This window comes from Sorex fumeus, unplaced genomic scaffold (genome assembly GCF_029834395.1).
Source record: "Sorex fumeus unplaced genomic scaffold, SorFum_2.1 ptg000050l, whole genome shotgun sequence".
Taxonomy (NCBI): Eukaryota; Metazoa; Chordata; class Mammalia; order Eulipotyphla; family Soricidae; genus Sorex; species Sorex fumeus.
Genome location: NW_026606107.1, coordinates 13,372,705 through 13,661,062, shown reverse-complemented (window position 1 = coordinate 13,661,062; position 288,358 = coordinate 13,372,705). Strand labels below are relative to the sequence as shown.

The window sequence follows — 288,358 nt, the reverse complement described above, 5'->3', positions numbered from 1 at the left end:
AATCCAGGAATTTATCCATTTCTTCTAGGTTCTCTTGTTTCATGGCATACAGACTTTCAAAGTAGTCTCTGATGATCTTTTGAATTTCTTTGGTTTCTGCTGCGATATCCCCCTTCTCATTTCTGATTAGGTTTATTAGGTTCTCTCTCTCTTTCTTTGTGAGTCTTTCTAGTGATTTAACTATCTTGTTTATTTTCTCAAAGAACAAGTTCTTGGTTTCTTTGATATTTTGGATTGTTTTTGTGGTTTCCATGTCATTGATTTCTGCTCTAAGTTTTATGATCTCTTTCCTTCTGCCTGGTTTCGGCTCCTTTTGTTGGTCTTTTTCTGAGATCTTGAGCTGTGAAGACACATTGTTTATGTGAGCACTTTCTTCCTATCTGAAATGCTTGCATAGCTATAAATTTTCCCTTTAACACGGCTTTAGCTGCATCCCACAGATTTGGTAACTTGTGTCTTCATTCTCATTTGTTTCCAGGTATCATTTGTTTTCTTCTTTGATTCTTTCCTGAGCCACTCGTTCAACATTGAGTTCTTTAATTTCCAGGTGTTTGATTTTGTTTTCTGCATCTGTACATGATTAACTTCTATCTTCATTGCATCGTGGTCTGAGAAGATAGTTGATACAATGTCTATCTTCCTGATTCTGTTGAGGTATGCTTTGTGGCCCAACAATTTCTAGTTTTTTGAGGAATATCCATATTGTTCTCCAGAAAGATTGGTCCAGTGGCAATCCCACCAACAATATAGGAGAGTCTCTTTCTCCCGTAATCCATGCCAGCACTGTTTGTTCTTGTTCTTTTTAATGTATAGCAGTCTCTTGGGTGTAAGATGATATCTCGTTTTGATTTGCATCTCCCTGATCATTAGCGATGTTGAGCGCTTTTTTCATGTGTCTTTTGGCCACTTGTATTTTTTTCTTTAAGGAATTTTCTGATCTTTTCTTCACCCAATTTTCTGATGGTGTTGGATTTTATTTTACCTGTGAAATTCTAACAGTGCTGTATATATTTTCTATACTAAACGCTTACCAAATGAGATTGGGTAAATATTTTTTAACTACCCCACAATAAATCTCAAAATCCTTATCATAGTGTACAAGACTCCAAGATTGAAATATATCTTTTTTTAAATTTTTTTTTCCGTTGTGTCTGGTCTTTAATCCAAGCTTCTCGGAGTTTCTCCATTTTTTTCTTTTTTTACTAGTGAAACACCATGAGGTACAGTTATAGACTTACAAATTTTGTGCTTGGGTTTCAGTTAAACAATGATCAAGTACCCATCCCTCCACCAGTGCCCATCATCCACCACCACGGGTCCCAGCATCCCCCCATCCCCCATCCCTCCCGTCCCACCCTGCCTCTGTGGCAGGGTATTCCCCCTTGTTCTCTCTCTCTTCTTTTGGGTACTGTGTTTTGCAAGAGAGGCATTGAGTGGCAATCATGTTTGGTCTATAGACTACTTTTAGCATGCTTCTCCCACCCTGGGAGGGTCCTCACAACACCCTTTATTTGGTGCTATCTTCTCTGTCTGTGCTTCCTTTTCACCTAGCACGTGTGGCTGGCCTTCAAGTCATGGAGCAAAATTCCTGGTACTAATCTCAGCCATTCCTGGGTGTTAGTCTCCCTTTTTGTTGCTTTATGTTCCCCAGATGAATGCAATCTTTCTGTGTCTATCCTGCTCTTTCTGACTCATTTCGCTTAACATGATACTTTCCATGTAGTACCACTTGTGTGTAAATTTCATAACTTCATCTTTTTTAACAGCTACATAGTACTCCATTAAAAAATATGGAAAGCTTCACAAATTTGCGTGTCATCCTTGCGCAGGGGCCATGCTAATCTTCTCTGTATCGTTCCAATTTTAGTATATGTGCTGCCGAAGCGAGCACTTTTTAAAAAATTTTTATTAGTGAAACACCATGAGGTACAGTTCGGCAAGCTACCAAGAGTATCTCGCCCACGCAGCAAAGCCTGGCAAGCTACCTGTGATGTATTCAATATGCCAAACACAGTAACAACAAGTCTCACGATGGAGATGTTACTGGGCCCGCTCGAGCAAATCAATGAACAACAGGAGGACAGTGTTTATTATTATTATTTAGACAGTGATTTGCAAATGTTAAACCACCCTTGCATTCCTGGGATGAATCTCACTTGGCCATGGTGTATGATCTTTTTGATGAATCGTTGGATTCTATTTGTTAATATTTTGTTGAGGATCTTTGCATCTGTGTTCATCAGGGACATTGGCCAGTAATTTTCTTTCTTTTTTTGTGGTGTCCTTGTTTGCTTTTGCTATTAGGGTGATAAGTCGCTCATAGAAACTGTTTTGGAGTGTTTCTATTTCATCACTTTCCTGGAAATGCTGGAAAAGAACTGGCAATAGGTCCTCTTTAAATGTTTGGAAGAATTCGATAATGAATCCATCTGGACCTTGGCTTTTGTTTTTGGAAAGACATTTGACTAAAGTTGCAATTTCCTTGACAGTAATAGATCTATTCAGGTATTCCAGATCTTCATGGTTCAGCCTTGAGAGGTTATAGGAATACAGGAATTTATCCATTTCCTCTAGGTTATCTTGTTTCATCCATACATACTTTCAAAGTAATCTCAGATGATCTTTTGGATTTCTTTGGTTTCTGTTGGGATGTCCCCCTTTTCATTTCTGATTCAGTTTATTAGGGTTCTCTCTTTCTTCATGAGTCTTGCTAGTGGTTTATCAATCTTGATTACTTTCTTAAAGAACTAGCTTTTGGTTTCATGATCTTTCTGATTATTTTTAGGTTTCAATGTTGTTAATTTCTGCTCAAAATTTTATTATTTCTTTCCTTCTGCCAGTCTTGAGCTCTTTTTTGTTTTTTTCTAAGATCTTAAGCTGTGAAGTCAAGTTATTTATGTGGGCCCTTTCTTCTGTCCCGAGAAATGCTTGCGGAACTGTTAATTTCCCCTTAAAAAATTGGAGTGATAGCACAGCAGGTACGACGTTTTCCTTGCATGTGGCCCACCCGGGTTCGATTCCCAGCATCCTGTATGTTTCCCTGAGCACCGCCAGGAGTGATTCCTGAGTGCATGAGCCAGGAGTAACCCCTGTGCAATGCTGGGTGTGACCCAAAATATTTTTTAAAATCCCCCTTAACACTGTTTTAGCTGTGTCCCACAGGTTCTGGTAGCTCATGTCTTCATTCACATTTGTTTACAGGTATCTTCTGATTTCTTCCTTGATTTCCTCTCTGATCAATTCATTGTACAACACTGATTTGTTTAGTTTCCAGGTGTTTGATTTGATTTTCTGTTTCTCTGTGTTATTAACTTCTATCTTCATTGCTTCGTGGTATAAAAAGAGAGTTGATAAAATTTCTATCTTCCTAATTCTAGTGAAGTATGTTTTGAGACCCAGCACATAGTATATCTTAGAAAATGTTCCGTGTGCACTGGAAAAGAATGCGTATTTGTATTTTGGGGGGATGGAAGGCCCTGCATACATCTATTAGCCCCCTTTCTTCTATTTCTTCTTTCAAATCCAGGCTTCCTTGCTGAGTTTTAATCTTGCTGATCTATCCAGAGGTGATAAGGCAGTGTTGAAGTCTCCAGCTACTATTGTGTTGTTACCAATGTTCTCCTTGAAGTGCACTAGCAGTTCCATTAAGTATCTAGCTGTTCCCTAATTAGGTGCATATATGTCTGGGAGTGTGATTTCTTCCTGCTGTACATATCCCTTGATTATGAAAAATTGCCTTCACTGTCCCTTTTAATGTTTTTCAGCCAAAAATTTATGTTGTCACATACTAGTATGGCCACCCCGACTTTTTGAAGGGAGTTGTTTGCTTGCAGGATTGTTTTCTGTCCTTTGACTTTGAGTCTGTGTTTGCTCTGACTGTTCAGATGTGTTTCTTGTGGGCAGAAGAATGTTTCATTCAGTCTGTTAATCCATTTTGCCACTTGGTGTCTCTTAATTGGTGCATTTAGACCATTGACATTGAGAGAGATTATTTTCATGGTTTTTTTGCCATGGTTCTCTGGAGGATTTTTGTGCCTGTAGGGGTTTTTCTTGTCTTACAGTAGCCCCTTTAGTCCATCCTTTAAGGTTGGTTTTGCATCTGTGAAGTTCCTGAGCTATTGTTTATCCATAAAATAGTGTATCATCCCTTCAAGTTTTATTTATAGTTTAGCCAGATAAAGTATTCTTGGTGAGGAATTCATTTCATTGAGTTTCTTCACTATATCCCATCATTGTCTTCAGGCTTAGAAGGTTTACTCTGATAAGTCTGACGTAAATCTAAGGGGTGTTCCTTTGTATGTGATTTTCTTCTTTGACTTTGCTTCTTTTAGTATTGTGTCTCTATCCGTGGTATCCATCATTCTGATTATTGATATGTCTTGGAGTCTTTTTATTAGGGTCTCTGTTAGCTGGTACCCTTCGGGCTCTTTGGATCTGGATGCCTGCATTCTCCAGCTCTGGGAACTTCCCAGCAATAATATCTTAAACTGTTGCTATTTCATTTGGATTGCCTCCCTGTCCTTCTAGTACTCCGATGACTCTTATGTTGTTCCTCTTGAGTTCATCCCCTGCTCACGGATTGGGAGAATTTACATTGTGAAAATGGCAATACTCCCCAAAGTATTATATAGATTTAATGCGATCCCTATAAGGATACCCATGAAATTCTTTACAGAAATGGATCAAGCACTCCTGAAATTCATATGGAACAACAAATCCCCATAAATAACTAAAACAATCCTTCGGAAAAAAGAAGATAGGAGGCATCACTTTCCCCAACCTCTAACTCTACTACAAAGCGGTAATAATTAAAACAGCATGGTACTGGGACAAAGGCAGAGCTACAGACCAATGAAACAGGGTTGAATATACTTAAGCACGCCCTCAAATATATGATCATCAAGTCTTTGATAAGAGAGCAAGAAATATGAAGTGAAGCAAGGAAAGACTCTTTAACAAATGGTGCTGGCAAAACTGGATGGTTACATGCAAACAAGTGGTCTCAATACTCTACCTAACACCATGCACAAAAGTCAGATCAAAATGAATTAAAGACCTCAACATCTGACCAGAATTCATAAGGTACATTGTAGAAAAAGGCGGAAAAAGCCTCCACAAAATTAAAGCTAAAGGTGTCTTCAAAGATGACACGGCACTGACCAAACAAGCGGAAACAGATAAACAAATAGAACTATCTTAAACTAAGAAGCTTCTTTACCTCAAAAGAAACAGTGACCAGAATACAAAGAGAGTCTACAGAATAGATATTCACCCAATACCCATCTGATAAGGGGTTAATATCAAGGATATACAAGACACTGGTTGAACTCTAGAAGAAGAAATCATCCAATCCTATCAGAAAGTGGGGCGATTAAATGAACAAAAGCTTTCTCAAAGAAGAAATCCGAATGGCCAAGGCTTATAAAAATGCTCTTCATAACTAATCATCAGGGAGAAGCAGATCAACACAACAATGAGATATCATCTCACACCACAGAAACTGGCACACATCCAAAAGAACAAAAGCAACTGGTGTTGGTGTGGATGTGGGGAGAAGGGGACTCTCCTTCACTGCTGGTGGGAATGCGGACTCGTTCAGCCCTTTTGGAAAGCAATATGGACATGTATATAAAAGTTAGAAATTGAGCTCCTATTTGAGCCAGCAATATCACTTCTGGTAATATATCACGTAGATGCAAAAATTACAGTAAAAATGACATCTGCACTCGTACGTTTATCGCAGCACCATTTATAGTAACTAGAATCTGGAAAAAAAACAAGTGTCTAAGAATAAATGACTGGTTAAAGAAACTTTGGTCCATCTACATAACGGAATACTATGTAGCTTTTAGAAAAGATGAAGTCATGAAATCTACATATACGTAAATGAACATGGAGAATATCATGCTAAGTATAATAAGTCAGAGAAAGAGGGACATATATAGAATTACTGCACTCATTTGTGGAACATAAAGTTACATAATGGGAGACCAACACCCAAGGATAGTAGATATAAGGGCCAGGAGGAACGCTCCATGCCTTGGAAGCCAGCCTCACATGCTGGGGGAAAAGGCAGCTAAGATAGAGAAGGGATCACCAAGTAAATGATGGTTGGAGAGCTCGCTCAGGATGGGAGATGCATGCTGAAAGTAGACCGGACCGAACATAATGGCCACTTGTACCCATATTGTGAACCGTAACACCCAATAGGAGAGAGAGTAAGAGGAATGTACCTGCCACAGAGGTAGAGGGGGGATGGAGGGGTGGCAAGAGGGATACTGGGAACATTGGTGGTGGAGAATGGCTCTGGTGGAGGAATGGATACTTGATTATTTATGAGTGAAACATTATCACGAAAGTTTGTAAATCTGTAACTATCACGGTGATTCATTAAAAAACTTTAATAAAATTTAATTTTATCGTTGTTTGTGTAAGATGTTGCTGCAAATAATATAGTATTATATACAAATTTTCTATACCCCCCCACCACCAAAGTGTCCACAAACACCACCGTCCCATGCCACCTTTAGTCTACTTATTGATCCCTCCACCCTGTTCAGGGTTTGGTATTCTGTATTACACAATATAAAGATAGGGGACTGTTATTGTTTAGTACTTTTATTTACTTTGTCATGTCTCATTGTATTACATAGAAGTGTGAGATCACTTGAAATTTGTCTTCCCTCTAACTTACTTCTTTAACATGGTGACCCCCAGTCCCTACACTTCAGGTAGCTGCATGGTTTCATCTATTCTTAGAGATCAATAGTATTCCTTTATATATACATATATATAAATTACATCCACATCCACACAACAATTTCTTTTTTTTTTTCCCCTTTATTTTATTTTATTTTTTTTAAAGTTGTAGATTTACAATTTTTTGTGCTTTGGTTTCAATTATACAATGATCAGATACCCATCCCTCCACCAGTGCCCATTTTCCACCACCATGGATAATATCCCTCCCACCCCCATCCCCCCATCCCCCCGTCTCTGTGGCAGGGCAATCCCCTGTGTTCTCTCTCTCCTTTTGGGTGTTGTGGTCTGCAAAAGAGGCATTGAGTGGCAAACATGTTCAGTCCATAGTCTACTTTCGACATGCATCTCCCCTCCTGGGAGGATCCTCCAAACATCCTTTATTTGGTGCTCCCTTCTCTATCTGAATAGCCCTTTCCTCTAGGATACCCGGCTGGCCTCTAAGTTATGGAGTAATCCTCCTGGTGCTGATCTCAGCTATTCTTGGGTATTAATCTCATACTTTGTTACTTTATATCCCCCAGATGAATGCAATCTTTCTATGTCTATCCCTCTCTTTCTGACTCATTTCGCTTAGCATGATACTTTCCATATTGTACCACTTGTATTTAAATTTCATGACTTCATCTTTTCTAAGAGCTACATAGTACTCCATTGTGTAGATGTACCAAAGTTTCTTTAACCAGTCATCTGTTCTTGGGCATTCAGGTTTCTTCCAGTTTCTGGCTATTGTAAAGAGGGCTGCAATGAACAAACAAGTGCAGATGTCACTTCGACTATACATTTTTGCCTCTCTGGGATATATTCCCAAGAGTGGTATTGCTGGGTCAAATGGGAGCTCAATTTCTAATTTTTTGAGAATCGTCCATACTGTTTTCCAGAAGGGCTGAACCAGTGGACATTCCCACCAACAGTGAAGGAGTGTCCCTTTCTCGCCACATCCACGCCAGCATCAGTTGCTTTTGTTCTTTTGAATTTGGGCCAGTCTCTGAGGTGTGAGATGGTATCTCATTGTGGTTTTGATCTGCATCTCCCTGATGATTAATGATGTAGAGCATTTTCTCATGTGCTTTTTTGCCATTCGGATTTCTTCTTTGAGAAAGTTTCTGTTCATTTCATTGCCCCATTTTTGGATGGGGTTGGATGTTTTCTTCTTGTGGAGTTTAACCAGTATTTTGTATATCCTGGATATCAACCCCTTGTCAGATGTGTATTCGGTGAATATCCTTTCCCATTCTGTAGACTGTCTTTGTATTTTGGTCACTGTTTCTTTGGAGGTGCAGAAGCTTCTTAGTTTAAGATAGTCCCATTTATCTATCTCTGTTTTCACTTGCTCGGCCAGTGGCGTGGCATCTTTGAAGATACCATTAGCTTCAATGTCATGGAGGGTTTTGCCAACTTTATCTTCAATGTACCTTATGGTTTCTGGTCTGATGTTGAGGTCTTTAATCCATTTTGATCTTACTTTTGTACATGGTGATAGGCAGAGTTCTGAGCCTATTTTTTTGCATGTAGCCATCCAGTGATGCCAACACAATTTATTAAAGAGGCTTTCCTTACTCCACTTCACATTACTTGCACCTTTATCAAAGATTAGATGAGCATATGATTGAGGAGAGATGTCAGTGTATTCAACCCTGTTCCATTGGTCTGCAGTTCTGCCTTTGTTCCAGTACCATGCTGTTTTAATTATTACTGCTTTGTAGTACAGTTTGAAGTTCGGGAGGTTGATTCCTCCCATTTTCTTTTTCCCAAGAATTGCTTTAGCTATTCGTGGGGGCTTATTGTTCCATATAAATTTCAAGAGTGTTTGCTCCATTTCTTTGAAGAATGTCATGGGTATCCTTATAGGGATTGCATTGAATTTATACAATGCTTTCGGTAGTATTGCCATTTTGACAATGTTAAGTCTCCCGACCCATGAGCAGGGGATATCTTTCCATTTCCTCATGTCCTCTTTTATTTCCTGAAGTAGCGTTTTGTAGTTTTCTTTGTACAGGTCCTTTACTTCCTTAGTTAAGCTGATTCCTAGGTACTTGATTTTCTGGGGCACAATTGTGAATGGGATTGTTTTTTTCATGTTGCTTTCTTCTCTCTCACTGTTTGCGTATAGGAAAGCCATGGACTTTTGGGTATTGATTTTATAACCTGCAACTTTACTATACGAGTCTATTGTTTCTAAGAGTTTTTTGGTGGAAGTTATTGGGTTCTCTAAGTAGAGTATCATATCATCTGCGAATAGTGAGAGCTTGATTTCTTCCTTTCCTACCTGAATGCCCTTAATATCTTTTTCCTGCCTAATCGCTATTGCAAGTACTTCCAGTACTATATTGAACAGCAGTGGAGAGAGTGGGCATCCCTGTCTCGTCCCTGACCTTAGAGGGAAGGCTCTCAGTTTTTCCCCATTGAGGATGATGCTTGCTGTAGGCTTGTGGTAGATGGCTTTAATTATGTTGAGGAAGGTCCCCTCTATACCCATTTTGGCTAGGGTTTTCATCATAAAGGGGTGCTGGATCTTATCAAATGCTTTCTCTGCATCTATTGATATGATCATATGCTTTTTATCTTTTCTTTTGTTGATATGGTGGATTATGTTGATTGATTTCCGAATGTTGAACCATCCCTGCATCCCTGGGATGAATCCTACTTGGTCATGGTGTATGATCTTTTTGATGAGTAGTTGGATTCTATTTGCTAGTAGTTTGTTGAGGATCTTTGCATCTGTGTTCATCAGGGATATCGGCCTGTAATTCTCTTTCTTTGTGGTATCTCTGTCTGCTTTTGGTATCAGTGTGATATTTGCTTCGTAGAAACTGTTTGGAAGTGTTTTTGATATTTCAATTTCGTGTAAAAGCTTAAAGAGTATTGGGAGTAAGTCCTCTTTAAAGATTTGGAAGAATTCACTAGTGAATCCATCCGGGCCAGGACTTTTGTGCTTGGGGAGACTTTTTATTACCATTTCAATTTCCTTGATGGTGATAGGTCTGTTCAGGTATTCCAGGTCTTCTTGGTTCAGCCTTGGGAGTCTGTAGGAGTCTAGGAATTTATCCATTTCCTCGAGGTTTTGATGTTCCGTGGAATAAAGCTTCTCAAAGTACTCCCTGAGGATCCTCTGAATTTCTGTGGTTTCTGTTGTAATGACCCCCTTTTCATTTCTGATTCGGTTTATTAGGGTTTTCTCTCTCCCTTTCTTTGTGAGTTTTGCTAGAGGCTTATCGATCTTGTTAATTTTCTCAAAGAACCAGCTCTTGGTTTCATTGATCTTTCGGATTGTTTTTTGGGTTTCCATCTCGTTAATCTCTGCTCTGAGTTTTATTATTTCCTTTCTCCTGTTCGGGTTGTGCTCCTTTTTTTGGTCCTTCTCCAAGCTCTTAAGCTGTGAGGTTAGGTTACTTATGTGTGCTCGCTCCTCCTTCCTGAGGAATGTTTGTAGAGCTATAAACTTTCCTCTTAACACAGCCTTTGCTGTGTCCCATAAGTTTTGGTAACTCGTGTTCTCATTTTCATTCGTTTCTAGGAATCTTTTGATTTCCTCTTTGATTTCCTGTCTAATCCACTCGTTGTTCAATAGTGCACTGTTTAATTTCCAGGTGTTTGATTTAGTTTTCTGTTTTTGTGTGTGATTTACTTCTAATTTCAGCGCATTATGGTCTGAGAAGATTGTTGATACAATCTCTATCTTCTTAATTTTATGGAGGCATGTTTTGTGGCTCAGCATGTGGTCTATCTTGGAGAATGTTCCATGTACGCTTGAGAAGAATGTGTATTCAGCTTTTTGTGGATGAAGTGTCCTGTATATATCTACTAAGTCCCTTTCTTCCATTGTTTCCCTCAAATGAAGTATGTCCTTGCTAAGCTTGAGTCTGGTTGATCTATCAAGAGGTGACAAAGCAGTGTTGAAGTCTCCCACTAGTATTGTGTTGCTATTGATGTCTTTTTCCAAATCTATGAGTAGTTGTTTTAAGTACTTTGCTGGTCTCTCATTAGGTGCATATACATTTATTATTGTAAGTTCTTCCTGTTGTACAGATCCTCTGATCAATAAGTAATGGCCTTCACTGTCTCTTATGACCTTCCTCACTCTGAAATCAATGTGGTCTGATATAAGGATGGCTTCCCCAGCTTTTTTATGGGAGCTGTTTGCCTGTAGGATTGTTTTCCAGCCTTTGACTCTGAGTCTGTGTTTGCTTTGACTATTGAGATGCGTTTCTTGCAGGCAGCAGAATGTTGGGTTCAATTTTCTAATCCATCCTGCCACTCTATGTCTTTTAATTGGTGCGTTTAGCCCATTGACATTGAGAGAGATTATTGTTATGGGATTTTGTCCCATTGTTATGTTAAAATTGGGTGTATTTGAGGGGCCTTTCTTGCCTTAAAGTAGCCCATTTAGTTGTTCTTGTAACCATGGTTTTGAGTCTATGAAGTTCCTGAGCTGTTGTTTGTCTGTGAAACTGTGTGTTGTTCCTTCTATTATGAATGAGAGTCTTGCTGGGAAAAGTATTTTGGGGGAGGCATTTATTTCATTGAGTTTTTTTACTATGTCCCACCACTGTTTTCGGGCCATGAGGGTTTCATCAGAAAAATCAGCTGTGAATTTTAAGGATGCTCCTTTGTAAGAGATTTCTTTCTTCGATCTTGCTGCTTTCAGAATTTTGTCTCTGTCTAAGGTTTTGGTCATTTTGATCAGAATGTGTCTTGGGGTATTTTTATTCGGATTTCTTCTAGCTGGTACCCTTCGGGCCTCCTGAATGTGGTCACAAGTTTTCTTCAGCTCTGGAAATGTAGCAATGATGTCTTTGACAGTTTCTTCTTCATCGAGGTTTTCTTCCTGTCCCTCTGGGACTCCAATAATTCTTATGTTACCCCTCTTGGCTTCATCACGATCTTCTCTTGCCATCTGTTCCCGAATTGTGAGTCTCTTTTCCATTTTCTGCTCTTTTCGGGAGAGTCTCTGAACTTCATCTTCGAGCTCACTGATTCTGTTCTCAGCGGCTGTTACTCTGCTGCTGAGGCCTTCCACTGAGCTTTTCAATTCGCCTACAAGATTTTTCAGGTCTGACATTTCTGATTGCATTTTCCTCATTTCTGCCTTCAGATCCTCTTGTCTTCTATTGGCATTGGTTTCCATTGTTTCTTTTAATTCCCTAAGCATCCTAAGTAGCTCCCTTCTGAATTCCTTGTCAGAGAGGTTGTCTAACACTACAGTACTGTTGGTGTCATCTGGGCTAGACTCTTCAATATGAATGTTTGGTGGGCTTTTGCGTTGCTTTACCATTGTGAGAGGTGTGGTTTAGTCCTTCACGTTCAGTGTTACTATTCTGCTTGATATGCAGTGTGAGTTAAGATAGGCTTATGAGTTATTGGCAACTGTATTTCTAGTGGCTGAGCTAAAATAGAGAAGTTTCCATCTAAGAAGTTAGTTTATGGTTCCTATGGCATATGTAGTGGGAAAATATTTCGCGGCCGCGTTAGCGGCCGTGGCTCTGGAAAGAGTCCCTGGCACTGGGCGAGGAGTTGGGAATGTCTCCTGTTTGGAATTGGAGCCGTTCAGCTTTGTTGCCCAGAGCTGGGCCTCTGTGCCTGTCCCACGCGGCTCAGGGGTTGAAAACCGGCTGTCTCGGGGCTGTTTCTAGCTGCGCGTGCCCAGAGAGGAACCCAGGCCCTTGGGGGCGGGCTGTACCTGTTGGAATTGGAGCCGTTCAGCTTTGTTGACCAGAGCTGGGCCTCTCACACAACAATTTCTACATCTACTCATTTGTCCTTTGGGCATTTAAGTTGCTTCCATATTCTGGCTATTGTACTAATTGCTGTGATGAACATAAATATGCATAAATCTTTTTGAATTAATACTTTTGCATTTGGGGATAAATGGCAAGAATTGTAACTACGGGGAAATATAGAAGTTTTATTATTACCCTTTTTCTGTTTCCAAACTGCATCCAGATGACATTTCTACCAACAGTTCATTGGGGTTCCCTTTTCACCATATCTTTGCCCTATTCTTATTGGCCTATTTTGTTTTGATTTTTGTTTGTGTGATTTCTGTTTGTAAGGGGCCACACCTGTATCTTTTCAGGGACTACATTCGACTTTGTTCTCAAGGGTCTTTTGTTTATTTATTATTATTTTTTGGCATTTTGGGTCATACCCAGCGATTCTCAGGGCTTACTCCTGGTTCTGGACTGAAGAATTACTGCTGGGTGGTGCTCCAAGGACCATATGGGATGCTGGGGATTGAACCCAGGTAGGCCACATGCAAGGCAAATGCCCTTTGTGCTGCACTATCGCCCCAGGCCCTCAGGGATCATTTCTAACAGTACTGAGAGGACTGTATGTAGTGCATGTGATCTATCCTGGATCAGCCATATTCAAGGTAAGTAACTTATCCACTGTACAAACTCTCCAATCCCTCGTTATTAATTTGATTTGTTTTTTTGTCTCATAATACATGACAATAAACATTTTTTTCATACAGAATCATCTGTCCATACATAAGTCTCTTGGCATAAGTGTTCATTCATCACCACTCTACATTTTTCATGGGTTACTATTTTTTTGTATTTTTAAAAAAATGTTTGACCCACACCCAGCAGTGCTCAGGGAATACTCCTAGATCTGAGCTCAGGGATCATTCCTGTCCATAGTCAGAGGACATATGTGGTATCAGGTCAACCATTTGCAAATTGTACTATCCTCCCACTGCCATTTTTGTAATTGAATTTTAAATGCTTTATATATATTGGATAGTAAACGTTAATCTGATATAGCATATACAAATATTTTCTGCCATTCATTATGGAGTCTTTTGATTTAGCCTGAGTTTCTTATGCCATGCAAAAACTTTTAAGTTTGATGCAGTCCATTTATTTATTTTTTGTTTTTGTCTTTCCCTCCAGCACTAAAAGACACCTCTGAGATGGAGATACTGGAGCATTTTACCTCTCTCTAGATATAGTTTTATAGTTTTCATTACATGTGTGTACAGAACAATATATGTACATGACATATATAGTATGCATGTGACATTTTATATGTACATATGTATATGTAGATGGCATATTCATATCATCTGGGTTGCATGATTTACCCAGCTATGAAATTATAATTATGTCTTTTTTTACTTTGTTAAGCTCGTTATCACCCACAACAAACAAGACATTTGATTGTTAAATTTCTTACTGCTGAGTAAAGAATCTAAGTTCTTATGTTATCTACTCCCTAGGACTGAAAAGAGAGATACAATATAACACACATAACAATAAGACAAATTCAAGTTTTACCCATGAATAGGATCTACATAGGTAAATTATTCTTATTTACTTAAGAAGTAGAAGATTCCCCTTTGCACTACTGTTAAAACTAAAAGTCTCAAATTATTTTTAAGGTTTTACACAATAAGTACTTAGATCTATGTTCTTGATATAAATTTATAAAAATGTACATGATATTTTTGCAATTTTATGAATATGCACTCCTGACATCTTTTTAAATTTCAGAGAAATTTTCTCTTTTGTATTGTGTTAATCTTTGACAGATATTTCTGAAACATTGTGTATTTACTTTTTCATGATCTAATTAGTTCAAGTTTCCTTCTAGTCGAGATTCTGTCACAGCAAGGTATTGTATTTTATGAATTATCCCATTTACTTTTCCGCAAAGTTTGTATTGCTGACAGTTGCAATGTGCAGACTTGATAGGGTTAGGTTCATGCTTAGCTAGGAGTTTTTCTAAGACTGGAGGAGACATGATATTTCCCTTCTTCTCTTCCTTTTGTTGCTGTTATTTCTGTCGAGACTGGTCATGACATACTTTGAGTGCAGTGTTTGTTAAGGTTTATACACTTTAGTTGCAGTGCTGGGGATCACATCTTTTACACTTCTGGGATCACACTTGGCATGTGGGATACGATAGGAATCAATGTTGTGGCCTCATGCCTGCAAATCACAAGCACTCTACACTGAGACTTATCCTCAGGCCCAAGTGATACTATTTTAAGTAAAGGAGAAAAGATACCAGCTAAATATCTTTATCTATAAATAGCTATAAAAGTATCATTACATATCATAAAACACACCATTGAAATATATATATATATATATATATATATATATATATATATAAAAGTATCAGCTAAAAGCAGGAGAAGCAGTTTGGTTTAATAGACCCAGAGGAAAGAGAGGAATATTTTCAATATTTTCTTCTGTAAAATGAATAGGTTAGATTAGGTGAATATTCTGTCCTAGTAAAAACATCAAACAATAAAATTAAGACCATGATCAAAGATTTTCCATTTTAAACCAACTTTAAGAATGAAAGGGATAAATAAAAATATATTCCTCTTCACAAAACAATTATTAGCATTGTAGAGAGGTCACACTATATTAATGGAACCAATTTTTGTTTTAGAAAAGAACATTGGTTATATTATCCCTTTTGTTTTTTGGGGGGGGCATGCTTGGCAATGCTCAGGGGTTTCTGCTAGCTCTCCACTCAGGAATTACTCCCGGTAGTCCTCAGGGGGCCGTATGGGATGCTAGGGATTGAACCTGGTCAGCTGCATACAAGGCAAATACTCTACCCACTGTAATATCGCTCTGACCCCTGATTATATTATTCTTTTTTCAAGGACCAGGGAAAATGTCACAGAAGGGATTTGGTGCTGTCCTGACTCTCCTGACCTGGGATCAATTCCCAGCTCCATAAATGGTTCCCCAAACCCTGCCAGGAGTTCAGTGATGCCTGAGCACAAAGCCAGGAGTCAGCCTTGAGCATCATCGGGTGTGCCCCCAAAACAAGTGAAGTAACTAGAATTACAGATGGGTAGGACTTGCTTGCCTTCTCAGGCCGTTGCTCCCACCAAATAGCTACAGGGAAGCTAAGAATAGTCTCTCAGGCACCACGAGCTTCCATGTTGGAGCTACTATTTGAATCAACTTGATACCCCAGTTTCTGCCCTGCTCTCAGCTCTCACATCATCCCGGCCCCACAAACACACCTTCAATATGGTCCAGTATCCTATGGGGTCGGGATTGGGGTGGGGAGAAAGGAAATTGTTTTTTAAGAATTCAGATGGGCAGGTCTGTCCGGAGGGGAAAGGGTGTTGCCCCATTCGCCCTCTCCTCTCTGGAAAGAAAGATGGCGGCCGCATGGGAGCCTTGTGGACAGCAAGTATGAGGCGGGGGTGTGGGGGCGACTAAAACCTGATGGGAAGGGGGGTGTTTCGGTCCGTCCTTCACGCCCTACCGAGGTCACCAGTTGCCCCCCACGAGCGGCTCTCCAGCACGGCCACAGCCCCAGAAGCACAAGGGCTTAATGCAGAACCCAGCAGCTTGGAGCAGAAAAGTGAACGGACTATGCATTGACCCAGGCCATCAAGTCTGCCGGAGGGGAAAGGGTGTTGCCCCATTCGCCCTCTCCTCTCTGGAAAGAAAGATGGCGGCCACATGGGAGCCTTGTGGACAGCAGGTATGAGCCGGGGGAGTGGGGGCGACTAAAACCTCATGGGAAGGGGGGTGTTCCGGTCCGTCCTTCACGCCCTACCGAGGTCACCGGTTGCCCCCCACGAGCGGCTCTCCAGCACGGCCACAGCCCCAGAAGCACAAGGACTTAATGCAGAACCCAGCAGCTTGGAGCAGAAAAGTGAAAGGACTATGCGTTAATCCAGGCCATCATGTCTGTCCGGAGGGGAAAGGGTGTTGCCCCAGTCGCCTTCTCCTCTCTGGAAAGAAAGATGGCGGCCGCATGGGAGCCTTGTGGACAGCAGGTATGAGCCAGGGGAGTGGGGGCGACTAAAACCTCATGGGAAGGGGGGCGTTTCGGTCCGCCCTTCACGCCCTACCGAGGCCACCAGTTGCCCCCCACGAGCGGCTCTCCAGCACGGCCACGACTCCAGAACACAGAAACCAATTTCTTAACTATCTGACTTTCAGTAGAAATACTTCCAGGGTCAATAGGTAAAATAGCAGAAATCCAAAACCAACATTTAATTCTTGAACCCAGCTGTAGAAAGCAAATCACTTCACAATGCTTTTTCAGCATGTCTGATTTGGGGGGGGGGTAAACTCTAAATAATAGTGGTGAATCTTTTATTGAAACAGTGAATCTAATCAAAGCAGATAGAGTGTTAACTAGAATTCATCTGCCTCACAGGGACTGGGAGGGGTGGGGTGGGGTTTTATTGGGGTTCTTCATGGTAAAAAAATAAGTATTGGTAAAGGGAAATGTGTTTGATATTTGCATGACTGAGACCTAAACCTGAAAGCTTTGTAACCTTTCCCACAGTGATTCAATAAATAAAAAAAAAAAAGATTTCAGATGGGACTACAAACGACAAAGATTTTTATGACCTGCCTCTTCCAATAGCACAACGTTAGAGCATTTGCCTTGTACCCAGCCGGCTAGGCCAACCAGAGTTCGATTTCTCAGCCCCTCTTGGGGTGCCTGGCAAGCTACCGAGAGTATCTCGCCCGCATGACAAAGCCTGGCAAGCTACCTGTGATGTATTCGCTATACCAAACACAGTAACAACAAGTCTCACAATGGAGACGTTACTGGGCCCACTCGAGCAAATTGATAAACAACGGGAGGACAGTGCTACAGTGCTACAGGTGAATGATCAGTTCCCTGCCAGTCATTATGCTATAGCATCCAAATCCTGGAGGCAACACCAATATAAAAGACTAAACAGAATGCTCCATAAAGTAGGTAGATACAGCAAGACAGCAGAAATTAGCAATCCAGGATTGTTAACTGGGAAGCAAAAATCCTACATAAAAATGAGAGTTACAAATAGTTGTTATCTCATTATGATATCCGACTCTTATATACACAGTGCATCCTACAAGGGAGATGCTTAATACTGGGCCAATACCATCTTAGAGAGGAGTTGACCATTGTTTTGGATCTCTTGGAATAGTTTTCAACAAATATTCAGACTCAAGTCTATAAACAGATAAGTATGAGTGACCATCTGGAGTAGGGAAATATACAGTTACAGATAATGGCCATCATAGCAATTATCTTTATCAGATATTGGAAGTGAATTCCAACAAAAAGACCCTATGTAAAATATTTCCTAAGTGAATTGTATCACTGTATCACTGTCCTCCCGTTGTTCATCAATTTGCTCGAGCGGGCCCAGTAACGTCTCCATTGGAGACTTCGTTGTTACTGTGTTTGGCATATCGAATACATCACGGGTAGCCTTCCAGGCTCTGCCGTGCAGGCGAGATACTCTCGGTAGCTTGCCGGGCTCTCCGAGAGGGGCGGAGGAATCAAACTCGGGTCGGCCGTGTTGGCTGCGTGCAAGGCAAACGCCCTACCGCTGTGCTATCGCTCCAGCCCCAAGTGAATTGTGCAAAACACAAAAAATTTACCAGATCATATTCATGGAAACAAAAACAATTTTCTTTATTTTATGAATAATGTTTTATTGAAATATATTAAAAGATGTATTTCATTGTCTTTTTGGGAGGAGGTGAAGAAAGAAATTTTTACAGGAATTTATTTAGAAAGAGGTGAGGGGAGAGATGAGGCAAAGTACATGTTTGAACAAGAATACAGGCTTCTCCAGAGTGGAAATAAGCACATAAAGAAACAGATAAGCAAGCAAAATACTAGTTCAAGAGATAACATGGGCTTGAAGAGCAAGTATATATTTCATGCTTAATGTTCTTTAGGCATAACTACACCTACATCCAGTTTTGCTGTAGGCCATATGAACAGTCTTGAAAAGTCTGGAATTTAAAATTTTTGTTGGGGCTAGAGAGAAAGTTACAGAAGGTAGGGCAGTTGCCTTGCATGGCCTCTGACCAGGTTTGAGTCTCCCATACCACATATAGTCCCAGTATCCTTGCCAGGAGTGAAACTTGAGTGAGAGCCAGGAGTAAACCCTGCTGGCAGTGCACTCAAAACAAACAAAGGAGTCATAAAACATTTTTGTTTGTTTATTTGATAACCACTGAGCCCACCTGGTAGTGGTCAGTGCTTATACTGGCTGTGCATTCAGGGAGTAGCCCTGGTTAGTTCAGGGGATTATATATGGGGCTGGGATAAAATGAGGATTGGCTGAGTGGGGACCAAGCGCCCTATCTATGTACTATCACTAAAGCCCTAACTATAAAATTTTCTTAAAAATCAGAACTTTTTCTTCAAATAATTTTTGAAATTTTGAAGTTCTGGTACACTTACACGTTTTGTCTTCTGTGATTAACCTGGCAAAGACCCCCAAATAAGAGACAAAAGTACTGTGTTAGAAGCCCACAATTCACTTAGTATTTTCTCTTTTAGGAAAGCAATTGGCAATACAATGCCTACTTTGAAACACGAAATTGATGAATATATTAAGATTTCTGATGGGAAACTGAATTTCAAATTTATTATATATATATGTGTGTGTGTGTGTGCAGGTGTGTATCTACTTAAAGCCAGCTATAATAGAATTTGGACTTGGTGCAGAGAGTATAGGGTAAACATACTTACCATGTTCTTATCTGAGATCTCCTTTGCAGGAACATATCAAAGACCATTCTGGAAAAATGACAAATAAAGCTCCCACGAACAAAAGAGAAACTGATTATAAGAGAAACTGCCTGCATTGCATTCTGATTTGGTTGTAGAAGAAATAATTTTCTCCTTGTTAAAAAGAAAAAAATCAGTCTAAACAGCAGGTGAGCTCTCCCTCTTCGTCCCCCAAGCTGAGCTGGACTTCTTCTCCCCACCTATCTGAGCTGGTCTTCTCCTCCCCACTCAGGTCAGTTTATCCGCCGCTTCTCAAACCCAGGACTTGGATTTCTCCCTGCAAGCCCCCCAGGCGTCCTCTCGGACCTTGGGAGACAAAGCAGCTCTGAGCCTCTGCCTCTTCCTCTTCGTCCCCCAAGGTGAGCTGGTCTTCTCCCCAACCCAGTCTTTACTCCCCCCCCCACACCAGGTCCCCATGGGGGTGTGGCCACTTTAGAAGTTGGTGTGGCTTCTGTAGAAGTGGGCGTGCCCTAATATTCAGTGGGCCAATGCTCACGCGGCTGCAGGTGGTTTAGATACCAAGGAATCTAGTCCCCACACATACACTCACTCAAACATGAAGAAACAACGTAAATCCCCACCACAAGGGAAGTTCGATGAAGAGTCCAGAAGCCTCTGTAGGTGCTGCTCACCTAAGGGACCTCTCTAACAAAGAATTCAGATATGAAGTCATGAAGATGTTCAGTGAACTCAATGAAACAGTCAGACAGATATCCAGTAAATTGAAGGAGGATATGAAAGAAACAATGGATCGGACAATAGAGAAAATACAGGAAGAAATGAGAGCAGAAATTGGAAAGCTATGCACAGAAATGTCACAAATCAAAGATTCCGTAGATAAAATAAAAAACTCAGTATGTGCCCTCAACAGTAGAATGACCGCAGCTGAAGAGAGAATCAGTGAGCTGGAAGATCAGCTGCACCAACCCAACAGGAAACAACAAACAATGGTAAGGGACCTCAAAATAGTTCTAGAGAGAATCAGAGTCCTAGGAGATGACTGCAAGAGGAACAAGAGTAGAATCATTGGAATACCAGAAGCTCAGGGAAACAATCCCAAAGAAAAAAACACAGTTAAACAAATCATAGCAGAAAAATTCCCAGAGCTTGACAATGCAGCCATTCAGATTCAAGGTGCCCAAAGGGTGCCAGCTAAAAGAGACCCTAACAAAAACATTCCAAGACATATCATAGTTAGAATGATGGATGCTGCCAATAGAGACAGAATACTGCAATCAGCAAGGTCAAAGAAGGAAATCACATACAAAGGAGCACTCCTTAGATTCACAGCAGATCTATCAGAGGAAACCCTCCAAGCCCGAAGGCAGTGGCGAGATATAGTGAAAAAACTCACTGAAATGAATACTTCACCAAGAATACTCTATCTGGCTAAACTCTCACTCAAACTCGAAAGAACAGTACACTATTTTCTAGATAAAGAGCAGCACAGGAACTTCATAGACTCAAAACCAAACTTAAAACAAGGGCTAAAGGGGGGCTACTATAAGACAAGACAAATCCTAAAACCACAGCAGACCCTTACAAAAAGATGACAGAAAACCCCATAACAGTAATCTCTCTCAATGTTAATGGTCTAAATTCACCATTTAAGAGACACAGAGTGGCAAAATGGATTCAGAGACAGAACCCAACATTCTGCTGCCTACAAGAAACTCATCTCAATAATCAGAACAAACACAGACTCAAAGTGAAAGGGTGTAAAACCTGCAAGCAAACAGAGCCCTCAAAAAAGCTGGGATGGCCATAATAGTATCCGACAACATTAATTTCACATTGAAAAAGATTAGAAGGGACAGCGAAGGCTATTTTCACTTCATCAAGGGATACATACAACAGAAAGAAACCACACCCTTAAATGTATAGGCACCTAATGAGGGAACAGCTAAATATTTAAAACAAGTGCTAACAGATTTTAAGGAGGATAAAGCTAGGAATACAATAGTAGTTGGAGACTTCAACATCACCTTATCACCTCTGGATAGATCAACAAGAACAAAACTCAGCAAGGAATCATTGGCTTTGAAAGAAGAAATAGAAGAAAAAGGGCTTATAGGCCTATACAACACTTTACAGTCCCCAAAGAAAGAATACACATTCTTCTCCAGTGCGCATGGAACATTTTCCAAAATAGACCATGTGCTAGGCCACAAAACATACCTGAATAGAATCAGGAAGATAGAAATACTATCAACCATCTTTTCAGACCGTAATGCACTGAGAATAGAAGTGAATCACAGACAGACACGAAGAACCAAATCAAACACCTGGAAATTAAACAAGTCAATGCTGAACAACGAGTGGATCAGGAAGGAAGTCAAGGATGAAATCAAAAGATACCAGGAAACAAATGAGAATAAAGACACGGGCTACCAGAACTTATGTGATACAGCGAAAGCCATATTAAGGGGAAAATTTATAACTCTGCAAGCATTTCTCAGGACAGAAGAAAGGATCCACATAAACAACTTGACTTCACAGCTCAAGACCTTATAAAAGTACCAAAAGAAAGAGCCCAAATAGGGCAGAAGGAAAAAGATCATAAAACTTAGAGCAGAAATCAACGACATGGAAACCAAAGAAACAATCTGAAAGATCAATGATACCAAGAGCTGGTTCTTTGAGAAAATAAAGAAGATAGATAAACCACTAGCAACACTCACAAAGAAACAGCGAGAGAGAATCCTAACAAATCAAATCAGAAATAAGAATGGGGATATAACAACAGAAACCAAAGAAATTCAAGGGATCATCATAGACTATTTGAAAGTCTGTATGCCACGAAACAAGAGAACCTAGAAGAAATTGATAAATTCCTGGATTCCTATCATTTCCCAAAGCTGAATCAAGAAGATCTAGAGTACCTTAATAGACCTATTAACATTAAGGAAATTGAAACTGTAATCAAAAGTCTTCCCAAAAACAAAAGTCCAGGTCGAGATGGATTCACTAGCGAATTTTTCCAAACATTTAAAGAAGACCTACTGCCAGTATTTCTCAAGCTTTTCCAGGAAATTGAAAAAACCGAAACTCTCCCAAACAGTTTCTATGAAGCCCATATCTCTCTAATACCAAAAGGAAACAAATACACCACAAGAAAAGAAAACTACAGGCTGATATGCCTGATAAACACAGATGCAAAGATTCTCAATAAAATACTAGCAAACAGAATTCAACTACTCATCAAAAAGTTCATACACCATGACAAAATGGGATTCATCCCAGGGATGTAAGGATGGTTTAAGACTCAAAAATCAATCAACAGAATCCATCATGTCAACAAAATAAAAGATAAAAATCATATGATCATATCAATAGATGCAGAGAAAGCATTTGACAAGATCCAGCACCCGTTTATGATGAAAACCCTTGCCAAAATGTGGATAGAGGGGACTTTCCTCAATAGAGTTAAAGCCATCTACTTCAAGCTGACAGCAAGCATCATCCTCAATGGTGAAAACCTGAGGGCCTTCCCCCCTATGATCAGGGACGAGACAAGGATGCCCAATCTCTCCACTACTATTCAATATAGTACTGGAAGTACTTGCAACAGCGATTAGGCAAGAAAAAGATGTTAAGGGCATCCAGGTAGGAAAGGAAGAAATCAAGCTCTCACTATTCACAAATGATATGATACTATACTTAGAGAACCCTAAAACCTTTACCAAGAAACTCCTAGAAACAATAGACTTGCATAGTAACATTGCAAACTATAAAATCAATACCCAAAAGTCCATGGCTTTCCTATACATAAATAGTAAAAGAGAAGAAAGTGACATGAATAAAACAATTCTGTTCACAATTGTGCCCCAGAAAATCAAGTACCTAGGAATCAGCTTAACTAAGGATGTAAAAGACCTGTAAAAAGAAAACTACAAAATGCTACTTCAGGAAATAAAAGAGGACATGAGGAAATGGAAAAACATCCCTTGTTCATGGATGGGGAGAATTAACATGGTCAAAATGGCATTACATCCCAAAGCACTGTACAAATTCAATACAATCCCTAGTAGGATACCCATGACATTCTTCAAAGAAATGGAGCAAACACTCCTGAAATTTATATGGATCAATAATCCCCCACGAATAGCTAAAGCAATTCTTGGGAAAAAGAAAATGGGAGGAATCAATCTCCCTATCTTCAAACTCTACTACACAGCAGTAATAATTAAAACAGCATGCTACTGGAACAAAGGCAGAGCTGTAGACCAATGGAACAGCGTTGAATATACTGACATCTCCCTCCAAGCATATGATCATATAATATTTGATAAGGGGGCAAGAAAATGAATTGGAGCAAGGAAAGCCTCTTTAACAAATTGTGCTGGCAAAACTGGACGGCCATATGCAAAAACGATGGCTTAGATCTCTGCTTAACGCCATGTACAAAAGTAAGATCAAAGTGGGTTAAAGGCCTCAACATCAGACTGGAATCCATAAGGTACATTGAAGAAAATGTTGGCAAAACCCTCCATGACATTGAAGCAAATGGTATATTCAAAGATGTCATGCCACTGGTCAGGCAAGTGAGAACAGAGATAGAGAAATGGGACTATCTCAAACTTAGAAGCTTCACCACCTCAAAATAAATAGTGACCAAAATACAAAGACAGTCTACAGAATGGGAAAGTATATTCTCCGAATTCACATCTGACAAGGGGTTGATATCAAGCATATACAAAGTACTGGTTGAACTCCACAAGAAGAAAACATTCAACCCCATCAAAAAATGAGGTGATGAAATGAACAGAAACTTTCTCAAAGAAGAAATCCGAAAGGGTAAAAGGCACATGAGAAAATGCTCTACATCATTAATCATTAGGGAGATGCAGAACAAAACAATGAGTTATCATTTCACACCACAGAGACTGGCCCATATCCACAAGAACAAAAGCAATTGGTGCTGGTGCGGATGTGGCAAGAAAGGGACCCTCCTTCACTGCTGGTGGGAATGCTGACTGGTTCAGTCCTTTTGGAAAACAGTATCGACGATTCTCAAAAAATTAGAAATTGAGCTCCCATTTGCCCTAGCTATACCACTCCTGGGAATATATCCCAGAGAAGTAAGAAGTAAAAAAGTATGGTCAAAGTGACATCTGCACTTGTTTGTTCATTGCAGCACTCTTTACAATAGCCAGAATCCGGAAAACACCTGAGTGCCCAAGAGCAGATGACTGGTTAAAGAAACTTTGGTACATTTACACAATGGAATACTATGTTGCGGTTAGAAAAGATGAAGTCATGAAATTTACATACAAGTGCTACTACATGGAAAGTATCATGTTAATCGAAATGAGTCAGAAAGAGAGGGATAGACATAGAAAGTTTGCATTCATCTGGGGAACATAAAGTAACAAAATAGGAGGCTAACACTCAAGAATGGCCGAGATTAGTACCAGAAATTTTGCTCCATGGCTTGGAGGCCAGCCACAAATGTTAGGGGAAAAGGTAGCTCAGATAGAGAAGGGATCACCAAATAAAGGGTGTTGGGAGGATTCTCCCAGAATGGGAGAAGAATGCTGAAAGTAGAGTATAGATTAAACATGATTGCCACTCAATGCCTCTTTTGCAAACCACAACACCCAAAAGGAGAGAGAGAACAGAGGGGAATGTCCTGCCACAGAGGCAGGGTGGAATGGGGGGAAGGGGGGGGTTGGAGGGATACTGGGATTTGCAGGGGGCCCCCGGTAACCACTCTCCGGCCCGCAGAGTTGGCCCTAGGATCCGTAGGTGCAAGGAAGGACCGACCGAATGAACACAAGACACAAGAGACAGAATACAGCTCAGAAACAGAGAGAAAAAGGGACAGCACTTTATTGGGGGCTACAGGCTGTTTATATAGGGTCGGGGGCAGCCCAGTCAGGAGCAGAGGCAATATAATACACGGTAAAGTCAGCAACAAGAGCTAACATTCAAGGTAAACATTTGTACATCAAAAGGGTCTTGTGGCAGTAGGTGCATCCTGAGCTTTACATTTGCATATCCGCATCCTGGAGGTTACTATAGCTAAGGCCAGATAAGATAACTGTCAGCCTGATATGTGGCTATAGATCAGGCATCCGCTGAGATCAGGAAGTCCTGGGAATCTGTCACCAATGTCTCTCCCGAGCAGTTCCTAACATGGGAACCACGGCCAGGGTCTATGAGAGGGCTCTTGGCTTCCCACAGGGATTCATGGTGGTGGGAAATGGGCACTGGTGGAGGGATGGGTATTTGACCATTGTATAGTTGAAATCCAAGCACAAAATTTGTTAAGTCTACAACTGTACCTCATGGTGTCTCACTTATAAAAATTTAAAAAAAATGAACAGCATGTTGAACATGGGTTCATAAATTCCTTAGGCCAGAGCAACAGTCCAGTGGGCAGGGTCCTTGCTTTCTCTAAAAGTGGCAATTCATGTTTAATCTTAAGCACCCTGTCTGGTAACCCTCAGACTTCCAGGAGTGACATATAAGCACAGCCAGGAGCAAGACCTGACCAAGGCTGGGTGTGTCCCAAAACCAAAAAAAATTACGAAAGAAAATATATTTGCTTCATAAATAATAATATTCATGGATACTGATGCAGAAATTTTTCAATATGTAATACAAAATGGCACAGAATAACGAACTAATCTGATTTGAATTCCAATGTTAAGAAAAACAAGACTGTGAAAAATATTTTTCATATGAGTAAATATATTCTTACATTGCATTTATTATTTTTGTTATTTTCTAGTCATCAATAAATTATCTAAATATAAAAATTCATATATGATACACATTAAAACTATTTTCAAACCTTAGAATTAAGTATTGTTTTAACTGTTAGTTTACTTTCTTGTCTAGAATTCTCAAATCCACAATACTTCTCACTGGTGAACTCATAAATAGTATTGTAGAATTCTCTTGGTACCGTACTAGTCAGTATTTCAATAAAAAGAAACTTAACTTAGCAGATTTAGTAAGCAGATTTTTCACTACAAAAAAAATTAGTGTACTTTCCCTGGTAAGTACATAGAGGGAAAAATACTAAGTATATAAATGAAGGGGGCATTTAACCCATTTATTTCCTCTTTAAGTAGAGAGCAAGTGCAGGCAAGAGTCATACATAGTTCAGCAGTGTACACTGCCTACTGCATTCAGATTACAAAAAGAAAATAAAGTAGTCTTAATTGAAACAATGGAAAAGAGTGACTTCCTTATCTTCCTTTGTCATAATGTTGATTTCCTTTTCTTTAATAAAACTAATGATTAAAAGTTAATAAATAATTACTTTGTGCCAGGTGAACTGATAAATGTTGAGGAAACTGAAACAAAATTTAAGTTGATTGCTCAAGGTCTTAATAGTTAAGTAACTAAGGAAGCTCTTGAATTCAAATGTAACCATCCTGTCAACATATAAGTATTGCTTTATTTTCATTTAGTATCAAACTACCAGAGACTTGATTACTTAAAAGTAAAGTAAAGTAAAGGCCCTCCCGTTGATCATTGATTTACTTGAGCAGGCCCAGTAATTCTCCATTGGAGACTTTGTTGTTACTGTGTTTGGCATATTGAATACATCACGGGGAGCTTGCCAGGCTCTGCCGTGCGGGCGAGATACTCTCGGTAGCTTGCCGGGCTCTCCGAGAGGGGCGGAGGAATCGAACTCGGGTCGGCCATGTTGGCTGCGTGCAAGGCAAACACACTACTGCTGTGCTATCACTCCAGCCCTGATTACTTAAAAAAAAAACCATATATTTATTTTCTCAAAATTTCAGAGTATGAAAATCTAAATTTAAGTTGTCAGGATCAGGACTGTCACTCCAGAAGTTTCAGGGAGAGTATTGTTAACCTTATCTCTCTATGCTTCTGATTGCTTTGCTATCCCTTGTTATCCCACCACTTAAAACTCTGCCTCCATCTTTACACCTCTTCTGTTTTATGTGAGTTTCTGTCTTTTCTTTTGTCTCTAGCTTAACAGACAAGAATGATACTTATATTAATCACAAAACTTCTCATTTAGGCTTTTCCCCCTCTGAAAAGCAAGATGGCAGCCGCCTCAGAGCCTTTTGGAAAGCCAGGTATGAGCCGGTCGCTCCGGGGCAACTGAAACCTCATGGGAAGGGGGGCGTTCCCGGCTCATACTTCATGCCCTACTGAGGTCACAAGTTACCCCCCACGAGTGGCTCTCCGGCATGGCCATGGCTCCAGAAGCACAAGGACTTAATGCAGAGCCCGGCAGCTTGTGGCAGAAAAGTGAATGGACTATGCATTAATCCACGGCACCATGCCTGCCCGGAAGGGAAAGGGTGTTGCTCCCTTCTGACTTTTCCCCTCTGGAAAGCAAGATGGCAGCCGCCTCGGAGCCTTTTGGAAAGCCAGGTGTGAGCCGGTCTTTCTGGGGCAACTGAAACCTCATGGGAAGGGGGGCATTCCCGGCTCTCCTTCACGCCCTACCAAGGTCACAAGTTGCCCCTCACGAGCGACTCTCCAGCACGGCCATGACTCTAGAGCCACAGAAACCAATCTTATAATTATGTAACTCTCAGTAGAAATACTTCCAGGCTTAATAAGCAAAATATCAGAAATCCAAAATCGCGTGGCCGCAAGAGAGGCTGCGCGATATCATTTACTTCATGTAACCAGCTGTAGAAAACAAATTATTTCACAGAGCCTTTTCAGCAGGTCTGATTTGGGGGTGTATACTCTAAATAATAGTGGCACATCTTTTGTCGAAACAACGAATCTAATCAAAGTAGATAGAGAGTTATCTAGAATTCATCTGCCTCACAGGCATTGGGAGGGGCGGTATATTGGGGTTCTTGGTGGTGAAAAATAAGCACTGGTGAAGGGAAATGTATTTGATGATTGAATGACTGAGACTTAAACCTGAAAGCTTTGTTACTTTTCCCTCAGTGATTCAATAAAAAAAGGGAGTGTCAGGCAAAATCCTCCAACCACACCCAAAAGCAAACACACAAAATCCCCAGCAAGCTAAAAAAAAATTAAAAAGCTAGGCCTCAGAATTATAAGGTGTTACTTGGGAAGCAAATCAATCATATTTATGGTTTCATAAACTGGGCAGAGTTATTACTCTTGAGTATTATAAAGTATTCTTGCCATTGGGTAATTACTTATACCTCATGTTCTAGCACTTACTGTATCGAGGAAGACCGCATATTATTTTCTACGTAATAGAACTGCAGGTCTCTATGATTAGTGGAATCAGTGGAGCAAGCTTAGAGAAAATTCACACTTTAGGGCCTCTCCCCCAAACCTATCTAGTCACAATCCATGGGGGAAAAGATTAGGAAGGAGGAATATGAGTAAAATGCAGATAATCTAACACCATGCACTGAGAATCACTGTTCTAGAATGAGTTATCTGAAGTTAAGACTCTCTCCAAGTAACTCATACCTGGAACTGAAACTAGAATCTGGCAGATTCCCAGTGAATATTTAAATGAAAAGCAGTGAGTATAATTAAAAAATGGCTAGTTGTTTTGATACTTGCTGGGCATTCTGCCCATACTCTGTCCAGATTGTCACATGCCTTCAGCTGCCATTTCTTCAAGAAGACCTTCCCCAACTATCCATTAAAGTAGCATCAATCCTGCTACCATTACGTCAAAGAGTCCAGTTCCTTTTCTTTATAGCATTTTTCTTTATCTAAATAATCTGATTCCCACCACTTAAATATAATCTTAATAATGACCAGTATCTTGAATATGTTGTTCGTGATTTATGTCTAATTTTTGACTCATAGTAGACCAAAGGAAATAGTTGTTAAATGAATTCTTAACAAATACATAATAAATGCAAAGTAAAATATTTCAAAAAAAGAAGCTTGGAGATCTCCAGCAAAACTATCATTCACCGAAGCCCCACCTCCCAGCAACAAAGCTGAAGGTCTCCGCGAACTCTCTCCCCTTCCATTCAGGTACAGCCTGCCCCCAAGGCCTGGGTCTCTATCTGGGCATGCACAGCTAGCTCGATCTCATAGGACAGCCGGTTTTTTCCCCTGATCTGCGCAGGATGGGAACCAAGCCCTACCTCCCAGCAACAAAGCTGAGGGCCTCCGCGAACTCTCTCCCCTTCCATTCAGGTACAGCCTGCCCCCAAGGCCTGGGACTCTCTCTGGGTATGCGCAGCTAGCTCGATCTCATAGGACAGCCACTTTTATCCCCTAATCTGCGCGGGACCAGCGCAGGAACCCTTTCCGGAGCCGTGGCCGCTAATGCGGCCGTGAAATATTCTCCCACTACATATGCCTTAGTAACCATAAGCTACCTTCTTAGATGGAATCTTCTCTATTTTAGCTCAGCCACTAGAAATACAGTAGCCAATAACTCATAAGCCTATCTCAACTAACACTGCATATCAAGCAGAATAGTAACAGTGAACGTGAAGGACTAAACCACACTTGTCACAATGGTAAAGCAACGCAAAAGCCCACCAAGCTTTCTTATTGAAGAGGCTAGCCCAGAAGACACCAACAGTACTGTAGTGTAAGACAACCTCTCTGACAAGGAATTCAGAAGGGAGCTACTTAGGATGCTTAGGGAACTAAAAGAAACAATGGAAAGCAATGCCAATAAAAGACAAGAGGATTTGAAGGCAGAAATGAGGAAAATGCAATCGGAAATGTCAGACCTGAAAAACCTGGTAGGCGAATTGAAAACCTCAGTGGAAGGCCTCAGCAGCAGAGTAACAGCCGCTGAGAACAGAATCAGTGAGCTCGAAGATGAAGTTCAGAGAATATCCAGGAAAGAGCAGAAAATGGAAAAGAGACTCACTATTCGGGAACAGATGGCAAGAGAAGATCGTGACGAAGCCAAGAGGGCTAACATAAGAATTATTGGAGTCCCAGAGGGACAGGAAGAAAACCTTGATGAAGAAGAAACCGTCAAAGACATCATTGCTACAACATTTCCAGAGCTGAAGAAAATTTGTTACCACATTCAGGAGGCCCGAAGGGTACCAGCTAGAAGAAATCCGAATAAAAATACCCCAAGGCACATTCTGATCAAAATGACCAAAACCTTAGACAGAGACAAAATTCTGAAAGCAGCAAGATTGAAGAAAGAAATCTCTTAAAAAGGAGCATCCGTAAAATTCACAGCTGATTTTTTCTTATGAAACCCTCATGGCCCGAAAACAGTGGTGTAACATAGTGAAAAAACTCAATGAAATAAATGCCTCTCCAAAAATACATTACCCAGCGAGACTCTCATTCATAATGGAACAACACACAGTTTCACAGACAAACAACAGCTCAGGAACTTCACAGACTCAAAACCATGGTTACAAGAACAACTAAATGGGCTACTTTAAGGCAAGAAAGGCCCCTCAAGTACACCAAATTTCAACAGAACAATGGGACAAAATCCCATAACAATAATCTCTCTCAATGTCAATGGGCTAAACGCACCAATTAAAAGACATAGAGTGGCAGTATGGATTAGAAAATTGAACCCAACATTCTGCTGCCTGCAAGAAACACATCTCAATAGTCAAAACAAACACAGACTCAGAGTCAAAGGCTGGAAAACAATCCTACAGGCAAAGAGCTCCCATAAAAAAGCTGGGGTAGCCATCCTAATATCAGACCACATCGATTTCAGAGTGAAGAAGGTCATAAGAGACAGTGAAGGCCACTTCTTATTGATCAAAGGATCTGTACAACAGGAAGAACTTACAATAATAAATGTATATGCACCTACTGAGAAACCAGCAAAGTACTTAAAACAACTACTCATAGATTCGGAAAAAGACATCAATAGCAACACAATGCTAGTGGGAGACTTCAACACCGCTTTGTCACCTCTTAATAGATCAACCAGACTCAAGCTTAGCAAGGACATACTTCATCTGAGGGAAACAATGGAAGAAAGGGACTTAGTAGATATATACAGGACATTTCATCCACAAAAAGCTGAATACACATTCTTCTCAAGCATACATGGAACATTCTCCAAGATAGACCACATGCTGAGCCACAAAACATGCCTTCATAAAATTAAGAAGATAGAGATTGTATCAACAATCTTCTCAGACCACAATGCACTGAAATTAGAAGTAAATCACACACAAAAACAGAAAACTAAATCAATCACCTGGAAATTAAACAGTGCGCTACTGAATAACAAGTGGCTTAGACAGGAAATCAAAGAGGAAATAAAAAAATTCCTAGAAACGAATAAAAATGAGAGCACGAGCTACCAAAACTTATGGGACACAGCAAAAGCTGTGTTAAGAGGAAAGTTTATAGCTCTACAAGCATTCCTCAGGAAGGAGGAGCGAGCACACATAAGTAACCTAACCTCACAGCTTAAGAGCTTGGAGAAGGACCAAAAAATGGAGCACAACCCAAACAGGAGAAAGGAAATAAAAAAACTCAGAGCAGAGATTAACGAGAGGGAAACCTAAAAAAAAAATCCGAAAGATCAATGAAACCAAGAGCTGGTTCTTCGAGAAAATTAACAAGATCGATAAGCCTCTAGCAAAACTCACAAAGAAAGGGAGAGAGAAAACCCTAATAAACCGAATAAGAAACGAAAAGGGGGTCATTACAACAGAAACTACAGAAATTCAAAGGATCTTCAGGGAACAAACACTTAGAGAAGCTTTATTCCACGGAACATCAAAACCTCGAGGAAATGGATAAATTCCTAGACTCCTACAGACTCCCAAAGCTGAACCAAGAAGACATCGAATACCTGAACAGACCTATCACCACCAAGGAGATTGAAATGGTAATAAAAAGTCTCCCCAAGCACAAAAGTCCTGGCCCGGATGGATTCACTAGTGAATTCTTCCAAATCTTTAAAGAGGACTTACTCCCAATCCTCTTTAAGCTTTTCCACAAAATTGAAATTTCAAAAACACTTCCGAACAGTTTCTACGAAGCAAAGATCACACTGATACCAAAAGCAGACAGAGATACCACAAAGAAAGAGAATTACAGACCGATATCCCTGATGAACACAGATGCAAAGATCCTCAACAAACTATTAGCAAATATAATCCAACTACTCATCAAAAAGATCATACACCATGACCAAGTAGGATTCACCCCAGGGATGCAAGGATGGTTTAACATTCGGAAATCAATCAACATAATCCATCATATCAAAAAAAGAAAAGATAAAAAGCATATGATTATATCAATAGATGCAGAGAAAGCATTTGACAAGATCCAGCATCACTTTATGATGAAAACCCTAGCCAAAATGGGTATAGAGGGGATTTTCCTCAACATAATTAAAGCCATCTACCACAAGCCTACAACAAGCATCATCCTCAATGGGGAAAAACTGAGAGCCTTCCCTCTAAGATCAGGGAAGAGTCAAGGATGCCCACTATCTCCACTGCTGTTCAATATAGTACTGGAAGTACTTGCAATAGCGATTAGGCAAGAAAAAGATATTAAGGGCATTCAGGTAGGAAAGGAAGAAATCAAGCTCTCACTATTCGCAGATGATATGATACTCTACTTAGAGAACCCAATAACCTCCACCAAAAAACTCCTAGAAACATAGACTTGTATAGTAAAGTTGCAGGCTATAAAATCAATACCCAAAAGTCCATGGCTTTCCTATACGCAAACAATGAGAAAGAAGAAAGCGACATGAAAAAAAATCCCGTTCACAAATGTGCCCCAGAAAATCAAGTACTTAGGAATCAGCTTAACTAAGGAAGTAAAGGACCTGTACAAAAAAAACTACAAAACGCTACTTCAGGAAATAAAAGAGGACATGAGCAAATGGAAAAATATCCCCTGCTCATGGTTCGGGACACTTAACATTGTCAAAATGGCAATACTACCGAAAGCATTGTATAAATTCCATGCAATCCCTATAAGGATACCCATGACATTCTTCAAAGAAATGGAGCAAACACTCCTGAAATTTATATGGAACAATAAGCCCCCACGCATAGCTAAAGCAATTCTTGGGAAAAAGAAAATGGGAGGAATCAACATCCCTAACTTCAAACTGTACTACAAAGCAGTAATAATCAAAACAGCATGGTACTGGAACAAAGGCAGAACTGCAGACCAGTGGAATAGGGTTGAATACACTGACATCTCCCCTCAATCATATGATCATCTAATCTTTGATAAAGGTACAAGAAATGTGAAATGGAGTAAGGAAAGCCTTTTTAACAAAATGTGCTGGCAGAACTGGACGGCTACATGCAAAAAATGGGCTCAGAACTCTGCCTAACACCATGTACAAAAGTAAGATCAAAATGGATTAAAGACCTCAACATCAGACCAGAAACCATAAGGTACATTGAAGACAAAGTTGGCAAAACCCTCCATGACATTGAAGCTAATGGTATCTTCAAAGATGCCACGCCACTGGCCAAGCAAGTGAAAACAGAGATAGATAAATGGGACTATCTTAAACTAAGAAGTTTCTGCACCTCCAAAGAAACAGTGACCAAAATACAAAGACAGTCTACAGAATGGGAAAGGATATTAACCGAATTCACATCTGACAATGGGTTGATATCAAGGATATACAAAATACTGGTTGAACTCCACAAGAAGAAAACATCCGACCCCATCAAAAAATGGGGCAATGAAATGAACAGAAACTTTCTCAAAGAAGAAATCCAAATGGCAAAAAGCACATGAGAAAATGCTCTACATCATTAATCATCAGGGAGATGCAGATCAAAACCACAATGAGATACCATCTCACACCTCAGAGACTGGCCCACATCCAAAAGAACAAAAGCAACCAATGCTGGCGCGGATGTGGCGAGAAAGGGACACTCCTTCACTGCTGGTGGGAATGTTGACTGGTTCAGCCCTTCTGGAAAACAGTATGGATGATGCTCAAAAAATTAGAAATTGAGCTCCCATTTGACCCAGCAATACCACTCCAGGGAATACATCCCAGAGAGGCAAATATGTGTAGTCGAAGTGACATTTGCACTTGTTTGTTTATTGCAGCACTCTTTACCATAGCCAGAAACTGGAAGAAACCTGAATGCCCAAGAACAGATGACTGGTTAAAGATACTTTGGTACATCTACACAATGGAGTACTATGTAGCTGTTAGAAAAGATGAAGTCATGAAATTTATGTACAAGTGGTACAACATGGAAAGTATCATGCTAAGCGAAATGAGTCAGAAAGAGAGGGATAGACTTAGAAAGATTGAATTCATCTGGGGAATATAAAGTAACAAAATATGAGATTAATATCCAGGTATAGCTGAAATCAGCAGCAGGAGGATTACTCCATAGCTTAGAGGCCAGCCAGGCATTCTAGGGGAAAGGGCAGCTCAGATAGAGAAGGGACCACCAAATAAATGATGTTTGGAGGATCCTCCCAGGAAGGAAGATGCTTGTTGAAAGTAGACTATGGACTGAACATGTTTGCCACTCAAAGCCTCTTTTGCAGACCACAACACCAAAAGGAGAGAAAGAACACAAGGGATCGCCCTGCCACAGAGGCAGGGTGGGATGGAAGGGATGGGGGTGGGAGGGATATTATCCATGGTGGTGGAAAATGGGCACTCGTGGAGGGATGGGTATTTGATCATTGTATAATCTAAACCTAAGCATAAAAAATTGTAAATCTACAACTGTACCTCATTGTGTTTCACTAATAATAATTAAAAAAAAACTATCATTCACCTTGTGAGCTTTCTCTTCAGTTATTTTGGTAACTTCCTTGACTTTTTCCTTTGGTTCTGCTTTCTTTGTTGCATATTATATTTCCCCAAATTTTACATTTCCCTTTCAAATTAAAGTTCCTTTCTTATTTCAATTTCAAACTTCATTCTCAATTATTCGCTTCTAAGAGTTATTGAAAATATTTGTCCTCTTATGAGCAAGAAATGTGTGTTGATGCATAAAACAGTTTTAAATATGTTAAAATATGCCTTTTCTGAATTGTAAGTTTTCCTCTATATGTTTAGAATTGCTTATATCAGAATCATGAATTGGTACAGTGTGATTCAATTAATAAATTGCAGAAGATCATGAAAAAATCTTATCATTTAGCTAATATTCTCAAGTTTTGGAAGATTATCTCATGGACCTATCTTTTTAGGGGACACAACCTAACCTAATTCAACTATCATAATACACATTCTGCTATTCAGATTTTTTTATTCTCAGACATTCACATTTTGGCGGCATTGTTAATTCTTGCCTATATCACCTTAAGCTTTGCTAACAGAATCCAAGTTTTGTTTGATACTTATAACCTTGCCCCAGATTTTATTTCTGCAGTAGTAGTTAGGTGTGTACAATGAGATCAAAGGAGAAATATGATAAAGACAGGGTTTTAGGAAAGTTTTTACCTACTTTACTAAAGGAGATAGTATTCTTTAGTACTTTAACTATATCAAGCATTTTCACTCATTAATATTTTTCTACCATAAAGGAAAATTTATGATCAGAAAGAAATATGTACATATATAAAGCTTTAAGTTTCAATATACAAAAGCTTGGATAAAAGCTAAATGTACTTTAACTTGTGAATTGATAAACTGTGACACTGTCTAATAGTATAATACAGTTCAACAATAAAAATTTAGAATAAGCTATTGATGGTTGAAAAAGTCTGGATCAATATTAAAAGAATTATGCTGCATGAAAGAAGACTATTGCAAAAGGATATATAATTCCATTTTTATAATATTTTAAAATTAACTAAATTTTAGAATTAGAAAACAGATTATTGGTTGCCATGTGTTTGACCAGGAGGTTGAAGTATGATATTCTAATAAGACAGCAACAAGATGGATCCTTGAAATCATGGGATTGTTTGTATCTTAACTAAATTTGTAGAGACACAACCTATTCATATGATGAAAGTTAACAGAACTAAATTAAATTATACACATATGCACACAAAAAATATACACAGGAATGCAAATCAAATGGGAAACAGAGTAAGATTGGTGTATTGCATTAATGTCAATATCTTAGTATATTGTACTGTAGTTTTGCAAAATGTGACTATTGAGGAAAATTAGATACAAGGAAATGACCTATTTCTATATAATATAATAAAATTCCACATAAATCTTAATTCACTCAATAACATTTTGGGCTAAAGGTATGGCTCAAAGAGCTTAGCAATGTTTTACATAACGAAACCTGAGTTTAATCCCCGTTAACTCATGGTTCTCCAAGCACTCCCAGAAGTGGAGAACAGGACAGGAAATAGTCTTCAAGCACAGTTTTTTGGTTCCAAAAAGAAATATTTGAAAGTTGTGATGGTATATTCACAATGTGCAAGAGTTGCACTCAGAAGAAGAACCTAAGTGTGCCTTGCATTTAAGAAAGTGGAAGGTTGTGTTGAAAGAGATTTCTGAAATGAGTAGCACTGTAGCACTGTTCTCCCATTGTTCATCAATTTGCTCCAGCGGGTACCAGTAACTTCTCCGTTGTGAGACTTGTTACTGTTTTTGACACGTAGAATACGTCACGGAGGCTCTCCAAGAGGGACAGAGGAATCAAACCCGGGTCAGCCCATGGAAGGGCAAATGCCCTATGCGCTGTGCTATTGAAGATTAATGGGAATTCCATTGATGGATGGGTTATATATACCCATTATAATGGGTATTCCAAGAAGAGAGAATAGCAGGGAAAGGAATACAAGAGGACATAATAGATTGTGAAAATCGCAAATAACTCAAAGATGACAAAAGCATAAGGAGAATATCCAGGACTTATCTCTTTTGAAAATGTTTCAACTCAGTTCCGGACACCCTCTGCTCACTCATTCAGGTACCTGCCTGGTGGCAGAGGCCCTTCCTGGGGCAGTGCATCTAACTAGACCTCCCCAAAAGAGCGATTTACATCTTTGGTCTGCGGGGGGACAGGAATTGAGGCACACCACACGCACCCAAAGCTGAACCATTCTGGAACCCTATGCTCACTCATCCAGGTACCCGTCCAGCAGCAGGGCCCCTTTCCGGGGCTGCGCATCTAACTAGACCCCTGAGAATGGTCGGTTTACATCCTTGGTCTGCATGGGACAGGAACTGAGGCACATCACACACAGCCAAACGTGGCCTCGGGTTATTCGCCCCCTACATATCCCTAAGGGACCATAAGTTACCCTCTGGAATGATGGAACTTTCACTAGGTTAGCTTAACCACCAGAAACACATTAGCTAATAATTCATTAACCCCATCTCAATTAATTCTGCATCTCATAAGCAGAATAGTAACAGTGAGCGTGAATGTCTATGCCACACAGGTCACAACTGTAAAGCAACACAGAAGCCCACCAAGCTTATTTATTGAAGAGGCTAGCCCAGAAGACCCCAACAGAAATGAAATGCTAGACCTCTCTTTCAAGGAATTTAGAAGGGAGCTACTGAGGATGCTAAGGGAGCTAAAATAAACAATGGAAAGCAATGTCAATAAAGACAAGAGGATTTGAAGTTAGAAATGTGGAAAATGCACACAAAATTACAAATGGAAATGTCAGACCTGAAAAACTTGGTAGGAGAATTGAAAAACTCAGTGGGAGGCCTCAGCAGCAGAATAATAGCTGCTGAGGACAGAATCAGTGAGCACGAACATGAAGTCCAGAGACTCTCCAGAAAAGAGAAGAAAATGGAAAAGAGACTCACAATTCGGGAACAGATGGCGAGAAGGTCATGATGAAGCCAAGAGGAATAACATAAGAATAATTGAAGTCCCAGAGGGACAGGAAGAAAACCCCGATGAAGAAGTATCTGTCAAAGACATCATTGCTAAGACGTTTCCAGAGCTGAAGAAAACATGCGACCACATTCAGGAGGCCCGAAGGGTACCAGCTAGAAGAAATTAGAATAAAAATACCTCCAAGACACATCCTGATCGAAATGACCAAAACCTTAGATAGAGACAAAATTCTGAAAGCAGCAAGATTGAAGAAAGAAATTTTCTACAAAGGAGCATCCTTAGGATTCACAGCCTATTTGTCTGATGAAGCCCTCATGGCCCGAAAAATGTGGTGGGATATAGTGAAAAAAACTCAATGAAATAAATCACTTAATCACTTAATCACTTAATCCCCGTTATTCATCGATTTATTCGAGCGGGTGCCAGTAACGTCTCCATTCATCCCGGTTGCGTGCTAGCGTAGCCCAATGGTATCTGTTTGTTCTAGGAACATGCAGAGCCTCAAACCGATCATTTAGGGTCTTGATGAAAAAGTCTGACCATCTTATGGGTGGGCGTTCACGTGATCTTTTGATGTCCCGGGAATCCAATCAGTAATGGCTCTAGTCCAGCGGTTGTCTGTAAACCTCATTACGTGTCCAGCCCATCTGATTTTTAATGTCTTGGCAAATGAGACAGCGTCCCTGATTCTTGAGTGTTGACGAAGATCAGAACAACGGCCAGGATCCAGAGATTATCACAACAAGCTCCCGGGAGTGCACAAGGCAGAGTCTCCTACCCTGTGTCTGACTATGCTCGCCAGGGCCCAACAGCTGAAGACCTCCAGGCCCCAACAAAGGCCTTACTGGGGCCACTCTCCACACACTTAGATAAGCCTCAGACATAACAGAACTGGCAGAAGAACCCAGGTGTGTGGGACCCGGGGCTGAGATCTCCAAGCCTGCACGGTTTGGGACTGGACCTGTCAGTAGCTAGACAGTTACACCCTCCAACTGCCATGTAATCCCAACAACGGCCAGGATCCAGAGATTATCACAACAAGCTCCCGGGAGTGCACAAGGCAGAGTCTCCTACCCTGTGTCTGACTATCCTCGCCAGGGCCCAACAGCTGAAGACCTCCAGGCCCCAACCAAGGCCTTACTGGGGCCACTCTCCACACACTTGGATAAGCCTCAGACATAACAGAACTGGCAGAAGAACCCAGGTGTGTGGGACCCGGGGCTGAGATCTCCAACCCTGCACGGTTTGGGACTGGACCTGTCAGTAGCTAGACAGTTACACCCTCCAACTGCCGTGTAACCCCAACAACGGCCAGGATCCAGAGATTATCACAACATTCATTCATCATTTCAATGAAATAAATGCCTCTCCAAAAATACTTTACCCAGCGAGACTCTCATTCATAACAGAAGGAACAACACACAGTTTTACAGACAAACAACATCTCAGGAACTTCATAGACTCAAAACCATGGTTACAAGAACAACTATATGGACTACTTTAAGACATGAAAGGCCCCTCAAATACATGAAATTTCAACAGAAAAATGGGAAAAAACCCCATGACAATAATCTCTCTCAATGTCAATGGGATAAAGACACCAATTAAAAGACACAGAGTAGCAGGATGGTTTAGAAAATTGAACCCAATATTCTGCTGCATGCAGGAAACACATCTCAATAGTCAGAGCAAACATAGGCTCAAAGTTAAAGTCTGGAAAACGATCCTACAGGCAAACAACTCCCATAAAAAAAAGCTGGGATAGCCATCCTAGTATCAGACCAAATAGATTTCAGACTGAAGAAGATCACAAGAGAGAGTGAAAGCCATTACTTATTGATCAAGGGATCTGTACAACAGGAAGCACTTACAATATTAAATGTATATGCACCTAATGAGGGACCAGCAAACTCATAGACTTGGAGAAAGACATCGATAGCAACACAATACTAGTGGGAGATTTCAACACTGCTTTATCACCTCTTGATAGATCAACCAGACTCAAGATTAGGAAGGACATACTTGATCTGAGGTAAAAAATGGAAGAAAGACACTTAGTAGATATGTGCAGGACACTTCATCCTCAAAAAGCTGAATACACATTCTTTGCAAGTGTGCACGAAACATTCTTCAAGATAGACCACATGCTGAGCCACAAAACATACCTCCATAAAATTAAGAAGATAGAGATTGTATCAACAATCTTCTCAGACCACAATGCACTGAAATTAGAAGTAAATCACACACACAAACAGAAAACTAAAGCAAATACCTGAAAATTAAACAGCTCACTATTGGACAACGAGTGGCTTAGAAAGGAAATCAAAGAGGAAATCAAAAGATTCCTGGAAACAAACGAAAATGAGGACATGAGTTAGCAAAACTTAGCAAAAGCTGTGTTAACAGGAAAGTTTATAGCTCTACAAGCATTCCTCAAGAAGGAGGTGCAACGCCACAGAAGTTACCTAATCTCACAGTTTAAGAGCTTGGAGAATGTCCAACAAAAGGAGCCCAATCCAAACAGGATGAAGGAAATAATGAAACTCAGAGCAGAGATTAACGAGATGGAAACCCAAAGAACAATTCGAAAGATCGATGAAACCAAGAGCTGGTTCTTCGAGAAAATAAACAAGATTGATAAGCCTCTAGCAAAACTCACAAAGAAAAGGAGAGAGAAAACCCTAATAAACCGAATCAGAAATGAAAAGTTGATCATTACTGTATAAAATTTTTAGGGACGGCCAGGGGGAGGCCCTGACAGGTCTTCCCCTAGCCGCCCACATTCAGGGTGATCCCTGAGCTGCTCACCCAGCCGGCGTGACCCAGCACATGGGGCAGACAGTGGACGAAACGAGGGTCAAGCCAGTTGGTTGATCAAATGCCTTTTATTCCATTCTCCCCACACGCCTCCTCCAGTCTCCCTGAGCCTCCCATTCTAATCTCTCACTGCCTCTCATTCCCGTCTCCTCCTCTCTCTCTCCTGTTCATCTCTCTGCACTCCATTTCGCATCCTGGGCTCTCTTCTCTCTCTTTCTCTCTCTCTCTCTCTGTGCCTGTTCCTATATTCTTCTACATTCTTCTCTCTCTGCCCCCCTTGCTAGCCTCTCCATAGTCCATCATGCTACCCTACTCTCTCTCTCTTTCTCCAACTCTCTTGTCTCTCCAACTACCCTGCACTGTGGGCTGACACTGCACCCAGTCATGTAGCAAAACCAACATAAGAAATCCCTTCCTGAGGGCCCACCTAAAAGGTATTCTAAAGCCCTTCCTGACTGCCCCACGCAAAACACCTCCTAAGGTATTTTTCCTCCTTTCCTCAGCCCAATAACTATCAACATCTTAATACTAGTTATTTTTGTATGGACACAGTAAGAGATAGCATTGAGACTTATAGGGCAGCTCTCCTGGAAACATCTTACCACAAACTCAGACTACAGTGCCTAGGCCAGATTAATCATTCCTAAGACTAGCAGGGTCCAAATCTAGTTATTACTTTTTAGATCATGACAGCATTTGTCCATGACCAAGCTCTTAAGTTATAACTAAGCATTATGGTGATCTGGCGAGGCCCATCTTGATTTCAGGGTAGCACATAGCTTACCACTTGCACTGGTTCCATCCAGTTCCTCGTCAGAACCCAGCTTTTTGGGGGTGCAAGGAAGAAAGGGCAGCTGAGGCTTAGGTGACAGAACAGATGCCCAGGAGGGAAATATCTCTGAGAGTCACATAACAAAAAATACTGTCTTCTTGTGTCCATACAAAAAGGACATTGCTCTGAATAAACTATGCAAAGGACTTAGGGAGAAGAGAAAAATAATAACTACAGAGCACAAAGAAAGAAGCTACAAATAAACACAGAGGAATGGGAGCAATGTGATGGGAGCAACCCCATAAACCTAAGCTACCTGAGGCTATGCAGGAAGCACAAAACAGTGTTAGTCTACAAATTACAACAGAAACTACAGAAATTCAAAGGATCCTCAGGGAGTACTTTGAGAAGCTTTATGCCACGGAACATGAAAACCTCGAGGAAATGGATAAATTCCTAGATTTCTATAGCCTCCCAAGGCTGAACCAAGAAGACCTGGTATACCTGAACAGACTATCACCATCAAGGAAATTGAAACAGTAATAAAAAGTCTTCCCAAGCACAAAAGTCCTGGCTCAGATGGATTCACTAGTGAATTCTTCCAAATCTTTAAAGAGGACTTACTCCCAATACTCTTTAAGCTATTCCATGAAATTGAAGTATCAAAAACACTCCTGAACAGTTTTCTATGAAGCAAATATCATCCTGATACCAAAAGCAGATAGAGATACTACAAAGAAAGAGAATTACAGACTGATATCCCTGATGAACACAGACACAAAGATCCTCAACAAACTATTAGCAAATAGAATCCAACAACTGATCAAAAAGATCATACACCATGACTAAGTAGGATTCATCCCAGGGATGCAAGGATGGTTTAACATTCAGAAATCAATCAACATAATCCATCATATCAACAAAAGAAAAGATAAAAACCATATGATCTTATCAATAGATGCAGAGAAAGCATTTGACAAGAGCCAGTACCCGTTTATGATGAAAACTCTCAGCAAAATAGGCATTGAAGGAACTTTCCTCAATATATTCAAAACCATCTACCACAAGCCCACAGCACATATCATTCTCAATGGGGAGAAACTAAAAGACTTCCCTGTAAGATAAGGCACAAGACAAGGTTGCCCACTTTCACCACTCCTATTCAATATAGTATTGGAAGTCCTGGCCATTGCAGTTAGGTAAGAGAAAGTTATCAAGGAAATCCATATAGGAAAGGAAGAGATCAAACTATCACTATTTGCAGAAGATATGATACTATACTTAAAAAACCCTAAAGATTCTACAGAAAAACTTCTAGAAACACTAGGTCGGTTTAGTAAAGTGGCAGGCTACAAAATCAACACCCAAAAGTCCAGGGCTTTCTTATATACAAATAACAAAAGAGAAGAAATAGACATTAAAAAAAAATCCCGTTCACAATAGTACCTCAGAAAATCAAGTACCTCGGAATCAACTTAACCAAAGAGGTGAAGGACCTATACAAGGAAAATTACAAAACACTGCTTCAAGAAATAAAGGAGGACACTAGGAAATGGAGACACATCCTCTACTCATGGATAGGGAGGATTAACATGATCAAAATGGCAATACTGCCCAAAGCACTGTACAAATTCAATGTGGTACCTATCAGGTTACCCATGATAGTTTTCAAAGAAATAGTGAAAACACTCCTGAAATTCATATGGAACAATAAACCCCTATGAATAATAATTTAAAAAAAAAACCTTGGGAAAAAGAAGATGGGCGGCATCATCCTTCCCAACTTCAAACAGTACTACAAAGCAGTAGTAATTAATACAGCATGGTACTGGGCTAGAAATAGATCTGAAGACCAATGGAACAGAGTTGAATATTCTGTAATACACCTGCAAATATGTGACCACTTAATCTTTGACAAAGGAGCAAGAAATGTGAAGTGGAACAGAGAAAGCCTCTTCAACAAGTGGTGCTGGAAAACTGGATAGCTACCTGCAAAAAAATGAACGCTGACCTCTGTCTAATGCCAGGCACAAAAGTCAGATCAAAGTGGTTTAAAGACCTCAATATCAGACTGGGGACAGTATGTGTCACATAACAAGGTCTTCAACATCAGCTAGAAGGAGTAATGGTAGGAAACTATACCAGGACTCTCAGAAATTGAAAGCAAGTCTTGGGGCTGAGTGGACAGATGCACAAGGAACAGTAAAAAATGGGATTTCCTGTTTAGCAGTCATTCAGTGATGTGGAATTGTATCAAGAGACAGTTAAAGAAGGAAAATGGGGTCACTATGGCAAGTCTCTGGAGGCTGTATCAGAAGAGTAGTGCGCCACTGATAAAACACAATTCTGGAATCCAAATCACCAATGAGTCATTGCAATACATCTATTAGACCAACTAAAATAAAAATAATGACAAATAGCAAATTCTGGTGATAATACAGAAAAACTGATTGGAGGGTATTGGTGATAACTGAGCACTATAATTTAATATAATTTAATTTGTTGGTTCTTTTGCAGAGCAGAAGCTTTTTAGTGTGATAAAGTTCTAATTGTTTGTTTTTTCTTTCATTGCAAAATCACTGAAGACACCTCTGAAGTCACTATTGGAAATTTTGTTGAAATATATATTTCATGAACTAAAGTCTAATTTTATATTAAGGGTTACTTTTGGCCTCTGAATGATATTCAGAGTTCTGAAAAATCTGCTTTTTATAGTACCATATTGGATTATAACTTTAAAATATAGTTAGGGACTGCAATGTCTCTGATATTTTTTATTCTCATGATTGCTTTGGCCTTTCAGAGCCAAACAATTTTATTGTTCCATAAAAAAGTTAATGTCAGTTGCTCTATGTCCTTGACAAATTCAATTAATTTTTTGGAGATTACATTGAATAGTTTATACAATGATTTGATTGTTATTTTAATAGTGACGATTTCTATAATTCGTAAACCTGACTATTTTATTTTCTGTCTCTTCCTATTTGTTTTAATTTTTAGTTTCATTCATTAACTTTTAGTTACTTGTGCTTTACAATTTTAAAATAATGTCTCTAGTAGGGCTTTGTGCATATAACATATTTCAACATTATATACCCCACTAATATGTTCATTTCCGTCAACCATTGCCCGATTCCCTCCTTAGAAATTCCCCAACTCAACACCATCCTTTATCCTTCCCACAAATTTCCCTACCATGGTGAGTTCCATTCCTTAGGCAAGGCCCTTTCTTTTATTACTCTAATACCTTACTATGCTAATTTATATCCCACAAGTGAGAGAGATCATTTTGTATCTGCCTATCTTCTTCTGATATAATTTACTCAGTATTTTACCCTCCAGTCCCATGCATGCAGTGGCAAATTGCGTGATTTCATCTTTTTTTGAGTCAGGTAGTAGTCCACTGTGTATATTTACTACAGATTATTTATCCAGTCAACTGTTTTTTTTTGAACAGTTGGCTGTTTCTGAATTTTGACTATTATGAAAAACACTACAGTGCAGGAGTGCAAATTTCTTTTTGAATAGAGACACAATAGAATAGAATACCCAACAGAAGTGGGATTTTTGGTCATATGGAAGCTCATTATTACGTTTATAAAGTGTTCAAATTTTTTTCCAAAAGGGTTGAATCAATCTGCATTCTCACTAGCAGTGGGTGAAGGATCTTTTTCCCACAACCAACACCGGTTTTTGGCATTCTTTTTCATGTGTTCCAGTCTCACTGGAATGGGGTGATATCTCATTGTTGTTTTGACTTGCATTTTCCTGATGATCAGTGATGATGATAATTTTTTCATATAACTACTGGTCAACTTTATGTCTTCTTTGAGGAAGGATAGTTTTTTTTATTTTACTAGCGCTTTATGTATCTTGGACATTGGACATCTTGGACATCCATTTGTCAAGTGGGCAGTGGACAAATATTTTCTCTCACTTTGTGGGTTGTCTTTTTATTTAGATCACAATTTCTATTGCAGTGTGAAAGCTTCTTGATTTGAGGTAATTCCATTTAATTTGCTTCCATTTACTTGGTCGATGGCTATAAATCATTAAATATGCCTCTAGAATCAAGGTCATGGAGGATTCTGGTATATTTTCTTCATTTTTTGTATATATCTTTTTAAAAATCATTTTTTCTATTTTTGGAACATACCTAGTTGTGTTCAGGGCCTATTTCTAGTTTGATGCTCAGGGATCATTCTCAGAAGCAATCGGGGTGTGAGGGATCAAATCGGGGGCTCCAGCATGCAAGGTATGTGCTCCAGTCCTTTGAGCCATCTACCCAGCCTAAGAACTTTTTAAAAAACTTCTCTCTTTTCCAGTTCACTGTTTACTATAGGAATGCAAAAGATATTTGTAGGTTTATTTGGTCCTCTGGGACTTTACAATATTTGTTATTGCTTCTGAGTTTACTGGTGAAATCTTTGACATTCTTAATGTAAATTATTGTCATTTGTGAACAGTGAACAGTGAAAAATTAACTGCTTCATCACTTTCTTGAATCACTAATTTACTTTTTTATTAGTTGTTGTTTAGCCTCAAACTGTTTGTTTATCCCAACTGTCATTTTAGTGTTGATTTACAGTTTCACAGAAGTGTGATTCAAAAAGCTGATATGAATTCTATCTTCATGATTTTATGGGTGTTTGTTTTGTGTCCCAGTGTAGTGTCCCATGTGAACAAGAATGTATTGTCAGTTTTTCTGTAAAAGTAACCTTGTATATATCTGTTAAGCTCAGCTCTTTCAATTCCTCTTATAATGGTCTTATTTTATTACTGAGATTTTCTTTATTTTGCTTTGTTTTGAGGCTATACCCCACTGTACTCCTGGGTTACTCCCTGGCTCTGCGCTCAGGGATCAGTTCAGGGGTGGTGGTGGCTAAGGGAACCATATTTGGTGCCAGGGATCTAACCCAGATTTGACTGCATGCAAGTCAAATTTATGCTCTATACTATCTCTCTTGCAAACCTTTTTGATTTTTTGTCTGGTTCATTATCCAATGAGGGAGTTGCATACTAAAGTCTTCTACTGTTTTTTTTTTGTCATCAATATCTTCCTTTAAATGTGTTAGTAGTTACTGTGTAAATCGTGATGTTCCTTTTTTTTTGTTTTATACATGTAAATGAGTGTTAAGTGTTCTGTGTTTGGTGTTTTGCTTTTCTTACCTCTGGTCATTCTGTGTTTTCTGATTCGTGAATTCAGATCACTAATGTTAAGTAAAATTCACGGTCATGTTCCTCCCGTTGTTCATCGATTTGCTCGAGCGGGCCCAGTAACGTCTATATCATGAGACTTGTTGTTACTGTGTTTGGCATATTGAATACGTCACGGGTAGCTTGCCAGGCTCTGCTGTGTGGGCGAGATACTCTCGGTAGCTTGCCGGGCTCTCCGAGAGGGGCAGAGGAATTGAACTCGGGTCGGCCATGTTGGCCGCTTGTAAGGCAAACGCCCTACCGCTGTGCTACGCTCCAGCCCCAAGTAAAATTGTTAAAATAAATATTTACTACTTTTTATATGGAAGTTTGGTGTTTATAATTTTTTTCATTGTTTATTTGGTTTTCATTTAAAAATTCTTATTGTAGATTAGGTAACAGGTTTATAGTAGTGCTACTGTTTTTGGTTTCTATGTAGGTTTACTATACCTCACCATCCCCGAAGTGTCTAGCACCCTCTACCAATGTTATGTGTTACTTTGTGCCTAGCTCTTAATTCCCCTCTGACTCACCCCTCCCCTAAGTTTACTGGCAGACATAGGCTTTATAAAATATTCATAGTTGCTGGACCTTGACAATGGCTCTCATGTCAGTGTTCAGCTTCAGGAAGCAAAGGGGGGGGTGTGGTCACAAATGTTCAACAGCAACAGTAAGACCAAACTGCCTTTTGATTTAGTGTATACACCAGTGTGATTACATTTACCAGAACCTGGCAGCAACTATCTTGCCAGACTTGAGCAGATACAAAGAGAACCCTGTGGTCTGGAGCTTCCATGTTTGTCAAGGTCTCTGGCACCAAATTTGACTGGGGCTGGTTCCAACTTATTCCAAATATTCAGAAATGGGCTGAATATAGGCACAGCAAGCAATGAGATAGAGACATGTTGGCTTGGTATTATTTTAAAACCCTAAAAGCATTTCATCTAGGATTTCATTTAGGCTTCCTTCTCTCAGTTATATATGTACTGGGAGAAGACAGCTTTGCTTAGCTTGGGATATGTGAATGTTATTCAGTTCCCATTGCTCTACCTTTACTTTAAAAATGGAAGAATTTATCCTTGGCCATTTCTTTTTAAAGCAGAATTAGAGATTGTGGACCTCTGACAACTTGAAAGGGGTCACTGATGGTTAATTCTAAGTTCTAAGAACTCTGAGTTCATGCTCCTTGATCTCTTTCCTAGTATATCTCTTTCCTCCCAACTAGCTGTTGTAAGAGTCAAATTGTAATTTTTGTTGTGGCTGTCTTTCTGTTTGGCCCCTTATTTTCCCAAGGCAAGATTCTTCTCTTACATGAATCACATCAGTTTAGAAACCAATCCTGGATTGCTATTCTCTGCTGTTGTTCTGCCTCTCCCAGAGAGGAGTCATTATGCATAGTTTCTAATACAGGTTCCTTCACTCACAACAGGCAGCTTCTGTAAATGATGTCTTGAATCTTTTTCAGTAGGGCCCCACAGAGAATTATGTATTTAATTCATTTATTTGACTTAAATACTGCTGTGATGATGGGAAATCCCTATACGATCCATCACAATTTCACCATTTTGTCCTTCACATCAATTTGATGCTTTCTTGATTACTAAGACAACAGTATAATTCAATGTCATCATATTTTATTTCATATCTCGAATCTGGAATTGGATGTTCTCCTTAGCTGATATTTTAAAAGTAGTACTTAGACACCTTTGTGTATACTTTTAGATTTGTCTTATTATGGATTATTTTAATAATTAATTAATTTGGGTTTTTGGTGCTTATACTCAGTGACCCAGTAGACCCAACAGGCCCAATGGATTTTAGGGTCAATTCCTGGTTCTGAGCTCATCAGTGACCCCAGCAGAGCTTGAGGGACTATACAATATTGCTGGGAATCAAATCAGAGTTGATAGCATGAAAAGCAAGCATCTTATCTCCTGTACTATCTCTCTGGCCTCATAATTATTACAGGGGAAAAATTGTATTCCTGAAGTTGATTTAAGTTAGTTTTATTGTCACTTAATCATAAACAATGGCATTAAGTACTTTAGGGTAATGTTTCTTATACAATTAAAAAACAAACAAAAAATAATTAACGGCATTAATTTAATATTTGCATCATATTATTTTATTTAGCTATCTTTAAATTAAGCTAAAACTAAATTACAGCTCACAAAATGAAAGAGCTGGTAATGGCACTTACTTAATAGTACAGTTTGCCTTATTGCATGCTAGGATAATTCACTTCCCCCTCAACTTTCTGTTGGCTACCAAGAAATTTTATTATGCAAAACACACCTACTATATGCACATATTATTAACAAATAAATTCTGACTCCTTTTCAAGTTACCAATTCAAGTTGTACTAGCTAGTGTTCATGTGCTTATGAACAAAATACAAATGTGAATATTGATAATGTACAATGATATGGTTATTCTGATCAGTGACATCAACTCTTTTATGTCTGCAGACCTGTACCAGGTAGAAAACCATTACTGCATATGACCCAGAATATTTTTATAAATTTATTATAGATTAATTTCTTAGATGGTCAGGTCACATTAGAGAAATAAAGTTGAAAGTTTCCACGGCATATCTGAACATAAAGGGAACATAGATGACAATAAACTGACACCAAAAGTATTTGAGGAAGAGTCAACTATGTGTATTTTCTACATGAACCATAGTAAAATAGTAGTAATTGGTCAAGATTATCAGTGGAGAAGTAGAAATGATGACATTAGCAAGCTACAAATCACAAAGAGTTTATGGCACCTGGGCTGAAGAGATTTTAGAACAAGTAGGGTGTTTGCCTTGTAAGTGGCCAACCCACTTTTCGCATCCTGAAGTCTTGTGGGGTCCCCTAAGCTCCAATAGAAGTTCCCACTAACTGTAGAGCCAGGAGTAATCCCTTAGCATAGCAGACTACGGCACAAGACCAAAAAATCATGCATATAGACAAAACAGAGATTATAAATAGCACAGCCACCCTTACAAGTTCATCTGCATAGTGCTCAGGTAATTCTCGTATAAATAGTGACTAAATTTCTAAAAGAAATATATTTGGATGACTTACCACAGTTTTGTTCAGGATCCTCACAAGTCTCCTGTACTTTATCTGAGGTTATTCTTGACTTTTAATGAGAACAGACGGCAATTCTTTAAAAAATTATTTTAGTTATCTTTAATTCTGGAGCCATACCTGGCAGTGCTCAGGGGATTAAATCTGGCTCTGTGCTCACCTTTCTTGGTGCTACTTAGAAGACTATTTGTGGTTCTGGGAGTTGAACAAGAGTTGCCTGTGTGCAAGGCAAACATCTGAACCCCTGTACTAGCTCTTCAGCCCTTGACAGCAATTTTTAACAGGACAGTAAGACTATCAGTTTGTCATTTTATTATTCAAATGATTTCTGGGACACTGTAAAAGATATCCAATGGAGGAAAGAGAGACACTTAAATAAATCAGCCAGGTTACTCCTCAGTCTCTTTGTTGAGAGCTTTAACTGAAGTGACAAAGGAGTACAGAGTCAGTTTTCAGATTTAGTGATTTCTGATATGATGATTCAATGAACAGATGAACAAAGAATAACTAGTTAGTAAAATGAAGAGATGTGAACCCCTATTAGGTGATGATATAAGAAATTGGGCAAGGATGGGAGAGGATGAATTCTATAGAAGTTAAGGAAGCAGAATTCTCAAGATAATTTGACCAGATGTTTGGAGAGAGTGATGATCTTCAGTTTTAAAAATTATCTACTGCAACATATCATTCATAAAGATAATGTGAGCAATAACCACCTCATATCTTTCTGGCTTACTTTTAGCAGTGTCCTATTGAAAATAACACTTAGACTAGATCTTTCAAGTATACATTGGATACCTGTGTCAGTGTATCCAACAAAGAAACTCAACATGTATAGGAATGCACTCATAAAAATATTTGTCATCATCTAAGTGAGAAAATGAATGTGTAAATAAAGTGTGACACCAGTCAAATCTGGGCATCTTGCTTGCTTTTGTGGTGACCTGTGATTAACAATGACTTTTACATTTTGGGTAGTTTAAAACACTCTAAGAATAATTTTTCATGAAATGTTAAAATAGATTTTTTTGCTTGAGCAGGCCCAGTAACATTGTGAGACTTGTGTTTGGCATACAGAATACGTCACGGGTAGCTTGCCAGGCTTTGCCGTGCGGGCGAGATACTCTCGGTAGCTTGCGGGACTCTCCGAGAGGGGCAGAGGAATCGAACTTGGGTCAGCCATGTTGGCTGCCTGCAAGGCAAACGCCTTACCTGCTGTGCTATAGCTCACAAAATTAAAATAAACAAATTTCTAACAGAGCAACCATGTTCCTTGCTGTGCATACTATCTATGGCGGTTTGGGGCTACAATTGCAGAGCTGAAGAGTAGCCAGAAAGACAACTCTCAGAGCCTAAAACATTTACTATCTGGTTCTATACTAAGTTTGCTGATTACGGCCTGTGAGAAGAGGAGTACTGTGCTAGGATTTTCACAGCATACGTCCTCCATTTTCTTGAAACATTTAGTGCTACACTAGGTTGTAGGAACAAGGAAAAATTATTCATCTAATTTGAACATTCATGGGTTCAAACTAAAATAATCTAATTTTTCAAGGAAAGGTGAATAAATATCTTCTTCATGTGGTAAAGAATTATAATTTGCCTGCTTAAACACTGCTATTAATTTTAAGGGCTGGAGCTATAGCACAGCGGGTAGGGTGTTTGCCTTGCACGCAACCAACCTGGCCAACCCAGGCTTGATTCCTCTACCCCTCTTGGAGAGCCTGGCAAGCTACCGAGAGTATCTTGCCCGCTCGGCAAAGCCTGGAAAGCTCCCGGTGAAATATTTGATATGCCAAACACAGTAACAAGTCTCACATGGAGACATTACTGGGCCTACTCGAGCAAATCGATGAACAACGGGAGGACTGTGCTACAGTGCTATTAATTTTAAATACTTATAATATTAAAGTTAAAAATTCAAAATACAAAGGTCTTTGCAAATGCAACATTTGTGTTAGGTCTTATCACTTATTTGTCTAATTGTCTTCCATAAAGAAGTAATAAAGGAATGAAGGGTAGGAGTAAAACTGAAAAACACACCCAGCTTCTACTGAAAGCAAAGCATAATTCCCATCACTCTTCTCAAGGCCTTCTATCTCAAATTAAGGGGGGGGGGAGGGGGGAGTAGGGTGGAATTTATTTTACACAGCGAAGAGGAATAATGGTGTGGATATTTGGAATCTTGTAAACTAGGGCCGATTTTATATTGCTGAGCAATATAACTCCCGAAAATGCTGGGGACCAAAAGGGCTACTATACCTCGCAGTGGACTTGGACGGACCAGGTGGTGCTGGAGATGAATCTAGGTTTTCACAATTACAAGGCAGAAGCTCTATCTCCTGAACTACATCCCCGAGGGTTTTTTTTTTTAATTTATTTTTAAAATGTCATCCAAGGGTCCAAAGCTATAGTACAGAGGGCAGGGCGTTTGCCTTGCATGTGGCTGACCTGGGGTAGATTCCTGGCTTCCCATTTGGTCCTCGGAGCATCACCAGGAGTAATTCCTGAGTGCAGAGCCAGGAATAACCCCATGTGCATCGCTGGGATGACCCCCAAAGCCAGTAAGATAAAATAAAATGCCGTCTAACAGCTATTTTAGGATCAATAAGTGAACATTCAGTTATTGATGCATCTCTCTCCTCTCCCTTACCCTTGAGAAACCTGGAAAACAGTATTTTTTCCTCTGAGAAGTCCTCAGAAGCTTGTGAGGAACTTAAGCTCGTTCAGTGGGACTTGCCAGTCCAAGCTCAAACACAGTCGAACCCGTGCTTCGTGGTTTTCCGAACCCGCGCGCCTGATAACGCCGCCACCCCCCAGCCAACCCTGCCTCCCCGCCATCCCCTCACCCCCACCCCGCTCCCGGAGCCCCTACCCCGCAGCAAGTGTAGCGTGACGTAATGCAACCTCAGCAAGTCAGCCGCTTCAGAGAGGAGGGCCGGGCGGCTTGCCTCCCGGACGCAGAGTAGCTCGCGATTGGCTCGGGGTCCGGAACCTCGGGAACCCGAACGTTCGGCCCTCGCTGATCCACGGCGGCCTCCCACGGAAACCCGGAGCTCGGGCAACGTCCAATCGGGGGCGGCGGCGGCGGCGGATGCGGCGGCGGCGGCGGATGCGGCGGCGGTGGCGTCGGCAGGAGGTAAGGCGACTCCTGAGGAGAAAGTGAAGGGACTTGCTCGGCTCTGCGGGGCTCAGTGTGGCCGGGGTTCCGGGAGGAGACGCGCCGATTGTGTGCGAGCGGGACGGGAACAATGGAAGCGGCTTCTCGGCTCCCGGCTTCCCCTCCCCCTAGGCAGTTCCTCTTCGCCGCCGTACGGAGCGGCTGGCGAAATTGAGGAAAGTCTCGCACGCTCGGCGAACCTCGTCTTGCCATAGGTCCCGGCCCCGGAGGCCCGAAGCCTTAGTGGGGGCCCGTGGTGTAGTTTAGAGCGACGGGAAAATGGCGGAAAACAAAACGGTGAAGATCGCGGCGCCCCCCCACCCCCGCAGGCATTTTCTCTCAGTCTCCCCCCCCCTTTATTCCTTTCACTCGCACCCCCGACCCCCCGTTTCCGCCCCGGACGCCCCTTTCTCCCCCCACCCGCTGCCCGCCGTACCCTTGGAATGTGCGTGGGCGGCGGCGTTGGTGCTGAGGTGCCGAATCGCACGTTTTGGTGGCCGGGGAGGCGCGGGGGCGGGTTCGCGCGGCTCCGTCGCCTCCGCTAGGCCACCACCATCTTGGTTCTCGGCCGGGTCTCGTGGAGCCGGCAGAGGGGGTGAGGTTGGGCGGCTGGACTCGTGGGTGGCTGCGGTATCCGCCGCTGCTCCGATCCGGGGGACGGGGGCGGTAAATTCTCTTTCTATGTCCGCTTCCCTCCCCCCCCCCCCCCAGGTTCTCTTGTTCGGGTAATTTATGGGAGGGCACGCGTGCGCTTTTTTTTTTTTTTTTTGGTTAGAAATGATTGAAACTTGGCATGGTCCTTTGGAAGAAGACTTAAAGCGGGAAGAGGTTGTTTCCAAAGCTTCAATACTGCTACTTGCCAGGCCTCCTTTGTCTCCTAGTTCCGCAAATACTGCCACTTGAGCTTCCCTTGCTCTGCCGTCTTAGGTCTACTCTTGAATCCCTTGCCCTGTTTACATCTCGGGAAGCTTGGTCCCGAGTAAGCTATGTTTAGAGGAGAAGGATGAGTAAAATGGTTTTTTCCTTTCTTTTTGAGGGGGCGGGGTGAGTCATTTTTGGTCCCCTCATAGTGATGGAAAAGAAAGATGTTGATGTTTACTTGAAGCCTAGTTGTCTCTGTTCCATAAGGATGTGCGATATCATCTTAAAAGGACTAAGATGCCTAGCAATCTGTTGGTTATTGAATACTTAACACACTCCTGTTCTCATAGCTCTTTTATTATTAATCCTATTGAAACTTCCTATATGGGGAAAAGGGTTGTGAGATTGATTTTCGATTTAGACGTTGTGATACTTCCCATAATAGTTTCACTACGTATTAATATGTTGACACTTTATTGAGTGCAGATTTACCCCTATAATTTGGCAAGGATAAAATAAGCTCTTGGTTGGTTCTCTTTCATTTTCCAAAATAACGTGTTGCTAGAGAAAATTTGATGCTTAGGTAAATATTTAAGTGTAGTAACATTGCTTCTGTTGAAACCGCCGATTGATTTTTAGATGAAAGGATTTGATCATGAAGTCCCTAGCAGTTTTGCCTTGCAAGTTGAATTGTAAAGAAAAATTGTGGCAGTCATGCAAATCTGACATGCACAGGACATCATCCTCAGCACTGCATTCACCGCATGGCCTCCTAAGCACCACTGTCATTCCCCCCCTCCTGCTGCAAAAAAGAAAAAAGTTGTATAAGAAATTTATTTTAAAATGTTTCAAGATATATAATTCTCATTTTTTACAGTAGGTAAAGGCAACATTTTCCAAGAGAAAATAACTCAGACGGAAAAATAACAAAAATAAATTGCAGATTTTATTTTATAATATGTAAGAGAGTCTACAACTTCAAGACGCATATTAAGGTGATTAACAATTTGGTATTTTATCTTATTCATTACACAAAATAGTACTTAAACATTTAATGGTGTTTTTAATTATTTTATTATGTGGGAAAGCACTTATTCTAAAGTTGAATAGTACACTGCTTTAAAATGTTAAGGACAGTGCCTATGGTGTTTTAATTTACTTGTGTGAAAGTATAGTTGTTTATTGTGAACTCTCAGTCTTTTCTACTGAAAGGCAGAAAACAATGTGGTATTTGAAAAAGAAAATACGGTTAAGAATTTATAGCAATTCATAATCTTGCTCACATAAAATGACTTTGTTAATGATTTGCTATATATAAATGTTTCATACCGATTCAGATTTTTCTGTTCATTACTGAAATGCTCATAGAGGTTTCCCTTTGAGATAATTCTACATTTGTTTATGTATAGAACTTGGAGACAAGTGAAAATCTTAGCTGTACTTATTAATAGATTAATTGGTTTTACATGGACGTTTTCTAAAACTCTGTTGACTTCTTAGTTTCATCTTTTGTGTCATATAGCCCAATTTGCTTAACAGTATTAATTAAAAACTAAAGATAAAGTTGACAGGTATGTTTGGTTTGATTTAATTAAAATCTAATAATGTTTGAAGGAGAATACATATATGTAATTAGAAGCAGAATTATGCATGAAACTATAGACTTTAGCTTCCATTTTATCTGAGGATCTTAAAGTGGAATAAGGAATTTGAAAAGAAATAGGTTGAGCCCTTTCAAAATTAGCATAAAGCTAACATGAGTTATTATTAATAAAATTATTATGCAATTACAAGTAAACAATTTTCTGAAAGAAGCAATTTGCTCCTTATTTACCTATAATGGGTCTTAATTCTACCATAGTTACAGAAGCAGGGGTGTTTCATGAGTCCTTAAAACTGAGACAGACAGTAGTAGAGGCCAGAAGTCCTCATTCACTCAAAGAACTTCAGGGAAACTGGGTTAGAACTTAGTGTATTATAAGTAGAACCTCAAGAGAGAAGTGAAACACATCTTCATTTACAGAACTTTTTTGAAGGGCTCATTTTGGGTCTGGAAGAAATGGATGAGAGTCACTGGATGAAATTCACTGGTATTACACCTGAAGCATACAGTAACGTATAATATATTAACTATTGTCTATTGCCATATTATTTTTATTATTATATTTTAACTGAAACTTCACTTCTGCCATTTTTATTGTTTTCCTTGCTTCTACCACCTCTCCCATGGCTCATTTCCCTTATTGTGTCTTATTCTCCATTATCTTAGGTTTTTCCTCTATTTGGTTCTTTATTTATGGTTGTCACATTAAGCATCTAATCAAAGCTTTTTATTTTATTTGTATTTGTGCACTTCATTTAAAGGCATTTTTTTCTGAAAACAACTGATTTTGTCCTAAATATATTTAACCTACTTAAAAACTCTTTCTTTTGCAGATATTTGTGAATAATCTTTGCTAATTATGGATTCAGGTGGTGGAAGTCTTGGATTGCATACATCAGATTCTAGAATGGCTCATACCATGATTATGCAGGATTTTGGTAAAGCATTTTCTTTGTTGTATTTTTTAAATGTCAGAATATACCAAAATATCAAAAATATCGAAGAACTAGAATTACAGAGAAAATGAATTATTTTCTAGGAAAATACATTTGTAGGGCTTACATTTATAGGGTAAATTTATATATCTTAAAGTTAATCTAATTTTTGTGGGCAAATTGAAGTTAAGGAAGGAGAATATAGTGGTATTATTTAATTGGAAATAAAAAATGTCATTTTGTGTGGGGTCAGAGCCCTAATAGACTGTTTGCCCTGCACATGACTGATTTCAATCTCATATGGTCCCCTGAGCACTGCTAAGAGTAATTCCTGACTATAGAGCAGGAGTAACCCCTGAGCATCACCAGATATGTCTAAATAACAACAACAAAAGTAAATTGGTATAAATAATTGCATCATTATTTCACAAAAATATAATAAAAGTGACTTTATAAAATAAAGTTTAAGTTACATTATTGATAAAGCAAATAAAGTATTTTCTTCTATTCAAAGAATTTTACAGTTAAATAGTGATATAGGTAAAATCATGCTCTTGGTGATTAATTATATTCTAATGTTGTATTCTCAGAGTTATTATAATAGACGATGTTTTCTTTTGTTATAAAAAGGCTTTCAACTTATATTGTCTTAAAATAGTTTCTTGATTAAAATATGAAGATTCCATTGAAAATCAACAAAATGCTGATTTTCACAGTATCAGTCTAAATGATAGAGATATATGAAGTTTAAGAAGAAAGGATAAGGGCCTGAGAGATAGCACAGTAGGTAGGGTGTCTGCCTTGTATGCGGCCAACTCAGGTTCGATTCCCAGCATCCCATATGGTCTCCTGAGCACTGCCAGGAGCAACTCCCAAGTGCAGATCCAGGAGTAACCCCTGTGCATCGCCAGGTGTGACTCAGAAATAAAGGATCAGAGTGAGAGCAAAGATCACAAATGATAAAGAGAAAAAGTAAACAAAAAATGAAATATTACTGAATATCAAATCTAAACTTAGGGGTGGGGGCTACAACTACTGATATTTTGTTTAATAAAATCCTGTTAGTGATTTTAGATAACTTTGAGCATGTTATTTTCTGTCCCTTTTAAAAATCCAGAGTAATGAGAGTCAGAAATGATTCTAGTTTTGTTAGTTTTGCTAACTGTATGTCTATATTAACAAAGAGCTTAATTCGCTTTAATGAATTGGTTGGGCTATGTAACATTTGATGTCCTTTCCAGTGTCATGATGCCTTGGCATTTCTCTCTGATGAATTAAAGTGCAATTTGTACATCAAGATTGAGTGTACTGGAGATCAAGATGACCCTGTAACTGATGATGTAGAAAAATTCATGTATTTGTACAGCTAACTGAAGTGAAGTCATGTTAATTATGATTTTGAAATCATTCTGGTTAAGAAGAATTACAGAAATTTTAGAATGCAGAAGAGTAATAGATTTCAGGTAACCTTGTAAATAATTTTCTAGACATAGATTTCAGACGACTGGCATACTTGAACTTCAGTATGGTAAATAGATTTTGACCTGAATATCAACTTTCATTTTTAAAATAAGATATTGAGAACTTGATTCTATACTTATTCCCACTCCCTACTCTCTGCTGGGGAGTTTCTTTTCTTTTTCCTTCTACTTTCTAATAAAAATTTCTGTTTCCCAAAAAATGAAAGGTATTTTATAATGAAAATAATGCAGTATATTCCTCATTTAATTAAAAAATAATGCCTACCCTGTAGCATTTGGTGAAGTGCCAGAATCCTCTTCACTACTGAAGAAAATGCCAGTTCATGAGTAAAATATCCATTCCTTTCAAAAGATGAAAAAAAAAGAACTTTAGTTCTGGCAAATAATTTATGTTCCTTTCTCCTTTCCATTGTTCTTCCTTAATGTCTTGAAGTTTACTTTTTTTTGGCTATGTAACATTTATTGTATCAAGATAAGGAATAAGATAAAACAAGCAGACTGCAATTGTTGTTACTGAGAATGGAAAGAAAGAAAAGTCTTTAAAAAATCTAATATCTGTATTTAAAATTTTAGAATGCCTGGAGCACGCTGCCACATTTGTGGCCATGCAACATTTCATATGTTGGTAATCTCTTACACAAGGACTTACTGGCTCCAATGTAAGATAAAACAATCTTTACACTTAAGTAATGTTTTTAGATCATTTTAGCAAATTATTCATAACAAGCAATACAAAACAATTTTTTTAGGTCTTGCATTGGGGGCAGGGTTTGGGGGACAGGGTGGAGACATTTGAAATGTGGTGGGTAGGTGTAATGGTGGTGGGATTGGTATTGGAACATTTAATGTAATAAGTTATTGTGAAAAACTTTTAAAAATAAAATAAAAAATCTAATACTTGGAGCTGGAGAATTAGTTTAGCACTTGCTGTGTATGTGGCTGACCTAGGTTCAATTCCTGGCACCCCATATGGTCTCCCAAGCTGTGCCAGGAGTGAGTCCTGAGCAAAGAGCCAGAAGTAAGTCCAGAGAAAAGGAAGAGAGGGAGCGAGGGGGGAGGGGAAGGGAGAAGAAAAGGAAGGGGGAGGAAGGGAGGGAAAATGCAATACTTCTATCTATGATTGACTTATAGAGACTTTCTGCCTTTCAACTACTGGTACTACCAGTCAGTCTACTGTTACTGTCAGTGAGAAAAAGTCCACAGCTGGTGGGTTTTTGTTCTTTGCTGTGAAAAAAAAATTACATGATAGAGCTGGGCTTAAAAAGTTGATTTTAGTTTTCTAAGATAAGAGGAAATGGTTGAATGGGAGCAGCCCAGATCCTTCACTGTAACCATGGGAGGGTGTAGTGTAGCACCAACTTGCCTTTATATTTATATCTTCCCAGCTCTGCCTCAGCCAATATGACATAGGTTTTGGTTGGGCCTACTGTTTTATATAATAGAATGAATTGTTAGAGCTAACAGAGACCCTTAAAATTTTTAAATCACTGTTCAGCTTCCCAACACTGAAGTGGAAGTTAGGAGAAGGAGAAAAACATCTGGAATTTGAAATGTCTGAATTCCTACCCTGTAGCTTTCCACTTGGATGAAGCAGTTGGGCACATAACTGCTGAAAAGCGATACTACATGCTGACTTTCAGTAAATGATAAAGCAAAATAAAAGTTTATTCTTATTTATACCTCATGCTTCATTTCTTTTAGGTTGCTAGGAAATGTGAACATGTATGTTCTAATATATTTTGGGGTCTTTTTTGGGGGCCACACACAGTGGTTCTCAGAGACTTCTGGCGTGGTGCTTGGGGGTTTCTCCCACAGTGTTCAAAGACAATATAGTACTAGGGATTAAGCCTGGTCTTACTGAATGTGCTCCAGCTCTTTGAACTATCTTTTCTGCATTTTATGTTCATTTTCATATGTATTTTATATTGATATTTAATTCATATACTATACAATTTGGGCTGGAGCGAAAGCACAGTGGGTAGGGTGTTTGCTTTGCATACGGACAACCCAGGTTTGATTCCTCCATCCCTCTCGCAGAGCCTGCAAGCTACCGAGAGTATTGCACTTGCAGGAAAGAGCCTGGCAAGCTCCCCGTGGTGTATTCGATATGCCAAAAACAGTAACAAGTCTCGCAATGGAGACATTACTGGTGCCCGCTCAAGCAAGTGAATGAACAACGGGAGGACAGTGCTACAGTGCTACTATACAATTTACCAATTTTGAAGTATATAATTTTATGGTTTTTAGTATAGTCACAGTATTATACAATTATCACCTCAGTTGTCACTTCATAATTAGTCAGGCAAGCATGCTATTTCTTCCTATCTTGTACATTTGATGAGAATACAATCATATCATGTGATCGTTTGTGTTTTTTTATTTAACATTTTCAAGTTTTATCTGCGTTGTAGTGTTATCAGCATTTCATTCCCCTTAACTGCAAAATAACATAACATTGTATGAATAAACTACATTTTGTTTATCTATTCTTCGGCTCACATTTTCATAGAGCTGTGAAAACATGTTCTGTATATTAGAATACTTTTGTGTCAAACAAAGCTTTGCACTTTAGACTGGAGTATGAGTGGTCATGGAAATATGCCAATGCATACACCTGCAACCACAAGATAAACATCTTGGAACACTTTTCATGGTAATTGGGGAGATACACATATACACATACACACATAGAAACACAATTATTCTAACATAAACATACTGCCCAGCAGAGAAAAATTCTTTCATGTTCTGGTCTTTTTAGAAGTAACGAAATGGAAACTACTACATAGTTTTAACTGGTACTTTCATATAATAATTAACACTTTTTGTAAAATGAATATCATGGAGTACTTATACCAGAAAAGTTTCAAAACTACAGTATTTTTTGTTATGTAGTCTTTATGTTTCAGTTGTCTAGTGTTATTTTGTGATTACTGGTTTTAGAAAAAGTGCATAAGCATAAGCGCCGTTCTCCTGTTGTTCATCGATTTGCTCGAGCGGGTCCAGTAACGTTTCCATTGTGAGACTTTGTTGTTACTGTGTTTGGCATATTGAATACGTCACGGGTAGCTTGCCAGGCTTTGCCATGCGGGTGAGATACTCTCAGTAGCTTGCCAGGCTCTCCGGGAGGGGTGGAAGAATTGAACTGGGGTTGGCCAGGTCGGCCGCATGCAATGTAAATGCCTTACCCACTGTGCTATCGCTCCTGCCCAGATATATACATTATGGTAGCTAAATTGTTTTCTGTATTGAGAAGGTACAATTAGAAGTCAGGAACTATATTTTCATCATTTGATGTTACTGGATCAATTTCAAGTATTTTCACTTTTTGTGTGATATTTTAAGAAATAAAATAATGTTAATTTAAGCCCAGAGGGAACTTAAATTATCAGTACTTTTGATCACGATCACGATCGATCACGATCACGATCATCCTGTTGTTCATCGATTGCCTCGAGCAGGCACCAGTAATGTCTCCTTCGCCCTAGCCCTGAGATTTTAAAAAGTGCCATATTCATGGCTCTTTCAGGGTTAGGAGAATGAGACCCATCATTGTTACTGGTATTTGACATACTGGGTATGCCACGGGTACGTCATGGGGAGTTTGCCAGACTCTGCCTTGTGGGCAGGCTACATTTGGTAGCCTGCCAGGTTGTCCAAAGTAAGAATAAGATAATAAGATGTTGCACAGCCTCGAATGTGGCCTCGCGCTTCTGGGAGCTAGGTTTTATAGTCTCTGGGTCTTGGCCATTGATGGGATTACACGGTGCCAGAGGGCCAGTTGGTGGGTGTGATGGAGGATCTGGGTGGAGGATGCTCAGCCCCGATTCGAGCAGGCTTGGAGATCTCAGCCCCGGGAACCACATGCCTTTGTCCTCTGCCAGTACCTTCATGCGTGTGGAGAGTGGTCTCAGCATGGTTGTGACTGGTTCTGGAGGTCTTCGGCTGCCGAAGCTCTGCTCAGGGCGGGGAGGGAAACTCAACCCGCCCCCCTCCAAGGGGCCCCGGTGAGGGCAACCAGGCGTGGGGGCAGGAGACTCTGTGCTGTTCTCTTCTGGGAGCTAGGTTTTATTGTCTCTGGATCTTGGCTGTTGATGGGATTACAGGGGGCCAGGGGACCAGTTGGTGGGTGTGGCCCCTGCCTACAGGAAGATGGAGGATCTGGGTGGAGGATGCTCAGCTTGAGATCTCCAAGCCTGCTCAGTACTTTTGATAGTAGCATTTATTTGGTGCTCAGTTTAGATTTCTTATGAAAGCAATCACTTTGCCAAGCTCACATGCTTCCCTTGAACTTTTTAAATTTTAAATTTATAGTAGAAATTAGATACACTTTTTAAAAATTCTGTTTACATTAAAACAAAGTTCTTTTGTTGCTATTGTTGTAATCATCAGTGTCTCTACACACTTGGCTGTGGTGCCTTCAAATTTGGTTCTTCTGCTTGCTGTTGCACATCTGGTTATGCCACTTGCACATTAACTTAGGTCCTTTACAGGGATAACAGCTTTATTTTTAATTTCTTTAATTGAGGCTTTTTCTTTTGCAATGCTGTTAATAATGGTTTCTCATGCACATAATTCTAACACCACACCCATCACCAGTGTACCTCCTCTTTCTCCCAAGGACCCTATCACTCAGCTCTCCCTAAGACTCCCCCTCCCTTCAATTGAATTATGTAGATCAGTTTAAGTTGCCTTTAGACCTTCGTTGCTACTGTGTATGTGTAAGTCCCACATATCAGAGATATGATTTTCTATCTATCCATTTCCTTCTGATTGACTTCACTCAGTATTATATGCTGCAGTTTTATACATGTTGCTTCAAATTGTATGGATTTGTTCTTTATTGGAGCTGCACAACAGTTAGTTTGTATACATACCATACTTCTAGGGATCACAGAATCACAAATGCTCGTTCATTCATTTAGTTGTGTTCTTACACATTCTGGTAGTAGTACTTGCCAGAGGTTGCTGTAGTATTCACACATGTTACTTCATGGTGTCACACTACTAGCTGTAGAGCTTATGCATCGTTAGTTGTCATGCTTTCCTGGGTTTGCATGTTTGAGAAGTCATACTTGATCACAACTGTTTATATGCCACAGATCATACCTTCTGTTATGTCATTGAGACTCCTAGACAATAGATCTACAGAGTCTGAGGACTCAACTCTTGGACTCACTCTTGGTAGGCAGGTATTTTTTGCTACTGAGTCAATGCCCAGGTCCCCAAACATATATTCTAAGCTTCACAAATTAATGATATTTTTAAAAGTAGAGTATTGCTTGTCAAGTAAGTACACTAAGTGGTAAGATAATGCTTTCTTTAATAAGATGGAAACTTGAGTGATTATGTGTTTCGTGTGTTATCTCATTATTGAATTGATTTTATGATTAAGTGATATTTTCTCACAGTTGTTATATAGTAAGAAAAATGTTCGGTATCATTTAATGCTGCCTACTATAAGCTTTTAAATTTAAATCTTAAGTGGCTGTGATAGGCATACTTACTTTCTCAAAGTCGTCTTTCAGTAGTGACTTAACTCAATAAACCTCTTTATAAAGAGGTTTTTTGATATTGGGCCACAGATGGCAGTGGCCAGGGCCTGCCCCTGCCTTTGGGCTCAGGGATGACTCCTGGTGGGACTCAGTGAACTATATGGGGTGCTGGAGATCAAACCCTGGTCAGCCACATGCAAGGTGAAATCACCCTACCTGCTATAGTATTTATGCTCAAGGATGGAGGGAAAAAGGAGTTTGGAATCCAGCAACAAGTTCAGCATGAGCTATGGGCAGTCCTATTTAATCTGTAAAGACCACAGTTCCTTTATATTTAAAATCAGAATAAGTTATTATTTATTTTGGGAGCCACAGCTGGTGGTGCTCAGGGCTTACTCTTGGTTCTGTGCTCAGGGATTACTCCTAGTAGGCTCAGGAGACCATACGAAGTGCCTGAGATCAAACTTGGGTCAGCTGCATGCAAGGCAAAGATCCCTACCCCTGTGCAATTAATTGCTCTGCCCCAAAGAAGTTAATCTTTCATCTAATCATTTTGATGCTTAAATGAGGTTGCTTAGTACAAACTCATCTCTCAAATATAGCTAGTGTATAGTTATGTAATAAGTGACATTGCTTAGAAAACAGATGAGCTGATTTATTAGGAAGAACCCAGAGACATCTTAGTGGCTGTGTCTTATTCATTCCTTGCACTACTAGGTGCTTAAGTATGATCTCAGCTGTACTGCTAGTTGGGATTCCTGATGACACAACAAAGTGTGTAAACACTACAAATGTGGTACCAGAAAGTTTGCACAACCAGTGTGCAAAGTGTCATAAGCAAGGCTAATATGACCCCATGTTATCACAACTATAATAATAATAATAGCAAAGTGTTTGGGAAAAGAAAACAAAAAAAACCTTATTAGTCATCTTGTTTTCCTTAGGGTTTTGGATTTCATTTAATTTGGCCTGTAAGTTTCTACTAGAGTAGAGACTGGGTTAACTGCACATCATTTGTTCCGTCCATCTTTTAGCATTCTTCCAACCAAGATAATCTAAATCCAGGACAGCACTGCATCAGTTTATCTGAAACTTTTTAGTTTCTGCTCTCAACAATCCAATGGAGACGTTACTGGGCCCGCTCGAGCAAATCGAGCTCTCAACAATCAAACTAACCTTCAGAAATGCTCTAAGATACCTGTAATTTCCCATAATTTAACTCTGACTTGTGGAAAGAGCTTAATGAAATTTACTAGATTATTTATACGTGCAGGATTATAGTACTGTGAATTGTAGACTTATCATTTAAACTTTGCTTGATAACCTTTCCAGTCACATTTAAATGCTGAGTTTGTATCCTCTCCCCTGTTTTCAAAATAGCCAGTGGAATAACAGTTGTGTAGAAAGTATTTTATTTGCATTTCATTCATCTACCAAATTTTCAAAATAGAAGCTTTCTATCTTGGGGCAATATGGTAAATTATTTGAGGGTTTGAAAATAGTAAGATATAGAAAATTTGGAAGATTTAGAAGATGATCTTGAAGTTTGGCATTTTGTGGGGAAGGAACCTCATACATTTTTGCTAGGCCCTCAACATGCAACACATGTGCTTTGTTACTAAGCTGTGTCTGTAGCCCCTCTAATATTAGTGTTTTGATTGAGTAGGGTATTGACAGTATCAATTTTCTCTACCCTAATGTGTTGAATAACTTCTATAATAAATTGGTTAATGATAATGAAAATTGCATAACAAATAACATTATTTCAGGCATTACTATATACAAAGTACAATGTATACTGGAAAAAGCTTTGTTTAATTTCTTTGTGTATAAATTTTTGTTACAACCTTGTTCACTATAAAATGTAAAATCTATATGTATGCTATTATCAGAACAATTTGTCTAAAATAAGTTATTTTATTTACTTCCCCAATTAAATGTTTTCAACTTAAGTGTATTAATTCTTACAAGATAAAGATGTTGAGGGACATTTTATAACACATATAATGTATCAATCTTGCCATATCTTATTGAGTCACTTCATTTAGTATATTATAACCCCCTTATATTTGTCTTTTTAACTTTTTAATTAGACTCACAGGAATTAGGGGAAAAAATGCATGTGGTCCCATATACTCTTATTTTTCCATCTTTCAAGAGTGACATCTTACTATAATCATGGTCGAGTATCAAAACCCGAAAATTAACATTGGTGCATTAGTATTAACCAAACTAAACATTTTATTTAGCTACCAAGATTTTAAAATATGTATCTTATATATTTGTGTAAGTACTACCACTATGCAGATATAGAACTGTGCCATCATTCTATATATGCCATACTAGTGTATTTTCCTATACTCCCACCTTATTGCTATTTTGAAAATGTCATATAAAATTATATTTTTAGGCCATAGAGATAGTATAGAGGTTAAGGTACTTCCCTTGCATGTAGCCAACCCCAGTTTGATTCTTGGCACCATTTGGTCCCCCAGCATTCCTGGGATCAAACCCTGAACACTGCTAGGTATATCCCAACCTTTTCCTAAGAGTATCTTTAAAAGTTTTGCTTGTTTTTTGGTCACACATGGTGGTGCTCAGGGCTTCTTGCCCTGTGCACTGGATTGCTCCTGGTGGTGCTTAACGTACCATAACGTGTTGGGGATAGAACCTGGGTCAGTCACATGGAAAGCAAGTGCCTTACACACTACATTATAGCTCTGGTCTCTCTTTAAATATTTTTATATTTATTTTTATTGTTCTTGTAGTTACGGTATGTTTATGGTAGTGCTAACATTTATGATCTTGATGTATAGCATGTACAGTTATTTTACATCACACCACCGAAGTCCCCAGAACCCTCCACCAATGTCTTTACTTCTCTTCTTTTTGCTGGGTGGTAGGTGGGCCATATTTGGCTGAACTCAGTGCCTACTCCTGGTATTATTCTCAGGGATCACTCCTGCTGCCACAACAGGTATATGAGTTGTTGGAGATCCCACTGGGTTGGTTGTATGCAAGGCAATCACCATACAGCCTATACTGTTTCTCTTATCCTCCTTATGATATTTCTAGTCCACATCTTTTTGCCTTCCCTTCCCCTCAATTTGGCAATTTCAGTTTTGTAGTCCAGGACCACAGGTTTCACATTCATTGCTGTCTAGATTTTTGTTTTGCTTCTTCATATACCAAAAATGAGATAGATCATCTAGTATTTGTCCACCTTCTGACTTATTTTATTTAACATGATACCTTCCGGTTTCATCCTAGTTACTGAGAATGCAATATTTCATCTTTCCTTATTGCTGCATAGTATTCCATTATATATGTATACTATTGCCTCTTTCTTCATCTGTCATTGAATAATTAGGTTGCTTCCATAAACATAGCTGTTGTATTAAGCATTACAATGAACAGAGGTGTACTTACATTTTTCAAATTTAGCGTATTTGTATTCTCTGATATATGCCAACCAGTGGTATTGCTGGATCACATGGGAACTCCATTCTTAGTATTTATTTATTTATTTATTTATTTTTATTAGTGAGACACCATGAGGTACAGTTGTAGACTTACAAATTTTTGTGCTTGGGTTTCAATTATACAATGATCAAATACCCATCCCTCCACCAGTGCCCATTTCCCACCACCACGGATCCCAGTATCCCTCCCCCTTCACCCCCCCCCCCATCCTACCCTGCCTCTGTGGCAGGGCATACCCCCTCCGTTCTCTCTCTCCTTTGGGGTGTTGTGGTTTGCAAAAGAGGCATTGAGTGGCAATCATGTTTGGTCTATAGTCTACTTTCAGCGTGCTTTTCCCATCCTGGGAGGATCCTCCCAACACCCTTTATTTGGTGCTCCCTTCTCTATTTGAGCTCCCTTTTCCCCTAGCATGTGTAGCTGGCCTCCAAGTCATGGAGCAAAATTCCTGGTACTAATCTCAGCCATTCTTGGGTGTTAGTCTCCTATTTTGACCCAGCAATACCACTCTTGGGAATATATCCCAGAGAGGCAAAAAAGTATAGTCGAAGTGACATCTGCACTTGTTTGTTCATTGCAGCACTGTTTACAATAGCTAGAATATGGAAAAAAAAACATGAGTGCCCGAGATCAGATGATTGGTTAATGAAACTTTGGTACATCTACACAATGGAGTACTATGTAGCTGTTAGAAAAGATGAAGTCATAACATTTACATAAAAGTGGTACTACATGGAAAGTATCACGTTAAGCGAAATGAGTCACAAAGAAAGGGATAGACATAGAAAGATTGCATTCATCTGGGGAACATAAAGTAACAAAATAGGAGATTAACATTCTTAGTATTTTAGAGAAGGCTCCATACTGTTTTCCATAGAGGCTGATCCAGATGGCATTCCCACCAACAGTGAAAGAGGGTTCCTTTTTTTTAACCAAATATCCTCCAACACTAGTTTTCTCCAGTCTTTTTAATATATGCCAAAACAAATGATACATTTTCAACTGATTTTTTTACCTGCAGATCAGCAGTGATCTGTGGCTGGTGGTTGAAAACTATTGATTTAAATTATTTTGTTTAAATTTTGTAAGTTTATTATAAATTTCATAATACCCTTTGGTGTTTGATCTTTTTCCACTTGAAGTAATTTTAAAGATTCATTCAGATGTTTGATTGTTTCAGTAGATCATAGTTTTGTTTCCAGGACATACTCAGTGATGCTCAGAGATAACTCTTGGCTCAGGGATTATTCCTGATTCTCAGTACTCTCTCTTGATTATGCTCAGTGGATCATCTGGGATCCTGGGGATCAAACCAGGGTTGGCCATATGCAAGGCCAACCATACTGACTCTACTATTTTACTATCCCCAGTTCATTTTCAATTGCTGGTAGTTTTGCCAGAGTTAGTTTAACCAAATATTCACCAACTGAACCACATTTGGGCTCTTTAATTTTTTGCAGAAAATTTTAGGAGAAATAACTACTATAAACTTACAAATATTTTATTGTTTTTATAACAACACACTTTTTAATATTTTTGAGAAAGTTATCCCAAAATGTGATTGATGAGTTTTATCAAAAATACCTGCTTATTACAAGAAATTGGCCAAAAAATTTTCAAAAATAAAAGTTACCATTTTTTCCTTCCCAGCACAAACATATGAGATTAAAAAGGTTTTCTGTATCTTTACCAATCTGTGGTGTTACTGTTTAAATTATATTGTGCAAATTGTATATAGTAATTTTCTTGCATTTTTATACTTACTTGAAAAATGGCATTATTTTAGGGTTTATTTTAGTTATGACCACTACTGCCTTCATCCCAACTCCTGATAGATGATGGCTTTTATTGAAGTTAAGTTGTCAGTGATTTCTTAAAATGATTCATTTGTACAGAACTATTAAATATATGCAAATATTTTGAAATTTGGCATGTGAAAACCAGTACTTTGAATTAAAATAACTTTACTTTTTTGATTATTGTAGTGGCTGGAATGGCTGGTACTGCACATATCGATGGAGACCATATTGTTGTTTCAGTTCCTGAGGCTGTATTAGTTTCTGATGTAGTCACAGATGATGGGATAACTCTAGATCCTGGCTTAGCGGCTGAAGTTGTACATGGGCCTGATATCATCACTGAGACTGACATAGTAACAGAAGGTGTGATTGTTCCTGAAGCTGTACTTGAAGCTGATGTTGCCATTGAAGAAGATTTAGAGGAAACTGATGGTGATCACATTTTGACTTCCGAATTAATAACAGAAACTGTTAGAGTACCTGAACAGGTTTTTGTGGCTGACCTTGTTACAGGTCCTGATGGACACTTAGAACATGTGGTCCAAGATTGTGTTTCTGGAGTTGACTCTCCCACAGTCGTATCAGAGGAGGTTCTTGTAACAAATTCAGATACAGAAACTATGATTCAGGCAACTGATGGTGTTCCTGGTTCTACAGTTACAATTAAAACTGAAGATGATGAAGATTTCGATGATGAAGAGGAGGATGAGGATGATGAGGATGATGATGAGGAGGATGATGATGATGATGATGTGAAAAGCACTTCTGAAGACTACTTGATGATATCCTGTAAGTGAAACAAAAATTCCATAATCACTTTGGAGAGTGTACATATATAACTTAGAAGGGTTTTCAGGAATGTTATATTTTTCAGTAAGTCATTGGGGGAAAATTATTTTGAAAAATTTGTTTTCGAAGTTGTATTGTTGTGATGCTTTTTATAATTTATCATGGTTTTAATGAATTCAAAATCCATACCAAAAGAAGCAAAAGTGAATTTTATTGATATCTTTGAAGAAATATGAATTTGGAAGATTCAGTAAGGATATTAACTGACAATTTTTATGGTATGTATGTATGTATATATATATATTTTCCAGTCTGGGAAATTTATGCTTGAACTTCTTTCTTTTAATTTTTTTCTTTCAAGGCATCGTGGTTTACAAAGTTAACCACAGTTGACTTTCAGAAATACAATGTTCCAGTACCAGTCCCACCACCACTGTCAGCATCTCTCCACCAGTTCTTAATATGGCAGAGACTAAAATTGTCAGTTCAGTTTTACTCAGGAATTTAAGCATATTAAGAAATGTATAATTTGATTTTTAATTAAATATTTTAAAGATGGGCATTTGATCATTGTATAACTGAAACCCAAGCACAAAAATTTGTAAATCTGCAACTGTACCTCATGGTGTTTCACTAATAAAAATCTAAAAAAAAATACAAAGTAAATTATAAACCCAGACTGCATTCTACAGTCCCTCTGTTTATTTTATTATATGTGTATTATATGTAAAGATACTTCAACATTTTATTTCATCAAATACTTTATTATGTCCTTAATACATTTCATTAAGGAAGAAAGAAGAAATATCCTGTCATCATTTTAATTGGTAGGATTGTTTGAACAACTGCAATACTGAAAATCTCATTTAGCTGATTGATGGAATCTGATGAAGCATATCTATTATTTTATAAAGTTTGAAGGAATCTTTCTTGAAGTTATAAATTGTTCACTTTCCTAAGAAGGACTCTTACTATATTTTGGAGTGCTCCCAAATGGTACTCAGGAGATCCCGATGATGATTTTCAGTCACCAAGGTTCTTGGCCAACTGGTTCAATGAAAATGCCCAAGGATGTGGTGCTCCTTGGAGCCTCTGTTTCTGGAGATTTCTTGGGTCTTCCAGGAACATGAACAATATCCAGGGCTATACCGAGATGTGCTTGGGGGGTACCATGTGTTTACAAAGATTGGCCTAATGCAAAGCTTGCACCTTGAACGCTATACTTGCTCTCCAAAAAGTCTTGTTTTCTATTTTTTATTTTTATCCATCCACCAGTGCCCATTTTCCACCAACATGGGTCCCAGTATCCCTCCACCACCCCAACCCCGCATCCCACCCGGCCTCTGTGGCAGGGTATTCCCTGTTGTTCTTTCTCTCTCGTTTTGGGTGTTGTGGTTTGCAAAAGAGGCATTGAGTGGCAATCATATTTAGTCTATAGTCCACTTTCAGCATGCTTCTACGATACAGGGAGGATCCTCCCAAGAGCCTTTATGTGGTGCTCCTTCCTCTATCTGAGCTCCCTTTTCCCCTAGAATGTGTGACTGGCCTCCAAGCCATGAGGCAAAACTCCTGGTATTAGTATAATTAGTATTAGTATAATCTCGGCCACTCTTGGGTGTTAGTCTCCTATTTTGTTACTTTATGTTCCCCAGATGAATGCAATCTTTCTATGTCTATCCCTCTCTTTCTGACTCATTTCGCTTAACATGATACTTTCCATGTAGTACAACTTGTATGTAAATTTCATGACTTCATCTTTTCTAACAGCTACATAGTACTCCATTGTGTAAATGTACCAAAGTTTCTTTAACCAGTCATCTGTTCTCGGGCACTCAGGTTTTTTCCAGATTCTGGCTATTGTAAAGAGTGCTGCAGTGAACAAACAAGTGCAGATGTCCCTTCGACAATACTTTTTTGCCTCTCTGGGATATATTGCCAGGAGTGGTATTGCTGGGTCAAATGGGAGCTAATTTTTTGAGAGTCGTCCATACTGTTTTCTAGATGGGCTGAACCAGTCAGCATTCCCACCAGCAGTTAAGGAGTGTCCCTTTCTCGCCACATATGCACCATCACTGATTGCTTTCTTTCTTTTGGATGTGGGCCACTATCTATGGTGTGAAATGATATCTCATTGTTGTTTTGATCTGCATCTCCCTGATGATTAATGATGTAGAGCATTTTCTCATGTGCCTTTTAGCCATTCGGATTTTTTGTTTGAGAAAGTTTCTGTTCATTTCGTCACTCCATTTTTATGGGGTTGGATGTTTTCGTCATGTGGAGTTCAACCAGTACTTTGTATATCCTTGATATCAACCCCTTGTTGGATGTGTATTCGGGGAATATCCTTTCCCATTCTGTAGACTGTCTTTGTATTTTGGTCACTGTTTCTTTTTTTTCATTTTTATTAGTGAGACACCATGAGGTACAGTTGTGTAGACTTACAAATTTTGTGCTTGAGTTTCAATTATACAATGATCAAATATCCCTCCCTCCACCAGTGCCCATTTTCTAAAACCATTGTCCTAGTAACCCTCCCACCCCCCATTTTCCCTATCCAACCCTGTCTATGTGGTAGGGCATTCCCCTGTCTTCTCTCTCTCTCCTTTTGGGTATTGTGGTTTGCAAAAGAGGCATTGAGTGGCAGTCATGTTTGTTCTATAGTCTACTTTCAGCGTGCTTCTCCCATCCTGGGAGGATCCTCCCAACACCCTTTATTTATTTGGTGCTCCCTTCTCTATCTGAGTTGCCTTTTCCCCTAGCATGTGTGGCTGGTCTCCAAGCCATGGAGCAACACTTTTTCTTTTGAGGTGCAGAAGCTTCTTAGTTTAAGATAGTCCCATTTGTCTATCTCAATTTTCACTTGCTTGGCCAGTGGCGTGACATCTTTGAAGATACCATTAGGTTCAGTAACATGGAAGTTTTTGCCAACTTTGTCTTCAATGTACCTTATGGATTCTGTTCTCATGTTCATGTTGAGGTCTTTAATCCCTTTTGATATTACTATTGTACATGGCGTTAGGCAGAGATCTGAGCCCCCTTTTTGCATGTAGCTGTCCAGTTTTGCCAGAACAATTTGTTAAAGAGGCTTTCCTTGCTCCACTTAAATTTTCTTGCCACCTTATCGAAGATTAGATGATCATATGCTTGGGAGGAGATGTCAGTATATTCAACTCTGTTCCATTGGTCTACAGCTCTGCCTTTGTTCCAGTACCATGCTGTTTTAATTATTACTGCTTTGTAGTAGTTTGAAGTTAGTGAGTTTGATTCCTCCCATTTTCTTTTTCTCAAGAATTTCTTTAGCTATTCGTGGGGGCTTATTGTTCCATATAAATTTCAAGGATGTTTGCCTCATTTCTTTGAAGAATGTCATGGGTATCGTAAAATAGTGATCGTATTGAATTTGTACAGTGTTTTGGGAAGTATTGCCATTTTGACAATGTTAATTCCCCCATCCATGAACAGGGGATATTTTTCCATTTCCTCGTGTCGTCTTTTATTTCCTGAAGTAGAGTTTTGTAGTTGTCTTTGTACAGGTCCTTTACTTCCGTAGTTAAGCTGATTCCTAGGTACTTGATTTTCTGGGGCACAATTGTGAACGGGGTTGTTTTCTTCATGTCACTTTCTTCTCTTTCACTCTTTCAGTACAGGAAAGCCATGGACTATTGGGTATTGATTTTATAGCCTGCAACTTTACTATACAAGTCTATTGTTTCCAGGAGTTTCTCGGTAGAGGTTCTGTAAGTATAGTATCATATCATCTGCGAATAGTGAGAGTTTGATTTGTTCCTTTTCTACCTGAATGCCCTTAATATCTTTTTCTTGCCTAATCGCTATTGCAAGTACTTCCAGTACTATATTGAACAGTAGTGGAGAGATTGGGCATCCTTGTCTCCTCCCTGATATTAGGGGGAAGACTCTCAGTTTTTTTTCCATTGAGGATGATGCTTCCTGTAGACTTGTGGTAGATAGCTTTAACTATATTGAGGAAAGTCCCCTCTAACCCCATTTAGGCGAGCGTTTTCATCATAAACGGGTGCTGGATCTACTCAAATGCTTTCTCTGAATCTATTGATATGATCATATGATTTTTATCTTTTCTTTGTTGATATGATGGAATATGTTTATTGATTTCCAAATGGGAAACCATCCTTGCATCCCCGGGATGAATCCCACTTTGTCATGGTGTATGATCTTTTTATGAGTTGTTGATTTCTGTATGCTAGTATTTTGTTGAGAATCTTCGCATCCGTGTTCATCAGGGATATCAGCTTGTAATTTTCTTTTTTGTGGTACCTTTGTTTCCCTTTGGTATTAGGGAGATACGGGCTTCATAGAAACTGTTTGGGAGATTATCTGTTTTTTCAATTTCCAGGAAAAGCTTAAGAAGTTCTGGCAATACGTCCTCTTTAAATGTTTTGGAAAAATTCGCTATTAAATCCATCTGGACCTGGGCTTTTGTTTTTGGAAAGTCTTTTGATTACAGTTTCAATTTCCTTGATGTTAATAGGTCTATTCAGGTACTCTATTTCTTCTTGATTCAGCTTTGGAAGATTATAGAAATTCAGGAATTTATCCATTTCTTCTAGGTTCTCTTGTTCCTTGGCCTACAGACTTTCAAAGTAGTTCTCTGATGATCCCTTGAATTTCTTTGGTTTCTGTTGTTATATCCCCATTCTTATTTCTGATTTGATTTGTTAGGGTTCTCTCTCACAGTTTCTTTGTGAGTTTTGTTAGTTGTTTATCTATCTTATTTATTTTCTCGAAGAACCAGCTCTTGGTTTCATTGATTGTTTTATTGGTTTCCGTGTTGTTGATTTCTGCTCTAAGCTTTATGATCTCTTTCCTTCTGTCTGATTTGTACTCCTTCTGTTGATCCTTTTCTAAGATCTTGAGCTGTGAAGTCAAGTTGTTTATGTGCATCCTTTCTTCCGTCCTGAGATATGCTTGCAGAGCTATAAATTTTCCCCTTAATACGGCTTTCGCTGAATCCGATAAGTTCTGGTAGCTTGTGTCTTCATTCTCATTTGTTTCTAAGTATCTTTTGATTCTGTTCTTGACTTCCTTCCCGATCCACTCATTGTTCAGCATTGAGTTGTTTAATTTCCCGGTGTTTGATTTGGTTCTCAGTGTTGGTGTGTGATTCCCTTCTATTCTCAGTGCATCATGGTCTGAAAAGATTGTTGATACTATTTCTATCTTCCTGATTCTAGTTAGGTATGTTTTGTGGCCTAGCACATAGTCTATTTTGGAAAATGTTCCATGCGCACTGGAGAAGAATGTGTATTCTATGTTTTGGGAGTATAAATCCCTGTATAGGTCTATAAGCCCTTTCTCTTCTATTTCTTCTTTCAAAGCCAATGTTTCCTTGCTGAGTTTTGTTCTTGTTGATCTATCCAGAGGTGATAAGGTGATGTTGAAATCTCCAGCTACTATTTTGTTGCTAGCAATGTCCTCCTTAAAATCTGTTAGCAGTTTTAAGTATTTAGCTCTTCCTTCATTAGGTGCGTATACATTTAAGAGTTTGATTTCTTCCTGTTGTTCGTATCCCTTGACGAAGAGAAAATAGTCTTCGCTGTCCCTTCTAATCTTTTTCAATGTGAAATTAATGTTGTCAGATACTAGTATGGCCAACCCAGCTTTTTTGAGGGAGCTGTTTTCTTTCAGGATTGTTTTCTATCCTTTCACTTTGAGTCTGTGTTTGCTCTGACTGTTGAGATGAGTTTCTTGTAGGCAGCAGAATGTTGGGTTCTGTCTCTGAATCCATTTTGCCACTCTGTGTCTCTTAATTGGTGAATTTAAACCGTTGATGTTGAGAGAGATTATTGTTATAGGGTTTTGTGTCATCTTTCTGTAAGGGTCTGTTGTGCTTGTAGGTTTTGTCTTGTCTTATACTAGCCCATTTAGCCCTTGATTTGGTTTGGTTTTGAGTCTATGAAGTTCCTGGAGTTTTGTGTCATCTTTCTGTAAGGGTCTGTTGTGCTTGTAGGTTTTGTCTTGTCTTTATAGTAGCCCCTTTAGCCCTTGATTTGGTTTGGTTTTGAGTCTATGAAGTTCCCGAGCTTCTGTTTATCTAGAAAATAGTGTACCGTTCCTTCGATTTTAAGTGAGAGTTTAGCGGGATAGAGTATTCTTTGTGAAGCATTCATGACAGTGAGTTTTTTCACTATATCCTTCCATTGCCTTAGGGCTTGGAGGGTTTCTTCTGATAGGTCTTCTGTGAATCGAAGGGGTGCTCTTTTGTATGTGATTTCCTTCTTTGACCTTGCTGCTTGCAGTATTGCATCTCTATCAGCAGCATCGATCTTTCTAACTATGATATAAAAAATATGGAACGCTTCACGAATTTGTATGTCACCCTTGCGCAGGGGCCATGCTAATCCGGCAAGCTACCGAGAGTATTCGATATGCCAGAGACAGTAACAACAAAGTCTCCAATGGAGACGTTACTGGGCCCGCTCGAGCAAATCTTCTCTGTATCGTTGCAATATTAGTATATGTGCTGCTGGAGTGAGCACATCTTGTTTTCTTTTTAGGATTCAAACACATGGTTAATTGTTTTGAATAGAAAGTGCATATTTGTGCATAAAATGTATGGTTCATGTCTATCCGTAAATTTGAAATTAAAAACAAGTGTCTGGATGGATAGTATAAGGGTTAAGATCCCACTACCTTCTTTAAAATTCTTGGCGTGGTCTCCATGCCAAATAAACTAAAGAAATTATATAGTTACTTATTTTCTGAGTATCATTACAAACTGTTCACTTTTTTTCTTATTTAAAGTGTACTTTTGAAAGTGAATATTTACATTGGTTTTTAATGAACTGGTACTAGTTTTTGTAAATATGCTCTGTAAATTGATATGGATTAATAGAAACTCCACAGTTAAGTTTTAATATGACTGTCACACTGTAGCAGTATCCTCCCATTGTGAATCAATTTGCTCGAGTGGGCACCAGTAACATCTCACAACAAATCGTGAGACTTGTTGTTACTGTGTTTGGCATATCAAATACGTCACGGGTAGCTTGCCAGGCTTTGCTGTGTGCGCGAAATACTCTGGGTAGCTTACCGGGCTCTCTGAGAGGTGCACAGGAATCGAACCCAGGTCAGCCACATGCAAGGCAAACACCCTACCTGCTGTGCTATCACTCCAGCCCTTTAATATGACATTAAAGAAAAAAACTCTGTTTATATAAATAGTATGACCAAATTTGATGATCTTTCTGTAGCAAAATATATTTAATGTGTGTTTAAAACCATGCTTGTCAAATTAAACTCTTTGGTATATAAAGCATATAAAATTTAGATATCAGAAATACTATAAATATTTTCAAATTAGCAAATACTCTATGATTTAACTGCAAAATATTTCAGAAATTATTTTTTTCTAATTTCAGATGTTTATTTGTTAGTAATGTGTGAAATGAAAGAACTACTCTGGTAATCTTATAATCTTTCAAACTATGCATTTAGACTAAAAATTGAAAGACCTTGTAAAGGTAAAGGTAAAGGCCCTCCCGTTGATCATCGATTTGCTCGAGCGGGCCCAGTAACGTCTCCTTTGGAGACTTTGTTGTTACTGTGTCTGGCATATCGAATACTCTCGGTAGCTTGCCGGGCTCTCCGAGAGGGGCGGAGGAATCGAACTCGGGTCGGCCATGTTGGCCATGTGTAAGGCGAACGCCCTACCCGCTGTGCTATCACTCCAGCCCCCGCAGCGGGCACGGGGGCCCGCGGGACTGAGGGGGGGTCCATTCACATCGGGGCCACGGACGCCGGGCTGAACTCGGGCGCCTTAGGCCGGAGGTTGGCAGCCACGGCTGGGACACTGCCCCCAGGTGCACGCGAGAGCCGGCGCACAGGGCCCAGGCGGGTGGCTCGAGCGGTGGGAGGCCAGGGAGGAAGTCCTCAAGACAGGCCCCGACCATCCCACACGCACCCGGGGGAACGACGGTCCCGATCCTCACGGCAGAGAGCCACCGAGAGAGAGCGTGTCAGCTGGAGCGATAGCACAGCGGGTAGGGCGTTCGCCTTACACGCGGCCAACATGGCCGACCGGAGTTCGATTCCTCTGCCCCTCTCGGAGAGCCCGGCAAGCTACCGAGAGTATTCGATATGCCAGACACAGTAACAACAAAGTCTCCAATAGAGACGTTACTGGGCCCGCTCGAAAGACCTTGTATGCTTAAATAATATAGAATGGCTGTAGAACCATTTTAGGGAGAACTTAGATAGAAAATTAATTTACTTCTTAATAGTATAGAAACAATAATAGTTATTTCTCCTGTGAAATCAAGCCATTGTTTGTTATAGAAACAATTTATATAATGGAGTATACAAAAAATTAAGTAGATTTTTAGCACTAATTTTCTTATTTTTCATGTCCTTGGCCATTTTTTGTAATGGTCATTATATGCAAATTGTGACCAGTTACTATTGATTATAGTTTTCATTTGTTTTATTTTATTCTGTTTTATTTAGTTCTTGCTCTTTATCTTCGCTTCATTTTTAATACTTGAGTTTTGGTTATTGAATCTTCCAGAAGTTAGAGAATAAATTGCCTTTAATAATCACAATGTTAATTATAAAATGTCCCTTTCTCTTTTTATTCTTGAGATAGAGATTTTTACAATATCAGAGTCATAAGCTGAGGACCTAAACCAGACCTTTGTCTTGTTTTGAAAGTCTTAGATATTCATACTATGAAACTTTGTCAGTAGCTAATAATAATCAGAGATAGTGAATACATTCTTTCAATATTTCTAACCTATTACCATTTTATTTCTATTTTCAGACTAGGATTCAGAGATTCTTGAGCTTAGCATATGATTAGGTGATCTCACTGGTGCTAGGTAACATTAATATAACTCTGTATATATGAAATATAGTAGGTGCATTATTCTTTTAAAAGTACCTAATGTCTCTAAGACGTTTATGGTTGATCATTTTCTTTATGAAAAGCTTCACCAGAGGAGGGAGGTCACATAAATAATGAACCAAGATAATACATTGAAATTATTTTGTTTCTACATTTCATTCCCCCCAACTTTATTTAAATATCATGGTTCACAACGTTGTTCATGATTTGTTGTTACTAACATTTAATATTCTAACACCAATCCTACCACTACTGTCTCCTTTCTTTCACCACTGTCTGCATTTTCCCAAACACTCTTCAAGCCTGCCATGAGCAGGTCCACAGTAATTTATTTTATATTGCTTATTACCATAGGATGGCCAATGGAAAATGATAAATATTTCCGTAGGGGAAAATTGTGAAAATTGTTTAATGATGGGGATGTGTCCTTTTCTGGGATTTTACTAAACTTTTGTTTCAAGTTAAGCCTTCTGTGTTAATGTTTTTGTTAGTTCACATTGGTTGACTTACGTTTTCCATCCCATCCAATCTGGTATGCTACTACTGGGATGTTGATGTTGTAGAATTTGGACATATTGTATGGCTGATGTAAATACAATCACCAGCTCCATAAAATCCAGAATATCTAGATGGGCAATTAAATTTTTAACTGGGAATTGCTGCTGTGTTTTCTGAAAGTACGGAGAGTTGTGGGAGAAGTCACCCACTTCGACTCCAAGAAAGCCTGGAGATTTTAGCACCAAGACCCATGTACTGTAGTTTCTGGCAGATTAGGTTCACTGTGGCATTCAGTCCTGAAGTAGTGAGGTCTGGTATGAAGTATGGAAGCAGTTCTGGGGTGTGAGATTGTCTCATACTTTCAGAAGACCTGATAGCCACACCCACAAAATTCCACTACCTCTGCCAAGTAAGCTCATTTACAGGTCTTGTTCCAGAGACTTATAAATAAATCTCAAAAGAGAAACTAGCTGCAATAATTTCTCAGACACACATTCCTGATTGAGACCTCCAGGGAGATCTCTGATGTGGGTCCGTCAATGCCCACCCACACAAAGCCCTGGAAGCCGCTATTATACCTCCAGCTGGACCCCACTGCCTTAGGACTGAGCATCACAGAGAGCCTTATCTGCCAAAAACTAAACTTCTAGCAGGCTCCAGGATCAAACTCAGGTTGGCTGCTTGCAAGGCAAACACCTTACCCTCTTTACTATCTTTCTGGCCCTTATTTTGTCTCTAAATCTCTTTGAGTAACATAATTTTGTGTACAGTAAAATATTTTGTTAGGGTTACCATGAGAGAGCTTATCAAATGTCACCAGTTTCTGGGGTAAAAATGAAAAGTTAATACGTCTGTAATATTTTGTTTCGCAGCCTTATCTGGTGGCACTCAAGTATTACCCCTGGCTCTGTGCTCAGGGGACTGTATATAGAGTGAGGAGTATACATGCAAGACAAGTGCTTTAATCCCTGTACTAACTCTTTGGCTCCTAGTAAAACAGCTTTATGGACATGTAACACACGTACAGTACTGTTAACTTATTTAAAGTATATTGTCTAAGGAATTCAGTTTTATTGTGTGTACTGAAAATTGTGGAGTCATCACCATAATCTATTTTAGAATCTTTTTTCTCAGCTTCCAAAGAATATAGTATTTTTTACTCATCTTTGACCCACCCTCCCAGTTCTGACTCAATATATTTGTCCATTATTAACATTTCGTATAAATGGAATAATGCAGTATGTGGCCTTTTATGTCTGATTTCTTTCATATTCCATAATGTTTATGTATTTGATTATCTATATATTTGTAACTCAGTCATTTTGTTTTTAAATTGATTTTTCTTGAGGTAGAATTGGCTTACAAGAACGTAAATGTGGAGGAAGTATTTTGTGGGTTCAATTTTGCTACACTTTTCCCACTGCCAAAATGCCAATAGTGTCCCTATGTAATAATCACTGGTTGCTTTCAGTCACTTTCCCCCCAGCCTTTTGGTAATCTTGAACATGTTATCAGAATCTAAGGAAGGTCTCATTTTCATTGACTCTTGCTTATTCCTTTGACTTTTTTTTGTATATAGGTGTTTTGTGTTTAGGGGGATAGTTATCTAGAAGAGAAATTTCTGTATTTATGGTAGATGGTAGATCTACTTTTAATTTTCCTTCATCATTTTAAAAATCATCTCAAGTATGAAAAATGTTTAAACATCAAAAAACTTCGATTTAGTAAGTATAAAACAAGATTTCTGAAAAATGTTCACAATTAAATACAAAATCCTTAGAATTAAATACAAAATTTTTAGAATGTACTTTAACATTCATTGCACATTAAAATATTTCTTGAGCTACTGTGATTTACATTAGTGTTTATTTTGGTTTCGTGCATGCATCATTCCAGCATCATATCTATCACGGGAGTTTTTCCTCCACCAAGTTCCCGAAGGGTCTCCCATTCAAACTCCATTCACCATTTCTGTTGACCAATTATCTATTTTTGCTTCCCTTAACCATTTGTTGCCCCCAATGTGAAACTTTAACTTCCATATAGAAGAGTGATCATCCTGTATTTATCCTTCTTATTCGTACTGACTTCACCCAGCATAATACCCTTTAGTGTTATCCAGGTCTCAGAAAATTGTAGCAATTGTCCCTTCTTGTAGCTGCACATTTTACCTTGCCTGTATTTACCACAACTTGATTCATTCATCAGTATTTAAGCATTTGGTTGTTTCCATCTTGGTTATTGTTCTAAGTGCTGCAATGAACATTGGTGTTCATATTTCCTTCTGGATTAATATTCTTTGTGCTGTGGTGGTAGATAACAATAGTAATACCACTGGATCAAGTAGGACATCAAATATTATTCTTAAAGAGCTCTCCATATTGCCTTCTGTATTGGTTCCACCAAACTAAAATCCCACCAATAGTGAATGAGGGTTCCTTTCTTACTATAACCCTGTCAACACTGACTCTTTCGAGACATGCCATTCTCACTGGTGTGAGATGAAAACTCCTTGTTATTACAATTTGTAGATCCCTAATTATAAAATTATTTATAAAATATTAAAATAAGCAAATTTTCATAAATCTATTGTTCGCCTGTATATCTAATTAGGAGAAGTGTCTGTTCATCTCCTTTTACCATTTTTGAGGGTCTTGTTAGATTTTTGTTGCTTTATTAGTGGATATTAGCCTTTAACCTGATGTAATATTGCAGGCATTTGCTCTAAATTAGTCGAGTGGCTTTATTTTAGCTTGCTTTTCCCTTGCTGATCAGAAGCTTTTAAATTTGATGTCCTATTGTTTATTTTTGTTTTGTTGTCTTTGCCTCTGTGGTCAGCTTATTGAAAACAATTCTGAGATCCATTTTCTAAAGAGTTCTGCCTGTTTTTCTGAATATATTTTTATGGATTCTAGTCTAATCTCTAGGTCTTTAGTTCACTTTGAATTTTTTTGTGTGTGAATAGTGTGATATATAATTCCCATTCCATGTTTTTATGTGGCCATCCAGTTTTCCCATTACCACTTTTAGAAGAGACTTTCTTTGCTCCACACCATGAACTTAGATTCTCTATTATAGATTGCCTGCCCATAAATCTGGTGTTTCAGTACTCTCAATTTTGTTTTTTTTTCGGTCTGTGGGTTTGTCTTTGTTCCTTTGAAGTTTTGATTATTATAGCTTTGTAGCGGGCTGGAGCAATAGCACAGTGGTAGGGCATTTGCCTTACACACAGCCAACATGGCCGACCCGAGTTCAATTCCTCTGCCCCTCTCGGAGAGCCCGGCAAGCTGCCGAGAATATCTCACCCGCACGACAGAGCCTGGCAAGCTACCCATGATGTATTTGATATACCAAACACAGTAACAACAAAGTCTACAGTGGAGACGTTACTGGGCCCGCTCGAGCAAATCGATGAACAACGGGAGGACAGTGGTATACAGTGAACTGTGATAGCTTTGTAGTACAATTCAAACTTGGGAAGTGCAATACCTCCGAATTTCTTTTTTTCTTATAATTTTTTGACTATTTGGGGAATTTTATGTTTCCATGTGAATTTTAGTAGAGTTTGTTCCAAATTTTTGAAGAATGTCATTGGGATTTTTGTGAATATATGCAGTGGATCTGTATAGTGCTTTGGATAGGTAGATATTTTTTTTTTGCTTTTTGGGTCACATCCAGCGATGCCCAGGGATTACTCCTGGTTCATGCACTGAGGAATTACTCCTGGCCGTGCTTGGGGGACCATATGGGATGCTGGGAATCAAACCCAGGTGGGGCTGCATGCAAGGCAAAAGCCCTACCCGTTGTGCTATCACTTCAGCCCCAACAGGTAGATAATTTTGACAATGTTAAGTCTAACAATCCTTCAGTAGGAAATACACTTCAGTTTCATGTTGTCCAATTTCTTTTAGCAGTGATTTATAGTTTGTACTATACAGGTCGTTCACATCCTTTAAGTTGATTTCTAGGTATTTGAGGATTGGGGACAATATTTTGAAAGAAATTGCTCAATTTTTTTCTTGTGGTTCATTATCTGAATACAGAAATGCCACAATTTTTTATGTATTGCCACCTGCTACCTCAGTGTATTCGTTTATTTCTAAACGTTTTTTAAAATGTAGTCTTTAGGAGTTTCAATGTAAAATAGCGATTTTTTTTCCTTTTCAATTTGGATCCCTTTAATTTCTTTCACTTGTCTGTTGTGGAAAGGCGTTCCGAAGCTATACTGAATAAGAGTGGTGACAGTGGACATCCCTGTCTTATGCCTGATATCAGGGGAAAGAATTTTAGTTTTACCACAGAGTGGATGTGTGAAAAATAGGCTTTGCTAAAATATTTATATATGTGTATATATTTATATTTATAAATATGTATTTATGTATGTATACATATACATATATATACACACACATAGTTTCAATTGAAATGAACCTGTCTTTACCTGAAACCTCCTCAACCGGACAGTTGGTATTGTTTCTAAAGCACTTCTGGAGCTGGAGAAATAATACAGAGGATAGGACATTTGATTTGCACATGACTGAACTGGGTTAAAACTCCAGCATCCCATATGGTCCCCCAAGCACTACCAGAAGTGATCCCTGAGTTCAAAGCCAGGGGTAAGCCTGAGCACTGTTAGGTGTGACCCTAGAACAAAGAAACAAACCAAAAAGCAAAACAAGAAAAGCACTTTGATAGAGGCCAGAATGTGTTGAAATTCCTAAATCCAGTTTCTGTTTTTGAATGGGCTGTCTACTCTTCCTTAGAGACTTTAGCTATTTACATTCTCAACAATAGTGACAGTTCCTTTTTCTTCATACTTAACTAGACCCTTTTGTTTGTGTTCTTTTTGATCTAAGTTATTCTCACTGGTATGAGGTGATATCTCATTGTCATTTTGATTTGCAGGACCTTCTCATGTGCTTGTTAACCATCAATATTTCTTCTTTGGTGTAGTGTCTGTACAGTTATTTCCACTTTTAACTTAATTTTATTGTTTCTGGGTACTTTATATATCTTCAATATTAGAAATATGTCAGCAGTATGTTATGCAAATATTTCTCCCATTGTGTTTAATATCTGGGTGTTAATGATTGTTTTGCTTGTAGAAACTTTCTTAGTTGGATGTCAGGCCACTTGTTCATATCAACTTTTCAGTTTGCCCTTGTTGTTAGAGTAAAATCCCTGATATCACCAGTGAATCCAGTATCATGAATTAATCTGCATATTTTCTTCAAGATCTTTTATGGATTTGGTTCTAACATCTAAATCTTTAATCCATTTTGAGTTCATTTTTGTGTATGATATCTAGTTTTTGTTCATAGTTGTCCAGTTTCACTATTTTGTATGTGGCTCTTCAGTTTTTCCAAGACCATTTGGTGAAGATACTATGATTTTCTCATTTTATACTTTTGGTGCCTTTGTCATTAATTACCTGTCCATATGAACAAAAGTTTATTTCTAGAATATCAGTTTTTTTTTTATTTTTTTTATTTTTGTTAGTGAGACACCATGAGGTACAGTTGTAGACTTACAAATTTTTGTGCTTGGATTTCAATTATACAATGATCAAATACCCATCCCTCCACCAGTGCCCATTTCCCACCACCACGGATCCCAGTATCCCTCCCATCCCCCCTTCCCACCATCCCACCCTGCCTCTGTGGCAGGGTATTCCCTTTTGTTCTGTTTCTCCTATTGGGTGTTGTGGTTTGCAAAAGAGGCAATGGGTGGCAATCATGTTTGGTCTATAGTCTACTTTCAGCATGCTTCTCCCATTCTGGGAGGATCCTCCCAACACCCTTTATTTGGTGCTCCATTCTCTATCTGAGCTCCTTTTCCCCCTAGCATATGTAGCTGGCCTCCAAGCCATGGAGTAAAATTCCTGGTACTAATCTCTGCCATAGAATATCAGTTTTATTATAGTGTCACACTATTTTGATTACTATAGCTTTGTAGCATAGCTTAAAGTCAGAGAACCTGATGCCTCCCATTATTTTCTCAGGATTGTAGTGGCTATTATGGTGGGGGGTTTTTGGGGGAGGGCTATATAAAATTACCTAATGTTACATTTATTTGAAGAAAATTATGTCATTGGAATTTAGAATTGGATATATTGACTCTGAAAATTACTTTCAGTAGGATGGCCAATTTAACAATGTTTGTTGTTCCAGTGCATGAGCATGTAAGTTCTTTAATTTAATTACATCTTCTCTTTCTTTTAACAACTTATACTTCTGTGTACAAGTCCTTCACCTCCTTTGTTGATTCCTAATACTTTATTCTTTTTCATACAAAATGCAATTATTTACTTGATATAATTTTCTATAATTTTTATTGTAATTTAGTAAAATGGCTGCAATAGTAGTACATATTTCTCTCTTTTTCATACTACATTTTATTGAGGTGCTATGATTGACAATGCTGTAACTCTTGGTGAGAATGCCAGCTAGTTCAACCTCTCTGGAAAGCAATAGCACAGTGGTAGGGCGTTCACCTTACAAGCGGCCAACATGGCCGACCCGAATTCGATTCCTCTGCCCCTCTCGGAGAGCCCGGCAAGCTACCGAGAGTATCTCGCCCGCATGGCAGGGCCTGGCAAGCTACCTGTGATGTATTCGATATGCCAGACACAGTATGGAGATTTCATGAAAAATAATAGAATTTCCGTACCCAGCAATATCTCTCCCTCGTATCTATCCCCAAAACACAAAACATAGATGCGAGGATATATGTACACCTGTGTCCTCAGTTTCTACTTTTTCTAGTTTGCTATTTGCATATAAACATTCAGCAGATTTTTTTGTATTGAACTTGTAACCTGTTCACATCACTGTATTCGCCCATTATGCCTACTGATTTTGTAATGTATTCTTCATTATATTTTAGGTATATTATCATGCTGTCTGAAAATTGTGATAGTTGAGCTTTTTTCCCAATTTGAATTCTGTTTATTTTCTTATCTTTGCCAAATACTATGGCTATAACTTGCAGTATTTTGTGGAATAAGTTGTTAGACTGTACCTAGTCTTAGAGGAAAATTTTCATCATTATTATATAAGATTTAGTTTATTTGGATTACCGCTGTTGTTTAGAGGTATGTGTTTTATCCCTTTTCTGTTAAGTGTTTATCATAAATTGATACTGAATTTTGTCAAGGAAGTTTGTTAATAGATACATCCAGATGATTTTTATCTATCACTTTTTGTTTGTGTGGGCCACACCTGGTGCTCAGGGCTTACTCCTGAGTCTGTGCTCAGGGATCACTCCTTGGTGGGTCTCATGGATACCAGGGATCAAATCTGGATTGACTGTGTTCAGGGCAAGTGCACTACCTACTGTACCCAGCCCCTATCTGTCCTTTTGCTGAAGTGTATTAACATTAGTTTATTGGAATTGCATGAACTTTTCATCCATGAAAAAACTCCACTTATTATTTTTGCAAGGTTCACCTAGAAAACATTATATACACTGCGATAGTCCTTTATCTTATATTTTATATATGTTTTGATATAAATTCAATTTGATATCTGGGTTGTTTGAACATTTTTGTGTGCTTGTTTGTTTTGAGGCCAGACCTAGCGATGCTCAGAGCTTACTCCTTGATCAACATTGAGGAATTACTCATGGTGATGCTTGGGGGACCATATGGGATGCTGGGGATTGAACCTTGTCAACCACATGCAAGGCAAATGCCCTACTCTGTACTATGACTCTGACTCCACGTTTGAACTTTTAGCTAGTATGATTAATGTTATGAATATACATGTACAAGGGATTCTTTTTGGATTCTTTTATTTTTTATTTATTTTGTTAATGGAATTCTTGTCCCTATGGAGATTTTATTTTTTTTAATTTTTATTAGTGAAACACCATGAAGTACAGTTGTAGAGTTACAAATTTTTGTGCTTGGGTTTCAATTATACAATGATCAAATACCCATCCCTCCACCAGTGTCCATTTTCCACCACCCTGGGTCCCAGTATCCCTCCCACCCCCCATCCCCCCATCCCACCCTGCCTCTGTGGCAGGGCATTCCCTTTTGTTCTCTCTCTCTCTTATTGGGTGTTGTGGTTTGCAAAAGAGGCATTAAGTGGCAGTCATGTTCGGTCTATAGTCTACTTTCAGCATGCTTCTCCCATCCTGGGAGGATCCTCCCAACACCCTTTATTTGGTGCTCCCTTCTCTATCTGAACTCCCTTTTCCCCTAGCATGTGTGGCTGGCCTCCAAACCATGGATCAAACCTTCTGGAACTAATCTCAGCTATTCTTGGGTGTTAGTCTCCTGTTTTGTTACTTTATGTTCCCCAGATGAATGCAATCTTTCTATGTCTATCCCTCTCTTTCTGACTCATTTCGCTTAACATGATTCTTTCCATGTAGTACCACTTGTGTGTAAATGTCATAACTTCATCTTTTCTAACAGCTACATAGTATTCCATTGTGTAGATCTACCAAAGTTTCTTTTACCAGTCATCTGTTCTTGGGCACTCATGTTTTTTCCAGATTCTGGCTATTGTAAAGAGTGCTGCAATGAACAAACAAGTGCAGATGTCACTTCGACCATACTTTTTTGCCTCTTTGGGATATATTCCCAGGAGTGGTCTTGCTGGGTCAAATGGGAGCTCAATTTCTAATTTTTTGAGAATCGTCCATACTGTTTTCCAGAAGGCATTCCCACCAGCATTGAAGGAGGGTCCCATTCACGCCACATCTGTGCCAAAGCCAGTTGCTTTTGTTCTTTTGGATGTGGGCCAGTCTCTGTGGTGTGAAATGATATCTCATTGTTGTTTTGATCTGCATCTCCCTGATGATTAATGATGTAGAGCATTTTCTCATGTGCGTTTTAGCCATTCGAATTTATTGTTTGAGAAAGTTGCTGTTCATTTCATCACCCCATTTTTTATGGGGTTGGATGTTTTCGTCTGTGGAGTTCAACCAGTACTTTGTATATCCTTGATATCAACCCCTTGTTGGATGTGTATTCGCCGAATATCCTTTCTCATTCTGTAGACTGTCTTTGTATTTTGGTCACTGTTTCTTTTGAGGTGCAGAAGCTTCTTAGTTTAAGGTAGTCCCATTTGTTTATGTCTGTTCCACTTGGTTGTTCAGTGGCATGTCATCTTTAGCTTCAATATCATGGAGGGTTTTGCTGACCTTGTCTTCAATGTACCTTATGGATTCTGGTCTGATGTTGAGGTCTTTAATCCATTTTGTTTTTACTTTTGTCATGTACAAGTTTTTATAAAAAGAGTTGTTTACAGATCTCTTGCATATGCGTAGCTGTCAATTGAAAACTTAATGATTTAAATGTTACATTTTTTGGTTTTTATTGGCATTATAGTACATGGTACCTTTAAATATTGTCAGATTCCATCTCTGTAGTATATCTGTTTAAATTGATGGCATATACATCAAATAATTTTGGTAAATTTAACATAAGTATAGTAAAAATACAATTTAGGTTTTAAAAGAAATGTAATATGCTATATTATCATTCAGGTTGAGGAACAAGACTCAGACTTCAATATTTGATATCCTCTGGCCTTTGAATTTCTTAAATTTTAGTCTTATCAAAGAAGAAATCAGTCAGTCCAAATTGTTAAATTATGATGAGACTGTATTTGTCAAATAGTATTATTTTTATAATTTTATTTTTACTAAAATAATCCAACTAATAAATTGAGAATTTATATAGATTTACTTCCAATAATCATAAAGTACTTTTTGCTAGACTTAAGTTGTCTAATTTTAATGATATTGTTTTATGCTTTATGTTTTATTTGGAGATGAATTATTTACTAATACCAGATACTTCATTGTCTTTTTATTTCATATTGTGATGTCTTATATTCAAGAAAATATTTAGTAAAATGAATAGAATTTGGGACTTTAATGCAAGGAAAAAATCTATTTTGATCTGTTTTGATCTATTAAAATTTATCGTGATATTTTTTCTCTCATTGAAAATAATTCTTAAATACTATGGAAGTATTCATATTAAATAGCCAAGTTAAAATAGCTTTGCGCTGTAAAATATTTCTGAATTTCTTTTTTACAACTATTTTGAAAGCCCCAAAATACTTTTAAGATGTATCAAATTTTAAACCGAGGTAGTAAAAGTTTAGAAATTGATCTATTTAGATACTCTTGAAATTTGATTTTTAAAAGGTGGTGCAATTGGTATTGGAATATTGAATGCCCGTAACAAATCATCATGAACAACTTTGTGACCCACAATGTTTAAATCAAGTGAAGAAAAAAGAGCACTGAGTTCATCATTTTACATTTGTGTTTGTTATGGTGCCACACCCAGCAAATCCTGATGGTACTCAGTGGGCGTCATTGGGGTGCCAATGATCAAACCCAGGTCAACCACAATCATTCATGACACACAAGGCAAGCACCTTACTTGCTGTACTAGCTACCTTTTCAGCTCAGAGTTCTTTGTATGGCAATCTTACTCAGTTTTAGTAGTTTCAGAAATGTTTAGATGCAGTTAAGAGGCTTTAGGTTTTTATATATAATTCTAGGACTTATATAGAGAGAGGGACAGAATTTTTACTTAGATTACATTTATATTTTCAAAAGGAAAGTTAGGAAATGAAAAATGCTAGACATATAATATTTATGGGAATATAATATTTAATTTATATGCTTAAAACATAGTTTGTGTGATTTACTCTTGTGACATTCTTAATAACTATAACAATTAATTTTTTAATATTTTTAAGTATCTATATTTTGAGGGGACTGGAGCGATAGCACAGCGGGTAGGGCGTCTGCCTTGCACGCAGCCAACATGGCCAACCCGAGTTCGATTCCTCCTCCCCTCTCGGAGAGCCCGGCAAGCTACCGAGAGTATCTCGCCCACACGGCAGAGCCTGGCAAGCTACCCGTGACGTACTCGATATGCCAAACACAGTAACAACAAAGTCTCCAATGGAGACGTTACTGGGCCCGCTCCAGCAAGGTAAAGGTAAAGGCCCTCCCGTTGATCGTCGATTTGCTCGAGCGGGCCCAGTAACGTCTCCATTGGAGACTTTGTTGATACTGTGTCTGGCATATCGAATACTCTCAGTAGCTTGCCGGGCTCTCCGAGAGGGGCGGAGGAATCGAACTCGGGTCGGCCATGTTGGCTGCGTGCTGCAAGGCGGGTAGGGCATTCACCTTACATGCGGCCAACATGGCCGACCCGAGTTCGATTCCTCCGCCCCTCTCGGAGAGCCCGGCAAGCTACCGAGAGTATTCGATATGCCAGACACAGTAACAACAAAGTCTCCAATAGAGACGTTACTGGGCCCGCTCGAGCAAAATCTATATTTTGAGGTAAACCATGCATTATTTAATCTAATAAACAAGATCTCTGGTTTAAAATTATTTTTATCCTCTCAACTAATATTAAACTTTTTATTAATATAATTTTTAAATTAAAAAAATTTGAAAGTGTTTGAGCCACACATCACGATGCTCAGTGCTTATTCCTGGCACTATGCTCAGGGATCACTCTGGGCAGTAATGCCCAGGGATTGAACCTAGGTTGACTAAATGGAAGGCAAATGCTGTACTATCTCTATGGAACCACTAGTATTTTATTTTTATAATCATTTTTCAAAACCGTTTTTATAGTTTCATGCAGATTTTTTTTCATCTTTTTCAGTTCTAGATTTAATATGAATATGTTAATTGGTTTTATAAACACTGTTACTTAAGAATGACTGTTATGTGAGTTTATTTTGTGAGTGCTATGCTTTTAGTTTTTCTGTCACTTCGTTGATCAGAGATTATTTTTATCATTTACAAATTATTTTAATTGAATTATGTGTGCTTCTCATTTTGTACATATAAATTTAAGCCTGCAAATAGGTTTTTCTATTGTTTTGATTATGTAGTATATGTCTAATTTTTAAACTTTTTCATAAAAAAATGCCACTTACATTGGTTGCACATGGCTCACTAGGTGAATGTAGTGGTTAGGTGTTTAACATAGAATTGCACATTGAGTTATGCTTAACACTCGCTAAATACCCGAGGTACCTTTTGATTGATAGTCTTTGTATTTTACAGTGGATGATGTTGGTGAAAAGTTAGAGCATATGGGAAACACACCATTAAAAATGGGCAATGATGTTTCACAAGAAGATGTTAAAGAAGATGGATTTGGTTCAGAAGTAATAAAAGTATATATATTCAAAGCTGAGGCTGAAGATGATGTTGAAATAGGTATGGAGGCTCATATCAATTTATTGTTATGATAGTTAAGAAAAACAACTTACATTTTCTGTTGATTATTCTAAAATTGTCATTGAAGTATAGATTTCTAATAGCTGTCTTTGGGAATGAGTGCTTAAAGAATTGCATATTATACAAAGCAGGAATACAGGGTATGTCATTTTTTTATTCTTTTAGGATGAATATAATATATTAGAAATTTCTTTAAATGGGGATTATTTCATGTAGAATAGGAAATGATAATGAATATTTAAGAGCAAGCTCTAGAGGGATTGTTTGGACATTTTATAATTTAATTATTTTTAAATGTAGGAGTACTGCTATTTATTCAGCCACTGATTAGCTGATTGAATTGTGCATGAACTACACCTTACTTTTTTTTCATTTTTTATAATTTTATGTATTGAATCACCATGAAAGCAGTTACAAAGTTTTTGGGTCTAAGTCTCAGTCATACAATGAAACACCCGTACCTTCACCAGTGCCCATTCTCCACCACCAAAATCCCCAGTATACCCACATCCCACACCCTCCCCCTACCTGTGGGGCAGATGATTTCTACATTACTCTCTCTCTACTTTGAACACATTCAATATTTTGACACCAGATATATACCCCAACACTAGGATCTGCTGAAAAAGCAACAGTAGACAATTTGTGTTCTATTGCTGGTTATGAATAACATATGATGTTGTGTGGCTGCAGTAGGGCCATGTGATTTTGAAATTCCGAAATTTTAACACTTAAATCTGGAGGGATTTCTGCCAAAAGCCACTGGTTTTCGAGATTTGCTCCTGAGTCTCTGGGATCATGGCCGTTGAGCAGCTTGATCAGGAGCTGAGAGGCTGTTCGTGGGCGATGACTTGTGGTCTCATTGGGGTGGGGAGGACAGGCCCGGCTCCACCCCCATCCCATGAGGCCCAACAAGTTTCGTCGCTGCAGGCCTAAGTCTGACTGTCCAATGGCCTCTGGAGGATGATGGCCACTGAGCCGCCAGGGAGAAGCAGGCGGAGGGACAACACCCTTTCCCCCCTGGGGTGGCCCGGCGACAGTAACATACTGTGTGGTCCGGACGCATTTCTGCGAAAAGCCGCTGGGTTTCGAGATTTGTTTCAGAGTCTCTAGGATCATGGCCGTTAAGCAGCTTGATCAGGGGCCAGAGAGGCCATTCGTGGGTGATTACTTGGGGTCTTATTGGGATGGGAAAGGCCCGACTCCCCTCCCCCCATCCTGTAAGGCCCAAAATGTCTCGTCACTGTGGGCCTAGACCTGACTGTCCAATGGCTTCTGGAGGATGACGGCCACTGAGCCGCCAAGGGGGAGCAGGCGGAGGGACAACACCCTTTCCCCCCTGTGGTGGCCTGGCGACAGTAACCTACTGCGGGGTCCTGCCACATTTCTGCCAAAAGCCGCTGGGTTTCAAGATTCGTTTCTGAGTTTCTGGGATCAAGGCCGTTGAGCAGCTTGATAAGGAGCCAGAGAGGCTGTTCGTGGGTGATGACTTGGGGTCTCGTTGAGGTGGGGAGGACAGGCCCGGCTCCCCCCTCATCCCGTGAGGCCCAACAAATTTCGTCACTGCGGGCCCAAGCCTGACTGTCCAATGGCTTCTGGAGGATGATGGCCACCAAGCCCCCAAGGGGCATCAGGTGGAGTGACAACACCTTTTCCCCCTGGGATGGCCCGGCAACAGTAACATACTGTGTGGTCCGGACGCATTTCTACCAAAAGCCACTGGGTTTCGAGATTTGTTTCTGAGTCTCTGGGATCATGGCCGTTAAACAGCTTGATCAGGAGCCAGAGAGGCTGTTTGTGGGCGATGACTTTGGGTCTCATTGGGTGGGGAGGACAGGACCGGTTCTACCCCCATCCTGTGAGGCCCTGCGTGTCTCATCACTGGAGGCCCAAACCTGACTGCCCAGTGGCCTCTGAAGGATGGTGGTCACTGGGCCGCCAGGGGGAACAGGCCAAGTCACAAAACCTATTCCCACCTGGGTTGGCCCAGCACTGGTGACCTACTGCAGAGACCAGACGCATTTCTGCCAAAAGCCGTTGGGTTTCAAGATTTGTTTCTGAGTCTCTGGGATCATGGCCGTTAAGCAGTTTAATCAGGAACCAGAGAGTCCATGCCTCCAAGTATATAGCTGAGCCGGTGGTGGTTTGTGTGTGTGTTTCCCACATACCTAACTTTTGGCTGTTTACTTTCTTGGTAAACTTTGCCCCAAGTTTTTGGGGTCTGGTCAAAGGCATAGCAGCAATTTTGGGGTATCTGGAAGTCTGAAGCCACCATCAGGCTGCTGATGCACTCGCCTCACAGGTACAGATAGACCTGCTGGCGGCACCATACCCCCACAATTTAATTTTTTTAAATGAATCAAAATAGCTTTATTGAATGAAATTTAGAAACATGACAGGTATAAGGAGAGAGAAGTAGAGATTTATTCAAAAGGTAATATGAGTTTCTCTAGAATGATAAAACACCCTATGTGTTTCTTTGCTTGTTCGTGGCCACATCTGACTGTGCTCAAGGCTTCTACCTGGTTCTGTGTTAAGGGATAATTCCTGGTAGTGCTCAGGGATATATGTGTTTCTGGGATTGAACTGGGGTCAGACAAGGCAAGAGTCTTTACCATCTGTACTGTCTTTCTGCCCTTGCTCTTTCAATCTTAATTATACTACTGTTACTTAGATAACTGACATTTTGTGAATTACTTCTCTTGTTTTCTCTCTTTTTTTTTGGCGGGGTGCCACACCCAGTGTTGTACATGGCGTATTCCTGGGGTATCAGGAGTGCTCCCTTCTGGTGCTTAGGAGCCACATCTGATGCTGGAGCTATAAAAGTGTTGGCCACTTGCAAAGAAAGCACCTTACCTTCTGTGCTATCTCTCAGGCCGTTACTTAGATCTTTCTATCTTATTTTCCATATCTATAGAAGAGTCACAATGAGTGTAAGTAATAGGAATATTGTGACAACTAAGTGGTTAAATACATGTTCAAAATGTTATATAGTGTTTGGCGTGTAAGTGTTAACATTTGATATTTCTCGGTGATGACTGAAAATTTAAACTACTATATGTATGAAATTGTTTTAACATTTGTAAATAATATACTGGAATATTTTGGGGTGAACATTTTTAAAGAAAATTATTTTTATATAGTCTCTTGGTTAAATTGGTAGATTATTCCTTGGTACTTAACTATTTTAATACATATTTTAATTTTTAAGGTGGAACAGAAATTGTGACAGAGAGTGAGTACACTAATGGACATTCTGTAACAGGAGTGCTTGATCAGAACCGAATGCAGCGGGAGAAGATGGTTTACATGGCTGTTAAAGATTCTTCACAAGATGATGATATCAGTAAGAAAAAAAGGACACTGTAGTCACTTATCAGTAGCTATCGTGTAAAACATGTAAAACCATCTCAGATACAAAAAACAAAACTATATTAAGAACAGTCAATAAACTAAGTCTGACATGCTTACTATACTTAATAAGGGAAAGGTCTTTTTGAAACTAAACACTTATTTTTCAGTTTGGCAGCTATGAAATACTATCTAATATTAGTAATGCAGATGTCAGTAATGTAGTTTCTGATTCAGTGGAGCCCAAAAATCCTTACAGAATTATTGAAGAGTCTGTACATGTTATTGTTTCTTATTTAATTCCCATACCTCACCTCTGAAGTAGAAATGTTTATCCATACCTCAACGCTGAAGTAGAAATGTATTATCCAAGTTATGGAAGGAAAAAATTATTTAGGGAAGTTCATTCCAAACATCACTCCACTAGTATTTGATTACTAATTTGAACATTAATCCAACTTTTCTAACAATATTCATTCCATATGGTAGTAGCTACTGTTTGTCCTCTGGAGTTGGCAATGGAAGCACTGTTTATTTTCTATTCACTAAGGATTGGTTGAATAATTATTCTTTCATGCCAGGATACCATTTGTTTACTTAGGATATTGATGATTTTCAAATAGTAGCCAGCCAATTACAAATTTTTGGAACAGGAGTACCAGAGGGTGCAAAAAATAAATTTATTGTTATTCTTATGAAGGCATATTTTCATCTCTACCTACTTTATTTCCATCTCAATGTAGAAATGCAGTCTATGACTTCTTGTAATGCTGAGACAACTATTACATTGTTTTGTCTTAAAAATACAAAAAACCCCACTTCAGAGCATTTCTTTGACAGCATTATTTACCTGACTACACTCTGATCTCCACTCTTCATATTTCCTTCCCTAGAAGTCATAGAAAGCTAAACTTCAATCCATGGCATAAATATACCAAAGCTAAATATATTAAAACGAATGAGTTGAGAGGCTTTGGTTGGAGAGGAAAACGTTAATTTCTGCCCATTGATATATGAGTGAATAAAAAAGATGCATATGTACTACTTGGCTATTAAAAAGATGAGATCATGTCATTTGCAACAACGTGGTGAACCTAGAGATGCTTATGCTTAGTGAAACAAGTTAGAGATAGAAAAACATTTTACTTCATTTTTGTGATGTGTAAAGAAAACATTCTAAAGAACTTAAGTAAATCTTTAGATCTTGGGGCTAGAGCATTGGTACATCGGATAGGGCCAAATGTTTTACTTGTATGCAGCTGACCTGGGTTTGATCTCTGCCATCACATATGATCCCCTGAGCACCACCAGGAGTAATTCCTGAGTGCAGAGCCAGTGATAACCCCTGAGCATTGCTGGGTGTGACCCAAAAAGCCAAAGAAGAACTTTAGATCTTATGAAAAAATTAGTGCCTACCAGGAGGTAAGGGATAATTTGGGGGAAGGTAAATCAAGGAAAGGAAGGGTCAAGGATATAGTGGAAGATAGAGTTAATTTTAGTGTAAAAATGACATATGCAGATGCTGATTTATAATGACATTTAATTTGTATTTTTTCATATATTTTTACTCATCAGTCAGTAAAGGAGCATGGTATAAGGTGGTAGACTGAATTTAGATCTAGCCGATGGCATAATTCTATAGTAAAGTTTGACTAATGTTTCTGGATCACATTTTTGTCACATTTCTTCTACATTTCTTCTTCTGTAGTAAGAAGTTCACTGTATGAGTAAATAGAAAAACAAATTCAAACCTATTTTCTATTTAAGAGGTTTTCATACCTGGCAGTGCTCAGGACTTCCTCCTGGCTCTGCATTCTGGGTTTCAAAAAGGATGCCAAGGATCAAACCTGAGTTGGTCAAGTGCAAAGGAAGTGCTTGCTCACTATACTATTTCTCCAGCCTCAAACATGGCACTTTTGATAATTAAATTTTTTCACTCCGGGATGTTCTTTTCTATTGCAGTGTCCCCAAAGAAGTATGTTCATGAATATTTATTTATATATATATAAATATATAAAACAACTGGCAGGCTACCGAATGTAACCTGCCCACATGGCAGAGTCTGGCAAACTCCCCGTGGTGTACCCAATATGCCAAATACCAGTAACAATGATGGGTCTCATTCGCCTAACTCTGAAAGAGCCTTGAATATGGCACTTTTTAAAAAAATCTCAGGGCTAGTATGAAGGAGACGTTACTGGGGCCTGCTCGAGGCAATCGACGAATAACAGGATGGTCATGATCGTGATTGTGACTCTAAACAGATTATCTTACAGAAAACATACCCAGTAACTTTTAATTTTTGATTTTTGGGTCACATGCAACTAGTCTCAGGTTACTCCTGGCTCTGCACTCAGGCATTACTCTTGGTGGTGCTTGGGGACTGTATTGGGTGCCAGGGATTGAACCCAGGTCAGCCGCATGCAAGGCAAATACCCTACATGCTGTGCTATCACTCTGCCCCCCCCAGTGACTTTTAATTTTTTTTATACCAAAACAACACCTGTTTTTCAAAATGAGTCATCTTTAATACAGAGGCAGTTTTCTTTTGCTCAGTACCTGTTAGTACTGGGAATCGAATTTGGCCTTCCACATTCAGAGCATGCATTCAGTGACAGTACTGTGGCACAGTCACTTGTCTCTTAAGAGGCAGATTCAGGTTGGATACTCACCTCCCCATCTGGTCCCCCTAGTTTTCCAGGAGTGATCCCTGTGAGCAGAGCCAAGAGTAAGCTCTGAACATTTCACCAGCTTTGATCTAAAAACAAACACAGCATGCACTCAGCCCTTTTAAGCCTATTTTCCTTTCTGTCTCTGTCTTTTGTCTGTTTCTGTCTCTGACACTCTCTCTCACTCTCTCTCTCTCTCTCTCTTTTACTCTTTCTCCAGATAGATATTTGTGCATCTATATTTTATCATTTGTTTTGGTTTGGGGCAACACCTGGTGATGCTCAGAACTTATCCTGACTCTGATTGTGTGCTCAGGGGTCACTCCTGATAGTACTCAGAGGACCATATGTGGGCCAGGGATTGAAATGGGGTAATCTGCATATTGTCTCTTGGCCCTTTGACTCACTTTTAATGCTTTTTTCATCAGTAAGATCTCTTGAAATCCTGCCTCTTGAAGGTGTTAAAATATTTTTGAGTACCAGCTTGTTTATTTTATATAAATGTGTGTATCTTTTTTACATATATGTACATATAATCCTACAAAGGCATAGCCTATTTTATTGCACTTCATTTTATTGTTCTTCATAGATATTTTTTTCCTCCCACAAATTGAAGGTTTGAGGCAACCTTCCTTGAGCAAGTGTGTAGCGTCATTTTTCCACAGTATGTACTCACCTCATGTCTCTTTGTCATATGTAATTAAGGTATGTAAATTTTAAAACATATTTCTACTGCACATTTAATGGACTACATTATATTCACTATAGTATAGTGTATACAGCAACAGTATTTTCCAAACTGGGTGATACTGCCTGCCTTGTGAGTCATTGAAATGATATGGGGGTACTGAGTAGCTTTTTTCCTTGAAGGGAAGCCATTGTCCAAATAAATTTGAGAACTGCTGTCATAATACAAATAAAAATTTTACATGCACTCTCTGAGAAACCAAGAAAATATGTATGACTCACTTCATTGCAATATTAGTCACAAATTGTGTTAATTTATTACTGTGGTCTGAAACCAACCCCATAATATTTTCAAGGTGTGCCTGTATGTATTATTTTGATTATTTATATTTTCAGATTTCTGTTACTTTTCAGATAAGTCTTTTTCAGTTACTATCTGACTGTTTTCATTGCATGCACAGTATGGCATTAAACTTAAACAGTCTTTGCAATAGCAGTTACCCCTTTCTAGTATTAATCACATGGGAAGTGTTTTCTGAGTTCTGAGAAATATTTGGCAGAATCATGGAATACAACCTTTTTCATAAATTTGTAATGCCCATTGGATTATAAATCAGTCAATATATTTGAGGCACACATGTTTTATACAGTTTAAAAGCCATTTTCTTAAACCAGTTTGAAGGGAAGAATTAGAATTTTGGTAAAAGATTGTCTCCCAGTGACACAGTCTCCAAAAGTGCCTAATGCATTTTTAAACATTTACCAGTTTAAAACCTTGAAAGTTGAAAGATTTAAGTTGTTTGGAATTTTTACCCACTTATTAAATATTTGGGGTTATAAACAAGCAATTATTTCTAAAATTTAGGTTGCGCTGAAATAGCAGATGAAGTTTACATGGAAGTCATTGTAGGGGAAGAGGAAGGAACTTCTCTCCCTGAGACTCAGCTTGAACACTCTGATGTTAATAAAACAATTGTCCCTGTTGTCTGGGCTGCGGCATATGGTAGGACACTGGAATTTTTTCACCTGATAAGTACATAACATCTATTTGATCAGCCTTTAGTTCATTAAATATGCTGTACTAATGCCCCCTATGAGTTGGCTAGTATTATAAAATGTTTTACTGTGGACTGAATCATCTTTAGTTATTTACATGATTTTTCTCCCACATATCTTGTATTATATAAAATGAACCTTGCTTAATGCATTAATTTTCAATAGAATTTATTTAAATCCTATCTATATAAGTGAGTGCCATAAAGCATTTTATTTTTCTAAATTAGGACTATCCATTGAAAATAGATTCTTCCCCCTTTGGGAAAACTTATTTCATGTTTTAACAACACAAAAAAAGATTTTGGAGTTTTGCAAAGGAACATACATTCAGGTGTGCTCTTCTAGAAAACGAGGAAGGTAAAATTAGCTATTTTTCAATTTTTTTCTGATTTAATCTCATTTCTATTTTACAAGATGGGCCAGTTGTACTCTACACTTTGAAAATTTTTGGTATTCAAATGTTTTAACTTGGTGTTTCATATGGTTCATTTATTCAACAGTCATTTATTGAGAATCTTCGATTTTGAGGGTAATCTGCAGAAATATCTACCAAGTTTTTATTTTAAAATAATACATTTTAGATATTTACAGTTTCAAGGATGCTGACAATAGCCCTTATTTTCAGTCTGTGAAATTAGTATCTAAACTATTGGAGTAGAAGAATTCAACAACAAAAAAATTAATCCAAGGAACGGTGATCAAAGTAAGATTTTGCAGATTAAGATATGATCCACATGTAATCCTTATACTCAGTATATCAGTTTCAATTAGGCCTTCCTTTTTTAGGGGATGAAAGAAAAGCTTCACGAAGATACGAAGATTGCCAAGCATCAGGTAAGAGAGATTCATATATGAGATATGAGGGCTGGAGTGATAGCACAGCGGGTAGGGCGTTTGCCTTGCAAGTGGCCAACATGGCTGACCCGAGTTCGATTCCTCCGCCCCTCTCGGAGAGCCTGGCAAGCAACCAAGAGTATCTCGCCTGCACGGCAAAGCCTGGCAGCTACCCATGACATATTCGATATGCCAAAGACAGTAACAGTTGTCACAAAGGAGACGTTACTGGGCCCGCTCGAGCAAAGCGATGAACAACAGGAGGACAGTGACAGTATTTAATAGCCAGTTTTATAGTGCTTGGCACTAGTTTGCTCGATTTGCTCGAGCGGGCCCAGTAACGTCTCCATTGGAGACTTTGTTGTTACTGTGTCTGGCATATCGAATACTCTTGGTAGCTTGCCAGGCTCTCTGAGAGGGGCGGAGGAATCGAACTCGGGTCGGCCATGTTGGGGCACTAGTTTGTTTTTGCATATGTAATATATATTAATATTATATTTTTGCATATATATTAAATTTTTACATACCTAATCATTCCTAACCTTTTTACGTACATAGGAATGTGATACTTTGGGGAGCCAATTTATATACAATGTGTACTCTACAAATGTATTTTTAGGTTTTTCCTCAAGGTACAAAATATTAGGTAATTTAGCACATTGGTCATAAAATGTTGCTGTGTGAGAATTTGTAAATTAGAAATTAATTTTAGAAGACTTAAAAATTTACATTAGCATTTCTTACATAGTACTATTTTATTAGTTCCTATGTCAGGCAGGATACTACATAACTTACATAAAATTTATGTATCAACTTAAATTTTTCATTTTGATTTTATGTAATATAATTCCATGGTTGATAGTTCTTTATTATTTTTACAAGTAAGGAAATTTTTTTCTCATAAGAAATGATGTTTTCCTGAGAAGGTATTTGACCAAAAATTTAAATGTAGATTTTAGAAGCAAGTACAGGTATAGTACAGGTATAGTATAAGATGCTTGCCGGATATGCAGGTGACCCCAGTTTAATCCCTGGCACTACATATGTTCCCTCAAACATTGCTAAGAGCGATCCTTGGGCCCATAGAACTTAAGCACAACTGAGTGTCATACAGAAATTTTTTAAAAGTCTTGGTTTATAGAAGTTGATGACAGGTACATTTCACAGCATATACATTAAAATTTTTCTAGGTATAAATTAGTTAACTAAATTGCCTAACAGAAATATGAAAAGTGGAATTTTATATTCTATATAGACTAGTCTTTTTGAAATTATGGTAAAATGCCTGAACCTTGTCTTAATTATTTTTATTTTTACTTTTTATTCTATTTTTTTTTTTTTTTGCTTTTTGGGTCACACCTGGTGATGCGCACCCGAGGTTACTCCTGGCTCATGCACTCAGGAATTACTCCCAGTGATGCTCGGGGAACCATATGGGATGCTGGGAATCAAACCCGGGTCAGCTGCGTGCAAGACAAATGCCCTACCTGCCGTGCTATCACTTTAGCCCTTAACTCTTATAATAAATCTTAATACTCACTTTTCATACTAAAACTTTTTAAAAGCATATATGCGAATAATATTTTGTTACACATCACACATAGTCACCATGCCTATATTGTTCACTAACATATGTAGGCAATTTTTTTCTAGATCTCATTAAATTTTTTGGTTTGGTGGCCGTCCTCAGGCGATGCTCAGTGGTTTACTCCTGGCTCTACACTCAGGAATTATTCCTGGTGGAACACAGGGGCCCATAGAGGATGCCAGGGATCAAACAAGGTCGACAGTATAAAGAGCAAGTATACCCGTTGTACTATCTCTCCAGCCTCAATCTTATTAATTTTATTAGTATTTGTTGGTGAGAGATTGATCTCATGCCAGGATTTTATTTTGGGTCATAAAATTCAGTTTCTTATGTTACCTTCACTTTATTATTAGATTATTCTTTTAGGATGAATGCATTGGAATATTTTAACATTAATTTTATTTTCAAGAATGAAAGACAGTAAAGAGAAGGTGGTACTTTGTGAAATTTAGTACTATAATGGAAACTTGATATTATATCATCTGTGCAGAACCAAAGTGACATACATGTATGTAGCTTTATGGTTTGTATATTTTTCCAGGAAATACTTTGGATTTAGCATTAGAAAACAGAAGTAGTACAGCAGCACAGTACCTTCAAATTTGTGATGGCATTAGTACAAATAAAGTGCTTAAACAAAAATCTAAGAAGAGGAGAAGAGGAGAAACCAGGCAATGGCAAACAGGTAACTAAAATACAGATAGTTAGCTTTATGAGTATTATAATGATTTGAAATATAGATCTTTATTTTGTAACTTATGGGAAAATATTTTGTTTATAATGTAATTCTACTCCCACGTAACTGTTTTGTATTAAGTTTTAAGAGTATGGCTTAATAAAACTATATTTATCTGCTCTTTATTCAGATTGTTTTATTTATTTACTCGTTTGGGGGATACACCTGGGTGGTGCTCAGGAGATGGATACTCCGAGATCTGTGACCAGGCAATACTTTTAGTGGTGCTCATGATATCATGCAGTGCTGGGGTCAAACATAGGCCTCCTGCATGCAAAGCTTGCACTAAGCCTATTGAGTTATCTTTCCAGTTACAAATGATGTCTGAAAAGAGAAGTTTTAGGTTGATTTACCTATAAAGGATTTTTTTTCTAGTTAGAAAAATTCAGTTTGTCTGGTGAGTAGTCTATACGTATAGTTCTGCTAAATTTCTTTTAGTGAGCTACTTAATAATACTTTGCTTTTTATCTTCATTTCACCTTAAAATAATTTAATATAGTTCTCACGCAGTGAATATTAGCTAATTTTGGTATTTTTGTTGTAAAACCCTTTAAACTAGTCTGTTCAAGTGTCACAAATTTGCTTTCTTTTAATCTAGCTGTTATAATAGGTCCGGATGGACAGCCCCTGACAGTGTACCCTTGCCATATTTGTACAAAAAAGTTTAAATCCAGAGGATTCTTGAAAAGGCACATGAAAAATCATCCTGATCATTTGATGAGAAAAAAGTACCAGTGTACAGATTGTGACTTTACAACTAACAAGAAAGTGAGTTTTCATAACCATTTAGAAAGCCATAAGCTTATTAACAAAGTTGACAAAACTCATGAGTTTTCTGAATACACAAGAAGATACAGAGAGGCTAGTCCACTGAGCTCAAATAAACTTATATTGAGGGACAAGGAGCCGAAGATGCACAAATGCAAATACTGTGACTATGAAACTGCAGAGCAAGGACTGTTAAACAGACATTTACTAGCTGTTCACAGCAAGAATTTTTCTCAAGTTTGTGTTGAGTGTGGTAAGGGCTTTCGACATCCTTCAGAACTCAAGAAGCATATGAGAACGCATACTGGTGAAAAGCCATATCAGTGTCAGTACTGTGTCTTCAGGTGTGCAGATCAGTCAAATCTGAAAACTCATATTAGGTCTAAGCATGGTAACAATTTGCCATATAAATGCGAACATTGTCCCCAAGCATTTGGTGATGAGAGGGAACTTCAGCGTCATTTGGATTTGTTTCAAGGACATAAGACGCATCAGTGTCCTCATTGTGACCATAAGAGCACCAATTCAAGTGACCTTAAGCGGCACATCATATCTGTTCATACTAAGGATTTTCCTCACAAATGTGAGGTCTGCGATAAAGGTTTTCATCGTCCTTCTGAGCTCAGAAAGCATAGTGATATCCATAAAGGCAGGAAGATTCATCAGTGTAGGCACTGTGACTTTAAAACATCAGATCCATTTATTCTTAGTGGCCATATCCTTTCGGTTCATACTAAGGATCAGTCATTGAAGTGTAAGAGGTGCAAGAGAGGGTTCAGACAACAAAATGAACTCAAAAAACATATGAAGACCCATACTGGAAGAAAGATTTACCAATGTGAGTATTGTGAATACAGCACTACAGATGCTTCTGGCTTTAAACGACATGTGATATCTATACATACAAAGGACTATCCACACAGGTGTGAATTTTGCAAGAAGGGTTTTCGAAGGCCATCAGAAAAAAATCAGCATATTATGAGGCACCACAAGGAGGCTCTTTTGTAATAAGATCAATATCAAGAAAGAGGCTATTTAGAAAATATGATATGCTACTTGAAAAGAAAATTGCACAAACTCATCTGGCTAAAAAGCTCGATCTTAAGTCATAACTTTTCAGTCTTTCTATTAATGATCTTAAGATATTTGAATTGGTAGGGGATCTTATAGCCTTTTGAAAAATAATTAAACATGATTAAATGTGAAAAACATCTTCAACCTCTATTTAATAGTATTATTCATAATTAAACTACAGAGAGGAAAAGCAAAAATAAATAATTGGCTGATCATACCAGAGAGAAACATTTCCAGAAAGATTATATGTAATTGAGTTTAGAAGTGCTCTGCCATGGCAAACAAGCCTCACATTTATGCAATTTTAGAAATGGGGTGTTGAAATAAAATACAGTCATTCATGAGTCACTTAGTCATTGAATATTTTATATAAAGTCTGGAAGTTAAATTCCAGAAATGGCAAACGTTTTTAGTATTAAAATAAATTTCATGAGGAAAGAGGTTAGATTAATCCAATGTTATTTTTAAAAGAATTTTCAGAGCTGCTAAAATTTTGTCACAGTATAGGGTGTTAAAATCTAGAATTCTATGCTAAAATCCAAGGTCAATTCTTAAGGATGAACTTCCTTCTTCTGATACACAATTTGATAGTTTTCAGTTTGGCATATGACAAAGTTATATTTGAGTCATTTGACTTTATAAAATGGATGCAGCTGTAGTGTTGCAAACAAAGCACTGTATTTCTTAAACAGCTAAAGAGTAAAATGAGAGAACACAATTTCCTTAAATACTGCAATGTTTAGACAGTGTTTTAGGACAGTCTTAGCAGTATGATTGTTCTAGTATTACTTGCTCTAATGTTTAAAGGTGCAATTTTATGCCATTATTGAGAGTTTTGGTTTTTAAAATCTTATATCATTAGTGCAAATTATCAGTATGAGGCAGTATTGATGCAATACTTAGCAGAAAAATATACTGCCACTAGACTTTGGAGGTGAATATTCATTTTATAGTGTATAAATTTAAAATATGCATCCCTTTAACAACGCTTTGTGTTAGCATGCTGCAAATCAAAATGGCACTTACTATATAAAGCTGATTTAAGGAAATTTAATTGAAACACTGTTTATAAATTTAACGCATATGATGTGTACTTTTAAGTTTTAGTTGCTTCATATTTACACTCCACTGTTAAACATAATTAAAAGGTAATTTTAACTTTTTAATTAAAAGGTTAAAATGCACTATATTGTGGCTTTGTGTTTCAAATAATGTTTGTCTTTATTTTGCACCAGGCAAAAATAATTTCTTGGATAAAAAGTTTTTTATCTTTCTTAACATCAGAATATTAAATTTGGAAAATATAAAATTGTGTGTTATGTGGCTGTAAATGATGTACACGCTGTAAAATAAGATTGTCACTGTTACATGGGACTATTAGTTCTAAATGTTATTCATTGAAATTGAGCATACAATAAAAAGCATTTATTGCATTTCAAGAGCTTATGAATTTATTTTAAATTGTGCTGTTATGTTCATTCCTTAACCAGTTAAAATTTCTTTTAGGCAATGTGATCCTTTTTTAATGCCTTGTTGAATTTTGTTAATGGTATGGACTATGAATTTAAACAATTATGATTCTGGAATGATTCTCCTCAAAATCTTACTTGCAAATTGATCAGAAAATGCTATATATTCCAAAAATTAGTGTTGTCATTCTAAGTCTGTCCCTCTCCTTTTGACTTATTTCACTCAGCATAATACTCTCCATATACATCATTCAAAACCCTATTTCATGACTTCATTATTTTTTCTGACAGCTATGTAATATTTCATTTTGTAAATGTACCATAGTTTCTTTAATCAGTCGTCTATTCTCGGGCACACGGGATGTTTCCAGATTCTGGCTATTGTGAACAGAGCTGCAATAAACATACAAGTGCAGATATCATATCTGCTGTGTGTTTCTGCACCCCAGGGGTATATTCCCAGAGTGGTATTGCTGGATCATATGGAAGCTCAATTTCTACTATTTTGAGGAATGCTATTGCTTTCCAAAATCGCTGGACCATTCTATATTTCTACAGTAGTGAACGAGAGTCCTTTTCTTCTTGCATTCAATCAAGTACTGGCTGTTCCTGTTCTTTTTGCTGTGTGCCAGTCTCTGTTGTGTAAGGTGATGAATCATTGCTGTTTTGATTTGTGTCTCCCTGATGATTAGTGATGGAGAGCATTTTTTCATGTGCCTTTTTGCCATTAGTATTTCTGTTTTACACCCAAGTCCAGTCGAAACAAGGGCCATGGGGATTGTCCACTTTTGGAAACCTGTTTCAAGGGCTGGGGGAGAGGGCAGTTGGGATAAAGAAGCTACCATTATGACATGATGGGATCACTCTGAATAGGAGGTATATGCTGAAAGTGGGTAAAGGACCAAACATGATAGCTTCTCAGTATCTGTTGCAAACGATATTGCCCAAAAGTGAGAGAGAGGGAGAGAGAGAGAGAGATGAAAAGTGCCTTCCATAGAGCAGGCAGGGGTAGAAGGTGGCAGTCGGATCCTTGGGATATACTTGTGAGTGGACAGGTTTTGAAACATTGTATACCTGAAATGCGATCATAAAAACTTTGTAACTGTATCTCACAGTGATTCAAAAAATTAAAACTCAGATAATTCTACCATGCCAAAAAAGCTATAAATGTGCCATCTTAAGACCTGATTTTTAAAGTGTGGCTGGAGATTTAGCATAGAGAGCAAGTCATTTGCCTTGTATTTGGTGACCTACATTTCATTCTCAGTATGTTATATGGCCCCCTGAGCCTCTAGGAATGATCCCAGAGTGCAGAATCAGGAGTACTTCCCTGAGTACTGCTAGCTATGGCCCCAAAACTAAGCAAAACAAAAAGACTCAAGATTTAGTGCTAGAGAAAATGTTATACTATTACATTGCCTATGTATAATAGCCATAATAAATGAGTATATCATGTTCTCAATAGACTTATAAACATACAAAAGTATTAAATGAGGTACTTCGGAAAGATTTCTGCAAACATGAGAGTGTACCCTCTTCTATTGAAACTAGTCAGAATTCAATAAAATATGTTCCTACATATATAACACCATTCTCTAAAACTATTGGGTAACTAACAGGCTTGTCAATTGGGTGGTGATAGCTAACAAAAAATGCTCACCTATTACTCTTAAAGCAGTGTTGTTTTTCAAGCTTTAATATCTGTAGAGTTCACCTAGGGATCTTGGTATAAAGCATATTCTGACTGAATAGGGCTGTAGGTGATCTTGGTATAAAGCATATTCTGACTGAATAGGGCTGAGATGAGGCCTACAGTTCTGCATTTGTAGCAAGTTCCCACTAGAGAAGTAATGTGTTAAGCAAAAAAAATTTATAATTCTGGTACACTTTGGCAACTTTATTTCTTTAAAAAAGCCATGTATGGTATGTTGATAAGTTCAATCTTTACTAAAGACATGACTTATGAACTGAGATATATAGTGGTAAAAAGAAACCAATTATATGAAGATGCTCTGGAAGATCATATCAGAATCATGCCAATGAAACTAACATGGAACAAGTAACAGGACCATGGTTGTGAGTTTCAAAAAAGTGTGAGCATGAGGGATGAGAGCTTTCGGTGGCCGAGAACTTTTCCCCTAGCTGGCCCACAATGGATGAACAAAAGACCGGTGGAAGCGAGAAACAGGGCCCCACCCTGGTTGGTATACAGTTTATTTCTCTCATCCCCAATTTAGTCAGTCTTACCCCTAACAGAATACTAATTTCTCCTTCCCCACCATAGTTACCTCATCCCTCGCAGCATAATAATTTCTGTTCCTTTCTCCCCATTATAGTTTTTCTCTTCCCGTTTCCTTAGCCTCCATCGACCTCTTCCCTTACAGCATAATAATTTCTCTTCTTTGTCTCTCCCTCCTTACACCGTAGTAATATAGAAATCATGATGGGTGGGGGTACACATAGGTGGGATTGAACATTGTCATAACTATCCAGGAGTAAATACTATTTTACAGTCAATTAAATTCCATGTTACAAAAGCATAGCATGAACTGTCTTCCTGTGTCTATACAAGAAGGACATGCAAGTGACATAAAGGAGAGAAGCAAAATAGGATTAGTAGTGCCTGATGGAATTGGGTGTGCCTCAGGGGCACTGTTGTGGTAGTAACTTAACAAACTTAATTTCCCTGAGGGAGGAGCAAGAATAAATCAATGTTATACAAAAATAATGAGTTGGGGAACTGATACAATTAAGATATATGGGAATTTGAAATGAGAAGTTTCTGGAGTGTTTTGGAAAAAAAGGGAATGTGATAAGACTTTTAACATTTTGACAATATATTTCTGAAGCTATTAAGTATGTTTTTTCCGGCTTCTGCCACATCTACCATCACTGCTGCTCTTCTCTCTTTGAGGTCTTCCTTTATTGCTTCTCTGCACTGCTTTGCAAGCTTGGACATTTGCTTGCAGTTGCCTGAGGCATGTGCCAAGCCATGTTGGCAAATAAGCTCAAGAGTTTTCGAAGACAGGCATTTTTTGTGGTTATCTCTCTCTTGGAACGCCTCGCAAAATCATGGAGGTGCTTAACCAGTCGATCATATTCCTCGTCAATGTTGTCAATGATGGCATCTTCCCATGTTGCAGCAATAGTGCCAAAGAGCTCCCAGTTGGTGGTCATTCTGGGAGTTCTCTTTTTAAACTTTGCAGCCCTTTCTCCTCACTCTGTGAAGTGGAATTTTTCACAAAGGAGATGGTCCGATCTCGTTTGGAATTTTGGGACAACAGCAACATCGGTCAGACAAGACCATCGATTGAATGTGATGTGGTCAATTTTGTTGTGGAACCATCCACTGGGACACTCCCATGTCCAACGTTTAGATGCGGCCTTCTGGAACTGTGAGTTACCGTGGATGGTCTTGGTCGACATGATGAACTCAGACAGTCTCTCACCCTGTTTGTTCCATTCTAGGCCATGGGTCTCGATGTGGAGTTCTTCAGCTAATCTTCTAGGTCCTATCTTGGCATTAAAATTACCAACAATCATCGTGTAGAAGGTGTGGTATTTATAGAACTTCTCCAGCTCCATTTAGAACTTCTCAATTTCTCCATCATAATTGGAAGTTGTTGCATAGACAACGAAGATATAAACTGACGGCAGTGAGCCACATCTATTCAAGTGTAATCATCCGATTCAGGTTGTTAGGCATTTGAATGAATCAATGCTCATGGCCAAGTTCGTGTTGACGAGGACACCGACACCATGATGCCTCTTTTATTGCATGTTCAGAGGAACAGTTCTTCTCCAGTGTGAAAATGGTGTGATGTGATTGATACCTTCTTGTCTTGGTCAGACCAATGATGTCATACTTGGTCTTCCGTGCTTGCACCATCAGGTTCTTGATGGATGCGTGTAATGCTGCTAGTGTACGTGCATTGAAAGTACAGATAATCATTTTTGTCTTTCTTGGTTTTGGCAGCCTAGTTCGGCCTTGAGATTTTATCAGCCTCTCCTTCCACATCCTTCCCAATGCTGCCGTATTGGTGACTCCTTCAGGGTCAGGAGAATGAGTCCCATTGTATTTACTGGTTTTGGCATATTGAATATGCCACGGGTAGCTTGCCAGGCTCTGCTGTTCAGGTGGGATATTCTTGGTAGCTTGCCAGGCTCTCTGTAATGCCTGCCTGCCCTTTGCCAACTACAAGCCCAAGATGACTGCCCTCCAACATCCTGATAGATCTATCACGTCTTCCAGAAGGGAAATGGAGAAGATTATCCATGACTTACTCAGGTATCTTCGATAGCCACGTCCACCTGCCCACATACCAAATTCCGCAGGATGAATATGTCGTTCCCAATGTTCTCCCTTCCAAAATCTGACACGCCATTTTGTTGGTAAAGAAACGAACAGCACCTGGCCCTGACAAGGTCAGAACTGAACACCTGAAGAACCTTCCATTAGTACTCATCAATTCACTGACTCGGCTCTTCACATGCTACCTGTCTGAATGCAAGGTTCCATGCCAATGGAAAACCAGCAGGACTGTACTACTGTACAAGAAGGGAGACATCCATGACATTGGCAACTATCACCCTACCTTCCTATGGTCTGTCATCTACAAGCTGTTCACTCGTTCAATCCTGAATAGGATCGGCAGGACACTAGATAGACAACCATGCGAGCAAGCTGGGTTCCACAAAGGATTCAGCACGATCGACCATATCCACACAACAACCAAGCTCATTGAAGTTTTTCCGTAGTTCAAGATGTTGTTCTAACATTTATTGATTTAAAGAAGGCCTTTCATTCTGTTGAAACTAAGCGGTCATTGAAGCCTTAGCCAATCAGAGCATTCAAACTAAATACATCAGGATCTTCTGTGAGCTGTATTAGGAATTCACTACCAGGACCTCAGCGTTGTACAAGGAAGTAATCATCGATGTCAAGGGAGGGTTAGGCAGAGTGACAACATTTCACCAAAACTCTTCAGTGCCACCCTCAAACGTTATGTGACGACTGGAATGGGAAGGAGTGGGAGTGAAGATGGTCAGCAAATACACCACCTCCGCTTTGCTGATGACATCATTCTAATATCACCAAACATTAGCCAAGTGGCACAAATGCTGGCCGACTTCGACAGTGAGTGTGGAAAGTTCGGACTACAGCTGAATTTCATGAAGACAGTGTTTATGAGAAACAGTCTCATTCCTGACCTTCCATTCGTCCTCAATGGAACGACCATCTCTGAATGCAACAGTTATGTGTACCTAGGTCGAGAAGTCAACATGACGAATGACCTGGCACCTGATTTGCGCAGGAGGAAGAGGGCGGCTTGGAACACCTTCAAGAGCGTTGAAGAAATAGCTAAGAGAATGAATAACCTCTGTCTCCAAGCACATCTCTTCGATTCCACTGTTCTTCCTGCATTAACATACGCCTCAGAGAACTGGGCCCTACAAAAACAGGATGAGAACACTATTTGGTTCTCCCAAAGAGGAATCGAAAGAGTTATGCTTGTAGTAACACACTTCACTCAAGTGGAAGAAAGAATTCGGACTTCCAACCTCCGTCAACGATCAAGAATCAGGGACACTGTCTCTTTTGCCCAGGCATCGAAAATCAGATGGGCTAGACACGTAATGAGATTTGGAGACAACCGCTGGACTAGAGCTGTTACTGACTGGATTCCACAGAACGTCAAAAGACCGTGTGGCCACCCACCTACAAGATTGTCAGACTTCTTCATCAAGATCCTGAACGATCAGTTTGAAGCTCTTCGTGTTCCTAGAACGAGCAGACGCCATTGGGCTACTCTAGCACGCAACAGGGATGAATGCGTTACTGGCGCCCGCTCGAGCAAATAGATGAGTAATGGCACTTCAAGTGATTAATTATGTTGAGCCACGGAATGCAAAGAGCTATATAAAGAAGTTATTGAAATTATACATGGACATAGTTAAACTAGAAATTGGATATTTTATTTCTTTCTTTCACTTACAAATTGAGTAGAAAATCTCACCTAAGAAAGAAGGTTAAGGAGGTTGGAGAAATAGGTCAAAAGGCTAAACCATGTGACACAGAGTTTGATCCCTGCACAAGCATCAGACCCATGCAGCCAGGCTGAAAATAGCCAGGGGTGCCCCAGAGGTCCTTTAACATTGCTTGAGAGGGGCTACTAAAAAAACTCAAAAACAGACTCAAAAAACATCTTTAAAACTAAAGAATGCCTTAAAATAGATTTTGCCATAAAGTAGATAGTGTGCATGGTTTATATGCAAAAAATAACCAAACATGGACTCGAGTGCCTTCATAAGAAGGGGAAATAATTAGGTGGTTTGAACCATATTTAGTGTTGCTGAGGTGTTTGGGTCTTGGGGAACCATCATTACCAGTGATCAGTTCTAGTCCTCTGCCATGCCAAGACAGGGCCATTTGAGCCATGTCCCTAGCACAGAGGAAATAATTTGAGAATTACTGTAAAAGGCATATTTTTCAGAGCAGTTTAGAGTTACTTTGTGAAAATGGTTTTGTCTGATCATCACTTTTAGTAACCTAAACCATGATAGAGAAGAAAGTATTTGGGAATTAGTACTCAAGTAGGGCTCTCAAATTCAGCTCATGTTTCACATAGATGAATCTGCACTTTCACTACAGATATGTCTGATATGAGAATATATGAAAAAATTCAACTGCATTTACAAAAAACTAATAAACGTCAATACAGTCATAGCAGTTGCACTTTATGGCCAATCTTGTTTTATTGAGATGTTTTATCACTACCTTTATTCAACTACCTTTGATTTATTTTGAAGCCTGCTTCCCCTTCTGGTTTCATTTGAAGCAACTCTCATACATTTTTTTATCCCAGAAATTTAAAAAATGAAGGAAGTTGAAGCGTGGTTTTTAATATTCCTACATCCAAGAAAATAATTGGCAAGATCAAAAACATTGCATTTAACCCACAAGATAATTTCTTGTCATATCCATTTGGAGTCCAGAACTTGCCATCCTAGATTCAGCACTACTCATAAATCACCACACTAGTTTAGGCAACTGCCTCAAAATCCTCTATATTTGATTTTAAGAAATTTGCTTGGTTTATTATATTTTGATACAGAAGACCTAGGAATGTTGATCATTTGTTGTGTTAGCAACTAGCTATGGAATCAAGGCATTATATAGCATTCGTCATCCTTTAACATGAATTATCTCTTAAACATAAACTTTAATAAAAATTTTTTTATTAATGGATTGGAAGCCAAACATAAGGATTATGCCTGGGCTTAACAATATTTCATTGTCTGGAGACAGATCCTAGATTATAAAGACTGCCTGGCCATCATAAAAATTTTAGTGCTCCTTTGTAATCTAAAAGGCTTGCCTTGTTTTGTCACTCTAAATTTTTTAAAGATTTTAAATAAGATGTATTTACCTAAAATTATATTTACTTTTATCCTAGTATAAACATAATATGCTTTATAGTTTTTATTGGATATAATGTACTGTGGAAATCAAATTAATTCAGTAATTGTATGTAGTAGGGTATTAGCTACTATGTAAGGACAGTTTTCACATAATTTTCAAAATAATGATATATTTGTAGATTATAATTCTAGAAGGGATAATCTCTGTTAAGGTGAGCTATGTTGCATAATTAGATATGTTTATTTTTAGATTTATTTTGTTTACTTATTATTTAGAAATCAAGTCGTTTGAGACAAAATGGATAGAATGTGAAGTTGATTATGCTAAATGAAATAAATGAAATAAGAAATTGAAAGACAGTTATCAGTTAGTTTCCCTCACATATTGAATATAAATGCAACAAACTGGTATAAGTGAAAACAATAAAACGTCTCCTAGTCTTAGTGAAAATTATGGTGGCTACCAGAAGAAATGGTAGGTTTTTCTGGGAGGACTGTTTAGAAGGTTCCATTGGGACATGGCATAGCACTGTAACTTTGGTAATGGACACATTGTGTCCTTTACACACAGAAATCTATATTCAAGAAATTTTATAGTGTTGATATTGCAAAATAATGATCATTAAATAAAGCAAATGTACTACATTTAAAGTTCTGTTATGTAATAACATATGAAATAAGTGTGTTATGGTACTAAAAGACTAGGTTTTGTAAGCAATCTTCATTTAAAACAAAAATTTGTATCAACAGGAAGTCTGTGTTGAATTGTCTCTAGTAGTCCACAAAAGGGAGACATTTGCTTTCATTTTTGTTTTTACTTAAAGTGGTACTTATTAAAACAATGAACATTTACATGATAGCAAATTTCTGAAAAAAATATGTACAGCTGTGGCGAAAATCTGTCTTGTATGTTTCCTCCAGGACTTCAAAAAAATAAGTATAATCTATATTTTATTTAATCAAATTACTTTGCATTCCATTGCACAATCTCCATTTTATTTGATAAATCTGAAGTGAAAACATTGCAAATAGAAATTAGATTAACAGGCATTAATGAAAAGACATCTTTACAATTTTCATAGATACATTTGAATCTTGTGAGAAAAAAAATCACTCATGTTTCTATTGACTGTAATTTCAAATTGTAAAAGAAACATTTAAATCCATAAAGTATAATAAGGACCTTTTTATGACCCACAGACGCACATCATGGGTTAAGTAAATCACTGGTGCTGACTTCTTAACTGCTCTAAATTGTTTACACTAAATTTTATTCAAGAATATTTAAATATTCAGAATAGCAGATACTATTAGGCTACAACATTTTTCATATATCACATGTAATAAGTGGATAACATTTCAGTAAAATATATAGAACAGTTACCGTTACATATAACTCAGTCAAATTTAATCTACTCTTCACATTATGAAGGGGAAAAAGGTTAAGACCACATAATTCAGGGAGAATATCAAATTTTACATCACACAATTTTGATAATGTTGGTATATTAATTGAGTAACATTTTGTCAAGGTTTGTCAAAATTACATAAATAAGAGTTTAATCTTTATACCAATATCTATTTTAATAATCCCATAATATTATTAAACATTTCTTTTTATGGTTTGCTTTCACATAATGCCTCATCTTTTCCTATCTTAACATTTTCTAAGTATAACAATTACCAGAAGAAAATCAGAATATTATAGAATTGTATGTTTCCATGCACAAATTCATAATATATAGGTCAAGTATATTTATTACCTTAATCTGTATTTTCTCATATGCAAATTATTTTGATCATTTTTTGGGGGGGGCCACACAGGTGTGCTCCTTGGCCCAAGGACCCAATGGGATGCTGGTAATCGAACACAGGTCAGCCACAAACAAGTGCCCTCTCCATCCCCCACTTTTATCATTCTTAACTTTAGCCAGAGGAATTTAAGTTAAAAAAATTTCACTCCTTTGTTCCAATGTATTAAAAATTCTTGCATTTACTTTATAAGGTCATTTTAATTTAATCAACCAACTTCTAAGCATATTAAATATTCTAAATATCTTTTTTCTAAGTAGTATAGAGCAATATTTGTTGTTGCTATTTTTGTTCCCTAGGTATTTATACAATATTGCAATGTCTTTTCTATTCCACTATTTTAAAGAAGTCCACCTTTCTTCCTCCTACTAGTATAATATAGAGTTATATGTGTTTGAGGATGTGGGAGGTCTAAGAGGTATACTTTGAAAGAACAGATTTTACAAGCCACTAATAGGTTCTTAGAATCTTGATAGCATAATATATGGTATTTAATGGATTTCGTTTTTTAAAAGCTATTATCCCACTTCCCTGCTAAATTAAATTCACCATCACCTGAAATTTAATTTTTCTCCAAGAGTTGCATATAATAAAGCATCTCACAAAGATTAAAGGAGGGAGGCAACTATATGCTGCATATCCCATGGAACTTGGTAAAATGATTTTTAAAAATTCAGTTTAAACTTCAATATTAAAATTCAGTTTAAACTTCAGTTTTAAAATTAAGTTTAAAATTCAATTTAAAATTCAGTTTGAAATTCAATTTTAAAATAGGCTAGCCTCTTATTAAAGAAACAATACTTATATTTGTAACTATTGCATATATATCAGTGAGAATCTCCTGGAATGACTTATAAAATCTCTACCATGACAAATTAAGTATCTAGGAAGTACCTTATTGAAAAACAGCACTTTATGTTGTATAGTGTCTAAGTTGAAGTTTTAAGGAGTTGTATATTACTAAATTGAATGCATCACTGTGATAGTACAGAATTCGGTGTCACAGATGGCCAGAGAAACTCTTCGACAGATCTAATTCATTCCATTAGATCCACTGGATAATCGCTGGTTAAGACTTTTGATTTGCATTTGGTGATAGAAAAATAATAAAGTACTAATGCAGACACACTCAAAAAACTTCTTTGGTTTGGAGATTCATTCATGGCTAGAAAAGAAAATACAGTTTACAACTTGTTCACAATTCAAAATGCCATTGTACACACAATTATGTAAAATGAGTTAAATATGTACACTAATATACTGCAATTTCTGTGGTATTTTTATTCAGTTGTGGTATGTTTATTCAGTAAATCATAGATTCTAACTTTATTATGGTTTTAAAATGATGACTCTAAGGAGAGGGGAAAGATTGAATACACTTCTTTGGTATAATACTTAGGTGTCAAACATGTCCAAATTTCTCTATTAAAGCAGATATTGCATATAAATTAATCTAAATATACTTTGAACTTGATAATCTCTATAGACTTAATAAATAAAGTTTGATATTTATTGCTACAGTTGTTTTTGCTCTGGGGCCACATTTAGCTGTGTTCTGGAATCATGCCTTGGTAGTACTGATGTGGTGCTTATCATGTGTGATGGGGGTTGAACCTAGGCTGGTTGCACGTATCGCAAAAGGTTTATCTGCTGTACTATCTCTCTGATCCCTCATGCATATTTTTCATGGAGAGGAAAGTAATGGCTACTAGAGATCCTTTATTTGACAGGTCCTCACACTGATACCACCAAAAAACAATTGTATATCAGTTTAAATTTCAGCATCAGTTTCATCCGATGTTAACTTTTGTTACTGCTTCACCTGGCTCTTGTGTTATCAAGAACCTTTATCTGTCAATGGTTAGCAATAAGTGATTGCTCAGTAATGACCTTAGAAAGACAGTGTATGTCATAGCTCAAAATGTTTTTGTTTTGGGAGTTGAATATTTGATTTTAGATGGAGAAGGACTTCAAAACTATAATTTTCAATGATTTCAAAAATTACACTCAATGTCTCTTTTGCAAACCACAGCACCCAAAAGGAGAGAAAGAACAAAAGGGAATGCCCTGCCACAGAGGCAGGGTGGGATGAGGAGGGCATGGGGAGTGGGAGAGATACTGGGATCAGTGGTGATGGAGAATGGGCACTGGTGGAGGGATCGGTACTAGATCATTGTATAACTGAAACCCAAGCACAAAAATTTATGTCTACAACTGTACCTCATGGTGTTTCACTAATAAAAATTTTTAAAAAATTACTCCAAATGTTTGGCTTCTTCTAAAGAAAAATTTTAGCTCTTTAATACAAGATGCTTAGCTCTATTGTCTGTATATATGTGTGTGTGCTTGTGTGTAGTGTGAGTTTTAAAGTTCTTCAAAGTTTTTCAGAATAATTGACATTTGTATATTCATTTCTTATCACAGAAAATGTATCTTTTTTATAGAGGTCAGTCTCTACAGTGCTCTGTGCATCCTGTTGGTGTGGGTCTGAGTGCTTAGGCTCTGAGTTGGTTGAAGACCACCATAATTGCACTTGGTGTTGCTGTTGAGTTGAACATGCCCAGGATCATACATAGAGCATCATTTATGCTATATAGTATGCATGTGCTTCACTACTTGAGTTTCAGTCCTGGTATACTTAAGATTTCTATACAAATATAAAACAGATCTAAACAGGGTACATATAAGCATAGAGATAAATCAACTTTCCCAACTAAATATATATGTGAATCCCCCACACACATGCAAACACATCACTTTGGGTGGAGAGTTGTATATAGTGGGTAAAGTGCTTGCCTTGCATGCAGCCAGCCTGGGTTTGATCCCCAATGCTACATATCATCCCAGCATGGTCAGAAGTGATCCCTCAGTACATAGCAAGGAGTAAACCCTGAGAGGAGATGGGTGTGGCCCAAAAACCAATAGAAAAAAAGAAACAGCAGTATATTGATACCCTAGTAATCCTCCTTACGCCCCTTTTTCCATTAGTCTCTCCATCAAAGATAACCAATTAGTACCTTTAGTAACCATAGATTAGTTTTTCTGATTTTTTAAAGATATTTAGCACAACAAAAGACTACTTTTTACAAATGTTAAAGTCAAGTTACATATGCTTTTAGAGCTGAAATTCTCAACATTCTCTCTGTCCCTTGCAATTGACGGATATCATATATTTTCATAACTGATTGATGGCATATTCTTAGAATTTCTTTGCACTGGTATATTATTGAGTAAATTCCCAGGTCATTCTGTTGTATTAGCAAGGTTTCTCAACCTCAACAGTATTAACATTTTAGAATAGATAATTCTTTGTTGTGGGGTTGTTTCTTCCACATTTTAGGATATTTAGCCGCATACTTGGCTTCCACTCATTAGATAATACCAATAGTATTCAGTCTCCAGTTGTGAAAACAAATAAGTCTGCACCTAGTCCATGTTTAATGGGTACTGCTTCAAAAGTTAAAGATACAATAAAATAAATATATATACATATATATTTAGTTTTAAGTCATTTACAAGAAAATGTATTAGTAATCCTACCTTTTAGCAATATATTGGACTTCTTAGAAAAATAATAAAGTCCCATATTATATATTCATATTCATATCTGAGGGCATTACAAAATGTAAATTGTGACAGCATTCTTTATTTAGAAAGAAATACACCCTATTTATTAATCCTAGTAACTTACTATATATGCACATATATATAAATATATCAAAATTTTAAGACATTCTGGAAAATCATGCCTTATCTCCATCCTCATTACTATAAATGTCTTCCACTTTTTTACCTGCATTAGGAGAAACAAACCTAACTTCTGGAAAACCTGAAATTAGCTCAATAGTCCCTAATACACGCAAGGAAATAAAATTAATAGTATATTGTCAATGTTAGTCACTTTTCTCTTTGGAATGAAAAATCATACCTAGTATATCATAGTTTGGACAACCGATTGTATTGTCTCATACATGATTCATTTTAAAGATATTTTTTAATTCCTACTATATGTAGCAATAAAAGAAACATCATTTTGGGAATAGTTGCAGATATTTTGCCACACACACTGATGCTTAGGGTATACTCCCACTCCTGTGGATCATCCTTGGAAATTCTCAGGCAATATCCATGAAAGAGTGAACCAAAACAGACCACATGCAAGCATGTGCCTTAATCCATTCTGTCTTTCCAGCTAGAGAAACATGTCTTCATAGAAAAAAACTCTGAGATTTTTGTTTATTTTTGGTATATTGCTACATTTTGCTAGAATTTTCTGTTGATTACAAATACGCAAGTGAACTTACACAACTCCATTTATCTTCCGTTTTCTCAATAACAATAGTCTGTGTGTCACTACCTGGTGGTATATATTCATAGTCATCATAGAGGAGGCCTAGAATAGGATATTGTGTCCTATACCTATAAAGAAGAAAAGTTAGTTTATAAGCTGCACAAGAAATACTTCATACATTTTAGTCACTCTCAGCTTAATTATCTTTATAATTAATTTGCTTTTTTAAAAACTTTGAACTATTTCTTTAAACCAAATCCTTTCTAATGTAATAGCTTTGCTGTTATTTTCAAAGGATTAGTAAGAAATACGTAATTCTGGCAATGATAGAACACTGGCAGTACAAAACAGTGATTCCAGAGAAGTCACAAAAGTAAGGTGATAGAATTTAAGTCAAGCGCTTGCCAAGTCATCAAGCATTTGTGTCAGAAAGCCATAAAAAAGAAAATACATAAATAGATAGGGAGAGACTAGCTGATAGTTCTCCACAGGTCTTTGACTATTGTTGATCATAATGGAAGCTACTGATGTTGAGGGAAGAAAGCTGAAAATCCCAAGCTCTCACACAGGGAAGTGAGTTTATTTTCCAATAACCAAAGTGGAAACAATTACTAATACGAGGGCCGTCGGATAGAGACTACAGAAGTTTTGCCTTAGTAGTGAGATGATAATAGTATCAGATCACAAATTGTTCTAATAGAGTTTAAAGGAAATATTGTAAAAAATTAAATTCTTTCCAAGAACAAATATCATCTCAGACATCACTGTAAATAATAAGTGAAACCCTAAAATTCTAAAAATCAAGTATATAATATTACCATACAAGTCATTCAGTAAAATATAATGAAACAAGACATTAATAAAGAGAAAAATCAGTAAAATCAGATCAAAAAATGAAACATTTTGTATTGGGTAGTAATTGTAGCATTGTATCTCTAAAGCACATTCAGTTTTATAAATGAATCAAATAAGTTTTATAAATGAATCAAATAAGTAAGTAAATATGAGCATATATGAAATGGCAGATAAAACAGCTATATTGTCAGATTAGAAATATAAAAAAATATAAAACCATAGGTTATGTAAGGAACGGTCATGGTCCTTCCGTTGTTCATCGATTTGCTCGAGCGGGCCCAGTGACATTGTGAGACTTGTTACTCATGTTTGGCATATCGAATACGTCACGGGTAGCTTGCCAGGCTTTGCCGTGCGGGCTGAGATAACTCTCGGTAACTTGCCGGGCTCTCTGAGAGGGGCAGAGGAATCGAACTCAGGTTGGCTGTGTTGGCTGCATGTAAGGCAAACACCCTACCCGCTGTGCTATCGCTCCAGCCCCATGTAAAGAACATGACCTACAAAAATATGAATTATATTATAAGAGATAATAGATTAGACACCAAAGAAAAATGTTATATTTGAAAATAGACTAAAATTATAAAAAAAAACACCATGAGGCTATATGAATGCAAAAACCAAGATTATGAGTTAGCTATAGAAAACATCAGGTCTTCTCAACTTTATTTTAATCACATGTAATTAAGATCCAACAGAATTGGCAAAACACAAAAATGTAATAGAAATAATTACCAAATTGTTTCTAAATTTGGTTAAAGCTGTAATCACAAACACCCAAAAAGTTCAGTAAACCACTAGAAAAATAATAATGAAGAGGAACAAAGAGATGCATGTTATTATCAAATTTCTGGAAAATCAATGGTAACAAGAGAATACTACAAATACCTAGAGATAGGAGAACATCCACACATTTATTTATCCACACAGGAAAAACCATAAGATAAACAGAAAAAATTTTGTCAAGTACAGCTAAAGTCAGAAGACAGGTGGAAGGCATATTAAGGATGAAAGGAAGAAAATTTATATACTATTTTATAGACGGAAAAATAGCATTGAATAGTGGAGGGAAAGTAAGTTTGTTTCCAGACACTAAAAAGCTAAGTCTTCAGCAGAGCAATATAACAGGTAATATTAAAGGAAATCCTTCAGGAGGAGGGAAATAATATCATGTAAATTTGGATTGAAAACAATGAAAAGCACACCCTAAATGATAAATATGTGATGAATAAAAGTTTATCATAAAATTAGGCACTTAAGATATTGTAAATATTGCTTCTTTTGGGGGCAAGAGGTTAAACCCAGAGTTGCTCTTGGCTAACTCCTGTATCTATGCCCCTGATGATACTCTGAGGACCATATGCATTTCTGGGGATTGAACCAGTGTTGGGGGAGTGCAAGGTAAGTGTCTTAAACCCTGTGCTATCTCTCTGATCTATAAATATTTACTATTGGCGGAGGCCAGACAAAGAATTCTTAGAGCACACTTCTATCTCATGGTCAAACTATACCCTCATAAAAATAAATATGGAACCTGCTGCTTTTAGCAGTAAATGTCACTGAATCTAGCCGTTCCCCTAAGGAGAGGAACCCCGTTTGTGGAATTATAAGAAAAGTGAAGAAATAGAATGGAATAGAAGGCACATGGAAGAGTGCAGTGTAGTTTGGGCCCCAATTGCCCAGGAACAGTTTTCAGTTGCAAGTTTCTAATGTACTGCAGAACCGGAGGGCTTCTGCAGAGGTCCCAGCTGGGTTCTCACATTCACATTCACTGAAAACCTAGATAGCCAGTTAGATTTTCACATTCATTGAATATGGAAACGTGACTAAGAATTGGACCCTAAGACAGAATGAACACTGTCTCTTACTGCTGGCAGAATGGCAGGGTCTCTCCATTCTTTAGATGAACCCCTCCATCTCAAGCCAGTAGCAGAGCAAGCTGGGACCTGTGTGACACTTAGCCAAACCAAAATACCCAGTCCTTCCCAGTCACTGTTATCTATTACAAAGAAGGCCACACTTCTTGAAGCAGTACCATCTGTCAAGGGACCCACACCAGATGAAAGGACATTCAGTTCTTGAGAAAAGTGTGGAGATGGAGACTCCAACTGTCTCTAGTTCAGTTGACCAGATAGAATGCTATCCACACACTTAGACATTAGGACAGACCACTCTATGAACAGAGCAAATGTGTGTCTGTTAGGGAAAGACTACGTAGAACCACCAATTGCTGCCAATTGTTGCTGTATGTAGACCTTCATAGTCAGTGCTCAGCACTATGGAGCATTGATGATTTGAAGCCTAAGTTTCCCAAGATTGAGTGAATATGGTTCACAACTATTTTTGGACATGTACAAGCCCCAGTTCTCTAGTCACCAATGTCCATATGCTTGAAACAAGTGAAAAAGTATTCAAGGCTTCCAGAAATCAAGTACACCAGGCAGATCAACATACCCATTCAAACTTAGAACGAACCTTTCAAAGGATAAGCATGATTGTAGACCTTTGGTAAATTTTCAAACTTGTTAAAGGTAATACTGAAACATTTTGGATAAACATGAAATGGAGCGAATACCCATATTGCTGGATAGTGACAAAAGTCAAGGTCTCCTTACCAGGACACAAGTCATTCATTCAAAAAGATAGATGGACATGTTAACTGAAGCACTATTTACAATGTCTAAGATATGAAATGCAAGTGCCCTACAAATAGAATAAAGAAATTGAATATGTAATAGTATGTAATATTGAATAAAGAAATTGTTATATGTAATAGTATGTATATATGTGATATATAATAGAGTGTATATATACATATACAAATATATATATAAAATAGAATACTCAGATGTAAAACTAGATGGTATCTTGGTATCTTGCATTTTGTGACAAATTAGATGGGACTAAAAGGGTCATACTAAGTAAAATAAGTCAGTACAAATGCTGGATGACATTGACACGCATTCATATTTGTTACATAAACCTAGGGAATGTACAAATGTCCAATGAAAACAAACCCTTGGACTTTGACAGAACTGAGGTCACCATGTGGGTTGGGAGTGTAGACAGGTGGGAAGTGAGGGGGTTGTCTAGAAATGACTAGATACAGTGGTGGAAATATTTTGCACTTTGTTGGTACTTTAAATACGAAAACATAAACATCATGATTATAAATCTTGTCATCTCAATGATAATAAAATAAATAATTGACTATAAAATTAAAATAATAATCTAGGAAGCCATGGATATAAGTCCTGGGCCAGAGCACATTCCTGAGATACAGAAGCTCCAGTATCCACTGGGGTCCACCTCCATTACAGTGGCTCTGGTGGCATTCAGTACTGCTCAGGAGACTATAATTTTTTTAAAGTACACTTCTTTGATTTGGCACCAAAGCATAGTACAGCCACCTTGTATGCCGCTGACCCAGGTTCAATCCCTGGCATCCCACTGACCACCACCAAGAATGATTCTTGAGCACAGAGCCAAGTGTTGCCCAAAATCAAACAAAAAAAAACAATTCATTGATCCATCAAACATCAAAACAGATAAGACTACTGTATATCTATGATAAAAATAACAAAAATTAGGTAATTAGGTAGGGAAAATTTAAGCATGCCCTGATAAAGTTTGTATTTCATACTTGATGAGATACATTATTTGAGGTTAGACTCTGGTAAGTCAAAGAAATTATTGTAAACCATAAAACAGGAGTAGCACATAAGGTTGTATGTAGAAGGCAACCAATCTCAATTAACAAACTATAAACATAGAAGGTTTTACTTGTAGCAACGTCTTAGTAATCTCTTATACACGGACTTAGTGTTTCATGGTAAGATAAAGAAGTCTTCACTAACTTTCTTCAAACATTTTTTTGATCATTCTGTTAGTAAGCTATTGATAACAAACTATATAAAATAAATTATTGAGGGCCTGCTATGGGGGCAGACTTAAGGAGTTGTTGGGAAACTTGGAGACAATGGTGCAGGGAAGGTGTAATGGTGGTAGTATTGGTATTCGAATATTGAATGCCTGTAACAAATCATCACAAACAACTTTGTAATACACTGTTTGTATAAAGTGTAAGGGAAAATAAAATTTAAAAATATGATAAAAAAAACCATATCAACTTATAGGGAACACATCGGTGGTTTCTAGTGACAGGGAAAGTATGAGGAGTAGGCAACATAGGTAAATTCAGTCTAATGGAACAATTTTCTCTTATAAAATATGTGCTGGGGATACAAAGTACAGCATGGCAACTATGGTTAGCAATTTATTATATATTTTAAAGTTGCTAAAGCAGTAGATCAATGCAAGAAAAATACAATTATCAAATCAAGATATCAATGCAAGAAAAATACAATTCTGTGGTGATGGAATAGAATTATCATGCTAATTATTTTCTGGTATATACATTTATATATGCCAAGTATTTATCTTGTACATCTGAAACTAATATGATGTTGTATGCCAATTGCGTCTAAATGCAAATTTTTTAAATTTTGTTCTCTTTTTGGACCATCGCGATGATGATCAGGGCTAATCCTGGCTCTACACTCAGGAGCTACTTCTGATGGTGCTCAGGGGACCATATAGGATGCTAAGGATCGAACCCTGGTTAGCCACTTCCAAGGCAAGCAACCTAACTGCTGTACTATCTCTCTGGCCCTACAAGTTATTTTTTAAAAAATAAATAGTAATATCACTGTATTTAAAAGGAAAATAAAAATGCTGTGATTACTTTATACCAAAATCCTCGACAAAGTAGATGTAATTAACAAATTCCTTGAGAAACATAAAACAATAGGCGTATCCACGCTTGTTACTTTCATTTCACACAAGATTCTAGGGTAATTATAAAAGAAAAATGCATCTATATGTCACTTTCTTACTTTGTATTTTAATTTTTTATATCTGGGGTTACTTTTCTCCAATTTTTATTTAGGCACTATGATTGATAATATTGTTAACAATAGGGTTTCAAGGCAGATGATGTTCCACTTTACACCCACCACCAGTATTAGCAAAAACTCAACCAATGTCTAAAGGCCTTCTCCTACTGTCTTAACATGCCCACCTTAATAAACTCACTGAAAAATTAAGTATTATACTTAGGGTCACAAGTTTACAGTAGTGAAATTAGACGTATGAGTTCGTTTTTGTTTGTGGGTCACACTCAGATGTGCTTAGATGTGCTTACGACTTTCTCCTAGCTTTGTCCACAGACTCCTGCCAGTGCTTCAAGGACCATATGGAGATCTAGGGATCGAATCTTGGTCAACAATGTTCAAGGAAATGTAATATCTCTCTGGCCCCTAGACATTTTTTATGCACTGGTAATTTTATTTCACACCCAGAAAAGTGCCTAAGACCCTCCACTAATGAACTTATGTTACATTTCTGTGCACCTCATCATACTTCTACACCCAGTCACAAACTTAGTTGGCATTCTCAGAGCTATAAACCAGAGCCAGGTGATTGACGTTATTTTATACCTTCTGTTCTCTTGTTTGGTTTCTCTAATACCACAGATGGATCATATCACCTGGTACTTTTCACACACCATCTGACTTACTTTGCTTAATATGAAACCCTCCCATTCAATCCAAGATGCAGCAAACTGCATGGTTTTATTTTCCTGATGGCTGCATAGTATTACATTGTGCATATTGCCACAATTGCTTTATACATTAATGTATCACTGGATTTTTGGGTTATTTCAAAATATTGACTATTTCACTAAGCACTGTGATAAACATGGGTGTGCATATATCTTTTCAAATGGGAGTTCATATGTTTGGGGGGTAGATGTCAAGAAGTAGAACTGATGGGTCATGTGAAAGCTCTATTCTTGCTTTTGAAGGAGTGGGCCACACATAAAAGTGCTCATGGCCTACTCCATCTCTGTGATCAGAAAAAAAACCCTGACTATACCAGGAGACCATACACAGTGATAGGGATTGAAGAGGCATCGAATGTGTGAAAGACAAGTATTTCAACCCTGGTACTTTCTGTCCAGTCTTCTACTTTTACTTTTTTGAGAAATATCCATAATGTTTTTTATAGAGGCTGAATCAACAATAGTGCCACCAATAGTGAATGAGGGTTCCTTTGCACCATATCTCCACCAATATTGGTTGTTTTCAGTCTTTTTGATAAATGCCTTTTTCACTGATGTATGGATGATATGTCACTGTTGTTTTGATTTGCATTTACCTGATAGTGAGTGAAAATGAACACATTTTCATATGCCTATTGGATGTCCATATGCTCTCTTTGGGAAAATATGATCATTTCTTCTTGCCATTTTCAATGGGATTATTGTGCTTCATTGTTGCTAATCTGTTTTTTTCTTCTTTTTGGGTAATACCCGGAAATGCTCAGAAGTTACTCCTGGCTCTGCACTCAGGAATTACTCCTGGAGGTGCTCGGGGGACCATATGGGATTCTGGGAATTGAATCCAGGTCGGCCACCTGCAAGGACAATGCCCTACCCCGTTGTGCTATCACTCCAGCCCTGTTGCTGATCGTTGTGAGTGCTTTATATTTTTAATATACTACTTTATCTAGTATTGTTTGCAAATATCTTCTCCCATTTGGCAGTGTTTTTTATTTTAGTACAAGTTTCTTTTGCCATGATAAAACTTTTAAATTTGATGTCATCCCATTTATTTTTTATTGTTATTTTAGCCAATAAAATAAAATCAGTGAAAATATCTATGAACTTCTTGTTTTGGACCTATGTTTTTCTGGATCTATGATATCTGCCTATATTTTTATCAACGTACTTGATGGATTTTGGTCTATCTAAAAGTATTTCATATATTTTCCTTTTATATTTAAAATTCGTTTAATATATTTTAAATTGGATTTTTGTATAGTGTGAGATCAAATTCAATTTCATATTTTTGCAGGTGGCTATATAATTTTCCCAACTAATTTTTGAGCAAATGTCCTTCCTCCAATTCAGTCAACTAGGCTAACTGTCAAAAAAAAACTAGGCTAACTGTCCAACTAGGCTAACTAGATTAACTGTCCATAAATCTGAACATTCATTTGTAAGATATTCTACTGCATTTGTCTGAGGGTTTACTTTTATCCTAGTAAGTAAGGTAAGTAAAGTAAAGGCCCTCCCGTTGATCATCAATTTGCTTGAGCGGGCCCAGTAACGTCTCCATTGGAGACTTTGTTGTTACTGTGTCTGGCATATCGAATACATCACGGGGAGCTTGCCAGACTCTGCCGTGTGGGCGAGATACTCTCGGTAGCTTGCCGGGCTCTCCGAGTGGGGCGGAGGAATCGAACTCGGGTCGGCCATGTTGGCTGCGTGCAAGGCAAACGCCCTACCGCTGTGCTATCGCTCCAGCCCATATCCTAGTACCATACTATTTCATTAAGATTGCTTTATAGTAGAAACAAAATATGAGATTAATACCCAAGAACAGCTGAGATCAACACCAGGAGAATTACTCCATAGCTTAGAGGCCAGCCAGGCATTCTAGGGGAAAGGGCAGCTCAGATAGAGAAGGGAGCACCAAATAAAGGGTGTTTGGAGGATCCTCCCAGGAGGGGAGATGCATGTTGAAAGTAGACTATGGACTGAACATGTTTGCCACTCAAAGCCTCTTTTGCAGACCACAACACTCAAAAGGAGAGAGAGAACACAAGGGGTTGCCCTGCCACAGAGGCAGGGTGAGATGGGAGGGATGGGGGTGGGAGGGATATTATCCATGGTGGTGGAAAATGGGCACTGGTGGAGGGATGGGTATTTGATCATTGTATAATCGAAACCCAAGCACAAAAAATTGTAAATCTACAACTGTACCTCATGGTGTTTCACTAAAAATAAAAATAAATAAATAAGTAAAAAATAAATAAAAAAAAACAAATGTTAAAAATAAATATAATGATGAATACAAAAAATATTGCTTTATAGTATTCTTCATCGATTTGCTCGAGCGGGCACCAGTAACGTCTCCATTGTGAGACTTGTTGTTACTGTTTTTGGCATATCGAATACACCACGGGGAACTTGCCAGGCTCTGCCGAGCGGGCAAGATACTCTCGGTAGCTTGCCGGGCTCTCCGAGAAGGATGGAGGAATCGAACACAATTCAGCTATGTGCAAGGTAAATGCCCTACCCGCTGTGCTATTGCTCCAGCTTTATAGTGTAATTTAAATTAAAAATGCAATAATCCCCATTTTTTTCCTCAGAATTGCTTACTATTCAGGGAAGCTTATGATTTTATATCACGATCACGATCACGACCACCCTGTTGTCCTAGCCCTGAGATTTTTTTTTTTAAAGTGCCATATTCAAGGCTTTTTTCAGGGTTAGGAGAATGAGACCCATCATTGTTACTGGTATTTGGCATATTGGGTATACCACGGGGAGTTTGCCAGACTCTGCCGTGTGGGCATGTTACATTTGGTAGCCTGCCAGTTTGACCAAATTAGGAATGAGATGATAAGAGGTCGCGCGGCCGCAAATGCGGCCGCGCGCTTCCGGGAGCTGAGTGTGATAATCTCTGGATCCTGGCCGTTGTTGGAGTTACACGGCAGTTGGTGGGTGTAACTGTCTAGTTACTGGCAGGTCCAGTCCCAAACTGTGCAGGCTTGGAGATCTCAGCCCCGGGTCCCACACACCTGGGTTCCTCTGTCAGTTCTTTTATGCGTGAGGCTCGTCCAAGTGTGTGGAGAGTGGTCCCAGCATGGCCTTGGCTGGGCCTCGTTGGTCTTCAGCTGTTGGGCCCTGGTGGAGACAGTCAGGCATAGGGTAGGAGACTCTGCCTTGTTCTCTCCTAGGAGCTGAGTGTGATGATCTCTGGATCCTGGCCGTTGTTGGAGTTACACGGCAGTTGGTGGGTGTAACTGTCTAGTTACTGGCAGGTCCAGTCCCAAACTGTGCAGGCTTGGAGATCTCAGCCCCGGGTCCCACACACCTGGGTTCCTCTGTCAGTTCTTTTATGCGTGAGGCTCGTCCAAGTGTGTGGAGAGTGGTCCCAGCATGGCCTTGGCTGGGCCTCGTTGGTCTTCAGCTGTTGGGCCCTGGTGGAGACAGTCAGGCATAGGGTAGGAGACTCTGCCTTGTTCTCTCCTAGGAGCTGAGTGTGATGATCTCTGGATCCTGGCCGTTGTTGGAGTTACACGGCAGTTGGTGGGTGTAACTGTCTAGTTACTGGCAGGTCCAGTCCCAAACTGTGCAGGCTTGGAGATCTCAGCCCCGGGTCCCACACACCTGGGTTCCTCTGTCAGTTCTTTTATGCATGAGGCTCGTCCAAGTGTGTGGAGAGTGGTCCACACACAAAAATTTATATGATTTTATATAAATTTGAATATAATTTGTTCTAAGTCCTTGAAGATTGTCACTGAATTTTTTCTGGAATGAATCTCTATAATGTTTTTGAAAAGGCAGTCATTTTGACAACTATAACTCTTCTAAATCATGAATAGGAAATATATTTTTTCCTGGTGTCCTATTTCATTCAATATTAATCTAGTTTTCAATGTGCATCATCTTTTATTTTATTTATCTACTTGTTTTTTGGGGGGCCACACCCAATGGTTCTCAGGTCTTACTACTGGGTCTGAGTTCAGGGATTACTACTGACAGTGCTCAGGGAACCGGTAGGTGCCAGGAACCAAACCCAGGTCAGTGTTATGCAAGGAAAGTGCCCTGAGATCTCTACTCTCTCTCCAGCTCTACCTTCTGAAAGTTTATTTCTAGGTATTTAAGGTTTTTTTTTCTTTGTTTATTTTATATTGTAAGTGGAGTAGACTTTTTAACTTCTTTTTCTTCTATTTCATTGTTTTGGTGTTTTAATTTATCTTGGGGGGGGTCCACACCTGGCTGTTCTCATGATTTACTTTTCACTCAGGGATCACTCCTGCCATGGATCAGGGGACTGTATTGGGTGCCAGGGATCAAACTTGGGTTGGTTGCGTGCAAGGAAAACATATCATCCCCTGTACTATGTAAGTTTTCTGTTTTTTTCCACTTTATTTAAGCACCGTGGTTTACAAAGTTGTTTATGATGAGTTTTTTACAAGCATTCAATATTCTAACAGCAACTTTATCACCATTGTGTTCTTCCCCTGACCACTGTTCCCATTTTCCCTACCACCCCTCAAGTCTGACCCCATAGTAGGCCCAAAATAATTTCTCTGATATTGCTTGTTATCATTAAATGGCTATTGGAATTATCAAAAAAACTTGAGTAAAATAAAATTTGTGAAGATTGTTTTACAACACCATGGGGACAATAAGTCATTATCTGAGGGTTTACTAAGTTGTTGTTGCTAGTTAAGCTTTCTGCATTAATGATTTTGTAAATAGAATTAGCTTTTACATTAGAAACCATGCAATATTGTGTTCTTCTACTAGGATGTTATTATTGTTGAGTTTTTAATCATGAAAGAACATTAAATTTTATCAAAGGCAATTTTTACATCAATTGATATAATCACATATTTTACTCTTCCTTTTGTTTTTATAGTTTATTATATTTTATTTGATACATTTTAGAATACTTGGAATGAATTACACTTGCTAATTATTAATAATTCTTTGATATGTTGTTGGAATAATTTTGATAAATTTTGTTGAAGATTTTTGTGTTAAAGTTCATCAGGAATGTCATTCTGTAATTATCTTTTAAAGTGCTAAAGTGCTATCTGTATACTTTTGGATTTAGGAGAATTTTGGCTTCATAGAAATTCTTAGGATGAATATCTTCTTCAATATTTTGGAAGAGATTGAGGTATATAAGTAGTAATTATTCTTTGAAGATTTTATAGAACTCACTAGTAATTATCTAAACGTGGAATGTTATATCTGATTAATAAAGATTCATTTTTAATTTTTTTGGTTAATCTGCTTAGCTTTTCCACCTCTTCTATCTTGGAAGTTGGTATGGTTGTAAGAATTCATTCATTTTTATAGTTTCTTCTTATTAGTGACATGGAGTTGTTCATATTAACCTTTTATCTTTTATATTTTTGGGTATCTTGTAATTTCTCTCCTTCTGTCTCTTATCTTTCTTTTTTAATGTAGGAGTATTGCTATTTATTCAGCCATTGATTAGGCTGATTGAGTTGGACATGAACTCCACTTTGGACTTTATTTTTTCTATTGAGTATATGTAAGTGTTTTTGAAATCCTTTTTATTCTTTGGAAAAAATCTCCTGGTTTTATTTACCCTATTCCTAAATTTCCATATTATTTACTTCTGTTCTAATTTTAAAATTTCTTTTCTTCTACCAACATTTTAGGCAGTTAGTTCTGTATTTCCATACTAAGATGTGCTTAAGTCTTACTCCTCGCTCTGTGCTCAGAGATCACTCCTGTCTGGGCTCAAAGAACTGTAATTAGTGCCAGGAATAGAACTGAATAGAACAAGAGTCAAGTACAAGTCAAGTACAAGATAGTACTTGGTGTACTCTCTCTCTCTCTCTCTCTCTCTCTCTCTCTCTCTCTCTCTCTCTCTGGCTATTCTAACTACTTTGGATCCAGTTGCTCTTTTTGAAGTTTCTCAAGAATGTTTTATTATTTCATTGATTTGAATTTTACCTCTATCCTGATGTAAGCTTGCAGTGCTATGAAATACTTAACACACTTAATCCTGCTTTTGTTTCATCACATAATTCTCGTAGGTTGTATATTCATTTTCATTCATTTCAAGAGATATTTTTTCCTTTATTAATCTTTGACCTAATATCTATTTAACAGTATACCTTTGAGTTTCCAACTGCTGGAGTTTTCCCCACCTTTACGTAGTGTACCTTATCTTTGAAATTGCTGATTTGTTTTTTGTTTTTTGTTTTTTTCCTATTCTGCTGCTGAGTATTACTACAGAATTCTTCAGTCCTTCTTTTTCTGGTTTAGTTATTTCTGTCATTTTTCATGTCAATATTTCATTGAATTTACTGCTTCTTCCAATGAGTCCCTTATTTCAGTAGACATTGAGAGTGTCACTGCTATGAAGTTATTTTTAAGGAGTTTAAAATATTATTAAGTAGCTGAGGATTTTCTCGGGTTTCTGTTTTATTTCTGCCCTATTGATGTAGAAAAATTTCTTTATTAAAAATTATCCTGGTGTTTTGGGGGGAGCTACGGATTGAGCCCCAGTTTTCAGTTGGCCTGAGCAGCAATCCCATGTCCCTATTAATAATCATCATACCTGTGATTCTGCTCATTTAAGGCAGCCATTGATGACTGGTAAGGATTTGTTATGTGCTTTTAAGATATAACTGGTGCACTTCTGGGGCTATCTCCCAAGGGTGCAAAAAAGCACATTAGAAATGACACCTGCACCTGTATGTTCATTGCAGCACTGTTAACAACCTAAGTGCCTGAGAACAGAAGACTGGTTAAAGAAACTTTGGAACATCTACACAATGGAATACTATGAAGCTGTTAGGGAAGATGAAGTGATGATATTTACTTGTAAGTGGATGGTCATGGAGAGTATCATGCTAAGTGAAATGAGTCAGAAAGAGAGAGTCAGAGATAGAATAACTGCACTCATTGCACTCATTTGTGGAATATAAAATAACATAATATGAGACTAATACCCAGGGACAATAGACACAAGGGCCCAGGAATACTGCTCTATAGTTGGAAAACTGCCTCATGAGCTAGGGAAGAAGGCAGCTAGAATGGAAAAGAGATCACTATGTCAATGATGGTTGTAGGGATTGTTCGTTCATGATGGGAGATATGTGCTAAAATTAAATAAAGGACCAAATGTAATAAACTCTCAGTATCTATATTGCAAATCATAATGTCCAAAAGTAGAGAGAGAGTGTCGGGGAAATTGTCTGCCATAGAGGTCACTTGATCACTTGACTTCCCGTTAATCATTGATTTGCTCGAGCGGGCGCCAGTAACATCTCCATTTGTCCCTGTCGCGTGCTAGTGTAGCCCAATGGCGTCTGTTCGCTCTAGGAACATGAAGAGCCTCAAACCAATCGTTCATGATCTTGATGAAGAAGTCTGACCATCTGGTAGATGGGCGGCCACGAGGTCTTTCGACATCCCGTGGAATCCAGTCGGTAACAGCTCTAGTCCAGCGGTCGTTTTTAAATCTCATTACATGACCAGCCCATCTGATTTTTGACACCTTGACAAATGAGACAGTGTCCCTGATTCTTGATCGTGGATGGATGTCGGAACTCTGGACTCTTTCTCTCATTTGAGTGAAACATGATATTCCAAGTATAGCTCTTTCAATTCCTCTTTGGGAAACCCGAATAGTGTTCTCATCCTGTTTGCATAGGGCCCAGGTCTCTGAGGCGTATGTTAATGCATGAAGAACAGTGGAATCAAAGATATGTGCCCAGAGCTGGAGGTTCTTCGTCCTCTTAGCTATTTCTTCGATGTTCTTGAAGGTGTTCCAAGCTGCTTTCTTCCTCCTGCGCAGCTCGGGTGCCAGGTCATTTGTCATGTTGACTTCTTGACCTAGGTACACATAGCTGTTGCATTCGGAGATGGTTGTTCCGTTGAGAGCAAATGGGGCGTCAGGAACGAGGCTGTTTCTCATAAACATTGTCTTCGTAAGATTCAGCTGTAGACCGACCTTTCCACACTCACGGTCGAAGTCGGCCAGCATTTGTGCCACTTGGCTGATGTTTGGTGTTATTAAAACAATGTCATCAGCAAAGCGGAGGTGGTGTAGTTGCCGACCATCTATTTTCACTCCCATTCCTTCCCATTCTAGTTGTCACATGATGTTCTTGAGGGTGGCACTGAAGAGTTTCGGTGAAATGGTATCACCCTGCCAAACCCCTCTCTTGACATCGATAATTACTTCTTTGTAGAATGATGAGATCCTGGTAGTGAATCCACAATACAGCTCACGGAGGATCTTGATGTATTGAGCTTGAATGCCCTGATTGGCTACGGCTTCAATGACCGCTTCTGTCTCAACAGAATCAAAGGCCTTCTTTAAATCAATGAACGTTAAACAGAGCGGCATCTTGAACTCCCGAGAAACCTCAATGAGCTTGGTTATTGTGTGGATATGGTCGATGGTGCTGAATCCTTTGTGGAACCCGGCTTGCTCGCATGGTTGTCCTTCATCTAGTGTTCTGCCAATCCTGTTCAGGATGACTCGAGTGAACAACTTGTAGATGACAGACAATAGGCAGATCGGGCAATAGTTGCCAATGTCATGGATGTCTCCCTTCTTGCCCCACCCTACCCTGCCCTGTCTGCTTCCACCAACTACCAGAGACCCAGGGATTGGATTGCGCACAGAAGACCCACCCTACCCCTACTGGGACCAGATAAAAAACCCACTGGAAGACCTCCACTACCCAGCCGCCACCACACTCCAGGACACTTTCCGTACCCACGTGGCAGCTCCGGCCAAGACTCATGCACGACTGAAGACCCGCAGAACAAGATAAGGGGAATTCTCTGAGACCTTGGGCTCAAGGCTCAACGGACCCAGGAACAGAGATTCTCTGCTTGCTCCCACCAACCACAGGTGACAAAGGGATTATAATCAGGAGTCCCACCCTACCCTGCCCTGCCCTGTCTGCTTCCACCAACCACCAGAGGCCCAGGGATCGGATTGCGCACAGAAGACCCACCCTACCCCTACCGGGATCAGATAAATACCCCACTGGCAGACCTCCACTACCGACACTACCTCCACTACCCAGCCGCTGCCACACTCCAGGACGCTTTCCGCACGACACATCATAAGACACTAAAAACCCATCTTCCGGAATTGCCCTACCATATTTGATAGGGTTCAAATATGGTAACACCTACGAGGCTGATTAGAGGTCGCCTCAAAAGCCTCTATTCCTCTCAGAAAGACTGGCAAGCTACCGAGAGTATTCTGCCTGCATGGAAGAGCCTGGCAAGCTATCCGTTGTGTATTCGATATGCCAAAACCAGTAATTACAATGGGTCTCATTCACCTGACCCTGAAGGCTTCACCAACATGGCAGCACTGAGAAGGATGAGAAAGGAGAGGCCAATAAAATCTCAAGGCCGAACTAGGCTGCCACAACGAAGGAAGATAAAAATGATCATCTGTACTTTCAATGCACATATGCTAGCATCAGATGCATCCATTGAGGACCTGATGGTACAAGCGCGAAAGATCAAGTACGACATCATTGGCCTGACCGAGACAAGAAGGCTCCAATCTCATCATGCCGTTTTCGATACTTAAGAAGAATTGTTCCTCGGAACATGTGATAAAAGAGGTGTCGGAGGCATCAGTGTCCTTGTCAACACAAACTTGGCCATGAGCGTTGATTCATTCGAATGCCAAACAACCCGAATCAGACGTTTACATTTGAATAGATGTGGCTCACTGCCTGCAGTTTCTATCTCCGTTGTCTATGCACCAACATCTAATTATGATAAAGGAGAAATTGAGAAGTTCTACATGGAGCTGGAGAAGTTCTATAAAGAAGACCACACCTTCTACAAGATCATTGTGGGTGATTTTAATGCCAAGATAGAACCTAGAAGATCAGCTGAAGAGCTTCACATTGGAACCCATGGCCTAGAATGGAACCAACAGGGTGAGAGACTGTCTGAGTTCATCATGTCGACCAAGACCATCCATGGTAACTCACAGTTCCAGAAGGCTGAATCTAAACATTGGACATGGGAGTCTCCTGGTGGACGATTCCACAACGAAATAGACCACATCATATTCAATCGACAGTTTTGCCTGACCGATGTCCCTGTTGTCCCAAAATTCCAAACGGGATCGGAGCACCATCTCCTTCGTGCAAAATTCTACTTAACAGAGCAGGGAGAAAGGGTCGCAAAGTTTAAGAAGAGAACTCCTAGAACGGCCACCAATGGGAGCTCTTTGGCACTATTGCGGCATCATGGGAAGATGCCATTGTTGACAACATTGACGAGGAATACGATCGACTAGTTCAGCACCTCCATGATTGTGCGAGGAACGCCAAGAGAGAGATAGCCACAAAAAAATGCCTGTCTTCAAAAACTCTTGAGCTTATTCGCCAACGTGGTTTGGCACATGCCTCAGTCAACCACAAGCGAATTTCCGAGCTCGCAAAGCAGTGCAGAGATGCGATCAAGGAAGACCTCAATGATAGAAGAGCAGAACTGCTGGTAGATGTGGCAGAAGCTGGGAAAAGTATTCGTAATGCCCGCCTGTTGTTCGCCAACTGCAAGACCAAGATGACTGCCCTCCGACGTCCTGATGGATCTATCACATCCTCCAGTACGGCAATGGAGAAGATTATCCATGACTTCTACTCAAATCTCTTCGATAGCCATGTCCACTTGCCGACATACCAAATTCCACAGGATGAATATGTCATTCCCAATGTTTTCCCTTTCGAAATCTGACAGGCCATTTCGTCAGTAAAGAAATGAACAGCACCCGGCCCAGACAAGGTCAGACCTGAACACCTGAAGAACCTGCCGTCAGTACTCATCAATACGCTGGCTCGGCTCTTCACACGCTACCTGTCTGAATGCAAGATTCCATCCCAATGGAAACCAGCAGGACTGTACTACTGCATGGGGTGGGATGAGGATGTACTACTGCATAGAGGCATGGGGAGAATTGGGATAGGGGTGATACTGGGGATATTGGTGGTGGAAAATGTGCACTAGTGTAGAGATAGGTGTTCGATCATTGTATGACTGAAACTCAAACATGAAAGCTCTGTAACTGTATATCACAGCGATTCAATACAAGTAAAAAAAAATAAAGTATATAACTGGTGCATAACTCTGAATTATGTGCAAATGAATAATAAAAGGGGATTTGTGTCACCAGAGTCCTGTAGTTTCTATAGAAACAGATTCTAGCTGTCTTGAGCTCTGGCCCAGGGCTCAAAGTTGCTGTTTTTTGATATGGTATCTCAGTTGATGTGGCATCGCAGTGATACAAAATGGCATCACAGTTGTAACTGATTTAGGCAATGCCCGGAGACCGTGGTCACATATATCCAATAATAGCTGTTTAGCAAACTGATCTTCATAGCTACCATGGAGTTTTACATCTGCTATTACTAGTTTGGAAACGAGATGGGTGCTATGATTTTGGCTTGTTTGGATAGAGCTTACCTCTAGAGTGTCTGCTACCTATTGCAGTCTGTGTGTTGGCAGCTCCCAACTGCAGTCTTAGGAATGAATGGTTGCCCTCAACTGTATGTTGGGGTTAACTGTGCCCACCCTATATGTGCTGTGTAGTTCCAGTTTGCAGTTTCTTTCTGATATGCTGTTACATGCAGGCATAAGTCTAGAACTCTATGGACCCTTTGAATTCAGTGTGTTCCATCTTTGGTTGGAGATTAAGTCCAGTGCACCTGAGTCAGTTTTAAACTCAGTAGATTATGGTATAGAACATAAATCAATTTATAAATCTATAAATCAGTTTTGATCAGCACCCTCCTACCTTAGCATTTTATTTCTGGTACCAGCGTGCTGGTCCCTTTTGTTGAGATTTTGTTTCTTTTCTCTTAACACCAGGGGAAGCTCTAAGTTAACTGAACATAGTAACTATGCCCTTTGTAAATATTTATTCTTAAATAGAATCACTGGCTTCAGAAAATAAAAAAATTCTACCCAGATAATGTATCGACCTATTAACCATACTATAATTTGGACATTTAAGTGGTATGAAAATATATTACTTTTTAGTTGTGATAGTAGTCCTTCCACCACTGGAGTGTTGATTATGAGATGAATATATTTCTTGTCTCAATTTCGAGAGTTCCTTAAAGATAAGCATTAGAAAAGATTAGAAGCATGAGAGAATTAGATTTCATAATTTAACAATATTACTAATACATTATTTTGCTTCCTTCCTTCCTTTTTTGTCCTTTATGTGAGAATTTTCTAATCCCACTTATAAAATACCACATATTTTCACTTCATGCTATTTAACAAATTACATTATATGCTTTTTCAGGAATCCACTGTCATAGAATCTCACATTTGCACTATTACATGAGAGTATAACATGACAATGAACATGTCTTTCAGGATAATTATGTGAAAGTTCTTGTTATAAAAAGCTTGGAAATTATAGTTCTAGGAAAGCAGTATGGACACTATAATATTCAAGCAAGTGTTATTTTCTAAGATAAAGTTTATTATTAAATTTCATGAAAAGTTTCATTGTTCAAAATAGTAATACAGTATTAGCCACTGAAAATAGTGAGAAACACTTCCTTGACAACGCTGTTAATCTAGTACAGATCTTACCATCTCACTGGAAGCTTCATTGCTAGTGAGACAAAATCAGTTTCTTAAAATTCACTTAGTGTTTGCTTCAATTTTAACTTTCATTTTGAATTATTTCTTCTGTAATAAGAACATTTTACAAACATGCTATTTCGTGAGTGTAAATTTTGAAAATATGCATTGTTTCTGGATCAAGGGAAGTATTTATCCTACAGAAATAATTTGTATTGCTCTTGCATATCCCTTCCTTTCTTACCTCTGACTGACGCTTTATAAGAGAATCCTTCTCTTCCAACAAGCTTGTCAGTTCATGGAGTTTGAATTGGAAGTCACTGCAACTTCCTTCTCTTCTTGAAATATCTTTTTGGTACTGGTTCAGCTGAGTCTGTATATATAAATGGAAATAATAATTATTATAATTCTCATTTATAACATATAACTGATTTATAATAGTTTTTATGACATTAAGTTAAATGGCAGTTATTGAATAAAGAGTTAAATATCAATAGCTAAAACACCCATAATTTTATTTATTTATTTATTTATTTATTTATTATTTTTGCTTTTTGGGTCACACCTGGCGATGCACAGGGGTTACTCCTGGCTCATACACTCAGGAATTACTCCTGGCAGTGCTCGGGGGACCATATGGGATGCTGGGAATTGAACCTGGATTGGCTGCATGCAAGGCAAATACCCTACCCACTGTGCTATCACTCCAGTCCCACTCATAATTTTATTATGTAAAATGAATTAAAGTGTTAATGATTAATTTCTCAGTTTTTAAAAAGCACCTTTACTATTTTGGTTTAGTTATTTCCTAAGAAAAAATCTTACACCACACTAATTAAAGATAAGAATGCATGTGTTTTCCTTTTCTTTAAATGCTCATTAAGTAAGACTCAATAAGTAATAGCGCTGTAGCACTGTAGCAGTGTCCTCCCGTTGTTCATTGATTTGCTTGAGCGGGCAACAGCACCATCTCACAACAAATTGTGAGACTTGTTGTTACTGTTTTTGTCATATTGAATATGTCATGGGGATCTTTCCAGGCTTTGCCGAGTGGGCAAGATACTCTCGGTAGCTTGCCGGGCTCTCCAAGAGGTGAGAAGGAATTGAACACGGATCAGCCAGGTTGGCCACGTGCAAGGCAAATGCCTTACCCGCTGTGCCATTGCTCCAGCCCAACAATAAGTAATAGTATATCATTGTTTATACTTCACAAAATATTTCTCCAACATGAATAGTTTAAGGCTTCATATCTGCCTTATGAGATAAATATTATTTTCCTCACTTATTTTATTTACTTATTTGGGTTTTGGTCACATCTGACAGCGCCGAGGTCTTACTTCTGGCTTCGTGCTAAGGGATCATCGGTAGTGATGCTTAGGTGAACATTTGCAAATCTGGAGATCAAGCCAGGTTTTGCCTAGTGCAAGGCAAGTGCCTTAACCCCTCTATTATATCTCTGAAACTTGATTATGATTTGTAAAGCAGGTAAATGATATGCAGACACTATTGCAGCACTGACAAGCAACACAGTGGCTACAGGCTAAATCAGTGGAAGAAAAGTGCTAGAAAATCAATAGAATTTTGAGTAAATTATATGCTCTTCTTTGTTTTTTGGTAAACATTGTTTACTGTTATTTGGAGAGAAAAGTATTTGTTAAGTTTGACCCAGTAAATATTTAAGTATATTTTACTGCACATAAGATCCAATAAATTAAGGGTTAGTGAAATTATGGGTTAATTATGGGTTAGTCAATATAAACTTGAATAACAATATATGGCAATACATGGTTGTTCATCCAAATAGCTGTACAATTTTAATACTAATTGTGAGTATGCAATTCAACACTACATTGTGATTGACAAAATACTTACTATGTACCATTCTTCAAAGACTCAGGTAAATTTTTTGAATCAACTCTGTCATGTTTTTTTGTTTGTTTGTTTGTTTTTAGCGAAACACCATGTGGGACAGTTGTTGACCTTACAAGTTTTTGTATTTGGGTTTTGGTCATACAGTGATCGAATACCCATCCCTCCACCAGTGCCCATTCTCCACTACCAATGGTCCCAGTAACCCTCCCACCCCTCCCATACCCCCATCCCATCCCGCCTCTGTGGCATGGCATTCCCTTTTGTCCTTTCGCTTGGTTTGGATGCTAAGGTTTGCAAGAGAGGCATTGAGTGGCAAACATGTTCGTTCTACAGTCTACTTTCAGCATGCATCTCCCACCCTGGGAGAATCCTCCCAACACCCTTTGCTTGCTGTTCCCTTCTCCGTTTGAACTGCCCTTTCCCATAGCATGTGCGGTTGGCCTTCAAGCCACAGACTCAACCTTCTGTAACTTATCTTGACAATTCTAGGATGTTGATCTCCTATTTTGTTATTTTATATTCCCCAGATGAATGCAATACTTCTATGTCTGTCCCTCTCTTTCTGACTCATTTCAGTTAACAAGATACTTTCCATGTAGTACCATTTGCATGTAAATTTCATGACTTAGTCTTTTCTAACAGCAGCATAGTACTCCATTTTATAGATGTACCAAAGTTTCTTTAACCAGTCATCTGTTCTCGGGAACTCGGAGTTTTTCCAAATTTTGGCTATTGTGAACTGTGCAGCAATGAGCATAGAAGTGCAGATGTCACTTCAGCTATACTTTTTTACCTCTCCAGGATATATTCCCAGGAGTGGTATTGCTGGATCAAATGGGAGCTCAATTTCTAATTTTTTGAGAATTGTCCATACTGTTTTCAAAGAGGGCTGGACCAGTCGGCATTCCCACCAGCAGTGAAGAAGAGTCCCTTTCTCACCACATCTGCGCCAACATCGGTTGCCCCTGTTCTTTTGGATGTGGGCCAGTCTCTGTGGTGTGAGGTGATATCTCATTGTTGTTTTGATCTGCATCTCCCTGATGATTAGCGATGTAGAGTATTTTTTCCTGTGCCTTTTATCCATTCAGATTTCTTCTTTAAGAATGTTTCTATTCATTTCATTCATTACCCCATTTTTGATGGGGTTGGATGTTTTCTTTTTGTGGAGTTCAACCAGAGCTTTGTATATCCTTGATATCAACCCCTTATCCAATGGGTATTGGGTGAATATTCTTTCCCATTCTGTAGATTGTCTTTGTATTCTGGTAACTATATCTTTTGAGGTGCAGAAGCTTCTTAATTTAAGATAGTCCCATTTGTTTATCTCTGTTTCCACTTGGTTGGTCAATGGAGTGTCATCTTTGAAGATACGACAAACCCCTGGCAAGCATTATCCTCAATGGAGAAAATCTAAGGGCCTTTTCTATAAGATCAGGAACAATACAAGGATGCCCACTATCACCACTTCTGTTCAATATAGTACTGGAAGTACTTGCAATAGCGATTAGGCAAGGAAAAGACATTAAAGGCATCCAGATAGGAAAGGAAGAAATCAAGCTCTCACTATTTGCAGATGATATGTTACTATATCTCGAGAACCCCAAATCCTCTACCAAGAAACTCCTAAAAACAGTAGACTTGTACAGTAAAGTTGCAGGCTATAAAATCAATGCCCAAAAATCCATGGCCTTCCTATACCCAAATAATGAGACAGGACAGTGACATGAAAAAATTTATCCCGTTCACAGTCATGCCACAGAAAATCAAATACCTCGGAATCAGTATAACTAAAGAGGTAAAGGACCTCTACAATAAAAACTACAAAACGCTATTCCATGAAGTAAAAGAGGACACGAGGAAATGGAAACATATCCCCTGCTCATGGATAGGAAGAATTAACATTGTCAAAATGGCAATACTCCCCAAAGCATTATACAGATTTAATGTGATCCCTATAAGGATACCCATGAAATTTTTCAAAGAAATAGATCAAGCACTCCTGAAATTCATATGGTACAACAAACGCCCATGAATAGCCAAAGCAATTATTGGGAAAAAGACATGGGGAGTGATTACACTCCCCAACCTCAAACTCTACTACAAAGTGGTAATAATTAAAACAGCATGGTGCTGGAACAAAGACAGATCCGTAGGCCAATGGAACAGGGTGGAATATCCCTACACACAACCCCAAATGTATGAACATCTAGTCTTTGATAAAGGAGCAAGAAAAGTGAAGTGGAGCAAGGAAAGCCTCTTCAACAATGCTGGCGTAACGGACAACCACATGCATAAAAATGGGCTTAGACCTCAAACTAACACCATGCACAAAAGTCAGATCAAAATGGATTAAAGATCTCAACATCAGGCCAAAATCCATAAGATACTCGAAGACAAGGTCGTCAAAACCCTCCAGGATATTGAGTCTAATGGTATCAACTCTGGTTTTGTTTCAGAATCTAAAGTGTGTCTCTTGCCTTCATAGGCAGGAATTAGTAAACATAAATAATTCCTCTCACAACTAAAAATGAATCAAAGTTGAAAATAAAACAGACATTAATATCTTCATATTCTATACTACAATATAATCTAGAATATACTATATTATACTAAATTAGAAAATAACTTTGGAATATTCTATATACTGAAACAAATTTAAGCAAAAGCTCTATTTCATATTAATAAACTATACCTTTAGGTGATTTTTCCTTGGACTTTAAATTTGAAACCATTATTTTTATTTAAAATGTTTGTGTTGGATGGGGGGTGGGAGGGATACTGAGATCAGTGGTGGTGGAGAATGGGCACTGGTGGAGGGATGGGTATTTGATCATTGTATAACTGAAACCCAAGCACAAAAATTTGTAAATCTACAACTGTACCTCATAGTGTTTCACTAATAAAAAATCTAAAAAAATATATTAAATAAAAAGTTTGTGTTAACATGATAACCTCTAAACATCTGTATTGCAAACCATAATGCCCAAAAAGAGAGAGGGAGAAGGAAAGAAGGAAAGTGCCTGCCATAGAGCATACAGACAGGCTGAGTAGGGGTTAGAGTGTGGGATGAGGGAAGCATGGGACATTGGTGGTTGGAAATGTTCAAATGTGGGGATTGCCACTGGAACATTGTATGACTGAAACCTGATCATGAACAACCTTGTAACTTGTGTATCTCACAGCGAATCAATAAAAAAAAGCTTGCATTGACTGGTATATTTATATAATTAACATACCCTTAGCTTGCAGATCTCTCTCTCTTTCTCCATTCTTAAACTTTTTACCATTTCCATGTAGTGGTTCCCAATGTCATCCATTTTAGCCTGCAACATCGGACCTGTGCAAGTCTCAGAAATCTACATGAAACAAAATAATTTTCTGTTATTAAATTGTTATCAATAGATATCACATGACAAGACTTGCTGTTTTCTGAAAACCACATTATCAAAAGGGGTGCTGCAGTGATTAGAGTAATTTTTATAATTATACAATTCAAAGAGCAGTGAGAGAAGGCCTGAAATGGAAGTGAGATGTGAAAGGAGTCCATAAATATAAGTAAATATCTCTTGCCAAAAATAGGCTAACGATGATATAACTAGAGTTAAAACATTTATTTAAAACAAAATTTTAATACCTGTATTCTAAGATTTTTATTCTCTTTCTCCAAATTACATTTACAGTATTCCAGTTCTTTTAGTCTGTATTCCATGTCTGATAATGTATGTCTAAGAGAGAGATTGTTTTCTTCCAACATCTGGCATTTTGAAGTCAAATCTTGAAGTCCTTTCTATAAAGAAGAAAAATAAGTTAGATAATTGGATTCTAATTTGGGGGGAAGATGGCTTTTTCTAGTTGATTCATCCAGTGAAATAAAGCAATTATATTTTCAATGCAATTTTTGTTTACCTTAAATACAAAATAAAATTCATTTTGCAAGATAATATCCTTACCCATAGTATTGCTTGCTATTCCAAGAGGGAAACAATCAAGACTAATGAAATTTTATTTAACAATTACACGACCTAATTCTTTGACACTTTGAAATATTGTCTTGTATTCTGTCAATTAATAGGCTTCAAAATGATTATATGACAACTGGAAATTGGGCGACTATTGGGACCATTATTTGAGGAAATATTAGAGAAGAATAAGACTTCGTTATTTCTTATGAATCTCTGCTCAGACATCTGGAGAACACTTCAAGATTTTATTAATTTATTTTTATTGTACAAATGTTTTAATATCTAAAACAATATTTGCATTGATTCATTAATGATCACTGTCAATTAATGGATTGAGTGAATAAGTTAACATACATCTTAAATTTATGCAATTCTTGTCAAACAAAAGATTTATTTTTTGTTTTCATAAATTTTTGTTTTCATTTTTCAAGAAATGAAAACTTTCTCTCTAGAAAAACCTACAAAATACTATGAAGTATTTATTCCTGTTTGATGTGGACTTCCAATACATGTAACTTATATATAAAATACACAAAGTTATGCTTTGCTTTGAAAGCTTTCAGTCACTGGAGCTACCCACAACCACACAGTTCTAATATGAAGACATTTTTCTATTACATTTTAATAATACTGACTTGTGTCTATATTGTATAACCATAATGTGTTAGTAATTGCAAAGATGAAAATCTACCTATTTTATCATCACTAAAAGCACGCAATTACCTGTTGCTGGCGATTATTTGCTCTCACTGATGCCAAGAGTTCTTCATACTCTTTTATTTGAGCTTCTTTGAATGTCAAGTCTTTTTCAAGTCTTATTTTGTCATTTTCCAGGGACTAGAAGAATTGATTTTTTAAGAATCAAAATTACAGAGACTTTCAACTGTCACACAGTATAAAGACTTGTGTACAATGGAAAGTTTACATAAGTGCTTTTAAATTTTCTGATGTTTAATATGTCACTTCTTAAAAGTTAAGCATAAAATGAGCTGGAAAAATATTACACATTTAAAGTTGTCACCTAAGGAGCCATTCTGATGGACTGACTAATTCTAAGGGCATTGAAGAAAAGCCTTCTGAAGCTGTCTGATGTTCTGGTCCAATATTTAAAGATTTCTTGTTAATCTTAGCATGTGGAGAATTTTCAAATTAGAGACTAAATATGTTATCAGAAATTAGTAAAAACAGTAGCAAACTAAAGTTCCCAGGGAGTTATTCATTGCATGCAAAGAATTCTGAATATATGTAGATTATAGCATCAAGGATGTCAATTAAAATAGAAAATTCAAAAGGTTAAATTCTCTAATATGTTTTTAACTATTCAAAACAATTCAGAATGCTTGTTATTTTTAGAGAAAAAGGAGGAAATTCCTGTTCAATCAGTGAAAATATTCTAATTTATAAGGTTCAATGAACTTTAAACTTGGTTATAGGCATTAAACTACCTTACTGGTAAGATAAACTAAAAAAACTGAATATTAAAAATGCTTTCACTTTTATACTGGATAATTCTTTTATCCTCAACAAACCCCTATGAACTGTTTAAAGAAAATAATTATACCCAGTAAGCATAATATTGGCTTATGTGTTAAATTTTTAAAAAGGTACACTAAATGATTTTATATCTATGTTAGGAAACTAGTAACTAGCAAGGTCTTGGAAAGAAAATTAATAAAAATATGTTACTGTCAAATCATCTTGAAGATGTCCAAGCTCCTCACGTATGTTGCTGAATGTAGACAGAACTAGCCGGAGTGACTTGTCAGACATGCTCCTCATCTGGAGGAAAAAATGGTTTGATGAGTATTTTTTACAGACATAAAAAGTCAATATAAGTAATAGTAAGTCTTATTTTTGTATTCTTTTAAGAAAACTTATTGTTTTATTTTAAATATTGCAATATTGGACTAATAATTTAGGGTTTATTATCAACATACATAAGCAATCCAAACAGTGTTTCATAAGACATCATAGATACTTGAATAGAATAGTCTGTTATTTTTCTGTTATATCATGTTTCTCACAACAGAAATATTTTATGAATAATACAGTTTACTTTTAATCTATTACAACTAGAAGAGAAGAGCATTCAACCTTCAATAATTTTTTTAATAAACAACAAAAAAAGAAAGTATAATGGAGAGATGCAACTTTGTTGTTTGGGTCACACCAGGTGGTGCTCAGGGCTTACTCCTGGGTCTCTACTCAAGAATCACTCATGGTGGGGCTTGGGGGACCATACGAGGTGCTAAGGATCAAACCAAGGTTGTCTGTGTTGAGCATGAGATCATAAGAGAATAAACTATAGGGCCTAAACAGAGGTCTGAGTCAAGTGCTGAACAATTCTGGAGACTTCTTTTTATTTTATTCTTTAATTTTAAGCTCCATTATTAACAATACTATTATTATGGGTACAAAGTTCCAAGCCACACCATCCATTAGAGTGCCCATTTCCTCCAGACCTTTTACATTGTAGATGATATCTTACAATATGGATATCATTTTTTGATCTGGACCATCATATCAACTATATCCCCACCTCAGGGAAAAATCTGAGAGTAATATCATCCACTCTCGGCAAACATTTGAGATAGCTCAGAGCAGAGAAATAAGTTAAGCGACCTTGCTTCTAACTGACCCACATCTCACTTATAGCAAGCTGTTCCTTCATAAACAGAAGTCTGTTGATCTCTCAGAGCAGAGCAGCTCATATGCATATCTCCTTCCTGACCGCAGCCAACCAGTTTATGTACTATCCTCCCCAAAGTGGAATATATATGGCTATAACAACAACCTCATGTAATTTTCAGGAATATGGATGAAAGTAGAGGTTATCATGCTCAGTGAAGTCAGTTAGAGGAAAGGGACAGAGTTACAGAATGATTTCTCTCATATTTGGAACTTTGAGATACATGGCAAGGTAGCAACAAACATCCAAAGGCAACAGGATGAGAGGACTGACACACATAGTTGAATTTTGGGATAAGAGGAAGTGGGGCTGGGTTCCTTTGGGGGAGAAGACAAGTATACTGATGATAAAAATGTGGTGGGGCTATGTTCATGAGAAAGCATTGTTAATTGTATAGTAAACAAAAAATTATGATTAATTTTTCAGATGAAGAAAGCCTAGAAAAGAAAGCTCCATAGAATTTACAGTATCAGTGAAGACCATCTGCTACCATGAACTTTCTTTTAGGGATATTTGGCTATTATTTTGATTTCTGTACTTGAAATATGTATGTTAAATCTTTTTATTTATTTCTGGTTCAGTTTTGGATGGTTGCTAAATTATAAAGATTTGTCCATTTCTTCCATGCTGTCCAACTTGTTTGCATCCAGATGTTTACATTGGTTTCATGACTCTTCGTATTTCTGCATTATTAGCTGTAATTAACTTCTTTCATTTAAAATTTTTTTACCAGAATTTAGATAGAACATCTGAGACTTATTCACTTTGAGTATTTAAAAAATCTATAAAAAAAACTTAGTTTCTTTGATCTTTTTTGGTAATGTTATGTTTGACATTTCATATATCCCCTCTTTGAATTATTTCCTTTCTCCTATTGCCTTTTAGTTACATTAGTTCTTCTTTCTCTGGTTTTACTTGATGTACAGTTCAATATTAAATTTTCAATGTTTATCAATATTAATCTAAATAGATAAATTTTATCAATACTACTTTTGTTGCAATCAATAGGATAAAAGAGCTTGTCTATTTCATTATCCTCAAGATAATTTTTTGTTTCTCTTTTGATCAAATGAACTTTCTACAGACAGCTCACAACAACAAATAACACCTTGGATTTATCCTTGATTAGAGAGATTCTGCAGAAATATGTGCTAACCATACTACTAGCTCCTTTGAAATTTTTATTTAAACATCACAGTTTACAAAGTTGTTCATAATACAATTGTTTTGGGCATTCAGAGCTCCAACAATATTCTCTCTGCCAGTGTGACCTTTCCTCCAGCATTGTCCACAGTTTCCCACTCCCCACCCCAGGCATGCTACATTAGAAAGCACAAAATAATTTATTTTATATTGCTTGTTACAACAAAATCATAAATGGAATTATCAAAAAATAGTTCAGTAAAATAAAGTTTGTGAAAATTGTTATGTTTCACAATGGGCTAATTAAAGTCATTGTCTGGACAGTTTTTATTTACTGGACAGTTTATCTCTACTTGAGCTTTCTATGTTATTGTTTTTAATTTTTGAGCTTAGTTGACTTCTATGCTACTTTCCCATTTATTTTGCTGTGCTCCCACTGGCCTGTCAGAATTGTGGAATTTGGGGGTAGAGCATGGGCACATATATATCTGTACACTTCTGGACTTCCAGACTCTTTAGAACTGGGATGGTTCTTGGCCCATCCCTTTCTTAGGAGGCCCCAGAGTTTTCAGCCAGAAGACCATATACCTGTGACATTCATCAGCTGAAATTCTCTTCTGAGATTAGGCGTGAGTCTGTGAAGCTGGGCCATTTATATGGTGTCTTACACTACTATATATTTATAATAGTACTATAGTATGTATATATATATATATATATATATATATATATATATATATATATCACTGTCACTGTCCTCCCATTATTTATCGATTAGCTCAAGCGGGCCCAGTAACATTGTGAGACTTATTGTTACTGTGGTTTGGCATATCGAATATGTCACGTGTAGCTTGCTAGGCTTTGCTGTGGGGGCGAGATACGCTAGGTAGCTTGCCTGGCTCTCTGAGAGGGGCGGAGGAATCGAACTCTGGTCGGCCTGGTCGGCCGTGTGCAAGGCAAGCACCCTACCCGCTGTGCTGTAATAAATGAATTTTTGAGAACAAATGAGAAGGCCTCACTAGAGAAAATGATATTTTCTTTATAATTTTTTCTTGAAAATATATGTAGATTCCCCCCCATGGTACTAAATTGAATCTAGAACCTCAAACAAGGGTTGTGTTCTACCACTAAGTCACAATCATCATCCCTGGCCCACTGTGTACTCTAATTTTTAATCAGAATTTCCTTAGAACTTATCTTGATCTATGGTATTTTCATTTGTTGAATGAATATTTACTTCCCTTCTGGCCTCGAGCCATCCTTATTCAGATAAAAACAAGGTCTTGGCTCAAGGAAACAGAGATGGGCCACTCCTTCCCATCTCCCTGCCCCTATTGGGTCCCGGCTGTCATGCCCACGAACTGCATCTAGGTGCCGTTTATGCACATTAAGAGCCATGATCCAGAGACTGAAATGAATCTCGGAACCAAGAAGCTCGCTGCAGAGTTTTCTCAAGACCCCAAATCTTTAAAATTTTAGAATTCCAGGAGCGCATTGGCCATGAAAGTGGCCACTCAACATCTCATGCTATTCATAACAAGCAATAAAAAATAAATTTTCTAGCATCTACCTGTGGGGCAGGCTTGAGTGGTGGTGGGACAATTCAAAATAATGGTGGTGGGAAGGTGTAAGGGTGTTGGGATTGGTTCAAAATATTGAATGTAATCAATTTTTGTGAACAACTTTATGAAAATAAAATTAAAAAAAAAACAAGGCCTTGGCCTTCACATCTCTCATTGTCAGAAGAAAGGTGAGGAAAGCAAAGTTGTAAGTTAGAGTCAGGTCATGCTACAGCACTGTGTATAAAATAGTTTCCAATTGCATAGAAAATCCCGGAATCTGGAAAAAACCCGAGTGTCCGAGAACAGATGATTGGTTAAAGTAACCTTGGTACATCTACACAATGGAATACTATGGAGCTATTAGAAAAGATGAAGTCATGAAATTTTCATATAAGTAAATGAACATGGAGAGTATCCTGCTAAGTGAAATAAATGAGTCAGAAAGAGAGGGACTCACTTAGAAGGACTGCACTCATTTGTGGAATATAAAATAAAAGAATAGGAGACTAACAACCAAGGATAGTAGAGATAAGGACCAGGAGGATTGCTCCATGACTTGGAAGCCCACCTCACGTGCAGCGGGGGAAAAAGGTAGCTCAGATAGAGAAGGAACCATCAAGTCAAGGATGCTTGCAGGGCCTGCTCAGGATGGGAGATGTGTGCTGAAAGTAGACTACAGACCGAATATGGTGGTCACTTAATGCCTTGAAAACCACAACACCCAAAGAAAGAGAGAGAGTAAAAGGAAATGCGCATGCCACAGAGGTGGAGGTGGGTAGAGTGAGGATGGTGGGATGAATAGTAGGAACGTTGGTGGTGGAGAATGGGCACTGGTGGAGAGATGTGTATTCGATCGTTGTATGACTGAAACATAAGGACAACATTTTTTAAGTCTGTAACTGTACCTCACGGTGATTCATTAAAAAATTAAAAAATTAAAATAAAAAACAAGAAAACCTCTTTAGAATGCTTTCCTGAATACCATCCACTCAATACTAGTAATCTGATTAAGCCATAATACAACTTTTGTTTAGTAAAAGTGTAATAAAGTCATGTGAAACATAATGTTCATTTGGAGCTTCCTGTTTTTAATTAAAGGAAGCATTCGAGACTAGATATTTGTTAGTATTGATTTCATGCCAACTTCTAACCCCATCTCACCTGCAAAATATAACGAATTTGCTGTTTTGTGAACTCTGACAATCCTTTAGGAATCAGTGATTCAATGTCTTCTGACTGTAAAATAAAGAGAATTATCAATTGAGTAGGTACACATTAATATTTTAAGTTTTATATTAATAGATTTATTTTTTAACTAAAAGGTAATTTTAATAGTTGCTACAAACTTCTATGTTTCTTAGAAAAAAATTATAGGTTTATTTAGTTGCTACAAACTTTCTAGGTTTATTAGATTTAATTTAAAATTGTTATACTATATACACCATGGAATTTTAGACATAAAATTTTAGACATAATACTACATAAATCAGGAATTTTAGACAAAACTTTGTGCAACCAAACAGATGTTAAATTTTATTTTAAAGAGCAAATTAAAAACCAAAATAATAGTATCTTAAATATCATTAAATGCTAAATTTCAGTCCATCTTTCAACAACTAAAATTTTGTTGGATTGTAGATAGAAACATTTTATTTAAGGGGATATGTTGCCACCAGCACGTCAGTCTGTACCTGTGAGGCGAGTGCATCAGCAGCCTGATGGCACCGTCAGAGTTGCAGATACCCCAAAATTACTGCTGTGCCTTTGGCCAGACCCCTAAATCTTGGGGCAAAGTTTACCAAGAAAGTAAACGGCCAAAAGTTATGTATGTGGGAGACACACTCACAAGCCACTTCCGGCCCAGCTATATAATTGGAAGCATGGCATCTCTGGTTCCTGATCGAACTGCTTAATGGCCATGATCCCAGAGACTCAGAAAGGAATCTAGGAACCGAAAGGCTTTTGGCAGAAATGTGTCCTGTTCCTGCAGTAGGTTACTGGAACTGGGTCACTCCAGGTGGGAATAGGTTTCGTGCCTTAGCCTGTTCCCCTTGGCGGCCTGGTGACCGCCGTCCTCCAGAGGCCACTAGACAGTCAGATTTGGGCCTGCAGTGATGAGACACGCGGGGCCTCACCAGATGGGGGTGGAACCGGCCCTTTCCTCCCCATCCCAACGAGACCCCGAGTTGCCGCCTACAAATGGCCTCTCTGGCTCCTGATCAAGCTGCTTAACGGCCATGATCCCAGAGACTCAGAAACAAATCTCGAAACCCAGCGGCTTTTGGCAGAAATGAATTTGGACCACATACAAGGTGGCTGCCTCCTCAGAGCTTATTGGAAAGCCATTTATGGCCGGCGGTGACGGGGCAACTGCAGTCTCATGGGAAGTGCGGTGGTACCGGCTCATCCTTCATGCCCTACTAAGGTCACGAGTTGCCCTTCACGAGCGCCTCTCCGGGACGGCCATGGCTCCAGAGGCAAAAGAACTTAATCTAGAGCCCGGCAACTTGCAGCAGAAAAGTGAACGGACCATTCATTAAACTACAGTGTCACGCTTTTCCGGAGGGAAAGGGTGTTGCTCCCTTCCGCCTCCCCCCCGCCCCACGGCAGCAAGGTGACCACCACCTCAGAGCTTATTGGAAAGCCAGGTATGAGGCAGCGGTGACCGGGCAACTGCAGTCTCATGGGAAGGGAGGTGGTACTGTCTCGTCCTTCACGCCCTACCGAGGTCACGAGTTGCCACCCATGAGCGGCTCTCCAGCACAGCCATAACACCAGACGTACAGAAACCAATCTCTTAATTATCTGGCTCTTTGCAGTAATCTAAAATCATTATATGATTCTCATAACCAACTATAGAAAACAAAGTATTTCACAATGCCTTTTCAGCAATTCTGATTGTTGGGGGGGGATTCTGAACAATGGTGGTGCATCTTTTGTCAAAATAATTAATGTAATCAATATAGAGAAGAGTTAAGTAGAAATCATCTGCCTCACAGGCATTGGGAGGGGTGGGAGGGGGGTATATTGGGGTTCTTGGTGGTTAAAAAATGAGTACTGGTGAAGGGAAAGGTGTTTGATCATTATATGACTGAGACTTAAACCTGAAAGCTTTGTAACTTTTCCCACAGTTATTCAATAGATAAATATAAGAAGAAAAAAATAAATAAAATTATGAAAAAAAAGTAAGTGGAGTTCATGCCCAATTCAATCAGCTAATCAGTGGCTGAATAAATAGCAGTACTCCTACATTAAAAAAAAAACATTTTCTTTCTTTCTTTCTTTCTTTCTTTCTTTCTTTCTTTCTTTCTTTCTTTCTTTCTTTCTCTGTGCTGCTCTGCTCATGACATGTCTACCTTCTCTTCCATCCTGTTCTGATTAACCAAGAATCCACTGAAACATTTCTCCAGTGCTACTTAGCTGGTGTGTGAATAAGCCATTGAGAGTGTCTAAAGAAGCCTTATAAAATAAAAATGGCCTTGGAAGATAAAGTCACATTTCTTTCTATTGGATTTTTAAAAATTGAATCACAGTGTGATACACAGCTACAAAGTTGTTCATGATTGGGTTTCAGTCTACAATTTTCCAACACCTGTCCCTTCATCAGCACATATTTCCCACTACCAATGCCCCCAGTTTCCTTCCCATCCCCCACCCCCACCGCCTGCCTCTAAGGCAGGCACTTTTATCCCCCCCTCTAAAATATGACATTTTATGAGATGATCTTTAAAATAAGAATCTGGGAAAATAAAACTAGTGGTTTATTTATAATTTATATAGAACTTTGGTAACTTTTGAAATATAATACTGCTACAGCAAAAGAGTAGCTTCAACTAATTTTAAGTGAGATGTTTAAATCAGTACTTTTTTGGGATGGGTCTTTGGGTCACACCTGGTGGTGTTCAGGGGTTACTCCTGGCGCTGAGTTCTGAAATTACTCCTAGAGGCGCAAGGGGGACCGTATAGGATGACAGGGCACAAATCAGAGTTAGGTGTGTGCAAGGCCAGCACCTTACCCTCTCCATTCTCTCTGGCCTCTGAGGTGAGTACTTCTAAAAGAAAATTTCAGATTCACTGAACTATTTTAATAAATATAGTGTATAAATACATTGAAAATTGTTGTTAATACAAAAGAGGCACCACAGAGAAATTACAAAGGCAAAGTCACTTGTCCTGCATATGACAGACAAGCATGAGGCAAACAAGTATGATCTTCAGCACTGCATATGGTCCTTGGAATCCTCCAGCAGTGACCCCTGAGCACAGAGCCAGGATAAAGCTCTGAGCACTGCCCCCAACCTCTCAAAATAAAAGGTAACACAAAAGAGGTATACTTGTTTATTGCTCTAAGTTATTTCTTATTTGATGATATATTTTGTTAAGTGTTAATGTCAAAATATGCATCTATAAAAGAACACTTGAAAATTTTAATAAATTACTTAAAGTTGCTGGCTGTATCTCATGGAATATACAAGGTTTTTGAAAATATCAAAATAAATTTAATAGACAGGTATACACAAAAACCACCATTAGCAATATTGCGAACCACACAAAAACCACCATTAGCAATATTGCGAACCATAGTGCCTCAATAACGAAGAGAGAACAAGTGAGAAATTGCAAGACCTCTGGAAAAGTGTAAAATTAAATAAATTTTTCACTTATTTATTTTATATATAGTTCAGTTTTCCAAATCAGTGTATGTATGTGGTAAATGAAAGTTTAAATTTTCTGAAAGCAATTTTTTAAAAAAAAAATTGTTGAATCACTGTGAGAGTTGCAAACTTTCATGTTTGGGTTACAATCACACAATGATCAAACACCCATCCCTCCACCAGTGCACATTCCCCACCACCAATATACCTAGTATACCCCCCCTTTCCCACCCTCCCCTTGCCTCCATGACAGCCAATATTCCCCATACTCTCTCTCTACTTTGGGGCATTATGGTTATCAATACAGACACTGAGAGGTCATCATGTTTGGTCCATTATCTACTTTAAGCACACATCTCCCATCCCGACCAATTCCTCCAGTCATCATTTTCTTAGTGATCCCTTCTCTATTCCAGCTGCCTTCTCCCTTCCACTCATGAGACAGGCTTCCAGTTATGGAGCAATCCTCCTGGCCCTTGTATCTACTGTCCCTGGGTGTCAGCCTCATGTTATGTTACTCTATACCCACAAATGAGTGCAATCTTTCTATGGCTGTCCATCTCTTTCTGATTCATTTCACTTAACATGATACTCTCCATGTCTATCCATTTATAAGCAAATTTCATGACTTCATCTCTCCTTACAGCTGCACAATATTCCATTGTGTAGATGTACTAAAGTTTCTTTAACCAGTCATCTGTTCTAGGGCACTTGGTTTGTTTCCAGATTTTGGCTATTGTGAACAGTGCTGCAATGAACATATAGGTACAGATGTCATTTCTACCGGAAAGCAAAACTTTTAAATAATAAAATGACATAAGTTTTTGTGTAAATGAGTATTTGTTTTGCAGACATTAAAAGATACTAAATGATTATATCATTGTAAATACACATAGATCATTTCTTTCACTAGTCAAATGTAATAATCTACTTGTTATTCAAACAATTAAATTTTCAGTGGTTTTAGTTCTTACCTCATCTGTAGATTCAAAGTCCTGTTTACTGCATAAATGAAAAAGTATCATCAATGTTAGAATGCATGAATTGAAAATGTATATGTTGCCATACAAATGTATATATTACATAAGAATGCTAGTATTCTAATTATTTTATCTTATTTTTATACATAGTAATAGCAACAATTTATAATCCAAATTAACAATTCAAAACTAATATGGTGTTTGACAAAAGACAGTTCATAAACAATATGCAAATGATAAAAGATACATAATTAAGAAAACTAGTGTATTACACGTGTTGTTAGTATCATCCATTAGCACTAGTCCTCTTGTGGATAGATGTAGAAGTTCCCCATGTGTATCAATAAACGTTATCTGATGAAGAAAGAAAGAAAGAAAGAAAGAAAGAAAGAAAGAAAGAAAGGGAAGAAAGAAAGAAAGAAAGAAAGAAAGAGAAAGAAAGGGAAGAAAGAAAGAAAGAAAGAAAGAAAGAAAGAAAGAAAGAAAGAAAACAATGAATTGCTTAAACATTTTAAAGATCAGTTTTATGCCCATGGTTCTTTTTTTTCCTGTACATGGATTACAGCATGATACAGTATTATTTGTGGTCTGCACCACTTGTGGTCGAAAATGCTCTATAGCTGATATAATATTAATGCATAGCTTTCCTGGCTTCTGTCACAGGGTTAACAATAATGTCTTCTGAGATTATGTGACATTACAGTATGACTGACTTTGACAGTGACTGTACATTTTAGTTATATGATATTTTCAATAGCTTTTCCATAAGCTGATCTTTGTAGCTACTGGAGGACTGGCCTGATTTTATTTTTGATCTAATTACTGTATTTCTAATTCATTAATGTTGATTAATGTTTTCAATTACTTCTGAGTTCAATCTTGAAGGGGTGTATTTTATTAAAATTTTATTCATTTCTTCAAGATTATCAAATTAATTGGCATACAGTTATTCATAATAGTCTCTTATTATCCTTTGTATTTCTGTTACCTGTTGTGATTACTTCTCTTTAATTATTTATTGACTTGAGTTTTATCTTTTTACTAGAGTATCTCACCCGCACGGCAGAGCCTGGCAAGCTCCCCGTGACATATTCGATATGCCAAACACAGTAAAAACAAAGTCTCCAATGGAGACGTTACTGGGCCCGCTCAAGCAAATTGATGATCACCGGGAGGGCTTTTACTTTTTTGCTTTACTTTTTCATCTTATTCTGGTGTTTACTAATCTAACTTGTTCATGGTTTTAAAAAATACAGGTCTTAGTTTCATTGATTTTTTGTATCTCATTTATTTTTACATTATGATTATTCATTCCTTTATTAAATTTTGCATTTGTTTTATTGTTCTTTTTCCAAATGATTTAGTTACATAATTAAATTTTTATTTATTATTTTTCTTGCTCCATAAAAAGTGACAATATAAAATTCCTTCTCAATACAACTTTTGTGTTCCTTATAGTTCCTGATAACTATTTAAATTTTCTTTTGTTTTACTTTTATTTTTATTTTGCTTTTTGGGTCACACTCAGCAATGCACAGGGGTTACTCCTGGCTCTGCGCTCAGGAATTACCCCTGGCGGTGCTCAGGGAACCATATGGGATGCTGGGAATCGAACCTGGGTTGGCCACGTGCAAGGCAAACGCCCTACCTGCTTTATTATTACTCCAGTCCCTTCTTTTGTTTTAAAGTGTTTTTAATTTCTTGTTTCGTTTCTTTATTGACCAAGTAGCTGTTGAAAACCATCATGTTTAGAGAATATGAATTTGAAGTATTTTTGGTTTTCTTTCTGTGGATAATTTTTATTTTCATAATATGATCAGAAACAAAACTTTGACAAACTTTTATAAGCATTCTCAATTCTGGAGTGTTTATTAATAAAGTCATTAGTTTCCTTTTGGGACTAGAGCGATAGCACAGTGGGTAGGGTGTTTGCCTTGCAAGCGGCCAACATGGCCGACCCGAGTTCGATTCCTCAGCCCCTCTCGGAGAGCCCGGCAAGCTCCCGAGAGTATCTCACCTGTACAGCAAAGCCTGGCAAGCTACCCGTGATGTACTCGATATACCAAACACAGTAACAAGTCTCATGATGGAGACGTTACTGGGCCCACTCGAGCAAATCGATGAACAACGGGAGGACCATGACCGTGCATTAAAAAGTTTCCTTTTAATTTATTTATATTTTTGCATTTTCGATACTCTTGGAATTAAATTTAATACTTTGCAATTTTTAGAGATGTTTATGTGATATTTTGATGACCTTTGTGGAGTATATTATCTCTTAAATGGAGACATTTACTCAGATTTACTTGTGCTTCATGTTTCCCCACTAAAAGTATTAGAATTTTGCTTAGAACTTAAAACAGCTATTCAGAATAAATCAACTAGAAATAATAGAGAGATGGGGTTGGAAAAACAACAAAGAAGGTGTGGTGCATGCCTTTATATGTGGCATACACATGTGCCTTACATGTGCCTTATATGTGACACTGGTTCATTCTTAAAACTGTATATGGTCCCTCCAGTACTGTCAGAAGTAAAGTTATTATCTCTGAGTACCAGCATGTGTGGCCTAAATCACACTCCCTAGATACTGGAGTATAGAGGGACTGAGGATGGATCAGTGGAAAAAGCAGAAGTCTTGCAAGTGTGAAGCTGCAAGTTTGATCGCCCCACATATGAAGTGGTTCCAGGAGCTCTGCTGTTCGGTACTCCAAGTACCATAACAAAGTACGTGACCTCTTGGATGTATTTCAGCCAATTGTGTGTGATTTGGTTTAAAAGTGGGATACCCAGTGAGCATATACTAAAGAATATAATCACTGTGGAGCACATGTGCAAACATCTCTACCAAAAGTGTGTGATACCATCTGAGCACCATAAGTGAGTGTGTATACACTAAAGCTTGTTTGTGTATATATATTGAGCACACTGTTCATTATATCTACAACAGCGGTAAGAGGGCAGAGGGAAAGAGAATTTTAAAATATTATAAGATATTGATAGTGACATAAAAATTATGTATTTACAATACCTTCCTCCAATTTTCTGCAAATGTTCTAATAAGCAGTGGTATAGATCTGTATTTTTGCGACTTAGATCAGCAAGCAACTCTCCAAAATATTTGGGGTCCAATTTTTCAGGGCCATCGTCCTGAATTATCACCTGTAGAAAAATATTTATATCAATTTTAAGTGTTTCTAGTTCACAGATGTATTTATGTCAAACTTTTAAAAAGCAAAATAAAAAAATAAAAAGTGAAATAACAATAAAGTTAATTACAAACTGCCACATTTTTTTTAATTTGGAGTATATATTTTTCAATTTGAAAGGAATTTAAATGAATGGCCAAACCACCACAACATTTTGAATTTCATTTCACTTGTGTCTATATATAATAAAGGCAAACAGGTAATTTACATAAATTTTTTGAATGCAGATGCTAAATATAAGTAAAATCAGTAGATCAATACTGAATTATTCATTATTACCATATGGCTTTCTTTATTTTTTCTGTAGAAAAACTAAATTATTTGAATTGTACTAACTATAGAATTACTTTCATTTGAAGTTGCATCTTCTTTTGAAGGTCAGCTTGACTTAATATATTTTAAAGTTAAGTTTCTCAAGTCAAGGATTTTCTGTTTCTTATTGGAGTCACTTCATTGTTTTATTTTGGTTCAAGTGCCTAGTTAGTCTGACATGAGATGTGTGCCAAGTAGAGAAAATATGTAGTCTTCAGAGACATTTGAAATCCTAAAGACAAAATACTATAAGAAGGGTCTAAATGAAGATTTGTTCTATTACTTTCATATCTTGATATTAATCTTTTAATATTACTGAACACTTTTTTTCCATTCCTCAATCATATCTGAGTTTTAATACTTGAGTTGCATTCCATGAGCTGGAGTGATAGCACAGCAGGTAGGGCGTTGGCCTTGCACGCGGCTGACAAGGCTGACCTGAGTTCAATTCCTTCACCCCTCTCGGAGAGCCCGGCAAGCTACCAAGAGTATCTCGCCCGCATGGCAAAGCCTGGCAAGCTACTCATGACATATTTGATATACCAAACACAGTAACAACAAAGTCTCACAATGGAGACGTTACTGGGCTGTTCTGCTTTTGTTCCAGTACCATGCTGTTTAAATTAGTATTGATTTGTAGTAGAGTTTGAAGTTAGGGAGGTTGATTCCTCCCATTTTCTTTTTCGAAGAATTGCTTTAGATATTCGTGGGGGCTTATTGTTACATATGAATTTCAGGAGTGTTTGCTCCATTTATTTGAAGAATGTCATGGGTATCATTATAGGGATCGTATTGAATTTGTACAATGCTTTGGGAAGTATTGTCATTTTGACAATGTTAATTCTCTCGATCCATGAGCAGGGGATATCTTTCCATTTTCTCGTGTCCTATTTTATTTCCTGAAGTAGTGTGTTGTAGTTTTCTTTGTACAGGTTCTTTACTTCCTTAGTCAAGCTGATTCCTAGGTACTTGATTTTTCTGGGGCACAATTGTGAATGGGATTGGTTTTTTTTCATGTCACTTTCTTCTCTCTCACTATTTACATATAGGAAAGCCATGGACTTTTGGGCATTGATTTTATAGCCTGCAACTTTACTATACAAGTCTATTGTTTCTAGGAATTACTTGGTAGAGGTTTTAGGGTTCTATATGTATAGTATCATATCATCTGCGAATAGTGAGAGCTTGATTTCTGGCCCACATCCAGAAGAACAAAAGCAACCAGTGTTGGCGCGGATGTGGCGAGAAAGGGACCCTCCTCCACTGCTGGTGGGAATGCCGACTGGTTCAGCCCTTTTGGAAAACAGTATGGACAATTCTCAATACATTAGAAATTGACTCCCATTTGACCCAGCAATACCAGTCCTGGAAATATATCCCAGAGAGGCAAAAAAGTGTAGTCAAAGTGACATCTGCACTTGTTTGTTATTTGCAGCACTGTTTACAATAGCTAGAATCTGGGAAAAAACCTGAGTGCCTGAGAAGAGATGACTGGTTAAAGAAACTTTGGTACATCTACACAATGGAGTACTATGTAGCTGTTAGAAAAGATGAAGTCATGAAATTTACATACAGTGGTACTACATGGAAAGTATCATGCTAATAAGTGAAATGAGTCAGAAAAAGAGGGACAGACATAGAAAGATTGCATTCATCTGGGGAACATAAAGTAACAAAATAGGAGACTAACACCTAAGAATAGCCGAGATAAGTACCAGGAGGTTCACTCCGTGGCTTGGAGGCCAGCCACAATAGCCAGGGGAAAAGGCAGCTATGATAGAGAAAGGAGCACCAAATAAAGGGTGTTGGGAGGATCCTCCCAGGATGGGAGATGCATGCTGAAAGTAGACTATAGACCGGACATGATTGCCACTCAATGCCTCTTTTGCCAACCACAGAACCCAAAAGGAGAGGGAGAACAAAAGGAATACCCTGCCACAGAGGCATGGTGGGATGGCGAAGGGGAGGAAGGGGGTGCGAGGGATACTGGGATCAGTGGTGGTGGAAAATGGGCACTGGTGAAGGGATGGGTACTCGAACATTATATAATTGAAACCCAAGCATAAAAATTTGTAAGTTCTATAACTGTACCTTATGGTGTTTCACTAATAATAATAATAATAATAAAAACATTGTGTTCTCTTATTAAGTTATTCTAACCAGCACATATAAGTGATAAATCCTGTGTTTATACTTTTTTTCTGGCTTACTTCATTTAAAGTAATGGGGCGTCAGGAACGAGGCTGTTTCTCATAAACATTGTCTTCATAAGATTCAGCTGTAGTCCTACCTTTCCACACCCCATTCGCTCTCAACGGAACGACCATCTCTGAATGCAACAGTTATGTGTACCTAGGTCGAGAAGTCAACATGACAAATGACCTGGCACCTGAGCTGCGCAGGAGGAAGAGAGCGGCTTGGAACGCCTTCAAGAGCATCGAAGAAATAGCTAAGAGAATGAAGAACCTCCGGCTCCGGGCACATCTCTTTGATTCCACTGTTCTTCCTGCATTAACATATGCCTCAGAGACCTGGGCCCTACGCAAACAGGATGAGAACGCTATTCAGGTCTCCCAAAGAAGAATTGAAAGAGCTATGCTTGGAATATCACGTTTCACTCAAATGAGAGAAAGAATCCGGACTTCCAACATCCATCAACGATCAAGAATTAGGGATGCTGTCTCGTTTGCCAAGGTGTCAAAAATCAGATGGGCTGGTCATGTCATGAGTTTTAAAGACGACCGCTGGACTAGAGCTGTTACCGACTGGATTCCACAGGATGTCAAAAGACCGCGTGGCTGCCCACCTACCAGATGGTCAGAATTCTTCATCAAGATCATGAATGATCGGTTTGAGGCTCTTCATGTTCCTAGAGCGAACAGACGCCATTGGGCTACACTAGCATGCGACAGGGACAAATGGAGACGTTACTGGCGCCCGCTCAAGCAAATTGATGACTAATGGGAAGTTAAGTGATTAAGTGATTAAGTGACTTCATTTAAAGTATCTTCTAGTTCCATCCATGTTGCTGCAAATTGCATGATTCCATCTTTCCTTACAGCTATGTATTTCATTGTGTGTGTGTATATATATATATATATATTTATATTTATATATCACATCCTCACGATCCACTTATATCTCCTTGCATATCTAGGATATCTAGGTTGATTTCAAATCTTAGCTATTATACTGAGTGCTGCAATGAGTAGTGGTGTGCATATGTCCTTTTGAATGAAAGGTTTTCTGCTCTGGGGTTAGAGAGTCCAAATTTGAATTACTAGGACATCAATTCTGACTTTACTGAGAACCCTCAATACTGTTTTCCATAGTGGTTGGAGCGGACAACATTCTTATCAGTAGTGGAAAGGGTTCCTTTTTCACCAAATCCCTGCCAACATATTGTTGCCATTATTTTTCATCTGTGCCATTATCAATGGTGTAATGTCGTATCTTATTATCTTGAATTGAATTTCCATAATAATAAGTGATGATCAACATTTTCCATATGCCTGTTGTTCTTTCTCAGGAAAGTATCTGTTCATTTTCTCTCTCCATTTTTATGAGTTCTACTGATTGTTTTTTTTTTATTGATCTTTGTGAGTACTTATATATCCTGGATATCAGCTATCTTTCTGAAATGTTGAGTGCAAATATTTTTCCCACTCAGCTGTCATTTAGTTTTAGCCCATGTTTCTTTTGCCAAAGAATTTTCTTACAAGCTTGGTTTTTAAAGGAGCCAACCAAGAATGGTTAAGTAAGCCAAAAAGAGTATAACCAGTCTTTCCTCAAGTTCATTGTAATAATCACTAGCACATTCTTTCCAAATTATGATCAGTAATTTAAACAACTAAACTGAAGTTGTGGAGTTAGATATTGACAGTTGAGTTTTTCCTGGATTTTTGGAGATTGGCAGTAAACTCCCTCTCAATAACTGTCACTGTCACAGTCCTCTCGTTGTTCATCGATTTGCTCGAGCGGGCCCAGTAACGTCTCCATTGTGAGACTTTGTTGTTACTGTATTTAGCATATCGAATACGCCACAGGTAGCTTGCCAGGCTTTGCCGTGCGGGCGCGATGCTCTCGGTAGCTTGCCAGGCTCTCCAGAGGGGTGGAGGAATCGAACTCGGGTCGGCTATGTTGGCTGCGTGCAAAGCAATCGCCCTACCCACTGTGCTATTGCTCCAGCCCCCCTCTCAATAAATGAAATAAAATAAAAGAAGTCTTTATTAATATTTATCATGAATATATCTGATTTTACTGCTCATGCCCTATTGCTCTTGTGGGGTATCTATATATTCACCAACCTGGAAGATATATAAAATCACAAGATCAAATATGATTTTAAAAATCAAAATAACTCATTAAGAGAAAAAAATCTATCATGTCAACATCATTCCATATACCTTCAAGAAATTTCACTGTTGTAGCTGGCTACATTTACCTTCCTATGTGTAACTATAATATAACTTTCCCAAGTGAAAGGGCTCATTATTTAGCAAAATATGCCCAAATATTAAGTTTCCATATTAGAATCACTGAACAACCAAATTGATATGCTTATATTTTTCATATTCTCTTAGCTTATTATAGTAACCTCATAATTCTGTGAAAATCATATTTTTGTCTTTGATTAATTCGACATAGACAATTTATGGTCTCAAATATCTTAAAATAATTTTGCACATTCATGTCATTGCACTTTACATGACTTGAGCTTCAAGGATTATGATTTTCTGCTAACATGAATTTTTATTTTCATTACTAATGTTTATTTATGTGATTTTTAATGACAGATTTAAACAGCTAAATAAAACACAGAGTCCAGGACAAAAATAATTTAAATAAACAAGGTGTCTGTGCTTGTTAACTAAATAAAGGTATTAAATTTTATGAAAGGAAAGTTATTTCACTTTTATAAATGATAATAGATGATAATATTTATCCGTTATGATGTAGCAGACACTGTGCTATGATTTTTAAATAAATATTGGATGAGATTATTCTGTCTTATAAACACTAAACAATATTGCTCCTTCTGATGGCAGCTGTGTTTGTTTTCTTAGTTTCATACAATGTCTCTAGTTGAATTATTTTGGAGAATCTGGGTTATAACTGAAAACTATAGTTTTATTTTCTTACTGTGAGACTATGCACAATATACCTGAAGATTAGGTAATAAATTTTAATTAACTAGAGAAAAAGTAATAGCATTAAATTAAAAATTGACATCTTTCAGCAAAAGACACCTCAAGGTAGAAGAGTAGTAAGTAATACTTTACCCTTTTTATATACATATTATTATATTCATAGATGTACATTAATTATAGCACTAAGCATAGTGTCCATATACAGTGGGCATTAAGTAGATATTTGTTCTAAGGAGAGTAATGAGAAACTGCCTTCCTCCCCACATCCTACTCTGAGTGCCATTAAAGCAAGATCCAGCAGGATAGCACTTTGTGATGAGCTGAGAGAGAGCACCAAAATTCCATTTCCATGCTGTATTTTTCCTAATTTAAAAATTCCAACTTAGGGCTTTGGGGACCACAAAGGACCCTGTTATTTACCTGTGCCCACCAGAGCAACAGGATCCTTTTTCAGGAATCTTGGTAACATGCAGCCACATTAGTACCCATGTGATACTTCCCACCTCCACATCTCACAGGGAACACACATTAAGACTGTAAATTTACAGAACCTAGAGTGGATTTACTACCCTCAGCAATACTATGCTATATGAACACGAACATAGTTCCAATCAGGTACTCTCAGAAAAATCCACAAATGCAGTTGTGGTAGTAAGAAATCATGAAACCCTAAATTACAAAGAGAAGAAGGGAAAGACCAAGGACATTGAAAGTTTTCCCCAGAGTGCTATAAAACAAAAAATCTCTAAGCAATTATTTATTAACAATAAAATTAGCTGGGATAGATATAGTAGGGAAGAAAGAGAGAATCTGATCCCCTCAGAGATCACCTTGGTAGTGGCGCCATGGTAAATCACATAAACTCATGCCCAGACTGCAGCAGAAGCAATGAAAAACAGTGTAGAACTACACCAAGCTCAGTCATTCAACAAATATAGTAGTCAGTAAGTCTCTCCCAATACTAACCACGTCTATAATCTTTCATGTAAGGACTTCAGAGATATCATTTGAGGATGCCTAATGAGCTCAAAGAAACAATGTTGCAGGTAGTCAATGCACAGGAATGAATGAAAGAAGAAATGAGAAAACTACATTTAGAAGTTACAGAACTGAACAGTTTGGTAGGTAAAATAAAAACTCAGTGGAGGGTCTTGAAACAGAATAAGAGCATCTGAGGATAAGGTCATCAAACTCCAAGATGAGATGAAGGAAATCTCTGAAAAACAGCAGAAGCTTGAATAAATATTTTAAAATAATGAAAAACACTTGCATTCAAGAGGAACAATATAAGAATAACCAGAGTTCCTGAGGAAAAGGAGGGTGTTGTAATTTAGTCAAAGAAATCATAGTTGAAATATTCCCAGAAACTAGTGTAGGTACATAGACCCAAAAGGGACACTGAAAGGTCCCAATTAAAATAACCCCAAATGAAATTACTCTACAACACATCAATGATGATAAGAATGACAAAAACCAAAGAAAAACAATATTGTGAGCAGCAAAATATAAGAAGACAATTACAAAGGAGCTTACTGAATATCATAGCAAATGTCCCAAATGACACTTTGTTGGCAAAAAGAAAATGATAGTATATCATTTTTTGGAAAAAAATGATATGAACACCTCACCAAGAATACCCTACCCAGCTATATTATCATTCAGATCTTCAGGATGAATATAAGAGCTTAATGGATAAGCAACAGCTCATGTATTTTATAACCTTAAAATCAATTACACAAAAAACACCGAAGGGGAATTTTTAAAGAAAACAAAGCCTAAGCCTAGGTAGGTTTACTAGTTTGAACAAATTACACTGAAATTATTCCTAGTTAGGTCTTTTTCTCCTGTTTGGGGGCCACTTCCAGTTATGCTCAGTGATAGATACTCCTACATTTGTGATAAGGGACCACTCCTGGTAGGCTGGGAGGAACAATATGGGGTGCCAAATAGAATCTGGGTTGGCTGAAAGGCAAATGCCCTATCCACTGCAGTTTTGCTCTGTCTCCTCTTTGTTAAGTCTTAAGGCAGTCCTTGTTTATTGTGTGTCTGTGCATACATGTATGTACCTATTGCATTATGTCATTGAACAAGATAATTCAACTTGAAAAAAGTTAGGTTTCTTTTTTCCCCCTGGGCAGCAAGATGGCAGCCACCTCGGAGCATTTTGGAAAGCCAGGTATGAGCCGGTGGTGAAGGGACAACTGCAACCTCATGGGAAGGGGGCGTTCCCGGCTCATCCTTCATGCCCTGCCAAGGTCACGAGTTTCCCCCCATGAATGGCTCTCTGGCACAGCTATGGCTCCAGAGGCACAAGGAACTTAATGCAGAGCCTGGCAGCTTGAGGCAGAAAAGTGAATGGACTATGCGTTAATCCAAGGTAACATGCCTTACTGGGAGGGAAGGGGTGTCGCTCCCTTCCACCTTTTTCCCCCTGGGCAGCAAGATGGCGGCCGCCTTGGAGCTTTTTGGAAAGCCAAGTATGAGCCAGCAGTGATGGGGCAACTGCAACCTCATGGGAAGGGGGGTGTTCCCAGCTCATCCTTCACACCTTACCGAGGTCACGAGTTGCCCCTCACGAGTGGCTCTCCAGCATGGCCATGGCTCCAGAGCCACAGAAACCAATCTCGTAGTTATCTGGCTCTTGGCAGAAATCCCTCCAGACTTAATAAGTAAAATATCAGAAATCCAAAATCGCACAGCTGCTATTGCGGCTGTGCACAAATGGTTCTCACAATCAGCTGTAGAAAACAAATTATTTCACAATGCCTTTTCAGCAGTTCTGATTGTTGGGTGTAAACTCTAAACAATAATGGTGCATCTTTTGTCAAAATAATTAATGTAATCGAAGTACATAGAGAGTTAAGTAGAATTCATCTTCCTCACAGGTATTGGAAGGGGTGGGAGGGGGTATATTGGGGTTCTTCGTGGTGAAAAATAAGTACTGGTGAAGGGAAAGGTGTTTGATCATTGCATGACCGAGACTTAAACCTGAAAGCTTTCTAACTTTCCCCACAGTAATTCAATAAATATATATAAAAGAATATAATATAATAACCACGGTCCTCCCGTTGTTCATTGATTTGCTCGAGCGGCCCCAGTAACGTCTCCATCATGAGACTTGTTGTTACTGTGTTTGGCATATCGAATACATCACGGGTAGCTTGCCAGGCTCTGCGGTGCGGGCGAGATACTCTCGGTAGCTTGCCGGGCTCTCCGAGAGGGGCAGAGGAATTGAACTCAGGTCAGCCATGTTGGCCGCTTGTAAGGCAAACGCCCTACCGCTACAATATAATATAATATAATATAATATAATATAATATAATATAATATAATATAAAGAAGGCCTTTGATTCTGTTGTGAGAGAAGCGGTCATTGAAGCCCTAGCCAACCAGGGCGTTCAAACTCAATACATCAGGATCCTCCGTGAGCTGTATTATGGAATCACTACCAGGATCTCACCATGCTACAAAGAAGTGATCATTGATGTCAAGAGAGGGGTTCGGCAGGGTGAAACTATTTCACCGAAACTCTTCAGTGCCACCCTCGAGAACGTCATGCGATGACTGGAATGGGAAGGAATGGGAGTGAAGATAGATGGTTGGCAACTACACCACCTCCGCTTTGCTGGTGACATCGTTCTAATAACACCAAACATCAGCCAAGAGGCACGAATGCTGGCCAACTTTGACTGTGAGTGTGGAAAGGTCGGATTACAGCTGAATATCACAAAGACAATGTTTCTGAGAAACAGGCTTGTTCCTGACGTTCCATTCACTCTCAACGGAATGACCATCTCCGAATTCAACAGCTATGTCTACCTAGGTCGAGAAGTCAACATGACGAATGATCTGGCACCTGAGTTGCGCAGGAGGAAGAGAGCGGCTTGGAATGCCTTCAAGAGCGTCAAAGAAATAAATAAGAGGATGAAGAACCTCCAACTCTGAGCACATCTCTTCAATTCCACTGTTCTTCCTGCATTAACATACGCCTCAGATACCTGAGCCCAACGAAAACAGGATGAGAACGCTATTCGGGTCTCTCAAAGAGGAATCAAAAGAGCTATGCTTGGAGTATCATGCTTCACTCTAATGAGAGAAAGAATCCGGAGTTTCGACCTCCGTCAACGCTCAAGAATCAGGGAGGCTGTCTTGTTTGCCAAGGTGTCAAAAATCAGATGCACTAGACACATAATGAGATTTAGAGATGACCGCTGGACTAGAGCCATTACCAACTGGATTCCACTGGACGTCAAAAGATCGCGTGGCCGCCCACCTACGAGATGGTCAGATTTCTTCATCAAGACCATGAACGATCAGTTTGAGGCTCTTTGTGTTCCTAGAATGAGCAGATGCCATTGGGCTATGCTAGCACACAACAGGGATGAATGGAGACGTTACTGGCGCCCGCTCGAGCAAATCAATGACTAACGGTACATCAAGTGATCAAGTGATTAAAAAAAGGGGGGAGGGCTGGCAGGGGGAAACTGGGCACATTGGTGGTGGGAAATATACACTGGTGAAGGGATAGGTGTTGATACATTGTAATACTGACACCCAGTCATGAACAAATTTGTAACTGTGTATCTCATGGTGATTAAATTAAGTAAATTAATTTAAAAAGAAAAAAAGAAAAAGTTAGGTTTGTTCTATTTTTAAAATTATCATAGCATTTATCTGTGCCTCTGTTTATGTACCTTACCAGTCTATTCTTTAATATAGGTAGCACTGCGGCACTGTCCTCCTGTTGTTCATTGATTTGCTCCAGTGGTCACCAGTAACGTCTCCATTGTGAGACTTGTTGTTACTAATTTTGGCATATATACCACGGGGAGCTTGCCAGGCTCTCCAAGAAGGATGGAGGAATCGAACCCGGGTTGGCCACGAGCAAGGCAAATGCTCTACCCGCTGTGCTATTTAATATAGGTACAGTTTTTAATTTTTCTAAAAAGAACATAGTCCTTGAGAGAGAAACAACACCTTGTGTGTTTGTTTCCAGCAGTGCATAGAAATATACCTGAAAAGAGTGCATATTGAATTTTTATAAAATGTGTAATGAATGAAAGAACCATGCTACCAAGTCTTTCTAAGTCTTTCTAAACACACTGGAATGTGTGTATAGATTTTGATTCTGGGTTTAATTAGAAAAAAATAGAATATATAATAAATCATATTCAAATAGCTACTTTATATATTCAGTAAGTTTCCCCACTGTTTTACCTTACATTAAGAAACCTTTCCATACCTTAAAAAAGCCTATACTAAATAAAATTGAAATAAATTATGGTGAGGTAAAGAGAAGAAAATGATATTAGAATCATTGTCACCAGATTATTTATATGAATGATTACATTCTTATAGATTACAAAGCCAGAGTCAGTGATAATTGTAGAGGAAATCTTAAGTTCACCAATGAATCTGTCAAAGGACAGGCTCAGTGACCAGAAGGTAAGAAGATATTGAACGTTTGAACCAAAAAGTGTTATGCATCTGGATTGTAGGTTTTAAGGAGCAGAAATAATTGATCAAAATAATAACACTTTATTGGCTCAAATTAGTTTGAAAAAAATATTATCAACAGACACAAATAAAAAAGTGTTAGATAGTCAAACACATAAAATAGTTTTCATCAGTAAAAAAGAAGTAAAATAGAACATTCATTAATTCATCAATAAATACCAGTTGCTTAACAATAATATGAAACCTGAATATTAATATTTAGCAAAAAATGGAATTTATCTATACTGGATTGCGCATCACCAGGTATAACCCCCAAACGCCCCCTCCCACCAAAAAAGAAAGAAAGAAAGAGAAAAAAAGAAAAACAAAAAAATGACCAAAATCCCCCTACAAAAATGACAAGTTGTTTCCTATCAATACTTTCTCAGTATCAAAGGACTGAACTTTCCTATCAAAAAAAAGGCACAAATTGGCTGAATGGATAGGAAGCAAAATTCAATTATATGCTTCTTACAAGATATACACTTTAACTCTCATAATAAGTAAGGGATCAGAGAGAAATATTAAGCAACATAGAGTTGGACAGCAGACTAAAACATCAGGGACAACCATACCCATATTCAGGTAATTAATATTTGAGATAAAGAAAATAGTAAGAGATGGGGTTGTCCAGAATATACTGTTTAAGGAATCAATAGATCAAGATGACCTAACTCTTATAACAATGCATACACAGAATGAAGGGGCATCAGAGTTTGTAAATAAAATGCCTATATCCCTGAGGACATGTACAGAACAACATAATAGCACTAGAAAAACCTTAATAGTCACCCTCGTTATTGGACAGATCAATCAGACAGAACATCAATAAATAAACAAGAGCTCTAAACAAAGACTTTGAAGAATTGGGATCTGTAGGAATTTACAGGACTTTCTTCTCTCCAAATATAAAATTTTCTCTAGTGCACGTGGAACAGTCTCCAGGATTGATAACATGGTGGGATGCAATTTGCGTATATGTAAACTCACAAAAATAGAAATCATATGAAGTATCTTCACAGTCTACAATGGTATGAGAGTACAAATTAAACATAAACAGAGCTGCTTTTTCCCCAAGCATTTGAGGTCGGCTTCCAAGCCACGGAGTAAACCTCCTTGTCCTTATCTCTACTATTCTTAGGTAGCTCAGATAGAGAAGGGAACACCAAGTAAAGGGTATTAGAAGGACCAGCTCTGGTTGGGAGATGCGAACTCAATGTAGACTATAGATAGAACACAATGGCCATTCAATGCCTCTAGTGTAAAGTACAACACCCAAAAGGAAAGAGAGAACAAAAGGGAATGCCCTGCCACAGAGGTGGGATAGGGTGGGGGGGGCAACGGAGTGGGGGTGGTCGGAGGGATACTGGGATCATTGGTGGTGGAGAATGAACACTGGGAGAGGGATGGGTACTCGATCATTGTATGCCTGAAACACAAGCACGAAAGTTTGTAAGTCCGTAACTGTACCCCACGGTGATTCACTAATAAAAAATAATAAAATATATAAACAGAAAATTGGGACGGTGGGTCATATGAAAGTTAAATTCTTATTTTTTTTTTGAGAAATGTTTTCCAAAACATTGAATAGGCCAACATTCTCACCAGAAGTCTACGAGGATCCTTTTTTTCCCATGTCCACAGCAATACTAGTTGTTTTATCCCAGAGTCTTTGGGGCATCTGAACTCTTATGTTCAATGCAACACTATTCACAGTAGCTAAAATCTAAAAACAGCCCAAAGGTCCAAGAATAAATGAATGGATAAAGAAACCATGGTGTATATATACACTATGGAATAATACCTGGTGTTAAGAAAAGACAAAATTACACAACTTTCCTCTGTGTGAATGAAACTGGAGGTTATCATGCTGAGTGAAGTCATAAGGAAAGAGAGACATACAAAATTACCTGTCTCATATGGGGAATATAAAAATTCTTAGTATGGGAACAACAAATAGCCAAAGCTATAGAATCTATGAATTGGTCTATAGCCAAAATGAGTAGGGCAGTAAGACTTGGGAAGTAGGATGTGGAAGGAAAAGAGGTGGGAAAGGAGAAGAATGGGAAACCTTGTGACAAGGGTGGAGGGAAACAGGAATTAAGGAGGTGGGTCTGGTGGTCAGAATGTTGTATGCATGAATCCCTACTATTGACAGTATTGTAAAACTATAAATTATAGTGGCTTAAATTAAATAATCACCGTCACTGTCCTCCCATTGTATATCTATTTGCTTGAGCGGGCCCAGTAACATTGTGAGTCTTGTTACTGTGTTTGGCATATCGAATACGTCACGGGGAGCTTGCCAGGCTTTGCCGTGCAGGTGAGATACTCTTGGTAGCTTGCCACATACTTTTTTATAAAGGGAAAAATGGAAATGTTTGGAGACTGGACAATATAATGTTAAATAACTACTGGAACAAAGAGGAAATAAGAAGCTAGATAGACAGTATAGAGGTCACTGCACTTGCCTTCTTATAGACAACCTTAGTCTGATGCAGGCATAAAATACAGTCCCTCGGGCACATCTTAGGAAAGAACCTCGAATAAGCCTTGGACACTGCGAAGTATGATCCCAAACCTCAAAAGCAAGCAAGCAAACAAAATACAAAAGAGGAAATCGAAGAAGAAATTTAAAATATATCTCAAAATTCACAAGCATTAAGACAAACTGTAAGAAACTATGTAAACAGCAAAAGCAGTATTCATAACAATACAGGCTTACATCAGGAAAGACCTACTCTCACATTCACAGAAAATGAAAAACAAATAAATTCCAAAGGAAGTAGAAGGTAATAATAAATATTAGAATAGAGATAAATGACACAGAAATTTTAAAAACAGAGTCAATGTAACCAGGAAGCCAGTTTTTCAAAAGAAAAAACAAGATTCAAAATTGATTAGCTAGACTCATGAAAAAAAAAGAGAGGAAAAAAACAAATAAATTGGATAAGAGAATAAAGGAAAGAATTTACATCATATACTTCAGAAATACAAAAGATCATAAAAGGTGACTGTGAACAACTCTATGTCCCTAGCCTGTAGAACCTAAAATAAAGGAATGGATTATTAGAATTGTACAACATCTGTAGAACAATTAACACTGTCAAAATTACCATGCTGTGTAACATATTATATCAATTCAGTGCAATTCTATTTAAATTATGACAACATCCCTCAAGGATTTAAAACAAACTACTAAAAGTTTTGTTTATTTATAAAGATTCCTGAACATCCAAAGCAATTCAGAGAGAAAAAAGTCAGACACATATTTCATGATTTCAAATTATACTATAAACTTGGAGAACAAATGTAGACTCACAAATTGAACATAATTGAGAACTCAGAGTTTAACTGTGAGAATTATGATAAAGGAAATGGATGCATTAAGTGGACAAAGGAAAGACTCATAACAAATGGTTCTGGGAAAACTAGGTACTACAAACATAAAGTAAAAGAAAGTGGAACCATATATCATACCAGTCACAAAAGTTAATTCAAAGTAGATAGCATACTCACAATTAGACAATAATCTATAAATTACATTAACAAAAATATAGGCAATGCTTACAGGATATGAATCTCAGTGCTATCTCCAATTATTTGACTCCAGTAGCTAACTCAACAAATCCAAAAGTTAAAAAAAAAACAGGATTACATCCTATTATAAAGGTTTTCCATGGCAAAAGAAACTCAAGTTATATATAAAAGATATCCTACAGAATGGTACAAAATATTTGTACATAAGACATCATGTAAAAGGCAAGATAAATAAAGTACTCAGAAAGCTCAACAGCTGCATAAAATAACCCTATAAAAATATGAGGAAAGATATAAACAGATATTTCCCCAAAGATCGCTAGTAGAAATAGAAAAAAAGTGCATGTAATCATTTATTATCAGGGAAATGTAAATCAAAACAATGAGATATTCATGTTAAATGAAGTAAGCATGAAGAAGAATCAACATGGGATGAAATAACTTAAATGTTGTAGCACCGTAGCACTGTCCTCTCGTTGTTCGTCTATTGGGCTCTTTTAGAGGGGCGGGGGAATTGAACTCAAGTTGGCCGTGTGCAAGGCAAATGCCCTACCCTCTATGCTATCGCTTCAGCCCAACTTAAATGCTGTATTTGGAGTAACTGGATGAGGCAATGCAGTGGCTTCAAGGGAGGATGCCTAGGTCATCTTTAGCCCCAGAGTAAAGGAAGGAGGACAGAAATAAGTGAAGCTCAAGGGAGAAGAGATAGACTAATAGCAAAGCAGCAGCAGGTCAAGGGGATTCCAAAATATTGGTGGTATTAATGAATGATAGAGTTAAATATCCAAACTTCAGAGTCAACAGCACTTAAATCATGATATCCAAACTTGAATAACCAAACTTAAAATATGCTTCTCAAGATGGGAGACTGGGTTTGGCAGGTGGGTTAGGGAGGAGAGGGAACCCTGTAACACGGTGAAGGCAAGTTGAAATGTTAGGTACCCAAAAGCCAGACCTAGAACCAGACTGCAGCCATGACAGGCCACAGCTAACAATAAGTTTTAACTAGGCCTAAGTTTCTGTGTCCCAGAAATTGAACTTGCAATTTCTGATAAGGAACTGCTAGACCATCTGAGTGGTCATGAGGAGTCACTATGTCCATTATTTTGGAACAACCAGAAACTTACTCTTATCAAATGTTGACTAATCGCTGACGATTATTGGTTGGTCACTGTTATGATAGTGCTTGCTCAACCTTGGAACCTATATAAACTGCTTGCACTTGGAGGTTGGGGTTCCTATCAAGAGACAACTTTGTGGGTGAGATAGTTGACCCCAGTTAACTAGAATAAAACTCCTTCACACTTGCATTACTATCTCTCTGACTCTGTGTCTGTTCAAGCCGTGACCTGAAAACCCGGGTACAACAGACAGTGGTGATGAGATTGGTGATGGAATACTGTATGCCAAAAACCCAACTATGAAAACTTCGGGACTCACAATGCTTTAATAAAATAAAATTTGTGGAAAAATAGTTATCTCACACTAGACAGAAAGACACATATCTAAAAGATTTGAAACACAGTGTTGGTGGGTATGTGGCATGGAAGCATTCAGTGTTGCTGGGAATGTTGTCTGGTTCAGCCTCTATGGGAAAACTCATGGAGATTCTGTATAAAAAGAAAAAAACGTTAATTCTGAAAGATATGTGGACGGCTTTGTTCATTGTAGAGATTAGTACAGTAGCTAGAATACAGTAAAAGCCAAATGTCAATTGTTGGATATAGTTCCAAGCATGTTAGGCTTAACATTGGGCTCTCCTTTCTCCTCCATCAGGAAGCTTAGGTTAATTGAATTATTCTCATTACAGTGTTCCTGGGGGCATACCCTATCCAATACGGGCACTGCCAATCCTCAGTGTTTATCTTTAATCTCTCGTTTTTGTTCTTCTTCCCCTATCTGTTGGTCACAAATATCTCCAAATCAGACAAGGTAACTTATAAAGTCAAAACTTCTGATGGCTCTGGATTTTTATATATAAGTGAAATATTGCTTTGCTCTTTCCTTCATTTTCTTTGCATATTTTTATTTTAGAGAAATATCCTTCTCATATATACACACGAAGACAGTTAATGTTATGCTTTTGCAGTTTAGAAGTTAGTTGACTCTGCAATATTTACTTCCACGTATTTGCCTTGCACATGGCTGACGCGGGTTCGATTCCCAGCATCCCATATGGTCCCCCAAGCACTGCCAGGAGTAACCCCTGAGCATCGCTGGGTGTGACCCAAAAAGCAAAAAAAAGAAGTAAATTTTATATGATTGTTTAAAAAGATTACCAGTAAAGGAAAGGGGAAAGCAATATGCCCCTAGATGGAATACCACCCCATGTGTGGAGTTCCTAGAAGGACTCTAGAGTGCTGGAGTTCCTAGATAAAATTCTGTACTTGTGCGGATCTACTATAAAAATTTCCCCTGAAAGAGGGGCTTTACATCTGTTCATTGTTTATGTTAATGTTAAACCATACCCATGTGTAATTCCTGCCCCACAACCCTTCATGATTGTTTTTTGTCCATTGGGTGGGTGGGGAGATGGTCTTCAGCCCCTGAACATGCTAGGGGACCCAGTCATTGCAGGATGTGACTCAGTCAAGACAAATGGGAAAAAAGTTGTAGTATATATACACAATAAAACACTATGCAGCTGTAAGAAAAGATGAAATCCTGCAGCTTGCCAAAAACATATTGGACTGGAGGGTGTCATAATAACTAAAATTAGGAGAAGGGCAAATACTGGATAGTCTAGTTCACCTGTGGAATAGAGAGAGAAAATAAGGGAATAGACATTGTGAACAAACATTTGGTTTTGGATTACAAAACCAATTCACATGTATTGGGGGGATGGGTGGGAAAGGAATGTGAGACTAAAAGTGAATAACAATAGAGGGTTCTTAGCATTTCAGTGGTGGGGGTGCAGTAACATTTCACACTGATACCATAAATATTAACATTATTGTAACCATGTTATGTAAATTATAATAAAATAATCAAACATTGCATCAACATCTGGAAACTTGGGAAAAAGTATCTGTGGTTAAAATCTTTATTTTTGGGACAAGGAGATAGCTCAAAGTAATGGAGTGCACACTTTCCATTTGGGAAACTTGGATTCAGTCCCCAGCACTACATGTTCATCTGTGTACTATCAGGGAGCAAACCTTGGGCACCAAGCCCTGGAAAACTGCCATATGGAGCCCCCAAACCAAAGATAAAATAAAAACATTTTTAAAAATGGAAGACTGGCATCACAAGTTGAAGAATTTTTCATTGACACTAGCACTATCCTAGTGATTGGGACAATTCCCATTACATCTTTCCCATGAGTGCAAAGGATTTTGTAGATGCCTTTAATCAAGTACATGAAGGCTGTATATTCAATATCAGTAATTAATTGAATCTGATTAAAGTCTTTATGAGAGTTTGTAAAACGAATTTTCCTTGTCACTAAAATATGTGAATTGTGTTGTCTCTTGTGAATAGAAAAAGGATTGCAAGACACTATTATGAATTTTCCCAGAAAAAGAATGCAATTGATGTACTAAATTTGAAACCCAAATGATAATGTTCCCAGGGAAATATTAGAAAAGAGATATAAAATTATTTGGGGGTCCAACTCAGTGGCAGTTGGAAGTTACTCCAAGCTTGATGCTCTGAGAGCCCTCCTTGTGGTGATGAGATTATGTAATGCCTGACATCAAATCCAGGATTACTGAATTCAAAACATGTGCTCCATATGCTATAAATTTCTATAATATTTTATTAAAGTGTTCTAAAGGGATTATTTTAACACCTTTTATTAAAATTTTTATCTTCTGCTTTGTAAAGTATTTTGAAGTTGATTTAGTTTTATTAAAAATAACATTTTATATTTATAAAACAAAGCTCCCAGAAGAGAGCAACCCAAAATCTCCTGCCCCCTTGCCAGGCTGTCTTCACCAGGGCCCCTCGGAAGGGGGTGGGTTGAGTCTACCTCCCCGCCCCAAGCAGAACCCAGGCAGCCAAAAACCTTCAGAAGTCAGCCACAGCCATGCTCAAGGGTACTCTCCACACAATTGGAAGAGCCTCACACATGAAGGAACCAACAGAAGAACCCAGGTATGCAGGTCCCGTAGCTGAGATCTCCAAGCCTGCTTGGATTGGGGCTGGGCCTCCTCCACCCAGTAGCTTGGCAGTCACTCCCATGAACTGCCCCTGGCGCCATGTAATCTCATCAACGGCCAAAATCCAGAGACTATAAAACAAAGCTCCCGGAAGAGAGTGACGCAATATTTCCTGGAGCGCCTCCATCACTCTAGGAGAGCCTGGCAAACTATTGAGAGTATCTTGCTCGCACAGCAGAGCCTGGCAAGCTACCCGTGGTGTATTTGATATGCCAAACATAGTAACAGTAACGGGTCTAATTCCCCTGACCCTGAAAGAGCCCCCAATATGCCATTGGGCTACTCTAACACGCAACAGGGACAAATAGAGACGTTACTGGTGACCGCTCGAGCACATGGATGAACAACGGGATGACAAGTGATACAAGTGAAAAATATCATTACCTGGATGTGAGTAATAGATCGGCAGGGAATACACTTGCCTTTCATGCAGCCAACCTGGGTTCAATCACAAACATCACATATGGTCCTTTGAACCCCACTAGGGGTTATCACTGAGTGCAGAGTAAGGAGTAAACCTTGTGCCGGGTGTACCCCCACCCCGAAATATCTTTACAACTGAAATCAATTCCTGATATTGATGCTTTAAGATGACTGGGGACTTTGGGTTTGGGTAGGAATCAGGTAGAAAACTGAATCTTTGTTTGAGCAGCTAGTATGTATTTGACACTAAGTTAAGTAATTCCATGATTCTTTTATTTATTGCAAAACTACGGTTCAATCAGTTAATTATCTTAGGTCATGCAGGTCAGCATAATTGGGTTTTATATGCCTAAATAAATAAAATAGAAATTTATGTTTTGTTTTGTTGGTTTTAGGCTCACATCTGGTGGTGCTCAGGGCTTTCTACTGGTTCTATGATCAGAGATCATTCCTGGCAGTTCTCAGGGGTCTACATATGTGGCTATGAATGAAACCAGTATAGATCATGTATAAAGTAAGTTTTACCTGCTCTACTTGCTGTCCTCCGAATTTTTATGTCTTTTTTTCCTTATTCTGTTACCTCAAAACTATAATTCAAATATAAACAAAAAATAGGCCAAACTTCACTTTAATTTTCATCTTATTTTAGTCGCTATAATTCACAATGCTGACAATGATAGAGTTTTGTGTGTACAATATTCCAACAGCACAACCCACCCAGTGTGTCTGTCCTCAATCACTGTCTGGGAGTCTCCCCTCAAATCCCTGTTCAATGTCCCTGCCATGGTAAGCTCAGTTCCTAGATAATATCTGATTCTGTTGCTTTTCCTTCAGTTTTAAAAGGGTGATTTGTATAATAATAGAATTCAACTTTTTAAAAGTGAATTTAATGAAAGCAATTCAGATGTTGATTTTTAACAATGCAGATCTCAAACTTACATATTACTTTAAAATAGGAAATTATCTTTCAGAATTAATTTTACTTAGGTAGTTTGCAGTTGTCTTTAAACTAAATTAATGTGAAATGTATTATACGTTTTTAGGCCACACCCAACAGTTCTTGGGGAGTTTTTCCTATATTAGTGCTTGGAGGTATGCTCCTGGCAGTGTTTGTGAGCACATGTAGTATCAGGGATCCAACTAAGGCCTCAAGCATGTAAAGCATGCATTCCAGTTGTTGAAGTCACTTTCTCAGTCTGGATTATAATTTGTAAATGAATGTTAAAGATAGTGAAAGTAGAAAACTAAAAGTAAATTCTGTTTGCTGTATTAATTTAGAGCCAGTCTTACACCCATGTGTCATAATTAGAGGATAGATTAATACCAAGGAGCCTAGATGAGTAAAGTTTTTCTCCTTTGTACATGGCAGCCACACAATCAAGTTCACTTAATCACTTAATCACTTAACTTCTCGTTAGTCGTCGATTTGCTCAAGCGGGTGCCAGTAACGTCTCCATTTGTCCCTGTCGCGTGCTAGTGTAGCCCAATGCCATCTGTTCGCTCTGGGAACATGAAGAGACTCAAACCGATCGTTCATGATCTTGATGAAGAAGTCTGACCATCTGGTAGGTGGGCGGCCACGCGGTCTTTTGACATCCCGTGGAATCCAGTCGGTAACAGCTCTAGTCCAGCAGTCGTCTTTAAATCTCATTACGTGACCAGCCCATCTAATTTTTGACACCTTGGCAAATGAGACTGCGTCCCTGATTCTTGATCGTCTACTGCCCCACTGGTGGACACTGCGGACACTACCTCCACTACCCAGCCTCCGCCACACTCCAGGACGCTTTCCGGACCCGCGCGGCCGCTTCGCGGCCACGTGACACATCATAAGACACTAAATACCCATCTTCCGGAATTGTCGTACCATATTTGATAGGGTTCAAATATGGTAACACCTACGAGGGTGATTAGAGGTCGCCCCAAAAGCCTCTATCCCTCTCGGAAAGACTGGCAAGCTACTGAGAGTATTCCGCCCGCACGGAAGAGCCTGGCAAGCTATCCGTTATGTATTTGATATGCCAAAATCAGTAACTACAACTGGTCTCATTCACCTTACACAATCAAGTTACTCTGTCTTTATTCTGTTTAGAAATGATCAAAACCCTATTCAATTCATACAAGTGAATTAGTAGCTCTAAGATTATTAGGTATTATATTTTCAGCAGCACTTCAAGTTTCTATTAATTTTTAGGGAAAGTAAATTTTTATTTAAAAATCCCCCAGATGCTTTCTCCAGATGGAATTCTTCTGAATCGCATGGGTACACCAGGCCGGGCAGTTCCTCCCTGGCTCCCAGTCAGCCCCTGATCCCGGAAGTCACGCCCTCAACCCACCCCCAGCACTATCTTACTGCACACAGCAGTGAAGAAACCTGGCTGGAGGAATCCACAAAACCCAGAGAATTCTCCGGGCCCCGTACCAAGCCAATATCACCAGGAGGTCCCAGATGGGTTAAGGTGCTGTCCCCCCACCTTCTCCAGATGGAATCCCGGCTACCATGAGCTTCTACAAGCATGGCTCCAGTATGCGGGCACCAGGACTATTCTTCCGAACTGCACGGCCACTTATTCGGCCACGCAAACTTTCCTGATATTCAAAGTGAGCAATGGAAAGTAAATGATCTAACATCTGTCCCTGGAAGGCTTAAATGGTGGTGGGAAAATTTGAGCAAAATATAATGCCCAACCGAAATGCATCTGGACTGTGCATTAAACTATGGTGCTATGTGGCCACGGGAAGGGAAGGGTGTTTGTCCCTCTGTCTGTCCCCCTTTGCAGCGGTGGCATGGTGACCTCCATCTTTTAGAGCCTAATGGTCATCCAGGTATGAGACTGCATTGATGAGGCACATGGGGCCTCGTGGGATGGGGGGTGGAACTGACCCTGCTCCCTGTCTCGACAAGACCCAGGGTTGCCACCCACAAACGCCTCCTCTGGTTCCTGAACGACCATGATCCCAGAGGCACACAGACCAATATCAGAACCCAGAGGCTTTTGGCAGTAATCCGCCTAGACTTATTACTAAAATATCAGAAATCCAAAATTGTGTGGCCACTAGTAAGGCCATGCGACATCATATGCTCTTCATAATCAGCAATACAAAACAAATTTTCTAATGATATCTTTTTGGCAGGTCTGAATGTTGGGAAAAATTCCAAATAATAATTTTGGGTTTTCTGTCATAATACTGAATGTGATCAACATAGAGTAAAGTGGAAATCTGCCACACAGACAGAGGGTGTGGGGTGGGAGGGGGGTATACTGGTGTTCTTGGTGGTGGAAAATGTGCACTGGTGAAGAGACGGGTGTTTGATCATTGTATGACTGACCGAGACTTAAACTGAAAGGCTTTGTGACTGTTCTCATGGTGAGTCAATAAATAAAAAATTTTTTAAAAAGCCTCCAGAATTTACCAAAGCTACACACACTCCCACCCCCAGCCCCAGCCTGCCCTCTTGACAGGAAACTTTTAAAGTTTGGTTGTCAAAAGTTGAGTGTCTTGATTTCCATGTGGTTGACTCTGGTTGGGATATTTGTCTCTAGCTCTATCATTCATTAATACCACTCCCTTCTACTTGCCCCTTTTGTTTCTTATCTGTTTTTCTACCCATGAACAAAGTTGTTCATGATTTTCAGTCACAGAAACTATTTTTTTCTCTTTTAAACCTGTGTTCTCCTATGAACACATATCTCTATTTTTCTGTTTTTTGTTTGTTTATTTTTAATCACAGTAAAATACACAGTTACAAAGTTGTTCATGATTGGGTATCAGTCATAGAAACTTTGAGGTAATACCATTTGCTTAGTATTGATACTGAAGTCTTTGCCAATGGCATAATATCATTGAAGATACTTCTGATAGGGACTTTGTCTTTTTTTGAAGATCTTTATCTTTAATATCAACACTTTATGCGATGTCTTGAATGAAAAAATTTTCTCCTGTTCAGTTATGCATCTTTTAATTTTAGCCCCATTTTTTGACATGTGGACATCCTTTAATTTGATGTAATTACATGTGTTTGGGCTGGAGCGATAGCACAGCGGGTAGGGTGTTCGCCTTACAAGCGGCCAACATGGCCGACCCAAGTTCGATTCCTCCGCCCCTCTCAGAGAGCCCAGCAAGCTACCGAGAGTATTCTATATGCCAGACACAGTAACAACAAAGTCTCCAATGGAGACGTTACTGGGCCCGCTCGAGCAAATCGACGATCAATGGGAGGGCCTTTACTTTTACTTACATGTGTTTATTTTTGATTTAGTTGATTCTACCAATGGCATCATGTCAATGTCACTGTCCTCCCGTTGTTCATCGATTTACTCGAGCGGGCCCAGTAACGTCTCCATTGTGACACTTGTTACTGTGTTTGGCATATCAAATACATCACAGGTAGCTTGCCAGGCTTTGCCAGGCTTTGCCGTGCGGGCGAGATACTCTCTGAAGCTTGCTGGGCTCTCCGAGAGGGGCGGAGGAATCGAACCTGGGTCGACCAGGTTGGCCTCATGCAAGGCCTTACCCGCTGTGCCGGTAATGATCTCAAACACATTATGAGATCATCACAGTGGGTAATGATCTCAAACGCCTTACCCGCTGTGCTATCGCTCCAGCCCAATGGCATCATATCATTGAATAAAATTTTGAAGTCCAAATCTTGTAGCATTCTATCCATATTTTTTAATGTACTTAAGAGATTTCTGTATGATCTCAAGGACTTTGATCCACTTTGAATTGGCTGTTGTGTAAGATGTGAGATATGATACAGTTTTAATATTTTATAAATGATTATCGAACCCGGCTCAGCCAGGCTGGCTGCGCACAAGGCAAATGCCTTACCACTGTGCTATTGCTGGAGCGATAGCACAGCGGGTAGGGTGTTCGCCTTACAAGCGGCCAACATGGCCGACCCGAGTTCGATTCCTCCGCCCCTCTTGGAGAGCCCGGCAAGCTACCGAGAGTATTCTATATGCCAGACAGAGTAACAACAAAGTCTCCAATAGAGACGTTACTGGGCCCGCTTGAGCAAATCAACGATCAACGGGAGGGCCTTTACCTTTTTACCTATAAGTGATTATCCAGTTTTCCTATAACTATTTGCTTAAGAGACTATCTTTATTCCACTTCATCTTCTTTGTTCCTTTGTTTAAAATTGGCTGACCATAGACAGTGGATTTATCCTTGGATATTTTATTCTGACCCTCTGGTCGCAGAGACTATTCTTGTTTCAATGTGATATTTTTTATCACTATATAAAAGTATAGTATAGTTTAGTATATAAACAATAATAAAATAATATACTATAGTTTATAGTATAGTTTTAAGTTAGGAAATTGTACACCTCCAGTTCTTATATTTCACTGTGGCTTGAGCTGTTCGGTTTCTCTTCTTATTACTTACATATTTTATTACTGACTGGTCTAAGTCCTTGAAGAATGTTGTCTGAATTTGGAAGGAGATAAAATTGAAACTATATAATAATTTAGGTAGGATAGTCATTTTGACATTACTGATTCTCCCGATCCTGAGCATGGAATGTTTTCTATTTCATGATATATGTCTCCCAATTCTTTTGCTAAGTAGATTCCTAGGTACTTGAAGTTTTTGTACACTATTTTGAGTTGTTTGAGTTGGATGAATTATTTGATTGCTTTCTCCTCTGATACTTTTCATATAATATTGTGACCAATTTTCAGGGCTTGGAGTGATAGCACAGCAGGTAGGGTATTTGTCTTGCATGTGGCCGACCCAGGTTCAATTCCCAGCATCCTATATGGTCCCCTGAGCACCACCAGGAGCAATTCCTGAGTGCAAACCAGGAGTAACCCCTGAGCATCACCGGGTGTGACCCAAAAAGAGAAAAAAAAGAATGTGACCAATTTTCGTGTACTGACTTTGTAGCCAGCCATTGTTTCTAGAACTGTTTTGGTGAACTTTGTAAAATATTCTCTATATATTATGATGTTATCCTCAAAGAGTTTTTATTTGACTTCTTTTCTAATTTGGATACCTTTTATTCTTTTTCTAGTCTTATTGCTGTAGTTGGGACTCCTCTTCTACGATCATATTGAATAAATGTGGAAACTGGACATTTCCTTATACATGATCTCAGAGGAATGCTTTTAGGCGTTCACCATTAATAATGAGGGCTGAGGGCTTGTTGTAGATGGCTGCTAATTTCTCGAGGAAGGTTCCTTTCACACCTATTTTGTTGAGGATTTTTAATCATTAATGGATGATGAATCTTATCAAACACTTTCTCTGCATCAATTAATATAATTATATAACTTTTATCTTTCCTTTTACTACTGTGGTCATACATAGCAATGCTAAACAAATGAAAGCTGGAATGGTCCTACTTATCTTGGACCAAAAACATTCAAAACAAATTAAGTCAAGAAAGTCAGGGCTGGAGAGAGAGCACAGTGGGTAGGGTGTTTGCCTTGCACGTGGACAACCTGGGTTCAATTCCCAGCTTCCCATATGGTCCCCCAAGCACTGCCAGGAGTAATTCCTGAGAGCATGAGACAGGAGTAATCTCTGTGCATCGCTGGGTGTGACCCAAAAAGAAAAAAAAAAGAAAGTCACGAAAGTGATGGACACTACTAAGTAAGGGAATTACATATCAAGAAGTACTAATATTGTCAAATATATGGACAAATTGAAAGGTCAGCAAAGTTCACAAAGCATTTGTTCATGAACCTAAAGAAAAATATTGACAGAAATACAATATTAATGAGAAACGTCATTACTGCACTTACTCTACTAAACAGAATATAAGTAAAATGTCAAGATCCTTAAATGAGGAATTAGAAAAACTGGATAAACAGAAATATACAGGGCTTTGAACTCCTCAAATGCTAAATCCACATTCTTCTCTAGTGCACATGCAACATTTAGCAGAATAGTTTATATAATATAGTATAAACAAAAAACCACACATAAATTTCAAAAACAGAAATCATGCAAAGTACTTGCTCAGACCACAAAACCATGGAAGCAGAAATTAACCACAGAAAGATGGGCGAAACTTCCAACACTTGGTAGCTGAACACTAACTACCAGCTAACTACTAGTTAGTCACTGCTAACTACCCACTGTATCAAAGAAGTAAAGGAAGTAAAAAAAGCCATTGAAACTAATAAGAATGAAGATAAAAGATATCAGAATCTAGGAGATACAGCAAAATCTGTGCTAAGGGGAAAATTCATAGCAATTCAGGCATGTATTCAGAAATAAGAAAAAACCCAAATGAATATCCTAAACATATATCTCAAAAATCTAAAGGAAGAAAAAATTGAACCCCAAAAGTGTACAAAGGAAAAAAATAAATACCGGAGCAGAAATAAATAATATAGAAAACAGGAAATGAACACAAAAAATCACTCAATCTAGTGATTAATAATATTATTGAAATATTATTATTAATAATTGTTACTGAAATAATAATCAAGATAGACAAATCTTTAGCAAACTTATGAAGAAAATAAGAGAAAATGTCCAAATAAGTTTGATAAGAGATTGATCACTTGATCACTTGACATCATGTTACTCATCTATTTGCTCAAGTGGGCACCAGTAATATCTCCATTCATCCCTGTCGCGTGCTAGTGTAGCTCAATGGCATCTGCTCGCTCCAGGAACACGAAGAGCCTCAAACTGATCGTTCATGGTCTTGACGAAGTCTAACCATCTCATAGGTGGGCAGCCATGCTTTCTTTTGACATCCTGTGGAATTCAGTCGGTAACGGCTCTAGTCCAGTGGTCATCTCCAAATCGCATTACGTGTCCAGCCCATCTGATTTTTGACGCCTTGGCAAATGAGACAGCGTCCCTGATTCTTGATGATCGACAAAGGTCCGAACTCAGATTCTTTCTCTCACTTGAGTAAAGCATGATACTCCAAGCATAACTCTTCCGATTCCTCTTTGGAAGACCCGAGTAGCATTCTCATCCTGTTTTCGTAGGGCCCAGGTCTCTGAGGCATATGTTAATGCAGGAAGAACAGTGGAATCGAAGAGATGTGCCCGGAGCTGAAGGTTCTTCATCCTCTTAGCTATTTCTGCGACTCTCTTGAAGGCATTCCAAGCTGCTCTCTTCCTCTTGTGCAACTCAGATGCTAGGTCATTTGTCATGTCGACTTAGGTACACATAACTGTTGCATTCAGAGATGTTTGTTTCATTGAGAGTGAATGGAACGTGAAGAACGAGACTGTTTCTCATAAACATTGTCTCTGTGAGATTCAGCTGTAATTCGACCTTTCCATACTCATGGTCTAAGTTGGCCAGCATTTGTGCCTCTTGGCTAATGTTTGTTGTTATTAGAATGATGTCATCAGTGAAGTGGAGGTGGTGTAGTTGGTGACTGTCTATCTTCACTCCTATTCCTTCCCATTCCAGTCGTTGCATGATGTTCTAGAGGGTGGCGCTGCAGAGTTTTGGTGAAATAGTATCACCCTGCCAACCCCTCTCTTGACATGGATGATCACTTCCTTTTAGAATGGTGAGATCCTGGTAGGAATCCATAATACAGCTCACAGAGGATCCTGATATACTGAGTTTGGACACCCTGTTTGGCTAGGGCTTCGATGATTGCTTCGGTCTCAAGAGAATCAAAGGCCTTCTTTAAATCAATGAACATTAGACAGAGCGTCATCTTGAACTCCCGAGAAACCTCAATGAGCTTGGTTATCATGTGTATATGGTTTATCGTGCTGAATCCTTTTCAGAACCCAGCTTGCTCGCATGGTTGTCCTTCATCTAGTGTTCTTCTAATCCTGTTCAGGATGACTTAAGTGAACAGCTTGTAGATGACAGAAAACGGCAGATCGGGCGATAGTTGCCAATGTTGTGGATGCCTCCCTTCTTGTACAGTAGCACAGTCCTGCTGATTTTCCATTGGGACAGAACCTTGCATTCAGACAGGTAGGTGTGAAGAGCTGAGCCAGATTCCCTTTAATCTCTTATTTTAAGAGATTAAAGGGAAGAAATCTCTCATCTTATTTTAAGGTAAGTGATTAAAGGGAAGAAATTACAACAGATCCTCTAAATATTCAAAATATGAGAGATTACAATGAAGAACTTTATGCTTTTTAATTGGAGAACCTAGAAGAATTGGATATATTCGTGGAATCATGTAATCTCTCTAAACTGAATAAAGTGGAAGTAGAAAGTCTGAACAAGTAAATCACAAGGAAATTGAAACAGTCATTAAGCATCTACCCAAGAACAAAACTCCTGGTACAGATGAGTTCACTTGTGTGTACTATCAGACTTTCAGAGAAAACGTACTCCCTTTACTCCTTAAGCTCTTCCAAAACATTGAAGACACAGGAATTCTTTCTAATACTTTCTGGGAAGTTCAAATTGTACTAATATGCAAAGCAAGCAGAAATACTTGTATAAAAAATATAAAACCAACATACCTCGTAAACTTCAATGCAAAAATCTATAGCAAAATTTTAGCAATACAAATCCAGCAGCATATCAAAAAGTCATACACCACAATCAAATACACTTCATTCCGTGAGTGCAAGAATGGTTCAAGATAAGTTAATTTCTGAAGTTCCTTTTTTGATGACATTTTATCATATGTAGCACTGTAGCACTGTCCTCCCATTGTACATCGATTTGCTCAACCGGGCACCAGTAACGTCTTCATTGTGGGACTTGTTACTGTTTTTGGCATATCGAATACACCATGGGGAGCTTGCCAGGCTCTGCTGTGCGGGTGGGATACTCTAGGTAGCTTACCAGGCTCTTTGGGAGGGATGGAGGAATCAAACCCGGGTCGGTTCGCATGCATGGAAAACGCCCTACCTGCTGTGCTATCATTCAAGCCCTTATCATGTGTAATTTGGAAATTTTATGACACATTTTCAACATATATTTTCATTTAGTTATTGCTACTTAAATATTATGGATGAAGATGCTTCTGAGAGACATTATATTTATTTATTTATCTATTATTTTAAAATTTATTGTTTGGCGGCCACAGTCAGCAGTGTCATAGTCTTGACTCTGCACATATAAAATACTCATGGTGGGGTCCGGGGACCATTTTGTGTGCTAGGTATCAAACCCAGGTTGGCTGTGTGAAAGGCAAATGCCTACCTGCTGTACTATCACTCTGCCTCCAAAGACATTACTTTTAAGACTGTTTTAAGGGTGGAAAGATAGTACAGGGTTTAAGGAGCTTGACTTGCACAACTCTTGCCTGACACTACATATGGTCTCCGGAGCACTTTCAGGAGTGGTCCCTGAATATAACAGGATATTGGTCACCAACCCCTCACACCCCAACACAGAAAAAGGATGCAGAGCTTGAAAATAACTAAAATGGGACACTGTAATACAGGTATTTCTAACCTGAAGCTGGTTCCACTTACTAATATATCAACAAATATCACCCCAAAAACAGATTGTTAATCTTGTACTCTATTCATATTTAAACTATTAATCTAGGTCTCCTATATTACTTACTTAAATTCAAAAGGTACATCTTACTAAGCTTTAGAATCAGGAAACCTATGTATATATCGTGGCTTCACACCAGCTGGTTTCATAGACAAGTATCTTAATCTCTCTGAACTTGTTTCCTAATATGACTAATAAGGGCAATAATTACTCCCTCAACTAATTATTGTGAGAAAAAAAACAACCCAGGGTCAGGGAGATGACTCAAAGAACTGAAATGTCTGTTTTGCAATCAGGAGCCATAGGTTATATATCCTTGATTCCACATGATTCCCTGATTACCACAGGGAGTGACCCCTGAGAACCAAGCTGGATGTGGCCTTCAAACAAAAGAAAATCAATATGCTAATACATTTTATAACATAGCTACCCTAACCATATCTGTCAACATTTTTTTCACTCAATAACCTTTATTTACTCTCCATTATCTACCATACAAAGTCGAAACTTTTAACTTATTAGTCAAGGATTGTATGTTCTGCGTTAATATAACATTTAAACTTATATTCTAATACTACACATTCTATGTATCCTAATCCATTGCAAATAATTCTGAAATTCCCAATTCACTTTGTTGAATCAGTAGTTTTGTTCATGTGATTCATTCTTCTTAAGATGTGATCTTAAGAAATAAACATAACACAATATATGAAAAATTCTGCATACTCTTGAAAGTAAATTTATGTCATCTCCATTAAAGTGATTCTGATCTTCCATCTTAAATTAATTACTTCTATCCTCTGATCTAAAAATGTGTGCTTGTTCTTTATGGACAGACAAGACTGTACTTTGTGTTGTTTTATGTGTTTCCATTTTTCTCTTTAGAAAATAAGTACCTATAAGAAAATTGACTATGTCTTACCCACCTTGCATTTCTTATATTATCTAGCATGAGAAGTTAATGTCCATGAATAATAATTACTATGAAAACTAATAATTATAATTTATTCTCTAATTACCACTGACATATATATGAAAGTGTTTAACATACAAGACAATGAAATTTTCACAGTAACTCTGTAGGAAACGGATAATGAATCTCTATTTTATCATGAGGTAATTGATGCAAAGCAAATTTATTGAGTCATATGAAATTGTCGCTATTTGACCTAATTTATAAGAATTTCAATTTGAAATGATTAGTAAAATTGCTTTAATATCATTTTTCTAATTTAAACCTTTTATGACTTATTGTAATTGGATTAATTCATAGAGACTATTGGAATAATCTCTAGATATTGCCCTTTTCTTTTTAATAAATTTATCACTGGTTTAAAATATTATGGAATTGGCAGGGGCTTAGTTTTACAAATTTTGTTACACTTAATTGTAACCACTTCTACCACAAAATTTTCATTTCATTATCATCATTTAATTTTGGCCACCCTTCTGACCCCTTACCCTTTGGTGACCCTTATAGTTTTGTTGTTTGCTTCAATTGCTTCAATAATTCATATTCCATAAGAGTGAGGCTTAGCGATCATAACTAATGAAATTTGAAACATTTTTAGATCTTGCTTTAGGGAAATTATAGAGGTCAATATTTCATATGTGATATTCAGAGAAAGATAATTTTAGAATTGTTTGTCAAAAGTATTATTTTTAAATATCTAGTGGTCTTCCTTGATAACTATCACCAAAGTGAAAATTTCAATGTTTCAGTTCTTAGAAATTATATGATATATATTTAATTTGGCACTATAAAATTCTTAATTGGACAGATTCCTTCTATACTATCTTCCCTTTGACTTTTGGTAAGTATTACCTATGAGAGCTATCAATTTGAACAACTTGATCCTTATTAGAAAAATAGGAGCCATAGCACAGCGGGTAGGGCGTTCGCCTTAACAAGTGGCCAACATGGCCGACCTGAGTTCGATTCCTCCACCCCTCTCGGAGAGCCCGGCAAGCTACCGAGAGTATTCGATATGCCAAACACAGTAACAACAAAGTCTCCAATAGAGACGTTACTGGGCCCGCTCGAGCAAAAATATTTATTTTAAATAATTCAAAATGATGACTGATTCTCCATTGTTTTAGTTATTGTTAGTTTTTCCAAGACACAAGAAATATTTTATTTTAATGCCTTTATAGCAGATGTGTGCATTATTCCAGTCTTCAGAACATAAATTAGTCATTGAGGATTGTATTCCAGGAGATACCAAATCTGTAACCGCTTTATTTTCTATTTTGTTGATGTAACATATAGTAAAATGTATAAATATTTTGAATTGAGTCAGTATATCATATTTTCAAAGAAAGTAATTATTAGTTTTCAAACTGTAACCATTATAATCTCAGATATTATTTCTAATTCATTGTTCACTTAAATATACACCCCATAAAAATATTTCATGTTGAACAACTTCCAGACCTACTGAAGAACAATGGTAAGCTAGAAATTATTGACTAATAGAAAACTTTATCATTATTAATAATAAATTAAATTTATTAATATACCTGAATTATTTCTGAGGGACCATGGAAAATTTGTCTTAATAATATACTAAGTCTTGGGCTAAAGAGGTAATAAAGGGTTGGAGTGATGGTACAGTGGGTAGGGCGTTTGCCTTGCACGTGGCCGACCTGGGTTCGATCCCTGGCATCCCATATGGTCCTCCAAGCACCACCAGGAGTAATTCCTGAGTGAAGAGCCAGGAATAACACCTGAGCATTGTTGCATGTGACCCAAATGCAAAGAAAGAAGTAATAAAGGGCTTAAGGCATACAGCTTGCATGAGTCAACCCCAGTTTGATTCCTGGGCCATTACATGTTCCACCTGAATCATAATCAGGAAAGGACCCTTGAGCATCACTGGGTATGGCCTCACTTCCCAAACAAAGAGTATATAAAAACATCACATAGTCAAGAGAGACAGGTGAAGAGTACCCTATGAAGGGAGAAAATTTTATAATGAACAACGGATTAATCACAGAATCTTTCAAGAGGTCCTATCTCATTCAGGACAAAGCTAGCCCTGAGACAAAGAGTTGAGATAGAGTTTCTTACTAAAAGAAAAAGTTCTTGGGACCAGAAACATACTACCTCAGATATAGCTCTTTTCTTTCACATACCTAACACAAGTTTCATCCCCAATATGACATATAATTCCCTAAACCCTGCAAGGAATGATCACTGATCACAGAAGCAGAAGTTAAGCTGACCAATGCTGGTTATGGCCTATCTGCCGATTAATAAAGAAATAGAAGAAATATATTAGCTCTGCACCAGCCCAAAAATCCTATTTTAACTTGGCACAGAATTATAACTGGATAGCTGTGATTATGAAAACCATGAATATAATCCAGTTCTATTCAAGCACGAAGCAAAAATGCAACAGGGATTTTGAACATATGGAAGCAGGACTTGAACTTAATACCATATTTTCCAAACAAACACAAGAGGCTACTCATGTTTTCTGAACACTGACTATTACTGTTGCTGCCAGATGTGAGATAGCTTCATAGGTGTAGCTATGAAGATCAGCTTGCTGTCACAGCTGTTTTTGGTTTTATGGACATGATCATTGTCTGGTGTTCAAATACCTAGGAATTTGACATCACAGTTCAGGCCTTCTAGACTTGGGTCAAAGTTCGGGCCTTTTAGACCCCAGTGCTAGAACATCTACAGAACACTTGTTATTGATAATTTCTTGAAGTTTTTTGAGATACACACTAACTCAAAGGCACCTTACTCTCTGAAATTTGTTTTCATAAACCCCTAATTCCTACCCTGGATGACATGAACATGGATTTTCACACCTAGCCCTCAAATGATACGAGGCTTAATGAAGAAATTGAATTCATCTACATCCGTTTATGAATAAAAAGCCTAGTTGACCTCAAGTACATCAAAGCCTTCTAATCTCCCTGATGAAGTCTCCCAATAAATTTTCATAACAGATATCACTGAAATGACAAAAATCAATGGAAAAGAATTTCAGTAAGGACATATAATTAAAAGAAAAGTTTGAAAAAGTACAGATAAAATAACAGCGCTAATGGGTTCATTGAGAAAAAAAAAAGCAGAACCTTTCATGACACTGAATCTAAAGGCATTTCAATGATTCAATGCCATTAATCACCAAGCAAAAATAAACAAGTGGGATTATATCAAATTAAATGGCTTCTACACTTCAAAAAGAGATGATGACTAAAGTAAAAAGAAACCCTATAGACTCGGAGAAAAGACTTGTTCACTGTTCACTAATCTGACAAAGGAATAATATTCAAGATATATAAAGCACTTATAAAACATAACAACAGAAAATAAGCAACTACATGATCAAAACATGGGCACAAGAGCTGAACAGATATTTCCTTTAAGAACTCATATAGTCTCTTCCTCTTCGTCCCCAACGCTGTGCCGGTCTCCTTCTCCTCCCAGGTCAGTCTATCCACCAGTATTTGAACACGGGAGTTGGTTTTCTCCATGGAAGCTCCCCAGGCGTCCTCTAGGACCCTGAGACAAAAGCAGCACTGAGTCTCTTCCTCTTCGCCCCCAATGATGTGCCAGTCTTCTTTCCCCCCCCCCCAGCTAGTACCCCCCCTCCCCACCGACCAAGTTCGCATGGGGCATGACCTCTTCAGAAGTGGCATGGTTTCTGCAGAAGTGGGTGGGACCTAAATGCGGGTCTGTGGCCGATCATGCAACAACAGGTAGTTTAGTCATATCAAGAAATCTAGTGTAACATCACAGTTCTCATACCTACAAACCAATATGCAAAAACAATGCAAAACCACACCACGTAGGGAGGATGATGAAAAGAGTCCAGAAGCCTCAGTAGGTGCTACTCACCTAAAGGACCTCTCTGAGAAAGAATTCAGATATGAATTAATGAAGATATTCAATGAACTCAATGAAACAGTCAGACAGATATCCAGTAAATTGAAGGAGGACATGAAAGGAACAGTGGATCGGACAATCAGAAAATCTTGGAAGAAGTGAAAGCAGAAATTGGAAAGCTATGCACAGAAATGTCACCAATCAAAGAATCCGTAGATTAAATAAAAACTCAGTCTGTGCCCTCAACAGTAGAATGACCACAGCTGAACACAGAATCAGTGAGCTGGAAGATCAGCTGCACCAAACCAACAGGCAACAACAAACAATGGCAAGAGACCTCAAAATAGCTCTAGAGCGAATCAGGAGTCCTAGGAGATGATTGCAAGAGGAACAACATTAGAATCATTGGAGTACCAGAAGCTCAGGGAAACAATCCCAGTGAAAAAGCCACGGTTAAACAAATCATTGCTGAAAAATTCCCAGAGCTCAACAACGCAGCCATTCAGATTCAAGGAGCCCAAAGGGCGCCAGCTAAAAGAGACCCTAACAAAAACACCCAAAGACATCTCATAGTTAGAATGATGGATGCCGGGGATAGAGACACAATAGTGCAAGCAGCAAGGTCAAAGAAGGAAATCACATACAAAGGAGCACCCCTTAGATTCACAGCAGACCTGTCAGAGGAAACCCTCCAAATCCGAAGGAAATGGTGGAATATAGTGGAAAAACTCACAGAAATGAATGCTTCACTAAGAATACTCTATCCGGCTAAACTCTCACTCAAACTGGAAGGCACGGTATACTATTTTCTAGATAAACAGCAGCTCTGGAACTTCATAGACTCAAAACCAAACCTAAAAGAAGGGCTACAACAGAAATAAATCACACTCTTAAATGTATACACACCTAAAGAGGGAATAGCTAAATATTTAAACATCTGCTAATAGATTTTAAGGAGGACATTGCTAGCAACACAATAGTAGCTGGAGACTTCAACATCACCTTATCACCTCTGGTTAGATCAACAAGAACAAAACTCAGCAAGAAACACTGGCTTTAAAATAAGAAAAAGAAGAGATAGGGCTTATAGACCTATACAGGGCTCTACACCCCTAAAAGAAACAACACACGTTTTCCTCCAGTGCACAAGGAACATTTTCCAAAATAGACCATGTGCTAGTACACAAAACAACGTCAATAGAATCAGGAAGATGGAAATAGTATCAACAATCTTTTCAGACCACGATGCACTGAGAATAGACGTGAATCACACACAGACACGGAGAACCAAATCAAACACCTGGAAATTAAACAACTCAATGTTGAAGAACAAGTCGGCCAGGAAGGAAGTCAAGGACGAAATCAAAAGATACCTGGAAGCAAATGAGAATGAAGACATGAGCTACCAGAATCTATGGGATACAGCTAAAACCATGTTAAAAGGGGAAAATTTATAGCTCTGCAAGCATTTCTCAGGAAGGAAAAAAGGGCCCACATAAACACCTTGACTTCACAGCTCAATATCTTACAAAAGGATCAACAAAAGGAACACAAATCACAGAAGAAAAGATATCATAAAACTTAGAGCAGAAATCAACGACATGGAAACCAAAGAAACAATCCGAAAGATCAATGAAACCAAGAGCTGGTTCTTCGAGAAAATAAATAAGATAGATAAACCACTAGCAACACTCACAAAGAAACAGAGAGAACCCTACTAAACTGAATCAGAAATGAGAAGGTGGGATATTACAACAGAAACCAAAGAAATTCAAAAGATCCTCAAAGACTACTTTGAAAGACTATGCTGCAAAACAAGAGAACCTAGAATAAATGGATAAATTCCTAGATTCCTATAATCTCCCAATGCTGAATCAAGATCTTTTTTTGAAAGTTATTTATTTTTTAATCCCTTTTGTATTGGGGATTATATTAAAGGAAAAGCTCAAATCCCTATAATCTCAGGAATCGTTCTTCCTCTCATCCCAGCAGAGGTAAGGAAGCAGGAGAGCTCAACTCCAGCAACCCCAGGATCACCAAGTCATCAGCTCTGATTCCTGGGACACCATTAACTCATCTTCCCACTGCTTCTCAGAAAATGCACATAGGGCTCAAGTGAAAGCTCTTCTTTCTACCTTAGGAATCATTTTTTTATATTTAATAAATTGTTTTGTTTTGTTTTCAGTTTTTATCAGTGAGACATCATGAGGTACAGTTGTAGACTTATGAATTTTTGTGCTTGGGTTTCAATTATACAATGATCAAATACCCATCCGTCTACCAGTGCCCATTTCCCACCAACACGGATCCCATTATCCCTCCCACCCTCCATCCCCCCATCCCACCCTGCCTCTGTGGCAGGGCATTCCTTTTTATTCTCTCTCTCTTATTGGGTGTTGTGGTTTGCAGAAGAGGAAAAGTGTGGCAATCATGTTTGGTCTATAGTCTACTTTCAGCATGCTTCTCCCATCCTGGGAAGATCCTCCCAACACCTTTATTTGGTGTTCCCTTCTCTATCTGAGCTCCTTTTTCCCCTAGTATGTGTGGTTGGCCTCCAATCCATGGAGTAAAATTCCTGGTACTAATCTCAGCCATTCAAATCAAGAAGATCTTGAGTACATGAATAGATCTATTAACATCAAGGAAATCGAAACTGTAATCAAAAGTCTTTCCCAAAACAAAAGCCCAGATCCAAATGGATTCACTATCAATTTTATTCAAACATTTAAAGAGGACCTATTGTAAGTTCTTTTCAAGCTTTTCAGGAAAATTTAAGAAACAGAAACTGTCCCAAACAGTTTCTATGAAGCCCACATTTCTCTAATTCCAAAAGGAAACAAAAACACCACTAGTAAAGAAAACAACAGCCGATATCCCCAATGAACACGGATGCGAAGATTCTCAACAAAATACTAGTAAATAGAATTCAACAACTCATCAAAAAGATCATAAACCATGAACAACTGGAATTAATCCCGGGGATGCAAGGATGATTTAGCATTCGGAAATCAATCAACATAATCCATCATATCAACAAAAGAAAAGATAAAAACCATATGATCATATCAATAGATGCAGAGAAAGCATTTGACAAGATCCAGCACCCGTTTATGATGAAAACGCTGCCCAAAATGGGGATAGAGGGGCCTTTCCTCAATATAGTTAAAGCCACCTACCACACGCCTACACCAAGGATCATCCTCAATGGGGAAAAACCGAGAGCCTTCCCTCTAAGATTGGGAATCAGACAAGGATGCCAACTCTCTCCAGTGCTGTTCAATATAGTACTGGAAGTATTTGCAATAGCAATTATGCAAGAAAATATATTAAGTGCATCCAGGTAGGAAAGGAAGAAATCAAACTCTCACTATTCGCAGATGATATGATACTATACGTACAGAACTCTAAAACCTCTACCAAGAAACTCCTAGAAACAATAGACTTGTATAGTAAAATGGCAGGCTATAAAATCAATACCCAAGAATCCATGGCTTTTCTATATGCAAATAGTGAGATACAAGAAAGTGTCATGAAAAAAAAATCCCATTCACAATTGTGCTCCGATCATTGAAGTGATCGTTGATGTCAAGAGAGGGGTGCGGCAGGGTGATACCATTTCACCAAAACTCTTCAGTGCCACCCTCGAGAACATCATGCGACGACTGGAATGGGAAGGAATGGGAGTGAAGATAGATGGTCGGCAACTACACCACCTCCGCTTTGCTGATGACATTGTTTTAATAACACCAAACATCAGCCAAGCGGCACAAATGCTGGCCGACTTTGACCGTGAGTGTGGAAAGGTAGGACTACAGCTGAATCTTACGAAGACAATGTTTATGAGAAACAGCCTTGTTCCTGACGCCCCATTCGCTCTCAATGGAACGACCATCTCCGAATGCAACAGCTATGTGTACCTAGGTCGAGAGGTCAACATGACAAATGACCTGGCACCCGAGCTGCGCAGGAGGAAGAGAGCGGCTTGGAACGCCTTCAAGAACGTCGAAGAAATAGCTAAGAGGACGAAGAACCTCCGGCTCCGGGCACATCTCTTTGATTCCACTGTTCTTCCTGCATTAACATATGCCTCAGAGACCTGGGCCCTACGCAAACAAGATGAGAACGCCATTCAGGTCTCCCAAAGAAGAATAGAAAGAGCTATGCTTGGAATATCACGTTTCACTCAAATGAGAGAACGAATCCGGAGTTCTGACATCCGTCGACGATCAAGGATCAGGGACGCTGTCTCATATGCCAAGGTATCGAAAATCAGATGGGCTGGTCACGTAATGAGATTTAAAGACGACCGTTGGACTAGAGCTGTTACTGATTGGATTCCACGGGATGTCAAGAGACCGCGTGGCCGCCCACCTACCAGATGGTCAGACTTCTTTGTCAAGGTCATGAACGATCGGTTTGAGGCCCTCCATGTTCCCGGAGCGAAGAGATGCCATTGGGCTACACTAGCACGCGACAGGGACAAATGGAGACGTTACTGGCGCCCGCTCGAGCAAATCGACGACTAACGGGAAGTTAAGTGATTAAGTGATTAATTGTGCTCCAGAAAATTAAGTACCTAGAAATCAGGTTAACTAAGGAAGTAAAGGACCCATCCAAAGAAAACTACAAAACACTACTTCGGGAAATAAAAAGGACACAAAGAAATGGAAATATATCCCCTGCTCATGCATAGGGAGAATTAACATTGTGAAAATGTCAATACTTCCCAAAGCATTGTACAAATTCAATGTGATCCCTATAACAATATCCATGACACTCTTCAAAGAAATGGAACAAACACTCCTGAAATTCATATGGAACAATAAACCCCCACGAAGAGCTAAAGGAATTCCTGGGAAAAACAAAATGGGAGGAATCAACCTCCCTAACTTCAAACTCTACTACAATGCAGTAATAATTAAAACAGGATGGTACTGGAACAAAGGCAATACTGTAGACCAATGGAACAGGGTTGAATATACTGACAACTCTCCCCAAACATATGACCATCTCATCTTTGATAAGGAAGCAAGAGATGTGAAATGGAGAATGAAAAGCCTCTTAGCAAATTGTGCTGGCAAAACTGGACATCTACATGCAAAAAGTGGGGTCAGATCTCTGCCTAACACCATATACAACAGTAAGAGCAAAATGGATTAAAGACCTCAACATTAGACCGGATTCCATAGGGTACATTGAAGAGAGAGTTGGAAAAACCCTCCCTGACTTTGAAGCTAATGGTATCTTCAAAGGTGTCACACTACTGGCCAAACAAGTGAAAACAGAGATAGACAAATGGGACTATCTTAAACTAAGAAGCTTCTGCACCTCCAAAGAAACAGTGACCAAAATACAAAGACAGTCTACAGAATGGGAAAGGATATTCACCGAATACACATCTGACAAGGGGTTGATATCCAGGATATACAAAATACTGGTTAAACTCCACAAGAAGAAAACATCCAACCCCATCCAAAAATGGGGCAATGAAATGAACAGAAACTCTCTCAAAGAAGAAATCCGAATGGCAAAAAAGCACATGAGAAAATGCTCTACATCATTAATCATCAGGGAGATGCAGATCAAAACCACAATGAGATACCATCTCACACCTCAGAGACTGGCCCACATTCAAAAGAACAAAAGCAACCGATGCTGGCATGGATGTGGCGAGAAAGGGACACTCCTTCACTGTTGGTGGAAATGTCCACTGGTTCAGCCCTTCTGGAAAACAGTATGGATGATTCTCAAAAAATTAGAAATTGAGCTCCCATTTGACCCAGCAATACCACTCCTGGGAATATATCCCAGAGAGGCAAAAATGTATAGTCGAAGTGACATCTGCACTTGTTTGTTAATTGCAGCACTCTTTACAATAGCCAGAAACTGGAAGAAACCTGAATGCCCAAGAACAGATGACTGGTTAAAGAAACTTTGGTACATCTACACAATGGAGTACTATGTAGCTGTTAGAAAGGATGAAGTCATGAAATTTACATACAAATGGTACAATATGGAAAGTATCATGCTAAGCGAAATGAGTCAGAAAGAGAGGGATAGACATAGAAAGATTGCATTCATCTGGGGGATATAAAGTAACAAAGTATGAGATTAATACCCAAGAATAGCTGAGATCAGCACCAGGAGGATTACTCCATAACTTAGAGGCCAGCCGGGTATCCTAGAGGAAAGGGCAGTTCAGATAGAGAAGGGAGCACCAAATAAAGGATGTTTGGAGGATCCTCCCAGGAGGGGAGATGCATGTCGAAAGTAGACTCTGGACTGAACATGTTTGCCACTCAATGCCTCTTTTGCAGACCACAACACCCAAAAGGAGAGAGAGAACACAGGGGATTGCCCTGCCACAGAGACAGGGGGGATGGGGGGATGGGGGTGGGGGGATATTATCCATGGTGGTGGAAAATGGGCACTGGTGGAGGGATGGGTATCTGATCATTGTATAATCGAAACCCAAGCACAAAAAATTGTAAATCTACAACTGTACCTCATGGTGTTTCACTAATAAAAAAAACGAAACATTGAACAAAATACAAAGACAGTCTACAGAATGGGAAAGGATATTTGCCCAATACCCATCCAACAACATGTTGATATCAAAGATATACAAAGTATTGGTTGAACTCCACAAGAAGAAAACAGTCAACCCCATCAAAAAATGCGGCGACGGAATGAACAGAAACATTCTCAAAGAAGAAATCCGAATGGCTAAAAGGTACATGAGAAAATGCTCTACATCACTAATCATCAGGGAGATGCAGATCAAAACAACAATGAGATATCATTTCACACCACAGAGACTGGCCCACATCCAAAAGATCAAAAGCAACTGGTGTTGGAGTGGATATGGTGAGAGAGGGACTCTCCTTCATTGCTGGTTGGAATGCCGAATGGTTCAGCCCTTTTATAAAACAGTATAGACGATTCTAAAAAAAATTAGAAATTGAGCTTCCATTTGACCGAGTAATACCACTCCTGGGAGTATATCCCAGAGAGGCAAAACAGTATCGTCTAAGTGACATCAACACTTGTTTGTTCATTGCAGCACTGTTTGCAATAGCTAAAATCTGGGAAAAAAACTGTGTGCCTGAGAACAGATGACTGGGTAAAGAAACTTTGGTACATCTACACAATGGAGTACTATGTAGCTGTTAGAAAATATGAAGTCATGAAAGTTACATATAAGTGGTACCACATGGAACGTATCATACTAAGCAAAATGAGTCAGAAAGAGGATGACAGACAGAAAGTTTGCATTCAGCTGGGGAACATAAAGTAACAAACTAGGAGACTAACACCCAATAATAGCCGAGATAAGTAGCAGGAGTTTTGTCCCATGGCTTGGAGGCCAGCCGCACACGCTAGGGAAAAAGGCAGCTCAGATAGAAAAGGGAGCACCAAAGAAATGGTGTTGGGAAGATCCGCCCAGGATGGGAGATGCATTCTGAAAGTAGACTATAGACCGAACATGATTGCCACTCAATCCCTCCTTTGCAAACCACAGCACCCAAAAGGAGAGAGACAAAAAGAGGGAATGCCCTGCCACAGAGGCAGCGTGGGATTTAGGGGTGGGGGTGGGAGGGATACTGGGATTTGTCGTGGTGAAGAATGGCGCTGGTGGAGGGACGGGTACTCTTTCATTGTCTAACCAAAACCCAAGCACAAAAATTGCAAGTCTACAACTATATCTCATGGTATTTTACTAATAAAAATTAAAAAAAGAAGAACTCATACAGATGATCATTTGGTATATGCAAATGTGCTCCTCATCACTTTTCAACAGTGAAATGCAAATCTTAACATACAATAAGAGATTACTTAGAATCAGGAAGATTGGCACACACCAAAATGAACAGAAAAAACTAGAGTTAGCTTAATGTGAGACAAATAAAGCTTCATCCACTGTTGGTGGAAATGTTGACTGGTTCAGTCACTAAGAGAAAAATAATACAGATACTTCTCAAAAAATTACGCATTGAGTTTCCCTACTTGTCTGAAATTCCACACCTTGGAATCTAACCCAAAGGCCCCAGAGCATTATTTCAAAAAGATATTTGTGCTTCCATACTCATTTCAGCAGCTTCAACCAATATGTTGAAACAGTCGAATGTTCAAGAACATATGAGTGTATTAAGAAATTGTGGTGTATCTACATAATGAAGTACAACTCAGTTATAAGAAAAATAGAATTATGCAATTACTGATACATGAGTAGTACTGGAAGGTATTATGTTGAGTGAAATAAGTCAGCAGAGGAGGGGCAAATACAAAATGATTTATCTTATATGCTGTTATAAAGAAATGTAGTAAGATCACAAATGACCAAAGGTAAGAACTTAAGATTGGTTTCCAGAACTAAGTTTACCAAGACTAGGTAGTGGATGTCAATGAGAGGGGACTCTAGAACATTGGTGTGGATAAGTTGGCACTCCATGGTGGATATGGTGTCAGGGCATTGTATAGATGAAACTCTATCATTAACAGTATATATAACATGATGCTTTGATAAAATTTGCAGAAGAGTTATGTAGATGAACTTGAACATAAGGTAAAGGAAAGTTAGAAAAATATAGAAAAAGTGCAGAGAATTTCTAAATGATGAAAACATTAAGAGCTATATGGGCTACGTCAAGAGGAACAACAAGGAACAACAGCTGTATCATATGTGTACAAGATAAAAGGAAAAAGAAAAAGAAGGGGATATGATGCGCCAACAGGTCAACCTGTACCTGTTAGATGAGTGAATAAGCAGCCTGATGGTGTCTTCAGGCTTCCTTACACCCCAAAATTGCCCCTCTTACTTTGGCCTGACCCCAAGAACTTGGGACCAAGTTTACCAATTAATTAAATGGCCAAAAGTTAGGTATATGGGAGCCATGCCCACAATCTACCTCCAGCTCAGCTATACAAGCTCATTTATTGGTCTTATATCGGAGACCCATAGATAAATCTTGAAAGAGACCAAAAGCAGCAAAACAGACTGGGGTAAGTCAGAGAGAGGCGGGTTGGCCTGGTGGCTGGCCCAAGCAGAACCCCCAGCAGCCACTTGTTTCCACAATCCAAAATTGTTGCCATACCCCCAGCCTGACTCCACCATCTCAGCATGGACTTCACCAAGATATAATCTACTGAAATTTTGGTTATGCAGGTTTTATGACTGAAATCTCCAGCCTTTCACGAATTTGGGGTGGGCTACTCCCCCTCCCCACTTCCCAACATGTATGGAAGCACTGGCAGTCACCCCCAGGAAACAACTGCAGTGGCACCCTGAAAACTATTACTGCGCTTGCTTCAGAGACCCAGAAATAAATCTCGAAAGAGATTAAAAGTCAGAGACACAGCATCAAGTCCCACAAGACACCACAGAATCAGAGATTTCTCTGGGCCCCGAACCAAGTCAATTTCACTGGCGCATCCCAGATGGAGCAGGTGAAGTCTCCCCACCTACTCCATATGGAATCCCGGTGACCAAGAACTTCCACAAGCAAGGCCCAGATATGCAGGTTCCAGGACTAAATATGCATGCTGCATGGTGGCAGAGGTGCCAGGCTGCTCCCTGCCCACTCGTCGACCTGGCTGTCATACCCACAATGTGCCTCTGAGCGCCTTCTTACAGCACCAACAGCCCTGGTCCAGAGATGCTCAATTGAATCCCAAAATGAATTATTGCCTTACAGAAATGTCTCTGGAACCCAACCACATACAATCCAGAATACCAGAAGCACACGGCCATGGCACCAAAGATATTCTAAATAAGCAATGGAAAATAAATGACCTAGCATCTGTCTCTGGCAGGCAGGCTTGAATGGTGGTGGGAACATTCAAGCAAAACATAATACCCCTAAGTAGAGAGAGAGAATTGGGGAAATTGCCTGCCATGGAAGGCAGGGTGAGGACTGGGATGGGGGGTGGAATATACTGGGACACTGGTTGTGGAGGGTGTGCACTGGTGGAGGAATGGGTGTTCAATCATTGTATGGCTGAATTTCGAACATGAAAGCTTTTTAACTGTATCTCATGGTGTTCAATTAAAAAAAAAGGAAATGTGGAGTCCATGCCCAATTCAATCAGCTTAATCAATGGCTTAATAAATAGCAGTACTCCTACCTTTAAAAAAAAGAAAGGGAAATGATTTTTTTTAAGAATTAGTAACCAACAATACCCCAATCTGAGGATGGTGATATGTGCCTATATCAATAAAAATGAAGAGTATCAGAGTATCAAAATAATTCCACATATATATGTACATACATACATATACATATGTATACATATATTTCATTTCATTTCATTTCATCATCCTGTTAATCGTCGATTGCCTCGAGCAGGCCCCAGTAACGTCTCTTTCATCCTAGCCCTGAGATTATATTCAGGGCTCTTTAGGAGAATGAGACCCATCATTGTTACTGGTATTTGGCATATTTGGTAGGCCACGGGGAGTTTGCCAGACTCTGCCCTGTGGGCAGGCTACATTCGACAGCCTGCAAGTTTGTCCAAAGTAGGAATGAGATAATAAGATGTCACGCGGCCGCGAATGCGGCCGCGCGGTTCCGGGATCTGGATTTTATAGTCTCTGAGTCTTGGCCGCTGATGGGATTACACGGCGCCAGGGGGCCAGGTGGTGGGTGTGACCCCCGCCTACTGGAATTTGGAGGATCTGGGTGGAAGATGCTCGACTCCAATTCGAGTAGGCTTGGAGGTCTCGGCCCCGGAACCCGCGTGGCTTTGTCCCTCTGCCAGTACCTTCAGGTGTGCGGAGAGTGGTCTCAGCATGGTGGTGGCTGGTCCTGGAGGTCTCCGGCTGCCGTAGCCCTGGTCGGGGCGGGGAGGAAAGCTCAACCCGCTCCCCTCCAAGGGACTCCGGGAAGGAACACCGAGGCGCGGGGGCAGAGACTGCACTGCTCTCGTCCGGGATCTGCCCCCGCGCCTCGGTGTTCCTTCCCGGAGTCCCTTGGAGGGGAGCGGGTTGAGCTTTCCTCCCCGCCCCGGCCAGGGCTACGGCAGCCGGAGACCTCCAGGACCAGCCACCACCATGCTGAGACCACTCTCCGCACACCTGAAGGTACTGGCAGAGGGACAAAGCCACGCGGGTTCCGGGGCCGAGACCTCCAAGCCTACTCGAATTGGAGTCGAGCATCTTCCACCCAGATCCTCCAAATTCCAGTAGGCGGGGGTCACACCCACCACCTGGCCCCCTGGCGCCGTGTAATCCCATCAGCGGCCAAGACTCAGAGACTATAAAATCCAGATCCCGGACGAGAGCAGTGCAGTCTCTGCCCCCGCGCCTCGGTGTTCCTTCCCGGAGTCCCTTGGAGGGGAGCGGGTTGAGCTTTCCTCCCCGCCCCGGCCAGGGCTACGGCAGCCGGAGACCTCCAGGACCAGCCACCACCATGCTGAGACCACTCTCCGCACACCTGAAGGTACTGGCAGAGGGACAAAGCCACGCGGGTTCCGGGGCCGAGACCTCCAAGCCTACTCGAATTGGAGTCGAGCATCTTCCACCCAGATCCTCCAAATTCCAGTAGGCGGGGGTCACACCCACCACCTGGCCCCCTGGCGCCGTGTAATCCCATCAGCGGCCAAGACTCAGAGACTATAAAATCCAGATCCCGGACGAGAGCAGTATACATATATATATATATATAAAATCCTAAAATCAGAAAAAGAAAATCACAAACCTAAAAGGGAACCATTGTAAGACTTACAGCAGGATAGATCAATGAAAACCCAAAATGGAATGTTATAATATATCTGAAGTGTGAAATGAAAATGATCTCCCACAATAATCCTCTAACTAGGTTTTCACATATTTTAGGGAGTTAAAAATATTTTTTTCAGGAAAGAGCTAAAGAAATTTATGGGCCCTAAACTGGCTCTGTAAGAAACATAAATATCAAAGAAAGACATCTTGAAATAGAGAAATACATTAAAATATATGAAGTGTGGGAAACTGGCATAATAATAATATCTTCTAGAATAAACTTGAAATTGATTTGCTTTAAATTTAAAACAATGTAAATCTAGAACTCAAGTTCATAGTAATTCAAAAAGTCTTGACTTTAAAAGTCAATGGAATAAAGTTAGTAATCAAAAAGTACGTAGTGGAAACAAAATTTAATCTTTTGCTCCTCACAGATTACTCATTTGAAATCCAATGATAAATGTGTATATACATATATATACATATATATATCAGGATCAAAGTAAAATCTGGGAGGAATTAATGTAATTAAATGGCAGTCTGAAAATAGGCAGGAATGGCCACACTTGTACAGGTAAAATAGAATGCAAAACATAGGAGGTAATAAGGGACTGGGATAGACAATGTGTATTGGTTAAGGGATAAACACATCAAGAAGACTTAACATTTATTAACATATATACACCCAATAAAAGAGATTTATAATGTGACTACTAACAGAGAGGAAGAGAGACATCCACAGGACCATGGTAATCGAAATTTTAATAACCCACTTCCAACATTGGAGCAGACATCAGTCATAAAATCAATGAACAAATGAGAAATTGGAAGATCTGGTCTTATAGATATGTATAAGATTCTTCACCTTCTTTTAAAGCTGAATAAATATTTCTCAGTGTACCTAGAGCAGTCTCCATTAAACACTATATGCTGGACACAAAATTATTGTCAACAACGTCAAGAAGATTGAAAAAGACTAGGTATATTATCAGATTATAATGATAGTAAATATAAAGCTAAAGAAAAGTAAGGCATTTGGAGAATAAGTAATTCACTATTGAATAGCTATTGATTCAAGAAAAAGAAATTGCACTGCACTGCACTGTCCTCCCGTTGTTCATCAATTTGCTCGAGCGGGCCCAGTAACGTCTCCATTGTGAGACTGTTGTTACTGTGTTTGGCATATCGAATACATCACGGGTAGCTTGCCAGGCTTTGCCGTGTGGGCGAAATACTCTCAGTAGCTTGCCCGGCTCTCCAAGAGGGGTGGAGGAATCAAACTCAGGTCGGCCGGGTCGACTGAATGTAAGGCAAACACCCTACCCGCTGTGCTATCACTCCAGCCCAAGAAAAAGAAAAAATAAAAGAATTCCTGAAAACAAAGACAAAAGATAAACGTTCAGAACACCTGGGACAAAGCAAAAACAGTACAAAAAAGGAAGTTGATACCAATATAGACTTACCACAGGAGATAAAGTAAAAGGTCAAATAAACATCTATTCTCATCCCATGGCTTTTTTAGTTTTTGAGTTGGTCACATCTGACAATACTCAGGGCTTACTACTATCTCTGTTCTCAAGGGTCTCTCCTCACAGACGACAGGGACTATATATGACCCATATATGATTCAGCCCTGGTTGTTTGTCTGCAAGGCAAATGCACTACCCACTGTACTATCACTCTGGCTCCTCTAATCTCACATTTTTAGAAAAAATAACAATGCAATCTGAAGTAAATAGAAGGTACAAAAATTAGAGCAGAAATAAAGACAAAAGGAATCAAAAAGACAATATAAAATGTCAAAGAAATTAAGATGTCTCTTTGAAAAAAAATTAAAAAATTGTCAAAGCCTTAGATAGACTTTCAAAAAATCCAGAAAAAGCAAATAAATCAAATCAGAAGTCAAAGGAGAAGAATTACAATAGATACTATTGAATTATAATGGTTCAAAATAAACTATAAACAACTTAATCATTAATTTGTAGAACAGAGAATAAATGGGTGAATTTTTAGAAACACAACTTCTGAGACTGAATAAAAAGTAAATAGGAAATCTAAATAGATATATTACTAGTAAGGAAATTAAATCAGTATCCAAGACTCCCCCAAAATAAACGGTGAAGTTGAGATGGTTTTAATATTAGTTCTACCTAACATTCAAAGAAGATCTGCCGGAAAAGAAACATGGATTATTTGTAACAGTTACTATGAGCTTAAAATTACTCTGAAAGCAAAAGTTGACAGATATCACTAATAAGAAAGAGACCACTCTCCCTTGTGAATATGAATATAAACTTCATCAATATAATCTCATCAAATGAAATTCAACAATGTTTTAAATGAATAATTCATGATAATCAAGTGAAATTTATACCAGAACAAAAGGAAGTTTCAGCATATGCAAATTAACTTTTGTGAATCTATCAATAGTTGCAAATGGCATAATGATATACACAAAAACATAATGATGCCACAAAAATTAGAAAAAAAATCCTATATAGGTTACAAAAAAGCTATACAAAAAGATGTTGCACTTCTACGTGCAAAAGCTGAACTAAAGAAATATTTTAATTCCCATTTACATGTTTAGCCACAAAATCATGTACCTATAAAACAACTTACCCAAAGAGGAAGAAAAGTTATACACCAGAAGTACAACTCTTTTAAAAATAAAATGAAGATAGTCAGAAGTGGAAAAGTATTTCATGTCCTTAGTTGGGTAATTAGCATAGATAAAATGATCATTCTACTCAAGGAGTTCTATTGATTCAGTATAATCTATATCAAAATTCTAATTACGTTCTTTAAGGACAAAACCAAATACTACCAAAATTTTAATGGAACTGCAAAAACACTGACAAGTCAAAGCAATCCTGAGAGAGAAAAATGTCAGATAGCATCATGTTTCTAACTTTTAATTTATGCTATAAAACTATAGGAAGAAAAATCTGTGGGGTTGAAATAAATGTAGAGTAATTGAATAGATATGAAAGTCTGGAAATAAACTGTTAGATATGTGAATAGTTAATATATGACATATGAAACAATAACATACAGTAGATGTGGGAAAGACTCTTCAACAAACAGTATTGAGAAGGGTTAGCCAGATACAAAAAAATGATGTTATATCAGACTCAAATATTAACTTAAATGGATTCAAGACTTGGTTGGTAAACTCAAGTCAACAAAATAACAGCAATGGAAAAAATGGAAAAAATGGGAGGGAATACAAGGGTAAACACTTTCCCCCAAAAGTCATAGAGTTGGCAAATATGCACCTGAAATAATATTTATAGTCGCTAAGTTGTAAATAATAAACATCAAAAATACCTCACCTGCTGGGGAAAAGGCATCTGAGATAGAGATGGGACCACCAAGTAAATGATGCTTGGAGGACTCGCTCAGGATGGGAGATGTGTGCTGAAAGTAGACTATGGACCAAACATGATGGCCACTTAGTACCCATATTGCAAACCATAACACCCAAAAGGAGAGAGAGTAGAAGGGAATGTGCCTGCCAAAGAGGCAGGGAGCAGGGGAATGTGGGGTGGCGAGAGAGATACTAGGAACATTGGTGGTGAAGAATAGACACTGATGGAGGGATGGGTACTTGATCATTGCATGACTGAAATGTAATCATGAAAGTTTGTAAATCTGTAACTGTATCTCACAGTGATTCATTAAAATTTTTTTAAGAAATAAAAACATTTTTAAAAAGTTTAAATCATACACAAAAAAACATATTTCAGCTTCTAACAACCTATATCTAAAGGGCTAGAAATAACTTGCTTGGTGGGGATATGGAGAAAAAGATGCCCTCAAATATTGTGGGAGGGAATGTATGCAGAGTCAATTTGTATGGAAAACAGTGTAAAGACCTAGAAAATGAAAAATAAAACTACCAGATGATCTACACATTTCACTTCTTTTCCTTTTTTATCTTTAGGTCACACATGGCATTGCTCAGGGCTTACCCCTGTCTCTGTGCTTAGACTTTTTCTCATGGTGGCCCTCAAGGAATCATATGTAGTTCCAGGAAAAGAACCAATCTCAGCCACATGCAAGGCAAAATTATAATTACTTCATTATCTCTCTTTCCCACCCCTTCTCAACTTCTATCCCAAGAACACAATAATGCTCCTATGCAGGTCACTGTAACACTTGATAAAATAGCCAAGATCTGGAAAGAAGCCGAATACTCAAAATCAAATAGGTGGATTAAAGAATTATGGCATATAGACACAATGGGATACTGCTCAGCTAGCTAAGAGGAGGAAAATGGAGTCTTAAATTCTGTTACAATATGGATGGGAATAAAGAATTTCATGTCTGGCAAAATAAATTCGAAAGAGAAAGACAAATAATAAATAATGTCACTCACATGTGGTATATAAAGAAAAACAGCAAGAGAACAATGTTCAAAGAAAGCAAGCCTTTAGATTCTGATGACACAACTGAGGATACCAAATTGGAGGGAAGAGTCTGATGCGTATTGATAGAGGAATACTTCCACTTTGTTGGTAGGTGTAGTGTGACGATATTGTACCCCTAAGGCATAAACATTGATGTACTTTTAAATGATTGCTACCTAATCAATAAAATGTATGTAGCAAAACACATATTATAGAGCTATCTTCAATTTTGATGAATAGCTAATGTGGATACTTGTGAAGTCTGCATAGGTTTTAAATACTATAATTTTTATTAAGGAATAAAATTACTGATCTTACCTGATCATGTACATGGCTTGATCCACCATGGCATAATTCCTTTCCAGTATTTGTAGAATCTGAGTCATTTCCTACAATAGTTTGAATTTGTTGACCAGAGCAAGATTGTTGGCAGTGTGGAAAGTGGATTATATGGGGCTGTTGTACAATGTGATGATGGCATTGAATCTGAGGACAGCATTCCTAAAACAAAAATATACCAAATTTGGTTACTAATAATTAAAAGATTAGTCATAAAATCCAACTAAACACATTTTTAAAAAGTTTCATGTGTGTCCGATTCATGAGACCCAAAAATACTGTACAAAATATACTCAATCTAAATAACAATAAAAATAATAATCAAAAAAGGTTAAAACCAAAGTCAAAGACAGACTACTTAAACATCCAGAAAGAAGGGAAAAATACAAGAGAAATAACACAAGGATCACCACAGATCTATCACATAATATCATGCAAACAACTCCACTCTGGTTTTCTTTCTTTTTTTTTTTTTTTTGCTTTTTGGGTCACACCTGGCGATGCACAGGGGTTACTCCTGGCTCTGCACTCAGGAATTACTCCTGGTAGTGCTCAGGGGACCATATGGGATGCTGGGAATCGAAGCCGGGTTGATCACGTGCAAGGCAAACACCCTACCCACTGTGCTATCGCTCCAGCCCTTCTTGTGTTCTTTCTTTAACACTCTCTCACTTGTATATCTCTAATTCTTTGCTCGCTTATTTCCACTCTAGAGAAGCCTGTGTTCTCTTTCACATAGATACTTCGCTCTTTATCTCCTTACCCCTCCTGTCTTTCTAAACAAGTTTCAATAAAAACCGTCTTACTTCACAAAAAAAAAAAAAAGAAAAGAAAATAGTGGAACAACATACTCAAAGTACGGAATGGAAAAAAGAGAACTTTCAACCTAGAGTGCACTAATTGCAAAGTTGTTAGAGGATTAAGGGAGAGTTAAAAAAACGTTTTAGACAAACAAGCGCTGGCAACATTCGTGACAACTAAACCAGTCTTGCAAGAATTACTGGAAGACCATTTATAAAAAAAAAAAAACAATGTCCACATGCAAAAATACTTTCTCCCCCCACACAAAAACATACAAAATGGCAACACAATCCTTTATTTAAGTAACCTATTTTAATGTCAATGGACTAGACTCTGGTACAAAAAAGGCACAGAGTCTCTGGGTGGATTAGGAAAGAACACTTGTCTGTATGCTGCCTTCAGGAAATACAATGTAACAGGGTAAATACAGGTTCAGAGTGAAAGGGTGGTAAACAATCATAGAAGCCAATGGTAGACAGTAAAAGCTGGGACAGCCATACCTGTCTCAGACAAAACAACATTCAACCTAAAGAAAGTAATTACAGACAGAGTGGACATCATTTATTGGTTAATGGAACAATAGACCAAGAAGCACTTATAAACATTTTTTTCAATGGATGTCAAGGAGATAGTACAGTAGATAGGGACTTTGCCTTGCCCTCAGTTGATCGGGGTTGAATCTCCGGTACCCCATATGGTCCCCTGAGTGCACCAGGAGTGATTCCTGAATGCAGAGCCAGAAATAAGTCCTGAACACCCCCACCCAAATAAAAACCAGCATTTATTCAACGTTCATAAACCTGCTCACAAACCTAAAGAAGCACATTGAAGGAAACCGAGTAGCAAGAATTAAGGGCGGTGGATCATCGGTAGTGGAGAGTAGTGGTATATTTATATGTAGAAACGCAGAGTCAACAATGAAAGCATGAAATCCAAAGGACAGCAACCAAGTTTCAAATACTCCTGCTAAGAAGGCAGGCTAGGAGGGTGGGTTGGCAGAGAACCTGGGTATACTGGAGGAAGGAAGTTGACACTGGTGGTGGTTTGGTGCTAGAACACTGTCTGCCTGAAACTTAACTATGAAAAACTTTGTAAATCGTGGTGACTTAATAAAAAATTTTACAAGTTTCATGTTCTCTTTCACAAGTCAAACCCTGGATGTGTAGTTTTAACCAGTGTTAAAATACTTTTACAAATTGTCCTATGAGAGAAATTAAATTGTATGTTGTGTAGAGAGTTGTGAAAATCTAAATTCTTATCTAATTTGTTAGCACTACAACTATAAAAGTATATATAACAAGAACTTCAGTATCTAATTGCATAAAATAATATTTTAGTAATTTCTTATACAAGGGCTTAATGGATCAAGAGTAAAATAAAATAACCTTTACACACGTTCCTCCAAGGAAACCTTTTTGAATCATTTTTAGAGGATTTTGCATAACAAGCGATACAAAATAAATTATTTAGGTCCTGCTTGGGGGTAGAGTTTGGGAGTTGGGGTGGAAATAATCAAATCAAAATGTGGTGGGTAGGTGTAGTGGTAGTGGGATTGGTGTTGTAATTTAAATGTAATAAACTATTGTGAACAGCATCATAAAGTAAAATAAAGTTTTAGAATAGTACAATACAGAAAATATACATGAAGATAAAATTAAAAATTAATACAATTTTAAATTCAGAAGGCATACTAGAATACAATACATAGACAAATTTCTTATGCTTATAAAATTGAATATGAATTTAAAAAGACTTGGAAAGCAGTGCTGAAGCATCAGATTCTAAATCTACTATTTGGTCTGTGATCTTGGAAAATTTTATATGTTGCCACAATAAATAAGTTTCCTCATTTGTAAAAGGGGCAATTGTAATGTGTCTTTGGAATACTGTGGAGAATATATAATGACTGTAAAGGTCCTAATAAAACTAGTAGGTAATTATTATCATATTATTGCAATATCACAGCTAAAATTGAGAAAAAAGACATCCAATTGTATGGGAGAGAGTATTTTCACTCAACACATTAGATAGAGGGTTAATATATAATATAGATAAAATATTCACAAATTCCAACACAAAAATTATAAAAGACCTATTAAAAATGGAGAGAGTAAATGAACATATATGTCTCTAAAGAAGATGGATGGATGGCTACATGAAAAAGTGCTCATCATCACTTATTATCATAAGAAATCCAAATCAAGATGTCAATCAGATATCATCTCAAACAATGAGCGAATGAGGCATATGAAAGATAACTGGGAACAACCTATGTTGACAAGGATGTGGTGATAAAAGAACTTTCATGCACTGCTGATGAGAATATTGCCCGGTTCATCGCCTCTGGGAAACAGTATGGAGACTGTTCAGAATATAACAACCAAATTTTAAAATGTGGCTGTCAAGAAGTCAGGTTGGAGGGTAGAAGAAACCTGGGAACATTGGTGGAGGGAAGACAACTCTGGTGGTGGAATTTGTGTTGGAACGCGGTATGACTAGAACTTAACTGTGAATAATGGTTTCATAACAAAAAGTAAATAAAATGTAAACACCCCCTAAATCCCCTAAATATTTTATTCATACAGCATCATATAGGGAAACTTTCAATTGTGTCATGATGTGGAAAAAATCAATTTCAACCTTCGTTAAATGAAGGCAGACTCAGGACTTGGGTCACATAATGAAACAAAATAGTATAATAATTTTCCAAACTATATTATACTAAACATTGACAATATTTAAGAAAACAATATATAAGAATAATAAAAATCATTATTTTTTATTTTTTATGGTTCTATTGCTGATAAGTTTAGGGCATTGAACATTAGAGGATATTTGATATACATGAATTCAATATATTTTGTTATTTTACTTTGATTACATTCACCTGAATCTTTTTTTAAAAAGTACTCTAATTTAATCCAAATATGCGTGAATGAATGTACATTAACCTTACAGTTGTAAATTTGATATTTGTTTCCCTTGCATACCTAAAGCTTGTAGTATGATTCCTAGAAAAACATTATCACTTCACAGAACTAACAAATGTAGCCCTGAAAGCTCCAGAGTACTACGGAGCTTTTTTTAGAGACATGTACTACAGAGTCCCCATTTCCCTCTGCATCACCAGGTCAAAGAAACGAAACCGTTAGGCAAACACTTCCAGTTCCAGTATTGCCAGGAGAGATCCTGCGGGCCCCTGTATACGGCTCCACAAGCACATGGTTCCCATGCATGTGTTGGTCATTATAAACAAAAATAAATTTTTACAAGAAAATTAACCCAGACTACAAAAACTATGTCTTTAGTTTATCTTGGGAAGGAATGAATAGGTCAGAGTGATAGTGAACTAGAACGCTGATGCTAAATGTGGTAAGACTTATTACACAAAGAGGTGTGAATGTTTTCTCTTGAAATATAATAGTAAACAAATACTAAATCAATAAAATCAACTATATAGATGGGAGATAGATATTGAAATATCAAAACAGTAAATGGATTCTTTAGCTGTTCCAGATGCATAACAACAAAAAAATTATATAATATTTAACATCATCGCAGGAACAATATTTGTAATAGCTGTTAAATATCTTTAAAAAGATGTTTGCAGCAGCATGAAAAGAAGTATCTCAAACATTCTTTACTATTTACAGTGTGTCAACCTTATTGCTTTATTAGTTTGGTTGGATAAGAGCAAATGTTATAGGGGCCAGATAGTAAAGTAGGTAGGGCCCTTGCCTTGCCCACCTGGGTCCAATTCCAAGCATCCTATATGGAACCTCAGCATTGCCAGGACTAATTCTTGAGTACAGAGTCAGAAGTAATCCCTGAGCATCACCAGGTGTGGCCCAACACCATATATATATATATATACATTTATATGCAAAGCAATAAAATAACAAATGTTATAGTCTGTTGTGTTTAGTAATGTGATTTTTAAAGAACAGATATATTTGATGATGATTCTCTTTGGTATCAAAATTTTCAGAAATATTCTATCATACCAGAAGACATCTATTCACATGCATATCTTACTATGCTTTCCATACTATATCCATATTTCCAAGGAGACCAGAATTTAAAAAGGATGTTTGAATTTCTGAAAGCTTACTCTATTTAATTTTTATTGGACATCAAATAAATTATAATATACTACTGGGTAATAGGCTCATAAAAATAAAAAAAATTGACATGTTGAGAAAAGTAAAAAGGAGAGTTTATTACATATTAGTACTTTTAATATATATGAAAAGAATGATTTTGTTACTAACATTCATTTGATTTAATTTTTGAGGGGTGAATTGTACCCTCCAAAAATATGTAACAATATTAATCTTAATATTTATAATGTAATCTTATTACATACAAGGTTGATAGTCAAGTTAAAATGAGCTTATTTGGATAAATTCAAGCCAAATATAACTGACTTCTCAATAAAATGGAGTAATTTTGAGATAGAAACGGACATACACAGAGGGAAGATGATATAAAGATACAAAAAAAGGATGCCATGTAAAGATGGAGGATTTACAAGATGATGGGCTTCTAGAACATAAGAGATACACATGGAAGTGTTCGTCCTCAGTAGTTGGATCAGGACCACTCAAACAATGTCATGTTCTGGTTTTCAGAACTGTGAGATAATGAATTTGTGCTAGCTTGTGGCATTTTTATAGCGCCCTCTAACAAGCTAATACAGTCCATTCATTCAAGGATGTCAAAGGGTAGCTCTGTGGTAGAAAACCTACCTTGGAGACATGAGACCAAAATTTTAATCACTAGTACTGCTTCACATGTAGCATATGATGCCAGTGTCACAACAATGTAAGATCTCTGGTGCCACAACAAAATGTGTGATTAATATCACACCATAACCAAGGTTGTGCAAGTATTATATATCAAGAGTGCAGTCTTCTCTCTGCTAGCACCACAAGAAAGTGTATATAGGAATACTACAACCCTGAATGTGGGACCTCCAGTCATTGAAACAGTAACTAAGGAGAGGGAAAAGGAGGGGGAAACAATGTTTAAGAGACAGCATGTCTAAAACTTATTCTTGGTTACAATGCTTATGTCTGTAGAGCAGATCAGTGTGAAACTTCTACTGATAATAGTAACAACTCGAGTTGGAGAACTTTGGACTTTGTTTACCATGAAATTGCCATTACCTTAATGCAGTTTTGTTTTGGAGCCACACCTGAGAATGCTCAGTGGTTACTCCTGACTCTGTGCTGAAGAGTTACTCCTGGCAGTGCTCTGGGAACCATATGGGATGTTAGGGTTCAAACGGTGGTAGGTTGTGGGTAAGAAAATTGCCCTACCTGCTGTACTATCTCTATGACCCCTACCCTGGTGCAGTTTTGAACTCTAATACTTGCTATGAATTAAACATTTATGTTGGTTTACTTACTTGTTTATCTTTTTTGTTCATTTAGGACAAAAGTTGGCAATGCTCAGGACTACTACTGGCTTGGTGTTCAGAGGTTGCTTCAACAGTGCTCAGTGTTCAGGGGTTTCTTCCAACAGTACTCATGGGACCATACAAATCCAGGAATCAAACCATGCACATACTTTGCATGAGCTCTGGTCATTTAAGTCATTTTCCTGTCCCCAACTGTCAATAACATTTACTGGAGTTTTTAAAAATTGGCTTGAAGCTGAGGTTTTCTAGATATTTTTATAAAGTTCTAGAAATTTTATAAAGAATTGTACTTTGCATATCTATTTCTATATTTGTTCATTTAAAAATTATTAGATGTTAAATGAATAAGAAAAATAATATTTTAAATTGTGATTATTTTGATACCTATTAGAAGAAAATCACAGAGGGCTTGGTATATCTGCATTAAATTCATATTCACAGATTTTCAGCATTATTCTAATTTTTTCTTTTCTTTTTTTGTTTTTCTTTTGGGGTCACAACTGGCTTTTTCTCAGGGCTTATTTCTGGCTTTGCTCTCAGGGATCACTCATGCTGTGTGTTGAGATACTATATAAGTTTCTGCGGATCAAACTCATGTATGTGGGTGCAAGGCAAGTACCCTATCTGCTTTACCATCTCTCTGGCCTCGTACCATTGTTTTTTTAAAGCAACTTTTTATATGTTTATTTCATTTTCCATTGTAACAAAACAGGGATATTTTTAATAGTTTATTTTTATTTATTTTTTAATTTATTTAAAATTTTTATTAGTGAAACACCATGAGGTACAGTTGTAGACTTACAAATTTTTGTGCTTGGGTTTCAGTTATACAATGATTGAGTACCCATCCCTCCACCAGTGCCCATTCTCCACCACCAATGATCCCAGTGTCCCTCCCACACTCCATCCCCCCATCCCACAGTGCCTCTGTGGCAGGGCATTCATTCGCTTTTGTTCTCTCTTTCCTTTTGGGTGCTGTGGTTTGCAAAAGAGGCATAGAGTGGCAATCATGTTTGGTCTATAGGCTACTTTCAGCATGTGTCTCCCATCCTGGGAGGGTCCTCCCAACACCCTTTATTTGGTGCTCCCTTCTCTATCTAAGCTGCCTTTTGCCCTAGCTATTGTGGCTGGCCTCCAAGCCATGGAGCAAACCTCCTGGCACTTATCTCAGCTATTCTTGGGTGTTAGTCTCCTATTTTGTTATTTTATGTTCCCCAGATGAATGCAATCTTTCTATGTCAAAACAGGGATATTTTAATGAGTAAATGAATATGAAAATTCTTAATGGACTGTAGAGATAATAAAGTATTTATGATTCACAGTTGTCTCACCTGGTATTTTACAATTTGTCATTTTTGCTACATTAAAATATTTGTGTATTTACACATTTACAGTTCAATGTATGCACATATAAAGTGATCATTAAAACAAATTTTACTTACCTGATCCATATTTAACTTCTCCACTTTTCTTATTGTTTTTTCATAAATAACATTATTTCCTGGGAAGAAATGGCCTCCTTTTAGTAGTGGTGAGAGAGGCTCCTATAATGACAGGAATGTTTTAATTTTAAAGGTGTCATTTCAGAGGAACCTTATCTTAAGCATATATCCAGCCTGTAATAATCTAAGGTACTAATAAACTCTAGGTTTTTATGCAGATTACAAGAGTAGAGTAGGATCATGTCCCTTGAGGCCCTGATAATACAATCCAATTTTTAAAAAGGTGTGATCTGGTCCTTTATGGAAATTGGAAGAGGTTAATTATTTTTTTTATTTTTATGTTCTTTAGAATTTAGAATAACTAGATAAGGGAATGCAATATTTAAATGGGGGACTCCCATATCAGATTTGAACCCAGAGTATAGGGAAGAGAAGGAAAGAGTTGAGGGGAGAGGGAGAAGAGACAGATGAGAAGCAATGGAGGGTGGGTACAGGTCAGAGGAGTCAGGTACAAAGGTGGTGTTAAGGAATGATAGAGCGAAATATTCAAACCACAGAGCAAATACTAAAGTCTAAGGATCTAAACTTTAACAACTGAACTTAGAAAGGTTCCTGTCAAGAGGGCAGACTGGACATGGGGAGCTATGAAGGGAACATGAGAAAAGTGTGTAGCGACCACTGGTTGACACTGGTTGTGGGATCAGTGCTACAATATTGTATGTGTAAAACTCAACTATGAATAAACTTGCAAATCACAGTGCTTTAATAAAAATAAATAAGAAGATTAAATATAATTATTTTTCTTTGAAGTAATCAGGGACTCTAGAGATAAAGTCATTTCAACAGACTTCATTGACAGATTCTTTGCATATTTATTTTTGAGAAATGCAAAATAAACACGATTCAGCTCCTCGGTTTCATTAATGAAAATAGATCTATAGCCAAGATTTTGTTCCTGGAACTCAACTTGGGTGTCCTTGAAGTGCATAGTTCTTTCTTGTGATTATAATTAAAGCTACGAAACTGAGCACGACATATACATGCTGAATATTGAAAACAGAACAAAAATAAGTTTTGACTTTATTTCCCAATAAGCAACTAAATCGATGTAGAGTAACTCAAGTGTTCAGTATATTTGAGAGAAATAAGGAAGATGTTAAGAAGAATCAAACAAGAAGCCTAAAATAAAATACAATTGTGTAATATATAGCATATTCTTTTGCCTTCTTTTCGTTTTGGTATAATATTTACTTGCCTGGGAGTTGGAACTATTTTCTAACAAATCAAAATTTTATATTTTTAATACAGAAGGATGGGGTTGTAACAGAGGGTGGAGGATAACATTGATTTGTCCCTCCTGCATAGCCTAAGGTAGTTTAGGTTTATTGGATTGCTCCCATCACAGTGCTTCCATTCTTCTGAGTTTATTTGTAGCTTCTTTCTTTGTGCTCTGTTAACTTGTAAATATTGTTTTTCTCTTCTCCCTAAGTCCTTTGCATAGTTTATTCAGAGCTATGTCTGTTTTGTATGGATACAAGAAGACAGTATATGCTATGCTTTTGTAACATGACTCTCAGTGATATTTTCCTCCTGGGCATCTGTTCTCTCGACCTAAGCCTCAGCTGCCCTTACTTCCCAGCACCCCAAAAGCAGCGTCCTAACGAGGGACTGGATGGAACCAGGGCAAGTGGTAAGCTATGTGCTACCCCGGCATCAAGATGGGCCTGGTCAAAATGCCATAATGCTTAAATATTGCTTAATGCTTAAGATTTTGGTCATGGACAAATGCTGTCATGATCCAAAAAGTAATAACTAGATTCGGACCCTGCTAGGGTTAGGAATGATTAATCTGGCCTGAGCTCTGTAGTCTGAGTCTGTGGCAAGACTTTCTCAGAAAAGCTGCTCTACAAGCCTCAATGTATCTCTTACTGTGTCCATACAGTACATACAAAAATAACTAGTATTAAGATGTTGATAGAGTTACTGGACTGAGGAAAGGAGAAAAACACTTTAGGAGGTATTTTGCCCTTAGGCAGTCAGGAAGAGGGCTTTGGAATACCCCAGGTGGTGTTTAGCCCCTGAGTCTGATGACAGTCAGGAGGGGCTTTCTTTTTTTTCCAAACAAAATTTAATTTTTATTACATTTTAGGCAACGTGCTTAAAACAGTTTTAACCTATACAGTGGTCAAGATTTTTGGTTTGTATTTTGTATACACAGAACAGCAAATTGTTTATTGCCATCAAGAAATCAGGCTTTCTTATGTTAATTTGGCTACCTGACTGGGTGCAGTGACAGCCCAGAGTGCAGGGGAGTTGGAGTGACAAGAGAGCTGGAGAGAGGTGAGAGAGGAAAGAGCAAGGGCAGCAAGATGGAGTGCGGAGAGACTAGCAAGGGGGACAGAGGGAGTAGGATGTAGAAGAATACAGGAGCAGGCTCGTAGAGAGAGCGAGCCCAGGTTGTGAGATGGAACAGGGGAGACAGAAGGACACGGGGATGCAGGCAATTTGAGACTAGAATGGGAGGTTCAGAGAGACTGGGGAAGGTGCTTGGGGAGAATGGAATAAATGGCATCTGATCAATCAACCTACTTGTCCCTCATTTTCGTCCACCGTCTGCCCCATGACCCTGGCTGCCCCAGCTGGGGAAGAGTCCTGAGGCCCCCCGAATGCAGGTGGCTAGGGGAAGAGCCGTTGGGGCTTCCCCAGGACTGCCCCTTGGAGATTTATACAAGAGGGGGGACTGGAAAGTTTTTATCTGCTACTATGTTTAGAATAATATAAAATCAATGAAATATGCCAGGTTTTTTGTGTTTTGTTATTATAAAAATTCTCAGAATAACTGAAATAAAAAAACATTTGTTGAGAAAATAAAAACTCTTGAATTCAAAGACGTATACTGTTGGTATTCAAGTTTGATTAAAAGTGATGTAATGGGTGCTGGAGCGATAGCACAGCATGTAGGGTGTTTGCCTTGCACGCGGCCCACCCAGGTTCGATTCTCAGCATCCCATATTGTCCCCTGAGCACCTCCAGGATTAATTCCTGAGCCCATGAGCCAGGGGTAACCCCTGTGCATCGCCGAGTGTGACCCAAAAAGCAAAAAATGTGATTTAATTATATGATTTTTTAATTAAAAAGTATATACTTAGATAGTCTATCATACAAGCTACATTTTACTTGCATGAGTTTGCAAATAAATCAATAAATAAGCCTCTTAACAGTAACTGGAAATCATGTAACATATGTAAGAGCTTACTATTAAAATTGGGGCTGGAGTGATAGCACAGCGCGTAGGGCGTTTGCCTTACAAGCGGCCAACATGGCCGACCCGAGTTCGATTCCTCCGCCCCTCTCGGTGAGCCCGGCAAGCTACCGAGAGTATTCGATATGCCAGACACAGTAACAACAAAGTCTCCAATGGAGACGTTACTGGGCCCGCTCGAGCTCGAGCAACTATTAAAATTATAATTTACTAAATGCTGAGCCATAAATCAAATTTAGATTATTGTCAGGAACATTAAATATTGATCAGAACTCAGTATAGTATAGCCAGAAACCTATTTTATAATGTCCTTGAGAAGAGAATGGTGTTCATAGTTTTGAAGTAATGTAAATAAAAATGAAAGATCAAATCCTTTACATGTTCAGGAAAGCATTACAAAATTACAAAGTGGTATCAAAATAGTGGAGTCTCATTGGATAGATTATCCTGATTTTCTCATTAAGATAAAATAGTATCTTCCATCAAGGCAGGTTTGAGAGTGAGCTGGAAATTGGGACATTGGTGGAAGGAAATAGACACTGGCGAAAAGACTGGGGCTGGAACATTGTACTCCAGAAACGCAATCATGAATAACTTTGTAATTTTGTAATTCATGGTGATTCAATAAAAAAATAATAAAAATAAATGTTATGGGTATTTTTGTAGGATCTGCACAGAATTTGTATAGTGTTTTGGGTAGGATTGTTATTTTGTCAATGTTAATTCTTCCAGTCCACTAAAGTAGATGTGTTTTTATTTCTTTGTGTCTTTTTATTCATTTTATAGTGATATATAGTTTAATTCATATAAATAATCTGCATTGTAGCACTGTAGCACTGTCCACCCATTGTTCATCGATTTGTTCGAGGGGGCCCAGTAACGTCTCCATTGTGAGACTCATTGTTACTGTGTTTGGCATATTGAATACGTCACGGGTAGCTTGCCAGGCTTTGCCATGCGGGCAAGATACTCTTGGTAACTTGCCAGGCTCTCTGAGAGGGGCGGCATTTTCTTAATTTTCTAATATTCTTAAAGTAAATTTTAATAACTTTACACAACTCTATTACGGAATTATCAAGTCCAATAAATTATTTCTCTGTATCTCTTGTGGACACTTATTACTTTCTTTTTTGTCTTATCAATGCTTGTGTTCTCATAAATTCTAGGACAGATGTTGGCAAATATATTTGTAAATATTCATATTGTAAATATTTTGGGCTTTCTTGGACATGCAATGAAACATAACAGGGAAACAACTAATACCCAAAGGAAACAGAAAATGAAAATTGGTCCTTTGTAGAAAGAATATCACTGAACAAGGCTTTCAGATGTTAGAATGTGGAGGTGGTTGACATTTGGATGCTGGTGGACGGAAGCTGATACTCTTGTGGAGAATGTGGTATTAAATGTTTTATGCATGAACGTTTGCTATTATCAATATTGTATATCACGGTGCCTAAAATAACGTCTTTTAAAAAATATTATCAACTTCTATGAAATGATATGTTGGAGCATTAATTTGGGTGATCTTACCTGATCAGGATTTTGAACTACGTAACTCCTAATAGTGGTCTGTGGGTAGGTATTTATTTTCATCGTTGGAAAATGTAGTTCCTATGAAGAAAAATAAAATAAAAATATAATCATTGTTCTTAATGGCCATGAAACTATCAATAATAGTATGGGACATTTTTTCAGAGTAAAATATTTAGTTGCTGTCACAAATAATGAGGATTTTGTTTGAATCTATTTCAGTTGTAAAAAACGTATGAAAGCATGTGTTTCTGTGCACAGCACTGTGGTAGATAATTCATTTATACTCATTCCATTGTATACTATCGCATATTCCAAACAATATTACGTTAGAGTTTAAAATAATTGTTTAATTTAAATAAAAATACCTGATTAGGAAGCACATAACTTACTACTTATTGATTAGATTCTTTGCTTGTAAGGTACATCCTATAATTTTTTTAACAGAAGACAAACAAAAAAGTTAGGTGTGTCCACTTGGAGTGTTACATCTTCCAGATTAGGGGGGCTTAACAAATAACGGAAATAAAACTAGAATAAAGAAATTTATAAAGTTTTTTGGAAAAAGTTTACATCATTAAAATAAAGTTTTATAATTCAATATGAAAACTATACTAACTTAATGTAAAAATACACAAACGACATAAACCATTTATATGCAAATGGATAATGAATGTTAAAATCTAACCAAACATAACGAAATAATACTATAACAGGGAGAAATTTAAATTGTAAAACTAACGATTAGTGCATCAGATGGATCATGTTATTATGGAGAAGGGAAATAATAAATAATCACACATAGACTGAATACAAAAACATGTTTCACTGTAGCCATAAAAATATTGAGTAATAGAAATTTACAATAAAATGCAGGACTATGTACATTTAAAAATAAACAATTGGGGCTGGAGTGATAGCACAGAAGGTAGGGCATTTGCCTTGCACGTGGCCGACTCTGGTTCGATTCCCAGCATCCCATATGCTTCCCCGAGCACCGCCAGGAGTGATTCCTGAGTGCAGAGACAGGAGTAACCCCTGAGCACCACAGGGTGTGACCCAAGAAGCAAAAAATAAATAAATAAATAAATAAAAATAAACAATTAAAACTGCATTTGTAGTATGAAATCAAGCTTTTGTTGTATCAAAGAAAACAGCAAAACAATGAAAATCGCTCCTGGGTAACACGAGTGTTTTTAGTTTATCTTATATTTCTTTCTATATTAAAACTTTTACAAATATACTTCCTATTGCAATAAAAATATATGTTGCACCCAGTTGTTAAGTAATTGTGGAAAATTCCATAGTTTCTGCAAATTTCAAACTGGTTTTAGTGCAATGAACAACTATGTAATTTAAGTACAGTTAATTTTCTACAACATCATACTTTTGCAGGCTCCAATTCTAACACATTTGTATAATTTAATCAATATATTATGATGTGTTATATATGTGATTCATGCTATAATTGTGAGCTCCTTAAAAATAAGATTTGGATCTAATTCATCCTTAAAAACATTTGATACATACTTAGTACAAAGCAAGTACCTCTAAAGAAATTCATAATTCCAACTGAACTTCTTTTCTAAGTTATTTTCAATTTGGTAAAGTTTATTTTTGTAATCTTATTCTACACAATATTATCTTCTATTCATTATCTCCTGTAAGGTCTAGAGGCCAAATTTCTGCCAATTTGTCTCTTTTTTGTTCAAGTTCACACCTTAGAGTCTTATCTGGGACCAATTTCCTTAGAACAGCGTCTTTCTCCCTGCTATGCTTCAAGTCCAATAACTTATAAATTCCCCTCCAATAAGGCTATAAGCTTAAGATGACTAATGTTTCATTTTCTTTGGTTATACTTCATGGTATCTGGCAAATAGTAAATTAACATAGTTATTAATATGATAGTTATTAATATGGGGCAGTCTCCTGCCCCTGCGCCTGGCTGTCCTCACTGGGGCCCCTTGGAGGGGGGAGGGTTGAGTTTTTCTCCCCCCCCCCGCCCTGAGCAGAGCCCCAGCAGCTGAGGACCTCCGGAGCTAGCCACGGCCATGCTGGGACCACTCTCCACATGTCCGGACGGACCTCATGCATGAAAGAACTGGCAGAGGAACCCAGGCATGCAGGTCCCAGGGCTGAGGTCTCCAAGCCTACTCGGATTGGGACTGGACCTTCTCCACCCAGACCCCCCCATCTTCCAGTAGGTAGGCGTCACACCCACCAGCTGCCTACAGCGCCAGGTTGGTTCCATCAATGGCCAAGACTCAGAGACTATAAAACCCAGCTCCCGGGAGCAACATCTTACTATCTTATTTTTCCTTTGGAGAACCTGGCAGGCTACCAAAAGTATCCTGCCCACACGGCAGAGTCTGGCAAATTTCCCGTGTCGTACTCAATATGCCAAATACCAGTAACAATGATGGGTCTCATCCTCCTAATCCTGAAAGAGCATTGAAATGGCTCTTTTAAAATCTTAGGGCTAGGTAGAAGGAGACGTTACTGGTACCTGCTCAAGACAATCGATGAATAACAGGATGATCGTGATCATGATTAATATGATGTTTAATTCTATGAGAACTTGCAATGCAATATTAGATTCAAGAATAATCCTAGTAGACAGATTACTAGGTAGTCAAATTTAAGAGAGCCACAAGCTTGAATGTATTTCAAATTGTGTACCTACAAGAAAGAATAGTTCTCTTTCTAAATGTAAACATTCTAAATGTAAACATTCACCTGATCATTCACAAAGTCAGGTCTTCAAACAATACAAGGTCTCTATACTTTAGTTGTGCTCAAAAAAAAAGGACCCTTAAATATCACTAAAATATTTAAATATCCAGGAAATTATTGGTTAAAAATAAATTGCACTCAAAATAAAAGCAATCAAACTGAGTAGACAACAAAACTGAAAAAGCTCAGTTCATTTTGTTTTAACAGTTTTTCATATTTTTAAAAAATAGTCAGCTAGGTCGTGATGGGGCGACTAAAACCTCATTGGAAGGGGGGCGTTCCCAGCTCGTCCTTCATGCCCTACCGAGGTCACGAGTTGCCCCCCACAAGCGGCTCTCCGGCACGGCCATGGCTCCAGAACACAGAAACCAATCTCATAATTATCTGACTCTCAGCAGAAATACTTCCAGGGTTAATAAGTAAAATACCAGAAATCCAAAATCGCGCGGCAGCCGTGTGGCATTGTTTAATTCTTGTGACCAGCTGTAGAAAACAAATTATTTCACAATGCCTTTTCAGCATGTCTGATTTGGGGGTGTAAACGCTAAATAATAATGGTGCATCTTTTGTCGAAACAATGAATCTAGTCAAAGTAGATAGAGTGTTAACTAGAATTCATCTGCCTCACAGGCATTGGGAGGGTTGGGAGGGGGGGTTTATTGGGGTTCTCCTTGGTGAAAAATAAGTATTGGTAAGGGGAAATGTGTTTGATATTTGCATGACCGAGACTTAAACCTGAAAGCTTTGTAACTTTTCCCACAGTGATTCAATAAATAAATAAATTTAAAAAATAGTCAGCTAATTTTAATTGTGAGAATCTTTTTTCTAGTTTTATGTTTCTGATATTTTCTGAATATATAAAGGCATATGAATAACTAAAGTTGGTTTATAAACAAGGCTTATCAAAGATAATATAATTTAATCCAAAACTTATTTTAACCCAATTAAGTAGTCAGGGGTCTTGGGTATACCGGTGACGTAGGAAACTGGTACAGCTATATAACTAAAGCACAGCTGCAACACTGAAAACCTGTGATCTAAGCTACAATCACCAAATTTTGAAACGTGACTTTCAAAGTGGCAGGGATGGACTTTCAAAGTGGGGACGGAGGTTAGTGAGCCAGAGGGAGGATGGGAACAGATGTGGAAGGAAGTTGACTGGTAGTGAGATTGGTGTTGGAATATTTGTATGCCTAAGCCTCATCTATTAATAACTTTATAAATCATGGCCTTTAATAAAATAAAATAAATTATAAAAACTCACTTTACCTGTTCAGTATTTTGATTAACTTGTAATGTGCTTGGGGCACAAGTAGATATTTTCAGAGTTGGAGAATGGAGTTCCTGTTGAAATAAATGGAAATTGAGAAATTGTAATTGAGCAGTTATTTTTTTTGAATTTTATAACTTTTATTGGCTTTCTTTATTACAGAAGTAATACATTTATATTAGAAAAAGATTTAAACCAGTTAAGCCCAAGGAAAAAACACTCATAATGTCATCATCTTTTTTTCTAATTTTTTAAAATTACGTACTGCCGTATAAGTACCGCGCGCTAACCGATTGCGCCACTGGAGCTCCAAAACAAGACCGCGGACGGTGTGGCAGCGGTGGGATTCGAACCCACGCCATCGAAATGACTGGAGCCTAAATCCAGCGCCTTAGACCACTCGGCCACGCTACGATAGCACAGCGGGTAGGGCGTTCGCCTTACAAGCGGCCAACATGGCCGACCCGAGTTCGATTCCTCCGCCCCTCTCGGAGAGCCCGGCAAGCTACCGAGAGTATTCGATATGCCAGACACAGTAACAACAAAGTCTCCAATGGAGACGTTACTGGGCCCGCTCGAGCAAATCGACGATCAACGGGAGGGCCTTTACCTTTACCTTTAAAATTAATTGATTTTTTTTTATTAGTGAAACACCACGAGGTACAGTTATAGACTTACACATTTTTGTGCTTGGGTTTCAGTTATACAATGATAAAGTACCCATTCCTCCACCAGCGCCCATTCTCCACCACCACAGGTCCCAGCATCCCTCCCACCCCTCATTCCCCCCATCCCACTATGCCTCTGTGGCAGGGCATTCCCTTTTTGAGCAGTTATTTGAATGACTTAAGTTCTAGAAAAATTAATCTATTTTTATAATAATACATTAAAACTTACTAAAATATTTATCTTATACTAACTTATATACATATTTGTAATTGACCTGGTTAAGTTTTCTCTTTCTTCCTGAAATAACATCAGAGATTTAAAGATTCCCAAAATTTGTCCATTTCTTCTATATTCTCCAATTGACATAAGTTTATTCATTGCTTTTTTTCATGATTTCTGTGGTACCTTTTGGAATGGTTTCTGTTTTACATCTGATCCTACTAATAATGGTTTTCTCTCCCTTTTCTTCATGAATCTGGCTAAGGGTCCATCAATGCTGTTTATTGTTTCAAATAACAAAACTTTTGTTTCATTAGTCATTTGTGTTGCATTTTAATAGTTTTAATATTTATTATCTTTTTTATTTCATCATTTAATTTTGGTCCTATTTGTTTTTGCTTTTCTGCATCTGGAAGATATGAAGTTAAATTGCTTGTTTTAAGCCCTTTTTTGTTTCCTGATGTAAGCCTTATTGCTTCAAACTTCCTATATTGATGTAAAAAAGTTTTTCTATCTTCTGCTGTGGGGTATGCTGTTTAGTTTCTAAAATCTTAACGTTTTCCCTAACTTTCATTTTTATGGGTGATTTCTATCCTTATATCATTGTGATCTGAAAAGGTGTCTGATTTAACTTCAATCTTTATTAATTTATTGAAACTTGTTTTATGTCATAGCCTGTGGTCTTTCCTGAGGAATGTTTCCATATGAACTGGAGCAAAGTGTATATTTAATTTTTGTAGGGAAAATCTTGTGACTATATATTCAAGTCGGCTCTTCCTGTTCCTCATATTAAGCTGCTATTTTCTTAATGATTTTCCAATGATGTAAGTGGAATGTAAAAGTTCCTATTTCTATTCTGTTATATTAATATCTAATTTCAGGCTTTTTAGTAGTGGATCCGTTGCATTTTCCTGCATCTTCATGTGTTAATGAGTGCTAAGTTTTCTTTATGTATTGATTCCTTAATCATCAATCTAGTAGTGTCTCTACGTCCCGTTTTCAAGTTAAAATCTACTTTTTCTGACCTAAATATTTCCAAAATACACTTTTGGGGATGTTTTATAAATTTCAACCAAGTATCCTGAGAGCAAAATAATATTCAGTTTTGTTTTCCTAACCCATGTAGCGACACTGATTTAGATTGGTGCGTTCAGGCCATTGAGAGTAAAGTTCTTAAAAATTAGTTATAGCGTCATTTTTCTATATGAATATTGTGTATTTTGAATTTTTTCTTTGTTTCTTTAGACTTCTATTTTCCCCCATGTACTCTGATAACTGGGCTAGAGCAATAGCACAGAGAATAGGGCATTTGCCTTGCACACGGCTGACCTGGGTTTGATTCCTCCGCCCCTCTCAGAAAGCCCATCAAGCTACCGAGAGTATCTCATCCACATGACAAAGCCTGGCAAGATACCCGTGATGTATTCAATATGCCCAAAACAGTAACAACAAGTCTCACAATTTGTTTTGAGACATTACTGGTACCCGTTCGAGCAAATCGATGAACAATAGGAGGACAGTGCAATGCTACTCGGATATCTGACAGTTATTTTGTGATCAGGTGCCATTGACCTTTCTTGTTTATATTTTTTAAGGATTTTCATCTTTATAATTCTATGCAGTTTACATATGCAGTTTAAGCTCCTGTCTTGTTTAAATATAAAACTGATTAGTCTGAAGTTCATTCTGGTAATTTATTACACTCATTTACTCCCACATTTTATATATTTAAACATCTTACTACCTCCAAGTGGGGTTACTCTGTATTTTATAAAAGACTATTTAGTATTTATTTCACAGATTTTTTAGTGACTGAATATTTTTCCTGTTTAGCTGAAAAGCTTTGTATCACTCCTTCAAATATGATTGTTAACCTAGCTGTTTAGAGTATTCCTTTATGGTGGTCATTTGCATTGGACATATTGAGTACATTAAACCATTTCCTTCTGGTCTGTAGTGCTTACATTTGATAAATGTATCTTATGGATAATAATACTTTTCTATTGATGTTTTAAAGGCTCTATCATTCCTATTTAATTGCAATGTGTCTTGGTGTTAATCTATTTGATTTGAATTGGGACTTTGAATTTTTGCATATGAGTATATATACATATATGTACATATATGTATATATATATCATTCATCAGACTGGAGAGGTTCTCATCTATTATCTTTTCAACTAATAATTATTCTCCTCCCCTCTCTTGAAACCTGTATGATAAGAATATGGTTTCTCTTGATTCTTTCTTATAAATTTTTATTTTTTTTTCATTTTGGATTTTCACTTTTCAGTTCTTTTTAACTCTTTGTTCTTGGGTCACACCCAGAAGTGCTCAGGGCTTCCTTCTGGCTCTGCTCATGGATAACAACAGGTGGGACTTAGATAAGCATATGCATTGCTGAGAATCAAACCTTAATTGACTAAATGCAACTAAGACCCTTGTCCAAAGTTCTGTTGCACACATCTCCCATCCCGTCCAGTTCTTCAAGCCATCATTTTCTTAGTGATACCTTCTCTGTCTAGCTGCCTTCTCCCCTTTGCTCATGAAGCAGGCTTCCAGCTATGGAGCAATCTTCCTGTCCCGTGTACCTACTATCCTTAGGTGTCAGCCTCATGTTATGTTGTTTAATACTCCACAAATGAGTGCAGTCCTTCTATGTCTGTCCCTCTCTTTCTGACTCATTTAACTTAGCATGATACTCTCCATGTCTATCCATTTATAAGCAAAGTTCATGACTTCATCTCTCCTAACAGCTGCAGAGTATTCCATTGTGTAGATGTACCAAAGTTTAACCAGTCATCTGTTCTAGGGCACTTGGTTTGTTTCTGGATTTTGGCTATTGTGAACAGTGCTGCAATGAATATATTATACTGTGCTTTTTTGCATCCTCGGGATATATTCCCAGAAGTGGAATAAAGGACCAAACATGATAACCTCTCAATGTCTGTATTTGCAAACCATAATGCCCAAAAGTAGAGAGAGAGAGAGACTATGGGGAATATTGTCTGCGCAGGGAGAGGGTGAGAAGGGGGGTATACTGGGGATATTGGTGGTGGGGAATGTGCACTGGTGAAGGGATGGGTGTTTGATCATTGTGTGATTATAACCCAAACATGAAAACTTGTAACTATCTCCTGGTCATTCAATAAAATTTAAAAAAAGTTCTGTTGCTCTGACCTTCAATTCATTCTGGTGGTTGCCTCTAACTTATTCTCAAACTCACTGAATTGACTCCAAACTTCTGATATTTTTCTATTGAACCTCTATAATATGATTTTTAGTTAAATTACCATTTTAGTTCAGTTTTATCATTGCTTTCTCACATATTTATGTAATTTTTTATGTTCTCTTCAAGATTTCCTCAATATACTGCACATCTTTATGTTCTTGCACATAAGTTGTCAGAGAGTTTAGAAAGTTCTGATGTGTTTGGGGTCTTTCCATGCTTTTTTTCTTTATAAATGCAGGCAAATTCTTTACCTTTTAAAATTTTACATGGTGCTATGTGAGGACCTGAAGTGAAAGTCTGTGTTTACGCAGGCCTCAGTTGTAATCTGAGGTTTAAGATCCCTATTTCCAGATGGAGACTGTAAGATCCCTATTTCCAGATGGAGACTGTAACTGAGTTTCTGTTGATCCAGAGAGCTGCTGGGCATTTGTGGTGATGAGTGACCTGCACCTGATACAGTACTAAGTAACCTAGCAGAACTGGCTGCAACCCAATATCTCTGGTACATGATATTGACTGTCATGTCAAAGTCCAGTAAGACAAGCAAGGTGAAGAAACTGGGAGTTCAGAGTCACAAGTGATCCATTACAATGGCAGCACCAAATAGATCTATGTAAATACCAGAGTATTTGCGTTCTCCAAAGGCTGGCAATACAAAGAACAAATGGACCTGGGAAGTGTTCTGTAGTCCAAAGGTGTGATTTCTGGAGATAATCAGGATAATCCTGAGATTCCAGGACCTCAATCCTGAGTGGTCCTGGAATTTTGAACATATGTGAAAATAATGGGGATCCCCAATCCATGTTACTAGTAGAGCCTGGTTGACACCTCCCCTCAACACCCAACTTGTCTGCCTGAAAATAATCACATGGGCCTACAAGTGGCTTTGCAACCTGTGTGTGGGTGCAGGGAAGTTATTCTGACTTAAAGGAGGCCAGTTCGACATAATATGCACCCTGAAAATGAGTGGCAGCATAGCAGGCAATCTGGATTTCACACTGCTTATGCTTTGTTGGGCAATGGGGGAATTATGGTTTATTTTGACTCTAAAATGCACGTTCTGACTCTGTGTACATCTGGGCTGCCTGCTATCAGTCAGGTGTTCTCTAAAGGAAGCAGGGATTATCAAATGTCACTTATCTACATGATGTTCAACTCGACTCCCACTTTAGGACTGTTGGCTCTTACTCAGTAATTTGCCCACAATATTTTTTTTTATATTTTTAAAGATAGATCAAAGACCCCGAGTCCCTTCAAATTGAATCCTGGCGGTGTTTCAGGCCCCTTGAATACTTTAACCTGTATATATATTTTCTCCTATTTTAGAACTTTCAGAATAGAATTGTAGGGTTAAATGACAGTGTTTTTTGTTTTGTTTTGTTTTGTTTTGCTTAAATTCCTTAATTTTCCAGGGCAAATTTTTGTACACCTTAGGATCTTAGGATCTCTCACAAACTTTTGGTCTCTGCTTCACCCTGATAAGCCTTGCCTATGCTCATTAGCTTTGTATTTTAGGCCTCTATTTAGACTACATAGCAGTGTTCCTCACCTGGGGAGGATAGCTCAGCTTTCTGTATTTTTAGGGGGAGGTAAATTTAATCCAATTGTGGGTATGGCTTATCCAATTGTGGGTATGGCTTTTTTAGTGAATACAAGAGATTGTAACACAGATTTTCCTTATTTGGCTATCTTCTCCCTGTTCACAAAATATTTTTTTTTCTTTAGAGTAATAGGACTGTTAATAATTAGAATTTGAACTTACCAACACACTTACTAAACAGTATAGCTATAATGTATCAGTCTTCTAAAAGGACTATATATTAATTAAAACTGAAAATGTTCTGCATATTGTGTTTATTCTTTTTGTTCAATTGGAAAGTCTTTAATCTGTTTGCTCCCTATTATACCACAGTAATGTTATAATGCAGGATATATATATACATATATGAAACAACAATAATGTTGTAATGCAGGATATATATGTATATATATGACGCAGCATTGTGTTTCAAAGCAATCTTTGAATATATTTCCAAATTATCTTTATGTTGTTGATAATTATTTCTCAAATGCACATTATTAAAGATTGTAGACAAAAGTGTAGAATATTTTTAAGTTTAGGAAAATGGCTACAAATATAATCAAGCAAGAGGGTTTGGGTACATATCTAGTAGGAATAGGCACAAAAAGATAAGGCAAATAAATGTTTTTTGCAGTTACCATACATGACCATATTATAAATTTTAAAAAATTATATTTAGATGAAATAAACTATCCATTCTTAAACAATTATCCCCTAATATAAATAGCTTACTTAAAAGTAATCATTGCTACAGGTGTAATGTATATCACACATATGCATAAACAATGCAAATTATTGCTTTTAGTATTATATAACATAAGCAAAAACTCTAATATATTAGTTATATATTATTCATACCTTTTCATTTTAAATTAATTTATAGTGTTCTGTAATGCTTAAAATTTAACTGTTGATAAGATTTTTTAAATTGCTTCCATGTTTTACTAAGCTACAATAACATCCTTCTGCTATGTATTTCTCTAGAATGACACAAAGCAGAATTACCCTGGCAGAAACTATGTACACTCTTCATCTTAACAGATTCCACCAAACTGATTTCTTAAATGACTGTGTTGATCAACTAACAGTATTTAAAGTACTCCTATCTGGAGAATGTTCTACAAACATTTTAAACTGGAACTAGTAATAACAAAATAATTTTCACAAGATTGTTTTGTGTATGCTTCCTAGAATTAGATAGTTTCTTTCTAAATGGTAGTTTATTTTTCTTCCTTAACAAATTCTAATTCAATATCAGTAAATTAAGCAAAATGAAACTTACTAACCAAGTTCAGAAGCTTTTTTTGGCTTTTTGGGTCACAACCAGCGATGCTCAGGGGTTACTCCTGGCTCTGCTCTCAGGAATTACTCCTGGCAGTGCCTAGGGAACCACATGAGACACTGGGGATTGAACCCAGGTCGGCCACGTGCAAGGCAAACACCCTACCCACTGTGCTATCTCTCCGCCCCCCAAGTTCACCAGCTTTTAAGAAAAAAATATTGCACTGAAACAATTCATAAATTTACAAGAACTAACCCAAGTAGAAACACACACACACATGCACACGTGCACACATACACGCACACGTACACATACCATCATCATGATCACCACCAGCACTACCACTACCATCTTTAGAGCATATATTTATAGAAGTGGGTATAGGCAGAGTTACATATTCAGCAAGTCAGACAGTGAATATTGATTTAGCATTTGTAGAGAATTTCCTTGCTAGAAGCCCAGAACTGGTGGCCAATAAAAATCTCATTACCACATGCACAGAAATACTAATTAAGCTCAGAACCCTATGCTTGCACTTGCATAGCAACTGAGCACTTTTGGGGTTCTTTCTCACTGTGAATTCCTAATAACAGGGCTGTCAAGATCTCCTGAGTGTATGTGGGCAGTACCAACAACTTTAGGTCTGCTGAGCAAGTGTCATTTAGTGTTTGTCTAGACCTCTATATTATTATTTTTCTTATTCCTCTTTTCAGACTTTTGAATTTAATTATGCTTTAGGTCACGTGCTTATAATAGTGGTAATGTTTACTGGCTTTATTGGGAGTGGTGCACACCTAGTGGCATTCAGGAACTATTTCTTTCTCTGTGATCTATGGAAATAAACTTTATTTTTCATTTTCAGAAGTGAAAAACTAACATTTTAAAATTAACCATAGACAAGACTTTTGTTGTTTAGTCAATCTCTAATCATGAATGTTTAATCTTCTAAATGAAAATTATCAAATGCATTAGTATTGTAGGAGCAATAGCACAGCGGTAGGGCATTTGCCTTGAGTGCAGCCAGCCCGGCTGAGCTGCGTTCGATTCCTTTGCCCCTCTCGGAGAGCCCAGCAAGCTACCAAGAGTATCTCGCCCGCTAGGCAAAGCCTGGCAAGCTAACCGTGATATATTCAATATACCAAACACAGTAACAACAAGTCTCAAAATGGAGACGTTATTGGGCACGCTCAAGCAAATCGATGGACAAAGGGAGGACAGTGACAGTGGCCTTTTAAATAACCCAATAGGAATTTGTCTTTAGCGATAGCACAGTGGTAGGGCGTTCGCCTTACAAGCGGCCAACATGGCCGACCCGAGTTCGATTCCTCTGCCCCTCTCGGAGAGCCCGGCAAGCTACGGAGAGTATTCGATATGCCAGACACAGTAACAACAAAGTCTCCAATGGAGACGTTACTGGGCCCGCTCGAGAAAATCGACGATCAACGGGAGGGCCTTTACCTTTACCTTTACCTTTATGCTCCAAATAACAACATTATATCACATCTAGGTTTTTTATAACACTTGAAATAAGTTATGTTGTGTGTCAACCAAACCTATTTCTTAAAAGAAACAAATTTTGCCTTCTATTATATATTTGAGATTTCCCTCTTTGAAAATAGAAGATTAGGATAAGAAAAGAAAAATAGATCAAGGGTAGTCATTGCTAATGATTTGCTAAAACCAACTTAATATAGCTTGTTTAAACTGAATATGCTTTACTAAGATTAACTAAGGGTGACAGACAATATTGTGAAATTTCTAAACAAGAAATTTCTAATTTCTCTTTCTAAACACTGAGCATTCATTGTTGTCCTAACTTGGATATACTATTTTTAGCTATTTGAGCCTAATATAGATAAGTTATTTGAGCTATTGTTTTTGTAAAACAAATAAGACACATAATAAAATTATCTTCATTTATACATAGTGCAATACACATAATGCTTTTCATCATAATGTCTTATTTCTAGTGAATAGATAATAAATGTGAAACAATATATTAACCAATCTATTTATACGAAGTGTTCTTTTTTGCTAGACTTGTTGTATATGTAAAAAATATTACTAATTTTGTTTTATATTTGTTTTAGTAGTATTAAAGGAGACACAAAAGACATATATAACACACTACTCTCAGCAAAAATTCAGATTTTAAGTTGAGATATTATTTCAAGTAGTAATAACATCATCTATCATAAGAGCTATAAAGAACATATTACATATAAAGCACAGATTTTGGGATATAGACTCAGACTTGGGGAATTAGAGATACACTAATAGGTTATATTTGAAAATTTGTAAAAATGACATTGTAGTATATTATAATTTGGTGAATATGGGTGATATTTCAGATATAAGAGCAATAAAATAGCAAAGGCATATTAAAACTGGGGCCTGGATTTAAAAAACAACATTCTACATTTTTCAGAATCATTGGGCACTAGAAGGTAAGTTTCAGAAAGTAAGGTCCCTTGGAAGCAGGAAATGGAGTTAATTATAAGTCAGGTTATAACATTTGTAGATATTTAGTGTTACTGAAGGACTTGGGGACAGAATATTAATAAGTGCTTTTAAACAGTTTTTTCATTTTAGTTTTGTTGGAGAGACTGGGGCACCCTCAACAGTACTTAATGTTTACTCCTGGCTCTGTGCTAAAGGTCACTATTGGCAGTGCTCTGTGGACCATTTGACCAAATGGGATTAAATAAGGGTCATCAGCATGCAAGAAAAATGCCTTACCCATGAAGTACCTTTATTTGGGGGGGGGGGGTGTCACACCCGGGGATGTACATGGGTTATTTCTTGCTCCGCACTCAAGAATTACTCCTGGCGGTTCTCAGGGGACCATATGGGATGCTGGGAATTGAACCTGGGTTGGCTGTGTGCAAGGCAAATGCCTACCCGCTGTGCTATTGTTCCAGCCCACCCATGGACTATCTTTGCAGTCCATTTTAAATACCTTTCTAGAGAGAATATTATAAATAATTAGACTTGTAATTATTTTAAGTAATTCAATACTGAAACATCAAAGCTGAAGTCTGTGTTAGAAAATATGTAAATTATGCAGGATAATAAAAATCTTTGGTAGGAAACTTCTAAATGTATTTTCTGTGTATATGAGAACTGGACAGTTAGTAGCATTTACAACAAATTTCTAGAGGCATAATGGTATCCTAACACAAGTAAAAGGTAACTGAGTAAAATTTAATAAATTAAAGCACTACACCGAGGCAGATTTTCAGCAGCAGCAGAAGTAGAAGAATATGTCTTTATGCAAGATAATTAGCTTCAAGCTAATTTGACTAAAGGAAAAATCATAAGTAGATCCCTGGACAAATAATGTGATAACAGATTAGAATAACTTATACTTTAACAATATTTGCCATAAATTTCGAATATTTATTATAGATAATGATAAGTATTTGTATATGAGGGAAAAGATATAAATCAAATGTAAAAAAGTCAAGTCCAGACACTTTATAGGAGCTACTAATTGGAATAGAAAAACTAATTGATTCTTTTAATAACTTTATAATATTTAATGTGTTCTTCAATTTTTAAAATAGGTACTTTGTGTCCTACTTTCCATTTTCAGTTCAAACAGAAAACACAGATGAGTGAAATTTATGAACAGTTCTAGTTATGATACCTTTGTTAAAGCTGCTTTTTTTCAGCAACATTCAATTTCACTTTCCAGTCATAATTGTGAAGTGGAAAGAAGGAAGAACAAGAAAGGAGAGAACTTCCTCTACCCCTCAAAACACTAATTTTTATTTGCTTAGGGCTGGAGTGATAGCACAGCGGGTAGGGCATTTGCCTTGCACGCAGCCAACATGGCCGACCCGAGTTCGATTCCTCCGCCCCTCTCGGAGAGCCCGGCAAGCTACTGAGAGTATTTGATATGCCAGACACAGTAACAACAAAGTCTCCAATGGAGACGTTACTGGGCCCGCTAGAGCAAATCGATGATCAACGGGAGGGCCTTTACTTACTTATATTTTGTTTTATTTACTTGTTTGGGGGATTCTGGAAGTGGTCAGGGGGTCCAAGGACCACCCCCCATGGTACCTGGCCAATAAGGTCTGCAGTTCAGTACTAGGAACAAAGGAACAATAGTGCTCAGGATATGCTACCCTGTAGTTCCAGGAACTACTAAGATCAACAATGTGATGCTTGGAAGCCTTTGGGGCCACATACCATGGTTCTCTGGGGTCTGCCTCATGTTCAAAAATATTTTTGGTCATTCATAATGGAAGCACTGTCATTGTCCTCCTGTTGTTCATCAATTTGCTTGAGCGGGCCCAGTAATGTCTCCATTGTGACAATTGTTACTGTGTTTTTGGCATATTGAAAATGTCACGGGTAGCTTGCCAGGCTTTGCCGTGCGGGTGAGATACTCCTCGGTAGCTTGTCGGGCTCCCCGAGAGGGACAGAAGAATCGAACTCGGGTCAGCCATGTTGGCTGTGTGCAAGGCCCTACCCACTGTTCCATTCCAGCTCAATGGAAGCACATATATTAAAAACAACAAATAGACCTGGAAAGACAATGGGTAGTGCACTTAGTTGAATGCAAACAACCCAAGTTTGATCCTCAGAAGGCCATACAGTCTCCCAAGCAGTTCCAGGAATAATCCTTCAGTACAGAGCCAGAGCCAGGAGTAAGCCCTGAGAATAGTACCAGTAGTGGCCTCCAAACAAACAGGGTGCTTAAAAGAAGCAAAGTGATATGCATGATACCCTATCAGAAAAAGTACTATAAATCACATTGCATAAAAGGAAATATCAAATAGGAAAGAGTACCTGCCATAGAAGCAGGATGGTGGAGCTGGAGGGAAATTTGGGACACTGGTGGAGGGAAGTGGATACTGGTGAAGGGATTGCTGTTGGAATATTGTACACTTGTAACTCAATCATGATAACCTTGTAACTTTGAAATTCAGGGTGATTCAATAAATTATGATATGCAGACAGAAATTAGAAATCACAAATTTTATAATATAGATGGATATCTTAAAAATGTGTATTGAAGGGGCTAGGAGGACTGGTTAATAGTTGGAACTAACTACAGGTGTGTGTGGGGCTGAGTGTAGGTAAGATAGAGAAGAGACCAGTATTACAGTAATAGCCGGAAAGGATCACGCTGGACAAAATCTGAGGGCTAAAATTAGTTAAAGGGATATTCTTGATAACTTTTCAGGATCAGTATTGTAAAGCACAATGGCCAAAAGGATAGAAAGAGAGAGAGACAGAGAAAGAGAGAGACGAAAAGAAAAGTGCCTGCCATAGAGGTAGGCAGGGATGGGAGATCGGGGGTGATGGGAGGGACTTGGGGACACTGGTGCTGGGAAATGTACATTGGTGGAGGAATGGGTGTTGGAATACTCTATGACTAAATTCCAATCATGAATAGCTTTGTAAGGGTCGATCTCACAGGATTCAATAAGAAAGTTAAAAAAATATTTGTTGACTGGAAATGTCAGTATAATATACAACTAGGTTATTAAATATAAATCGCATTTCTCTGATACTCCAATTGTATGATTTTAATCATGTAATGTATCTTTTTTCTGACCCTATTACCACGTTTTTAAAAGATGTAATGATATTGTAACTTTACTTATTGAGGAATTTTCAAAATTAATTTAGTAGGAGGGAGGTATGGTGCTGCCAGCAGGTCAATCTGTACCTGTGAGGCGAGTGCATCAGTAGCCTGATGGCAACGTCAGACATCCAGATACCCCAAAATTGCTGCTGTGCCTTTGGCCAGACCCCAAAAACTTGGGGTAAAGTTTACCAAGAAAGTAAACAGCAAAAAGTTAGGTATGTGGGAAACACACCCACAAACCACCTCCGGCTCAGCTATATAATTAGAGGCATAGCCTCTCTGGTTACTGATTGAACTGCTTAATGGCCATAATCCCAGAGACTCAGAAACAAATCTCGAAACCCAGCGGCTTTTGGCAGAAATGCGTCCGGTCCCTGCAGTAGGTTACCAGTGCTGGGCCAACCCAGGTGGGAATAGGTTTCGTGACTTGGCCTGTTCCTCCCAGAGGCCCAGTGGCTGCCATTCTTCAGAGGCCACTGGACAGTCACATTTGGGCCCCCAGTGACGAGACACGTAGGGCCTCATGGGATGGGGGTGGAGCCAGTCCTGTCCTCCCCACCCCAACAAGACCCCAAGTCATTGCCCACGAACGGCCTCTCTGTCTCCTCATCAAGCTGCTCAACGGCCATGATCCCAGAGACTCAGGATCAAATCTCAGAATCCAGCAGGTTTTGGCAGAAATCCCTCCAGATTTAAGTGTTAAAATTTCGGAATTTCAAAATCGTGCAGCCACTACTCCAGCCACACGACATCATATGTTATTCATAACCAGCAATAGAACACAAATTGTCTACTATTGCCTTTTAAGCAGATCTGAGTGTTGGGGTAAAATCTCAAATAATAATGGTGGGTCTGGTGTCAAAATATTGAATGTGATCAAAGTAGAGAGAGAAGAGTAATGTGGAAATCATCTGCACCACAGGTAGGGGAGGGTGTGGGATGGGGTTATACTGGGGTTTTTGGTGGTGGAGAATGGGCACTGGTGAAGGTACGGGTGTTTCATTGTATGACTGAGACTTAAACCCAAAAGCTGTAACTGCTCTCACGGTGATTCAATAAATAAAATTATAGAAGATGAAAAAAATAGTAAGGTGGAGTTCATGCACAATTCAGTCAGCCTATCAGTGGCTGAATAAGTGGCAGTACTCCTACATTAAAAAAATTAATTCAGTAGGCTACTGATTGTTCTAGGGAGTCTATGAAACCTACACCATGGGCCCCAAAAGATTAATTTTCAGTAAGGGGCATTATTTTTTTCTTTTCTTCTTCTAAACTCTGGGAAATATTATACAGATAACAGGATAAGTAAATCTTTCATTCCACTATTTTATTAAACAATTATAAAATTAATTGTCCTAGAAAAAAATCATTCCATGTGGAGCGATAGTACAGGGGTTACTTGCACACAGCCACCTATGTTCAAATCCCAGCACTCAGTATGGTTCAGTCCCAGCCAGTTAGGAATGATTCCTGAGCACAGAGCCGGGAGCAAGCCTTGAGCAATTCTTAGTGTGCTTCCCCCCTCACACAATAAATCAAAAAGAAATCGTCACTCTAAATTTATTTTTGGTCCGACTGCTTCAACCCTTTTGGAAAACAGTATGGATGATACTCAAAAAATTAGAAATTGAGCTCCCATGTGACCCAACAACACCACTCCTGGGAATATACCCTGGAGAAGCAAAAAATATAGTCAATGTGACATCTACACTTGTTCGTTCATTGCAGCACCTCATTATACCTAGAATCTGTAAAAATCCTGAGTTCCCGAGAACAGATGACTGGTTAAAGAAACTTTGGTACATCTACACAATGGAGTACTATGTAGCTGTTAGAAAGGATGAAGTCATGGAATTTACATACAAGTGGTATTCCATGGAAAGTATCATGCTAAGTGAAATGAGTCAGAAAGAGAGGGACAGACATAGAAAGATTGCATTCATCTGGGGAACGTAAAGTAAAAAAATAGGAGACTAACACCTAAGAATAGCTGAGATAAAAACCAGGAGGTTTACTCCATGGCTTGGAAGCCAGCCACAAACTCAAGGGGTAAAGGCAGCTCAGATAGAAAAGGGAGCACCAAATAAAGGGTGTTGGGAAGATCAGCCCGGGATGGGAGATGCATGCCGAAAGTAGACTATAGACTGAACATGATTGCCACTCAATGCCTCTTTTGCAAACCACGGCACCCAAAAGGAGAGAACAAAAGGGAATGCCCTGCCACTGAGGCAGGGTGGGATGGGGGGGATGGGGGAGGTAGGAGGAATACTTGGATCATTGGTGGTGGAGAATGGGCACTGGTGGAGTGATGGGTACTTGATCATTGTATAACTGAAACTCAAGCACAAAAATTTGTAAGTCTACAACTGTACCTCATGGTGTTTCACTAATAAAAATTAAAAAAAAATTTTTGGAGAAGTTGTGGTATCCTACTTTTTGTTATACACCAATATATGGGTGTAAACTGTCAATATTTTGATCACATGTTATTTGAGTAAACATTAATTTTTATTGTGATCTTACATATGCTATTTTTCTATATAAATGAGTATCTTGAATATATAGATCTTCAGTGTACCTGTAAAACATTCTAAAATGGTGCAAATGCTTCATATATGTATATATTATGTAACATCTATACAGCAATATAGCAGACACATTTGCTTCATGTTATGGTCATGGATATGCGGTTCTAAAGGGAACATTAAGAGGCAAACAAAGCAAGTTATAATGATCAGTTTTAAATAGCAAAAAGAAAAGCCACAAATTAAAAAGTTGCACATCAAACACTGAAGTTCAATTTATAGACCCTAAGAGCATGAAAACTTTCAAATTATTCATTCAAAGGATATTTACTCTAGTAAACATTGTAACTGCATTCTTGATACAATTCTATTTTTCAGTCTTCTAATAATATGGTATCAGTTTTAGAAAGTTGTTTTAAATCTTTCTGCCATTAGTCCTTTTTAGCTAAGAGAGCCCAAGTAAGCCTTTTAAGTAATGTGTTTATCTTACCACTACAGGGTCAAAAATTCATGCACTGTAGTTTATTCACTTAGTTTATCTCACTTTATAAGCACACTTAGGGGTGCTTTAACTACATTTTATAAATAAAAAGTACCAATGCAAGAATTATTGTATAATGAATCTTTGCCAGAAATTGTTCTGAAACCCTTCACATGCAGTCTCATTCAATACTCACAACTTTAAAGTTTTATTGTCTCTACTTTGCAAAATAGAACATTGAACATATGAATCATTTGAGCATATGAATTCAAATGATTCACTCTAGGTGTAAAGTATTTACATTTACTATGTGCTACATAATATGCTGTATGTTTTTCAATATATGTTACTACATTTTCTAATAACCGTCTTAAGAATTAGGTGTTGCTATTAGCTCATTTTACAGGTGAAGGAAAAACTATATATTGGCATCAAATCTCTGACTTGGAAATTAAAAATCCAAGAAGTTTAAAATCTAAGCTTATACTCTTAGCCATCACACTAGACTATTTTGTAGTTCTGTACTGTCAAAGTCTACCTCATAACTACACATTTATTATGCACAGCTCTCCCTGAGATACTCAACAAAGATCTTTTCCATGGATATTTTCTCTATACAGTGCTTTCTCGGATTAATCTTTAATTCTCTGAAATATGAACTTATTCTGCTAATACTGCTCAGTTTTCATTTTCCTATTGAAAAAGTCCACTGACAAAAAAATTCAGGCTCTTGATGTAATAGATGCAGGAGGGGTGGGGAAACCACTAAGGAAGGGAATCACATAATAGAAAAGATTACATACAAAAAACAAAACTCTAGCCTCAAAATACTTGTAAGCTTCTTGAAATCAACATGGAATTCTTTCAGATTGTATAAATCAAGTTCTATTTTTTAAACTAAAAACTAATATATCAAATAACTCTAGATGATGAAAAACCATGGATCATGTACATGCTCCTGTCTACACTGATGAATACAAGAAATCAATGAAAATAAAAGCACTTAATAGCTTAGGTCAAGTCTTTTGCCCTTTGGAGAAGCACAATTTTCCTTTAGCATATATCTCTCTCCGTCTTTCTCTCCCTTCACATTTCTCTAAGTAAATTTCTTTACATAAAAATTTTTACTTCAAAAAAGAATAGACCAAACAATTTTTAGAGACTTTAAAAAAATTACTTGGTATCTATTCTGATAAAAATTTTAAGTCAAATTACTTTTAAATAAGAGTAGCACGGAATTTGCTTTTCTGAGAAAAGTCAATAACATGGCTAAATACTTTCCTTGTGTTTTTGTATTCTGAATTCTGTACAGGAAATATATGAAGTTTCTTTCTTAGATGAAACAAGCACTTCCTTATTTTAAGATGAGTTATTTGATAACATTATCGACTTAAGGAAACCGTAGAATTTAGTACTAGCATGAGACTTTCATCCCTTAGTCCTTTCCCTCCAACCCAGATCCACAGTGGAATACTACAGAGTTGTAAGGAATGGTGAAATAATTTAATTAGCTACAACATAGATGTAACTGGAAGACATCATTTTAAATGAAGTAAGAAGAAGGATAAAAACAGTATGATATAAATTATATTCAGTATTTAGAATAACTTGATGAGTGAATGCAATGTTTTAAAGGTGGCAAGCCAAATAAACCTTGACCCTAGAGCATAGGAGGAAAAGGAAAGAATAAGTGAAGGGGAGGGGAGAAGAGAGATGAGAAGCAATGGGAGATTAAGGTACAAAGGTGATGTTAATGAATGATAGAGCCAAATATCCAAACCACAGAATCAACAACACTGTAATCAATAGATCCAAACTTTAACAACTGAACTTAAAAATGTGCCTGTCAAGAGAGCAGGCTTGAAGAGGTGTATATGGGGGAAGTGGGGGGCAAAACCTGGGAACATTGTTGGAGTGAAATGGACACTGATGATGGGATCGATGCTGCAATATTTTATGGCCAAGACTCAACTATGAATAAATTTGTAAACTGTGGTGCTTTAATAAATTTTTTAAAAGATAAGCTACACAAGAGTAATTCTTTTTATTTTGTTGAAGGAAACTAGGGAGTGGAGAGAAAATAATTTTTGTAGTGCATACTATTTAAAAACGTATATATAAAGATATACATTGGATCCCAGTCAAAAGGGGCCATTATTAACATAGCTCTTGGTATGAAGAAAATGTCTAGATATACTTTTTAAAGGAGTTTGGAAAGCATGACAATCTTCCAATTTGTTAAACAGTGAAACATTAAGATAAGAAATTTGGATTACAAAAGTTAAAATTAACTTTTCTTCATCTTCTCTTTCCCTTGCCTTAAACCTCTCTACCCTGCCCGTTTGCCATATACAGACAGATACACACACACAAACAGAAGCACACACACACACACACAGACATCTTGTGAGTAAATTTAACTGAAAAAAGCCCAACTATTTAATGAAGTCCCCTTAAAGAAGAGGTCATCTATCCACATGAACTTTTTCACCCAGAAATTAATTGCAATGACAATTTCTATAGCTCTATTTAACTGAAAGAAAATAAAAGAAGAAGAAAGCTGAAAACACAGGCCTCTATTCTATGAACTCATTCCTTTTTCAGTAACTGACTTCCTTGAATAATCATTCACTTTAGTGACTACACCCTTGAAAAACAATTGATCAAAGCAACACACCTTTCCCCACAGAACAGGAACATTCTGATATATATTAAGACATCCTGGCACAGCAAGTAGTACTGTCTATACTTTTTGCAAGCAATGACAAACTGAAAATCACATAAACAATGATAAATTCTTCAGGATGAAGAATTATTGAGTACAGAGGCCATTTATAATTTTGTTGCAAGTATCATATTTAAAAGTATAGGAATATTTATAAAACTAGTATTAAGATGTCCTTTTGTGCCAAAACTTGTTTTATTAAATAAATATTGTTTGTGAAGAACAACATAATAATTGAAATATATACCATTGAGACATCAATACAAATTTACATCTATCCTCAGTATTAATTGTCCTTGTATATGCAAATAACATTTATCCATGTAATCAGTGTTTTTATCATAAAGGCACTTAGTATGTATTTAATGAGTGAGTGATATTAAAAATAAAATATATGACACATTTCTTCTAATACAATATATCTCCTCTGTATACATAAAAATATTTTAATTTCATTGAAAGATAAATTTAGGGCATGGAAAATCACATTTCAAAATAATAATTCACATCCATATTGATCAGTGAGGCAGTATTTGAATTCGAGTTAATATATATTTTTGTAGGCTAATATATCTTTTTAAAAAGTTTTAAGTCTTTTGTTTTATGTAGTTTCTTGAAATTCATTTATTCATAATAATGCAAAATGGGTTTAAGTTTTCTGGGGGAGCACACCCAGTAATGCCATAGGTTTCTCCTGGGTCTGCACTCAGGAATTACTCTTCACAGTGCTCAGGGACCATATATGATGCTTGGGATGGAACCCAGATCTGCCACTTGCAAGGCAGTGCCCTATCCACTGTACTATGTCTCAACCCAAATGCAGTATGTTTTAAGTACATATGTGATCTTGAATCCACCTATTTGATCATATCTGTTCAAATGAAAAGCACAGTAATATATAGAAAACTTCACCATCACTGGTTTCTACTTTTATTTTTCTGAGATACACTATATCTTTCAGAAAAATAACAGAATTAGAACATGTGTGTTTCTTTATGTATTGAAGACAAGAAACAAAGCAGTACTAGTAATGGATATATTTTAAATATGTTTTTCTATTAAAATCACTTTCATGTAAGAGTCACACAAGAAAAAAACAAAGCCAGAAAAAGACACTACAAAAATACTATGTAATTCATTAGACTTAAAATGTCCTCTATATAAACTAAAATCAAATTTTGAAAGGAAAGCAGTATGGTATCAATTTTGGTTTCCAAAGGAAACATACTTTACAACTGGAAATTTTACAAATATATATTTGTATGGAAATTCAAAACCTGTATTTAAAATCTTTTGAATTATTTAAATGCCATCTGAACAGCAGAATGTTAAAACAATTTAGGTAAAAAATTTAATTGAGCTAATGATTGAGAACAGTTAATTATAAAATACGCTTTCCTAGTTGCCATGGTCACAAATACTGTTATTAAATGATTTGTCAGTCACCAACTCAAAATATTTCTGATACATGATATATTAATTAGAGATTTCATTGAAACATAAAATCATAAAATACTTTGCTTCACAAGTACTGCTTTAGTGTTCTTAGCACGGTATATAATAAAGTTATAGCTATATATTACACATTGTGATACCATAAAAGTGATCGTATCAAATTCATATCAAATCTAGGTCCTACTTCAGGTAAGGTTCCTGAAATAATTTCATTCTGCCAATTAACAGGAAGGAAGAAAAATAGAATTTATTCTAAATCATATTCTTTGTGTCAAGAATCTAAAATTTTTCTTTCCAGATTATCTTTTTGTGACTTTGTGAATGCCTTTGTCATATAAATCAATATAAAATTTTATAGTCAAGTTTCTTCCTAGTTCCAATCTAGGAATTAAGCTTTTTCTTTTTTTCTACATATATAGAATCTCACTTTCTCACTTTACCAGTCTTTTTGTTTTAAAAAATTATAAATATTCACTCTTTGCAGCACTTTCAATTTCAATCTTTTATCCCAGTTTCTATGGCCATAGTTTATACCCTGAGAGTCTTCATTAACTTTTCTTTGAGGAACTACGGTTTAGGATGGAGATAGTCTTGAAAAGATTACACTAGCAAATATCAGACAGGAAGAAAAGTCATGAAAAAGTTTACCAGCTGAGTCCTGGGATTATTAAAAAAGAGCATGCAATAAAATATGATCCTAAAATTGTTCTGTGCTGGAGCGATAGCACAGCGGGTAGGGCGTCTGCCTTGCACGCAGCCAACATGGCCGACCCGAGTTCAATTCCTCCGCCCCTCTCGGAGAGCCCGGCAAGCTACCGAGAGTATTGGATATGCCAGACACAGTAACAACAAAGTCTCCAATGGAGACGTTACTGGGCCCGCTCGAGCAAAATTGTTCTGTAACAATATTTATAATTTATCAGATTTTAGATTTCAGATTCATATATATTTATGGAAGCTTTTGATTAGAGGGATTTTATAGTTTAATATCTTTAAATGGTTGAAATGTAGAATTTTAATATTTATATGATAATTGTAATTTTTAACTTAGTATTGTTCTAGATTATAAAAGATATGGTATCCATTTATTGCTAACACTTCAATATTGAATATTGAAATACATCTTTTGTGTTAATATCATTAAAACATACAGCCTCGTATTTTAAAAAGCCTTTATTTTATATTTTTTCCTTTTGACCAATAGAAGGGAAGTTTTTATCTGCTAGGACACTAGTGGACAAAAAAACTTTGAATTGCCCCCATATATTTTCCTGCTTATACTAAGCTAGGAGTTAAAATCTGTTGAGTAATTAATATATTAAAAATTCCTTTAAATGGTTTTATTATATTATGAAGTTTAGAAATACTGATTTATTGCTTAGTATGAATATATATGTATGTATATATATATATGTATATATATATATATATATATTTGCTTTTGGGGTCACAACCAGCGATGCACAGAGGTTACTCCTGGCTCTGCACTCAGGAATCACCCCTGGCAGTGCTCAGGGGACCATATGGGATGCTGGGAATCGAGCCCGGGTTGGCGGTGTGCAAGACAAACGCCCTACCCGCTGTGCTATTGCTCCAGCCCCAAGTATGAATATTTTTTGTAAAAGTAATTTGTATTATTTCAGATTGGCATAGTTATGCAACTAAGCTAATAACACAATACTGGTTGTTCTTTTGAGTTATTTATCATACAAATTTATATTGAAATAATTTCAGTTTGGAAAGAAGATTCAGAGAACTTAATCACTTGTAAATTTAATATAAAAAATCAAAGGGTGAAAATAGATTTGGTGCTTTTCCAAGTTTGTATATCTTGCAATGTTCCATTTGCAAGATCAAGATCAATTAGCACCGAAAATGATGCTAAAATAGTGCCTTTAAAAACAAATTGAAATAAGTAAGCAGTGGATGGATCTCAATATAATTATGCTAAATGATATGATAGCAAAAACAATTTGCAGATGGTTTCTCTCAGAGGTAGAATATCTAAAGTGAACAAATTGGCATGGAACAACAAAACTAAATCCAGGAATCAATGAAAACTATGATGGTTACCAGAGGGAAAGGAGAGGTAGATGTGGAAAGAATGGTAGTAGAAGACAGTATTGCAACTTAAGCTTTTAAAAAATATTTTAAAATAAGTTTTTATTTAATTACAGAAGTGTAATTTACAAAGTTACTGATAGTTGGGTTTTAGATATAGAATATTTCAACACTAATCCCACCAGAAATGTCAAATTCCCTCCACCGATGTTCCCTCATACTCCACTCCCTCATACTCCCTCACCCCCCACCTGCCTCATTGACAGACACATTACAAAGTTGGTGGTTGCAGCTTAGATCTGTGTTTAGTGCTGGAACTTCGATGAAAAGAATAGTGAGTGTCATACCCATAGAGACATATGAAGATAAGTCTCTGAAGCTCTTTAATAAGAACAACACCGAAAACAGATCTAAATTACAACCACATAACTTTGAAATCTGCCTGTCAAGGTTCTAAGTGTGGGCTAGACAGGAGGGAGCATAGGAACACTGGTGGAGCAAAGTTGATACTGTTGGTGGGTTTGCTATCAAACTATTGTATGGCTAAAACCCAGCTATCAGTAACTTAGTACGTCACAGTTCTTCAATTAAACTTTTTAAAAAATAAAATAAAAAGTAAAACCTTAAAAATGTTTAACTGAAAAATACCCATCCTTATTAAAATATTTTAAAGCAATGATAAAACAATAAAAATGTAAAAAGCAAAAGTCTTTCATCTTGAAAGGTATCAGAGTTTTTGAAAGATGGAACACACATGAAAATCTAGACATTTGTGCCTGTCCTCAGCAGAATAAAACCTGCTGGACACAAATAATTGCCAGGACTTGTTCCTGCTTCACCATACGTGACACAAACACAAAACAAAGTTAAACAAAAACATCCTGTTTACTTCAGATAAGAAGTGAATAGGTGAAAGCCTATCTCATAAAAAGAATTTGTTCAAGTTGCAATTTACTTCAAATAGGGACAAAATAATACCTCAAAATGATACATTCCAATCAAATCTAACAAAGAAACAAACTGTCTCATGCCCCTGTTTCATTATGAAAACAATCAGCAGAGACAGTAGCTGAAAGAACAGAGAACAGACAGAATTTATACTACGCGCCATTATATATATATATATACTCTACCACTGTATAAAACACAAGCAGGATATTTTGTAAGTCTGTAACTGTATCCCACAGTGATTCACTAATAAAATTTTTTTAAAAAAGAGTTAGTAGAACAGAGGTATAGAAAAAGAAAGAGTTTTGCTCAAGATTTCGTTTTTCCATTAGCTTGGCATAACTGTACCTGGGAATGGTCACTCCAAACCAAATTTTGATAGGAGCCAGCAGTTCTGAGAGGAGAGAGAACTTCCCGGGAACTGATCGGTTCCAAGGCCTGAACTACTTTGTTCATGGGCCCACTGTAGGTTCTCACTCGCTCATATACCACATTTTTTTCTGGAGGTTGCTGGACTAGGTTTGACTGATGGTAGCAATGGTAATGCTGCGGCTGACATTGCAGTAACTCCGAGGGTTGTTGGGTCCCACAGCTGCTGTTGCTTGTCTCACTCCAGTGTCTTGAGCTCATCATCTTTTCCGTTGTCAGCAAAAGCACCTCCAATATGTTCTCTCTAAGGAATAGAGAGAGAGACAGATCATGAAAGTAAGGGGTAGGAAGACAGGCAGGTAGACACACGTAGCAGCCATTTATCAACCACTTCGTCCTACAATGGTGCCAGGGCTAGATGAAAGTTACCTGAGCAGCAGCAAAAGCAGGTCTGGCAGCTGCGAAAGAGGCAGCAAAGTATTTGAGTACAAATGCAAAGTGGAACCACCCTGTGAGATTGCTCCAGGAAATGGTACTGACACGCCCCTGAGGGGCGGATTAATCAAGCAGGTTTATCTGCCAGGAGAGGCCCTGGTTGGCACAGGATTGTCTTGAAAGTAAGGGAGACTGAAAAGAGCAGAAATGCTGAATTTTGGGACAGAAGCCAGAGTTTCTAAGTCCACAGGCTTGGAAATTCACTGTAAATGGCAAAGACATACCCACGCTAATACTTGCTAGGAAAAAATTATAAACGTCCGTGAACATGGTTTTCCTAAAGAAACAACGATTTTCCCTGACGTTTGCTTCCTTTACCAAATCTACCTGACAACTTTAGTTACAGGAGACTGCTACGTGATCCTCAGTTGTCTTTCTTGCTCGAGGCTTAGTAAGACTTTCTAACATGCACTGATGTTTATTTGTTTGAAAAATTAAAGTTTACACGTGGCGCGTTGGTGAAGGAAAATCTAACTAGCCCACAAATGTTACTTTGTGCTTTAGATTCATAATTATTGTTTTGTGTATTCACAAAGAAACTTACCCTGACTTTATTTGTGCCCTGGACAGAACTGTATTTGATTGTGTCTTAATATCTAGATGTTAAAGGTGCTACGCAAAGGTCCTGAGATTTTCCCTATCGGAATCAGTGAGATTTGCTTGGCACTTTTATTTATTATTATTTGAAATTCTAAACACAGAACCTATAGACTTTGGCTTTCAAGAGACTTCACTACCACTGAAGTTCAGAATAAGAGTGTCCTCAGAAAAAGGGCTTCCTAGTTTGTATATGCACCATACAACCTAGATCATCATCAATTTGGAGAGAAGAGTGTCGTCCAGCTGGCTAGTAAGTTCTGTTTAGTTAACAAAAGGTGTTTTACTGATCTCTCTAAGCCAAGTACCAGTTTGAGGAATTTTATGTATAATATCTATCATCGGCAAAATTTTCTGAGAGTTTAAAGGCATAAACATAGAGAGTTGGGAATGCTTCCCAAAGTCAAACAACTAGTAAATGGTGAAATTAAATATAGGGGAACTTCTTTAATTTTGTAATTGAGGGAGCACATCCAGTGGTGATCAGGGCTAACTCCTTGCTCTCCACTCAGTTATCACTCAAGGCAGGGCCTGGGGGACAATATTGGGTGGCCGAGTTTGAACTCAGGTCAGAGGCAAACCACCTGAGCACTTGTAGTGTCTCTCCAAAACTGAGAACACTTATTTTAGAATCTGAACACTTATCTAATGTTTTATACTTTTATATAAAATTTTATGTTATGTTCTGCATATGGCCATATGACAAATATCCTGAGTAGAAAAAACTTAAAATAGTTTAAGCAGCTAGTTTAAGTTAAAAAAATAATTACAAAGAGGTATATAGTATACAGAAATTTGACCCTTAAATGCCTTTCAAATAATTTTTGTACATTTACATGTGTATGTCTGTGTGTACAAAGCTTACAAATGCAGTTCTTTTTGATGTCATTGTTGGGTTTTTGGCCACACCTGGCTGTGCTCAAGATTTATTCTTGGCTAGGACTGAGGGAACCTGGGGTGGGGGGGGGGTGGACAGGAATCAAATTCAGGCTTGCTGTGTGCAAATAAAGTGTCCTACAACTTGTACTATCGTTCCAGCCTTCAAATCTAATTTTTGTGGATTTTCTTGCTTTTCTTTAAGAATCAATAAAAATCTCATTTAAAAATATAACCTGCCAACTATCAACTCAATAACTTGTCAATATATTAGCATTATTATTTTGAATAATATTTCTTTGTAAACAGGGTATAATTATTGTATGTGATCACTCAACCACTCATTTTTTAAATACAAATTTAAAACATACACAAACACACACACATATGGCTGTTAATATCTGCAAGCAAGAAGTGACTGAACAAATAATAGATAGAGGTAAAGAATAAAAAAATCCCTTTATCAATAAAGTGGTGATTATAACTACCCTCCAAATTTCTTGTATATTTGGAAGTTTTAGGCAGTCACCTAAAATTTGATATAATTTGGCAAAAGTTAATATGTGAAACTAATAACTTTATTTAATACCTGAGTATCATTCTTTATTTTTCTCATACCTAGGTATGAGGGAGAGAAAGAGAGAGCATTTAGTTCACTTGTATTTACCATAATAGACTAGGTACTAACTGGCATACAAATAACATCTCACTGTAATGTAAATATTGATAGCTTATCACTATGAAGTTTATCATTTCCCTAGCTTGAGTTTTTCTTTTAAAATTTATTTGTGCCTTTTGTTATTGAAATTTACAGTTAGTGTTTTCAGAAGATTCTGATACCTATTTTTATAAATAAATACATAAAATGTATTTGATTATATAATGATAGTTTCTCTATTTTTTACTTTAAAATACAATATATTCACATTTTGTTTTGCAGGTGGCTTACTCATTTTCTACCATTCTAACAATGGTGAATGGGAGAGTAAGAATATGTTGCTTATTTTCAGTGCCATATTAGTTTAGAAAATCCTTAAACAATTTTCTAACACTATTATATTATTCAGAAATGTAGATATTTTGTGATTAATACTGAAAAGATCTCATTTGTTATAATGGAATTGCTATTATATTAAAATTGCTATCACCTTACAAACTAAGTTTTTAAAGACTTTGTTTCTGATTATAAAAGCAATTGACTCTTTAAAAAGGAAATAACCAAAGACATGAATAAAATAACAAAAGGTTTAAATTTATCATATCAATGGTGAGAGTAAGGGATGGTTGAGTGATCATAAATGATTGTTTTATGCATAACTGGTAATTAAAAGAAAAACAGTGATTCATTTTATGACTGAACTTTTGTAAAAGTCCTCTGACAAAGCCCTGATTTTACCTACCTCATAAAATCGTTATTAGAAACAAATGTGAGAGTACTTGCTAACTGTAATACTCTATTCTGAAAGTAAAACTTTAATGTATTTTATTCCAGAAGGTGTGATGTGATTTTTGTGGAACGGTAGACTTTGTAAAGCAAATGTAAATGTCTTCAGGAAGACTTAGGACTAGTTTTTTTTTTTCCTTTTTGGGTCACACCCGGTGATGCACAGGGGTTACTCCTGGCTCTGCACTCAGGAATCACTCCTGGCGGTGCTCAAGGGGACCATATGGGATGCTGGGAATCGATCCCGGGTTGGCCACGTGCAAAGCAAATGCCCTACCCGCTATGCTATTGCTCCAGCCCCCTACTTAGGTCTAGTTTTGAATATATTAGCTGCCTAAAACCATTAAAGTAAAATGATAAAATCAATTATCAAATTTTATGTACAGGAGTATCATTCACTATAAAGCTGTAAATAATTATATTTAGAACAAAACAGATTTTGTCACCTCAGAGTAGAGGTCTTATGTGTATAACTAATATTTTACTTCAACCATTTTGTTAGGATAATGCTCAAATCTATCTCCAGTCCTGGTCCTGTGCTTAAGCATAATGATGCAATTGCAAAAGACAGGAAATTAAGGCAAAATTACCAACTCATTTTTATTTCTGCCTTCTCATTATGCAAGTTATGTTCACATGTTAAGGATAAACAGGAATTTGTCAGAGGAGCTGAAGTCCAAGGTAGTGAGATAATTATATAAAAGAAACTTATTTATTTACTAATTGATCTAGTAGAACTCCATTCCAGTCTTCTGACAGAATTTAAAGTTCAGATTGCTTAATTGCTCTTGGGAAACTTTAGACTAGTCAATATTTCAGAATATCAGATAGTAAAAATAAACATAGTCTCGGTTTAAAATGAAAATGGCAAAGTGTTCAAATCAAAGCTTCTTTCCTTGAGATGGTTGAAAATCAGATAACCCTATCCCTGAATATTAATATTTTTGATATATCACTGGTTCACATTATTATAAAATTTCAGGCTTTGAACTTCATATTCTTGAGTATGTTATAATTTGAGAATATTTTTTTTCTTTTATTAATTCCAATGTTCCAGAGCCACACTAAAGAAAATCATACCTGTATTCTAGACAAGTAAATAACTTCTAGCTATGATCTGAATGCAGTTGAGCAGGTACCAAGCCTCTGTAATTCTGGCAGATTGCCAGGGATACCATAACTTTACTACATGAAATATTACTATAGAGCAACATTTTGTAGTGTGTCATAAGTAACACTAGTTTGCAGTATATTATCCTTTAAAATGTGCTGTACTTAAATGAGATTAGGAAACAATTTTCAATATAATTTGAGGAGTAGACAGACATAATTATTTAGTCTTTCATACTAATGTTCGCCATGATCTTCTAAATGGATTAGTGATGTAGAGCTTTTCAAGTTATGTTAATAAAGAATAGTATTTTTATGTAGTTCTCTCAAGTCACTTATATTTTTAAAATTAGCCTATTTTATGCTTTTTATCCTGTGTTTTAAAGTAAACTCATAAATATTCATATCTAAATTTTATTTCTACCAAAATGAAAACACAGTAAAGATCATTTTGTGTCTTACCTTACCTACTAAGAAACCCTGAGAGTGGATCCCAGCAATCTGTTTATCAAGCCCTCCTCATGATTCTGATGCACATCAAGGTTTGAAAATGCTTGAACTACATCAATACTTTGATGGCAGGCTTAAACAAAAAAAAAAACCAAAAATGATAGTGTCAGAAAAATAAGAATGCCCATGTACTTACTAAGAAACTGTATGCAGCTCAGGCATGGTCAATCAAAATTGTACAGGGAAGTAAAGATGAACTGCAATCTTGGATAAGAATTAAGGGGCTGGAGCGTTAGTACATCCGGTAGGGCGTTTGCCTTGCACAAGGCCGACCCGGCTTTAATTCCCAGCCTATAGTCCCCATAGCACTGCCAGGAGTAATTCCTGAGTGCAAAGGCAGGAGTAACCCCTGATCATCAGTGGGTGTAACCTGAAAAGCAAAAGAAAAAATAATAATCACTTGATCGCTTGACTTCCCGTTAAACATTGATTTGCTCAAGCAGGTGCCATTAATGTTTCCATTCATCCTTGTCACATGCTAGTGTAGCCCTACGGCGTCTGTTCGTTCTAGGAAAAAGAAAAGCTTCAAACTGATCATTCAGGGTCTTGAAGAAGAAGTCTCACCATCTTGTAGTTGGGCGGACACGCGGTCTTTTGACATCCCGTAGAATCCAGTTGGTACTGGCTCTAGTCCAGCGGTCGTCTCTAAATCTCATTACGTGTCCAGCCCATCTGAGTTTTGACGCCATGGCAAACGAGACAGCGTCCCTGATTGTTGATCGTTGACAGAGATCGGAACTCCGGATTCTTTCTCTCATTTGAGTGAAACGTGATATTCCAAGCATAGCTCTTTCAATTCCTCTTAGGGAGACCTGGATAGAGTTCTCATCCTGTTTTCATAGGGCCCAAGTCTCTGAGGTGTATGTTAATCCAGGAAGAACAGTGGAATCAAAGAGATGTGCCCAAAGCTAAAGATTCTCCATCCTCTTAGCTATTTCTTCGAGGCATTCCTAGCCGCTCTCTTCTACCTGCACAACTCAGGTGCCAGGTCATTCGTCATGTTGACTTCTCGACCTAGGTACATATAACTGTTTCATTCGGAGATAGTCGTTCCATTGAGAGCGAAAGGAACGTCAGTAATGAGACTGTTTCTCATAAACATTGTCTTTGTGAGATTCAGCTGGAATCCAACCTTTCAACACTCACGGTCAAACTCGGACAGCATTTGTGCCACTTGGCTAATGTTTCGTGTTATTAGAACAATGTCATCAGCAAATTGGAGGTGGTATAGTTGCCAACCGTCTATCTTCACTCCCATTCCTTCCCATTCTAGTCATCACATGACGTTCACAAGGGTGGCACTGAAGAGTTTCGGAGAAATGGTATCACCCTGCCAAACCCCTCTCTTGACATGGCTGATCACCTCTTTGTAGAATGGTGAGATCCTGGTAGTGAATCAATAATACAGCTCATGGGGGATCCTTATGTATTGAGTATAAATGCCCTGATTGGCTAGGGCTTCAATGACCGCTTCCATATTAACAAAATCAAAGTCCTTCTTTAAATCAATGAACGTTAGAGATAGTGGTATCTTGAATTCCCGAGAAACTTCAATGAGCTTGGTTATCATGTGGATATGGTGGATGGTGCTGAATCCTTTTTGGAACCCGGCTTGCTCTCATGGGTGTCCTTCATCTAGTGTTCTGCCACTCCTATTCAGGATGACTCGAGGGAATAGCTTGTAGATGACAACCAACAAGCAGATCGGGTGATAGTTGCCAATGTCGTGGATGTCTCCCTTCTTGTACAGTACATGCAGTTGTCTATCATCTACAACGTGTTGCCTATCATCTACAGTACAATGCACGTACACTAGCATCTGATGCATCCATCGAGAACCTGATGGTACAAGCACAAAAGATAAGTACAACATCATTGATCTGACCGAGACGAGAAGGCATCAATCACGTCACGCTGTTTTAAACACTGGAGAAGAACTGTTTCATGGAACATGCGACAAAAGAGGCGTCAGTGGTGTCTGTGTCCTTGTCAACACAAACTTAGCCATGAGTATTGATTCATTCGAATGCCGAACAACATGAATCGGATGATTACACTTGAATAGATGTGGCTCACTGCCGGCAGTTTCTATCTTCGTTGTCTACGCACCAACATCGAATTATGATGAAGGAGAAATTGAGAAGTTCTACATGGAACTAGAGTTGTTCTATAGAGAAGATCACACCTTCTACAAGATGACTGTCAGTGATTTTATTGCCAAGATAGGACCAAGAAGATCAGCCAAAGAACTCCATATTGGGGTCCATGTCCTAGAATGGAACAAACAGGGTGACAGGCTGTCTGAGTTCATCACGTCGACCAAGACCATCCATGGTAACTCACAGTTCCAGAAGGCCGAATTTAAATGCTGGACATAGGAGTCTCCCGGTGGATGGTTCCACAATGAAATTGACCACATCATATTCAATCAAAGGTTTTGCCTGACTGATGTCGCTGTTATCCCAAAATTCCAAACGGGATCGGACGACAGTTTCCTTCATGCAAAATTCTACTTCACAGAGCGGGGAGAAAGGAATGCAAAGTTTAAGAAGAGAACTCCCAGAACGACAACCAACTGCGAGGTCTTAGGCTCTGTTGTGTGCGAGGAATGCCAAGAGAGAGATAACCACAAAATAATGCCTGTCCTCGAAAACTCTTGAGCTTATTCGCCAACGTGGTTTGGTGCATGCCTCAGGCAACCACAAGTGAACATCCGAGCTCACAAAGCAGTGCAGACAAGCAATTAAGGAAGAAGTCACAAATCACAAATCACAAATCATCCTGTTAATCATCGATTGCCTCGAGCAGGCCCCAGTAATGTCTCCTTCATCCTAGCCCTGAGATTATATTCAAGGCTCTTTAGGAGAATGAGACCCATCATTGTTACTGATATTTGGCATATTGAGTACGCCACGGGGAGTTTGCGAGACTCTGCCATGTGGGCAGGCTACATTCGGTAGCCTGCCAGTTTGTCCAAAAAAGGAAGAAGTCAAAGAGAGAAAATGCAGCAGTGGTGGTAAATGCAGCAGAAGCCGGGAAAAGCATTTGTAACGTCCGCCTGTCCTTCGCCAGCTACAAGACCAACATGACTGCCCTCCATCGCCCTGATGGATCTATCACATCTTCCAGAAGGGCAATTGAGAAAATTATATATGACTTCGACTCAGATCTCTTTAATAGCCATGTCCACTTCCCACATACCAAATTCCGCAGGATGGATATGTCATTCCCAATGTCCTCCCTTCTGAAATCTGACACTCCATCTCGTTGCTAAATAAGAGCACCTGTCCCAGACAAGGTCAGACCTGAACACCTGAAGAACCTATCGTCAGTAGTCATCAATATACTGGCTAGGCTCTTCACACGCTACCTGTCTGAATACAAGGTTCCGTCCCAATGGAAAACCAGCAGGACTGTTCTACTATACAAGAAGAGAGACATCCACGGCATTGGCAACTACCACCCAATCTGCCTATTGTCTGTCATCTACAAGCTGTTCACTCGAGTAATCCTGAATAAGATTTGCAGAACACTAGATGAAGGACAACCATGCCAGCAAGCCGGGTTCCGAAAAGGATTCAGCACCATCCACCATATCCACATGATAACCAAGCTCACTGAGGTTTCTGGGGAGTTCAAGATGCTGCTCTGTCTAATGTTCATTGATTTAAAGAAGGTCTTTGATTCTGTTGAGACAGAAGCGGTCATTGAAGCCCTAGTCAATCAGGGCATTCAAACTCAATACAGGATCCTCCGTGAGCTGTATTATGGATTCACTACCAGGATCTCACCATGCTACAAAGAAGTGATCATCGATGTCAAGAGAGGGGTTCAGCAGTGTGATACCATTTCACCGAAACTCTTCAGTGCCACCAACGAGAACGTCATGCGACGACTGGAATGGGAAGGAATGGGAGTGAAGATAGATGGTCGGCAACTACACCACCTCTACTTCACTGATGACATCATTCTAATAACACCAAACATCAGCCAAGAGGCACGAATGCTGGCCAACTTCGACTGTGAGTGTGGAAAGGTCGGATTACAGCTGACTCTCACAAAGACAATATTCATCAGAAACAGTCTTGTTCCTGACATTCCATTCGCTCTCAATGGAACGATCATCTCCGAATACAACAGTTATCTGTACCTAGGTCGAGAAGTCAACATGAAGAATGACCTGCACCTGAGTTGCGCAGGAGGAAGAGAGCGGTTTGGACCGCCTTCAAGAGCGTCGAAGAAATAACTAAGAGGATGAAGAACCTCCAGCTCTGAGCACATCTCTTCTATTCCACTGTTCTTCCTGCATTAACATATGCCTCAGAGACCTGGACCCTACAAAAACAGGATGAGAACGCTGTTCAGGTCTCCCAAAGGGGAATCAAAAGAGCTATGCTTGGAGTATCACGCTTCACTCAAATGAGAGAAAGAATCCAGAGTTCCAACCTCCGTCAATGCTCAAGAATCAGGGACACTGTCTAGTTTGCCAAGGCATAGAAAATCAGATGGGCTGGATACGTAATGAGATTTAGAAATGACCACTGGACTAGAGCCATTACCGACTAGATTCCACGGGATGTCAAAAGATCACGTGGCTGCCCACCTAGAATATGGTCAGACATCTTCATCAAGACCGTGAACGATCAATTTGAGGCTCTTCATTTTTCTAGAACAAGCAGATGCCATTGGGCTACGCTAGCACGCACCAGGGATGAATGGAGACATTACTGGCACCCGCTCTAGCAAATTGATGAGTGACGGGATATCAAGTGATAAAGTGATCAAGTGCTTGGGTTTCAGTTATACAGTGATCGAGTACCCATCCCTCCACCAGTGCCATTCTTTACTACCAATGATCCCAGTAGCCCTCCTACCCCCCAACCCGCCACCTCATCCCTACTCAGTCCAGGCATCCCCTTTAGTTCTCTCTCTCCTGTTGGTTGTTGAGGTTTGCAAAAGAGGCATTGAGTGACAATCATGTTTGGTCTATAGTCTACTTTCAGCATGCATCTCCCATCCTCGGAGGATCCGAACACCCTTTACTTGGTGTTCCCTTCTCTATCTGAGCTGCCTTTTACAGTAGCATGTGTGACTGTCCTTCAAGCCATGTGGTGAACCTCCTGATACTTATCTCGATTATTCTTGAATGTTAGTCTACTATTTGTTACTTTATATTCCCCAGATGAATGCAATCTTTTCTATGTATATCCCTCTGTTTTTGACTCACTTCACTTAGCATGATACCTTCCATGTAATACCACTTCACAGTGTCTAGGGCTTTTGCCTTGCAGGCGGCCGAACCGGCCAATTCGAGTTCGATTCCTCTGTCCCTCTTGGAGTGCCTGGCAAGCTACCACGAGTATCTTGCCCACACAACAAACCCTGGCAAGCTATCCGTGACATATTTGATATTCCAAACACATTAACCACAAGTCTCACAATGTTACTGGGAACGCTCGAGCATAATCGATGAACAATGGGAGAAAAGTTCTACAGTGCTGCAGTGCATCTTTTCTAACAACTACATAGTACTCCATTGTGTAGATGTACCAAAGTTTCTTTAGCCAGTCATCTGTTTCTCGGGCACTTGTTTTTTCCAGATTTTGGCTATTGTGAATAGTGCAGCAATGAACATAGAAGTGCAGGTGTTATTTCGACTATACTTTTTTGACTCTCTGTGATATATTCCTAGGAGTGGTAAAGGTAAAGGTAAAGGCCCTCCCGTTGATCGTCGATTTGCTCGAGCGGGCCCAGTAACGTCTCCATTGGAGACTTTGTTGTTACTGTGTCTGGCATATCGAATACTCTCGGTAGCTTGCCGGGCTCTCCGAGAGGGGCGGAGGAATCGAACTCGGGTCGGCCATGTTGGCCGCTTGTAAGGCGAACGCCCTACCCGCTGTGCTATCGCTCCAGCCCTAGGAGTGGTATTGGGTGGTAAAATGGAAGCTCAATTTCTATTTTTTGATAATCGTCAATACTGTTTTCCAAAAGGGCTGAGCCAGTCAGCATTCCCACCAGCAGTGAAAGCGGGTCTTTTGCTCGCCACATCCAGGCCAACACTGGTTGCTTTTGTTCTTTTGGATGTGGGCCAGTCTCTGTGGTGTGAGATGATATCTCATTATTGTTTTGATCTGCATCTCCCTGATGATTAATGATGTAGAGCATTTTCTAATGTACCTTTTAGCCATTTGGATTTCTTCTCTGAGAAAGTTTATGTTCATTTCATCACCCCATTTTTGTTGGGGTTGGATGTTTTCTTCTTTTGGAGTTCAACCAATGTTTTGTATATCCTTGATATTAAGCCCTTATGATATGGGTATTGGGTGAATATCCTTTCCCATTCTGTAGATTGTCTTTGTATTCTAGTCACTGTATCTTTTGAGGTGCAGAAGCTTCTTAATTTAAAATAATCCCATTTGTTTATCTCTGTTTCCCCTTGATGGTCAGTGGAGTGTCGTCTTTGAAGATATCATTAACCTCAATATTGTGGAGGGTTTTGCCGACCTTGTCTTCAATGTACCTTATGGATTTTGGCCTGATGTTGAGATCTTTAATCCATTTTGATCTGACTTTTGTGCATGGTGTTAGGTCGAGGTCTAAGCCCATTTTTGTACGTGGTTTTCTAGTTATGCCAGCACCATTTGTTGAAGAGGCCTTCCTTGTTGCAATTCACATTTCTTGTTCCCTTGTAAAAGATTAGATAGATATTCATACATTTTGGGTTGTGTGTACGGATATTCCACCATGTTCCATTGGTCTGCGACACTGCCTTTGTTCCAGTACCATGCTGTTTTAATTATTACTGCCTTGTAGTAGAGTTTGAGGTTGAGGAGGGTAATGCCTCCTCACTTCTTTTTCCCAAGAATTGCTTTAGCTCTTCGTGGGTGGTCTTTGTTCCCTATGAATTTCAGGAGTGCTTGACCTCTTTCATTAAAGAATTTCATGGGTATCTTTATAGGGATCACATTGAATCTCTATAATGCTTTCGTGAGTATTGCCATTTTGACAATGTTAATTCTTCGTATCAATGAGCAGTGGATATGTTTCCCTTTCCTCATGTCCTCTTTTATTTCATGGAGTAGCGTTTTGTAGTTTTCGTTGTAGAGATCCTGTATGTCTTTAGTTAGATTGATTCCGAGGTGTTTAAATTTCTGGGCAACAATTTTGAATGGGATTGTTTTTTCATGTCACTTTCCTCTGTCTCATTATTTGAGTATAGGAAGGCCATGGATTTGGGGGCATTAATTTTATAGCCTGTGACTTTACTCACTTCACTTAATCACTTAACTTCCCGTTAGTCGTCGATTTGCTCGAGTGGGCGCCAGTAACGTCTCCATTTGTCCCTGTCGCGTGCTAGTGTAGCCCAATGGCATCTCTTCGCTCCGGGAACATGGAGGGCCTCAAACCGATCGTTCATGATCTTGACAAAGAAGTCTGACCATCTGGTAGGTGGGCGGCCACGTGGTCTCTTGACATCCCGTGGAATTCAATCAGTAACAGCTCTAGTCCAACGGTCGTCTTTAAATCTCATTACGTGACCAGCCCATCTGATTTTCGACACCTTGGCATATGAGACAGCGTCCCTGATCCTTGATCGTCGATGGATGTCAGAACTCCGGATTCCTTCTCTCATTTGAGTGAAACGTGATATTCCAAGCATAGCTCTTTCTATTCTTCTTTGGGAGACCTGAATGGCGTTCTAATCTTGTTTGCGTAGGGCCCAGGTCTCTGAGGCATATGTTAATACAGGAAGAACAGTGGAATCAAAGAGATGTGCCCAGAGCCGGAGGTTCTTCGTCCTTTTAGCTATTTCTTCGACGTTCTTGAAGGCGTTCCAAGCCGCTCTCTTCCTCCTGCGCAGCTCGGGTGCCAGGTCATTTCTCATGTTGACCTCTCGACCTAGGTACACATAGCTGTTGCATTCGGAGATGGTCGTTCCATTGAGAGCGAATGGGGCGTCAGGAACAAGGCTGTTTCTCATAAACATTGTCTTCGTAAGATTCAGCTGTAGTCCTACCTTTTCACACTCACGGTCAAAGTCGGCCAGCATTTGTGCCGCTTGGCTGATGTTTGGTGTTATTAAAACAATGTCATCAGCAAACCGGAGGTGGTGTAGTTGCCGACCATCTATCTTCACTCCCATTCCTTCCCATTCCAGTCGTCGCATGATGTTCTCGAGGGTGGCACTGAAGAGTTTCGGTGAAATGGTATCACCCTGCCGCACCCCTCTCATGACATCAACGATCACTTCTTTGTAGAATGGTGAGATCCTGGTAGTGAATTCGCAATACAGCTCACGGAGGATCCTGATGTATTGGGCTTGAATGCCCTGATTGGCTAGGGCTTCAATGACCGCTTCCGTCTCAACAGAATCAAAGACCTTCTTTAAATCAATGAACGTTAAGCAGAGCGGCATCTTGAACTCCCGAGAAACCTCAATGAGCTTGGTTACCGTGTGGATATGGTCGATGGTGCTGAATCCTTTGCGGAACCCTGCTTGCTCGCATGGTTGTCCTTCATCTAGTGTTCTGCCAATCCTATTCAGGATGACTCAAGTGAACAGCTTGTAGATGACAGACAATAGGCAGATCGGGCGATAGTTGCCAATGTCATGGATGTCTCCCTTCTTGAACAGTAGTACGGTCCTGCTGGTTTTCCATTGGGACGGAACCTTGCATTCAGACAGGTAGCGAGTGAAGAGCCGAGCCAGTGTATTGATGAGTACTGACGGCAGGTTCTTCAGGTGTTCAGGTCTGACCTTGTCTGGGCCGGGTGCTGTTTGCTTCTTTACCAACGAAATGGCGTGTCGGATTTCGGAAGGGAGAACTTTAGGAACGACATACCCATCCTGTGGAATTTGGTATGTCGGCAAGTGGACATGGCTATCGAAGAGATTTGAGTAGAAGTCATGGATGATCTTCTCCATTGCCGTTCTGGAGGATGTGATGGATCCATCAGGACGTCGGAGGGCAGTCATCTTGGTCTTATAGTTGGCAAAGGACAGGCGGGCGTTACGAATACTTTTCCCGGCTTCTGCCGCATCTACCAGTACTTCTGCTCTTCTCTCTTTGAGGTCTTCCTTGATCGCATCTCTGCACTGCTTTGCAAGCTCGGACGTTAGCTTGCGGTTGCCTGAGGCATGCGCCAAACCACGCTGGCGAATTAGCTCAAGAGTTTTCGAAGATAGGCTACTTTTTGTGGCTATCTCTCTCTTGGCGTTCCTCGCACATTCATGGAGGTGCTGAACCAGTCGATCGTATTCCTCGTCAATGTTGTCAACAATGGCATCTTCCCATGTTGCCGCAATAGTACCAAAGAGTTCCCAGTTGGTGGTCATTCTGGGAGTTCTCTTTTTGAACTTTGCAGCCCTTTCTCCCCGCTCTGTGAAGTAGAATTTTGCACGAAGGAGACGGTGGTCCGATCCCGTTCGAAATTTTGGGACAACAGCGACATCGGTCAGGCAAAACCGTCGATTGAATATGATGTGGTCTATTTCGTTGTGGAATCGTCCACCGGGAGACTCCCATGTCCATCGTTTAGATTCTGCCTTCTGGAACTGTGAGTTGCCATGAATGGTCTTGGTCGACATGATGAACTCAGACAGTCTCTCACCCTGTTCGTTCCATTCTAGGCCATGGGTCCCGATGTGAAGTTCTTCAGCTGATCTTCTCGGTCCTATCTTGGCATTAAAATCACCCACAATGATCTTGTAGAAGGTGTGGTCTTCTTTATAGAACTTCTCTAGCTCCATGTAGAACTTCTCGATTTCTCTTTCATCACAATGAGATGTTGGTGCGTAGACAACAAAGATAGAAACTGCAGGCAGTGAGCCACATCTATTCAAATGTAAACGTCCGATTCGGGTTGTTAGGCATTCGAATGAATCAATGCTCTTGGCCAAGTTTGTGTTGACAAGGACACCGACGCCTCCAACACCTCTTTTATCGCATGTTCCGAGGAAAAATTCTTCTCCAGTGTCGAAAACGGCATGGTGAGATTCGTGCCCTCTTGTCTCGGTCAGACCAATGATGTCGTACTTGATCATTCGCGCTTGTACCATCAGGTCCTCGATGGATGCATCTGATGCTAGCGTACGTGCATTGAAAGTACAGACGATCATTTTTGTCTTCCTTCGTTGTGGCAGCCTAGGTCGGCCTTGAGATTTTGTCGGCCTCTCCTTTCTCATCCTTCTCAGTGCTGCCATGTCGGTGAAGCCTTCAGGGTCAGGTGAATGAGACCAGTTGTAGTTACTGGTTTTGGCATATCGAATACACAGCGGATAGTTTGCCAGGCTCTTCCGGTGACTTTACTATAAAAGTATATTGTTTCAAGGAGTTACCTGGTAGAGGATTTAGGATTCAAAAGATATAGTAACATATCGTCTGCGAATAGTGAGAGCTTGATTTTGTCCTTTTCTATCTTTAATATCTTTTTAAATATTTTTCTTGCCTAATCGCTATTGAAAGTAATTCCAGTACTATAATGAACAGAAGTGGTGATAATGGACATCCTTGTCTTGTCTCTGATCTTAGAGGGAAGGCCTTTACTTTTTCCACTTTGAGGATAATACTTGCATGGGTTTTTCATAGATGGCTTTGACTATCTTGAGAAAAGTTCCTTCAAAACCCCTTTTGGTGAGAGTTTTCATCATAAACTGGTGCTGGATCTTGTCAAAAGCTTTCTCTGCATTTATTGACATGATCATATAGTTTTTATCTTTACTTTTATTGATATTATGGTTTATGTTGTTTGATTTCTGAATGTTAAACCATCCTTGTATTCGCGGGATGAATTCCACTTGGTCATAGTGTATGAACTTTTTGACGAGTTGTTGGATTCTATTTGCTAATATATTTTTTAGGATCTTTGCACCCAAATTCATCAGGGATATAGGCCTACAGGGTTTTTTGTTGTTGGTGGTGGTGGTGGTCTTCGTTTGCTTTTGCTATTAGAGAGATATGTGACTCATAGAAGCTGTTTGGGAGAGTTCCTGTTTTTTCAATTTCCTGGAAAAGCTTGAGGAGAACTGGCAAAAGGTCTTCTTAAATGTTTGTAGAATTCAATAGTGTATCCGTCTGGGCCTGGGCTGTTGTTTTTGGGTAGACTTTTGATTAGAGTTTCAATTTCCTTGATATTAATGGGTCTACTCAGGTATCCCAAGTCTTCTTGGTTCAATCTTGGGAGATTATAGGAATCCAGGAATTTATCCATTTCTTTTAGGTTCTCTTGTTTCGTGGCATACAGACTATCAAAGTAAACTTTGATGATCTTTTGACACACTTCTCCCTTTCTAGAATCTGTCCTATCTCTCAGGCATTATTCTTGTGGCTTATGACAGGCTTCTAGTGAAACGTTGGAGGAGGTGATCTTTTATTTTGGGCTTATACATCTTCTCACGTACTGGTCTTTTGTTAGAATTGGAATAGGCCAGTGGATTATTGTTGTATTGTAGTTGAGGAGGCCAGGATTTTTTCCACAGAATTAAGTGATAAAGTCTGGGATGGGAATTGAGAGTGCTGTGAGTGGGAAATATAACTGTGACCGCCTCAGAGAAGGCCACGTCCACTTTGGGGAAGGCCACGCCCCCTGCCCGTACCAGGGGCGCCCTGACCTAGGAACCTGCAGGGGAGGGCAGGGCCCTGAAGAAGTGGGTGGAAGGTCCGGCTAACTCTGGTGAGTGTTCCCCAAGGTCTCCTCTGGCTTCGCTGTGGTGGGGGCCCAGAACTGGAAAAGGGGCACATATGCAGGGCACAGGACCAATTTGTTTTTATTTTTTTATTAGTGAAACACCATGAGGTACAGTTATAGACTTATAAATTTTTGTGCTTGGGTTTCAGTTATACAATGATCAAGTACCCAACCTTCACCAGTGCCCATCCTCCACCACCACAGGTCCCAGCATCCCTCCCACCCCACATCCCCCCTGTCCCACCCTGCCTTTGTGGCAGGGCATTCCCCCTTGTTCTCTCTTCTTTTGGGTACCGTGTTTTGCAAGAGAAGCATTGAGTGGCAATCATGTTTGGTCTATAGTCTACTTTCAGCATATTTCTCCCATCCTAGGAGGATCCTCAGAACACCCTTTATTTGGTGGTGCTCTCTTCTCTATCTGAGCTTCCTTTTCCCTAGCACGTGTGGCTGGCCTTCAAGTCATGGAGCAAAATTCCTGGTACTAATCTCAGCCATTACTGGGTGTTAGTCTCCCATTTTGTTGCTTTATGTTCCCCAGATGAATGCAATCTTTCTGTGTCTATCCCGCTCTTTCCGACTCATTTGGCTTAACATGATACTTTCCATGTAGTACCACTTTTATGTAAATTTCATAACTTCATCTTTTCTAACAGCTACATTGTACTCCATTGTGTAAATGTGCCAAAGTTTCTTTAACCAGTCATTTGTTCTCGGGCACTCAGGTTTTTTCTAGATTCTGGCTATTGTAAAGAGTGCTGCAATGAACAGACAACTGCAGATGTTGCTTCGACTATACGTTTTGCTTCTCTGGGATATATTCCCAGGAGTGCTATTGCTGGGTCAGATGGGAGATCAAATTCTAATTTTTTGAGAATTGTCCATACTGTTTTCCAAAAGGGTTGGACCAGCCAGCATTCCCACCAGCAGTGAAGGAGGGTCCCTTTCTCGCCACATATGCGCCAGCACCGGTTGCTTTTGTTCTTGTGGATGTGGGCCAGTCTCTGTGGTGTGAGATGGTATCTCATTGTGGTTTTGATCTACATCTCTCTGATAATTAGTGATGTAGAGCATTTTCTCATGCGCCTTTTTGCCATTCGGATTTCTTCTTTGCGAAAGTTTCTGTTCATTTCCTCGCCCCATTTTTTGATGGGGTTGGGTGATTTCTTCTTGTGGAGTTCAATGAGTACCTTGTATATCCTTGATATCAACCCCTTGTCGGATGTGTATTTGGTGAATATCCTTTCCCATTCTGTAGGCTGTCTTTGTATTTTGGTCGCTGTTTCTTTTGAGGTGCAGAAGCTTCTTAGTTTAAGATAGTCCCATTTGTCTATCTCTGTTTTCACTTGTTTGGCCAGTGGTGTGACATCTTTGACGAGTTTTGCCGACTTTGTCTTCAATAAACATTATGGATTCCGGTCTGATGTTGAGGTCATAAATCCATTTCGATCTTACTTTTGTGCATGGCGTTAGGCAGAGATCTGAGCCCACTTTTTGCATATAGCCATCCAGTTTTGCCAGCAAAATTTATTAAAGAGGATTTCCCTGCTCCATTTCACTTTTTTTGCCCCCTTATCGAAGATTAAATGATCATATGCTTGGGAGGAGATGTCAGTATATTCAACTCTGTTCCATTGGTCTGCAGCTCTGCCTTTCTTCCAGTACCATGCTGTTTTAATTATTACTGCTTTGTAGTAGAACTTGAAGTTAGGTAGTTTGATTCCTCCCATTTTCTTTTTCTCAAGAATTGCTTTAGCTTTTCGTGGGGCTTATTGTTCCATATAAATTTCAGGAGTGTTTGCTCCATTTCTTTGAAGAATGTCATGGGTATCCTTATAGGGATTGCATTGAATTTGTACAGTGCTTTGAGAAGTATTGCCATTTTGACAATGTTGATTCTCCCCATCCATGAACAGGGGATATTTTTTCATTTCCTCGTGTCCTCTTTTATTTCCTGAAGTAGCGTTTTGTAGTTTTCTTTGTACAGGTCCTTTACTTCCTTAGTTAAGCTGATTCCCAGGTACTTGATTTTTCTGGGGCACAATTGTGAATGGGATTGTTTTCTTCATGTCACTTTCTTGTCTGTCACTATTTGCATATAGGAAAGGCATGGATTTTTGGGTATTGATTTTATAGCCTGCCACTTTACTATACAAGCCTATTGTTTCTAGGAGTTTCTTGGTAGAGGTTTTAGGGTTCTCTAAGTATAGTATCATATAATCTGCGAATAGTGAGAGCTTATTTCTTCTTTCCCTATCTGGATGCCCTTAATATCTTTTTCTTGTCTAATCACTATTGCAAGTACTTCCAGCACTATATTGAACAGTAGTGGAGAGAGTGGGCATCCTTGACAGGACCAATTTTTTAATGTTGTGTTTAATGTAGTGTTTGTAGAAACCTCACAATTGATAGCAGTTTTTAGCATTCTTGCTCTAGGTCTTTGGCCTGGATAAAAGAAGAAAAGACAGCATGACTGTGAAGATAGAAATCTGCCTAGAATATAAGGTCATGTTTCTCAAGCTGGAGGAAAATATCCCCATTGGTGACTACAATGATTCAGCGAAATGGTAGTAGCTTCATGTGCTCCTCGGGGGGCAGTTTAGATTTCCAGGGTGGTGCTGACACAATGTTTTTCTGTATGATAGATGAGAAAAGGTTGGGAACTTATATACCATAATTATACCATATCTGAAAGACATTAGTTGCTAAAGGGGGAAACTATTAGGAGTGGGGGGGGGGGGAAAGATGATTATTTTCCACTAACTTAGAAAAAGGTAAAAGGTCGAGTGAGGGCACAAACTCCTTAACTAAAAGGAAAAGGTAGAATGAAACTTAAGTGAAAATCAGTTGTTTCTATTTAAAAGTTTTGACTGTATTGAAAGACCTTAATTATAAAAATGCTGTGATGCTGTTTGTATCAGTATTGTAGAGAAATTATAGCAAGTAATTTCAAAGTAATTAAGTTGTTTAAAAATGGACAAAAATACACTTTTGTAAAAGGAGAATGAAAAAAAAGAAAGAATTTAAATCAAGTAGACTGACAATATCAAAGAATAAAAATTAACAAAATCAAAAGGACAGTTCTTTAGAAAGTGAAATTGATGATATAATAAGATGGAAAAAGGGATAGAAAGTGCAAATAGCCAAAAGCGTAATGAAATAAAAGGCATCAATACTGACCACACAAACATTGAAATAATAATGATACACCCTACAAAGAATGCTTAAAATACATTCTCTAATTTAGAGGAAAGGAATAATCACATCTCACCAAGATGAAAACATATAAATAGATTAAATATGAATAATTATATATGCTACATGTAAACTAGAATACATAACAATAAACTCCAAAATATGATGCTTAATTCTGCCAAATATTAAAGGAAAATCAATATATTTTCTAGACTATGTTCCAGAAAATAAAAAATGAAGGAAAAATTTTTGTATTACCATAATAATAATAATAATAATAATAAGATTAAGATAATACAGAAAAAGAATACAGGGCAACAAAAATATAACCTTAACCTAAATGATGACAAAAAGAATAATGAAATAAAAAACAATAGAAATGAAGGAAATAAAAAGTATTCCTATATGAAATATTAAAAATAAAATTAAAGCAGAATTAAATAAAATGCAATAAAAACAATATGAAAGACCAATTAAACTTAAAACTGATTCTCCTCAGGGAAATAAAAACAAACTCTTTTCTAGATTCAATAAGAAATAAAGCTCTAGTAAATTAAGTAAGCAATTAAAGGAAGAAGTTTAATAGTTACCATAGAATACAAAGGATATGAACTACTGTATGCTAGTGAACTGGAATACCCAGATTAAATGCATGGGGAAAAGTCCCTTGTAGTATTACTGCAATTAAAGTGAAATGACTCATCCAAAGGAACATAGCAGTTTAAGAGAGGGTGTGCAGTGCTTCTCCTAATGCATTTCAAGGAAAGAGCACAATTCCGTGATGCATAACCAGCAGCACACTGTTTAGTGAAGATAAAGGAATTTCTGCTACATTGGTGGATAAAATAACTACGAAGATTTTTCAAAAATACCAGAATTCTCTACACTGCCAGAGAAGTCCTTAACACAGCAGAGCTCTCAATTTTTAATGAAAACATGAACATTTGAAAGAATAGGGGCTACATAAATAGTCCAGTGCGTAGAGTGCTTGCCTTGCGTGCATCCAACTGGATATCTCATGATGAGAGCTGGCTCAGAGTACAAGACTGGAAATCAATCATATAGGCAGGAAAGTTAATACTTCTATCACAACAAATCGCATTCAAATTAAAGAACTTCTGGGATCAAGAGATATTAGCAAGTAAGACACTTGTCTTGTACTTGGATAAACTTCCTCTATCCCAGCCACGCCAAATGGCCTCTTGAGGAATACTAGGAAGGTTCCCTGAGCACAGAGTTCGGAGTAAGTCCTGTGCACTACAGGGTGAAGATCCCCAAACAAAAGCAAAACAAAACAAACCCCAGCAAACTAAGTAAGGTAATAAGAGATAGAGATGCACACTACATACTGATAAAAGGATCAGTACATCAAGAGGACTTAACTCTTATAACATGCATATCACCAAATGAAGGAGCAGCAAAGACACAAAACGAATCACTCACTTGAAGGCATATACCAATGACAATACAATAGCTGTGTTACTCATTAATACTCCATTCTAGTCATTGGACACATCAAAATAGAAGACTAAAATCTAGTATGCAAAAATCTGTGGCTTTTTATATATGCAAATAATGAGCTAGAAAACGAAAAAAAAATGAAAAATTCACTCGATTGTCTAAAAACATAAAATACCTCGGAATCAATGTAAAAAGATTGTAAAATATACCCAAGATATGCATATTAGAAGAAACAGAAGGAAACATAATGAAACAGAATATATATACATATATATGAACCATCCTACCTAAATATTATACAGATTCAGAGTATATCCATAAAAATTCTGATGACATTCTTAAAAATTTAGAACAAATATTACTAAAATTAATATGGAATCAGAAAACTCCATGTCTGAAGTAATGCTAAGAAAAAAGATAGGAAGTACTACATTCTCCAAATTTATATTTATTCTAAATATAAATATGTTTTATTTAATTATATTCTATTGCTACAGTAATCAAATTATATAATATAGCTATAGCAATAACAATTTTGTGGTACTGTAATAGAGACACAAAGACAAATAGGAGAATTAAGAGCCTAAAGATAAACCCTAAGAAATAAGTATAACTCATACGTGACAAAATAGCTGGATACATGTAGTGTAGCAAGGGAAGCCTCTTCAACAGATTGTATTAGAAAATTAGATAGTCACATGCAGTGAAATGAAGTTGAATACCCATCACACCATACACAACAGTTAATTCAAATGGATTAATGACATCAACATTAGACTAAAGTTCATGAACAACTGTCTGACAAACACTGTCCTCCCGTTGTTCATTGATTTGCTTGAGCAGGCCCAGTAACGTCTCCATTGTGAGAATTCTTGTTACTGTGTTTGGCATATTGAATACTCTCGGTAGCTTGCCAGGCTCTCTGAGAGTGGCGGAGGAATCGAACCTGGTTCAGCCAGGCTGGCTGTGCACAAGGCAAACGCCCTACCGCTGTGAACAACATTGAGTAAAATACATACAGAACTTTCTATGATATGAACCTTGGGGGCGACTGATATAACTCCATTGACAAATAAAACAAAAATATACAAATAGGGCTAAAACATACTAAAATGTTTATGCAAAAGAAAATTGTGTATATAAGAAGACACCCTACTGTGTGAGAGAAAATATTTGTACAGCATATATTTGATTAAGGACTAATATTCAAGAAACAGAAAGCAAAACAAATTTTAACAACAGCATTAAAAACCTATAACGTCATGAGAAAATGGGAAGAGATGTGCAATCATTTCTCTGAACAACAGGTTACTAATAGGTATATTTAAGAAGTGTTCATTATCATGAGGACAACGCAAGTCAAATGAAATTAGATGTCATCTAACACCTGTGAGAATATAATAGATCCAAAAGACTGAAAACAACCAGTGCTGTTGAAAAGGTTATGTGGAAAGAATTTTTACTGGGGCTGGAGGATTAGTACAGTAGGTAGGGCTATAGAGCATTTGCCTTGCAAACAGCTGACCTGGGTTCGCTCCCTGGCACCACATATGTACCCCTGAGTACGACCAGGAGTGATTCTAAGTATCCAGGAGCCAGGAGTAAACCCTGAACATCAGCAGGTTGGCCCTCAAACAACAAAAGAAAGAGAATCTTTATTAACTATTGATGGAACGTAGTCTTGTTCAATCTGTATGGGAAAAAAAAGTTTTCTTTTAAAGATAAGAATGAAATAGACAAATGATAAAAATGATTAAAAGTAATAATGGAGCTTCCTTATGATCCAGAAATTCCAGTTCTTGTATCTATCCTCACAAAACTGTAGCACTATCTGTCTGTAACACTGTCCTCCCGTTGTTCATTGATTTGGTTGAGCGGGCCCAGTAATGTCTCCATTGTGAGATTTGTTACTGTTTTTGGCATATTGAATATGTCACAGGTAGCTTGCCAGGCTTTGCTGTGCAGGCAGGATACTCTCAGTATCTTGCCGGGCTCTCCAAGAGGGGTGAAGGAATAGAACCTGGGCTAGCCGCATACCAGGCAAACGCCCTCTACCCACTGTGCTATATAGCTCTAGTGGTATCCTCACAAAACAAAAATATTAATTCAAAAAGATACATACACACCTACAAAATTGCAATCATGACACAGTCTTTGTTTTGAGAAGTAAAGTGAATGTAGGAGGAATGAAAAGGAAGAAAAGGAGTGACATAAGTATAATGGTGGAAAATTTAAGGCACATTGTTGGTGGTGAAGGTGTAGCAATTGTGTCTCACAAAATGATGAAAGTTATGACAAATGTAATCATGTTACCTAAAATCATTTGTATCACTTGTAATCCTGTTGATCATCGATTTGCTCGAGTTGGCGCCAGTAATGTCTCTATTCATCCCTGTTGCATGCTACTGTAGCCCATTGGCATCAGCTAGCTCCAGGAACAGGAAGAGTCTCAAACCATTTATTCAGGGTTTTGACGAAGAAGCCTGATAATCTCATAGGTGGGTGGCCACATGTCCTTTTGACGTCCCATGGAATTCAGTCGGTAACAGCTCTAGTCCAGTGGTTCTCTCTAAATAGCATTACCTGTCGGGCCCATCTGATTTTCGATGCCTTGGCTAACGAGACAGCATCCCTGACTCTTGATCGTTGACAGAGGTCGGAACTCCAGATTCCTTATTCCACTTGAGTGAAGTGTGATATCTAAGCATAGCTCTTTTGATTCTTCTTTAGGATTCCCAAAAAGTTTTCTCGTCCTGTATTCGTAGGGTCCAGGTATCTGAGGCATATGTTAGTGGAAGAAGAATGGTGGAGTTGAAAAGATGTGTCCAGAGCTGGAGGTCCTTTGTCCTCTTCTTCAATGCTCTTGAAGGTGTTCCACGACACTCTCTTCCTCCTGCACAGTTCTGGTACCAAGTCGTTCCTCATGTTGAATTCTCGACCCAGGTACACATAGCTGCTGCATTTGGAGATGTTCATTCCGTTGAGAGGAAATGGAACATCAGGGACTAGTTTGTTTCTCATGAATTACCTAAAATACTATTTCAAAAATGAGATTGAATGTCATAACCATGCCGCTGGACCCTGCGCCAGGCTGTTTCACTCAGGGCACCTTAGAGGTGGTCGGGTGAGAGCCCACCACAACACAAGGGACTCAGCCTTTGCAGTTAAAACCTCCAGAACTCAACTGGTATCACTCTCACAGCCGCTCTCCACATGCTCAGGCCGAGCCTCACCCATGAGTGAACCTATTCCTGGTCACTCATAGGACACACTCTACCCATACTCCAAGAGTACCACACCACACTTGATGGGGTTCAAAGTAGGAGGCAACCAATCATAGAGGGAAATATTTTACAGATAGATATAGAGATATAGATATAGATATAGATATAGATATAGATATAGATATAGATGCACACAAGGCTCAACCTTTAACAACAATGTTAGTGATCTGTTATAGAAGGGCTTAATGGCCCCTGGATGAAAAACAGCAATCTTCACACTCTTTCCTCTAAGAATACTATTTGTTGTTACCATTTTCACTGGCTTTTCATAACAAACAACACAAAACATATTATTTTGGTTGTGCTTTGAGGCAGGGATTGGGATTTAGGGTGGAAACATCCAAAATATGGTGGTGGGAAGGTGTAATGGTGGTGGAATTGGAGTTTGAATAATAAATATAATCAAATGTTGTCAAATACTTTATAAAATAAAAATTTTTAAAAAGAAATAAATTCATTCTATAAAAATTAGATTGAAGACACAAGCTATCAGAATGTACAGAACAAAATGGAGAATTCATTTGTTTGCCTTGCACGTAGCCAACATGACCGACACGAATTCGATTCCTCCGCCCCTCTCGGAGAGCCCGGCAAGCTACCGAGAGTATCTCGCCCACACGGCAGAGCCTGGCAAGCTCCCCGTGACATATTCGATATGCCAAACACAGTAACAACAAAGTCTCCAATGGAGACGTTACTGGGCCCGCTCGAGCAAATCGATGATCAATGGGAGGGCCTTTACTTTACTTTACTTTACTTTATAGACAAAAAACTAAGTTATAAAGTAAATTCACTTCTTAAGAAACTAGAAAAAGAATAAGTGAAATCCAAAGTAAGATGTATGAAATAATGAAAACAGAGTATAATTTTATATAAAACCAAAAATAATACAAATAGTATTAGAAATGAGATTTGGGTTTTTAAATAATAAATAATATTGACAAACCCTCAACTCAAGGGAACAGAAATAAAATGCCAATATAGGGCTGGAGTGATAGTACAGCGGGTAGGGCGTTCGCCTTACACGCGGCCAACATGGCCGACCCGAGTTCGATTCCTCCGCCCCTCTCGGAGAGCCCGGCAAGCTACCGAGAGTATCCGATATGCCAGACACAGTAACAACAAAGTCTCTAATGGAGACGTTACTGGACCCGCTCGAGCAAATCGATGATCAACGGGAGGGCCTTTACTTTACTTTTATATGAAATTAAAAATCAAAGGGTAGAAGAACAGATATATAAAAAATAAAAGATCATAAGAAGATTCAGCAACATTTATGATGAAAACTCTCACCAAAATGGGTGTTGAAGGAACTTTCTTCGATATAGTCAAAGCCATCTACCACAAGCCTATGGCAAGCATTATCCTCAATGCGGAAAAACTAAGAGCCTTCTTTCTAGGATCAGGTACAAGACAAGGATACTCACTCTCACCCCTTCTGTTCAAAATGGTACAGGAAGTACTTGCAATAGCGGTTAGGCAAGTGAAAGATATTAAGGGCATCCAAATAGGAAAGGAAGAAATCAAGCTCTCACTATTCGCAGATGATATGATACTATATTTAGAGAACCCTAAAACCTCTACCAAGAAACTCCTAGAAAAAATAGACCTGTATAGTAAAGTTGCAGACTATAAAATCGATACCCAAAAGTCCATGACTTTCCTATACGCAAATAGTGAGAGAGAAGAAAGTGACATGAAAAAAGCAATCCCGTTAAAATCATGCCTCAAGAAAAGTACCTCAGAATCATCTTAACTACAGAGGTATAGGGACTATACAAAGGAAACTCCAAAATGGTACTTCACAAAAAAAATAAGACAAGAGGAAATGTAAACACATCCCCTGCTCATAGATTGGGAGAATTAACATTGTCAAAATGGCAATACCCCAAAAAACATTATACAGATTCAATGTGATCGCTATAAGGATACCCATGAAATTCTTCAAGAAGTGGATCAAACACTCCTGAAATTCATATGGAACAACAAACGCCCATGAATAGCTAAAGCAATTCTAGGGTAAAAGAAGATGGGAGTCATCACCTTTCCCAACCTCAAACTCATACTACAAAGTGGTAATTATTCAAAGAGCATGGTACTGGAACAAATGCAGAGCAGTAGACCAATGGAACAGGGTTGAATATCCTTACACACATCCTCAAATACATGATCATCTAATCTTTGATAAGGGAGCAAGAAATGTGAAGTGGAGCAAGGAAAGCCTCATTAACAAATGGTGCTGGCAAAACTGGACAGCTACATGCAAAAAAAAATGGGCTCAGACTTCTAACACCATGCACAAAAGTCAGATCAAAATGGATTAAAGACCTCAACATCAGACCAGAATCCATAAGGTACATTGAAGACAAGTTCGGCAAAACCCTCCACAATATCGAAGCTAAAGGTATCTTTAAAGATGACATGCCACTGACCAAGCAAGTGGAAACAGAGATAAACAAATGGTATTATTTTAAACTAAAAAGGTTCTGTATCTCAAAAGAAACAGTGATCAGAATACAAAGACAACCTACAGAATGGTAAAGGATATTCACCCAATACCCATCTGATCAGGGGTTATATCAAGTTTATGCAAGACAATGGTTTAATTCTACAAGAAGAAAACATCCAACCCTATCATAAAATGGGGCGATGAAATGAACAAAAACTTTCTCAAAGAAGAAATACTAATGGCCAAAAGGCACATGAAAAAATTCTCTTCATTTCTAATCATCAGTGAGATGCAGATCAAAACAGCAGTGAGATATCATGTCACATCACAGACACTGGCATGCATCCAAAAGAAAAAAACAACCAGTGTTGGTGTCAATGTGGGGAGAAAGAGACTCTCCTTCACTACTGGTGGGAATGCCATCTGATTCAGCCCTTATGGAAAACAGTATGAACAGTTCTCAAAAAAATTAGAAATTGAGCTCCCATTTGACCCAGCAATACCATTTCTGGGAACATATCCCAGAAATGCAAAAAAAATAGTAGAAATGACATATGCACTTGTATATTCATTACAGCACTGTTGACAATGGCCAGAATCTGGAAAAAACCCAAGTGCCCGAGAACAGATGACTACTTAAAGACACTTTGGTACTTCTACACAATGGAATACTATGCAGCAGTTAGAAAAGAAGAAGTCATTAAATTTGCATATAAGTGGATTAACATGTAGAGTATCATGATAAGTGAATTGAGTCAGAAAGAGAGGGACAGACATAGAAGGACTGCACTCATTTGTGGAATATAAAGTAACAGCATGGGAGACTAACACCCAAGGATAGTAGAGTTAAGGGCCAGCAAGATTTCTCCATGGATTGGAAGCCAGCCTGACATGCTGAGGGAAAAGTCAGCTGAGATAGAGAAGAATGCTTGGGGAGCCTGCTCAGGATGGGAGATCAGTGCTGAAAGTAGACTATAGACTGAACACGATGGGCACTTAATACCTGCATTGCAAACCACAACACCCTAAAGGAGAGAGAGAGAGAGAGAAAGAGCCTGCCACAGAGGTGGGGGACTGGTGGAGTGATGTGAGGGATACTGGGAACATTGTTGGTGGAGAATGGACTCCGGTGGAGGGATGGGTACTCAATCACTGTATGACTGAAACGTAAGCACGAAAGTTTGTAGTTCTGTAACTATATCTCAAGGTGATTCATTCAAAAATTTAAGAAAAAGGAGTAAAAAGATCATAAGTTACAAAAATAAATTTATACCACTAAGTTGCAGGACAAAAAACCAAATGGAATTTCAGAAATCCTCTCTTGGCTCTATCAGGAGGAAATAGAAAACTTGAACATACCTGTCTTTGTAATGATTTTTAATTAATAATGAAAATCTTCGAAAATAAATGTCCAAGTATAGAGGGTTAACTATTGAGTTGTACCAAATATTATTACCTATACCTTTTGAGCACTTCCTAAGAATTACAGTAACTGGAATGTTTTGTAATAGTTTCTACAGGTTCAATATTAAAAATGAAAATTACAAACCAAAATCCTTTACTAGCATGGATGAAAACTTTCATGATTTGCATCTTAACAAGCCAATTTCAACTAAGCATCAGAACAAAATAGCAAGGTCATGTGAGCATTTGGAAGAAGAAATGGAAGAAATAGGCTTCACACACTCACACACACACCACACACACACACACACACACACACACACACACATATATATATATATATATAGAGAGAGAGAGAGAGAGAGAGAGACCGTCATCACCCCCCTCAAAATGTAGTACAGACACTTTTCCAGCGCACATGAAACATTTTCTAAGAGAGATAATATTATGGGTGACACAAATATTAAAACCAAATCAAGATGATAGAAATCATATCCACAGTCCTGGAGAGACTCCTGCTCAGATCCCCAATGTCAGCACAGATAATTACACTAGGCTTCTTCGTTGTTTGTACCTGCCTGCTGCCCAACCACAGAGATTCATACCATATGATGTTAATTTAAATTCTTTAAAACCAGATGCACTTCTGGGAACAAGGAAGATTCCCATTGCACTTCACCCCACGAAAGGGAGACCTCCTCCAGACCCAGTGGCCATGCCAACATCCTGATCTTACAGCACTCCTTCTATCTCTTATGCTCTAAAGGCTAGCATTGAATGCCAGAGTACCCCCCATAAAATCAATTGTAACCCTACAGGAGTAACTAGATCTATATAGACTTTTCCCACTGATATATCATTGCAAGGAGGTAGAAATATTGAGGCATTAAAAAAAACCAGAGGTATAACCTTTAGCATGTCAATGTAAAGGAGTGAATCAGGTCAGTTCTCATATAACCAGGAATCTAAAACTTCACTTTCTTCACCAACAAAAAACATAAGAATATAGGAAAACAAATAGATTCATCTGCCCTGAGAGATATTGACAATTTTTTTTCCCTCCCGTTGATCGTGGATTTGCTCGAGCGGGCCCAGTAACGTCTCCATTGGAGACTTTGTTGTTACTGTGTCTGGCATATCGAATACTCTCGGTAGCTTGCCGGGCTCTCCGAGAGGGGCGGAGGAACTCGGGTCGGCCATGTTGGCCGCTTGTAAGGCGAACGCCCTACCCGCTGTGCTATCGCTCCAGCCCGGATATTGACAATAGTTCAAGCAAAACAAGTAAAGTCCAGTCAAGTCCTCAAGGTTATTAACATTCTCTCTTTCTCTCTCTTTCTAAAAATTTTCCCTTAAACTTTATATAAACACTGTGGCTTACAAAGTTGTTCATGATGATTTGTTACAGGCATTCAGTACTTCAATACAAATCCCTCCTTATTGTCTGCAATTTTCCTAACCACCCTTTAATCCAGTCCTGATATCAGATCCTTAATAATTTATATTAGATTGCTTGTTATCAATCATTTGTTAACAGAATTATCAATTTTTTTCATTAGAAGAAAGTTAGTAAAAATTGTTGTATCTCCCCACATTATGTCCTTGTATAAGCAATTACCAAGATGTTGTTACAGGTTAAGTCTTCTGTTTTTGTTTTGTTAATCGAGATTGATTGCCTTCTACATTACATCCACTTTTATCTTGTGTGCTACTAATGATTTATATATGTTGTAAAGTCTGACATTTCACTCCAAAGTCCAGAAGTTTTAAAGGCTTGATACAGCTGGAGTTAATTTTTTAACTGTGTGTAGCTTGGGTTGTGTGTGTGACTGCTGGGGATTCCGAAAGTTCAGGGAGATGGTGGGAGATAGCTCATCCCAGCTCTGTGAAAGCTTGGAGATATCATTCACAAAACCTACATGTATGAATTTTTCAGGAGATTAATTTCTAGGTGAGTGTTGGCCCAAGGTAGTGAGGTCTGGCCAGAGTTATAGCAGTGATTGTGGAGTAAGAGAGCTTTCTGCTGCTCAGGCCCTGTTTGCGCAGGACAACCCAGAGGCCTCTCCACTCTGGTGGTGTCCCAATGACTCAGCTATGCGCTAGATTCAGGAAGAGTCTTCTACAACTTGTTAATATTTTTCAAGATTTATTTTTGAGTCTCTGGATCATGGCCACTAAATGAACTTACATGTGACCAGAGGTGGTTTGTGGGTGTGACTGGCAGGGCTTCCAGAAGTACAGGGAGTTGGGGGATGTAGCATGTACTGGCTTCAAGAAAGCCTAAAGATTTCAGTCATATACATGAATTTTACAGCAGATTAATTTCTGGGTGATGCTTCACTCGAAACAGTGGAATCTGACTAGAAGCATGGTGGCAATTGTGGGGTGTAGGAACTTTCAGTTTCTGGGATTCTGTTTGGGTGGGTCAGTTCAGAGTTCCATGCACAGGAATCCAGAAGGGCCTTCTGCAATTTCAATTGATAACATTCTCATGCCCGGTTGAGGAGGACCTCAAATCAAAACATGATACTGTAACAGTGGAAATTAAGAACCCCAAGAAGTTAAATTTAATTAACTCAAAGAAGATTGCATTAAAAGTGTGAACTATCCATACAAATGAAATGGAAGGAGGTAAAGAACATTATAACAATCCACAGTAACAGAATTCTGAATGCAGAAAGCCAGGTCAGCAAATTTGAAGACAAAGTACAAGTTATCAACAATAGTGAAGTGGCAAACGAATTAAAATAATTGGCAAGAGAAGTGGAAAGATAATTAAAATAATTAAGAAAATGTAAGATAGTGATTACAGCAAGAGAAATATTTTCTGAATGACAAGAATATCAGAAGGAAAGAAAAAAATAAAGGAGAAAAATTGCTGTTGGAATATGGGAGGGAGTGTTCTTAAAGAGGTCCAAAGAATACCAAACAAAATAGACATAAAGAGAACAACAAGAATACAAATTAAAATAAAAATTACAAGAATGGTATCGCTGAGTCAAATGGGAGCTCAATTTCTAATTTTTTGAGAATCGTCCATACTGTTTTCCAAAAGGGCTGAACCAGTCGGCATTCCCACTAGCAGTGATGGAGCGTCCCTTTCTTGCCATATCCATGCCAACACCGGTTGCTTTTGTTCTTTTGGATGTGGGCCAGTCTCTGTGGTGTGAGATGATATTTCATTGTTGTTTTGATCTGAAATTCCCTGATGATTAGTAATGTTGAGCATTTTCTTATGTGCTTTTTTGCTATTCAGAATTCTTCTTTGAGAAATTTCTGTTCATTTTTTCGCCCCATTTTTGATGGGGCTGGATGTTTTCTTCTTGTGGAGTTCAACCAGTGCTTTGTATATCCTTGACAGCAACCTCTTATAGGATGGGTATTGGGTGAATATATCCCGGAGAGGCAAAAATTTACAGTCGAAATGACATCTGCACTTCTATATTCATTGCTGCACTGTTCACAATAGTCAAAATTTGGGGAAAAAAAACCGAGTGCCTGAGAACAAATGACTGGTTAAAGAAACTTTGGTGCCCTTTATGATGAAAACCCTAGCCAAAATGGGTATAGAGGGGACCTTCCTCAACATAATTAAAGCCATCTACCACAAGCCTAGAGCAAGCATCATCCTCAATGGGGAAAAACTGAGAGCCTTCCCTCTAAGATCAGGGACGAGACAGGGATGCCCACTCTCTCCACTTCTGTTCAATATAGTACTGGAAGTACTTGCAATAGCGATTAGGAAAGAAAAAGATATTAAGGGCATTCAGGTAGGAAAGGAAGAAATCAAGCTCTCACTATTCGCAGATGATATGATACTCTACTTAGAGAACCCAATAACCTCCACCAAAAAACTCCTAGAAACAATAGACTCGTATAGTAAAGTTGCAGGTTATAAAATCAATACCCAAAAGTCCATGGCTTTCCTATACGCAAACAGTGAGAGAGAAGAAAGCAACATGAAAAAAACAATCCCGTTCACAATTGTGCCCCAGAAAATCAAGTACCTAGGAATCAGCTTAACTAAGGAAGTAAAGGACCTGTACAAAGAAAACTACAAAACGCTACTTCAGGAAATAAAAGAGGACATGAGGAAATGGAAAGATATCCCCTGCTCATGGGTCGGGAGATTTAACATTGTCAAAATGGCAATACTACCGAAAGCATTGTATAAATTCAATGCAATCCCTATAAGGATACCCATGACATTCTTCAAAGAAATGGAGCAAACACTCCTGAAATTTATATGGAACAATAAGCCCCCACGAATAGCTAAAGCAATTCTCGGGAAAAAGAAAATGGGAGGAATCAACCTCCCTAACTTCAAACTGTACTACAAAGCAGTAATAATTAAAACAGCATGGTACTGGAACAAAGGCAGAACTGCAGACCAATGGAACAGGGTTGAATACACTGAAATCTCCCCTCAATCATATGATCATCTAATCTTTGATAAAGGTGCAAGTAATGTGAAGTGGAGTAAGGAAAGCCTCTTTAATAAATTGTGTTGGCATCATTGGACGGCTACATGCAAAAAAATAGGCTCAGAACTCTGCCTAACACCATGTACAAAAGTAAGATCAAAATGGATTAAAGACCTCAACATCAGACCAGAAACCATAAGGTACATTGAAGACAAAGTTGGCAAAACCCTCCATGACATTGAAGCTAATGGTATCTTCAAAGATGCCACGCCACTGGCCAAGCAAGTGAAAACAGAGATAGATAAATGGGACTATCTTAAACTAAGAAGCTTCTGCACCTCCAAAGAAACAGTGACCAAAATACAAAGACAGTCTAGAGAATGGGAAAGGATATTTGCCGAATACACATCTGACAAGGGGTTGATATCCAGGATATACAAAATACTGATTAAACTCCACAAGAAGAAAACATCCAACCCCATCCAAAAATGGGGCAATGAAATGAACAGAAACTTTCTCAAAGAAGAAATCCGAATGGCAAAAAAGCACATGAGAAAATGCTCTACATCATTAATCATCAGAGAGATGCAGATCAAAACCACAATGAGATATCATTTCACACCTCAGAGACTGGCCCACATTCAAAAGAACAAAAGCAACCAATGCTGGCGTGGATGTGGCGAGAAAGGGACACTCCTTCACTGTTGGTGGGAATGTCCACTGGTTCAGCCCTTCTGGACAACAGTATGGACGATTCTCAAAAAATTAGAAATTGAGCTCCCATTTGACCCAGCAATACCACTCCTGAGAATATATCCCAGAGAGGCAAAAATGTATAGTCGAAGTGACATCTGCACTTGTTTGTTCATTGCAGCACTCTTTACAATAGCCAGAAACTGGAAGAAACCTGAATGCCCAAGAACAGATGACTGGTTAAAGAAACTTTGGTACATCTACACAATGGAGTACTATGTAGCTGTTAGAAAAGATGAAGTCATGAAATTTACATACAAGTGGTACAATATGGAAAGTATCATGCTAAGCGAAATGAGTCAGAAAGAGAGGGATAGACATAGAAAGATTGCATTCATCTGGGGGATATAAAGTAACAAAGTATGAGATTAATACCCAAGAATAGCTGAGATCAGCACCAGGATGATTACTCCATAACTTAGAGGCCAGCCGGGTATCCTAGAGGAAAGGGCAGTTCAGATAGAGAAGGGAGCACCAAATAAAGGATGTTTGGAGGATCCTCCCAGGAGGGGAGATGCATGTCGAAAGTAGACTATGGACTGAACATGTTTGCCACTCAATGCCTCTTTTGCAGACCACAACACCCAAACGGAGAGAGAGAACACAGGGGATTGCCCTGCCACAGAGACAGGGGGAGATTCGGGGATGGGGGTGGGAGGGATATTATCCATGGTGGTGAAAAACGGCCACTGGTGGAGGGATGGGTATCTGATCATTGTATAATTGAAACCCAAGCACAAAAAATTGTAAATCTACAACTGTAAAAAAATAAATAAATAAAATAAAGGGGGAAAAAAAAAGAAAAGAAACTTTGGTGCATCTACCCAATGGAATACTATGCAGCTGTTAGAAAAGATGAAGTCATGAAATTTGCATTCAAGGTGTTCTACCTGGAAAGTATCATGCTAAGTGAAATGAGCCAGAAAGAGAGGGACAGACATAGAAAGACTGCACTCATCTGGGGAATATAAACTAACAGAATGGGAGTCGAACACCCAAGATTAGTTGAGATAAGTACCAGGAGGTCTGCTCCATGGCTTGGATGCCAGTAGCACATGTTGGGGGAAAAAGCTCAGATAGAGAAGGGAACACCAAGTACAGGATGTTTGGATGACTCGCTCGGGATGCGAGATGCTTGCTGAAAGTTGACTATAAACCGAACACGATGGCTAGTCAATACCTCTATTGCAAACTACAACACCCTAAAGTAAAGAGATAGCAAAAGGGAATGCCCTGGCAGGGAGGCGGGGGGGGGTGAGAGGACGTGAGGGCTACTGGGATTATTGGTGTTGGAGAATGGGCACTGGTGGCAGGATGTGTACTCAATCACTGCATAATTGAAACTCAACCACCAAAGTGTGTAAGTCTACAACTGTACCTCATGGTGTTTCAGTAAAAAAATGATAAGAATAAAAGAGAGAGACTACTTTAAGCACCAAGAGAGAAGAAAAATATCGACTACAAAGGAAATAACAATCTTTACAGATCCTTCATATTACAAAAACCATATCTGCAATATATAACGTTTATGTACCATAGTTCCTTTATCCAGTCATCTCTTCTTGGGCACTTGGTTTGTTTACAGATTCTGGCCATTGTGAATAGTGTTGCAGTGAACATAGACCTTCAGATGCATTTTATGCACTGTTTTGGGTCCCCCGAGGTATATTCCCAGGAGCAATATTTCTGGGTCTAATGGAAGCTCGATTTCTACTTTTTTGAGGAATGTCCATATTATTTTCTAAAAGGCTGGAGCAGTAAGCATTCACACTAGAAGTGAATGAGATTCCCTTTCTCCCCACATCCATGCCAACACTGGTTGATGTTCTTTTTTTATGTAGAAGAACTGCTATTTATTCAGCCACTTATTAGGCTGATTGAATTGGGCATGAACTCCACCTTACATTTGTTTTTTTTTTATATAATTTTATTTATTGAATCACAGTGAGAGCAGTTACAAAGCTTTTGGGTTTAAGTGTCAGTCATACAATGAAACACCCATACCTTCACCAGCGCCCATTCTCCACCACCCCAAACCCCATTATACCCCATCACACACCCTCTTACTACCTGTGGGGCAGATGATTTCCACATTACTCTATCTACTTTGATTATATTCAATATTTCAACACCAGACCCACCATTATTATTTGGGATTTTATACCAACACTCAGATCTGCCGAAAAGGCAACAGTAGACAATTTGTTTTCTATTGCTGGTTATGAATAACATATGATGTCGCGCAGCTGCAGTAGTGGCCACTCTATTTTGAAGTTCCGAAATTTTAACAATTAAATCTGGAGGGATTTCTGCCAAAACCTGCTGAATTCCGAGATTTGTTCCTGAGTCTTTTGGATCATGGTTGTTAAGCAACTTGATCAGGAGCCAGAGAGGCTGTTTGTGGGTGGCAACTTGGGGTCTTGTTGGGATGGGGAGGAAAGGGCTGGCCTCACCCACATCCCATGAGGCCTCACATTTCTCATCACTGAGGGCCCAGACCTGACTTTCCAATGGCCTCTGGAGGATGGTGGCCACTGAGCCGTCAAGGAGGAGCAGGCGGAGGGACAGCACCCTTTCCCTCCTGGGGTGGCCCGGTGACAGTAACCCACTGCGGAGTCCAGACGCATTTTTGCCAAAAGTCCCTGGGTTTCTAGATTTATTTCTTATTCTCTAGGATCAAGGCCGTTAAGCAGCTTGATCAGGAGCCAGAAAGGCCATTCGTGGGCGGCGATTGAGGGTTTCATCAGGGCAGGGAGAAAAGGGCCTGCTCTATCCCCATCCCGTGGGGGCCCCGCCTGTCTTGTCACTGCTGGCCTAAAGCTGACTGTCCAATGGACTCTGGATGATGGCAGCCACCGAGCCATGTAGGGGAAGCAGGTGTAGGGATCCCCTGTTGTTTTTCTTTTTGATGTCTGCTAGTCTCTGTGTCATGAGTTAAAATCTCATTGTTGTTTTGATCTTCATCTTGATGATCAGTTATGTAAGGCATTTAGTTGTGTAAAGCATGTGATAGTATTATACTTAGTTAAATGATTCAGGGGTGACAGACAGAGATTTTATTCATTTGGAGAATATAAAAAAATCACAATATAAGACTAATACCCAAAGACAGTAGAAACAAGGGCCAAGAGGATTGGTCCATGTTTGGAAACTTGTCACAAGTGAGAGATAGGAAGTTAGGACAGAGAACAGAGGAGATACCACTATGACAATGATAGTTTGAAGTGATCACTCTGGACAAGAACTAAGTGCTGAAATGATATAAATTCCGCAGGGAGTAGGACATTTGTGCTGAATGTTGTCAATCCAGGTTTGATGCCCATGTCTCATATAGTCCCCCAAGTACTGACAGAAGTAATTCCTGAGTACAGCATCAGGAGTAATCCCTGATCGTCGTCAAGTGTGGAACCCAAAATTAAATGATAATGGTAGAAAATGAAGGAGGAATGCCTTTCTTCTTGGCATTGTCAATAATTTAAGATCATAGTAATTTCTGAAAAAATAAAAGAGGGGGAGTAGTAGAAAGAACATTGGGTAAATAATTTTAAAGTATTTCCCTAACCAGAAGAGAAAGATACAAAGCAGATACAAGTGAACCAGATTACTAAACAGAATAAACCAAAATAAAAACATACAAAGACTTTTGAAATCAAAATGTCAAGAACCAGAGACACAGTATCCTTATGGCCATAAGACAGAAGCAAAACCTCTTATCCAAGAGAAAAACCATCAGGTTCATGGAATGTTTCTCTAACAAAACTCTGAAAGCAAGAAAAGTTTGAAATAATATATCAAAGTATTGAATGAAAAGAACGTCCAACCAAGAATAGTACACTCAAAAGATTTTCAGTCTGTGTTGAAAAGGGGGTACAAATATTCATAAAAAAACCATATGCACACATTTGAGAACATATTTGGAATATAATATGGCCATGAAAAGGACATCGAACATTCAAATACAAAAAGAAAACATCACATTTCACAAGTGAACAAACTCCACATAAAGACATGGGAACAAATCCCTTCATAGCAATAATTTATACAAATGCTAATGGAATTAACTCCTCCATAAAATGACAGAGTAGCCAGAGTGGGGTGGGTTGAGTGTCCCTCCCAGCCCCAAGCAGAACCCCGGCAGCCGAAAACCTCCAGAACTCAGCCGCAGCCACGCTCAAGGCCACTCTCCACATGTTTGGACGCGCCTCACCCATGAAGAAACTGGCAGAGGAACCCAGGTATGTGGGACCCATGTCTGAGATCTCAAAGCCTGGTTGGATTGGGACTGGGCCTCCTCCACCCAGGTCCCCAGTTTTCCAGTAGCTTGGCAGTCACATCCACAAACTGCCCCTGGCGCCATGTAATCCCATCAATGGCCAAGATCCAGAGACTATAAAATAAAGCTCCTAGAAGAGAGTGATGCAGTATTTCCTGGAGCACGCAGCAACATTTGCAGCCATGTGACCTTTTACATTCTAGTGTGTACCTAAACAAGCACACATTTGTTTGGTTTCAACATGCTTGCTTGTATTCTATTATATGTTGGCTTAAATGGCTCCAGAATAAAATACAACAATCTTCACACACTTCCCTCTTATTGCGGTGGGAAGATGGTTGCTGTTTTGATATTATGTGCATTGAACTATTGTAAAATACTTTATAAAAATAAAATGTATAAAAATCGCAAAAAAATGACAGAGTAGCAGGATTGATCAGGAAACAAACCCCAATCTTATGTTGCATACAGGAGTCACACCTAAACTTTCATGATAAATACAGGCTAAGAGTAAATAGTTGTAAGAGAAATATAAAGGCTAATATCAGACAGAAAAAGCAGAGACAGCCGTTCTAGTTTCAGAGCAAATGCATCCAAATGAAATAATTAGAAAATAGGGAATTACACACTAGTTATTTTTGTTTTCATGTTCTTGTAATTGAGGAAACTAGAGAGTCTCATATAAAGCAAGAATATAGAATTGTTTATTACACTTCTCACAAAAATTAATTTTAGGTGTATTAAAGACCTCGATATTAGACCAGGATCCATAAAATATATTGGAAAAAAGGCATAAAGCTCAAGGAAATTTAACAAAAGGTTCAGAAGAACAAGATAATCACAGAGGCAAGAACAACTCCAAAACAAAAATAAGCAAATGGAGCTACGCCTTATTAAAAAGCTTCTGCACTGATGGTTGAGAGATAACACAGAAGGTAAGGTTATTTTCTTGCATGCAGCTGATCAGGACTTAATCAAAGCATACCATTATTAGCCCACTTACAGGAGTGAGTCCTGAGCGCAAAGCCAGGAGTAACACTTGAGCATCACCAGGTATACACTCTCCTCTAAAAAGCTTCTGCACAGCAAAAATAATGTAACTTAAATACTAAAAACTGTACTAAACGTCAACAAACATTTTCACACAATGTATGAAATGAAGAGCTAAGATCCAAGATATATAAAACTCACAAAACTCAACAACAAAATAACGAATGATCCCATAAAAAATGGAGAAGGAAGATGAACAGACACTCCTCTAGAAAATATACAGGTAACTAATCGGTATACAAAGAGTGTTCATTATCATTCATGATTCACTTGATCACTTGTAATCTTGTTACTCATCGATTTGCTCAAGAGGGCACCAGTAACGTCTCCATTCGTCCCTGTCACGTGCTAATGTAGCCCAAAGGCATCTGCTTGTTATAGGAACACGAACAGCCTCAAAGCAATCATTCAGGGTCTTGAAGAAGAAGTCTGACCATCTCATAGGTGGGCGACCAGGCGATCTTTTGACGTCACGTGGAATCCAGTTGGTAATGGCTCTAGTCCAGCAGTCATCTCCAAATCGCATTATGTGTCCAGCCCATCTGATTCTCAACACCTTGGCAAGAGACAGCGTCCTTGATTCTTAACCGTTGAAGGAGGATGGAACTCTGGATTCTTTTTCTCATTTGCATGAAGCATGATACTCCAAGAATAGCTCTTTCGATTCCTCTTTGGGAGACCCGATTAGCGTTCTCATCCTGTTTTCGTAGGGCCCAGGTCTCAGAGGCATATGTTAATGCAAGAAGAACAGTGGAATCGAAGAGATGTGCCCAGAACCAGAGGTTCTTCATCCTCTTAGCTATTTCTTCGACGTTCTTGAAGGCATTCCAAGCCGCTCTCTTTCTCCTGCACAATTCAGGTGCCAGGTCATTCGTTATGTTGAGCTCTTGACCTAAGTACACATAACTGTTGCATTCGGAGATGTTCATCCCATTGAGAGTGAATGGAACGTGAGGAATGAGACCGTTTCTCATAATCATTGTCTTTGTGAGATTCAGCTGTAGTCCGACCTTTCCACACTCACAGTCGAAGTCGGCAAGCA

The 288,358-nt window shown here is 38.3% G+C and overlaps 2 protein-coding genes, 2 non-coding genes and 1 pseudogene across 6 annotated transcripts; 1 reads left to right on the top strand and 4 right to left on the bottom strand.

Moving 5' to 3' along the window:
- Window positions 1-1,784: 1,784 nt before the first annotated feature.
- LOC130032680 (U6 spliceosomal RNA) lies at window positions 1,785-1,891 on the bottom strand. The gene has a single exon (XR_008793857.1). It is a non-coding gene; the product is annotated as a U6 spliceosomal RNA (small nuclear RNA).
- Window positions 1,892-53,157: 51,266 nt separating this feature from the next.
- Window positions 53,158-105,211, top strand: ZNF711 (zinc finger protein 711). 3 transcript variants are annotated; one of them, XM_056124150.1, is made up of 10 exons: window positions 53,158-53,229; window positions 54,671-54,788; window positions 56,230-56,334; window positions 68,773-69,375; window positions 90,815-90,970; window positions 94,203-94,337; window positions 98,564-98,701; window positions 99,541-99,588; window positions 101,718-101,861; window positions 102,511-105,211. In XM_056124150.1, exons 3-10 carry the CDS (start codon window positions 56,256-56,258, stop codon window positions 103,686-103,688), a joined length of 2,481 nt encoding a protein of 826 aa, XP_055980125.1. In that variant the 5' UTR covers window positions 53,158-53,229; window positions 54,671-54,788; window positions 56,230-56,255; the 3' UTR covers window positions 103,689-105,211. The 3 variants fall into 3 exon arrangements, with proteins under 3 accessions (XP_055980125.1, XP_055980128.1, XP_055980127.1); XM_056124153.1 differs by lacking the exon at window positions 98,564-98,701 and having other exon boundaries at window positions 94,203-94,226; XM_056124152.1 differs by lacking the exon at window positions 98,564-98,701 and having other exon boundaries at window positions 53,159-53,229.
- Window positions 75,696-75,890, bottom strand: LOC130032698 (uncharacterized; annotated as a pseudogene).
- Window positions 105,212-113,481: 8,270 nt separating the features above from the next.
- On the bottom strand, window positions 113,482-248,787 carry POF1B (POF1B actin binding protein). Its single transcript, XM_056124182.1, has 17 exons — window positions 248,739-248,787; window positions 248,289-248,613; window positions 225,156-225,230; window positions 221,154-221,234; window positions 216,359-216,460; window positions 208,673-208,855; window positions 157,709-157,839; window positions 154,672-154,699; window positions 150,204-150,278; window positions 145,335-145,427; window positions 144,372-144,485; window positions 143,321-143,473; window positions 142,923-143,042; window positions 138,059-138,187; window positions 137,250-137,332; window positions 118,762-118,876; window positions 113,482-115,622 (listed from the first exon to the last, which is right to left on the bottom strand). The coding sequence occupies exons 2-17, from the start codon at window positions 248,571-248,573 to the stop codon at window positions 115,617-115,619; spliced, it is 1,773 nt and encodes a 590-aa protein (XP_055980157.1). The 5' UTR covers window positions 248,574-248,613; window positions 248,739-248,787; the 3' UTR covers window positions 113,482-115,616.
- On the bottom strand, window positions 225,489-225,570 carry TRNAL-UAG (transfer RNA leucine (anticodon UAG)). Its single transcript has one exon. It is a non-coding gene; the product is annotated as a tRNA-Leu (tRNA).
- Window positions 248,788-288,358: the final 39,571 nt, after the last annotated feature.

Excerpts from the sequence above, each read along its gene's own strand:
- ZNF711 (XM_056124150.1), top strand. The coding sequence starts at position 56,256 with ATGGATTCAGGTGGTGGAAGTCTTGGATTGCATACATCAGATTCTAGA. Across the intron at positions 98,702-99,540 it reads TGTCTGGGCTGCGGCATATG|GGGATGAAAGAAAAGCTTCA; the intron begins GTAGGACACTGG and ends TTCCTTTTTTAG. Across the intron at positions 99,589-101,717 it reads CGAAGATTGCCAAGCATCAG|GAAATACTTTGGATTTAGCA; the intron begins GTAAGAGAGATT and ends ATATTTTTCCAG.
- POF1B (XM_056124182.1), bottom strand. The coding sequence starts at position 248,573 with ATGATGAGCTCAAGACACTGGAGTGAGACAAGCAACAGCAGCTGTGGG. Across the intron at positions 216,461-221,153 it reads TAGTTCAAAATCCTGATCAG|GAGCCTCTCTCACCACTACT; the intron begins GTAAGATCACCC and ends CTGTCATTATAG. Across the intron at positions 150,279-154,671 it reads ACTTTGAATCTACAGATGAG|TCAGAAGACATTGAATCACT; the intron begins GTAAGAACTAAA and ends TTTATTTTACAG.